Source organism: Felis catus, chromosome B2, assembly GCF_018350175.1.
Source record: "Felis catus isolate Fca126 chromosome B2, F.catus_Fca126_mat1.0, whole genome shotgun sequence".
NCBI lineage: Eukaryota > Metazoa > Chordata > Mammalia > Carnivora > Felidae > Felis > Felis catus.
Genome location: NC_058372.1, coordinates 45,012,319 through 45,269,319, shown reverse-complemented (window position 1 = coordinate 45,269,319; position 257,001 = coordinate 45,012,319). Strand labels below are relative to the sequence as shown.

The 257,001-nt window shown below is 38.5% G+C and overlaps 2 protein-coding genes, 2 long non-coding RNA genes and 1 pseudogene across 5 annotated transcripts; 2 read left to right on the top strand and 3 right to left on the bottom strand.

Moving 5' to 3' along the window:
* Window positions 1-22,092: 22,092 nt before the first annotated feature.
* CD2AP (CD2 associated protein) lies at window positions 22,093-162,684 on the bottom strand. The gene is made up of 18 exons (XM_011282366.3): window positions 162,556-162,684; window positions 126,106-126,266; window positions 107,309-107,462; window positions 97,866-97,966; window positions 94,515-94,635; window positions 75,625-75,812; window positions 73,220-73,298; window positions 72,727-72,821; window positions 70,473-70,577; window positions 65,208-65,244; window positions 63,137-63,199; window positions 46,813-46,978; window positions 46,282-46,424; window positions 36,673-36,785; window positions 35,861-35,962; window positions 33,703-33,884; window positions 29,252-29,315; window positions 22,093-25,142 (listed from the first exon to the last, which is right to left on the bottom strand). Exons 1-18 carry the CDS (start codon window positions 162,557-162,559, stop codon window positions 25,101-25,103), a joined length of 1,920 nt encoding a protein of 639 aa, XP_011280668.1. The 5' UTR covers window positions 162,560-162,684; the 3' UTR covers window positions 22,093-25,100.
* LOC111560468 lies at window positions 134,192-157,677 on the top strand (annotated as a pseudogene).
* Window positions 162,685-189,308: 26,624 nt separating the features above from the next.
* LOC101091111 (spliceosome RNA helicase DDX39B-like) lies at window positions 189,309-190,618 on the bottom strand. Its single transcript, XM_045057627.1, is given in 2 exon segments — window positions 189,309-190,153; window positions 190,156-190,618. Coding segments are annotated over 2 exon segments (1,278 nt in total). The 5' UTR covers window positions 190,604-190,618; the 3' UTR covers window positions 189,309-189,323.
* Window positions 190,619-233,183: 42,565 nt separating this feature from the next.
* LOC109500172 lies at window positions 233,184-235,500 on the bottom strand. The gene is made up of 2 exons (XR_002157815.3): window positions 235,271-235,500; window positions 233,184-233,333 (listed from the first exon to the last, which is right to left on the bottom strand). It is a non-coding gene; the product is annotated as an uncharacterized LOC109500172 (long non-coding RNA).
* Window positions 235,501-238,265: 2,765 nt separating this feature from the next.
* LOC109500171 lies at window positions 238,266-255,399 on the top strand. Of its 2 annotated transcripts, none has more exons than XR_002157812.3 (3): window positions 238,266-238,314; window positions 250,353-250,593; window positions 254,193-255,399. It is a non-coding gene; the product is annotated as an uncharacterized LOC109500171 (long non-coding RNA). The 2 variants fall into 2 exon arrangements; XR_002157813.3 differs by lacking the exon at window positions 238,266-238,314 and adding an exon at window positions 246,679-247,192.
* Window positions 255,400-257,001: the final 1,602 nt, after the last annotated feature.

The window sequence follows — 257,001 nt, the reverse complement described above, 5'->3', positions numbered from 1 at the left end:
CCAGGTGGAATACGTGTGCATTCCTCAGGCACTCCTGGCTACCCAAGAACAGAGGAAAGGGAAAAACAAACGGTTAACTGATGGAGATCACGGTCATGCCCGACAGGAGTCTCCATCAGTTTACAAATGTCTTAGTGAATTACAAGGAAAAGGCAATCTCCAGAAACCTACAGACTCAGTTTCCTGGAGCCCTAACAGCACCGTCCCCTCCACAGTGATGTGGGGAACAAAGGCAAAAGAAAATGTAGATAGGTAAAATTAAATCTCTTTATAACCTGCAGCCCATTGACAAATAACTTGAGGCTGGCAGAGTAAAATGTTTCTCCAGGAACTCCCTACTGTCTTAATGTTAATGTTTTGCTAGAGGGGAAAAATAACTTTAGGTCAACAATAGTAAGGCCTCCAGTATCTTGTGAGTCCTGTTTAGCATATTACAGTCCTTTTGGAAACCTCCTTTCCTTACCCACCTCCCAAAACCATAGTATATAACCAGTCACTCCTCACAACCCCAGTGCAACTCTTTCTGCCCAGGGGTCTTGTCCCCGTGCTTTAATAAAATCATCTTTTTGCATCAAAGACAGCTCAAGAATTCTTTCTTGGCTGGCGGCTCTGGACCCCACTACCATTCCAAAACCACATAACAACCATCATTTTCACTGAAGAGAAGTTTGAGGTCTTCCATGGGTTCTTAGGAATAAGACGGTACGTTAGCTGGCACACTGGATTCCTTTGCGGAAGGTAAAGATTTAATTCTTGATATACGAGTCCATGAGGAATATCCTTCTGATGTTATGGTTATGGGAGTACATAATGTGACTTGATAGGGGCCTTTTCATTTGGAATTAAATCCCCTGCTGTATTAGACTTCCAATTCTTTAAATAAACAATTTCTCTTGGGTTTATAGGCAGTAGGTTGCTAGTAACTGTTAGATCAAGTTTAGAGGGGATATGATTTTGCATATTCATTTTGAGATTTATGAATTAACCCAGCCTCAAGTGAGTAATTTAATAAAGCACTATATTCTTTATCTATTGATTGGTCTACAGTGGGAAAAGACTTTTCATATACAATTATTGGGGAGACTCTCCCATTTTCTAGTTGTTCAAATAATTCTATGTCCATGGGTTCTTTTGATTATACCCACAGAATAATCAAGAAGACTGTCTATACATGAGCTATTTCTCTGAAGTTTACGTCAAGTTGTCCAGCATCAGGTTTTTAATACTTTTAAGAAAAAGGCAGTTTTAATCATTAGTGACTTTAACTCAAGAGAGTGGAAGGACTCTCCTTAGTTGGAGATTCATAGCCGAATATGTGAGGAAACCAGAAGAATTCAGGATCTGATCTAGTTACAATAAGTAGTATTAAAATGTAATATCTACAAAGATGTGTTATTGAAACAATTTTTCTCTACAATTACCCTCATTTCTAGAGATAGCCAAATCAAGACTAAGACTGGTTATTTCTGTGACAGCTAACACTTCAGTAATTGCAATGTTAAGTGATGATTTTATTACAAAAACTTTTATTCCTAAAGCTTTAGGAATTAGATATATACCTGAACAGCTATAGCATTTACTCAAGCAATACAATCTAAGGCTAATTATTTGTTGACAAATGCTTTCCAAATAACTTATACCAAATAAACAAGCCTAATTGGTCATAAAGTCTTCATTTACATTTAAATCTTGGGGAAGTTTGTTTAAAAACCTCAAAGTTACAGAGCACATGCCTGAATAGGATTACAGATCATCGTAAAACTTAAAACTTCTTTATTTAACCAACATGACAACAAGAGATTCCAAAGGCAAATATGTAGGGTTAGTGGTTAGCAAAACTTAGCAGCTTTCATACTGAGACATTTTAACTAAGTAATCAAAGATCTGATAAAGACAAGACATAGAAACTGGTTTTCCAGGCAAACAAAAGAGAAAAAAAACCCTTGTTTATATTTTCTTATCAAGAGCAGACCAGCAGTCTAAGACAACTTTTTTTTTTTTTTTTTAACAGAGAGAAAAGCATTATTTTAATCTCATACCCATGTGCTTTTAAAATCCATTCATTTCAGGGTGCCTGGGTGGCTCAGTCGGTTAAGTGTCCAACCGTTGATTTTGACTCAGGTCATGATCTCACAGTTCATGAGTTCGAGCCCCACATCCAGCCCTGCACTGGGCCCTACGCTGACAGTGCAGACCCTGCTTGAGATTTTCTCTCTGTCTCTCTGCCCCTCCTCAGCTCATCTCTCTCTTTCACAAAACAAAAGCTCTCTCTCTCTCTTTCACAAAACAAATAAATATACTTTAAATAAAATCCATTCACTTCAACTATAGTCCTGACCACATATTAAATTCCTTTCCAAAGAGTTCCCTTCATAAACCTTCTACAACTTCTTTATTCAGCGTTACTTCTCTTCTTTCCATCAGTCTTAACTACATTTAGCAGAGGAATTTTTACTCTTAGAAACCTTAGTCTCCAGTGAAAACTAATTGTGAGCTCACCAATTGTGAGCTATTACACCAGGATTCTTTACATGGCAAGTTTATGAATCAATTATTAACCACAAAGCATGTTTTCCAACAGACCCAAATATTCTTAGTTTCTCTGCAATGAGAAGGGAGAGTGAAAACCTACATTCAGTAATCAATGCTTTAGTATTTTGTCTCATTTGGAAAAGGCCTAGATGTCCAATGAAATCAATCTAATTTATCATCCAAACAAAAACTTTAAAGTTTCAAGTTACCAAAGACTTTGAAAGCTATCTTAACAATTACCCATGAAAACTTTGAGACTGACAAAATTAGCCATCACCTTTTTGCTGACACATTGCAACAGAGATAACATGAGTTTATTTGGCCTTCAGTAAACCTAGATAGAATAAGTTTCACATTTAATGCTGATAACTCTAAAGACAGACAAGTCTATCTGAATTAAACCAACAAACAAATTATTTTAAATACCAAATATGCTCCACCTGGATCTTCTTTTAAGAGTCAGTTTGTTCCCCGTCGTCAAGTTTTGCCACTTGGGGCACTGCTGAGGAAATCTGAAGTGGGTGGTTCAAGTCCAGGGAGGGGTGCTCTTTGGTCTTGACTGTGAGGAGAGGAGGAGGAGCCGGTGATGCTGGAGGCACCAAGGACGGTACAGAAGCCAGTTATGCAGGCCCTGCCCAAGGTGGTGCAGAAACAGGAGGAAGGGGAGGGGGAGGCAGAAGAGGTGAGGTGCCCCCAGGGAGGCTGGAGGCAGATAAAAGTCCAGAGGGCCAAGAAAGAGGTCTCCTGGTTCTAGAGCTCATTAGCTTGGACAGAGGAAAAGACATATGTTTTTTCCACCAAGAAGTGGAATTAGGCAGTCCATGTCTGGCCAGAGAAGATGGGGAACTTCGCCAAAACACGGAGGCTCGGCAGCTGCTTGGGAATATTCCTTAAAGTCCCCATCCCAAGGTAGACTAACCAGAAACAGTAGGCTCCAATTCTCATAGCCATTAACTAGGGAAATGAATGAGGGAGAAGCCCTCGCATACAGCTGGAGTAACCTGGATCTGTTAGAAGGAGCAGTGAGAGAGAGTCAGCGTTCCCTTTGTTAGGAGTGGCCTGTGTTTCCTCTAGAAACCTGGGTTTATTCAGAGAAGGACTGTTTGTTTTGGTTTGGTTTTAGATGTTTTATTTATTTTCGAGAGAGAGAACACAAGCAGGGAAGGGTAGAGAGAGAGGAGGACAGAGAATCTGAAGCAGGTTCTGTACTGACAGCAGTGAGCCTGATGTGGGGCTCAAACTCATGAACTGTGAGATCGTGACTTGAGCTAAAACCTGCAGCCCATTAACAAATACTTGAGGCAGGCAGAGACAAATGTTCTCCAGGAACTCCCTACTGTCTTAATGCTAATGCTTTTCTAGAGGGAAAAACAACCTGAGCTTGACAACAGCTAAGCCTCCAGTATCCTGTGAGTCTTCTTTAACATATGAAAATCTCACTGGAAACTGGGCGGACTTTACCCCACCCAACTCCACAGTGTATAACCAATCTCTTCTCATGGTCCCAGGGCAGCTCTTTCTGCCCTTGGGTCCTGTCCCTGTGCTTTAATATCACTTTTTTGTACCAAAGATGTCTTCAAGAATTCTTTCTTGGTCATCAGCTCTGGACCCCACAAACCCTGCTGTCACCCCCAAAAACTTTGTCAGGAAGACTGTTTAGACAATTATCATCCAATATATCAGGAAGGGGTTTACTAGCCAAACACATTCTGCAAGAGGCCTTTAGGTCAGGTTGCTGATTTAGGGCTGAAAGGGCGGGCCTACGCCGGCCAACTCCATCTTGTTCTGTGTCCTTCACCTTGACCACACCTCCTCCCCTTGAGTAACCCCCCCCCTCACCTGCCTAACAGGACTCGGACCCTTCCCCAGGACCCTTCCCCAGCCAATCGGCTGAGGCCATAGGCATTACCTCACCAACTGCCCCCAGGCCCCAATAAAACCTTTGTCCTTTTGAAACTCGCTCTCTTTCCCTGGTATCTCACCGCTGTGTCGGTGCAGGTAGGGGATTGAGCTCGAGCTAGCTCGAATAAAGGCTCTTTGCTTTTGCATCGGACTCGGCTCCCTAGTGGTCTTTGGGGATCACGAATTCTGGGCATAACAGGGCCATGAAGTCTTAGACATAGGGTACCTCCGTTCATTTGCCCTGTTTCCTACAGAAGAGATCTAACTGATAGATCATATTGAAGTTTAATGTTCCATTAATGGGCGGTTTTTCCTCTTCTCCTAAGGAGTACTGAGACCATGCAATGTTACAGAAGATCAGTCCTTTCTTAAATTTTGCAATCCGGATTGTTTACAGTTGGTTAAAAGGCATCCCAAGCGAGAATCCTTGGGGACTGAAGAAGATCCCATGCTTCTAGAAAAGTAGAGAAGGTCCATTACCAAACCCCCACCCCCGACTGTCAGGTGGCTCCCCACACAGGTTATGTCAGAGGTTCCTGGTGTCAAGGCAACTGGAGGCGTCCCTTGAACAAAAGCGCTGTGATCACCAACCTCCCTGTCATAAAGGCCCCGTAGGAAGATACTAAAGCCCCCCTTCCCCATCTAGTTTACAAATTGGTGCCGGTGAATAGACCAAAATACCGTGCCATGCCTTGCCTTGCTCTGAAGGCTGTGCTGTGAAGAACCTGCCATTTTTAACCCAGAGAAAACACTAGAAAGGTTTTACAAGGGGATATTACCCAATTTTGTAATTTAAGTAGTTAGTAGGGGACACTGACAGCAAACAGTAAAGACAGAAATCCATCATGGTCTAGAGATATTCCAACACATGTAGTCTTTTACAGCCAACTTCCCTAGGAAACCATCCAAGGTTCGGTTTTAATTCATTCAGGTACTGGTTTCGGCCAGCTCCAGGTGGAGGTCTCACTGCCAGAAGCGGCTAGAACAGAGATGTGTAGGGGATCACATTAGACCATTAGGGGAAACCTCACACGGGAAGCTTAAGATCGGCAGCCATCCTGGGGACTTAGGTGGCTGTCCCATACCCAAGAAAGACAACTTTGTTTAAGGACAGAAATGAAGGGCATCAGGTTTATGGGTCTTACTACCATTCTGACCAGGATACTAACTTCCAGGCAGAAAACAGGTTTTCTCCTCATGGTAGAGTAGCCAAGGGCTAGAGGATGGCAGCCTGAGCAATCGAATGAAAGTATTCCAGTAAGACCACACTCCTTGAAAAGCCCCTGAAATGAAAAGTAAAAGGAGAGGAGAGGAGTTACTAAGTTTGTGCCAAGGCTTGGAGTCCAGATGAGAAGATGAGAAGACTCAGGCCACCCGTTCAGACGCCAAAATGATGTGGTTTGAACTTTGGGTCCATGAGCCAATAGCCAAGAAAGAATGCTTGAGACCTTTTCGGTGCAAAAAGGTGGTTTTATTAAAGCACAGGGACAGGTCCCCTGGGCAGAAAGAGCTGCACTGGGATTGTGAGGAGCAATTGATTATATACTTGGGAGTTGGGAGAGTAAAGACAAAGGAAGTTCCCTGCAGGATTTTCATGTGCTACAGAAGAATCACTGGAACCTGGAGGCCTAGCCATTGTCAAGGTAAGGTTGTTTTTCTGTTAAGATAACTGGGAGTTCCTGGAGGAATGTCATAGTCTGCCTGCCTCAAGTATTTGTCAGTGGGCTGCAGGTTATAAGGAAATTTAATTGTATCTACATTTCCTTTTGCCTTTGTTCTCCACATCAACTTCAGCTCAAAATAGCCCACATACCAAGGTAGCACATTTGGGAGAGACTTACGAACTCCTTCCGTCCTCCCTTAGAAACTTTAAAGAAGTTTCACAATCTAGAAGGTAAGTTGAACTTTCCGTGCGCTGATCTGTTATTTCCAAAACCATTTCCTCCTTTTTTTTTAATTTAAATTTTAGCTAACATACTCATTTCCTCCTTTTGGGAGAAGGAAATATGTGCCTGATAAATTTCAAAACAAAAATTAAGAATTTAAGGTTTCTAAGAGTTATATTCTAATAAATATAATTAAACTAGTAGAAATAATAAGGGAAACATCCCCGTATGCAAAGAGAATAAGATGTATATTTTGGGGAAAAGGAAACTGAAAAAAATAAAAGCCTTTATCTGGGGTCTCAGAATTGCACTTAGAGGAGCAGAGATTCCGGAGTAACCAGAGAAGTGCCCCATGTGGGGAACACAAGCAGTGTTTATGAGAGAAGGATAGGGTGATTACATGAGTTAGATAAAGAAGAGAAGAGGGAAAAAAATGGCTAATTTGATCCACTTCTGATTACTATCTTACTGATTATTTTACTGGTGTCATCAAAACTGTCCCTGGTATCTATTGATTAACTCTGATGCCAGTTGCTTTGTTGAAACTTTATGAGCAACTGCTTGTGGAACAGGTGCTGCATCCGGCCCAGATCAAGAGTCCATTGGTCGGAAAGGAAAATGGGGTTTCAAAATGGAGTCTCTCATGTCCTGAAACTATACAATCCCATAGAACAATACTAGACTATATCTCAATTTCAGAGGTGTGTCTTAGAATTGATAAAATATAAAATACAGTAGTTTTACTTTAAAATAATGAATACAGAATCCCACAGCTGCTCCACAGAGAGGATGCATCCTGTTATGATTCACTGGCAAGCTCTTTTTTTGCAGGATCCTGCGTGACTGATGACAATAAATTTGCTCTCTTCAAACCACTGACGTAACTTCTCCCCACCCTTCGTGTGAGCAACCATACCTCACATTTCACAGACAAAAACAGAAACCATCAGATGAGAACTCTATCCACGTCTCACCTCCAACCCCACAAGGCCCCCTGCAGGTACCCCCCACGTTCTCCTCCTTCCCTCCTGTCATGTTAGAGGAAGTATCTGTCTCCCGGTCAAAATTTGTCCTCCCCAGGATTTCTATCCCTTCTCCTCAGGGCTTTGTCAAGGATGGCGTTTCTTTAGATTTCCCATTTCCTGCATCATCAATGTCTCCTTCTACAATGGATCATCCCGTCAACACTCAAATATGTTCAAGTAGTATCTTCTTTCCTAAAACAAAACAACAGCCCCTCTTTGTTGCTTCTGCCCCAGGTTTTCCTTCCTAGCTATCTTTCTCCTGAGAACTGTCTCATGGCTGTCTCCACTTCCCAGCCTTCCAATCTCCCTCAATCCAGTTTTCTCCTCCATGCCACCACAGCCAATGTAGAAAGGTCACCAGTGTTCTCCATCTTAATAAATCAACATATCGGGGCACCTGGGTGGCGCAGTCGGTTAAGCGTCCGACTTCAGCCAGGTCATGATCTCGCGGTCCGTGAATTCGAGCCCCGCGTCGGGCTCTGGGCTGATGGCTCGGAGCCTGGAGCCTGTTTCTGATTCTGTGTCTCCCTCTCTCTCTGCCCCTCCCCCGTTCATGCTCTGTCTCTCTCTGTCCCAAAAATAAATAAAAACGTTGAAAAAAAAATTTATAAAAAAATAAATAAATAAATCAACATATCAACTGTTCTCCTCTTGCTTGATCTGGCAGCCCTCAACTTGGTTGACCACTTCCTTTTTTTTTTTAACACTTAAAAAAAAAATCTCTATTTTGGTAAATGTGGTAAAAAAAATATATTTTAAAATTTACCACCTTGCCCATTTTTGCCATTGAATAGTGTTAAGTATATTCACATTTTTATGCAATAGGTCTCCAGGACTTTTTCATCTTATAAAACTAAAACTGTACCCACTGAACAATAACACCTCATTTCCTCCTCCCTCCAGCCCCTGGTAACCACTACTCTACTCTCTGTTTCTAGGCGTTCGACTTGGCAGGATATCTCATACACTGTAGAATCATACATTATTTGTCTTTTTGTGACTGGCTTACTTCCCTCAGAAGAATGTCCTCATGGTTTATCCAAATTGTAAGCATTTGTCAGACTATCCTTCCTTTTGAGGGCTGAGTAATATTCCATTGTGTGTACATACCACATATTTATCCGTTTGTCCACCAATGGACATTTGGGTTGCTGAAACACCTACGTAAATCCATATGCTTCTCACCGTCCTATTTCCTCTCTGGTGCCTTCTCTGCTGACCTCTAAGTGTGGGTTTCCCAAGCCCTCTCCCCTCATCCCTTGACTCACTCCACTCTCCTTTTTCTCCTCCTCCATCCTTCCCTGGAGCAGCTCATCCACTTCCACGGCCTAGATCCGCAGGCCACGTCTCTCCTCAGCTCCACATTCACCTGTCAGCAAGTCCTATGATTTCTTCCTCAAAATACATCTTCAATCTGTCCATTTCTCTCTATATCCATCCAGTCTACATCCAGGTCCTCTTTTCCCTTTGCCTACACTAATACAAACACTTTCGTACTGTCTCCCTGATTTTACCCTTGCCCCCTTCCAATCTGCCTTTCAAAAATCTTCTCAAACATATGCTCAATCATGCCATTGCCCGGATTTAAACGTATTAAAAAAAATTTTTTGGGGGGTGCCTGGGTGGCGCAGTCGGTCAAGCGTCCGACTTCAGCCAGGTCACGATCTCGCGGTCCGTGAGTTCGAGCCCCACGTTGGGCTCTGGGCTGATGGCTCAGAGCCTGGAGCCTGTTTCTGATTCTGTGTCTCCCTCTCTCTCTGCCCCTCCCCCGTTCATGCTCTGTCTCTCTCTGTCCCAAAAATAAAACGTTGAAAAAAAAAAATTAAAAAAAAAAATTTTTTTTTAATGTTTATTTATTTTTGAGAGAGGGAGAAAGAGAGATAGAGCATGAGCAGGGGAGGGGCAGTGAGAGAGGGAGACATGGAATCCGAAGCAGGCTCTGTGCTCTGAGCTGTCAGCACAGAGCCCGACGTGGGGCTCGAACTCACGAACTGTGAGATCATGACCTGAGCCAAAGTCAGACACTTAGCCGACTGAGCCACCCAGGCGCCCCAAACCTATTTTCATTGCACTTAGAATAAGGTCTGTGCGCCTCATGTACCCTCCAAGGCCAAGTTGACCTGGGACCTGCCTGCCTCTCCAGCCCCACCCTGGGCCTCTCTTCCTCTTATCCACTCTGATCTAGACATAAGGGCCCAGTGGTAGAAATGCTCCAGAAACATACCAAGCTGTTTTCCACCTCTGGGCCATTGTGTATCCTGTTTCTTCTGCCTAGGACCACTGTTCCATGCCTTATTCTCCCCACACACTGGTCCTGCTGCCTCCTTCAGTGCGCGTGTGCACACACACACGCACATGCACGCTCCACATTCTTGGGACTGGTTATTTCTCTGCTTCAGCATGCACCTGGGAGCAAGCCTTAAGGAGGCTCTCACTCTCAGGGAAGTCTTGGGTGACTCTGAGAGTGAGAACCTCCTTAAACTGTGTCATGTCCAAGGCCCCTCTCCTGCTTCACCTCAGTCCAGCCTGGCTCCTCTCTCAGGTCTTCACTCCGGTAAGCCTCTCACAAAGGCCTTCTTTGCCCGTTCTCCCTAAATAGGAGCCTCCAGCCATCTAGCCAGCTCCCCGTAATCCTGAGTCACTGCACCATTTGTTTCTCTCGGTTCATTTATTCCAAGTTAACATGATCTACATATTTCTTTATTTGGAGGTTGCCTGCTTATCCTACACTTCCCCAGGAAAACCAGAGCTCTACACACACGGTAAGTTTTTGGTTTTGAATGCATTTAATACCCACCATTACTTCAGCCTTCCTCGAAAGAACACTGCTTCCAATCCTATCAGTCTCTGGTCACCTTCTTCTGCCTTCTGGGGGTAAAGGAGAGGGTAGAAGGGAGAAGGGTAAGAGTTGCCACAGGACGGATATGGGAAATACAGTTTCTGTAAGCTCTTCGAATTTCCAAGGGTGAAAAAAATTCAAGGATTTCCAAGATCCTGGAAGAATCCAGAGAGATCTTGACATTTAACCCAACATTCAAAATTTCAAGGCCATTTGGTATGATACAGTTGGCCTCATTTCTGACACTATACAAAAGTTTCATACAGGAGAGCAACACTTCACTTGAGACATGTCAACTGCCCAAATGACTACCAATGTATTGCTCGAACAAAGCTGATCAAAGTGATCAGCTGAACAAAGCTGATCAAAGCTGAACAAAGTGAGACTCACAGTCTCACTGTTGTATGTAGTGAGAGTATACCAGCTTGGTAGATTTAGTTGGTTTCTGAAGAGGGAAGTCAAGCGAGGATATTTATAGGGTTTTCAGGCCTTGGAAACTGGAGAACTGGCTGGGAGTGGGCAGTCTACACTATAAAGGCTTGGCTGGGTGGGAACGACACAGCAGAGGTCTCCAGCAAGTCTTGATGAACAAGCTGCTGCGGTCGATACTGAGCTATTCTACGCGGTTCGGAGCTTATCTTCCAGGAGAAAATATTTCCTGGAGAGCAAGTACCTGAGCTATTTTTGCTTATTTGTGTGAGTGTTATTTCACACTGGGACAGGAAAGAATGTTTAGTTCCAATATTGTTTCACACAGGAAAGTACATGGTTTGAAATCTCAGCCATCAGGAAAGCTTATTTGTCAAGTTCTAAAGCTCACCCTCACAAATTTAATTTGCATTCATTCCCAGTTCTTCGCCCACCCCTCACTGTTCTTCAACTCCATTGTTTAAGTGGTCAATAACCTCATTTACCATCTTAACCACTAAATAGGCTTTTAGGCTCAAATTTGATCAGTAGGAGATCCTATTATTTTTCTCTTACAGTGTCATTATCTACCGCAAAATTAACCATCACTGGCTAACTTGACGAGTCAGGTTGCTGGAAGGGACTGTAATGGTGAATGACTCCCATGGGGGGATGCTTTTCCTTCTCGTTGTATTCATCAGTTCACCTCCCGGCCCCCTCCTTGCTTTCCTTTTTAAAAGACTGGTTCTTTCAGCTGATTTCCTGTATTGTGTAATATTTAATGGCGGCTCCAGTTCTGGTTCACTTCCAGATGTATCTTGCGATGCCTTCATCAAGTGTAGTGTGGATGCTGGTGGTCTTGCTTGGGGTCCAGCGGGTCTGGGGCTCAGCAGAAGGCTTCCAGAAGCCTCTGCTTCCCTGCCTTTTCAGGGGCTGCTGGACTCATGGGTAGACACTGCTGACTTGTGGATTACAGAACCCCTCCCTAAGATTAAACAACAGTAACTCTGAAGAAGAGTTACACCCAACAGTTCATATAGGTGGCATCAAGGGCAAGAAAGGGTAACACTAAACACGCCACTTTTAACCTGCATACGTTAGAGTTTTAACAGCCCTTACAATTCAAGTTTCTAATTTTTCACTTGAAGAAACAGATCCAGAGGTGTGATAAAATCTACTCAAGATCCCTGAGATGGTGAACACAAGGGCAGGTTAGATTGCAGACCTCAACCCCTACCTCCTAGTTCAAGAGTAGAAAAGAACTGTTGAGGGATTCTCAAAGCGTACAGACCCACGGCACCCGGGCTTGATTCTCTAAAAGGCACATTTATGCCTGCTCCATCACCAACCAGCTATGTGAACTTGGCCAATTATTTAATCTTTCCTTCCCTCGGTTTTCTCATCTGTAAATGGGGGTGTGGCAGACTCCTATCTGTCCACCCAATATTTATACTCCCTTTTCCTTACTAACAAGCTCTGATCTTTTTCAGAGTCGCCGTGTGCTCTGTCAGAATACACACATTCCAACAGACCCTTGCCACTAGGGCTGCGGATGTGACCAAGTTCTGGTCAATGAGATGTTAACTGAAGCCATCACTGCGTGATGCTTTAGGAAAATTTCCTGTTCTTTTGTACTAAAAGAAAGTGAAGGGGGGGGGGCGGTGCCGGGAAGGGGGACAGACTCAGCAGGCACATGAAAGCAGGTATTCCCCCTTTCTACCTGGGATTCAGACGCAATACCTATGCTGTAAAATTAACAATGAAAGCCACAGGCTAAGGATGCCAGAACAGAAACAGGAGAAACTGTGGTTCTTCACGACTTCCTTGAGCATTCTGCACAAGTTCTGGGCTGACTGCCTCCCGATTTGTGACATTAGGAGAAAAACTGACACTGCACCTCAGTTTGTTTTTTTTACATGCAGCCCCAAACGGGATTTGATAATATTACCTGCCTCATAGGATTGCTTGAGTGAATCCATTTAAAATCACTTCAGTTAATTTTTTTAATGTTTTTTTTTTCAGCGTTTTCATTTATTTTTGGGACAGAGAGAGACAAAGCATGAACGAGGGAGGGGCAGAGAGAGAGGGAGACACAGAATCGGAAACAGGCTCCAGGCTCCGAGCCATCAGCCCAGAGCCTGATGCGGGGCTCGAACTCACGGACCGCGAGATCGTGACCTGGCTGAAGTCGGACGCTTAACCGACTGTGCCACCCAGGCGCCCCAATTTTTTTAATGTTTTATTTATTTTTGAGAGACCGCAAGCCAGGGAGGGGCAGAAAGAGGCGGGGGTGGGGGGGTGGGGGGGGAGGGGTAGTGCGCGGAGGGCAGAGGATCCAAAGCAGGCTCTTCCCTGACAGCAGGGAGCCCCATTTGGGGCTTGAACTATCAAACCGCGAGATCATGACCTGAGCCTAAGTAGGACGCTCAATGACTGAGACACCCAGGCGCCCCTAAAATCACTTCAAAGAGTATCTGGCATTTCACATGTCGTTATATGTGTTAGCTATTTTTACTACGACCCCTACTGCTTCAGTTACTACCCTTATTACCACTATCTCTTCCACCACTGGTACTGCTTCGGTGTAAGCTTGGAGCATACTTGCCTTGTAGGGGCAAGTAAAACAGAAGAGCAAAACAGAAGAAAAAAGCTGGAAAAGTACAAATCACACTGGGATGTGCTTTAAAGCTCAGGCATCGGAGTTCTATGCACCAGCTTGTGAAGCTAATCTGCCTTCTTACAGATCTAGTGGAACAGAAAGGCAGGGGTTCTAGCAGACTAATTAGCCTTAGGAACTCAATGTTGCATGATAAAGAGCTCATCCTAATAAGAAAAAAAAGCTCCCCTGAGATGGAAAAGCCTCATCTGGGGCAATGCACCAGGGTCTGGAGGGGGTTCGACTAGAGCAGAGCATGAATGAACTTAACATTCTCTCATTAGATCTTCTCTAGCCTCGCTCTCCTCTCTCCTTCACCCTGGGCGTGTATTAATGGGTTTGTATCAGTGTCATCTCCAGCTATAGCTACCATAGAGTTTATTACCAAGGGTAAACTCGGGATAGGGGCTCAGCCCACTTGGAGCCCATGCAGAGTGATGCTGTTAAGAGAGATGTAGGGAGTATAAATTGGTACAACTCATTTAAAGGACTCTGGCCACATACATTAAAAGCATTAAACGTGTTTATACCATTAACTAAGCTGGTAATGCCACTTCTAGGTCTTTTTAAAAAAAATTTTTTTTAATGTTTATTTTTGAGAGAAAGAGAGAGAGGGAGAGCACTTGCGCATGCACGAGCACGAGTGGGGGGAGGGGCAAAGAGAGAGGGAGACACAGAATCTGAAGCAGGTTCGAGGCTCCAAGGTATCAACGCAGAGCCCAACGTGGGGCCAAACTCACAGACTACAAGATCATGACCTGAGCCAAAGTCGGACACTTAATCAACTGAGCCACCCAGGTGTCCCTAGGTCTTTTTAAGGGATATATCCAAATATTCACGTAAAAGACGGTTTATCACAGCCTTATAATAGTGCAAAACAGAAACCTATGTAAATGTCCAACAATCAAACAGTAAGTTATATAGTATAACCATATGATGGAATAACACACAGCATGTAAATTCATGTTTTGAGCAATATTAAATGATGTGGGGGGGAAAAAAATAACAAAATGTCAAGTAATAAAATATCCAAAAATATATCCCCCGGTCATGGGCAACTATTTTTAAAAAGTTAAAATATTTGTAATTATTCTCTCTTTTCTGGTACCTGGGCTTGTGGGAAATTTTTTAGACTCTCATATTTTCCAAGTTTTTACAATGCATGTATTTTCTAAGTTTAAAAAGGCGCAAAACAAAAACCTTCCCCAGTCGGAATGCAGCTCCGAAAACTACAAGCAGTTCTTGGTATTCCGAGTACGGAGGGTTTTAATCTAGAGAATTCGAGAAGCTTCCACATCTGTCAGAAGGGAGACGGGGTTAGCAATAGGAAGCTGTCACCCAAAAGTGTCAGCCCGCAGCTGCAAAGTTGCTTTGCAGCCCGCGGGTGTCAAGAGCCCCCCAGAAGTCACAGAGTCTACGCGGACTCACCTTGCCCTGGAGACAGAAGGGGCAGGAGGGAAAAGCGCCCGAAAGGATGCAGGGCCCCCTGAGGGCGTCCAAAGACCGCGCTGTGGCACGTGACGCCCAGGCAGCGGCTCGCCTGTGCGTGGGGCCCACAGGCTCCGCCTCTCGCTCTGAAGCCCCGCCCCCCATTCACCTGCGGCCCCAGCGGCCATCAGGCCACACCGTAAAGTAAAGGCCATAGGGAGACGCAAAAGAGGAAAGTGTGTGTGTAAAACCAAGCAACGCAACGACAACAAAAGTTTCAAAAGTGATAACACCATGACAGTTTCCACTTACCTTGAACTTCCCACTTGGGGCACCAGAGTGCTGGGGGTGTGCCAGGGGAGGAACTCCTGGGGGTCTCGAGAAAAGTGGTGCCCAGCCAGTCCAGCTGTCTGTTACACGTGAAACAGCAGGTAAAGGGTTCTTTGTTCTGTTCCATGTTGTTTTTGTACCAAGGGATTTGTACAGCACCCTGCAGTCTCGAGTCTGACTGAACTCTGTGAGCAACTCACTGCTCAAACTCTGCGGATGGTTTTTTGAAATACATCCCCTAGAAACATACTTTTCTTTCACATGTGAACTGAATCGTTCCCCTGAGGCCTTTCCAGCTGCTCCAAAAAGAAGAGAAGGGCGAATGTCTTAGCGCAGAGAGGAGGAGGCTGGGTTATAGGAACATTTCAGTCTGACAGGAAGCAGAGAGCCTGTGGCAGGCAGAATAATGGGGTCTCTTCCCCACACCATAGATGTCCGCCTGTGAATACATCCCCTGGTGTGGCAAACAGGATTTTGCAGATGTGATTACGTTAGGACCTTGCGAGGGGGAGGTTAGCCTGGATTATCCGGGTGAGCCCAATGCAATCACAAAGGCTCTTGGAAGTGGAAGAAGGAGATGGAAGGGTCAGGGCCAGAGGGAGATGTGACCACACAAAAGGGTGGAGAGATGCAATGTGAACCCCCACCCCCACCCCCCAAAACATTGCTGGCTATGAAGACAGAGAAAGGGAGTCCGGAGTCAAGAAGCGTGGGCAGCCTATGGAAATTAGAAAGGGTGGGGAAGGAATTACTCCCCCAGAGCCTCCAGAAACCGACCTGGCCCTGTCAACACCTTGATTTAGCCCAGTAAGACTTCTGATCTCCAGCACGTAAGACAGTACCTTCTGTTGCTTATGCCACTAGTTTGAGTTTGTGGTGATCCCGGAAGCCACGGGATTGACTACAGAGCCCTTCTGCGTCTGGGACAGGAGGGGCCCAGAAGACAGAGCCAGAGCAGGGCAAGGAGATGAGATTAAGTATCTTCTCAGGTCTACACTCACCTGGGAAGGAAAGGGCAGAGGGAAGCAAGGGGCTCAGAAATACACAGCTACACTTGAGGAGACCCAAGAACAAGGATGGAAGCCCTATTTCCCCCAACGTGTCACAGGGAGTTTCACATTAACCAAGGGGGTCTCCCGAGGTGCCCAGCATGTTGCTTAACGTTGAGTCAAGATACAAATAGTAGAAGGAAAGGAAAGCGTGTAGTAAGACAGGTGTTACGTGACCATCTGTTTTCCCCTGCCTGGGTATAACTTTACCTGGAAATCTGTGGATGCCATAGTTAGGGGAAGCTTCAAGAACTGTTAGAAAATTGGCATGGGATGAGGCAACGTTCAGAGACTCATTACCGGAGATTTTGGTGGGAACCAAGAGCATTATCAGTGCGATGCCATGAGAAACTAGCCAGGACGAGCAGCACCTCAGTGGACACGGGATCAGTGAAGATACTGCCCTGGGAGGGGAGGGGATGGACAGTGATGGCTCAAAGGACAGAGCACAGACCTGAGGTCTTGTCTCCTCCTGCTGCCAAGAAGATGTATCTAATTCCCCTCAACGCAGACACCACACTAAGAACAAAGGCTCTTGGGTCGGGGTAAACAGCTTGAGAAGAACTTTCATTACTACTTTATGTATTTAGTAACGTAAGCCATAGAGGATTTGTTGCCTTTGAATGACAAATTTTGTCTTTTCTCCTACCATCAGCGGGAGCAAGGGCTTTTTAGATCAAGATGAAATCAATAAGCACAGAGCATTTTTGCACTACAAGCACGTTGACACATGCCAGAAGGTAAACACACCTTATTTTATTTCATTCTTCATTTCCTCCCCTCCCAACATGGGGCAGGTGAGATTCTTGGTGAGGTTAAGGAAATGGCTTTCTACATCTGAATACTTTTGTGTCCCACCTTGTTTTTGTCACACTCCGGAACCTTTATCACTGTTAAGCATCATAGATAACCTCTAGTTTTGTCACTTGCTCAAAATGACCATCTAAGCCTTGGACCTTTGTTTCCCGCCTGATATTCGTGGAAGCTTACTTCTCCCGGAAGCACACTGCCGATGGCTGGCTGTTCTTCTACTGGTTAGTGGAAGGGGCTACGTGATGTTCTCTCAGCTCTGCCCTCCTGCACCCTCCTGACCGTGTCCTTTCTGCGGTGCTATTATTCTCTGCTTCTGTGACCCTGTAGTCACGTCAGCACCATGAAATGGACATTTTCATTCTTTTTTGGAGAGATAAGTCATTTTAGGCTTAGAATTTGAGCTGAAAATAGATTTGCATTTTCAGGCACAGTCACGGCACCACAGAGCCTCCATCGACCACCTGCTCCGGGCTGTCGTGCCAGACTCCAACTCTATGGCAATTATACTAGGCCTCTGGGGTCTTCACGAAGCCCACAGCACACGCTCATGATTTTGTGAGCTTGTTACAGAAGTGACCATGGAGATTTGTTCCCTTTGGCCTGGTGGGTATGGGTACACATTGCAGGACCAAATGGAGATACGGGAGCAGCTCCCAAGCAGCAGGGGCTGACAGTGACAAATCACGTGCAAGAAAGGCTGAAGACCCCCTATAGCAACCTGGGACCTGGAGCCTTCATGGTACCAACATCCAACAGGAACGACAAACAAGAGAAAGAGGTTTTGTTGCTGCTGTTGTGATAGGGTCGTTCTCGCAGGGGAAAAACAAATACAAAGCACTCAGAGCCCCCTTCCTCTCCCTTCTTGGAGTCTATGAGGCTGTTTTAGCAGTAATTTCTTTTTTAAGTCTCCTAAGAGATCAGGGAAGAGACGAGATTTGAGTGATTGGCCATGTTCACACAGCTACTAATTTTTAAAGCCTGTTTTCAAAGCCCGATCTCTCAAGATTCCAAGGCCTCAGGTCCTTTCACTCCATCTTGTGGAACCCAGCAGAAGTGGCTAGGCCAAGAAAGTGTGGTGCTGGGCCCCACTTCTGCATGAATTCAGTGGGCTGGAGCCCAAGGATTTCATTTGCAGCTTCTACAAGTCTGAGTGGTTTACTCAAGACACAAAAGAAGCTGAGCTTTATTAGGCTGCCATCTAGTGGGCATCTCTTTATGAAAGCTAAGTAGGATTTTTTCCTTCCCCACGTCTGCTGAAAAGCCATGAAAAGCCATGAAAATCACTTAAGTTTGCAAAGATGTACACTAAGAAACAAAGAATCTTCCCTATAATCTTATGTGTTACCGTGTCACACAGAGAAATCTAAACGGACTATGGGATCATAGTGTGATTGAAAAATTTGATACTCAAAGGATTACAAAGAATGAACTAAAAATAGAAGAATTTCTCAATTCAGGCTCCTTCCTTCCTATACATTATCTATGCAGGGCTAGCACACCATCAAGAGCACAGGCTTCGAAACCTGTCTGGGTTTACCTCCATCCCTTGTTAACTGAGCACCCTTGGCCAAGTTGCTTAACCTCTCAAGCCTGTTTCCTCATTTGTGAAGGATAATAGTACCTATCACATAAAATTGTTGAGATAGACAGATAGATAGATAGATAAAGATGTCACTTGCAACAGTGCTTGGAACATGGTAAGCACAACACAAACATTAGCTATTAGTATTTGACATGATGACCATTTTTATAGTAAAGATAAGTTTGCTATTACCCTTAGGGTGTTAAACGGACCACCAAAAGCCAAGTACAAAATGTGTTAAAAGCATTTCAAGAGCCCAGTGCAGACAAGCCTTGGAAGCATGGCTATTTTGTAACAAGTGGCATGATAGTGGTTAGTCCTGAGAAGCTATTTCAACTTGAATCCTTGAATAGTCAAAGACAAAAAAGGCAGGAGAGGGGAAAGACATGGGGAGAGAAAAGAGGCCACATCCTCTTTGTCATTCATTTATCGATTCATCCACTAAACACTTACTGATGAAGTACCAGAGGCCAGGGACACCACCAGGTAATTTTAGGTCAGCAGTAGTTAAAGTGTGGTCCAGGACGTCAAAACTTTCAAAATAATACTAAAATGCTAGTTGCTTTTTTCGCCGTTGACATCTGCACTGATGGGAATGAATGCTATCGTGGGTAGAACTGTGGCTGTTTCCGTGAATCAAGGTAGTGGCATCTAACGGCCATATTCTCTGCAGCCACACTCCCAGTAAATGCTTGGCCCTGCCCTGCCTGTCAGCATGATCCTTGCCCTTTTCACTCACTTCATACAATGCATGAAGATGGATACATTACCTGATACCGAATCTTTCCAAGTGAGATTGGTCATGGTGATCAGGCTTAAAGTTATGTTGGATTAATAAAATGAATTGAGGAATTTTCCATTTTCTAAAGCTGTAATTTAAAGCAGTTAAAACTGCTATGATTTCACTTTGGCTTTGCTGCCTTTTTTAGTGGTAGAGTTTTAATTACATATCCTATTTATTTATGGTATGATTAGCCAGTTAAAAATATTGATTTCTTTTTGGGTCAATATTCATTATCCTAAAGTTCCAGAACAACAAAAATGGGTCTTGGTGTTCTCCAACTTATTCCATTTTCTCCCTGGGACACTGGGATTTCTACTTGCAGGATCAAGCCTGTGTTTTAGGACCATTTGTTTTACACATTTGAATATAGCACATGCATCTAAAAAGGCACTTGTGTGTGGTGTGTCTGATTACTCACCTTTGAATGGCGTCAGGGACTTGCTGACTAGCACCGGGAGGAGCGCAAGGGAGAGAACCACAACGTTAATTCGGTCTGTTACGTAAAAAAAAAAAAAAAAAAAAAACACCCTCTCATCAGGGCTGTTTTCCTTCCTAAGAGCACATCTCCCTCCCCCTGGTTTTCAGCCTTCAAATTAATAGTTGTAGTTAGTTGGCTTCTTTCCGCTGCTATTCTGCTGTATCGGATTTGGGCCTAAGATAATCAGATAAATATTTCAGAGGAATCTGCGTCGGACACAAGGTCTGTGGAGGCTTATGTATGTCAGATTTCACGCTGTCCCTCCTCCTTTTTCAAATCTCAAACCATTTGGGAGGTTTTTTGTTTTTGTTTTCTAATGTTTATTTTTATTGTTTTGGGAGAGACAGAGACAGAGACAGAGACAGCAAGTTGGGGAGGGGGACACAGAATCCAAAGCAGGCTCCAGGCTCTGAGCTGTCAGCACAGAGCCCCATGCTGGACTGGAACTCTTGAACTGCAAGATCATGACCTGAGCCAAAGTCAGCTGCTTAAGTCCCAGGCGCCCCTGGGAGGTAATTTATTATAAATTGTGATGGTTTCCTTATTGGAGAGTGACTTTTTATTTTACATCTCTTTTTTAATCTATTAAATCTAATTTTCAACCTACTTGTTTTTAGTTTCAAGGGAGATGAATAAAAATGTCATTACTCTGTCATATATTGTATTTGCATTCTGTTCAGTTAATGTTTGAGGAATACTACTAAAAACACACTATATACCATGAAATGTTAAAAAGTGATTTCCTTATTGAAGACTTAAGTTACTCAGTACACTTAAAAAATGAGTTTTACTTTTAATAACTTTATTCACACATCTTTTTTAGGAACTGAAATGTGGCTAATAAAAACCACTTGTAACTCGATAGGAAAGAATACCACCCAATAGTTGCAAAATGAAAACCACAACACCTTCTGTGATAGAAAAGATTATTGGCTCTATACAAAAAATATTGATACCTATTTCTAAATTTATTTTCCTATATACAACAAGCATATTCACAATAAAGGTGTTAGTCACAAAAGGAATAGTGGTTAGGATTCAAAAATTTTAACATCAAGACCCAGTCTACTCTCTAAATCTTAATTGGCAAGTAATAACACCAAATAGATCCATTTCAGTTAAACTAAACTGCTCTCTGCATTTATTTCCTAGAATTAGACTAAATGTGCAATTGTGTCTTCATATAAAACCATATGCACAGGCATCGGATTGTCCAACCCCTTCAATGTCCCTTCAAATACAAAAATTCTATTATCCAAAAAATTAAAAAAAAAAAATTCTGTAATCCAAAACTTCACCATCCTGTGCTTGTAAAGCTTAATTTATGCCCAGTGTTTATAAAGGCCAGTAAGAAGCATGTAGTTTTCAAACTAAAATTTTAACTGAAATGACTTGCCACAGTTTTTTTCTATAGGACTTCATCGTGGTGTCTTATTCCTTTTTGAGGATTCAAATCTTCCAGCGGATTCTAAAAAGCTAGAGTCATGTGCGTGGTGTATTTTCAGCAAGAGGACATCGGCCTTGATGTCTTCAGGACTCTTCTTTTTTTATTTTTACCAGGACTTCCAGTTATGACTTCAGAAGACCAAAAACATTTACAAGCAAATTTATGCTTAAGGAATCCAGCAGTGTGGATGGATAGCTGGGACTAGAATGCTTTAAAATCCTTCTGGATTGTTTCTTTCTCTTTATGGTCTATTAAGATTTGTTCTTTCAAATCAGCTTTTTCCAGATAACAGACTTAACTAAGAGAGCAGTGCTTCTTGTTTCAAACAAACAAACAAAAAATTCCCAATTTTGAAAATCTGTCTGAGTCAGTAATTCAGTTTGGGCAAAGTACTCTCCCTTGGGTCAATCACCTCCCTGGTGGTCAGGAAGGCAGAATCTGTAGGATGGGAGCAGTTTCATTTCAATATAATGCAAATGTAAGGAGTTATCTTTCCCCAAGAAAAAGGGATGCTGGACTCAAAAACAGCACAGGATGGGTAAGTACTATGCCTCCTTTCTTTTAATCTTAGCTGTCTAATTTTCATCATACATATCACTGTTAAATGCTGTTGAGAAGAGTACAATACAAGCTTCCACTTTTTTTTTTTTTTTTAATCTACTCAATGCCAAGTATTCTCTAACATACTTTAGATAAATCATTTCAAATTCTCCCAATAAACCTGTGAGGTAGAAATTACTATCTCACAGTTTCAGGGGAAAAACAGAACCACAAAGATTCAGTAAAAGTCAAATAGGTCTAGAACTTCTAATGCTTCCATTTTACCATTTGCATGGTTTCTTCTATTGGAAAACTCAACCTAATAGAATTTCCATCATATTGTGCAATAAACATATGCTGATGTTAATGAAAAATAACCAGTAAAGACCGACACAACTGGCAATACTATTCTTTATTGTCTTTCTCTTTGAGGGAGTAGCATGCTTTTTTACAGCACCTGTAAACAAGTCAGTGAAGTATACTATTTTGAGTTTCCCCACATATATATTATTTTTATTTTTTTGGAATGTTAGAATACCACAACACCAACTGCATCACATTATAGTTACTGAAGGCAAGTCAGGCTAAAACAAGGGTAAAATTTTATGGCTAAAAATATTCATAGCAGCAACTTTTAAAAGATGATTTTATTAAATCAAGTCATTGCACTTGGTCATTTTATTGCTACAGCAAAACAAGGCCATTAAATTTTTAACGCTTCTCATTTCTGATTTTAACTGATTGTCTCATTCTGTTCATACATTTCAAGTTTAAATGCAAGCATAAAACATTTACCAACAAATCAAGAGAGCACTTGGGTTTTTTTTTCTGTGATCACAGTAAGAAGCATAAAAAAGAGAACCCTCTGTTCGATGAGGCCCGTTCTCTCTTCCTATCTTCAGACTTAAATTTTGTGAAGAGGTAACAGCTTTATAGTAAGACCAAACCACTAAAGTCTAGTGGTCACACACAAGCACACACACACACACACAATACTCCTAATATTGAAATACAAGTAGGAAAATTAGTAGTATTATGCGCTTCAAATAGCAAACCTGAAAAATACATTCACTAATAATTTGGCAATGACAGACTCCATGCTGTTTATCTCTAGTCTGTCATTTATACTCACTCAGGAAAAACAATGATTTATTGCCAAATAAAGGCTATTATCATTACATACCATTTTGTGATATGAACTTTATGAATAAAAATACTAAAATCCCCATAACAAGAGCAAACACTGGTAAATTGCTAGACTGAAGTAATCATTTTTTCCCTTTGAGTTTGGCTTTCTTTTCTTTACTATTTGGTCAATGGCAATAAAATAGAGACACAATAATTTTCTAAAAGAGACACAGTATTTTAATTTTCTATTCTGACTGAGGAGTATACAAAGCAAATACTCTAAATGTATTTCAGCATTCATGACCATCTTCATTTTATGCACTAGTGAGAAAATGACCAAGAAAAACTTTAAGGATGACCTGAAATCTACTGGAAACTTCCTTCAGCCCATATTAGGGTGAGGAGGGGTCACTTAATAGATTTTCCAGTCAGAAAGCTGGAGAATGATTTCTAGGATACAATGTTTTTATTTCTACCTAAGGACTTTCATTAAAAGAAAATAAAATCTAATTTTTTAGCAAGAAGGAAATCATTCATTTGACAAGTCATTTAAAAACATTAGAACCGGAGTAAACAATTTTGTTCAGTAGTGACCACATCAGAAAACCCCAAGGACTTCCAAGAGTTAAAATGTACATACTCAATGCACAATCAATGCACAATCAGGTTTCCCCAAAAGCACTAATGTAAGTTGTGAATTTAACATTAAGTAATTACTGGAATTTCTATTATTTTCTACTTCAGTTTTCTTTCATACGAGACAACACGGCAAAATTTCATTTAACACAAGATTTCAGTATATAAAATTAAAACTTAAAGGCAAAATCTTGGTTTGGTGGTTTAAAATAACACAAAATGGAAGCACGATAGGTGGTATTCAAAATCTCAAAGTGTTTGTTGTGTAATAAAGCTGAAAATCAATTTTTTTTTGCAAATGAAAAGTCAATTTTTCTATTTTTAATATGAACCCACATATTTTAAGACATATTACCTACAGACATAACATTTTAAAACATTCAGCTGTTCATAAGTGACTCTGAAGAAACTACCAATTCATCCATCTTGCATTCAAAATGCGTTTTGAATATGGTCAACTACATTTGGTTTTAAATAAGCTGTACTGTTACAGCTTAATATAATAATAATATATTAACACTCTTTATAAAGTTGGTACCTTTATAAATGACAGGCAGCCTAAACTATCTCCACCAGTTAGTTTGGTCTTTTAGGTAAATTACACATTGTAAAACCTGAGCATTTACATGATGACAATTTGTCAAAGTATGAAACCTCACACTGAAGTTCTGAATGTTCTTAGTTTTGTTCTCCTTGTGTTATCATTATTAAAAATCAGAGGGAGGAGCATGAAGAAGTAAATCACAAGATCACGAAACGAGTAATATCTGAGCCTGTAAAATAAGCAGGAAAGTACAGCAGTAAGGCTGGTGTCTGCATATTATATGTGCTGTAGTTTCTAGGCACAAGTTAAGGGTTAAATTGTCATTTTTAGTTCCTTAGACCTAATGATTTTTTAAAATATAGCTCATATTTTCCCAAATATAGTTAACAATCCAATACATTTTAACTAAATTCCTTTTATGAATCCTATAGTGCAAGCAATATAAAATATTCTAAAAGTTGAAATTATTTTGATTATTTCATTAGTTATTACTATATGCATGGGTGAGTAATCTGGTTTATAGCTAGGAAACTCCTATTTCATCACCCAGAGTATAAACAGCACTGCAAACAAACAGGCACAACAGTGTATCCTGGGTAAGAAGCTAAAAGTAAAAAAAATATATATACAAAGTTTATATCCCTTACATATTATGGGAAAAGTAGTGGCTATAGTTACTATAAAGCTAATTTGTCCCTCTCAAATAGTATATTTTACAGATTATTTGTAAAGATATCCCCATATTTATAGTATAGATCTCTTTAAAAATAATACTACAAGTTTCAATAAAAAAACGATTGTGAACTTTCCTTTTTATACAGATTCAGTAGTATTTTCAAGCAAACTAAAAAAAAAAAAAAAAAAAAGTTTGCAATTCCAGCACATGAGAATTAAGGCCTCTTTTTTTTCATATTGGCAAAACAAAATATATATAAAAAAAATCCACCCTCTCCCTACTTTTCTACAGATTATAGTTCAAATACTCATACTTATCAGGATATCAGCATTTGTTATTTTTAAGTAACAAGTCAGGTGAAGTTCATAGTGTTGCTTCTGAATCCCTGGAACATTAAGAACATGGGCCCATGCCATTTCAAGAAGACAGGACTGCTTTTTTCAGCTTCTCTATTTCCACCTAAAATACAAAATGTTAAGTTGATAACAGATAACATATCTTTAGTAAACTTCACTGTATTCTGTCATTAAGATCCAATCATACTTTCAAGCCTCCAGATTTTGACTTCCATTCTAAGATCCAATTTCTAATGGTGTGATCAGTACAGGACAAGTTTAATAGAAGGTCACATCACAGTGCAAGTTCCTAAATGGCAGGAAACACCAAAAAGTAACTACAATTGTTTCAGCCAGAACAACGTTAAGTAATGTGAGTCTCTGAAAGAACTGTAAGAAAATTAACCCTCCAAAGAACAAGAGAATCCTTGAAACCAAATTAAGAAATGTACAAGGACCTGTAATTAAACAAAGGGGGGCCATATAGAACTACCAAAATAATAATAATAAAGGACCAATTTAGTTCTATGTTTATCACTTACTACCTATGTGATATTGGTAAATCACTAACCTCACTTGGTCTCAATTTCCTTATCTATAAACAGTACGTTCTAGATTAAATTATTATTTAAAACACAGGAATATACCTAAGATTCAGTCAATGTGTTGGAAATATTTTCACCTATTGGCAGAAGGCATCCTTCACTTAGCTGAAATTCACAATTTAAGAAACTTAAGAGAATTAGGAAAATTCATTACATGTTCACAACTGAGAACAGAATTATTTAATTCTGACACATAACAGCTAACAGAGTTGAGCACAAGATTCAATACCATGCCAACAGCTCCACACTAGCAAGTGGTATGGAACTTGTATAGATAGGGTCTCAGACTCTGACACCTACAATTTTCTAATCCTCCCAATTACATAAGGTGCTGATGATCTCTGACCTTTCACTGCATGCAAGAATATTTAGGCCTTACCTTCTCTTGATAGCATTATCCCTGTCCACAACATTGCATACAAATAACACATTTTATGGCTAACCTCTGACAAATAATTTATTATTAAATGATAAGCATTTTGTCACGGTCAAAATGTATGATTTCCATATGTTCACAATCTCCTAAGGGATTCTAACTACTCAAGAATGGTTTGTTAGTTCGTTCCAGGCTCTGAACTGTCAGCACAGAACCTGACGCAGGGCTCGAACTCATGAACCATGAGATCAAGACCTGAGCCAAAGTCGGATGCTTAACTGACTGAGCCACCCAGACGCCCCTCAAGCAGATATTTTTATTGCTAGAGTTTCTCTTCTAGCACTTATGTTCCTTGTTCACCTTTAGTTTTTTTATCATCCCTCAGGATAATTTAATACCATATGTTAACTTCATAGTTCAAAGTACTACTTTTAATCTTTGGGAAATATAATTTCTCCTCCAATGTCTTATTAAGTGTGCTTTTATAAATACAAGAGTCAAACTTTCCCCATTAGGAAAAAAAAAATTATAACACAAATCAGTGTGAGGCTAGGTAACAGCTGATTTTGCTTAAAAATTGAATCAAATGAAAGTCTTCAAAAAAGAAGTATTTCATTGGACTCTTTTCATGATTTTTATGACAAATTAAATCATATATACAAATTTAACACTGTATTAGTTTCCTCTTGCTTACCTTGTTACCTTATTTTCATATATGTATGCAGGAAATATTTGTGTATGTAAGAAATACATATGTGTATGTAGGAAAGATGAGGAATAAAGATCAAGAAACTTTTTTTTAAATGTGTTATTTTGGGAGAAAGAAAAAGTGCGGGGGGGGGGGGGTGGATGGGCAGAGAGAAAAGGAGACAGAGAACCCTAAGCAGGCTCCATGATCAGTGCAGAGCTCGATGTGAGGGCTCAGATCTCACAACCGTGAGATCATGACCTGAGCTGAAATCAAGAGTCAGACATTTACCCAACTGAGCCACCCAGGTGCCTCAAGAAACTTTTTATTATTTTTGAATTTCTACTATGTTACACACTGGCAATTACTGGGAATTTAAGACATTTTTAATATGTATTCTTTAATTTGAAAAAAATTTATTAGCTATCTAATATGCATAAAGCACTGTGCTCAGAGCTATGGACAAAGATGAAACAGAGATTTCCCTGGAACAGTCTTACAGTCTACAAGATGGGCAAAATAAGTCCTTAATGTCACAGTGATAAGATGCAAAATTATTACTTATTTATCCTTTTCAAAACTAAAGAACATGAATGTGGAAAAAGACAAAATTACTTTGAATCAGAGGATGACTGGTACTAACTAATGAAGGTGACTGTTGTTGGGGAGCTTTGAGAATCTGTAGAACTTATGCATGAGAAGATGACACAAAAGGGAAATCCAAGAAAATACAATAAGAGCAAAAATTCAGACAAATTAACTGTGAGGGGCAACTGAAGATCAATCAGCGAACAAGAAAAGAAAGATAAACTAGGACCAGGATATAAAAGACCTCATATGCTAAGTTGAGAAGTCTGAATTTCATTCACCAAGTAACAGAAAGTTCTTCAAAGTACTGAGCAAGAAAGATTAATTTGAGATAAGAATGAGAGAAACTTAAACAGCTAAAGAGAAGATAAAGAGCAAGGGAAAAAGACAAACACTAGAAACAAAGAGATAAAGGTGAGGGAGTCAAGCTAGCAGGCCTGAATGGGAATGGCTTTAGAATGGAAGTACCATGTCTCAAGACTTGAAAGTCAATGAAACCATCAACAGAAACAGAAAATCAGAAGATGATGAGTGTCAAAGGGGACATGAAAGTTCTAAGTTCACAGTGGAACATCCAGGGAGACGAGCAGCTGTAAACAGGACAGAAGGTGGGAAAAGATGAGTTAGATTCAGAAGGGAGAGGCACAGAGCTAATCACGATAGATACTCTGTGGGCACAGGTAGGAAAAGAGAGCAGACACAGAAAGGAGGGCCGGGGCAGTTCTGAAGGAACATTTTACCTTGGTTGTTTCTGTTTTGCAATAAATGAACTTCAAACGAAAAGTGAAAACTACAGTAGATCAAGAGGGCAGCTGGACCTGAAAGGGGGCTTTTGCTTTTTTGGAAAAGGGGAAAAATAGAATATTTTCATAGGAAAAGGGAAAGTGCCAATAAAATGGGTATGTCCAATATAAGAGTAAAAATGGAGTTTGGTAATCTGCCAAATACCTTCACCTGTATTAACAACTAAAGCTAAAAGGAGGTTAAACAGTATAACTCAAGTTCAAACAGTATAACTTAATCCCTAAAAGCAAAGTTTCTGAAGTCTAGCTGTTTCTTTTAAAGATTTCAGCTCCACTGCTGACTTAAATCACTCCAAACCCTAGTTTCCTCATCCTTAAAACAGGAACAATAATCCTTACAAGTTGATATGTGTGTCCATTAATAATGTACAGAAGGTGCCAACCTGACACACAGTTTAGACCTGAAAGTCACAACTGTAAGTCAGAAGAGGAGCTCAAGTTTTTCTTAGCAAGTCCCACGTTCTGTTTCACAATGTTAACAAGAGAAATAGGTAAAAACAGGGAAGCGTATGAAATACTTAAATACAGAATGGGAAGAGCCTTTGAAAAAAGGCAGAATAGGCTTTCTTTGAAATATGCAGAAAAGAAGTATACAAATGAAGACCAAAGTCAGTGAGGATGGAAAAAAAGTTAAGATAAAATAAATGAAATTGTCGGTCATCAGCACAGAGTGCAGATGTTAACATTATGGTTATGAAGTGAACTCTCAGAGAAGAAATCAAAGTCAACAAATCTAGAGCCATCCCATTATCACCCCTACCCCCCTCCACCCTTGCCTCCAGGCAAAAAATAAAAATGGAAACATTTAAAAAGAAAGAAAAGAAAGGGGGAAAAAAAGGTAACTGTGTAAGAAAGAGAGAAATAGCTCAAGAAAGCAATGTTGAGTTCAAAAGATCTAGAACTACACACTTACAAGGCAAGAATCATGTTTGTTTTATTTAAGAATATATATACCTTATGCCTCATGCACTGCCTAAGAGAGTTAGTGCTCAAAAGTATTTGCGGAATGAATGAACGGAATGTGACAGGGAGTCAACAAGAGATTAATTAAATGGCTATCAAGCAGCAGGGAGTGTCCAACTTAAGATAGCATAATTTGTAGTGAAATCAATCACCTAGCTGGGATGGTGATTTATGCTGACTACTATCTCAATGTTAGGAGAAATGAATTACCTCTAGATTACTTCTCATTGCCTTCTCTTCTTCCAAATCCTTTCGTAGTTTTTCCAGTTCTTTCCTAAAAACAATTTATTACTGTTAAGTCTTTCATTTAAACAATATATTTGACTAACAGGATCTGTTACCTGACAGACCAAAACATGGGGGGAACTTTTTTAAAGAAAATAGCCGTACTGATTGGGAAAAACTTCAAATTCTCTAGTTGGAATGGTTCAACCCAACACTTAAAAGCTCAGCAATACCACGGCAAACCTATCTGCAATAAAGCAATTTTTTTAAGTGACTACAGAGCAGCTCATGATAAAATAAAGAAATAATAACTGGCCTTTAGAAGCAGTTTTCCATATTCAGTTATCATGCATTTCCCAGGCTGGACAAAACCCAAGTGATTTGGTAATGTCAAAACATGTCACAGTACAAGGCAAATGATTTAACACGATTACCTGTACATTTCTCTTTCTGTATTTTTTCAAATGAAACATTACATTAAAATTACCAAACCAATAAAAAAACATTAGCCAACAATCCTTCCTCTTTAACTCATGTTTTCATTTTTCTGTGTTTCCTTCTTTTTCTATAGTCATTTTCCCTCCACAGCTGCAAGTATATACTCCATACTGTGTCTTTTCACAAAGTATTTAAAAATACTTCCGTGCTGCTAAAATCATCATATTTCTGATAACTATTGCTTGACACTCAAATATCCAAGTTTTTTTGTTTGGTTACTTGGGTTTTGGGGAGATGGAAAGAATAGGAATTTTATTTAACATCATTAATATACCAGATATATCAAATTTCTAAATCAAAAAGTATGGACAAGTACAGACATTTTCAGCCCCTTGAAAATGATCTTCAAGAGTATTATAGAAATATGAGCTTGAGAAACACATGAAAATGCTAAGAAAGAATATATAAGAAAGGAAGTTTTCAATTATATATTTTGAACTAGTTTCTTCTGTGGTTTTAATGATTATAAAACTATATTGAGAGTTTCTACTGTTTCAGCTGACTATAATTTTTTAAATATTTAACTCAAATTTATCTACAGTTTATTTTGGTATATGATAGAAAATGAACTTTGTATTTCAAAATGTTATCACTAAATTAAATAATGCTTCCTTTTTCTAATTATTCTATTATTCTGAGTTTATTATACATTTAATTTATATCTAAATGAAGATCTATTCCTAAAATATTTATCCTGCTCTGTTTATCTTTATTTGTAATAGCGTTACATCATTCTATTTGCTCTTTGATCTGATAATTTAGTACCACTCTCACATTTTTATTGTTCTTTTTAAAAACACATTTATAATATAAAATTTTTATGTAACATTGTTTCCTTTTTACAGGAGCAGTTCAAACTATGTATCTTGTTCTGTAACTTTTCAACTAAAGAAATTACTAATATATTTGTCAATCTTTCCATGTCAATATCATTTAAATTTTTTAAATGATTTGTTCCAAACATTTTAAATTTTAATACTGAATGCATAAAGACTCTGGATGTATTTGTAAGCTATAAAGATATAATCATAAAACAAAAACCCGGGGCGCCTGGGTGGCGCAGTCGGTTAAGCGTCCGACTTCAGCCAGGTCACGATCTCGTGGTCCATGAGTTCGAGCCCCGCATCGGCTCTGGGCTGATGGCTCAGAGCCTGGAGCCTGTTTCTGATTCTGTGTCTCCCTCTCTCTCTGCCCCTCCCCCGTTCATGCTCTGTCTCTCTCTGTCCCAAAAATAAATAAACGTTGAAAAAAAAAATTAAAAAAAATAAATAAATAAATAAATAAAACAAAAACCCTGAACTCCAAGTCAGCTTAAGAAATAAGTTATTATTACCAGTACCTCTGATACTCAGTGTCCCTCAAATCTATTTCCCCCCTCCTTCATAGGAAAAGTTTTAGAGTATTTATTATTTCTTTTCGAATTTTACCACATATATGAATATATCTTGAAACAACACACTTACTGTTTGATTTCAAACTTTACATAAATACTGTAGCATGTCGCTCTCTGACTTGCCTTCTCCACCCTCAACCTTTTTCAGATTAATTACATGTTGACATATGTAGTCGTAATCCATTTATTTTTTATTGCTGTACACTGTATAGTATTTTGTTGTATCAACATACCAGTATGTATTTATCCATTATCCTGTGATGCCTGTATTTTTCAGATTAAAAAATCTGCTATCCATTTCATTTTCCCAGAGGAAACAAGACTTTGAAAACATTTGCCCTTTGGAAAGACTTCTAAAATATCTGATATATATGTTTTAAAATATATATAAATCATACAGATTTTGTTCATCCAATAGCTAATTTAAGAACACCTACAGGCAGGGCACCTGGGTGGCTCAGTCAGTTAAGCATCCGACTTGGGCTCAGGTCATGGTCTCCCAGTCTCTCTGTGCTAACAGCTCAGAGCTTCCAACATGTTTTGGATTCTGTGTCTCCCTCCCTCCCTCCCTCTCTCTCTCTCTCTCTCTCAAAAATAAACGAACATTAAGAAAACCCTACAGGCAATTTGTAAACATAATTATTAGTTCATTAAAAATAGCATACTTGGTATCAAAAAATGTAAATGCCAAAATCAACAAATTAGGAGAGTTCTCTAACTCATACATGGGTGGTATTCAATAAATACTTACTAGATGAATGAACTTATGATTTATATTGTGGAATCTGAAAAAAATCTGCAGGACTCAGATAAACTGAAGGATTCAAGAAAAGGCCTATCATGTGTCAAATTATAAACACACTCTCTCTAATATATATACACATAAGTACGTTTATTTAAGTAGTCATTCAAGGTAAATTTTTTTGTTTCTACCTAAAGAGACATTTGTAAAAGTGCTCTGCAACTATAAATACGTCATACTGTTAATCTCAATATTGTTTTTAATAAACAACCCAATGCAAATGAGAATTGAGGGAGAAATGGTAAATTCAGCTCAGAGGTAACATGGTTTCTGGCAATGACTTTTTTTTTAATGTTTATTTTATTTTTGAGAGAGAGAGAAAGAAAGGGTGCCACCGTGCGCGCACACACACACACACAGACACACAGACACAGACACAGACACACACACACACACACACACACACACACACACACACGTGAGCAGGAGAGGGGCGGAGGGGGGGCAGACAGAGGATCTGAAGTAGGCTCTGTGCTGGGAGCAGACAGCCCAATGCAGGGGGACTTGAACTCACAAACCAACAGATCATGACCTGAGCCGAAGTCAGACACTCAACTTAATGAGCCACCCAGGCGCCCCTCTGGCAATGACTTTTATTCCAGATTTCAGATTCCATCAAATACTTTTAGAGGCTACAGGGGAAGCTGAGATAGGGGAAGAGAACCTGAGCCCTCAGCCTCAGTTCAGTTAGATCAGCTATCTCTGATTCGTTTTACCTACTGGTCCTTTGCAGAATTATGTTTAAAATGTTAGCAAGTTTTAAAATTCAAATAATAATGGTTATAGAAAATATCTCTAAACCAACAGAAAATGGATTTGAGTTGTAGCTCTGCCTTTTAAGAACTGTGTAATCTTGGGGCGCCTGGGTGGCTCAGTCGGTTAAGAGGCCGACTTCGGCTCGGGTCATGATCTCGCGGTCCGTGAGTTCAAGCCCCGTGTCGGGCTCTGTGCTGACAGCTCAGAGCCCGGAGCCTGATTCAGATTCTGTGTCTCCCTTTCTCTGACCCTCCCCTGTTCATGCTCTGTCTCTCCCTGTCTCAAAAATAAATAAAACGTTAAAAAAAAAAAAAAATTAAGAACTGTGTAATCTTAGGTAAAGAGCTTTATCTCTCTGAACCTTTCTCTCTTTAGTTAAAAGAAAAGAGGGGGGCTATCAGAGGTGACCTTTTACATTTATTTTGGCTCTAGATGGTCCCTAACTTTCACTTAGGATCTCATCATATGCCATTACCAAAAGTTTCAGAGTTAAGAGAACAGCCTTAGAAATCACCTAAACACAACTCACTGGTTTTATTTAAATACCAATCTCAACCCTAGCAGAGACAGTGATCCAGTTCCTCTGAAAAGTAAATCTACATATAGATACACTCTAGATCCAAAATACAATTGGTGTTGGGATGAGCATTGGGTGTTGTATGGAAACCAATTTGACAATAAATTTCATATTTAAAAATAAAATAAAATAAAATAGGACTTTTCCTAATATTTTTGAGACTAATTAACTCCTTTGTTTGACCAGAAAATTTGTACCCTTAAATTATACCTACATATTATACCTTTTCTACAATCAAGCTACAAGAACAAATTTTCAAGTTCAAGATTTTTGCAGAGTACTATTAATGAAAATTTCACTGAAAATATACTTGCTTATACCAGAAATTTGGCAGATTACCTCTCTGTTTGACATGAAAGAATTCTTTACATATGTGTAAGTACTATTGAAAGAAAACAAGGGCTACTTACCCATGATCCTTTTTCAGCGCTTCTACAATGCACAGCAATTCAATAATCTGAGCTCTAAGTTCATCCAAGGGATTTTTTTTCCCATCATCTGATTCTACTTTAGCTTTGACTTCCAATGGAGTTAAAAAAGCAGCTGTATTTGGTTTAGAAGCACTTGAAGGTGTTGAAGGGTACACAGATGGCTGAAAACATAATAGCAAATGTTAATTTACTGTATTTATATTTATAAAACTTTCATAAAAACTTTTATAGCAAGGAGATAATTAAAATAATACTTCAAGATAAATGATAAACTTGAAAATTCAAAAATCAGTTTGATAATATTCACAACTGGTAAAACCACCAAACAACCAAAGAATAAACTTGCAATCACTAGCGGTTTATGTGAGAAATGTCAAGGGCTTTATCAATAAAAAGAACAAACAAGTGGAAAAGAAAAGAAAAATCTATTAGATTTATCTTACGAATGGTTTTCCCAGTGGCGCATCTAGAGACAAGAATATATCAGCATTTTTAAGGTGCTGTGGGTTTTTTTTTAATGTTTATTTACTTTGAGAGAGCAAGAGAATGCGCATACACACACGAACAGGGTTGGGTAGAAAGAGGGAGGGTGAGAGAGAGAATCCTAAGCGGGCTCCATGCAGTCGTGTCAGTGCAGAACCCGACACAGGGCTCAATCCCATGAACCATGAGATCATGAACTGAGTCAAAATCAAGAGTTGGATGCTTAACGGCCTGAGCCGTCTGGGTGCCCTGTGCCCCATTAGGGTGTTGTTTTGATCCTCAATGTTACATATCCTAAGAGTTTCACTTAAAAGTAATTATGAACAATTTAGCAAGGCATTAACATCAATCCACGGCCTGATGCTCTTGCAGTATTTCACTAAAGTAACACGAAATAGAATTTCAGTCTAATGGGGGCGCCTGGGTGGTGTAGTCGGTTAAGCGTCCGACTTCAGCCAGGTCACGATCTCGCGGTCCGTGAGTTCAAGCCCCGCGTCGGTCTCTGGGCTGATGGCTCGGAGCCTGGAGCCTGTTTCCTATTCTGTGTCTCCCTCTCTCTCTGCCCCTCCCCTGTTCATGCTCTGTCTCTCTCTGTCCCAAAAATAAATAAAAAAAAAAAAACGTTAAAAAAAAAAAAAAAAAAGAATTTCAGTCTAATGATGACAGTTGAGAGAATCAGATTAAATGTATCTGATAAATTTTAGCAGTAGCCAAATGCCCGGGAATGAATTTAAGGAGGAAACATGAACTTAAATTTAAGATGTGTACAGGATGTGATAATACTATCTTACATAAAAATGAAAAGAGTTTAGAAGAGTCTTAACACCATGTAATAAATGGAAGAATCCATGTATTCTGCCATTATTCCAGGATATATTCAGTGCTCGTTATGGTGCCAAACAACAAGCTAGGTTAGGAATAAACAAGCGATGGCCTCTGGAACACAGAGTGTACGTTTAATGGGAAAATGAAACAGATGGGCACGCCTGGGTGGCTCAGTCAGTTAAGCATCCGAATTAGGTTCAGGACATGATTTCGCGGTCTGTGAGTTCCAGCCCTGCATCAGGCTCTGTGCTGACAGCTCAGAGCCTGGAGCCTGCTTGGGATTCTGGGTCTCCCTCTCTCTCTGTCTCTGCACCTCCCCTGCTTACACTCTTTCTAAAATAAATAAACATTAAAAAAAAAAAAAAAAAGAAAATGAAACAGATGGATGAGCTATGCCTTAAAAAATAGTATGAAGTATTTAACATTTATATTACTCATTTACAATAAGGTCCTCTACAAAATGAGCTACAGAGGATAGTGTGACTTTCATAACTCAATTTTTTAGCAGGAATTATTTTATTTCTTGGTAGAAACAACTTTTTTCTTAAATACTATTTAAGGGATGCCTGGGTGGTTCAGTTGGTTAAGCGTCTGACTCCTGGTTTCAGCTCAGGTCACGACCTCATGCTCCATGAGTTCGAGCCCCCTTTGGGATTATCTCTCTCTTCCTCTCTCTCTGCCCCTCCCTTGTTGTGCTTTCTCCCAAAAATAAAGAAAGAAAGGAAAGAAAGGAAAGAAGAAAGAAGAAAAGACACTTTAAATTCCACAATTTTGCTATTCACAAAGAATCCTACAAATTATATAAATCTTGGGCCACAATTCAGCTCACCTTTGGAGAGTAGCATGAATCCTTTTTAAATTCAGATGGCTTTAAGTTGGCACTATCTTCTTCTTTTGGTAACTTCAAGATTTTTTCTGGGCTTTGAGTTGGCTAAATGATTTTTTTAAATCAAGAAACAGAAAATACCAAAAAAGGAAAAGGCAATAAACATTTGGATAATAAACTAAGTAACTATTATCACTGTTTTTAGCAGTAGCAGCTACTATTCCAGATACTCCATCATTGTTAACAGGATAGTACGTAATTTCAAGCTGAACAACAAACTTGCATGTCTTCAAGGTAAAAATAGCCTGCCTCTTAGCAACAAAAATTTTCTCTACTTAAGTAATTTAAAAGCACTGTAACGCTTAAGAGCTAGTGTATTAAGGCACTACCAGTATCCCAGGCAAAGTCCAGAAAGCATAAAAAGAAGCCACACATTATGATACCAGCATTAATGCTACCAAAAAACCACTGACTATCGCACAGGAAAAAAATGTTCTCATTCCTTCCTAAAGTGAATAGGTACCACTCAATTCTAATTATTGTTGTTAGATGGGTAGATTACACAGATACTCTGACCTCTTTTGACACTGTGCTTTTGTGGTTATGGTCTCAGGACAATTCTTTATTCCTGATTCTGTAACCTTCCATTCCAAGTCTCTCTGCAATGAATATAACCTCGTATCTCCCTAAATGTAACCAACCATTTGCCACTTAAGTATCACAGCTATCTTCCTGATTTTTAAACTTTGGTGGAGGCATAAATCCTCCATCATTCTTAGAAACTTTTGTGTTTTACAACAGCAAGTGTAACTCACAGAATGTCCACCATTGAAGCGGCCAGGTAACCTTCTTCCAGGCATTTTCGGCCTATTTGCAGTGAGATGTAGCAAGTTTTCTGAGGAAGCTATGTCATCAAAATTTAGAAGATCTGGAGAATAAAATTAAACACATCTACTAAGAGATAACTACATTTTAAAAGATAAAAAAGAATGTTTCTAGATTTTTAACAAACTATACATTAAAAAGAGTACCACTAGGACTCACAAGTTAACCTGTGCTTTTCATATGCATTTGGAAAACAACACTCACCCTTAGAAACAAACATCCTCTTTACTGAATACATTTTAGAAGACTTTATTAACAACATAGAGTTCCTGTTTCTAATAGAGACTTAGACTTCAACAAAAGTTCTTACTGAAACATATAAATCTGAACTCAAAATTGTGGTATCATAAAAAAAGCTTGTAATCTTAAGTCTTGCTTGTTTAAAAAATAAAAAAAAGCATAATCTACTTCTTCAACTCATAATTGATTACAATATATCAGAAACTCAACACACAAAATTTGTTTTAAATTTCAAGTAGTATCCTAATATTCAAATTTTAAGGACTCAACTGTATGCTTTCCAATTGCATTTCTCAATGTAAAGTGAAAGTATAATGAGTCTTTATATGTGTGTGTGTGTGTGTGTGTGTGTGTGTGTGTGTCTGTGTGTGCACAGTATGTTGTAGCTGGGATTCAAACTGTTCATAGTTCACTGCACTTTTGCTTAGACATTACCATGTTTAGGAACTATAAGATAAGTTAGAAATCTAAGGCAAATTGGGTATAAATGAAAAATGCTACAAGGATGGTTCACATGTTTCCCCACCATCAGAGGCTGGTTAACTTTTGATTCAGTAACTTGGGTTTAAAGCCTATGTAATTCCTATCTCTGAAACAATGGTATATAGTATCTTCCCTTTTTCTAGATGATCCAGAAAACCTTGCTCAAAGAGGTGTGATCTTTAATTTTGAAGCCTAGAAATCTGTAAGTGATCCAAGTATCCTAAGGATAACTCCAGACATTTCCATTGTCAATGTAATCTTCCTTTATCCTAGATTCCAAACTAAGGCTATCAATCACAGTCAAGATAACTGATATGCCAACAGCTATCTTTGGTTTAGAAGACAGAAAAAATTCTGTATATTACCATTGCCTGGATATTTATAATGTTTTCTGTCGAATATTTAAATATCCAAACTCAGTGATTTGTTATTTCTTAACAGACATCTACAAATAGTTACTATTACTCCCCTCAAAGCTTATTCATCAATTTTCATATTCAAAGTAATTAATTTAGAAAAAAATTTTAAGGGTTAACAAAGGTATCACTGTTTGACAATATGCATTTTATAACAAATTTAAGTATCTGTTGATCTGTTAATTCTTTTCCATTTTCACATTCTGGATTACTTTGTGTGTTCTATCTTCTATCTAGTCATGAGGTTAATACATCACAAGAGGCAATCAAAGGAGTTTAATTTTGGTCTTGAGTCTTGATAATTGTTCATATGTACTTATAAAATATAATAAACCATAGTAAGAGACACAGTGGCTTTAATGGCAAATGCATTATATAATGTGAAAGACCTTGAGTTTAAATATATTTTTAAATATTTCACTTTATTTGTAAATTTCATAAAGAAAACCAATATTTAAAAGATGTTAAAAACTTGCTATGGTTTGAAGGGTTAAAAAATGCTGAGGGGTGCCTGGTTGAGCATTCCAACCGACTTCAGCTCAGGTCATGATCTCACAGTTCATGAGTTCCAGCCCTGCATCGGGCTTGCTGCTATCAGCACAGAGACCGCTTTGGATCCTCTGTCTCCCCCACCCCCCCTAACCCCTCTTCAACTCCTATGCTCTCTCTTTCTCTCTTTCAAAAATAAACATTAAAAAAACTGCCGATACATGTGAGTATTGACAACTGACACAAAAGTCTAGAAAAGTACAATCCAATAATTTTGGCATGTGAAGATTATTTTCAAATGCATATTTAAGCAACTTGCAGAAAGAAAAAGAAACAAACAGAAAAACATAGGAATGAAGAGAAATGAAACTGAAAGGATAAATAAAAGGTAGATCTATAAAATTATAGACCATGCTCATGTAAAAATGCCTTCCATATGTCCGGTTTGGGGCTACAACACCAAGACAAATAATTTTACTATTCTAAAACTCTCTCAGGTCCTCCATTTAAGCCATCAGGTTAGTAAAATAGTGCACATTTTGGACTCATGATCTACTTGAACACATTTAACTTTGCCTAAGAGTGATAAGAGTAGATTTATACTGTACACGTGGCATGAAAGGCATGATAGTCACTTAACTCTTGCAATTACATTGCCACTCTGCCAGCCATTTACATTTCTACATATTGTCTAAGAAGACATGGAATTTTAAAAAGTCAAAGTGAAATATCAAATTTTGGGAGAAAATAAATGGACTTTTACAGTTTTCAATTACAAAAAAAACTTTTATCAAAAGAATATCTTACACTAATCAGGAAAATTTTTCCAACATCAGTTTTATTTTCAAATGGAAAACCAAAAGGGTTAGAATAGACAGACAAACATGTACACTTTTAGTACAATTACAAAGAAAAATCAATGTGCACCACCTATTTATATTGAATATATTGTTTTGATTTCTTTTATAAATTGTCATCTTACCAAAATGGAGAAAGGTAGGATAATTTCCTGACACGTAAGAAGGGAAACATGGCAAACAGGCTAGGAAACAAAATCTGGAAAGAAAAGTCAAGGATAGGAATGTCTAGAAAAAAGACTAAACCAAAAAAATTATTTTACAAAGCAGGAAAAAAGAACAGCCGTAGAATGAATAGAACCATTTAAATGTTTAGCATATACCTACTGCAGTTTATCTAAACTTATATAAGATGTGTGGTAGATTTTAGATTTATTGTCTTTTCAAAAGAAAAAACGATGACTAGTATTAACTTCAATACACCATTAAGTAGAAGAAGCCTTTTTAAAATTACTCACTGAATACCAACACAGCTTCGAAAAGGAGTTTTAGTAAAAAATTAGAGGTGAGAGTAATAAATTGATAGCTAACATATCAACAACTCATTAATATAGTTAGAACTAAAATTAAACTACCTTTCAGTCAAGTTTTAGTCTTTAGCGTATGACAGTAATTACAATGAAAAAGGCAATTTTAATTCTCTGGTATAATAAAATAAAAATAGGACAAACAGTATTTTTAAATATCACTATAAAAATACAACTTATGCAACATTTAAAATCACATAATACATAAATGAAACTTCAATTATGCTTTATATGATACTCTCTATAAACATCAAGAAAATTATTATAATAAAATAATTTTAATCTCTGCTCTTATTCTCCAGGTAAGTTCCACATTTTTGGGTGTGTTTTGTTTTTGTATATAGACTCATTTTTTATAGTGTGCACCACCCAACAAGTAGGCATCTTAGAAAAATTCCACCTTGAATTCTTTCTGGAAGAAATATATGAATAAATACTGGGAAAGCAATCAAACAAAAATAGATCAATTATCAAGCAAAACTAAAGAGAAAGAATATTTCACCATTTAACAATGTAATGCTTTGGAATCAAATAATGTTATACATCTCTACAACTTCCTTTTAACCCAAGAATTTATCACAGAAAGTCCAAAAGGATAAAATACTACACTATAAGCATACTTCATTAGCTGTGCTTTCTCACTGTAATAGGTATGTTACCACTAAATTTTCTATCTTATATTTTAAGACTAATTTTTAAATCAATGTTATGTCCCAGAAAGCTTACTACTTTAGAAATATTTAGACCATGTGAACTTTATAATTAACCAGTGGTAGCAGTGAGATTATTCTAAACTAATTTTTGATGAAGTGCTTGAAAAAGAGGGGAAAAATTAAAACATGGTTCTAACAACTATGCAATTTATAGTACTACCTTATATGTGAGAATATATACTGAAGGGCATTTATTTTTAAAATAGTTTACAAATGGCTTCATATACAGGAAAGTCATATCTGAGAGGAGTGTTACAGATTTACATCCTCTACAGATGAGAGCAGAAACAGAAAACAGGATTAACAGAGGAAAGGAAAAGAATGGAAATAACACTTTATAACAACTTCCACATCACATATTCTAGTAGATACGTTGGACCAATTGTTATTTAAGCTAGAAAACAGATTAAGAAACAAGACCATGATCAATGAGTTGATAATTTAAAACCCCCATTTTTAATAGCAAAGTCAGTCTCCTTATTACTATATCATCACCTGAAATTATTTTATGTAATAATGAGATTCTAAGAAGATCTTCATGTATGTTTTAAACTTTCTGAAACATGTGAAAGGTCAAGTTTCACATACCATTTTAAAGATATGAAACCTCAAACTGAGCCAAAAATATAAATTAAAATATATCTAAACCTACTGCCAAATCTGAAGTTATCTGATGCAGAACAGTATTTTTTTAAGGTGTCAATACCTCAAAAAAAGGATTTCAAACCCTTTTATGCTACAAATACTAAAAACATAACATTCCAATAAAAAAAGGCAATGAGGAACAGCCTGAGTTGAAGTTTGAAACATGAGCTGTATGTTATCAGCAGCCAGGCCTTTTGTCTTAGAATAGTACTTGTGACTAAAATAATACCTGGGTATACTTGCTCAGTAAATATTTTCTATGTAATATAAACAAAATTTCCAAAATTTACAGGCATATCTCATTTTACTGCTGTGCAGATACTACATTTTTCTACAAATTGAAGGTTGGTAGTGGCCCTGTGTTGAGCAAGTGTATCGGTGTCATTTTTCCAACAGTATTTCCTGAGTTTCCATGTCATATTTTAGTAATTCTCGCACTATTTCAAACTTTCTCGTTACTATTGTATTTGTTATGGTGATCTGTGATCAGTGACCTTTGGTGTTACTATTTTAACTGTAATGAACTGTGCCTACATAAGATGTTGAACTGAATCCGTAAGTGGTGTGTGTGTTCTGACTGCTCCATGGAAAGCTGTTTCCCACCTCTCTCCCTCTCTTTTAGCTTCCCTATTCTGAGACACCGAAATGGGGCAATTAATAACCCTACAGGCCTCCAAGTGTTGGAGTAAAATGAAGAGTCACACATATCTCACTTTCAGTCAAAAGCTAGAAATGATTAAGCTAAGTGAGGAAAGCATGCAGAAAGACGAGACAGGCCAAAAGCTAAGCCAATTATGCCACCTAGCCAAAGTGCAAACGCAAAGGAAAAGTTCATGAAGGAAATTAAGTGTTACTCTAATGAATACATAAATGAGAAAAAAGCAAACAGACTTATTGCTGATAGGGAGAAAGTTTTAGTGATCTGGATAGAATATCAAATCAGCCACAACATTCCCTTAAACCAAAGCCTAGTCCAGAGCAAGGCCCTAATTCTTCAATTCTGGGAAGGTTGAGAGGGGTGAGAAAGCAGCAGGAAAAAAGTCCTGAAGCTAGCAGAAGTTGGTTCCTGAGGTTTAAGGAAAGAAGCCGTCTCCATGAAAAAAGACTGCAGGCAAAGCAGCAAGTGCTGAGGTAGAAGCTGCAGCAAATTATACAGAAGATGTAGCTAATTAATGAAGGTGGTTCACTAAACAGATTTTCAATGTACATGGAACGGCCTTGTATTGGGAGAAGATGCCATTTGGAACTTTCATAGCTAGAGAGGAGAAATCAACGTCTGGGCTCAAAGCTTTAAAGGACAGGCTGACACACTTGTTGGGGCTAATGCAGCTGGTGACTTGAAGGTGAAGTCAGGGCTCATTCACCATTTTGAAATTCCTCAGGCCCTTAAGAATTATGCTAAATCTGGGTTGGCTAGTTGGCTCAGTCAGATAAGGGCCCGACTCTTTGAGTTCAGCTCAGGTCAGGACTTTGCAGTTCGTGGGATGGAGCCCAATGATGGGCTCTGCACTGACAGAACACAGCCTGCTAGGGACTGACTGACTCCCTCCCTCCCTCCCTCCCTCTCTCTCTCTCTGCCCTTCCCCTGCATGTGTGGGCTCTCTCTCTCTCAACATAAATAAACTGAAAAAAAAATTATGCTAAATCTGTGCTCTATAAATGAAACAAAAAAAGGACAGCAACACATTTATTTACAACATGGTTTACTGAATATTTTAATCCCACTGTTGAGACCTGCTCAGAAAAAAAGATTCTTTTCAAAGTGTTACTGCTCATTGACAATGTACCTTGTTACTTCCCCAAGAGCTCTGATGGAGATGTACAACAAGATTAATGCTGATTTCATGCCTGCCAATATAACATCCATTCTGTATCCCAAGGATCAAGGACTAATTCTGAATTTCTTCCAACTTTCAAGTCTTATTATCTAAGGAAAAGGCTTCATAAGACTATAGCTGCTATGGATGGTGATTCTTCTGATGGCTTTGGACAAAATAAATTAAAAACCTTCTGGAAAGGATTTATGATTCTAGATGCCAATAATAACATTCAGGATTCATGGGAGAGGTAAAAATACCAGCATTAACAGGAGTTTGGAAGATGTTGATTCCAACTCTCATGGATTAGTACTTTGAGGGGTTTAAGATTTCAGAGGAGGAAGTAACTGCAGATGTGGTGGAAACAGCAAAAGAACTAGAATCAAGTGGAGTCTGAAGATGGAACTGAATTGCTGCAAATCCATGATAAAACTTCATTCATGAGCAAAGAAAATGGTTTTCTGAGGTGGAAACTATTCCTGGTGAAGATGCTATGAAAATTATTGAAATGACAAGAAAACATACAGAATAGCAGATAAACTTAGTTGATAAAACAGAGGCAGGGTTTGAGAGGAGAGACTCCAATTTGGAAAAAAGTTCTACTGTAGGTAAAATGCCATCAAACAGCATCACAGGCTACAAACAAACTGTTCATGAAAGGGAGAGTCAATCACTGTAGCAAACTTCACTGTTGTCTTATTATAGAAATTGCCACAGCCACCTCAACCCCCATCAGCCACCACCCTGATCAGTCAGCGGACATCAACATCAAGGCAGGACCCTCCACCAGCAAAAAGGTTGTAACGTGGGGTGCCTGGGTGGTGCAGTCGGTTAAGCGTCCGACTTCAGCCAGGTCACGATCTCGCGGTCCGTGAGTTCGAGCCCCGTGTCGGGCTCTGTGCTGACCGCTCAGAGCCTGGAGGCTGTTTCCGATTCTATGTCTCCCTCTCTCTCCCCCTCCCCCGTTCATGCTCTGTCTCTCTCTGTCCCAAAAATAAATAAACGTTGAAAAAAAAAATTTAAAAAAAAAAAAAAAGGTTGTAACGTACTCAAAGCTCAGATGATGGTTACCATTTTTTAGCTAAAGTATTTTTTAGTTAAAGTATACACATTTTATTAGTCATACTGCATTGCATACTTAATAGACTACAGTATAGTGTAAACATAACTTTCAAAAGCACTGGGAAACTAAAAAATTCATCCAATTTGCTTTAGTGCAATATTCGTTGTATTGCATGGTCTGGAATGGAACCATCAATATCTCTGTGGTGTGTCTGTGTATTTTCTGAACTTAACTGGGTGTTAGGTGTAGTACCAAAGGCAGCCTGACCGTGGGAGGAATGAAGTACAACAGTTTAGAAGTCAGATTTTAGTCTTCTGTCCTTACATACATCTTGGCTCCTCTAACTTACTTCCTTATTCATTTGAAGAAAAAAAAATTAGGAATTTGCAAACCCTCTTTCACAAAGCCTCTTTGTTTTTTAATGAAGAGTAAATAATGGCTATGGATAAAAGAAAAGATTTGGACCAAAAGCAATAAAAAAAAAATTAAACTATATAACCACCAACAGTTTGACATTACTACATGTGTTATTTCTACTAAAAATGTAGCAAAGGAAACAAAGCTTGCTGGTGATTATATATAGAAAAGTTTTTTAAAAGACGAAAATTTATCTTAATTTACTTAAGTTTTTAATAGTTTCCATAACCTTGAGACAACTAAATAAAGCAAATAGTCAAGAATGTTATAAAGCAACAGAAAAATACAGAAAATACAGGCTCTAAATATTACTCTTTCAGCTCCTGAAGAGACTCCTCAAAATGTAAGGCCTCTGTGATAAAGATTGCAGAAAACTGTAGAATTTCAAAAGACGATACAAATGGATTCTTTTATATAAAAATTTAATTTAAAAGTGTGCACACTTAATCTTTTTTGCTGAAATATTATTTTTGAAAACATATTTTCAGTAACATTTTAAATCAAAAAGAAAACAGTAAAAGCTGATAGAGTTATTTTTTTACTACTGACTTCAATAAAAAATAAAGCATATTTTTTAAAAACCTGTTATAAAGAGGATTTTTATTTTTGTTATTATTTCACCAATGGTAGACAATTTTTACCAGATAAAACACACTAAATATATTTGAGTGAATATCTCTAAAGTATAATCAACATCTCACCACTTTCCAGAAATTATTAATGAATATGGTTTCAGTCAGAGCAGGCAGGAGCCAAATATAGAATGAAAGGATCTTTATAAAACGTTCAAATTTAAAAAACTGAAGGAGGCCATGCACAGGTCAGAGCTTTTACATTGGCAAATGACAATATGGAAAAATAATAAGATCACCTACAATTTTCAAAAGGTTAGTAAGCAGCATATCTTACAATATAGTGACAAAAAAAATCTAAGCGTAATTGACCTTTAAGTCTGAATGTATTTATGAAATGTTAACATGAAGGCTAAAAAATATATTAAGACATTAAAACTTTTAAAAGAATATCATGAGCACTTTAGGGGATTTAAAGAATTCTCTTCTGATTTACATGATCTTGGACATGTAATGTGTCCAATAGTTTGATGACTTTAGACACAAAATAGCATCTGCCTTTTGGAATAACTATAAAGATAAAATAAGAATATAAATGAGAAAGTGCTTGGAAAATGTAAAAGAACTAAAAATAAATGCAAAGTACTACATAATAACTATTACCACAAATGATTGTGCAATGTTTTAATACTGAGACCTTTATCAAAACTTCTGTGTTCCAAATTTTCCATTTTACAACTAAGAGGTATAAAAGACCAGGAGACAAAAATGATGGGTTGAAAAAATCTGTCCTAAAACTTAAGGAACAACATTTAGCTAAGGAAGTAAAGCCTGCTGATACACGCACATACGCATACACGCAGATATAAAAAGCATATTTTCCTGAACTGGAAACAAAAGTACCTTGAGATAAAGTGAAGAAGTAAAAATAATCTTCAATGTAATCTAGTGTTGGTATTAAAAATCAATGTGATCTCTTTATTCTTAATTTTTCAAACTAAAATGTATTCCTATCTGCCTAAGTTAGATAGTACAGACATTCCATCATGAGGGGACAGAATGATAAATGGATTATCTTTTAATCCATTTCTTAGTCCTTATGTGAATCAAGTATTTTTGCCCATTTACCTTCTTTTAGTTTTATTTTTCTATTCCAGCTTCATAGATTTTAAATAAATTTTAATTAATTTCTACTATATCTATGCAGATACAAAATGCATGCACAAATTTCTTAAATAGTTTCTGAAAATTGTATTGGCAACTTTTTTTAAATGCACCACCTTTCTACATGTTAACTTACCTGTTTCTTTAGAGCTCCTAATTGTAAATGAATCTAGGTCTACTGATTTGGGTCTAAGTGGTAACTGTTCAGAATCTAGCTTTGGTTTTGATACTGGCTCAGTTTCAAATTTTGACGAAATGGTAGAAACTTCCCCATTAATCCTGAAATGAGAAAATCAAAACATATGTAGAAATCACTTGTATATGAATCATAACCATTTTTTTAAATTATGAATTAATGACACTAAGGATATTATAGCATAATAGTAACTTTTCTCTTTGTTCCACAATATTATTTCCATAAACATAAATCTCCACATTAAGACTAATCACAATAAAATCAGAAATGTAAAAACAGCCTCATCTGTGTGTATTCACCTAGTATGAATATAAAGTTAACAGAGAACCATCACAGTCTACAGAAAAAAATACGGAAAACAAATACTTTAGAAATGATTCTGAGATTCAGAAAAGCAGGTAATCAATAAATTTGAGATAAAGTAAATTAGTAAAAATAATCAGGTATAACTTAAAATTAGGTAAAACTTACTTGGCTGTGGGAGGTGGTGGAGGAACTGGTTTTTCAGGTCGCTTTGGGTACCCGGTTCCAGGAGATCTCAATAAATTATTGGCTTTGGTGGGTGGAGTGGGCTTCTTGGGTGGGACCTGCGGAGCAGCTGGCTTAGAAGGTTTCTGCTCCAAGACTGATTTTTCATCTGATTATTTAAAAATATTTAATAAGTTATTAACAATCAAAATTATTTAGGTTTTTCTATTTCCTAAAGTTAATGTCAGGCTGGAAACATGTGAAATAGAAAGAGAGACATTATTTGTATAAGTGTACAATGTTTTAAAGTTATAACTCAGTAAGATTAAATACCTAAAAGAGCTTATTTTGGGGGCACCCTTTGGTGGCTCAGTCAGCTGAGGATCCAACTCTTGATTTCAGCTCAGGTCATGATCTCACAGTGACAGGATGGATCTGTGGGGCTCCATGTTGAGCATGGAGCCTACCCGGGATTCTCTCCCTCCCATTCCCTCTGCCCCTCCCCTGCTTGCACTCTCAAAGGAAAAAAAAAAATTAAGTTTAGTTTGGTAAGAAGGGGGACCACTCGTAAGCTTCTGAGAAACAAATAATGCCCGGTTTTTCCTGTCTTCCCAGCATCCTTTGTTTTTAGGGGTGGTATACTACTCAATACAATCACATGATTTTACTCGAAGCAGAAAGTAATATTACCTATATTCAAATCCAGACCACTTTCTGAAAGTGAAGTATAGGAAACCAGTGACATTTAACATACTTATTTAAAAGTGATCACAATGACAAAGAATGTTAACAGGATAGCTTGATTAGACACAGGAGAGAAAATTACAGACTTGTACTTATAACCCTCATAATTGTACTAGGAATGCATTAACACAATTTCATTTTTTTCCAGTTTATTAACACCCTTAAAAACCCTATGAAGTAGATAAGAAAATATGCTGGAAATAAACACAGGGAACAGTTTTATGCCATGTTAATAAAAATAATTTTATCACCAAAAAGGCATGATACTATATATAATGACATACTTGATTCCTGATCATTCAGGTACTAAGAACAAGTATTAAAATTGACACGTGACTCTTAAATTCCAGAGAACAAACTGGTAGGTCGCCAGAGGGTAAGTGGGTGGAGGCGTGGGCAAAAGAGGTTATTTTTTTAATTGACACAGGTGCATACATACTAGATATTCATGATAACACAGGAGTCGGCAAAAATGTGTCTAACACATATAATGCAAAAAGAAGAAACTCTTATGTGCCATACTGAGTAATTTTCAAAATTTACTTGGTCTTTGTAAAGAATATCACAGGACCGTAAAGAATATCACAGGACCACAAATAATTTCACACCAATAGGAAACTGCTGACTATGAATCTTGAATACTGCAAGCCACAGGTAAACCCCCTCATTCAAAATAAGAGATTTAATTTAATAATAATGAAAATACAAACTACCATTGTTTCAGTTTTACTATTTATGTATAGTTTCCTTGGATCATTTGAAAATACAGCTTAGTCTATTAAAACCACGATCATCATTTGGTACAAAAATCCAATTTTAAATGGCCTCAAAACAAACAATGCATCATATAATTACATCATAATTATACCACCCAATCCTAACTATAAACCAACATAGCCATCTGTATCAGTTGAAACAGTCAATCAAATTTGTAGAAAATATTAAGAAAGATGTTTTATATAAAATATCAGGAAAAATACTGAAGGTCAAATAGAAGTTCACTGATTAACTGAACATACTTCTTTTAACAGATACATAAATAACAGCTTGAAATCAATTAAACTGTGTAGTCTATTCTAAAACAAAATAATACATTTAATATTCATGGAAATCAAAGGTGACAAAACTAAGATTCATCATTCCTGGTACAGCCATGACTAAATCAACTACAGTATGCTGATTTATCATATATGATGTCAATGTACGAGGTTTTATTTAGTTTTATTGAGGTGGAATTTATATAACATAAAATTAACCATTTTATTTTTTATTTTTTTTTTCAGCGTTTATTTATTTTTCGGACAGAGAGAGACAGAGCATGAACGGGGGAGGGGCAGAGAGAGAGGGAGACACAGAATCAGAAACAGGCTCCAGGCTCCGAGCCATCAGCCCAGAGCCCGACGCATGGACCGCGAGATCGTGACCTGGCTGAAGTCGGACGCTTAACCGACTGCGCCACCCAGGCGCCCCAAAATTAACCATTTTAAAGCGAAAAATTCAGTGCCAGTTAGTACATTCACAATGTTATGTAACAACCACCTTTCTCAAGTTCCAAAACTCATCACTCCAAAAGAAAAGTCTGGTTCCCGTTATTCAGTTACTCCCCATTTGCTCCTCTACCCATCCCGTGGCAATCACCAACCTCCTTCTGTCTCTACAGATTTATGTATTCTGGGCATTTCGAATACAAGGACTCATCCAGTATGTAACCTTCTGTGTCTGGCTCATTTCCCATTGCATAGTGTTTTCAAGGTCCATTCTCAATGTAATATGTATCATCGTTTCATTCTTTTTTGTGACTGAGTAATAACCACTATATGCATACAGCACAACCCATTCATCTGTTGAAGGATATCCGGGTTTTTTCCACCTCTTGGCCATTATGAACATTTGCATGCAAATATTTGAGTATCTGTATTCCATTCTTTTGGGTAAGTATCTAGGAGCAATGGCCGGATCATATAGTAATTCCATGTTTAACTTTATGAAGAACTACCAAACTGTTTTTCACAGCAGCTGCAAGATTTTACATTCACATCAGGAGTGTTATGAAGGGTCCAATTGCTCCATGTCCGTGTTAACACTTGTTATTTCCATTTTTATTATTAATACAACAATCCTAGTGAGTGTGAAGCAGTAGCTCAGTGTCATTTTGGTTTGCAATTCCCTAATAATTAATGATGTTGAATATCTTGTCATATACTTATTAGTCATTTGTGTATCTCCTTTGGAAAAATGTCTATTTCAGTCCTTTGCCCATTTTTGGATTAGGCTGTCTTTTTGCTGAGTTGTAACGACTCTTTATATATAATACCAAACCCATTATATATTCCTGATACCAAATATAGGATTTATGCAAATATTTCCTCCCATTCTGTGGTAAATCTTTCACTTTCTTCATAATGTCCCTTCAGTGCACAAAAGTCCTTAATTTTAATGAATTACAATTTAGCTTTTTCTTTTTTAAAATTAATTACTTTTTAAATTTATATCCAAGTTAGTTAGCATGTAGTACAACAATGATTTCAGGAGTAGATTCCAATGATTCATCCCCTATGTATAATCCCCAGTGTTCATCCCAACAGGTGTCTTCCTTAATGCCCCTTACCCATTTAGCCCATCCCCGTTCCCACAACCCCTCCAGCAACCTTCTGTTCTCTATATTTAAGAGTCTTATGTTTTTATATTATTTTTGCTTCCCTTCCCTTATGTTCATCTGTTTTGTACCTTAAATTCCTCATGAGTGAAGTCATATGATACCTTTCTCTGATTAATTTCGCTTAACATGATACCCTCTAGTTCCATCCATGTGGTTGCAAATGGCAAGATCTCATTCTTTTTGATTGCCGAGTAATACTCCATTGTATGTATGTATATATATATATATATATATATATATATATATATATATATATATACCACTAGCTTTTTTTTTCTTTTGTTGTCTGAGCTTTTGGTGTCATATCTAAGAATCCATTGCCAAGCCCAAGGCGATCAAGATTTAGCCCTATGTTTTCTTCTAAGAGCTTTAGTTTTGTACCTCATAATTTAGGTGAAGGATCTATTTTCAGTCAGATTTTATATATGGTATGAGGCAGGGGTTCAATTTCATTCTTTTGTATGTGGATATCCAACTGTGCACAGCAGAATTTTAGTTTAGGTAGAAATTCACCAAAAACAAGAAGAAATTTAAGAAAAAAAAGTCTTATGTTATTTCTTCAAATGCCCAAAGAAAGAAATATGTAAGATACAGATGTTATAATTTAAGATAGAGAAAAGAATTATCATAAGAGTATAATTTTATTGAAAACAGCTAAAATATACGGCAGCTAAAAAAATGCCATCAAAATAAATGAAAAATTCCACATCTTATTACAGAATACAAAAATATATTATTAACACTGTATGTAGTAAATTAATCCATCTGTTAATTCAGATGAGGCTTAGTTCCCTCCTGCATGAGTAAGAATAAAATTCTCAAAAAACTAAAAACGGAAATACCATATGATCTAATAATTCCACTACTAGTTATTTACCTAAAGAAAATAAAAATACTAAAAGATAATATGCATCCCGGTTCATAACAGCATTATTTGCAATAGTCAAGATACAGAGCCAGTTAAGTGTCCATCAACAGACAAATGGATAAGGAAGATGTGGTAGGGTGTGTGTGTGTGTGTGTGTGTGTGTGCACGCGTGCATGTGTATGTGTGCGTATGTATACATCCCCTTAAAGAAACAGTTTCCTACTCCAAGTGCATAGAAATACTAGCTTATGGTATCTTCCAAAATATTTGTGGCACCACCATCCACACAGAACTGCCTTTTTTAATGCATACTGTAAAGTAGGTAGAAGTTACTAGGTAAGGTATAAGGTATTTATATGGTAGGTTTAAGATGTAAGCTTCACTTACTGAAGAATGCCCTTTACCACTTCTCCATAGCTGCAACTTTGGTCATAAGGCAGGTACCTATCAATCTATTTCTGGATTCAAATTTAGGTACAATGAGAGGTAGAGGTTAAGACTTACTTCTTATATGGATATCAGTATCACTCATTTAATTCATCTTTTCGCTACTACAATGGCAACTTTGCTTATAAATCATAAGGACTTAAAGTCCTTCTAAATGCTTCTTGTTACCCTGACTACTTTGTCAGCTATTTCTATAATTAGACCAGCTTTCTTTTGACTGGCATTTGTCTGGCATATTTTTGTCTACTCTTTTAATTTAATCATTCCTGAATTCTTATCATTAAGATATGTCTCTTGTTAGCAGAATATGGTTGGATTTCTTTTTTCTTTTTTTTTTTTTTTTGAGTCTAACAATTTTTCTTTTAACTGGAATGTTTAGTCCAGTTATATTTTCTGTAATTACTTAGTATTTATTTTTTCTTGCTTGGTCTGTTTCATTTTCTCTCCTTGCTTTTTTGTATTTTCATTATTCTATGTTCTCCCATTATCTTTTTATACATTATTTTATTTTTTTGTAACTGCCTAGAGATTACAGCACATATCCTTGAAGTCATATATAAATTTTTCTACTGGCCCTAACACTTTAACTCCATTTACACCCCTGCTGCCTTGTTGCATTTTTATTTCTATAAATGCCCAGAAGGCATTATTAACATTTTATACAGTAAATATTTAGATTTACCTATCTGCTGCCAGCTCACTGCCCGACACAGGGCCTGAACTTATGGATCATGAGATCTTGACCTGAGCTGGAAATCAAGAGGTGGAAGCTTAACCAACTGAGCTACCCAAGCATCCCTATTTAAGCTTTTCTGTTGCTCTTGATTTCTGTATCTCCCAGTTGGTATTTGGAATCATTTCCATTCTGCCTGAATAACATCCTTTAAAACTGCCTAAAGTACTGGCATGCCAGTGATAAATTCCCTCAGATTTGACTGGCCTAAAAATGTTTTACTTCATCTTTTTTTCCTGAAGATATTTTCATTGGCAATATAATTATAGGTTAGCAGTTATTTCCTTTAACACTTTGGTGACATGATTCCATGGTCTTTCAGCTTCAAACTTTTTCCAATGAGAAGCAACTGTCACTCTTATTTTTGTTACTCTAAAATTAAATGTGTCTTATTCTCTGGCTGTTTTCAATATTATTTTTTGCTTATAGCAGCATGCCTAATAGTGAGTATATGGAGTAGTTTTCTTTGTATATATCCAGACTGGGCTCCACAGTATATCTTGATTCTGTAGCTTTTTGCTTCATCATTTTTGGAAGACTGGAAACCATTATAACTTCAAATAAGGTTTCTAGTCCCTTCTCTCTCCTCCCCATCTGGATCTTCAATTACATGTACATTAAACCTTTTCATTCTATTCTATATGTCTATTAAGATCTTTTCGATATTTTCCATCTTTCTTCCCACCATAAGCTTCAATTCAGAAATTTTCTTTTGAAAACACATACATACACATATATATTAACATATACCCACACACATATATCATATACAGTTGACCCTGAACAACATATTTGAACTGTGCAGGCCTACCTATATACAGATTTTTTAAATACAGTCCAGTACTATAAAGGTATTTCTTCTCCCTTATGATTTTAACATTTTTTTTCTACTTTACTGTGAGAATACAGTACATATTATATATAACGTACAAAATATGTGTTGATCGATTGCTGTTATCAGTAAAACTTCTGGTGAACAGTAGGCTATTGGTTAAGTTTTTGTTGAGTCAAACTTGTACGTACAGTGGGCCAGCGCCCCAACCCCTGCATTGTTCAAGGGTCCACTGTATATTTTATAGTTACACAAATTCATTTACACTTACATGGTTTTTAGTTATGCCAAAATTATCAATCACATCTTTTATTATTTTGAACATAAATTAGGCATAGATACTTTATAGCCTGTGTCTGATATTTCAAATACCTAGAACACTGTGGACCAGGTTTATTTTCTGTTTCTAGTCATGTGTCATATCTCCAAGTATGTCTGGTTATTTCTCTATGAGTAAGAGACATAAAACATTTGTGTGAAAATATACAAAGATAATTTAAAATTCTAGATGATGTCTTCTTCTACAGGAAATAAGGGTTTACTTTGTTTCAGGCAGCGAGGCGAAGCCACGGTAAAATCCCAGAGTACCTTCTCTTCCAATCAGACTGAGACAATCAGCACGTGGGCTTCAGTGCTTTTGAGAGCTAGTTCTACTTCCATTTCACACTTCTTATTAAACGGAGTCTTTTTTGGAACCCAATTAAAGTTCAAGAGTCTACTAATGTATCTCCTTTTCTGTGGGCCCTAAACTCCAATTTTTGTCTTCTCAAACCCAAAAATACATTGAAAGTTCTTTTCATAGTCTCAGCTAGCACTTTCAGAAATGGCAAATGCCTCAAAAAGAAACACAGGCTCGGGGCGCCTGGGTGGCGCAGTCGGTTAAGCGTCCGACTTCAGCCAGGTCATGATCTCGCGGTCCGTGAGTTCGAGCCCCGCGTCGGGCTCTGGGCTGATGGCTCAGAGCCTGGAGCCTGTTTCCGATTCTGTGTCTCCCTCTCTCTCTGCCCCTCCCCCATTCATACTCTGTCTCTCTCTGTCCCAAATAAATAAATAAATAAAACGTTGAAAAAAAAAATTAAAAAAAAAAAAAAGGAAACACAGGCTCAAATGCCAGACTCACTTTCCTGGGCTCCCCTCCTCTCCTACATCTTGACCCTGTAACTTCTTGTACCCTTCATAGCTCTCCTATGTCTAGTATATATGTATATATTTCACACAACCTTTCCAGTTATTCTCACTCAGATCATTCTCTGCCTGTCTATATGATCACTCATCAGTTTTCTTCAAGAGTTCCAGTTCATCTAACAATTTCTCAAATGTACATATTCTAAGACTCTAAGCTAAACTCTTCCTATTCTGATTTTAAGCAACCTTCTCGAACAACCTTACCTGTATCCATAAATTTAACTAGCTAACTTCCAAGACAGCACCTTACAAATAAATGCTTAATACAAACTCTCAACAAGATTCATCCCATATTTCCTATATTCATATCAAACCGTGTATCAAAAGCTGAACTCGTGTATTTTCTCCTAGAAACTGTCTTTATTTTATTTTATAAATCATATCTCATTTTCCCATCCTCACAACCGTTAGGATCTAATTAGTCAACAAGATGTACTACTATAAACCTAAACCACCTCCCTTATGGGAGAGCCTGAATATATCTCAACATCTTTAGCAGATAATGTAGCTGATTCACTCAAATCTATCCTACCTTCATACGATCATACCAAGCTATTAAATAGACAGCATTCTTTTTACATTTATCTGGAATTGAACATGTACCCCAAATTGGTCCAAGAAACTGAAGAGGACTTACTTTCCACAGGTGTGGAGAGGTTTTCCTCTTTCCTATTAAATGGACAAAATATCAAGTTGCCCCTGATGGTCACAGTCAGCATTCCTGTGACCTCAAGGGAAACCAATCTGAAGACAAAGTAGACACTAAAGATGGCAAATGGAGAGAGATATAATCCAGGTCCATAATGAAATTATTCAATGGAGGGTCATAAGACTCCTACTTCTAGACTTCCAATTATATGAGACTGTTTCCCTATTGTTTCAGTTTGAATAAGGATTTTTATTCTTTGCTCTGAAACCATTCCAATTTCCTTTTTATCCATACCATCACCAAACCTATTCAAATAGCACTAAAACAGTTTCAGAAAAACCTATCTGAACATGTCACACCAGTTTTTAAAAGCCTTCCAATTACATAGTAATTATTGTATTAAATATCCCTTATTCATTATATATTTTGCAAGAAACTACAGAACCAATGTCAAATAAGATTCAGACACACACACACACTACACCTTTGCCCCATAGGGTTTAGTGGTTTAGTCAAATGTGGGAAAAAGACAATATACAAAAAATACCTAATGTACATGTAACATACAATAATGAGAAATAACTACTTTTAGACAGAGTAATAAAGAAAAGACTAATGTCAAAGAGGTGACATTAAGATGGCTGTTTTAAGCTGGAATCTGAAAAAATGAGAAGGAATCACGTATGGAAAGAATCTGAAGGAGTGCAAGATAAAGATGAGATGCCAGGAAAAGGATACTACACCATGCAACTGGGAGGGCAGGAAACTGATACTCTATGAATGTTATACACTGGGGGAGCCGACCACAAACAGTTAACAAGAGAAAACTCAGTAGGGAGCCAGATCACTCAAAATCTGGTAGGCTATATACTAAGGCTAATGTGGTCAAGAAAGTCTGCTTTTGGGAAGAAAACACTGTAGGCTAGAGTTTTTTCCCAAATGCAACAGAAAATGTTCAAATATATTAAGTTCATGTGCCATGCATCATAATGACCAACACATATTTATATGAAACATGTGCATATACCCTTTATTTCCATGATATAAATTCTGAAATCCTTATCACTACTTTAAATCCTTTTTGGTGCAAGGCAACATATAAACAGATAGTTAAATACAACTCTTTGCCATAGCGTTTAAAGGCCTTTTATGAACTACATAAGTGGTTCTTAGTTTTATCTTCAGATTAGAATCCTGAGAAGAGCTTTAAAAATACTACTACCTGAGGGGCGTCTAGGTGGCTCAGTCAGTTGAGCGACCGACTTTGGCTGAGGTCACAATCTCGCTGTTTGTGAGTTCGAGCTCCACATAGGGCTCACTGCTGTCAACCTGTCAGTGCAGATCTTCTGTCCTCCTCTCTGCCCCTCCCCCGCCGGTGCTCCCCCGCAAAATAAATAAATATTAAAAAAAAATACTACTATCTGAGTTCTACCTTATAAAAATTCTGGAGAGGATCCTTAGTATCAGCATATTTTTAAAAGACACCCAGGTAATTCTAATATGCCACCAAGACCAAAAACAACTGCACCACGCTACATTTCTAGCTAATTTCTAGCTTCCTAAGTTACCTATAGCCATTTCTTGAATATGCTTTCTCTCATTCTTTTCACATTCTTTCTGTGGTCTGGAACCACCTTCTCTTTTCCAGTCAACACATTATGCTCATTTTCTAAGTCTCTGAATAATTACAATCTCCTCATTACCATGCACATGTTAACTATTCAACTAGAATTATTAGAGTATCACTTAAAATAGAAAAAAAAATTAAATCCTCGTGATTAACAGAAGCCAGTTGCCTCATACATACATATTTATTGGTTTTATGCTATTGCATATTTGACATTTATTAAAAGTCTGTCCCATGTGTGGGTTAAGTATAATAAAGAATATTTGCTACTTCTTAAGAGGCCAAGATTATTTTTAGGTTCAAACAGGAGTGATATATTACAGATACCAAAATATTCTTTGTAGAACATTAGAGATAAGTACTATTTCCTTTTTGGTAAGCATACTAAATATATAATACAATAGAGTTCTACCACAGGTCTCTCAACTCAAGAGTCTGTACTACAGACTGCATCACAGATAAAAAGGCATGCATTTGAGTTCAGGGTCTCCAATAATAACTGCCGCTAAATGAGTCAAACACACAGATCTTGATTTTAATTCCATACTAAATTGTATTACACCAAAATTCCAGAGCACATACTAATTGAAAAGCATATTTTGAATACTGATTTCCAAATCACTGTAATATGAAGAATACTATCCATAGCCAGCACATAAATAGAAAACTACACATTTTTATCATATTTCAATTCCATTAAGTTTTTACTCTGCATTCCTTTTACTGGCTCATAGGAAGAAGAGAACACTCCTAAGCAAACAAGACCTCCAGACTTACAGGCAATATGTTCAATTATGTACCAAGACCAATTTTGCCAGCTTGGAATTCAACGTAAGGCAAAAATACCAAGAATGAGGAGAAAAAAATAAACAAAACATGTTCTACCACTAGGCCCTCCATAAAAGAAATTCGTTAAAAACATAAGTATGGGGTGCCTGGGTGGCTCAGTCGGTTAAGCACCCGACTTCAGCTCAGGTCATTACCTCACGGTTCGTGGGTTCGAGCCCTGCATCGGGCTCTGTCCTAACAGCTCCGAGCCTGGAGTCTGCTTCAGATTCTCTGTCTCCCTCTCTCTCTGCCCCTCCCTTGCTCACGCTCTGTCTTCCTTTCTCTCAAAAATAAATAAACATTAAAAAAAAAAAACATATAAAATACACACACACACAGACACACATATAGGTAGAAAATATGAAATACAAACAAATCAAAGTACAAACAGCAATGAATATGAACAAATCCAAACACTGACTGGGAATCAGCAGAATGCAGATGATGGTTAAGCCATGAGCTTTATATATCTGACTGTCCGAAGAATCAAAAATAAAACAAAAATCCAACTCTGATAGTCTTTATTAATTTTTAGTTCAGCAATTGAGCAAATGAATTAATTAATGATGCTACTGGACCTTTGTGTGGGAACCAGCAGCAGTCACGCAACCTTCTGCAAGAGAAAATCTTACATAGTAAAGTACAACTGTTTCCAAAAGATAGGGTAAGATTCACAATTCAATCTACTGGGGTTCAGAGTCCCAGAAATCGGCCAACTAGACCCTGAAAATCTGTAGTCTCGTGTATTAGCAATGAATTCCTAGCATGTGACTACATTTCCCCAGCAACAATAACTTGTCTCCCTTAATGTCAGATACAGAGACAAAAAAACTCAAGAGGAACATCTACCAGCACAACTCTCCCTTCCTATTCTAATTAGGAAACAATACTGCCAATATTAACATATTGGTGTTTACTTCCTGCCTGGAGGTGTGTGCCATCTGGTTATGTTCTGCTTATGAACTGACTGAAAAATAACAAACCCGGTCTTAACACCTGCAGGTATAGAAACTCTAGAGAAAAATGCTCCTCAAGCAAGTGAGCGCAGATTCACTGCCTCCACCAGTAAGTGTTGAATGGCTGGACTTTAGCCCATTATGCCCTTCCTATGGATGTGACTGAGGCTACCAAGGAGAACATATACATAAAGGTAAACACTTAAATGACTTACAAGCCTAATAGAGCTCCTACACATTTATATGCTTCACTGCCTGGCACTCCAAAATAAACATTAGTTGCTCCCTTCCTTTCATACATAGTTCATACCAAGAACAAGTCATTGAGAATGGAGTGGGTTACTCAGAGGTATGTCCAAGAAACGTTTTCCAAACAGCAGGAGGAAAAACCTCTGCTTCAAAAGTGTTGATATTATTATTCTAATGAAGCATAATATGGCCAGCATTCAGGTATCTCTGAGAAATTAGGGGGCAGAAAACTGCTAAGCAGGTTTGAGAAAATCTACATGTTGGCACGAGCAGTAAATAGTCAAGATTTAAACTCCATTCTTTTTTTAAATTTCTTTTTAATGTTTATTTTTGAGAGAGAGAGAGAGAGAGAGCACGAGCAGGAGATGGGCAGAAAGAGAGGGAGACAGAATCCAAAGCAGGTTCCAGGTTCCGAGCTGTCAGCACAGAGCCTGATGTGGGGCTCGAACCCACGAATCATGAGATCATGACCAGAACTGAAGTTGGACACAACCAACTGAGCCACCCAGGTGCCCCTATAATAGCTGTTTTAATGTCCTTGCTATTTCCATCATCTCTTGCCATTTCTGGGTCTGTTTCATTGACTAATTCTTCTAGTTACAGGTTGCTATTATCCTGCTTCTTTCCATGCCTAATAATTTTTTATCAGATAATGGACACTATATATTTTTTTTAAATTTTTTTTTAACGTTTATTTTTGAGACAGGGAGAGACAGAGCATGAACGGGGGAGGGTCAGAGAAAGAGGGAGACACAGAATCCGAAACAGACTCCAGGCTCTGAGCTGTCAGCACAGAGCCCGACGCGGGGCTCAAACTCACGGACCGCGAGATCATGACCTGAGCTGAAGTCGGCCGACTGAGCCACCCAGGCTCCCCAGACATTATATATTTAACACTCTCAGGTGTTATACTCTTCCAAATTGTATAGAATCCTGTTCAGGAAATAGTTCAATCTGCTTCCAAGGTAAATGTGAAGACGACTTTAGTCTAAGGTGATATAATCTTTTATGGACTCCATCCTACACTTTATGAAGTCCTTCCCCTGTGGCTTGTGGGAACATGAACTATTAGTGAGTTCCAAAAACTGCTTCACCAAATGTTTTCTAGTAGTTATTTCTCTACCTGTGGAAGTTTCCTTTCATGTGTATATAATTCACAGTACTCAGCCAAAGCCTCATGGTTAAGATGTACTGAGATCTCAGAATGTTCTCGGTGCAGTTCCCTCTATTCTGGCACTCTGCCCCACAAACAGTAACTGCTTTGACCTCCCTAAACTCCTTTTCTCCTGTTTCCTCAGCTCTAGAGGAAAACCAGACTCTGTTTGGCTTCTTCCTTTCTACTGCCTATAAACTGCTTCTAGACAATAAGCTGGGGTAATGTTAGGACTTGCCTTACTGGCTCAGTGATAACTTCCTTCCGTGATAACAGTCCTAAATGATCTATTGTCCAATACCTGAAACCACTATTTCATCTATTTTGTCCAGTCTTCTAGTTGTTCAACTCAGGAGGGCAAATTCAGTCCTTGTTACTTCACCAAGTCAGGTTTTTGAGCAGATAAATGATCTAAAAATGGATCACCTTCCATTTTGTTAATGGGATCCACACAACTGATTTCAGGGAATATGGGAAGTCATTACTACATTTTAATAAAATCCCTACCTACTTGATGGAGGAGACTATAAAAGGAATATCATAATGTAGGTAATGAAGCCAACAACATAGTTCTTACATTTAGTTCTCAGTATCTTTGTAAAATGAGTCTTTCATGTAGGACCGGTATTATAACCAGGCACCAAAATAAACCAATCCAATGCTCAGACCTAACAATAGCCATATTACATCTGAAATTAAAAAATACTTTTACTAAGTTGTTTTTGCATGACAAATAAAACATTCTCAAACATAAAGAAAAAAAGAATCTAAAAACTTCCCATGCTGAGCATAGATAACGAGAAAGAGATAAAGCTATGAAAATACATGGCATATTCAGGGACAAGAATGTGGTTACTGTATTTAGTGAATGAAAAGGGTAGAAGATAATACCAAAATTGTAATTGGGGGGGGGGGGGGTCAGTTCCCAATAACAACAAAAGCTGGCTCAGATAAGGATCAACAGGAGCTTTTATTCATTCTTGATGGGAATGCAAAATGGCATAATCTGGAAGATGATGTGACAGTTTCTTATACAACTAAACATACTTTTAACATATGATCTGGCAATCATACTCCTTGGTTATTTCTGCCCAGGTGAACTAAAAGCTTATGTCCACCAAATACCTTGACAAGGATGTTTAATTATACATAGCATCTTTATTCATAACTGACAAAGTTTGGAAGCAACCAAGATGTCCTTCAGTAGGTAAATATGGATAAGCTGTGCTATAGATAGATAATGGAATATTAATCAGCACTAAAAGAAAATGAGCTGTTAAGTCATGAAGACATGGAGAAAACTTAAACACATATTAAAGTGAAAAAGCTACATACTGTATGATTCCAACCATATGACATTCTGCAAAACTATGGAGACAATAAAAAGATTAATGGTCACCAGGGGCTGAGGGAAGGGAGGGATGAAATAACAGAGCAAAGAAGATTCTTAGAATAATAAGACCTATTCTGTTAGACATTGTATTACACATTTGTCAAATTATACATTTGCCCAAACTCATTAAAATGTACAACTCAGGAATGAACCCTAATATAAACTATGGACTTCAGGTGATAATGTGTTAGTGGAGGTCCACTCTGGTGCAGGATGTTGATAGTGGGGGAGGCAGTACAAGTGTGGGGCAAGGAGTGTATGGGAATTCTGTGTAGTTACTACTCAATTTTGTTGTGAATCTAAAACTGTTCTAGAAAATAGTTTATTAAAAAATGAATCTGGCAAAACTATGAAATAGAAGCCAGACACGGGACTAAAGTGAGAGAAATCAGTTAAGAGAATACAGGAACACTGCAGGCAACACACAAGGATAGGCAGAAACAATATTGGCAGTAGAAACAGAAGCATTCTAAAATAGTATTCAAGGTTTTGCTTGTACAGTCAACAACACAAGGGTTAGGGGTACCAATACCCTACACAGCTGAACACAGTTACCTGAATATAACTTTTGACTCCCCAAAACTTAACTGAAAGCCTACTGTTGAATAAATGGCCTTGCCAATAACATAAACAGTCAATTAACACATATTTTATATATTATGTACATTATATACTCTATTCTTATAATACATTAAGCTTAAGAAAAAGTTATTAATAAAATCATAAGAAAAGTACATTTACAGTGCTGTATCCTATTTATCGAAAAAAATTCACGTACCAATGGACCTGTGCAGTTCTAACCCATGCTGCTCAAGGGTCAACTGTATATATAACCTAAAATACTAGATATAACCATTGCAGATCTTTCTGTACACAAAGAGAAATAGTTATTTTATCCAAATTAATAATAACAAAACAAAATGATGTTTTTAACAAAATAGATATGGTACCTTGGAATACTTTCCAAGTTTATATGACAGACAGTGAAAATTAAATAATACATAACAAATCACTTCCATGTTAGAACTCACTTTTAAAAAAATTTTTTTTAACATTTATTTATTTTTGAGAGACAGAGAGAGAGCATGAGCAGAAAAGGGGAAGAAATAGAGGGAGACACAGAATCCAAAGCAGGCTACAGGCTCTGAGCAAGCTGTCCACACAGAGGGAGATCATGACCTGAGCCGAAGTTGGACGTTCAATTGACTGAGCCACCCAGGCACCCCATAACTCACTCTTACACCTAAGAATTTTTTAAAATTTGAGACTCCAAAAAAGACAAAGTATAACTATTTAATGCTTACTTTCGTTATTTTTTGAAAAAACAAATAATAATATAATGAAATACTATAACCTTACTGAAGTAATAGTTTAACTTTTTAATGAATGTAAATTGGTATCAGTTTGAATAAAACCTTAATTTCCTATCACTCTTGATAAAGTACTTCCTCCCAGAAAACTCCAAATAAATACTGAACAGTTGTTAAAAATCAGTGTAAATCTGACGAATGGATAAAGAAGATGTGGTTTATATACACAATGGAATACTACCTGGCAATGAGAAAGAATGAAATCCTGCCATTTGCAGCAACGTGGATGGAACTGGAGGGTATTATGCTAAGTGAAATAAGTCAGTAAGAGAAAGATACCATATATTTTCACTCATATGTGGATCCTGAGAAACTTAACAGAAGACCATGGGGGAGGGGAAGGGGGGGAAAAAAGTTACAGAGAGGGAAGTAGGCAAACCATGAGAGACTCTTAAATACTGAGAACAAACTGAGGGTTGATGGGGGATGGGAGGGAGGGGGGGTGGGTGATGGGTATTGAGGAGGGCACCTGTTGGGATGAGCACTGGGTATTGTATGGAAACCAATTTGACAATAAATTATATTTAATAATAAAAAAATCAGTGTAAATCAATCAATGTGGAGAGATATTATTACTTACAATGACAAATCCAAAGAAGAATTATTTTTCTGAAAGTGGAAGAATTACCCTTACCTTTTTCTTCTGGCTTTATAGGAAAATACTTCTTTTCTGTAGCTATTAGCTCAGGCTTTGGAGCTAAGGAAAAAAGCCAAAATTAGTACTTAAAAAAATTAGTTTCAAAGCACAAAAACAATTATACTACTAAGCAGAAAAGGTCAGTTTAAAAATAACATCAGAGGAAAACATGACTTAACAGAAACAACAATGTACCATAATCACTAGGCTAACTATCTAATCCTGCACCTACCACCATTACATGGCTGAGTAGTAACTCTGGTCTCAGTTCCTTCTTTGCCAAATGAAGGTGTTCATACCCTCTACAACACCACTCTCCAGTAGAACTTTTCCATGATGATGGAAATATTCTATTTTTGTGTTATCAATACTAAGTGTGTTGACTTGAAATACTACTACTGTGACTGGGGAATTCAATATTTTATTTGATTTAACTTTAATTAAATTTTGAAAGCCCCAATATGACTAGTGAATAAAAAGCCTAGAACACCAACTTCCATAAAAATTACTTTTAACTTATGCTTTCCTTGCTCTGGGATTAAGTCAGCAAATACAAAGATGAAAACTTGGAGTAGGAAAGGACCTGTATTATTTCTTAAAAGAGCAAATCTTTCAAGAAAATAATTGTACCTCATTTATAAAAATCAAAAATTAGGGGCTAGGGACACCTAGGTGGTTCAGTTAAATGTGGACTCTTGATATGGGCTCAGGTCATGATCTTCTCCTGGTTGTGAGATGAAATTCCACATTGGGTTCCATGCTGACAGCTCAGAGCCTGCTTGGGATTCTCTCTTTCCATCTCTCTGCCCCTCCCCCCCCCCCTTGAAAGAAGAGAAGAGAAGAGGAGAGGAGAGGAGAGGAGAGGAGAGGAGAGGAGAGGAGAGGAGAGGAGAGAAGAGAAGAGAAAAAGAAAACAAAAAACTAGAAAGTAACAAAAGAGGAGAGAAAAGAAAAAGAGAAACAGAAAGAGAAAGAGAAAGAGAAAGAGAAAGAGAAAGAGAAAGAGAAAGAGAAAGAGAAAGAGAAAGAGAAAGAAAAAAAGAAAAAGAAAAGAGAAGAAAAGAAAAAAAAAGAAAAAAAGGAGAAGAAATGAAATTAGGATCTAAAACTTACAGAAATAGACAAAGGGCCAGATTATGAAACTGTAACTCTGGAAAACTCTTCTAAGTATACCATAATATATTCAACTGCTTAAAAAAATAAAAATAAACTCTTCGAGTTTAACCCTTCAGCATACTCTCTGAAGAAATACAAATAATTAGTATTTATATGAGACATTAACAAATGAATTTAATGTGAAAAAGTGGAATAACTAATTAGGTCAATATATTAAGTATTATATTCTTTTAATTTTTAAAAATTTTTGTTTTTGAGAGACAGAATATGAGTGGGGGAAGGGTAGAGAGAGGGGGAGACACAGAATCCAAAGCAGGCTCCATGCTCTTAGTTGTCAGCACAGAGCCCAACATGGGGCTTGAACCTACAAACTGCAAGATCATGACCTGAGCAGAAGTTGGACGCTTAACCAACTGACCCACACAGGTGCCCCTGAAGTATACTATTCTAAATGCATTTAAACTTGGTCAATTTTCTTAATTAGAAATGACAGGGGCACGTGGGTGGCTCAAAGTGTCCCTCTCTTGATTTCGGCTCAGGTCATGATCTCACGGTTCGTGGGTTCGAGCCCCACATCAAGCTCTGCACAGTGCAGAGCCTGCTTGGGATTCTCTATCTCTCCCTCTTTTCTCTCTGGCCCTCTCCTGCTTGCTCTCTTTCTCTCTTTCAAGACTAATAAACTTAAATTGTGTGTGTGGGGGGGGGAAATATGACAAGTCATAACTAAAGTATACAAATTATTTTTAACATCCTATTGTATACAATTTATACTTAAAAAATACAGACAATGCATGTGAACACTCAATTTTTATGTATTTCTAGAATTTGTATATATTACATCATATTTGGTTTTTGCTCATATAAATAAATGGTTTACTTAAAATCCAATTTCACCATTTTATAACTTGAAAATATGAAAAACAGCAAACTGAATAATGTGCTTCCTACATACCTGGACCCTTAGCAGGAGGTGGTGGTTTCTTTGGTTTCTATTAAAATAACAATGGTAAAAATATGTGAATACTTACATCTTACATATGCTTAAGATAACTTCTGATCATTAATAATCTAAATTATATGAGTATCTGTTATAAAATAGTAAGATCTTAACAACCAAAAGGCCACTGACAAAAAATTTATTCTATTAGAACAAATGCCTTCTTGATCAAAATTCAAATATGTCAAAACTTACCAGTGATTATGATAAATCTAAAAAATGTTAATGATAATCAGGGGCACCTGGGTGGCTCAGACGACTAAGCATCCAACTTTGGCTCAGGTCATGATCTCATAATTTCTGAGTTCAAGCCCCACGTCAGGCTCCCTCCTTTAGGCACGGAGCCTGTTTTGGATGCTCTGACTCCCTCTCTGCTCCTCCCCTACTCTTTCTCTCTCTCTCTAAAATAAAGAAGCATTAAAAAAATCATAATGATAATCAAAAATATTCATTATTGCCTCCCCTACTTTAAGATTCCAAGGCACAATTTTACCTCTCTTTAACAGCTGAGTACTGGGGAAAAGGAGAGAAGAGACTGTTTTTAAAACAAACAACAACAACAAAAAAGAGTCACCTAATAAATATATCTAGCTTATACTCTCGATTCTTCAGAACTCTCAAAGAGAAGATTCAAGGAAAAAGCCTGTTTTTCTTCAATTTATTCAAATTTGTTGGGTTTAGCATTTATTCATTTTTAAGACTTAATGACATCAAAAACTTGAGACATGTGAATCAGGTTTTCCCAAATTAAAATTAACTGATAGTGCTGTATGAACACCAAATAAGCCCTCCCAAATAATGTGTTCCCTGGGTATAAAAATAAAGCACCCGGAAGGCTGAATACTGAATGAAATCGAGCAAAAGAAGGGCCTCAGACAGCATTAACCCATAGAGTAACCTCTAGTGATTCACTTAACTACATAAAGACTGCAAAGTTTGGAAATTTCAACATTGGCTTAAATAAAATCCAGCAGACCATCTTGCTCTCAGTGTCTGCTCTCCAATTCCATTAGAAAAGGAGCAAGGAGGCAGTCCAAGATGATGGAATAGGAAGACTCTGAACTGACCTTCTCTCATGGACACGATAAAACTACACCTACATACAGAGCAATTCTTCCTTAAAACTTGAGGGTGGACTGAACAGCTTCTGTACAACAAACAACAGAGGGACCACAGAGAGAACAGTAGGAGACAAGGTAACAACACAAAACACACCCCAGATGTAAGGACTTGCAGTAGGGGGTATCATTGAGGGTCCCAAGCAGACACACCTGCCCTGGAGCACAGAAACAAAAGAGCAATTTAAAGAGCAACTAGACTATAAGTGAAGACCATAGAGCTTCTGCCAAATGGTGGAAGGAACTGCCAGAACTCTCTCCAGGGTCGGAGATGCCTGAAATTGCCACTATTTCTTTCCCAACGCTCTACTTTGACAGTGCCAATGAAAGCAGAGTCCAGGCACTCTTGCTGGCCTATTAAAACTGCCCCAGCAAGTCCCAGGCCCCTAACCCAGATCAGCTTTCCCACCAAGACAGCCTATTGCCTTTGCCAGCCCCAGCTCTAGCCATCCCAACAAGGTGGCCCTGGAAGCTCCAGCATACCCCAGGCCTGCACACAACAGCTCAAGCCCTCCCGCCCGTGTGGCCCTGGCACAGAGTACATTGGAATGCCTGGTCCCATGTCCACACCAGCTCAAGTCATACACCAACGAGTCCGCGCCAGCTCTAGCCGCAGCCATCCTGCCCATGTGACCCATTGTAGCAAGCCCCAGGGCAACCCTAACTCACGCCTACTCCAGCTCCAGCTGCCCAACCAAATCCTGTTGGCATACACAATAAACAAAGGGGACACTGCTACATAAGGCCACTCCTTCAAGACCAAGAGTTAGCTGTTCTGCCAAATTTACAGACACAAATGCAGAAAGACAAACAACATAAGGAAACAGAATGTTCAAAACAAGAGAACAACATAAAACCTCAGAAAAAAAAACCCTAATAGAGGTAATTAATTTACTTGATAAGCAATTCAAAGTAATGGTCATAAAGATGCTTGCTCAACTTAGAAGAATGAAGAAATACAGTAAGAACCTTAACAAAGCGGTAGAAAATATAAGAAGGTACCAAAAAGCAGTCAGAGCTGAAAATTTCAATAACTGAACTAAGAAATACACTAGAGGACATCAACAGATTAGAGCATACGGAAGAATGGATCGCCTGAATGGAAGATAGAATAGTGGAAATCACCCAATCAGAACAGCAAAAGAAGAAAGAATTTTTAAAAAATGAGAATAGTTTAAGAGACTTCAGAAATGACAATAATTGTACTAACATTCACATTGTAGGGGGTTCAGAAGGATAAAAATAAGAGACAGAAAATCTGTTTGAAGAAATAATGGCTACAAACATCCTTAACCTAGTAAAGGAAAGACATCCATGTCCAGGAAGTACAGAGAGTTCCAAACAAGATGAAACCAAAGAGAGCCATACAAAGATATATTATAATTAAAATGCCAAAAGTTAGGGGCACCTGTGTGGCTCAGTCAGTTAAGTGTCCAACTTCAGTTCAGGCCATGAACTGACAGTACGGAGACTGGAGCCTTCTTCAGTCTCTGTCTCCCTCTCTCTCTGTCCCTCTCTCTCCCTCCCTCCCTTTCTCTCTCTCTCTCTCTCTCTCTCTCTCTCTCTCTCTCTCTCTCTCTCAAAAACAAACAGTAAAAAAAAAAAATTAATAAGAAATAAATTCCAAAGACTGAAATCATAACAAGTATCTTTGCCAACCCCAACGGTATGAAATTAGAAATTAACTGCAAGAAGAAACCTGGAAAAGCACAAACATATGGAGACTAAACAATACTACTAAACAATCAATGGGTCAACAAAGAAATCAAAGAGAAAATAAAAAACTATGTTGAAACAAATGAAAAATAGAAACACAACTTTCAAACCTATAGAACACATCAAAAGCAGTTCTAACAGACAAGTTTATAGCAATCTCAAGAAATATGAAAATTCCCAAATAAACAGTATTAATTTACATGTAAAGAAACTAGAAAAAGAACAAAACCCCAAGTAAGGAGAACAAAGACCAAAGCAGAAATAAAATGAAACAGAGATTGAAAAACAGACAAGATCAATGAAATTAAAAGCAGATTACTGAAAAGATAAACAAAATCAATAAACCTCTAGTCAAAATCATGAAGAGAAAAAGACAGGACCCAAATAAATAAATTAAACACGAGAAGCTATAACTGACACGATAAAAATATAAAGGATCCTAAGAAATTAGTACAATTACATGCCAACAAATCGGCAAACACAGAAGAAATGGATAATCATGATAACCACATAAAAAGTATGATTCTAGAAATGTATCCATTTCTTCTGGGTTCCAAGACTTGATTACAAAAAAATAATAAATAGACCGATTACAAATAATAAAATTCAATCAGTAATTTTAAAACTCCCAGAAACAAAGGTCCAGGACCAGAGAGCTTCACAGATGAATTCTACCAACATTTAAAGAGTTAGTAACTATCCTTCTCAAATTATTCCAAAAAATCGAAGAAGAAGGAATGCTTCCAAACTCATTTTACGAGGCCAGCATTACCCTGATATCAAAACCAGACAGATATCACACACACAAAAAGAAAATTACAGGCAATATCCCTGGTGAATATAGATGTAAAAATCGCCAACAAAATATCAGCAAAATGAATTGAACAATATGTCAAAAGGATCATATACCATGATCAAGTGGGACTTATTTCAGGGATGCAAGAATGACTCAACATTTGCAAATCAATCAACATAACACACCATTTTAACAAAATGAAGGATAAAAATCATATCATCTTAACAGATGCAGAAAGACCGTTTAAAAAAATACAATATCCATTTATAAAAACTCTCTCAACAAAGTGGGTATAGAAGGAATGTACATCAAAACCATAAAGTCCATACATGACAAACCCACAGTTAACATCATACTCAATGGTGAAAAGCTAAAAGGCTTTCCTCTAGGATCAGGAATAAGACAAGGACTCCCCCATGCTTATTCAACATAGTACTAGAAACCTTGGCCATAGCAATTAGGCAAGAAAAAGAAAAGCATCCAAATTGGAAAGGAAGAAGTAAAACTGTTCACTACTGGAAGATAATATATTATATATAGATGATGTATACATACACAATGGAATACTCCTCAGCCATTAAAAGAATGAAATCTTACCATTTGTGACAACACAGATGGACCTACACAATAATATACTAAGTGAAATAAGTCAGACAGTAATGACAATACTGTATGATTTCACTTATATGTGGAATCTAAAAAACAAGACAAATGAATAAACAAAACAGAAATAGACTCCCATAGACATAGGAAACAAACTCCTGGTGACCGTAAGGGAGAAGGTGAAATAGGGAGCAGATAAAATAAGATTAAGGGGAGTAAGAAGTACAAACTTCCAGTTATAAAATAACTAAGTCATGGGGCTGTAATGAACAACATAGAGAATATAGTCAACAATGTTATAATAACTTTGTATGGTGATAGATGATAACTAGACTTATCACGGGTGCCATTTTGTAGTATATAAAAATATCTAAACCTTATGATCTACAGTACCTAAAACCAATAGGACACTGTATGTAATTATACTTCAGTCAATCAATCAATCCTCAATTAGATCCATTCTTCCACGGGGGAAAAAGGGATCAAGTTGCAGAAAAGCAAAAGATCACTGATGAATGACTCAGCCTCACTTTATTCACTGTAAGAAGTGAGACAGAGGTCTTAAGTCTTGTAAGAAAGCAAAGACTGCCTCTTACCCTCCCAAAAATGCACTACAGAGTAATATAGTAAGATTAACAGTTCCTTAAAATAAGATTTTCAACAAAAGTACAATTAAAGTATAAATTGTTCCAGGCAAGTGTTAATTTGTCTAACTAGTATGAGAGACTTTTTTCTTTAAATTATAATAAAGTAATGAAGTCTAAGGTTACTTTTCAATATAGTCAGTGGGGAAAGAAAACCTGAAATAAAGCACAGAACTGAAACATTCTTTTGTTTTACTACAGCTCAAATCAATTTTACCTGAATATATAAACTGGAAACCGCCTCATAAAGTTGTTCAGTAATAATGCAAACAAAACTGTTTGTAAAGAAATACTGGCCAAAGGTTCATTAAACAGTTATCATCATTGAAAAACAAAAGCTTACTGGGAAGTCTTTATCCAGTTCATTTATCTGAATAGCAAAATTATCTGGAAATACTCCTTCTCTCCCATTAAGTTCACCCTTCCACCAGCCAGTTTCTCCAGTCTCCTATAATGCAAATGAAAAATCAAATAATTACATTAATTTTATATTATTTAAATATATATTTACTTATTAAACATTATATAAACTTATTTATATAAATACTATAAACTATACACAAGTATTATATTTAAAATTGAAATATAATAATAAATATAACATTCACAATGCAAAATATTATATAATATTAATAATAGGTGTTATCTTTAAATAAGAAAAAAGTTCACAACAAAATATAAAAATACTGAATTCCATTATTTTCACAAGAAAAAAAAAAGGGTTGGGGAGCCCGGGTGGGTCAGCTGGTTGAATGTCTGACTGTGGCTCAGGTCATGATATCACAGTTTGTGGGCTCGAGCTCAGAGCCTGGAGCCTGCTTCAGATTCTATGTCTCCTTCCCACCCCTCCCCAACTCCTACTCACATTGTTTCTCTCTCTCAAAAATAAACATTAAAAAAAAATTTTTTTTTACGAAAAAGAAAAAAAAAGTTAAACAGATCATAAGGTCCTCCCTAAAAAGCAAATATTACCCATACATTACTTCCAGCAGTAGTTATAAAATTGGGATTTTTTTTTTAATGAGTCAAAAATTTTAGGGGCACCTGGGTGGCTCAGTTGGTTAAGCATCAACTTTGGCTCAGGTCATGATCTCACGGCTTGTGAGTTCGAGTCTTGCATCGGGCTCTGTGCTGACAGCTCAGAGCCTGGAGCCTGCTTCAGATTCTGCGTGTCCCTCCCTCTCTGTCCCTCCCCACTCACGCTCTATGTCTCTCTCTCTCAAAAATGAATAAACTAAAAAATAAATAAAAAACAAATGAGTCAAATAATTTTAAAATTTGGTTTATGAGGATAAAAGGTTTTCAGCGAAGAGAAAGGACAAAGTGCTGAGAAGAGGGTGGACAGAGAATATGACTTTCTAACCTGTATCTTACTTAACATTCTTAACACTTTATATACCAAAACACAATCATATTATTCATTTCTCTAGAAATTAACAAGTTATTCTACAATTCCTTCTAAATACCACCTGGCCATGAGAAATAAGGTGCAACCAGTCCAAAACTGTATGGATATTAAAAATTACATATACTAAACCATCCGATAACAAAGTCAATTTAAGACAAGGGAAAATTTTTCAGAAATTGTGCTATACAGTCATTAACAAAAACTGTATTTTATTTATAGTTTTCTTCTATTACGGATAGTTACAGGGGCACCTGTGCGGCTGAGTCAGTTGAGCATCTGACTTCAGCTCAGGTCGTGATCAAGCGGTTTGTGAGTTTGAGCCCCACATCAGTCTCACTGCTGTCAGTGCAGAGCCCCCTCTCTCTGCCACTCCCTCGCTTGCACTCTCTCAAAAATAAAACAATAACAACAACAAAAAATAGTTAAAGGATTCTGCCCAGACCCAAATACTCCTGGGTTTTCCTTTTCTTTTTCCATAATTCATTCTAAGTTATAAAACTACTTAACTCTTTGAAATAGCTGCATCATTTTCCAAACACAGTATGGTCTCATAAACGTCTACAATATTGATGGAATTGTTTCCCTATTCATTTTTTTTTTTAATTTTTAAAGTTTATTTTTGAGAGAAAGAGAGAGAGGGAGAGAGAGTGTGGGTGTGAGGGAAGGGCAGAGAGAGAGAGAGAGAGAGAGAGAGAGAGAGAGAGAGAGAGGAAGAACATAATCCCAACCATGCTCCCCTGTTGTCAGTGTAGAGCCAGATGCAGAGCTCTATCCGATCCCATGAACCATGAGATCATGACCTGAGCTGAAATCAAGAGTCAGACACTTAAACGACTGAGCCATCCAGGGGCCCCATTCTTTTTCTTGTTATATTAGAAACGATACAAAAAGCATTAGATGCAAAAAAAATGTAATGGGGTAAACTAGGAAGTGAGAACAGAAACTTAGAGGAGCTGGGGCTAGAGAGAAAATATAACAGGATGGCAAAAGTAATCCCCAAAACATCAATTATTATACAAACAGACAATAAAAATCTACTCAAAACAAACTTTCTGAGAATTTACTATGTGTCATGTTCTCAGGACACAGAACCAAGACAAAATCCCAGCTCCTCCAGAGCTTACATTGTAGGGGAAATAGAAGAATGAATAAATTAAATAATTCACCAAACACCTGACAAGTATCTTACCTTACTTATCAAGTGGATTATCTCTCCCTCTTTAAAAGAAAGCTCATCTTCATTAGTACCTTCATAGGCAAATAATGTTCTACAATATTCCTTAGCTAAAATAAACAAAGTAAATAATGCAGATTAAATAAATTGGTTCTTTTAACAATACTTATTAAGCCTCTACTTTGTGTTAAAAAAAGTACACTAGAAGCTGTTAAAGATGAATTTAATAATGTCGGCCGACACTATATACTGAATTAAGTAACAATTTCATTAATTCATACTTTCAAATAGTTCCTAGTGCTAATATGTTCTAGGCGCTGGTTCTAACTGTAGGGAGATACATCAGTGAACAAAGCACACTGAACTCTTTGACCCTGCAGTGCTTACCTCTAGTAGGCTCTAATACTCTGATCAAGTAGTACAGTGTTGATACACAGTTTCAAAAAAATCTAATAATACATTTGAGCATGCTTCTTTCCCAACATGAAAATTTTATTCAAAAATTTACCTTTAATTTTACTCTCCGTGTCTGTTTTTGTTATCTCCACACTCTGAGTTTTGGATCCTACTGACTGTATAATTAAGGGCTAGAAAAGAAAAGGACGGTATCAACTATTTTAAGTGAGAATTAAGATAACAGTATTAAACAAAATTTTCATTTGCAGTAAGCAGCCTTCCCTAATGGTACTTATAGCCAGGTTAGTAATGTGACTGAAAAGACAGAGATAACAAAACTACTGAAATGATAGCTCAGAACTTCAAATTTTTAAAACTTCCTATCTTAAGAATAATACACATTCTGATACCCATAATACCCATAAGTGTCACTTAATGTTAAACCTCCAAAATAAATAAAAATAATAGCACCTGAAAATGTACTGAGTAGGAACTCCTTAGCTAAACACTTTACATACCTTATAACTTAATCCTCTGAATAATCTATATAAAGTAAGCATTATTATTCGTTCCTCTTACAGACTAGGAAGCAGTTAAGAAACCTGCCCACCGTAACAGTAATTTAGTAGTGGAGCCTGGATTTGAACCTAGGAAGTCTGACTCTAGAAAGTGGGCTTTTAAACCACAGCACTAAACTTCCCTAGGATGAGACAGAGAAAAAAAAAAAAAAAAAAAAAAGGTCTTTATACTTCATTGCTGCTATCTGAATGAAAACACCTAGGTAATGTTACAACCCTTACAACTATAGTCAGTAGAAAATTTTACATTGTAATTGACTAAAGTAAGTCCTTCATACTAGTGTTTTCCTTGACTTCTCTCCCCAGAAAGAACATTACTTTTGACCTTAGCTTTCATTAGTTAAAAATCTAAATATACTACTAACTTACCTATCACTGTGTGTTCTGTTTCTCTTTTAAGATACTTTAATTTTTCACAAGTCTAACCATCATTTCTTCTAATCTGATATCAATCACCTACAAATATAGCAAATGTGCTCTCTATCAATTCCTGGACCAGTGATCAAAAGCAAGGCTTGCAAGGCTCTCAAATAGGGTGATATTTGAGAGGACTCTCACTAACAGTTACTCTTGAGTAGTGAACATTGTAAGTGGCAACTGAAAGAGTATTAGTGTAATCATTAACTAAATAAAATTATTCGTTATGAATCATAAGCTTTAAAGTTAGAAAGGAGCCCCAGATTATCTAATGTCCTTCATAATGCAAACAGTGCTTCTCCAGCATCCCTGGCTATTATATGGCTGGCTATACAGCACCATTCCAAAAGCCACAAGAATTCCAATCTTTACCTTGAATCAAGGTATCAAAACCAAGAACCAATTAGGCCCCATAATCTTACTGCCAGACAGTCTCAGAGCTAGGAGAGGGTAGGGTAGAAAGTACAAGTTCTCTTTCCTGAACCCAAATCATTATTACATGAAAATATATGTAGCAAACTGGGAAAGAAAAAACATGTGGAAACTAACCATTTTAGAAGAAAACTTGAGAAGATATTTCACCAACCAAATCAGTCTAATTAGTGAAATATAGCAGAACTAGGTAAGTAAATACTGAAATACTTTCAACTCTTAAAACTTAAATACAGACATAGAACTGAGAACTAAAATGAAACAATGCCCTAAAAGTCAACAGGAAAACCTCCTAACTGAAGTACTCAATCTGTACCTCTAAGGTGTGAACCTCAAAGAACAGCCTTGAAATTCATGTTCTAAAAATTGTAGCTCTTTTCCCCCAAAACAAAACGTTATTAGTTTATTTCAAAATCTGTTACTAAAGGGGTGCCTGCATGGCTTGGTTAGAGGATCGTACGGCTCTTGATGTCGGGGTTGTGAATTAAAACCCAACACCTGGTGGGAGATTACTCAAATAAATAAAACTTAAAAAAAAAATCTTTGAAACCTATTATTAGATGTTATAATTTATGGTACATTCATTTTGATTTATTTCATAATGCCATCAAAATGCTAATGAAAAACAAAGTTCTCCATACATTTAGAGGAGAAGCAAATTTCACCACTGCCAACAATTCAGAGGAGAGTTAAGTAGTGCCTAATTAACTTAATACCTCATTGTGAATCCATTTTAAAATGACCCATTTTAGGCCTATTTCAAATTTAAAGAAAAAGTATGTAATTTTAGCTTTAAAAGGCAAAAAACAAAACAAAACAAAAAAACTCCTGCCCTTTCCATTTTTACCTATGGTAACTAAAAACTTAGAAAAGTTGGTATTAATACCAATAAACATTCTCATTTTATAAGAATCAAACATAAACATTAATCAGTGTAATGCTGAAAACAGTTTCTCACAGTCGTCTCAATCATAACCAATTATTAGCAATCTCAAAAAAGGGTGTGTAACAGAGTTGCAAACTGACTTAAACCTTAAAAAGTGCTTCATGAGAGAGTTAAGTAGAGTTAATCTAAGTTCACCATTATTACCTTTTCTGTTTTCTTTTCTTCTGCTTCACTGCCAGATGTTCTCGTCCTCAGTTTCACAGAGCCTTCTTTAAAAATGTCTCCAAACCCAATTCCTCGAATTTTCTTTGGCTGTGTGACTGATCCCAGTGCAGCCTCATTCCCACTGCCCAGAGACGCTGAGGGTGAGGTAGGCCCAGCAAAAACATTTTCTGAAAGAATAATTTGCTTTTGAAGAATGCAGAATTACAAAGATCGTTGATATTCCCCTCCCATATTGTTTACATCCTATGACTAATTAAAAATGATAAAATAAAGTTAAATGACAGAGTACGAAAATATCCAAAAAAGTAAGATTCGCTTATACTGCATTTTTTGGATACTGTTTAAGATGGTATCAGTTTTAGGTATATTCAGTTAGTAAAATGCTAATTAAGAAGTGTAGGGGGCGCCTGGGTGGCTCCGTTGGTTGAGCGTCTGACTTCAGCTCAGGCCGTGATCTCACGGTTCAGCTGGTGAGTTCAAGCCCTGCACAGGTTCTCTGCTGTCAGGCTGTCAGCGTAAAGCCTGGTTCTGGTTCAGACCCTCTGTCTCCCTCTCGGCCCCTCCCCCACTTGCACTCTCCTAAAAATAGACAAATATTTTTTAAAAAAAGATTAAATGCTTGATAGGATTCAGTATTTTCTGTGAAGACTTTTGATAATGAATTCAAATTTCTTCATATGCTACTCAGACTTTGTATTACTTCTATTTGTTGAGAAGTTGTACTATTCAAGGAATTTGTACATCTAAGTTATCAAATTCATGAGTATATTTTTTCATTATCCCTTTAATGTCTGATCTGTGGTGACATTCACATCTGGTTATTAATCAGACAGTAATATTTTCTTTTTTCTTCAATCAGTCATTAGACCTTTATCAATTTTGTATCTTTTCAAAAAACTCAACTGTTGAACTTGATCTTCTTGAATGTTGGCTTGTTTTTTATTTCATAGTTTCTTGCTCTCATTTCCTGCTCCAAATTATTTCAGGTTTACTTTGCTCGTCTTTTATTGATTTCAGATAAAAACTTAGATCATAGGGGGCGCCTGGGTGGCGCAGTCGGTTAAGCGTCCGACTTCAGCCAGGTCACGATCTCACGGTCCGTGAGTTCTGGGCTGATGGCTCAGAGCCTGGAGCCTGTTTCCGATTCTGTGTCTCCCTCTCTCTCTGCCCCTCCCCCGTTCATGCTCTGTCTCTCTCTGTCCCCAAAAATAAATAAACGTTGAAAAAAAAATTAAAAAAAAAACTTAGATCACGGACATTAGTTTTTTCTTTTCTAGTATTAGCATTGAAAGCAATAAATTTCTCCATAGGTGCTGTTTTACCTGCATTCCACAAATTTTGATTGTTTTCATTTTTTTCATTTGAAAAACCAGTTTTTTCCCTCACAATTTCTTCTTTGACCCACAGGTTACTTACAAATATTGTTTAGTTTCCAAGTAACTGAGGATTTCCCAAATATCTATTACTAAAATAATTCCATTCTATTCACAAAACCTACTTCATAGGACTTGAAATCTTTTAAGTTTTCTGAGACTTCTTTGATGCCCAAACATTAAGGGTGTATCTGGTAATATTCCATGTACTCTTCAAAGGAATGTGTATTCTCTTACCAGGTTAACTATCCATAAACGTCAGATCCACTTATTTGATTATTCGAGTTTTCTACATCATCACTAATTTCTATCAATTAATGAGAGAAGCATGTTCAAATCTATGTGTGGATTTGCCTGTTTCAGTTCTGGCAGTCTCTGTCTCATGTACTTTGAAGTTCTGGTATTAGATTACACATATAGGGGTGCCTGGGTGGCTTAGTCAGTTAAGCATCTGACTCTTGATTTCGGCTCAGGTCACTTCACAGTCGTGAGATCGAGTCCCACATCAGGTTCTGCACTGAGTATGGAACCTGCTTGGGATTCTCTCTCCCCCCACCTTTCCCTTCCCCTCCCCTGCTCTCTCTCAAAATAAATAAACATTTTTTTTTTAAATAATGCAGTTTTAGAATTGTTACATAATTTTTATGAATTGACTCTACCATTATGAAATGTTCCTTTTTATCCCTGGTAATATATTTTTTTCCTGAAATACACTTTGACATTAATGTAACCATTCTAGATTTCTTATGCTTTGCACTGAATTCCCTTTTTCTTCTTTCGTTTAACCAGTACCTTAATATTCCAAGTGAGCTTCTGGTAGGAAGCATATTAAGCATATTATCCAGTCAACTGCCTTTTCAATTAGAGTTTTTAGAGAATTTAATTTTCATGTAATCACTGATGTGGTTTAAATCCATTATCTTGCTATTTGTTTTCTGTTTACCCAGTTGATCTTTGTTCCTTTCTCTCTCTTTTTGTTTTGGGGTTTTTGTTTTTGTTTTTTGCTTTAACAATAGACTTTTGTTTTTTTCATTTTGGGAGTTTAGAAGCCAGATCAGTGCTGGCATGTTGGGTTCTGGTGAGATCTCTCTTCCTGACTTACAGATGGCTGCCTTCTCACTGTGCCCTCATATGACCTTTCCTCAGTATGTGCACATAGTGACAGTGGGCTCTGTTGTCTCCTTTTTTATTAAGATATAACTGACATATAACACTGTATTAGTTTTAGGTGTACAAATAATGATTCCATACATGTATGTGTGTGTGTGTGTGTGTGTGTGTGTGTACAGTGAAACGATCACCAGTCTTAATTAACATCCATCACCATACAGTTATAAATTTTTTTTCTTATAACGAAAATTTTCAACATCTTCTCTCCTATGAATTTTCAAATATACAATTTTATTAACTACAGTCACCATACTCTGCATTACATCCCCAGAACTTATTTTTATATATAATAAATTTATAAATTTATATATATATGTTTATATATAATTGGAAGTGTGTGCCTTTTGACCACCTTCACCCATTCTGCCCATCCTATACCCCTTGCTTCTGGCAACCACCAATGTTTTCTGTATCTCTAAGTTTAGTGTGTTTTTAGATTCTACATCTAAGTGAGATCATACAGTATGTGTCTTCATCTGTCTGACTTATTTCATTTGTAAGTCATCCATGACTTATTTCGCTTATAAGTTTTATCCATGTTGATGCAAACAGTAAGATTTCTTTATATTCTGTGGCTGAATAATATTCCATTGTGTATATATAACGTTTTCTTTTTTTAATTTAATGTTGTAGTGGTTTTTTTTTTTTGATAGAGAGCACACACGAGAGTGTGTGCACAAGAGTGCGTAAGCAGGAGAGGAGTAGAGAAAGAAGGAGAGAGAGACTTCCAAGATCAGCGCAGGGCTTGATCTCACAAACTGCAAGATCATGGCCAGAGTTGAAAACCGAGAGTCAGATGCTCAACTGACTGAGCCACCCAGGTGCCCCATAATACATTTTCTTTATCAATTATGTAAATAATGCTGTGATGAACACAAGGGTGCAGATATCTTTTCAAGTTAGTGTATTACTCTTCTTTAGGTAAATGACCATAAGTGGGATTGCTGGATCACATGGTAGTTTTAAGTTTTTGAGGAACCTCCATACTGTCACAGTGGCTGTGCCAATTTACATTCCCACCAACAGTGCAGGTCGCTTCCCTTTTGTCCACATCGTCACAAACACTTCTGGTCTTTTTGATAACAGCCATCTGAACAGGTGTGAGGTGATATTTCATTGTGGTTTCGGTTTGTACTCTGAGTATTAGTGATGTTGAGCATCTTTTCATGTATATATTGGGCATCTGTACATCATCTTTGAAAAAATACCTATTCAGATCCTCTGCCCATTTTTAATGGTTTTTAGTTGGATAAGCTCTCTCTCTCTCTCTATATATATATATACATGTGTGTGTGTGTGTGTGTGTGTGTGTGTGTGTGTGTGTGTGTGTGTATATATATATATATATATATATGGAGATTAATGTCTTCTAAGATAAATGATTTGCAAATATTTTTCTCCCATTCCATAAGCTGCCTTTTCATTCCGTTGATGGGTTCCTTTGCTGTGGAGAAGATTTTTAGATGGATGTAGTCCCATTTGTTCATTTTTGCTTTTGTTGCCTTTGCTTTTGAAGTCCAAAAACTCGTCTCCAAGACTGATGTTAAAGAGCTTACCACCTAGGTTTTCTTCTAGGAGGTTTATGGTTTCAGGTATTTGTTGAAGTCCTTAATCCATTTTGAGCTGATTTTCGTGTCTTTTTTTTTTTAAGTAATTTTTACCACTTCATTTTATTATTTATTAGCTATTCCTCATTGTTTTACTTTCTTAGGGGTTGCTCTAGCTTTATAATATGCCATCTTTAACCCAACAAAATCTACATTCAAATAACACTATACCACTTCACATACAATGGGCACATTTCCATTTCATCTCTTCTGTGTTTAAACTACTATTGTCATACATGCATACCTATATTTTACTTCTACATTATGTTTCCCATGATATATTATTTTGTTTTAAATAGTCAATTATCTTTTAAAGAAATTTAAAAATGGGAAACTTTTATGCTTATCCACATATTTACCTCTATTTTTGTCACTCTTCATTCTGCTTATATAGATACAAGTTCCCATCTAGTATCATTTTGCTTTTTTCCTGGACAATTTGCTTTAATTCTTCTTTAGTAGGATGCATTCTGCTGGTAATGAATTCTCTATTATTCTTTGGCTGAAAACTTTTTTTAAAACAGGTTCCACGCTTGCCCAGTGCACAGCCCAACACGGGGCTTGAACTCAGGACCCTGAGATCAAGACCTGACCTGAGAGTAAGAGTTAAGACACATAACCGACTGAGCCACCCCAGGTGTCCCAGGCTGAAAACTTTTTTACCTCACCTTTATTCTGAAGAGTATTTTCACAAAAATAGGATTGTAGGTTGACCACTTTTCTTCTTCCAACACTTCAAAGATCTCATTCCATTACCTTCCACCATACTTAGTTTCTGATGATTATCTGTGGATTTTTATCTTTTTTATTTTTAAGTTTATTTATTTTTAGAGAGAGAAAGAGAGAGCGGACTTCTGTGTGACACAGGGAGAGAGAGAATCCTAGGCAGGCTCCTTGCTGTCAGCGCAGAACCCGACACAGGGCTCTATCTCATGAACCGTGAGATCATAACCTGAGCGGAAATCAAAAGTTGGATGCTCAACCGACTGAGCCACCTTTCTGTGGATTTTTATCTTAATTCTTCTCTACTTGAAGTGCCTTTTTCCTCTAATTCCTGAAATTTTCCACTTCACTGTTTATTTTTAGCACTTAATTATGATGTGCTTTTACCAGCCCTGGATTGTATGGTTACCCTTTTTGAATTTGTGGATTTATAGTTTGCATCAAATTGGACATATTTTAATATCTTTCTTCAAATATTTTTCCTGACCACCTTCTCTCTCCTCTTTTTCTGTAACTCTAGCTATGTATGTTAGACTCTTTAAAATTATCCCAAGTTTTTTGCAGTCTTTATGCTCTTTGTGCTTCACTTGGGATGGAGTCTACTACTACATTCTCAAGTTCGATCATTTTTTTCTTCGTGCTCTACTGGCAAAATTCCACAAGAAGGAATTCATTTCAGACATTGTGTATTTTGTCTCTAGTAGTCAGTTCCATTTGGTTCTTTTTTTATATCTTCTATTTCCCTCCTCATTAAGCTCACACTTTCGATTACCTCCTTGAGCATGCTGAGCATTTTTTATAGTTATTTTAACATTCTTGTTGCCAACTCCATCATTTGTGGTCCACTTTCTATCAATCAATTTTTCCTCCAAATTGTCACATTTTGCTACTTCTTAGATATATAGCTGGTATTTCATTTTATTCAATGTCAGTGAGTGCTAGATCTTGTTCTAATCCTTTAAAAACCACTGGTTCTCAACCTGGGGTGCTTCTGTACCCCAAGAGATACGTAGAAAGGTCTGGAGATAATTTTGGTTATTATAGCTGAAGAGTGCAACTAATATTCAGCAGGTACAGATCAGAGATGTTTATAAACATTCTACAATGCACTGAACAGACCCCAAAAGCAGAGCTATCCTGCCCAAACGTCATTAGGGACAAAGTTAAGAAACCCTATATTAAAGAAAACTGATCTTTTTCCAGCAAACAGGTATCTGCATACCAGTGTGAAGCTTTTTCAGGGTAGACCTAGAATAGCTGCTATTTGAAAACCCATCTACTCTCACTTCACTCTTCCACTGAGTTACCCATGTATTCAATGAAGTCTCTCAAAACCAAATGGAGAGAATTCAAAAATTTTTGACCTTGTTTAAGTTCTGGGAATTATTCATGTTAATCCCCAGTAATTACTACTCTTCACAAACTGTTCATGTCTAACCTTACCAGGCCGCACCCCATACAATGACAGATTGGTATTCAGCCAAATACTCAAGGTAACTCTGTAATCACATTGCTAGAGCACTTTCACTTTCACTTTCTCTCTCCCTCTCTCCAGGTAATCAGTTCCACAATTCTAACTATCTTGGCTTGGTTGAACTCTAATCTCTAACTCCTCAACAAAACTGACAACCTTCTGTTGAATTTCACTCTTCCTGCACTACAGTCCAAGTATTACCTCCTGGTAGAAATTCAGGACAATGATAGGGTTTTCCTTATTTGCCCTTTTCTCAAGTATCTCATTCCTGTGCTGCCTATTCTCTGAAAATACTTGGGTTTTTTTGTTGTTGTTGTTGTTGTTGTTGTTTTGTTTTGTTTTGAGAGCGAGAGAAAGCACACATGTGAAAAGGGAAGAGTGGCAGAGGGACAGGAGGTGGAGGGGGAGAGAGACAGAGGCGGGGGAGAGAGCAGGGAAGAAGAATCTTAAGCAGGTTCCATGCTCAGGACTAAGCCCAATACGGGGCTCAATCTCATGACCTTGGAATCATGACCTAAGCCGAAATCAAGAGTTGGATGCTCAACCAATTGAGCCATCCAGGCGCCCCTGAAAGTACTTGTTTTCAGTAATTTGTTCAATTTCCCAGTTTTTAAGGTGGGAAAGTAATTCCACACTTACTCCCTCACTGCTAGAACTGTGGTCTAAATATTGTAATATACAGCTTCAATAACTAGCCTATCAGACAAAACAATATTCAGACAGAATAGTATGAGGTACCTACTGAGAGGCCTTTTAAAGTGAAACAATCTATGGTATTAATAAACCATACTCTGATAAATGCAACTTCTTCAAATGATTTTAAGGTGCAATTTCCAGTTTTTAGAATTATGACCAAAAATGAAAATTTTCTTTTAGATTTAGTGACTGTAAACTTTACTGGAGTCCTTAAAGCATGTCATTAAAATAAATGCCTAGATATTAAAAGTATCTAGTACTAATAGATAGGCTGATTGCTTTCACCTCATTGAAAATTGTCAAAACTACTATATTATTAAATCAATGGTTGGAAGGCAGTATAGTATAGCGATAAAGCACATGAACTTTAGAGTCAAACCTTTTTTTTTTTTAATGTTTATTTATTTTTGAGAGACACAGACAGAGCATGAACGGAAGAGGGTCAGAGAGAGGGAGACACAGAATCTGAAGCAGGCTCCAGGCTCAGAGCTGTCAGCACAGAGCCCGACGCGGGGCTCGAACTCACAACCGTGAGATCATGACCTGAGCCGAAGTCAGATGTTTAACCTAATGAGTCACCCAGAAGCCCCACAGAGTCAAACCTGCCTAATTCATATCACCTCCTCTACTATATGTGCCCAGTGTCTTCACCTGTAAAACAAGACTCTTCATAAGACTGCTATGAGGATTAAACTGACTCCTATAAAGTGCTCGACAGTGTCTGGCTCAGTGGCTCTTATTTTTAATCAGTTTAAAGATGTATTACTGAGCACCATTCAAGTTAAGAGACAGCATGATAACACAGAACAAAAAACAAAAGGGAAAACATCTTAAACACAACAAGGAAGAATGGGAGAAGGGGAGAGGAGAAAGGAAGAAAGGTATATGGAGGAGGGGGTTGGGTGTGAACAAGAGGTTTTATAATCAGAGAAAACAGAAATCTTACCAAATGCCTATATACTTCATCTGTCAGACTGTCCTTGAATTGCTAAGCTTGTAGAAAAATTGTACCTACATTTCATGTGTGCCACTGTCAGAAAACGTAACAAGCAAGTAAGTCTTCCTATTAAGCCTAAAACTCTCTCTTCCTTTTGTATTAAATCTCTATAGCAAAAGCCATTTAATGGCTTATACCTCCAAATAAAGTGACTTAAAATAACCAAAAGTCCTAAAATATAATTGTTGGGGGAAAAAAAGGAATCTTTATGTGAGCTGTACTGAGTGCTAAAGAAAAGTAAAACAAAGTAGAAACTTGATGAAAATACAAAGCATTTGATAGAAGCAATCCAAGTTCATTATTTTTTTTATTTTTTATTTTTTTTAGAGAGAGAGCATGTGAACGGGGAAGAGGGACAGAGGGAGAGAGGGAGAATCTTAGGCAGCCACCACACCCAGCATGGAGCCTGACATGGGGCTCAATCCCACAACCCTGGGATCATGACCTACAGAGAAATCAAGAGTTAGACGCTAAACCGACAGAGTCACCCGGGTCCCCCGGCTCACTATTACACATTAAATGGGGAACTAATGTAGAGTATCTTAAAGTAAAACACGTAAACCAAGTAGGACTTAGAATCTAAAGTTGCTAGCATAAATTCCCCCTCTTTTTACTCCAAAGAATATCTTTCAGCATTATTCAAAGATTTTGAAAATAATCCTACATTTCCTAAGAAAATGTTGTGTGTGTTTTAAATAGTTAAAATCTGCATTCCTTAGTTCCTAAAGAGAATCTTCAGAAAGAGCATCTGGCTATACAAAGACTCACAATGTATTACCAGTAAAAGTATCAAAGCCCCACAACAATTTTCCTTACAAAGCTGTTCACTGGGAGTTGTTCAAGGTGAATGCCAATGTGGGAATACAAACACCAAAGCAAGTGTGCACCACCTTAAATCCTGCAGGCCAAGCTGCAGACCACCAAATTTCCCTCCACCACCTTTGGCACTTCCAGCATATACCCCATTCCACAAGCATCCTGTGCACTAGCAACAAGCACTGTCTTCTTTTCCAGAGCCCAAATAATCAAATGAAACCTCTGCTGACTCCTTCTAAGAGAATGAACCCTCCCTACCCATAAGAAATCAGAACTTCTAAAGAACAACCCATCAGGGTTTCTTAACCATTTCGTGTCATGTGTGCATCTAGTAGCCCCAACCCAGAGGAATGTGTGGCTCAAAACACTGAACTGGGAGGACCCTTTTAGTTTCCTCAAAATTCTGACCTCTCATTTTTAGCATCTCTCCTCTTTCATAGAAAAAAAACAAAAAACAAAAAAACTCAGACATCTCTCCTTCAGTTTCCCGGCACTAACGCTGGTGTCTCTCCAATCAATTGAGACTAATCATGATACCTACGGTGAGAATCTCACTTCCTCTACCTTCTGGGCAAATCCTGTTCTGGTGATCAATCCCATTCTTCTGAATTTGCATCTTCAACTCCTCCCTCTCCACTTGTTCTTTGCCACTGAATATATGTCGTTCTCAAATGCTGCACTGCTTTATACTTCCTCTCTCCACTGCTTCCCCACCCAATCATCTGTCTTTACTGCCCTTAGGCAGGTCATGAATGATCTCTTTTGTCCCTAAATCCAAGATTACATTTTATTTATCTTACTAATCTTACTTAACCTCACAAGCAGCATCAGACAATACTGCCTATGTCCTCCCTGAAAAACTCTCCCCTTGACTACTGCACACTCAATGGGTTTCCTCCTGGCTCTCTCTCTCTCTGTGTGCCTTCTTGGTCTTCTTTTAGTAATTCTATCTCAGCTAATACCATGAGTGTTGCTATATAGGATTTGATCCAAGGCTCTTTTCTTCACTCTAGACAGTCTCTCTAGGTGATCTCATCTAACTCCAAAGCTTCTGCAAAGGCTGTGCAACAGGAATGTTCCTTACATCTTTAAAACTGTAAGGAGACCAACATGAACAAAGGGGCGAGTTAAATAGGAGACAAAGAGAGGTAGGGGGAGGCATATGTAGATGCCCAGTCACATTTGTAGCCAATTTAAAAAGACTCTGGCTTTACTTTAAGTAAAATATGTACCTACTAGAAGGTGAGCACATTAACATTCAGGAGGCAGGTAACAGCAAGTAACAGCCTACTGCAATTGTACAGCAAAAAATAACTTATACCAGAGTAGGAGCAGTATTTAGCAGGTGACAAAATCAGCTAATGAATGTGAGATTACAAGAGTTAAAGATGAATCCAACTCTTTGGTTTAAATAAAAGAAAAATGGAGTTGCCATTAATTCAGATGAGGAAAACAGTATAGATCAAATTTAGGTGCAAGGAAAAGAAGAGATGATCACTTTGACCAACTTAAGTTTGAGATGCCTATTAGACATCTAAAGGGAGATTTTTATAGGCTTAAGGCAGGGAGGAGACTCACACACAGTAGAAAATACCAGAAGCTATAGTCACTGGCTTTATAGAATAAGGGGGGGATATTGAAATCAAGTCCTACTTAGCAAATTAAGTGGAATGTAAAAGATTACAAAGGACATCTAACAAAAATGGTTAAGTATAGTTGACAAAATGAAAAAGGAGTCATTTCATTTTATAAAAATGGAAACATAACACTTCCATAGAGAAGCAAAGCTCTTCCTGAAATTGATTATCAGAAGACACTTATCTTGAGACTTTATAAAGAAATCACCAAGTAATAGAATAGATTATAAACTTACCACATTCCTATAAAAAATGTAATAGTGACTTTCTTATATCTTTTATTCTACAGTTCTTCAATGAAAACTGAGGACATAAAAATAAACTGCCCATGACCTGCCTACACTGTCTTGAGTCAGGATTATCTTCTTAACATTAATAGCTGGAGTTCAACTGGCCAAACCAAGAAGACCATCCCATATATTTTAGTTTATTAAAGAGAACAGCTTTACTAAATGTAAAGGGGTATAAGGAGAAACCACATAAACTAATCAAATGTGCTGGATATGGCTTTTCAATACTATAAGCAAAAAATAACAGTTTGTAATGTAGAGTCAACTATAATTCTTATAACAGCTACTATAAACACAACATACATACCAAATAAGTAAAACAATAAAAAGACTGTAATAATACCAATTACAGAGTACATTACATTTCGTTAGGACATAGGAATAGTGGATCAATTCTTCTAATCATAATGCCTAAGATGGAACTCTTAAATCAGAACTTAAAAGAACTATATTCTTTTATCACTAGAGGTTTCTAAAGTCCTTATAAAGCACACACTCCTTGGCATTCAAATCAATATGCAAAAACTTTCTGCCCTAAAAGTTAGAGTTTTTTTAAAAAATGGAATTATAGTGTACTTCAACCACTGACTTCCCACCCCATAATCACAAAGCTCCACGTTTAGAATGTGATGTTATTTTAAAGGGGTTAAGCAAGCAAGGAAGTACATTTTTAGCAGATAAAATTCTGCAAAGTTACTAAAATTCAAACAAGGCTGAGTAGTGCAAGAAAGTACCCAAAGTACTTATAAAAAATTATAAATACAAAATATAAAATATAATAAAAATTTAAATTGTCCATCTTTTGCTGGTGGCCCTATATGGAACGTAAACTTTTGCACATATTTTAAGGGCTGAGTTTCCATGGCATCATACACATCATTTCACCATAAGCTTTAATTTGTAACAAATTTTAATGTTAAAAATAAATATCAGAAAATCCAGTTACCTATGAAACATAAGAAACAGTAACACACATAAGAAGTAATTCAGGGGATAGTGTTAAGTAACAACTGTACCACTAAATTTAAGCCAGATGTTTTCAGTATTTGTTTGTTCTCTAATGGTTTTTACACATCCTTAAAACATAAATCCTGACTTTAGAATACCAAGTATTCTCAAATAAGTGTAACATAAAATATCTGTTTTCTATGACTCTTCTATATCTTCCTATCTCATTGATTTTCTATCTTTCAATGTAATCAACATCTGCACTGAAACAGATTTCAGCATCCCAACCCCACCGCACTCCAACTCCTAGCAATAAAAACTGCTCTGCTTAACACAACTTTATCAGGTCACTATTCAAATACAATTGACTCCACATTTAAAAAATTTTTTTTGAATGTTTATTTATTTTTTAAAGAGAGAGAGTGCACATGAGCAGGGGAGGGGCAGAGAGAGAGGGAGACACAGAATCCAAAGCAGGCTCCAGGCTCTGAGCTGTCAGCACACAGCCTGATGTGGGGCTCAAACTTACAAGTCGTGAGATCATGACCTGAGCAAGTCGGATGCTCAACCGCCTGATCCCACCCAGGTGTCCCACGGACTCCACATTTTTTTAAACAGGCAAATTAAAGGAAAGAATGAGGTAAAGAAGTAAAAATAAAACAGTGTGGTAAGAAAAGTACTAACATCCATTATGCTTCAAAACTTGCCGGGTACTATGCCAAGTTTTCTCTATACACATAATCTGAAAAATGAGGACACGCTTAAATGAGGTACTGATTAAATAAAGGACACTAGACAGACAATGACCAAAAGACAAGTTTTTAAAGGATTCAATTATTTGTTGCTTCAATTCATACAGTTTAGAGTACAGCCTTAGAGAAATTTAGAATCTTAAAAAGTTCATTGCAAAGTTAAGGAGAAAAAATACATCCAAAGAACACTTAGAAATGGGAGGCAACCTAAAAATGGAAATTTGCACCTTTCACAAGGCTACTGGCCATCACCATTTCGTACTAAATACCCATGAAGTTGGTGTTCTTTTCATTAATTTTTTATTACGTGTACAAAGCTAAAAAGTACACTTCAACACCTTTAAAAGCCCGATGAGTCTTTGTTTTTAGTTTATTTACTTTTTGAGAGAGACAGAGAGAGAGAGAGAGAGAGAGAGAGAGAGAGAGAGAGAGAATCCCAAGCAGGCTTCACACTGTCAATGCAGAGTCCAATGCGAAGCTCGAACCCACAAACGGTGAGATCATGACCTGAGCCGAAATCAAGAGCTGGACGCTTAACCGACTGAGCCACTCAGGCACCACAAAAGGCAATGAGTATTAAATAAGGGATTCTAAAAAGATAATCGATAGTATATGTGGCGGATTGTATTCTTATTTACATTTGGCGTCTCAGCTTGTAGAAAAATTTATATATCCCTGCTCTGTTTGACTTAGACATGACCATGGCTGTCCAATACAGTATTAGTGGAAGCAATATGTGTAAATTTGGAGCAGAAGCTTTAAAAGCCATGCTCCTTTTTCCCTGCCTTTGCAAGCATTAGGCCATATGTCAAAGAGCAGACTCCATCAGTTTAAGTCTACATAACTATGTCTTTAAGCCTCCATGATTTTTAGGTTGTTTTCACTGCAGCATATTCTGAAAAACATATTATGCTACAGTTTATTTAAGAAAGAGGGGAACAGACAAATACATGTTTTCCTGTGTACCTGCATAAACACACACTGGGAGGATACCAAGAAAATACAAATGCTTGCTATACAGAGCAGTGAGAAAAACCGGGTGGATGGAGACAAGTATTATAATGCACTTTTTTTTTTTTTTTTTTTTTTTTTTAAAGAACATATAGGGGAGTGTGGGTGGTTCATTCAGTGAAGCATCCAACTTCAGCTCAGGTCATAATCTCACGGTTCATGGGTTCAAGCCCCACACTGGGCTCTCTGCTGTCAGCACAAAGCCTGCTTCAGATTCTCTGTCCCCAGCCCCCTCTCTGTCCCAACCCACTTATGCATGCATACTCTCTCTCAAAAATAAAAATTTTTAAAAGAAAAAAGTTTTTATATTATAATGTACATTTTTATGTACTAATTTTTGATATTTTTTTTCTATTTTTGAGAGAGAGAGAGTGCACAGGGAGGAGCAGAGAGAAGAGGGGGACAGAGGATCCAAAGCAGGACCTGCACTGAGAGCAGAAGAGCCCAATGTGGGGCTTGAACTCACGAACCATGAGATCATGACCTGAGCTGAAGACAGACACTCAACTGGCTGAGTCACCCAGATGCCCTTATATACTAATTTTTGAACCAAGAGAATATATCATCTAGTCATATATATATATATATATATATATATATATATGTGTGTGTGTGTATATATACGTATGTGTGTATATGTGAACTATGTACCACATGAACTAATAGGTAAAATTTTATTCATATCATTATATGTATACTTTCCAGAGAGTGTACAGCTTTCATGTGCTTCTCAAAAGTGAACCAAGAAACATGAAGAAAGCAATACTCTTGCCAAGAGGCAATAATCACCCTCAAATGCTGACTGATCAACCCCTGATTTTAAAAGCACAGCGCTCTATGCAAGTAGGCTAACCAACTGTAGCAGAGATTCATCTACTTTCCCTAGAAAAAAACAGTACCATTATCTTCCATTCCGGAAAACAGATGACATCATCAACTGGAATGAGGGCTACCTGCTCCATATATAAATTATGGAGTTTTATTTATACTATTTTTCCTCAAAGGGCTGGCACTATAAAAAGGCACATAAGTGACATGAGATAAAATATAATACTCTGGAGTAAAAATTAAACAGCTCATAAGCTATTCACTTTTTGGACCCTTCTATAGTCTCTGCCCATAAATAGTTGCCTATAAATAGCTGACAGCTTGGGGCGCCTGGGTGGCTCAGTCGGTTAAGCGTCCAACTTCAGCTTAGGTCACGATCTCACGGTCCGTGAGTTCGAGCCCCGCGTCAGGCTCTGGGCTGATGGCTCAGAGCCTGGAGCCTGCTTCCAATTCTGTGTCTCCCTCTCTCTCTGCCCCTCCCCCGTTCATGCTCTGTCTCTCTCTGTCTCAAAAATAAACGTTAAAAAAAATTTTTTTTTAATAATAATAATAAAAAAAAAAAGGAAAAACAAAATAAATAGCTGACAGCCTGCTGGAGATGAAAGTCATAAACATGTACAACAGTCGTGGGTGCCATGATAAGAGTGTGCATAGACTAGTCAAATGTACTTCAACTTCAACCAGTGTTAAAGGTTAATTGCTTCAAGTTTTGCACTCCTTGCTTGCTAACCTAAGTCCCTTGATTTGCAGTAGAACTAACTTACTTTGAGATTTGCAGACCACTGACCTTGAGGAGTGAAGGGACCAGAATATAAGGCCTAACTACATTCAGAAACAACTGCTGCTGCTGCCAGCAAGTCTGTTCAGGGTCATGTCCACATATGACTATACTGCCTGGGCACCTGCTTCTCCTGCAGGCTGCACCCCCGCCCCTCACTTTTTTCCATGCCTTCCCCTTTAAAACTGTCCAGCTTTGCCTGGATGGGGAAGATGGTTTTTGAGACATTAATCCACCACCATCTTCCCAGGTTGCCAACTTCCTGAAAAAGCAACCTTTTCTTTCCCACCATCACTTGTCTCCTGAGTATTAATTTTCGAGCAGTGATCAACCAAAGCAGAGTTTGAACGGATCCTCTGTCCAGTAACATCTTCAACAAATACTGCTAGGAAAATTAGATATCCACATACAAAAGAATGAAGTTGGACCTTTGTCTGAAAACCATACACAAAAATTTACTCAAAATGAATTAATGACCTAAACGTAAAACCAAAACCTATAAAATTCCTAGAAGAAAATACAGGGGGAAAGTTTCATAACACTGGATTTGGCAATGACTTCTTAAATATGATACCAAAAGCACAAGCAACAAAGAAAAAATAGACTACCTACATTAAACCTAAAAACTTTTCTACAACAAAGAAAATAGTCAACAGAATGGGAGAAAATAACTGTACATCATATATCTGATAAAGAATTAATTTCCATAATAAAGAATTCCTACAACTATAAAAAATAATAATAATAACCTGATTAAAAAACAGACAAGGGGGGCGCCTGGGTGGCTCAGTCGGTTAAGCGGCTGACTTCGGCTCAGGTCACGATCTCACAGTCCGTGAGTTTGAGCCCCGCGTCGGGCTCTGTGCTGACCGCTCAGAGCCTGGAGCCTGTTTCAGATTCTGTGTCTCCCTCTCTCTCTGACCCTCCCCCGTTCATGCTCTGTCTTTCTCTGTCTCAAAAATAAATAAACGTTAAAAAAAAAAAATTAAAAAAAAAAAAAACACACAAGGAACTTGAACAGATACTTCTCCAAAGATGATACACAATGGTCGACAAGCATATAAAGACACTCAACATCAGTAATCATCAGAGAAAAGCACATCAAACTCACAATGAGATAACATCTCATACCCGTTAGGATAGCTAATATCAAATAACAGAAAGTGTTGCTAAGGATACGGACAAATTAGAACCCTTTACACTGTTGGTGGAAGTGTAAAATGGGGCAAACACTATAGAAAATTATATTTAGCACTTCTTTAAGAGATTAAAAAAAGAACTATATATAATCCAGCAATCCCACTTCTGGGTATGTATCTGAATTGAGAGCAGGTCTCAAATATCTGTATGCCCATGTTTTAGCAGCATTATTCACAACTGCCAAGAGGTGAAAACAATTCACCCATCCATGAATGGATGAACAGCTACACAAAATGCAGTACATACATACAACAGAATATTATTCAACAAATGAACTTTATGCTAAAAAATGATCAAAATGATAAGTTCCATACGTTTTTTACAACAACTATTTTTCAAAAAAAAAAAAAAAAGTCCATATAGAGGAAAACAAGGCAAGAATGATTAGAAGGAAAAACACAGAAGTTTAGAACATAACATCTTCTAAAAAAGTTGCAGTCAGAGCTACATATTATATTTGCTTTTGTTGTTGTTTTAAGACAGCACACAAGCAGGAGAGGGGCAGAGAGAGTAGGAGGGAGGAAGAAAATTTTAAGCAGGCTCCACCCCCAGGGCAAAGCCTGGCTCAGGGCACAACACTGGGCTCAATGTCATGACCTGAGCTGAAATCAAGAGTCAAACCTTTAATCAAATGAGCTACCCAGGCGCCCCCAAGCTGCATATTTTATTTCTAATATTTCCTGGAACATTTCTGAGAAGATGAAAACCTACAAAGTAAGTGACAAACAATACATTCCGTTTAGAACTATATTTCACTAGTACCTTATACTCAGATCATTTTACTCCAGACTAAAATGTACGAAAATTTGAGTTCATATCTTGTCTCATCGCCCAGAGGCCTGGACCTTAAGCTTCTGGACTGCAGAGGGGATTCTGTGCCCTCACAAAACCAAACTAGCATTTAGCACACAAGAAGCTTAAGAAACATTCACTGATTAAACTGGCCTCTACTGCTTCCTAAGGTCATATATTTTATTCTAAAAGTAAGATTAGAGTTAAAACTACTACTGATTTTTTAAAAAAAATTTTAATGTTTATTTTTGAGAAAGAGAGAGAGACAAGAGTACAAGCGGGGAAGTTGCAAAGAGAGAGAGGGAGACACAGAATCCAAAGCAGGCTCCAGGCTCTGAGCTGTCAGCACAGAGCCCAACGTGGGGCTTGAACTCACGGACCGTGAGATCATGACCTGAGCCGAAGTCAGATGTCTAACTGATGGAGGCACCCAGGCGCTATTAAAACTGAGCAGAAATAAAAGTTCTTTAGAGAAGAATGTCAAGTAATAAACAAAGATGGGATGGTGGAGTTAGAAAATCATCATTTTGCAACTATCGAAGTAATAACTAATTCAGGCAAAATTTATCCATGGATGCTTAAACTATTGGGAGAAGTTTGATGAGGAAACAGGATATTTACAAAGTCTCCAAGTATCTCCCTACAAGACACTTACCAATTATAAAGGAAAAAAAAGTACATTTACTGGCAACACAATTTGAACCAAGGAATCAAATTTCACATCACCAAAAATAAAGCACACAGACATCATGTGCCTTCTGATACAATGCAATGAGATACCATCATTTTGTCATTCTGTCAATAAAATACACCCTAAAACTAATGATGAGGAATCCGGAGAAAAGCCCAAACTGGGATCTACTATATAAAATATCCAGCTTAAACTCTTCAAAATTGTCAAGAAAAAAGTAGAGAAAAGCTGGGAAACAATTCTCAAGAAAGAAACTTGAGAAACAAATTCCCTCCATGCTTTTCCAGAAATAGGAGAAAAAAATAGTTATATAAAGCATTACTAGAACAATTAAATCTGTATATGAACTATGGATTAAATGATATTGTCAAATTGAATACTGTCAATATTTAATGTCTTAATTTTGATAAGTATATTAAACCTCACTACATATACTGTTCCATACAGAAAAAGAGCTACTTATCCCTGCATTACCACTTATGAATTTAATTTCTCTTAAAAAAAAAAAAAAAAAACTAATTCCACAGCAATTCTTAAAAATAAAAATAATAAAAATAATTTAAATTTAGCTTGGGATAAAATGTTCTTGATCATAGTTTTACGTGGTGAGAAAATTTAAGATAAATTTGCAGGTGAGTCTATAAATGACGGCAATCACAAAATAATTAAATGACATTCTGGCTGCACGAAAAAATGTAATTATCTCAATACGGAAAAACACAAAAGCAAGTTTTTTTTTCAATTCCTAAAATCTCTGAAGTAGACAGGCCATTTGCAAACTCAAATCAAAACACTGTATCAGTACATCTTAAGTGGGAAGAAATCAGAAAACATAAGGACTATCAATTCATAATCAGGGTACTAAACATTTAGTTTGGGTTGAAACAAACATCAGAGAAGGAAAAATACGAAAGTATTTGCCTAGGAATTTAGTTCATTTTAAGTCCCTGTCATAAGCTGCTTCATAAAAGTAGAAAACCTGAAGCTCAGAGTTCAACACAAGAACAGAGTTTCAAATAATACAGAATAAACACTAGATCATATATAATTTTATTTAAATCTATTCAAAATTTTTAACCAATCTACCTGAATCCTCCTGGGCTTCATGAGTTTCACCATCATCCGTTACCTCTAATTCTTTCACAAAATTTGAGGGAAACAGTCCCAACTTGTTGTTCAGGGTTCCACTCCACCATCCTTCTTCTACCTGAAAGAGTCCACAACTCAAAAATGATAGAAATTTCCCACTGTGGGAAAAGTAAGCCACATAAGTGAGCACAAAGTTAATGATGCAAAATAATCCCTTTAAATCTGTTAAGGAAATACAATGGGGAAAATATATTTTTAGTAAATTAAATCTAAATGGATTAGATTGATCATATATAGGATTAGTCATATCGGTAGTATTTTACAACATTTACAACGAGAATTTGTAATCAAGTGCAATGTATGACATAAATAATTGTTATGAAAATATCAGATAAGCAAGAATAAGGTATTAATAGCAGGAAGTAGATAGCTCTTTCCTGGAATGTCACTTCTTTTAAACCCAACTAAGTCTCAATTTGTAATTATTTCAATATTTATAATCTATTTCATATATTATTTAAGTACATGAAGATTTTTTATTTGGAAAAAGCTTGATGAATATAATTTCCCTTTTAAGTGACTCTTAACCCAAGTAAGAAAAAGAATCACTTATTTTTAAAATCCAGATACTAGGCTCTTCAAAACATTCCCCCCCACCTCAACCAGAAATATCTTCCGGAATCAAACTCTTTAGAAAAATATTTACATTCACTAATCACAAGGTTACTCAGTTTCATGAAGTTATTTAATAATATTTAATAACTGCTTTAAGATGTAGAACTTCTAAAAAAAAATTTAAGAGTAAACTATTCATTCTAAAAATTCACTTAACAGCAGTCCATGAAATATCATAGGTGGAAAAGGCTCTTTATTCTGTTTAAAATATGTTTTAAGTGTTTTTCACCTCAGAATTACAAAGCAAACTTTAATAAGGTATTCATCCAGCAGGCACTCACTAGGTATAACACCTTGGTGTTAACTACTAGGGAAAGACTGATATTTGCATATGAGAAATCCCTGCCCTTGAGTGAAATAACCTAAAGAAAACAAACACTAAGCAGGTAGTTACAATACAATGCGTGCTGTAACAAAGCTATGAACAAAATGCTGAAAAAGCACGAGAAAGGCTTAAAATAGTTTTTAAAAGGCTCCCCTAAAATGAAATGACAAAAGAGCTAGACATTAAAGGCCGAGTAAGAGTTTTCTAGGTACAAAGCAAATGAAAAATACAGTGACATAAAAATAAAGGACTTATTTCTAGACTATATGCAGCTGAGATACAAGATGGCTAGAATACAAGCTGCCTGAGGAAGAAATGGAAGGCGGTTACGAGTGAAGAGTTCAGAATTTTTTTTAGCAGATTTAAAGAGACTCCAAAGTTTTGAGAGTTCTTCAAACCATGGTGATGGAGATATACAGACCAAATGGCAACTAAGAGAGAAGCATCAGAAAACGTATTATCTACACCTGCAATCACAAATTGGCAGCAAGGGAGTAGTTAGGGTAAATAACCTTATAATTCCCATAAATTAAGGAATTCTCAAAAGGCAGGATAGCACAGCAATGAAGAATAGTAAGATTCTGCTCTGCTGAATCCCGTGTGTATGGGCATGGGCAGAAATAGCTGAAACAAGATCTCCTAGCCTGCATGCTCATCAACAAGGTAATCGGGACACCCCTCCACCAAGAAGTGGTGGTCTTTGTCCCCACCGCCTTCAATCTTGCTGACTTCTGACATGTTTGTAGCCAAAAGAATAGGGTGAAAGTGACACTACCACTTCCAAGGTCTGATTATAAAAGGTCTCTAAAGGAAGTAACATAGTAACAAAATTAGGTTAAGAAAGATCGTTAAAACAAGTAACAGCACTTTTAATTTACACACTGTATTTACTGCCATAGAATTTGTATGTATGAATAAAAATCAAAACATGTAGGCATTCTAAAATGTTTATTTTTATTCTTAGCTACTTTGATTACATCAATCTTTAGCTTAAAATTCAACATGTTCACTGAAATACTTACACTCAGAGCCCTGAAATGCCATGCAGTAAGTCCAAGTATCCTAAGGCCCCAATACAGTGAGAAAGCCAAGCCAAATGGAGAAGCTACATAATGGCTCTCCAGAGGCAGTCTTCAAGTCTTCTAGGTACCAATCACATTAGTAAAGAAGCCTTCCTAACATTCTACCAGCACCTAAACTTTGAGTCTTTCGACTTGAAGCCCCCACACATCATGGAACACAGACAAGCCATCCCAGCTGTGCCCTATCTGAATTCCTGACTCACATAATATCCATGACCTAATAAAACAGTTGTTCTTTGCTACAAACTTCGGGATAGCATGATATGCATCAACAGTAACTAGAACAGTTAATCACTTATCTTCTATGACTCAAACTCTTCATATATAAAGTAGAAATAAAAATTCCTGTCTCCTCAGGCTGTTAAGAAATTTAAAGAAAATAATAAATGTGAAACACTTAGCATAATGCTTCAGACACATAGGTTCAATAAAAATTATTATTGTCACCTGATAGAAATAAAACAGAATTGTCTTTTGTATAAATACATTGGAATTTAATATAAACATTAAGGGATAAATTACATGATGTTATGATATAAAATCAATCCTTATACATGATATACATGACTATACATGGTATCAAAAGATACACTTTGAAAATGGGATCTTCAGCTGCCAAATAAAACTTTTAATATTCCTTTATTCCTTTAATATCCCTTGGTTAACATCTGAATATGATAATTCAAATAAGGCAAACCTTTTAAAGAGATTCTACTTTTGTATCCCTCTGCTATGCAGAAGGTAAAATTGATTCTATTTTATTGCTTTGTGCAATAAAGTGAATAAAGTGAATTCAGAATCAAAGAAAATGTTTATTTTTATTCTCAGCTACTTACATTACATTAATCTTTAGCTTAAAAATTTTTTATTTCTGAAGTCAATACATACAAATACAGTAAGTACACAAGACCAGGTGTAGTAAGAATGAATAAAGCTTGGTTGATGGGAGGGGAGGGTGGGTGATGGGTACTGAGGAAGGCACCTTTTGGGATGAGCACTGGGTGTTGTATGGAAACCAATTTGACAATAAATTTCATATATTGAAAAAAAAAAAAGAATGAATAAAGCTTTATTCCAAAGGATAAGACAACCTTACATAAGTCATTAAAGAACCATTTTAAAACCTGTATGTTAAAATGTGTATAAAAAGCAATGAAACTCGTAAAAAAGTTCTAATGAAAACTTAATATTCTTACAAGTCAGTTTTCTAATACCTAGAGCATCAATTACAATTGCTGGTTTGTCTCTAACATAGGTTTTCCTTACCTCTTCATTAATATCAATAATATCTCCCACTTTCAGCTCCAGTTCATCCTCATTTTGTGGAAGGTACTCAAAGAGAACTTTACACTGACGCTTCTTGGTCTCTAAAGGAAGTAAATTAGTAACAAAATTAGGTTGAGAAAGATCATTAAAACAAATAACAGCACTTTTATTTACACAGTGTATTTACTGCCATATGTATGTATGAGTTTGTATATGTATGAATAAAAATCAAAACATGTAAGCATTCTAAGCAGCTAACCACAATCAGTTCTGGCTGGCTTTTCACCTTGCCCCCACACTACAACCTACTCATGCCAAAATAAATTCAAACCAACTACAAATAAGGTAACAAGGCTCCTAGCCATGAAATCTATGTATACGTGTGATCCCCAACTAGACAAAAGTAAAACAGCCAATGCCAGTTATGAGACTAAAAACACATACAATAAAAGACACTGTCGGCAAAACAAATTTTATCATAGCTAAGCTATCCTCCAAGACAGTAATTTTCAGACGACTTCCTGATCGAAGTCTAGGAATACTCAAAATGCGCTAAAAGTGTCTGTGTTAAAAAGACACAAAATGAATAAATCCAAAATGTATCTTATCTTCTTTAACAGCTCTACTTTCCAACAGATAAAAATCAAATTCACATAGGTAAAGATAACAGTAATTTTACTTTAACTTTTCAAACGAACTTCATTTATTTAGACAAATAATGTTAACTTATAACCATGCAGTTTGAGGTTCTCAGCTTCTTTCAAACTCTAAGAATTGAGAACTCAGACTCACTCCCATCTTTAAAATTTAATCATTAAAGTACCTATGGATAGATGACCAGGTATCACCAATAAAAGGATTACTTCCTGCTAGTCAAATCCTCTATGTTCCTCAGACCAGCAGCAACAGTATCACTTCAAAGCTTCTTAGAAATGCAGGCTCCACCTCATACCTACCTGTTCTGGACTGAATTGTGTCTTTGTACTGACAGGCAGGACATTTAGGGAGGTAATTATAGTCAACTAACATAAAAATGGAGCCCTAATCCCCACACACACTTAATTGTGCATGTGTGCACGTGCGCACACATATACAGGAGGCTGTTTGAGGATGCGGGGTCAGGGCGAAAAGGCAAGACCTGCAAGTCTGGAAAAGAGGCCTCACCAGAATCTAACTCTGACAGCACCTTGATTTTAGACTTCTAGCCTCTGGTACTGTAAGAAAATAATATTGCTTCTGTTGTTTAAGCCATCTAGTTGGGGATATTTTGTTATGACAGCCCCAGCAGGCTGAATCAGAAACTGTACTTTAAGATCTCCTAGGTGATTCTCAATCTTGCACTCAATGATCTAATTATACTGATTTCTAATTGCTTGAAAATGACAAGCCCTATTCCTTTTGAGACTTAAATACACTGCTTCTTTTAAAAAAATTAATGTCTATTTATTTGGGGGCGGGGGGTGGGGGATGAGGGGCAGAGAGAGAGGGAAACACAGAATCCAAAGCAGGCTCCAGGCTCTGAACTGTCAGCACAGATCCCAGCATGGGGCTGAAACCCACGAACCAAGAGATCATGACCTGGGCCAAAGTCAGACACTTAACCGACTGAGCCACCCATGCATCCCTAAATATACGGTTTCTTTTGCCAAGGACACTTCACTTTCATCCACAAAGTCCACCTTTCTCTGTCTTCAACTCATCTTCAGGTCTCAACTTAGAAAAAACTTCTTCCAAAACAGCTTTCTGGATTAGGTACTCTTCCCTTGTGCTTATATACTTAACATTGTTTACTTCTACAACCTACCTGTTACTAACAAATCTGTTTCCTTTTCAATCTATCATAATGATTTATTTTCTTGCATGTACTCCCTGTAGTCTGTAGGCCAAAGATAAATGGGCACTGAGTTTGTTAAATGCTCTCTCCCCAGCACCCAGCATAGTGCTTATGCTAGGCCCATTATTTACATACACACACACACATATGAACAATTATCTAGGCCTAACCATACGGCATCAATGCCAGGAAATATGCCAAGGGTATCAATATTCCATCAGCCCTTTACCACCAACAATCCTAAGATTTTTCTTAATAATTTAAATGCACACTTAAGAAACTAACAGAATTTAGGAAACAGGAAGCAATTAGTAATAAAATACAAATACATAATGAAATGGCAAATATTTAGTGCAAGCTACAAATATCCCCAAAATTAATAAAGGATAGGTTTGGAGTGGAGCAGATGTGGAAGAATTCAAAGAAGAAATGGTAACAGAGTTACACAATTAAACATGAACACAATACAATAAGGTGGAAAAGATGTAGCAGACATTCTAGATAAAAGTTTTCCCAATGAGGTGATAATACAAGGAATACAAGGATTCTAAGGAGATAGTTGTTGCTGACAAGAGACTCCTGAGAAGTAGTCTAGATAGACACAACTACATCAAATCATGTCAAAACAAGTCCAAATAAACTTTTTTATATAGTTAAAAAAAAAAAAAGATGCCATGGTCTAAAAGAAATAACACTAGTTTAGAAGTCAGAAGACTTGGGTTCTAGTATAGCTGTCATTACCTTGTTATTTGACCTAAGTTCTCTGGGAATCAATGTCCTGAACTACAAAGTAAAAGAGCTGGACTGGATTAACTATGACAGTTACTTGAGCTCTGACATTTATGGATCTATGAAATTGTTCATCAAGACAAAAAATAAATCCAACTGAACCTCCAAAACAATAAAAGAAGCATATTGCATGCAATCAACACCATGAAAGAGGTGCAAAACAGACATGACAATCAAGCAGAAGGATCTAGAGTCTCCAAATAAGAAACAGTTACACCTCTGTTTCTCCCACTTCATTAAGGAATTAATAATATCTGATTTTAAAGCTGTTTTACAATAGAAGGAACCAAAACAAAAAACAACAACAACAACAACAACAACAAAAACACTGACCATACTTTTATAAGTAACCTAGAGTTTATAGTAAAATTTTTCAAATGTCACTTTCATCACATCTCAGAGTTAATTTCTAAGTAGTAATAGTGGTTTTTATGCATACCATAAGAAAACTTCTCATCTCTTCTACTATAGATAAATGTAGTTCATAAATACTTCTGGAAGTTAAAGTGAGCTTGAGAAAAATGAGTCCATAAATGTGTTCTCTGTCATTAGCACTTCATAGATGAAGGGAAAATGATCTACATTACTGAAAAGAAATTCTCTTCTGCTCAGGGTGCACTTCAAAGAAAATCCTTTCTATCATTTTGGTGATCTTAGGCCTTTAAAAAAAAATGTAGCTTGCTTCTTTTTAATGAGTATTAGTATCTTTTAAATTATTTAAAGTGGATAGAGTATTAATTAGCCCCCCTGTTCCCAAGCAGATCAATTAACTTTGAGGATCCTAGTTATATCTTAACCAGAAACTTTGAGTTTGTGGCACACCTGTGTGGCTCAGTCAGTTGAGCATCCAACCTGACTTCAGCTCAGGCCGTGATCTCACTGTTCGTGAGTTCAAGCCCTGCACTGGGGCACAGCTTGGAACTTGGAGCCTGCTTTGAATTCTGTCTTCCTTTGTCTCTGCCCCTCCCCCACTCACACTCTGTCTGTCTGTCTGTCTGTCTGTCTCTCTCTCTCTCAAAAATAAACAAACATTGGGGCGCCTGGGTGGCTCAGTCGGTTAAGCGTCCGACTTCGGCTCAGGTCATGATCTCGCGGTCCGTGAGTTCGAGCCCCACATCGGGCTCTGTGCTGAATGCTCAGAGCCTGGAGCCTGGAGCCTGTTTCAGATTCTGTGTCTCCCTCTCTCTCTGCCCCTCCCCTGTTCATGCTCTGTCTCTCACTGTATCAAAAATAAATAAACGTTAAAAAAAAAAAAATTACAAAATTAAAAAAATAAATAAATAAAAAGAAACTTTGAGTTTGTGTTTTTTCTCCCTGGTCACACTAAGCATAATTCACCAGAGTGTTCTCCAAAGTAGTTTGCAAAATTATTCACAAAGATTTTTTTTTTTCAAAGAACCACATTAGATAAAAACACCTGAAAGGCCCCTATTATTGCTACAAAATATGAGCCATTTAAAAAATAAAATTTTCATAATTCCATATTTAAATATGGTTTACTCATAAGTTGAAGTGACTGCCTATGTTGTTGAGTTCATCTATTAATTGCCAGCACGATGAAAGGAATTTTGAGATTTTTTTATACTTCAAAAGGCATACACAGTATCTACTCGTAAATGTTTACTGAATTCCTACAATGTATCAGAACCTATGCTAAGCACAAAAGAAAATAAAATAGTATGTACAAGACTAGTTAATAAAAGGATACCTGAATAGAAGTCAATTTTTAAAATAACTATAACCAGTATTTTATCACAAGCAACCTCTATATAGCTTTTCAGATCCACAAAGAAACAGAAAATTTGTCAAATCAATGTTTTATAAGTAAAGCTATTGACAAGGAAGTAGATAAAAGAGATATAGGGAAAAAAAGCAGGGATATACTTTCATGCCTTTTATGTGCCAGTACTATTCTAAATCCTTCACAAACATCTCCCCAGCAGATAATACAGTTTGTTGTCGTCATCTTTTCCCAGTGAGAAACAGGAACTCAGGAGTTAAATAACGTGTCCAAGACCAAAGAGCTAAAAAGAGGCAAAATTAGAATCATACCCACATACGACTCTTAAGCCTTTTATCTTTCCACTTTATCGATGCTGTCTCCTTTAAAAATTACAAAGTGCTTTAACATAGTTCATACAATCTACTCATGCTGGATCCTTACTACCTGTAAATACCATGCGGTTGCTTATCTCCATGGATCTTCTTCCTAAGGTAGCAATTCTACCTGGACTGTCATAATCCCCAATCTTCATGTGAAGGACAAGTTTTACCTAAGAAAGGCTTAAATATATCTTGCTTGACAACCCAGTACAGAACTGCCCCTTTATTTGAATCATAGCTGCATACTTTAAAAACTATAATAATAATTACAAACATTTATTGAGCAGTTCTTGTAATATTTACCTGACATGTTAATACCCGTCTCCTACGAGGTAATTATTACTATCATTTCTGTTTTATAGTAACTTGATGTTTTCCCCTGTTAGACTACAAGTTCTGGATCATCATCCATACCCAGTTTTACTTGGCAGATTTGACTGCCCCATTAACACTGTTCTCATAGTCTTCAAATTCACAGGTATTAAAGCATTCAGCACATCAATGTTGAAACTTTTTCAAAAAAATCTTTTAAAAAATATTTTGTATTTTGGGGTACCTAGGTGGCTGAGTCAGTTTAAGTGTCCAACATTGGCTCAGGTCATGATCTCCAGGTTCCTGAGTTCAAGCCCCACTTACGGCTCTGTGTTGACAGCTCAGAGCCTGGAGCCTGCTTCAGATTCTGTGTCTCCCTCTCTCTCTGCCCCTCCCCTGTTCACACTCTGTCTCTATCTCTCAAAAATAAACATTAAAAAAATATATTTTGTATTTTTTTAAAAACAAAACCAAATTCTATACAATTTTACACTCAGTAAAGTTACTCTATTTTCCCTACTAAAACGGAAAATCTTAAGAAATGCAGCTGCATCAGGAATGGCAAATATTTTCATGGTTCTGAAACATTCAGATCAAACCAAGCTCTCAAAGTATGGAACCATTCCTCACGTAAGATTACAATTTTTAATCTCCCCATCAAATACTAAAACAAAGAGCACACCACATTCAGAAGCTAGGAGGCTGAATGCTAACAATTTCACAGACAGTAGCAAAAGGACTCCTGATCCACTTTTGGCTCTGTTTGGTTCTGGAAATTTATCTTCACGTTTTACTGTAGCACTGAAAATTTTCTGATGTCAATTTTTTTTTTTTTTTTTTTACCAATTTCTTTCTCCAATAAGCAAAGAAAATAATAAAATGCTAAGAAACAGAGCCATTTGCTATATAGGGCTGAATTTTCCTTAAATTTTTTTCTTATCCTCGGCAATAAAAAGCTCATACTGCCTAGAGCATTAATTGAAAGATCAAGCTATCTGAAGAATCTAACTATACTGCTGATATACTTCTTGATTATAACAATCAAAGCTTAGATTGTCATCACCATCATGAAGAAAAAACTCAAGTGATTAGGGATGAGGTATTATGTCTACAACATACTTGCAACTGATTCAGTTAAAAATGTGTTCTACATACACGTATACAGATAGAAAGACAATGTGAAAAATGTTAACACCAAACTTAAGTCTTAATTAACATCAAACTTAAGAATATAAAATATTCATAGTACAATTATTCTTTCAACCTTTCTAGAAGATTTCAAAAGAAAATAGAAAGTTAGAACACGCTATCCTATTTATCTGATAAGCTGCAGCTGGAGAGGAGTCAGATGAGCCTTTTCCCCTTTTGAGTCAGAATATTTTATTTTTTTTTAATTTTTTTTTAATGTTTATTTCTGAGACAGAGACAGAGCATGAATGGGGGAGGGGCAGAGAGAGAGGGAGACACAGAATCCGAAGCTGGCTCCAGGCTCCGAGCTGTCAGCAGAGAGCCCGATGCAGGGCTCGAACTCACGAACTGTGAGATCGTGACCTGAGCTGAAGTCGGACGCTCAACCAACTGAGCCACCCAGGCGCCCCATGAGTCAGAATATTTTAATATCAAAGAGAAGAGCCTGAGCTAATATGCTCATATTTTTTTTTTAATGTATGCTGTAAAAATGTATAGACAATGACCATATCTTGATGGTATTCAGAATTTTCATTATTTTCTTTAGCATTGACTCAGAATCAGGAGGCAAACAAACTATTTGCTAGCAACTATTTTCTAGTAATGAAACACTAATGTTTGGCATTCTGGTCAACTAATTTTTCATGCAGCAAGATCATTTCTGTAGTATCAATCTCAATGTATCTTTTACATTCAAAGTAATTATTAACTAGATAAAAAATCACTTTTGCAGCACTAATAATGAATACAAAGTTACAAGCAATGATGTCTTCCCTCACTTATAGCCAAGAGTAGATTCACACATGGCATCAATTTTTTTTCCAAATGCAAAGTGAAATATCTACTCAATTCTTCACTGAACAGAATACAGAGTTGTGATGCTGAAAGATGGCAATTATTTATTTGCTAAGTAATATTACTCTACAATCATCATCTCTGCCTGACTTTACAAGGGCTTCAGCAGCAATGGGACTAGTATGTGTTTTTGCTATAAGATGTGTAAACTTGTTCTCTTCTATAACTTTAGCAACTTACAATAACTGTCCTGGAAAACATTATTCTGCGCTCACTGTAGAAAAACCTGTTTGTTTCACCACAGTTATTATGGTTAACTTATACACAACAGCAAAAGTTTCAATGGCTTTATGACTAGACTTCATTAAAAAAACAACACTTTTTTGGCTTTGGAAACTACAGAAAAATAGCTAACAATTCCAGCTTCCAGATACTTAACCCCACAGGATGTATCCGAAATTCTCCTTTTTAGTTGCTTATACATTTAATACACATGCAGATTCACTTGCCTTGGCACATAGAGATTAAAATTGAACATTCACACTGCAGTGATTATTATCAACCTTTACAATGGTTTTGTGGGGTTTTTAAAATTATTAATAATATTGGTTAGTAGTATCCACTACTATTTAACATTACAATAAACCACCTTTTGAGTAACTGGTCTATTTTGTGAATTAAGGATAAGATACAAACAGTAACCAAAAAAAAATTAGATTAAAAACAAAACAAAACAAAAACATTAGCTTGCTTTTCCTGGAAAAGCAATCAAAGCAAAAGCAACCTGCATCCTGTTTTACATGTTAGCACCAAATGACCAATTTAGTCCTTGTAGCACACGCACTTAAAAACAAGTTATGGAGCATCCTTAGGAAAAAGTCTAAGTCTCCTGGCACCAGCTACATAACAGGTTTTCTTTTACAAGAAAAAGAATTATGACCAGTGTTCTTGAGGAAAGTAAAATGTAGTGTGTCTTTTCCTACTAGGAGACAAAATGAATAAAATGATCATAACCTTGAAGTCCTTGGTCTAGCCTCTACTTAAGAAAACTGTCCTTTCTTTTAGCTCAGCAAAGCTAAAAGTGGTAAATTGATTTTACAACCGAGGTCATAAGTAACTCTTCCATGGGCCTAAAAATTCTCCTGTGCACAGAAATTCTATATACAGTTTCACCTGTAGGATATGAACACACTCTCTGTAATTTGTCCCCATGTCTCTAAAGAAACAGAGTCTGAACATCCAGGACAATTAGAAGTACTGAACCTGTCCACCTTCAGGCAGTAGGCTGAAAGCAGTACAGGCAGTACCTAAATACTGGTTGCACACGTTTAGTGGGAAACAAAAAACACACAGCATTCTTCTGTCCTAGAAGAATTCTTCTGTCCTTGTCTTCTGTCAAGAAATCTTTTTCATTTTTATGAAAATGTGTTTTCATTTTATGAAAATAATCAAAGGATGACAGCACCTAGAAAGTAAAGTCTTCCCCCAAACTTCACAGACAGTAACACAGAAAGTAACAAGATATAAGGAGAAATTTAGATAATGTATGTGAACAAAATTTCTTCACTGTGGACTACGTGGTTCCACAGGGGACTTTACAAGCCACAGTATCAAAGGCACTGACATAAGATAAATGTGGTTAAATACTCATTTACCACTAACTCTCATCCTAGTAATCAGTATTCAATCTCTCAAGGGGCTTCAGATCGTACTATGTTAAAATACTATCTGCTCCCATAATGTTGTATTTTGTGCACATTTAATGTTGAATACTTTTTTTTAATGAGTCTTTCCCAATACTGTAAGCATTCTGAAAACAGCAATACAATCTATGTTATTTACCACTTTCTCACCAGAAGCAAAATAAAATTCAAGAGTTTAAATGATCTAAGGTCATAGGATGGATTCAAACTCATGTCTGATTTCAAATGGGGTGCTCTCCCTCTATACTAAAATGTTCTAACATATTTATAGAATACCAAATATTTAAAGGGCGCTCTGCTGGGCCAATGACCTTGGAAAACTGAGTATATGTTCAGATGTCTGGCCACTGGAGAAAACATATTATCAAAATTCTTGCATCTACACTGCTTAAAATGAACAAACATTAAACATCTCATTAAATAAATGGTATTAAAATAAATTTAAGGCAAAGCATTAACTATTCAACAGTCTGTAAGGCTAATAAGAAAACAAAGCCTAATATTTTAATTTATGATTCCTATTAATAGTCATCAGCAGTTCATGCTCAAATATCTTATGAAAAATGACTACAGGGCCAGTAACTTAAATGTGAATATGTACGAAGTTTCTGCAGTCGGCCACAAAAGGTTAAGCTAATTTTTCTTTTCATAACTTCTAAACAGTTATAAAACATTCTTTATTTTGAATTATTTAAACAGGAAAGAAATTATTTACATACTCTTCTTAATGTTTTTGGTCTGTGGGTGTGGCTGAATTCCTCCAGCTGGAAGTCCGTATGTACTTATCCGTTGTACAAGACTTGCTACATTCCCATGTCTTTCCCGTTTAATGGGCAAATTGTCATCCTTGGATTCTGGCTCTCTCTTAATTTCCTATAACAGGGGAAGAGTAAACAGGCAAATTAAGTTGTATTTTATCAAATTAAATCCTCAAATGTAAAATACCTAAAAAAACAGGTAGTACGGTGGTTATTATACAAAACATGATAGCAACAGTCTTCAACATTTTTCTCTCCCCCACATCTCTAAAAAACGCAACACACTTTGGTAACAGTGACTCATTATGAGTTTAAGTCTTCTCAGAACTAGAGAAAGAGGTAAAGAAAGGCTAAGATACCACCTCTACCCCAAGATACAAAGAAACTCTGAGATACATAAACAAACAATAAAACAAACAATAATTTCTAAGTCAGGTTGGGCAAACTTTTTCTAGAAGAGGCCAGATAGTAAAATATTTTAGGATTTATGGGCCATATAATTTGTTGGAAAAATGAACTGTGCCATTTGTGGTGGGAAAAACAGTTATATACTTACATGAATAAGCATAGCTATGCTCCAACAAAATTTTATAGACACTAAAATTTCAATTTCATATAATTTTCATATGATGTTAAATATTGTTCATCTGATTTCTTCCAACTATTTATGAATTCTTAACTAGCATTCTCAGCTCATGGGCATTATAAAAACAGGCAGTTAGATGTGGCCTGTGGGCTGTAGTTTGACGAACCCTGCTCTAAGTCATAGGTATAACAGAAGATATGCAAGCAGATTATATATACTGAAAAAATATATTGTGTATTTTTCTGAAAAACAAAACCAAATTCTATAAAATTTTACACTCAGTAAAGTTACTTTCCTATTTTTCCTACGAAAATGGAAAATCTTAAGAAATGCAGGTCCATCAAGAATGGCAAATATTTTCACGGTTCTGAAACGTTCAGATCAAACCAAACTCTCAAATTATGGACCCATTCCTCACTTAACATTACAATTTTTAATCTCCCCATCAAATACTATAAAAAAGAGCATACCACACTCATTATGCACACTGTCTTTTTGTTGGCCAGTTTTGCATTGATATTACCTATTTTCTAAGAGATTTTTCTCATTTGTAGGACAAAATTAAAAGGTTTTCTGAATTTGTCAATACTTGATACTCTTCTTAAGTGAGGACACTTTTTCACTAGATTTCCTGGGATCGTTTTCAAAATCAGGAAAGTAAGTGAAGCTGGTGGAAAATAGATGCTACTATGTTAACATGTGTTTTATTTACTGGCTGATTAGGTAAAAGGAAGTAAAGGGCAGAAGAAGGAAGAAACACTGGAAACTTTAGTAACACTTCATAGGTGGTCAGAAAAATTTGTAGTCTGATGATCCCTGCTCTACGTCATAGTTCTAACAGAAAATATGCAAAGTATGAAATTAAAAGAAGACATACAAAAGGGAAGTCGTGCCACATTCAGTAATTAAAAACCCAATTATCATAAGGTTATCAATTCTCCCTAAAATTGATGTAATAATGTAATACAATAAAATAGGCCAACAAAAATAAGAATAAATAAATAAGAATGCAACTACACTGATTTATTTGCTTCACAGATAAAGAATAAGAAGTAGCAAATTAAATGGAGATAAGAAACATAAACAAATGGGAGATAAATATAAGCAAATGAGAAGGAGCTAAAAAGGTTGGAAAGGATATAGTTATTCTTCATCTATTAAAATAATCAAAGATATTTAACTCTGACTGCACTAACCAAAAACAACTTAAAAGATGATCAACAAAATTCACAAACCACTTCTTCATGCTGTATCTTTATTAATAATTTGGTTATCTAATCATTGCCAGTGCATGATCATAATCTGAAAAAAGTAAGCAATTAACTTCTATATCACAGAATTAAGTAAAAGTCACAAAGAATGACACAAATTAAAGGGCAAAAACTTATTCTTATTTCTCAAATGAAAGAGGTTACCCTAAGCAGAGTGAGTTCTGCTTATGCTAATTAAAATTTAAGGAATACACAATATTTTTAATTTGACATTCAGAATTTCCAAAAGTGTTATATAGAACTAGTACCTCCAACTCTATGAAACATAAATCAGAAGATACAGAAAAGTGATTTTTACTAAAGATTTAAGAATATAAGCAGGATTAAATATTTAACATATGCCCACTGTTTTAGCTTTGACTGCATCAACATTAGACCCGCACTTGAAAAATGAGATTTCCAACCTAATAAAAATGGTTTGCCCCGTTCCTATAGTATTTATTGTTTTTAGAATATAAATGATAGTGTATAAGGAATAATCCGGAAGGAACTACATCAAATCATTAGATTTTCATTTTTCTTATGACCAAATTAAGTTGTATAGTAACAAAAAACCTTTAAGTCCAAACTGAAAGGACCAACAGGAGAAAATCTCCTTAATATGAAATCAGTATGTACCTTCTGAGTGCCATCATATCAAAATCATGAAGGAAAACAACAATAACAGATACAACAGGACTATTTTGAAAGTTTCTAAGTCTATTCTCTCTCCCAAATATGCTCTTCTCCACATAATTATTGTCTCTCCAACCTGGACAAAGGGCCTTCCTATTGCCAACTATCCCTCCCCCATTTGGAAAAGGCAAAAGTAGGAAAAGAGAGGAAAAGTTACATACATTCATTTTCAGTGGCTACTCCTTTTCTTTCCTACTCCTTTCTTTTCTCCATCACAAGAATGTTAATGAGAGCCAAGTGAAGCAGAATGGGAAAAACACTAAATAAATAACTCAGACATACCACACTGAAATGGACTGAAAATACCCCAACAATTTATAATAGTCACATTTTTCACACTAGTTACATGGATTTAAATATGTTATTTGTGCTTTCAGTCCTAGGTTGAAGGGATTTTAGGATAAGAACTGCCAATAATGAGGGCTACAGTATCTATGACTCAAAAGACATCAGGCCTACTGAAGGAAGATCCTTCTCCCAAAGCTGCTAGATTCCTTGAGGCCACAGATGACATTATCAAGTAGACAATGAGTGCTGATCCAAAAAGCCAGGTCAGGAGATATCCCAGAAACCCAGGTTCTGGCACTCAAACTTTCCTGATTTAAACTATTTCTACAACTTGAGGGGCGCCTGTGTGGCTCAGTCGGTTAAGCATCTGATTTCAGCTTGGGTCATGATCTCACAGTTCGTGAATTCAAGCCCTGAATCAGGCTCTGTGCTGACACTCAGAGCCTGGAGCCTGCTTTGGATTCTGGTCTCCCCCTCTCTCTGCCCCTCCCTAGCTTGCACTCTGTCTCTCTCTCAAAAATAAACATTAAAAAAAAATTTTTTTAAATAAATTATTTCTAACGATTTGAAATACCGTAGCAGGAACAAAATTTATTATTTCTCCTTAAGGGGAAAAATTAGAATTTAACTTCCCAGGTAAGTCCCAGGTGAACATTAACATAGTTTATATAATAATGTTTTGAATTTAAATTTATGGTGTAAAATATAGTATACAAATGGGGAAGAGAATACAAATAATTCAGTTAAAAACATAGGTAACAGTCTATAAGGTATCTACCAGATTCCAAAAAGTGGAAGGAGATTGGGGGAGGGCTATAAGGAAAGAAATGTACTTTTCACAATAGCCACTTCTATATTCCTTGAATTTTGTTTCAACATGTATTATTTCAGTGATTTTTTTAAATAAAAAATTTGGTGTGCTCAGAAATAACAGTGCTACAAGTCAAATTGTCCTAGGGCATTTAGAGAAAGATCTTAGTTGTATGAGCACACATTACTAAATACACATCTTAACACATCTTTTCTAGCATTACCTGTACTGAACTCTTTCTTTAACTCAGTGAATATAGTCTCCATAGTAGGATTCAGAATATTATCAAAAATATTCCAAGTCACAGAACAAATTGTTCTTAATCAATGTGTATAATGGTGTACAGTATGTAATATGTATTATGATGTATCATAAGTGACTACACACAACTTTGACATTTTATCTACTGTTTTTATTGTAATTCCCAGAAAGGAAGTAGAGCTGTCTTCCATTTAGTATTCTGATACCTAATGTGTTTCAAATAGTGAAAGTAAACCAAACACAAAATTTTCTCCTGATACAAAGCCAGTTTCCTGAACTACTCTATCAAAGTCACCAATACGTCTTCTAAAACTTGAAAACATTGCTAAGGTTTATCTAAAAGAACTAACAGTGTTCATAAAATAAATGATTCAAAAAAATTAAGGTCACATAAAATCATATTGCCATTTCCTGAATTAAAAACCTAATTCTTCTTGTAAGAACAGTGGAGTATCAACAGATTTAAAAACGAAATCAGCATTCTTCCAGAAAAAGGATGTGATAAAGTTTTGTTCTGAGACAGCAAGAAAGAGTGCACGAGTGTGAGCAGGGAACAGGCAGAGAGAGAGGAAGACAGAGAATCAAGGTAAGGCTCGAACTCACAACCATGAGATCATGACCTGAGCTGAAATCAAGAGCCAGACACTTAATGAATAGACTGAGCCACCCAGGCACCCCAAAAGCTGCGATATTTAAAAAGCAAGAAATCACTAAGACTCATCCAAACTAGTCACAGATCACCATCTTATTCCCCATATTGCTAGTCTTTCTTTAAAAGTAACTTTTTAAAAAGATTTTAAATATACTTAAAGATTTAATGTCTACTTAACCATTTAATCAATGGAATATAGAAATAAAATAAGGGGCGCCTGGGTGGCTCAGTCGGTTAAGCGTCCGACTTCGGCTCAGGTCGTGATCTCACACTCCGTGAGTTCGAGCCCCGCATCGGGCTCTGTGCTGACAGCTCAGAGCCTGGAGCCTGTTTCAGATTCTGTCTCCCTCTCTCTCTGCCCCTCCCCCACTCGCACTCTGCTCGCTCTCAAAAATGAATAAACGTTAAAAAAAAAAAGAAATAAACATTTTTAATGAGAGGTAAGTTGTCAAACTGCCTAAGTTTAAAAAAAAAAAAGGATTCAATGATTTTAACCTTTTTGTAAATGAGGGGAAAAAAAGGCTAGAAATTTAAGTCAAAATAATGAAAAAATATCCAAAAGATTTTTAGTAACTTGTCAGCTTCCTGAAAATATTTAAGTGTTAATAACTTGTTTCCTTGTTCTTTATTATATAAAAAGTCTGAAACACTTTACCAAGCTCTGAGAACTCTTCAAAAGGGATCAAAATTTTGTTTTGCATTTAAAAAGGCAAGGAACAGCAACTCCTTTACCAGCACCTGAGACCTCTTCTGTGAATATATATATTTATTTTCTAAAGTAAAAATATGTAACAATATCATGTGATAAACTATAATACCATCAGTATAAAGCTCACAAGAAAGCTCTATCAAAGCTCACAAATTAACATCCCTTATACACCAAACACTGTCCAACTAATAAAAGTATTTCTGTTAACTTCTTTTAATACCTTATTTCACTGATATTTCTCTACTTTTAAGAAAAACTAGCTATTATTAAAATTTTTTTTTACATTTATTTATTTTTGACAGAGAGAGAGAGAGAGAGAGCGAGCACGTGCGCGCGCACCAGTAGGGGAGGGGCAGAGAGAGAAGGAGACACAGAATCTGAAGCAAGCTCCAAGCTCCGAGCCCGACATGGGGCTCGAACTCACAAACTGTGAGATCATGACCTGAGCCGAAAAGTCGGATGCTTAACCGACTGAACTACCCAGCCGCCCCAAGAAAAACTAGCTATTATTAAACCATTCTAAAAGAAACTCTATGTAGTGAGTTTTTAGACTTTAAGGATATGCATTACAATCTATTAAGTGCATAACCATCTATCTGATGCTTACCAGAGGGGAAGGAAGTGGGGAGATGGGTGAAATAGGTGATGGGGATTAAGGAGTGCACTTGGCATGATGAGCACAGGGTGATATATGGAAGAGTTGAATTACTATATTGTACATCTGAAACTAATATAACACTGTATGTTAACTAACTGGAATTTAAATAAGTACTTTTAAAAACTGCATCACCAACTAGATTTCCCTTACATAAAGATGGGACAGATGTACTTTTCCTTATTCTTCCCACTAGATAAAACGTTAAAAACTCTAGACATTACATATCAAAAATAAACAGATAAAAATAATCTGGAGGCACCTGGGTGGCTCACTAGATTAAGCATCAGACTCTTGATTTCAGCTCAGGTAAGATCTCACAGTTAGTGAGTTCAAGTCCCGCACAGGGCTTTGTGCTGACAGTGTGGGAGCCTGCTTGGGGTTCTCTCTCTCCCCTCCCACACTCTCTCTCTAAAGCAATAAATAACTTAAAAATACAGATAAAAATATTCTGAAAAGTGAAGAAAAGAAGACAGGTCAGCCAAGAGAGCCCAGGTTCCTTAGAACCTGGTTAGTGAGTTCACGAGGTTTCTTTTTGCCTCATATATTCTAGACTAAATACTGGAGAAGCTGACAACCTGTTAATGTCAATGAGGCGGGGGGGGGGGGGGGGGGGTGCTCCAAGAAAAGCTGGGGTCTCTCCAACCAGAGGACCAAGAAAAGGGTAGCCTAGCAAGACAGAAAACTCCTAGCCGATAAAATCACTCTACTATAGTCAAATAACACAGGGAAAAAAAAACCCAAAAAACACAACTGTAGCCCCCTCCCCACCCATGCCAGCCAAAGCTAAGTAGGGAACCTAGACTTCCTTCCACCCCCACCAGGCTATAACCAGACACCCCAATCACAGCCACTACCCCACTCACCCAGCCAGGGTGGTATCAGAGAAGGCCAAGTGGAGAGCCAAGACTCCCTTCCCCACTGGAGAGGGTGGGGAATGAGTCTCCTCTCCTCCCACTGCCAGTGGAGGCCACAAGGCAGTACTAATGAGGTACACCTGCCCTTCAGTCAAGGATTCAATGGAAGCCAAGTGGAGCCTGAACTCCTACCCGACCCAGTAGTAACCAGGAGCTCCTGTCTCTCCAAGTGTCAATGGAGACAGAGTGGGAAACTGGACTGGAGGTAGCTCTTTTTTTTTTTCCCCAGCACAGGTTCTCTAAGAAAAATAAAGTTTCAATATAGATCCAAGGTCCTCAACCAACATTATTATTTTTTTCTGTATTTATACTGCCAATACTTCTACCAAGACTTGAACACAAATCCTCAACTTTTAATAACAAGTCCTGACAAATGTCTGCTTTCTCTCCTTTCTCAGTATCTGAAACAACTTTCCAAAGGCATTTCATCTTCTAACCCTCATCTTCTTAGAACTACCTTTTCCATTCCAAAGGACTTAAAAAATAAATAAAATAATAATAATAATAATAATTTCCTCCAGATCACTCTTCTAAATATAAGACTTTAGTTCCCCAGAAAAGACCTATCAAAATTAGTTTTACCCTAAGGAGCTAGAGCTTACACAAATCCTAACACACTAAAAGCTTTTTTACTGTCTAGCTTCTCACACAGCTGGCCCACTTTTAAACAGACTTGATCTGTTCCACCACAACCAACACCAAGACTACAGATTTGGTTTAGGGAAACAGGCTAATCAGGCTAACTTATCTCATATTTTCCCAATTACTTTCTTCTTTATTTTTGTCCTTCCTTAAAAACCACTGGCTTTTCTTAAAGAGAAATTAGAAAAGTTCTTATTTACCTATTTTAACATTTGATTTAACTAACAGTAGCTGGTATAGTACAGGCACGGGGGCGGGGGGGGGGGGGGAACCTATTTATTGACTAAATTAACAACATAGGTGATTTTCTTCTCTGATTTTCCCTTTATGAAAAGGAAGTTCCTGAGCAAAATATAACAAGATGAAATAATAAATCAATTTCATATCTACATGCAAAGTACAGACACTCAAAATCTAATTCCTACCAACAACTCAAACAGGTGGGATCCCCACCTTTACACAGTAAGAAATGCATGCTCTAGAGTGAAACATCTTTAAGGAAGAACATGTAGGAGGCATATGTATGGGTATGGGGGAGGTGGGGATAGGAAGTCAAACAGAGGTCTATACATCCTGACTCCAAAGGCCACGTTCCTTTCCTAATGCCACGCTATCTTCTTGACATAGCTCTGGTAGAGGAGTTGGCAACTACATCTATCACAGTAAGTCTACCTTCTTCTAATATCAAGATCCTCCTCAAAAGGAATTCATTCCTTATCTCCTCTACACCTTTCTGGGTTTTTCTGACCAAATAACCTCAGAGAGGCTATTCTACAACATCCAAATTAAAGTATCAAATGCCATTTTCCACCTCCCATCACTCACTTTTTCTCTTTCAAAGCACTAATGACTATCGAAAATTATCATCTTATTCATTTATTTTTTTTTTTACATTTGTCTGTTTTCCTCCCACCATTAAAAGTAAATTCACAAAGAGAAGGGAACTTACCTGTTTTATCCACTACCGTGTCCCTAGCATCTATACAAAGTCCTGAGGCACAGAAAGAGCCTCAGTAAGAATTTGGACAAATGAACAGATCACAAACAGAAAAGAATACGATGGAGAGGCAGGGTACGCGGAGGCTATACTGCAGTACTGCCACTGATCTTACTAAAACATACCTCAAAAGAGAGTACCTGGGAAACTGGGTTTCTTAACAGAGATACTGAAGAGGCTCGTGATCTAAAAGGAATTGAAAACCCTGCTACACAAGTGCTGCAGAAAGAGACATGTGGTTGATGAAAACTACAGGCTTCAAATACAGCTGAGAAGTATCCCCTACTTGGTGCTAAAGTTGCTGCTGATCTTACTTGCAACAGAGAAAGAAAGCTCTTATTTTACTTAATTAAACATAACTCACTAGCTGGACTACGACCTGTATGAAAGCATGTATTCCTTGTGTTATGCCACCACGGAGATTGTAATGCTGTTACTACAATGTAAGCTATCCCATTCTTACTGATACACTGGGCCTTCTACTTTCTTAACTTGTATAATTAAACCTTGTTTTTCAGCACATTTCCAGGAATGGAGGCAGTAGGAGAACAAGAATGAAACTCTGATTTCATTTTATAAAGTTACCTACAGAAAACTGTACATGAGCATTGAGAGTTGGCTTCATTTTCTAAATATCTTATTATTTTTACACTTTTTGCATATTTTCATTCCATCTTTAGTCTTTGAAATGCCCTCACATCAAAGCTCAAGTTTAGTTTTGGGGGGAAAAAGTTTATTTCCATAAAATTGCATTTTGAGGAAGGAGTTTGATTTTTCTTTTCAAGAGTCAATTCTAAAGGTTATCAAAAGCACTTAATTTTGTCATTCTAACCTCTTTCAACTATGCTGATGCTACTGGAGGATTTCAACGGCTAAGATTCATATCACTTTGTCCTTAGATTCTTAAAAGCAGGGAATGTTACAAAATGTAATAACCAGCACCTACTACATAAAATACATTTCTCATCTAAAAACAGGCTGGTATTTGCCTGTCACAGAGCTACCTACTACCAAGCCCATGGCCTACCGACTATCACCGGTATGATTTTGGGCATGAATAACATATTCCCTAATTTTCAAAGATGTCAGAATAAAGTGAGAAAATGGATGGGAACATGCAAAGTCTTAACATGAATAAAAGGTATTATGTCTATTAGCTATCCATTTGCTTCCACTCTCACTGGACCACTTTCACTACACTTTATAGCTTCAACTCTTTCCTTTTTAATAAAATCTTTCCTTCTCACTAAGATTCATCCATTAAAGCATTCTATCTTCCTTCTCCTATCTCCAAAACCTGTGATTTCCCTAGTATCTTTCAAATAGTCTTAATACCTTTAAAAAAAAATTTTTTTTTAATGTTTATTTATTTTTCAGAGAGTGAGAGAGAGACAGAACAGGATTGGGATGGGGCAGAGAGAGAGGGCGACACAGAATCCCAAGCAGGCTCCAAGCTCTGAGCTGTCAGCACAGAGCCCAACCTGGGGCTCAAACTCAAAAACCGTGAGATCGTGACCTGAGCTGAAGTCAAACACTTAACTGACTGAGCCACCCAAGCACCTCAATTACTCTTAATACCTTTAAATGACACTCAAAATGCACTGTACCACTGGCTTCAATCCATACTTTTGGCCATAAATCCCATCATAAACACTCCCATAGAAAAACTTGCATTCAGCCAAAATAGTCCATTATTTTTACCGCAAAACATTTTGCGCCTTTGACAGACATAGAGCACACTAATTATTCATCTAGCTTCCTATCTTTAAAGACCAACTCAAGTGTTACTTCCAAAATCTCTGAAAAATATTTTCTCCAAGATCCTTTAGCACCTATTATCTTTACGACATATCTGACACTCAGCCAAAAAGGCACAGCAATTTTTCCACCTGTTTTCATGCTGTTACCTCCCCCAATAAAGTAAGTTGTGGGAACTCTTCTCACCACACCCCAAAATACTTCATAGTCAATCACTAAGCATTTATTTAATGGAGTGTTTACTTTGTTTCATCTCAGTTACAGCAGAGTGCCAAATATCACAAATAACAACACTGACACTGAATCTCAAAGTTTACATGAACAAACAAATCAGACACCTGAGTCTAAGCTTTAGTCTAAAACACTGAAGTTGAGAATGTGGAAACATCAGATAAACTAGCAAGTTTCTTCCCAATTTTGGCTCAATTCTTAAACACTACAAATCTATAAGGAAAGAGCAGACTATTCAATATTTTTTAATGTGGAAAAAAATTTAATTAGTGCCTAAATCACAGCTGTACAAAAAATAAAGCAAGACTGATTAATGATTTATGCTGAAAATCAAAACTTTAAAACTAAAGAAAACTTAGAAGATTAATGTCTTTAAACCTTCCCTGCTCCCAAGTTATACTAAGACAAGTCACAAAAAGCACTTATGATGTGAATGCAAGCTGGTGCAGCCACTCTGTAAACCAGTATGGAGGTTCCTCAAAAAAACTAAAAACAGAACTACCCTACGGCCCAGCAAATGCACTACTAGGTATTTATCCACAGGATACAGGTGTGCTGTTTCGAAGGGACACATGCACCCCCATGTTTACAGCAGCACTATCAACAATAGCCAAAGTATGGAAAGGGCCCAAATGTCCATTGATGGATGAATGGATAAAGAAGACGTGGTGTATATGTGTGTGTGTGTGTGTGTGTGCGCGTGTGTGTGTATATATATATATATACACACACACGCGCGCACACACACACACACACACACATACAATATATATATATATACACATATATATATAGTACATACATACAATATATATATATACCTACACACACACATACATACAATGGAGCATTACTTAGCAATCAAAAAGAATAAAATTTTGCCATTTGCAACTACGTGGATGGAACTGGAGGGTATTATGCTAAGGGAAATTAGTCAGAGAAAGACAAATATCATATGACTTCACTCATATGAGGACTTTAAGAGACAAAACTGATGAACATAAGGGAAGGGAAATAAAAATAATATAAAAACAGGGAGGGGGACAAAACAGAAGAGACTCATAAATATGGAGAACAAACTGAGGGGTATTGGAGGGGTTGTGGGAGGGGGGATGGGCTAAGTGGGTAAAAGGCACTAAGGAAACTACTCCTGAAATCACTGTTGCACTATATACTAATTTGGATGTAAATTTAAAAAATATTAAAATTAAATTCTCATTAAAAAAAAAGAATCTACTCCTGAAATCATTGTTGCACTATATGCTAATTTGGATGTAAATTTTTAAAAAATTAAATAACAAAAAGATAAAGAAAATAAAAGCACTTATGAAAGAGAAAAAGACACATAAGCAGAAGGAAGACAAAGGCCTAGTATTCACAATACGGAATTCACAGTAAGAATTCACAGTATTCACAGTAAGAAGTACTACAAATCAATGAGAATGACCAAGAACTCAATGGAAAAATGGAGAGAAATATCTGAACAGGCTAGACACAGGAAAAGAAATTTAAGTGGCCAGTAAATGTGAAAAGATATCTAACTTCCCTTGTAATCACAAATACGAAAACACTGTAACATGTGGATACTACTATAGATCTATAAGATTAAAAAGAAAATAAAAGATCTGATGGTATCAAATGTCTATAAGAACACGGAAGAAAGGTACTCTTATACTATGGTAGGAATTTAAATATAATGGTATAATTATTTAGTGAGAAACTGTACAATGTCTAAAACAGTGGAATATGGGCATACCCTACGATGCAGCAAATTCTCAGCAATGTATATAACCTACAAAAGGATATTCACCACAGCACTGTTTTCAATAGCTAAAAAAAAAAGAAAAAGAAAATAGCTCTAAATATTTATAAAATGTGGTAAAGACCTAGAATGGAATACTATGTGACTGTTAAAAAGGAATCTCTACTATAAAACTACACATGTATTCCTAAACATCTAACCTCCGGGGGGTGGGGGGAATCACACACTAAAATACTACTGATTCTGTGAAATCAAACACACGAAAAATACCAGTGATTATGAAGGAAGGAAGGAAAGAAAAGAAAAGAAAGGAAAAGAGAAAAGAAGATATAAAGAAAAAGAAAAAGGAAAAGGAAAAGAAGAAGAAGAAGAAGAAGAAGAAGAAGAAGAAGAAGAAGAAGAAGAAGAAAAAGAAAAAAAAGAGAAAGAGAAAAAGAAAAAGGAAAAGAAAAAGGAAAAGAAGAACAAGAAGAAGAACAAGAAGAAGGAAAAGAAGAAGGAAAAGAAGGAAAACAGAAAAAAAGAAAAAGAAAAAGAAAAAGAAAAAGAAAAAGAAAAAGAAAAAGAAAAAGAAAAAGAAAAAGACAAAGACAAAGACAAAGACAAAGACAAAGACAAAGACAAAGACAAAGACAAAGACAAAGACAAAGACAAAGACAAAGACAAAGAAAAAGTAGGGTTTGGGGCATACCACTTTAAGCCTATACAAGTTTGGAACCTGAGCACTAAAAATGAAAGTAAAAATAAATAACAATAACTGAAACCTTGGAAAATGGGTAATAACTTAAGACTGCCCAAACAGTCATGACAAATGGATTCCTCTATAGCTATTAAAAATGCACTGGGGGGCGCCTGGGTGACTCAGTCGGTTAAGCGTCCGACTTCAGCCAGGTCACGATCTCGCGGTCCGTGAGTTCGAGCCCCGCATTGGGCTCTGGGCTGACAGCTCAGAGCCTGGAGCCTGTTTCCAATTCTGTGTCTCCCTCTCTCTCTGCCCCTCTCCTGTTCATGCTCTGTCTCTCTCTGTCTCAAAAATAAATAAAACGTTAAAAAAAAAATGCATCAGGCGCCTATGGGTAGCTTAGTCACTTAAGTCTGACTCTTGGTTTCGGCTCAGGTCACGGTATCTCATGTTCATGAGTTCAAGCCCCACGTTGGGCTTTGTGCTGACAGTATGGAACCCACTTGAGATTCTCTCCTCTCTCTGCCTCTGCCCAATAGCTGTCTCTTTCTCTCAAAATAAATAAATAAACTTAAAAAAAAATTAATGCATAAAAACAATAGAGTAGATAGGTTGGTTTATGGGTACTAAGATGATGCAGAGACAAGAAGAGGTAAGCACCAGGAGTTAAAAGCTGTAACATTTTATGCTAGGACTGTTCAACTTTGAGAAAAATACCTAGGTAGAGATGATCACATTAACAGATGAAAGAAAGAAAGAAAGAAAGAAAGAAAGAAAGAAAGAAAGAAAGAAAGAAAGAAAGAAAGAAAGAAAGAAAGAAAAAAGGGAAAAAAGGTTTCATTTAAAAGCTAAAAAACACTCCTGTTTATGCAAGCAGCCAAGCTAAGAGCCTATCCCTTTCTCACCAAATGATACTTTTACATTCTTTATCACAGCTCCCTTTACCTAGAAAATAAACCAACACGGCTTTCTCATTGTCCTGACATCATTCCTCTATTTACCAAAGAGTTATGAGCTAACTGCACAGTGTCATAAAAAACAATATTATGGGGGCGCCTGGGTGGCGCAGTCGGCTAAGCATCCAACTTCAGCCAGGTCACGATCACGCGGTCCGTGAGTTCGAGCCCCGCGTCGGGCTCTGGGCTGATGGCTCAGAGTCTGGAGCCTGTTTCCGATTCTGTGTCTCCCTCTCTCTCTGCCCCTCCCCCGTTCATGCTCTGTCTCTCTCTGTCCCCAAAATAAATAAACGTTGAAAAAAAAAAAAATTAAAAAAAAAAAAAAAACACAATATTATGTATCACATTGAAAGGCATATTAAATTTTAAAAAGTCACAATATGACACAATAATTATGTCAATGTCTAAATCACACAAAATACTATTTGTTTATGCACAGATAAATATATATTAGAAGGATATATTTAATTTCAGAATATGGAGGTTGGGAGGAGAGGGAAATGATAAGAGGAGGTAACAAAGAACTCAATTTTATCTGTAATGTTCTATTATAAAAGTAACACTCTAAAGCAACAATGACAAAATGATAACATTCTATACCTAAGTTCATGGATCCTTGTTCTACATTCTTTGTAAAATATTTTTTAAATCAAGTAAAGATGAAATAACTGCAAAGAGACAATGAAATGAACAGTTTGTCACAAAACAAATTTAGTGTCTATAAAGTCTGTTTTCAATAGTCTGCAAAAATGATTTAACCTTCCAGCCCAACTGAAATATCAATGCCCTTCAATATAGCTATCTGAAACTATAACAGGGATGTGAATTTTGAAACCTCAGTAGTTCTACCATCCACTTCATAGTCTCAGATTTACAAATAACATGCATATCTTAAAGTAACAGTACATTAGGCATAAAAGGCTTATTTACAGGTGGACAGTGAATTATAAATTACAACTTTCCCTTGAATCTTCACATCTGAAGTCAACTATCTTATTATCTACTGCTATTGACTGCCTCTGGCTAATTTTTCAATAAAAATTTAACTTTCAGGGTGCCTGGGTGGCTCAGTTGGTTAAGCATCCGACTTCGGCTCAAGATCTCATGGTTCCAGCCCCACTCTGGGTAAGCCCAAGCTCCACTTCAGGTCAACTTGAGCCCCACTTTGGGCTCTGTGCTGACAGTGTGGAGCCTGTATGAGATTCTCTCTCTCAACCTCTCTCTCTGCCCCACACTCACTCATGCGCTCTCTCAAAAATAAACCTGAAAGAATTACAAAGGTAGTACACAGAGCTCCCATATCCCCTTCATTGTTTCTCCTAATGTTGCATCTTGCATAACCATATTACACTTGTCAAAACTAAACCAACGACTTTATGAAGATTTCATCAGCTTTTTCACTAATACCCATTTTTTGTTCCAGATTCCAACCCAAGATACCACGATATATTTGATCACATGTCGTGTTAGGCTCATCTAGTCAACATCAGTTTCTCAGCCTTTACTTGGTTTTCATGACCTTGAAATTTTCTTTAAGCGCTGGTCACATATTTTGTAGTTTGTCTTCAATTTGGGTTTGATGCTTTTCCTCATGCTTAGACTGGGATTATGGGTTTGGGGGAAGAATAAGTATCACAGAGGTAAAGAGGATACATGATATCAACATATCACTGATGATATTAGCTTTTAACAGTTGGTTATGGTAGTATTTGCCAGTTTTCTCCACTGTAAAGTTACTATTTTTCTTTTCCACCTATTTTTCACTCCAGCCCATCCTACAGGATGTTTTAGAGGGGAGGGGATGGAGGGAAAGGAAGTATCTACAAATATTTGAAATAATTCTCTGAGATTTATTCCTTCTTTTCCATTCACTTATTTACTCAACCACTTATCTATATCAGCACGGGCTTACGTATATTTATGCTCCTCTTTGGGTAATTATCAAGTATTAGGTTATTCTGTTGCTTAAATTAGTCCAGCTCTAGACACTGGAGCTGAGCTGGAAAGTCTTTAGATTGGCTCTAATGCTGCTTTCACATGGGCCATCATTTTGTGGGGGGTTTTTTGGGCACTTCTCTACCTTCTGGCACTACATACAAGATGGTCTGGGGTCATCATGTATTTTCCTTGCTCCAGCCCTAGAATCAGCTATTTGTCTAAGGAGCCCTGCTTCTTTTATTGGAGAATAAGATTTAGAAAGCGAAATCTGGTAACTGGGGATAGTTGCTGCTACTGTATGTCACTGTTTCTAGGCCCTCTCAGTGGAAACAGCTGAGAAATATATGGACGTGCATTAACACAAGTGTTAACACACACATAGTTTCTGTATGTGTTGATACATACTTTAAACTGAACATGAGTTCATACTTATGTCTCCCATTCTAATTTGGTATCCTGTGGTTACTTTTTAATCCCAGATTATGCTTCCCTCCATTATTTAGCATACTCAAACTGCATCCTCCATTCTCAGGCAGTGCATTAAACTCAAGTTCTAGTGTTGTCATGAAACAAGAAAGTAAAATATATTTCAAAATGGAGTCCTATGATAGTCATCTCCACTACCGGGACAATATATCGGCACACAATTAACAGAACTATACAGGGGCGCCTGGGTGGCTCAGTCGGTTGAGCATCCAAGTCTCGATTTTGGCTCAGGTCATGATCCCAGGGTCATAGGATTAATCCATGCTAAGCGTGGAACCTGCTTGGGATTCTTTCTCTTTCTCTCTCTCTCTCTCTCTCTCTCTCTCTCTCTCTCTCTCCGCCCCCCTCCCTCCCTCCCTCTGCCCCTCTCTCCAGATCATGCTCTCTAAAATAAATAAAATGAAAAAAAATTTTTAAAGCTATATTAATACTTAACATTTCATGTATTTTTCTTTAGTGTTCTATTACTTCAACATACTTTCTCTAAAAAGCCACTTTCCTGGTGCAGCCACTCTGGAAAACAGTATGGAGGTTCCTCAAAAAACTAAAAATAGAACTACCCTATGACCCAGCAACTGCACTACTAGGCATTTAACCACAGGATACAGGTGTGCTGTTTCGAAGGGGCACATTCACCCCAATGTTTATAGCAGCACTATCAACAATAGCCAAAGTATGGAAAGAGCCCAAATGTCCATCAATGGATGAATGGATAAAGAAGATATGTGTACACACACACACACACACACACACACACACACACACACACACAAATGGAGTATTACTCAGCAACCAAAAAGAATGAAATCTTGCCATTTGCAACTACGTGGATGGAACTAGAGGGTATTATGCTAAGCAAAATTAATCAGTTGGAGAAAGACAAATATCATATGACTTCACTCATGTGAGGACTTTAAGACACAGAACAGATGAACACAAGGGAAGGGAAGCAAAAATAATATAAAAACAGGGAGCGGGACAAAACATAACAGACTCTTCAATATGGAGAACAAACAGAGGGTTATTCTGTTGAGGGAAGAGGGGTTGTGGGAGGGGGGATAGGCTAAATGGGTAAGGGGCACTAAGGAATCTACTCCTGAAATCATTGTTACACTATATGCTAACTTTGACGTAAATTTAAAAAAAAAAAAATTTAATAAAAAAAAAAGCCACTTTCCTTTTTTTAAAGAGACACAGAGAAAGAGAGAGAGGTGAGACAGCAATGTCATGGCTTACCATATACTGACTATAAATATGCCATTTTAAGGATAAGAAAACAGATAAATTATGTGGTTTGAACTACATCAAATGACCAGCAAGGGACAAATCTAGAACTTGACCATATTTAAATCCATTTATTCTATTCAATTACCAAGGTATCTGCATTACACTCCATTTTAGGTTATAAGAAATAAGTCAATTTATTAAACAAAAAAATAAAAACAAAAGCAATCTTCCCCTATTACAAGTTCAAATCCCTACTATAGCCTTTCTCAGTTGTTTCAAGAGATAAAATGTATTTAGGTAGCATATAGTTAGTTCACCTTCTCTGAAATCAATTAGCATTACAGTATGAGTTCATATTTAGACGTAAAACCACAACTGAATACAAATCTATTCAGGGAACAAATATTATCTAAATATCCACAGTGTGCAGGTATTCGTAACAATTACTATATAAGGTGGACAAAAAACATGAGACACATTCTAGCCTTCCCAGAAGAACTCAGAATCAATCTAAAGAGGCCAGTAGTAAGTATAAGAAAACTAATAGAGGTACCAAGGCAATTATAAGTGAAGCATAAATATACAGATATTCTTTACTTTTTTTTTTCCTTCCCTAAACTAGTGAGAACTCTGTCTGCAAAAGACTTAAGAATCTTGATTGTTTCCGGGGGAAGTGACTGAATATTCACTAACAAAGGAATGTTTGGTAGTTAGTTGGAAACACACTCCTACTTTGATCAATAACTGCTACAGGGCTGACACTTAAAATAGGAACCTAAGATATTTGCAAAGGGGCTGCAAAAGCAACAAGATACAATTAGACTTAAGTAAATGATCCTGGATTTCAGTTCAGATTCTCGATCTTAGCTAGCCAACATTGGGTAAGCCCTTTAACCTCTCATCTGTAATGTCACCATATTTAAAAATGGGGTCATCACCCACCCTACTTACTTTATAAGGCTTGAAGGCTCAAATGAGAATGTACACAGCAAAACTACCTTGTAAATTACAAAGTGCTACCCTAACACAAAGTACTATTTATTTTTATAAAAAGACAGGTAAATAGATACATATATACATACATAAACACATGTGCACATACATACACATATTGTTATTATCCACCAAGGCACCAAACAACTGTAGAGTAAAAATTCACTTTCAACATTTTAGTTTTTAAAATACATGTATTTCTTAAAGTTAAAGATCAAATCCTATGAGGCAACAGCTAAAAATTTAGGTGAGAGTACTTACCTTAACAAAATTATCAGGAAACATTCCTCTTCTTCCATTTAATTCTCCTTCTAGCCATCCTTCCTCCTGCAGTTTTTTCACATTCCTGATGATTTCACCAACTCGAATAGTTAATTCATCATCATGTACAGCATCATAGTCATACTCCACGATATAGTCAACTAAAAAAAGAAAAATAAACGTCTAAAATTTAATTCATGAAATATAATTAACCATATTAATAAACTTAAAATTAAGGAACCTGTTTAACGACAACATTGCAAAGACAGCATCAAGGCTTCCTTCAATGATTTTAAATATTTGGCTACATCTGCAAATTTCTCAAATGCCTTAGTATAAAGTACAGTACAAATTATAAGTAGAAGCCTGAATACAACGTATAATTCATATCATCAGGTGTTCTTATGGTCAGATGTATACATTGTTTGCAATAGACAATCTCTAGAGTGGTCCCTATGACACCCGCCCAATCTCTTGATATTCGTGTCCTTGTGCAATTCCCTCTCCTTGACTGTGGACATGACTTATGACTGACTTCTAACCAACAGAATATGACAAAGATGATGGATTGTATATAATGATGTAAGATTACAATGTCTATCTTGCTAGGAATCTCTCACCCTTGCTGGCTTTGAAGATGCAAGCTGTTTTGCTATGAGCTGACCCATGGAGAAACTGATGAAGGTCTCTGGCTAACCGCCAGCAAAAAACTGAGGCTATCAGTCCCAGAGCCTAGAGAGAACTAAATGATGCCAACAACCAGGTGAGCTTGGAAGCAGATCCTCCCCCAGTAGAGAACCCAGACCTGGCCAACACCTTGATGGTAGCCTTGCAGAGTACCTAATTAGTCACTCCCAGACTTACTGAAACACAAAAATTGTGAGATCATATATGTGTATTGTTTTAAGCTGCTAAGTTTATGGCAATACTGTTACTAAACAATAGAAAATGAATACACCCTTAAGTAAAGATTAATAAGGATCTATTTTACCACCTTTAAGTATAGAATTTTAGATTACAGGACATCATATATGCATACTATTAATATTTTACAGGGTTCAATACAAGAAAAGCTATAACAGATTTCATATTCAAGATGATAGACTAGCTATACCTCCATTCATCTTTTTCTCCTACTATGAGTATGATTTTTTAAAAGCACACACACACACAGAGCTACAACCAAAAAAAAACGGCGGGGGGGGAAGGATTATGGGCAGACACTGATTCCCTCCTCCTTTTTCCCTTCTTATTGAACCCTGATTTTGATCGGGTATTTTGAGACCCTGTACACTTTCACAAATGAGGTTTCTCTCAGTCCCAGGGGTTAAGTCTTTACTAGTTTAGACCAGTACTTTTCAAATACAAATGTACAATCAAGTCATCTTGTTGACTTGCAGAGATTATCTGGTTGACTCCTACTTAAATGCAGATTCTGAAAAGGCCCCAGATATCAAATGCTGCTGGTCAAAGAGGCAAAGGTCTAAAGATAAGTTTATTTAGAGTAATTTCTTTCTCTCTCTCTCTCTCTCTCTCTCTCTCTCTCTCTCTCTCTCTCTCACACACACACACACACACACACACACACACACACACACACACACAGACTGTTTTTCAAATACACATGTGACGGATGGACTCTAACCAGTAAGATATGAGCAGGGGTTCTGGGAAAGTTTTATCCAACCTTAAAAACAAAACACAAGGAAAAATAAGTCCTTCTGAAGACTTTGGATGTTCGTCAATGAGAATGTAATGCCCAAAACTGCCATAACTATTTAAGACAAGAAAAAGACCAAGAGATTGTCTCAATCCTTTCTTAAGAAAAAGTTTAGGATGAAAGAGAAAAAAAAAAAAGAAAATGACCTGGATTTTTGCTAGAACAATCAAACTGCCAAATTAACCAACCCCTATGCTACAATACCTTTAGTTTTCTTGTTATAGCAGAGTTTTTTTAACTGTTAAGAAAATTTTTTTTAATTTAATTTAATTTAATTTAATTTTTTTTTTGAGAGAGAGAGACAGAGCATGAGAAGGGGAGGGGCAGGGAGAGTGGGAGTTACAGAATCCGAAGCAGGCTCCCTAAGAACTGTCAGCACAGAGCCTGACGAGGGGCTCGAACCCACGAACCATGAGATCATGACCTGAGCCCAAGTGGGATGCTCAACTGACTGAACCACCCAAGTGCCCCAACTGTTAAGTAAATTTCAGATGGGATTTCTATTTACAGCTGAAAACATCCCAACCTGAGAAAGCCAGAAAGAAATTTTTCAAACTTATGAAAATGGATCCGTAACTAACAAAGCCACGAACAGAAAGTCCAGAGAACTTCAGGAAACTATAACTGAGATACCACACTGCCCTGCAGAATCCCATAAAGGCTAAAAATTCAGAAAAGGAAAGCTCATGAGAAACGCAGAAATGAAAATAGGGAATTATCTTTACATGGAAGAGCTAACACCCACTGTCAACAACAAAAGCTCTAAGACAATAATGCTAAGTAGGCAGGCATTTTTCTCTGAAGGCCGAAAACTAAAGGATTAATCTCCATCCTCCAACTCCCCGGCTGCTCCCCCACCCCCCCCCCCCACACACATACAGTTTGGGGAAACTAGTAAAGCTCCTATAGATGAGTGTTCATTCTTAGAGAAAGGACTACTGATTCCCAGAATTTAGGTCTCCACAGCAAAGCTCAGCTCCCTGCCTGATAATTCTAAACTAAAGCTGTAAGTCCTACCTACATAAATAGTCCCCCCAGCTTGTTATTTATTATTTATTCATAAATATGAACAAATAATAGTTAATTGTGAAAAACCATAATAAAATGAAAAATTACTCCTGGATGAAACATATACCCACCTCCCCCCTTTCAACTCTCCAAAACAATTTAGTCCTTAAGTCATTAGGTATAGAAGAGTACAGTGGGAGAAAGGGGGAAAAGCCCGGGTGGGGGGTGTCTGGTATGAGAATCAAAGACCAAAAAATGTAAAAAAGTAAAAGGTATCCAAAACTGGGGTAGGGGTAGAGGCAGGGCCAGAATATGGTAAGGAGAGCATCCACATAAGGGGATTTTCCTAGTATAGCATGTCAGCACTCTAAAGCAAGGTGAGGAGGGCATCCATACAAAGGCAACTTGACAAGGTGTATCAGAGCCCAAGCACAGTGGAGAGGGCATCCAAGCTGAGGAGTAGTTTGGTGAGGGATATCAAAGGCCAAATGGTATTGGAGATGGGGGGTGGGAGGGCAGATTTCCATGCAGAGGTATAGAAGGGTAAAGCAACCTAGAATGAAGACTAATAGCCCAAGCAGAAGAGGGTGTCCATGCAAGGGTGAGGGTGAAGAGTGACAGCAGGGACGAAGACTGGCTAAATCCAGGGGACTGATTAAATAAGTAAATATATTAAGGATAATGGAAGTCAAGTTTCTCTATGTCAGAGAAGGGAATTGCAAACATAAGGGAGAAAAGGCTAGGTTCAATCCTGTAATGCTAAATGAGAAGTACCACCATGTACTTATGGTTTTCAATACACAAACACACACATGAAACACATACACATAAACACACCAGCTGTCCTCTTAAAAAACCAGCAAAGTCCAATAGCAATGCGCAACCTAATGCACAGATCCTGTAAACACCACTTTCTCTTAAAAAGAACTAGGAATCCTTGGGAAGACAGGCAATTCCGCCTCTGAAGCAGGAAAAGTACAAGATAAGCCAGAAGTACAGTACTGTGCCACAAAGCAAGGAAGTTAAAGAAAGATAAGGTGATGCCAAAGGACAGAAAGAAGTAATATCAAAAAGGCTCTTATTGGCCAAACCAGGACAATCTGAGCACCAGAATAAACAATGACAGTAACAGAACATATCCAGTTGAATAAAGAAACCAGAGTCCATACATATATAAATAAATGTTAATTATTTAAGTCTATGGTTGGATTGTGATTAAGTAGATCCTGGTTTGTAGAAAATACACACTAAAATATTCAGGATAAAGGCATCAGTCAGGGAGAAATTTTTTGTACTGTACTTATTTCTACAACTTATCATTTCAAAATAAAAAAATGTAAACATGTGCAAATTTGTATCCTCAAGAGATGTAACAAAGTTCATAAAGTCAGCACCAAATGCTATGAAAAAAAATGAGAAAATAAAAAAGGTTTGGAAATTTGTGTCTTTCAGCATGTCTCATTAATTTTTATTTTTTATTTTTGAGAGAGAGAGAGAGAGAGAGAAAGAGAGAGAGCGCAAGTGGGGGAGGGGCAGAGAACAAGGGAGATAGAATCCGAAGCAGGCTTCACACTGTCAGCACAGAGCCCAATGCATGCGGGGCTCAAACTCAGGAACCCTGAGATCATGACCTGAGCTGAAACCAAGAGTTGGATGCTCAATGGACTGAGCCACCCAGGTGCCCCATTATTTTTTTTTTCTTTTGGAGAAGTGAAGACAAAATCCAAGGAAGTTTTCCAGAAAAGGTAAAGCAAAAACACATAAGGAAAATATAAAAAATAAAAGACAGATGATCAATCCAGACAATTCAACATCCAAATAACAGTTCTAGAAAAAAAGACAGAAAATAGAGAACTGACAATGAAATAATACAAGAAAATACTCCAAAGCTTAAAGGAAACAAATCTGCAAAAATAAAGAGATTTGTGAAAATCCAGCACAATAACAAAAAGTAAGTACTCACATATAGATGAAATTTCGTAAAAAAGATAAAAAATATCCTAGAAGGGTGTCTGAAAGGAAATAGAGTTAGTCTACAAAAGAATGAGAATCATCAGAAGACTTCTCATTAAGGACACCAGATTCTACAGGAAAAATAAAAAGGCAAGACCACTTAAGTATTAAAGGAAAATGAATTCCACGGTCAGCCAAATCAGCAGACAAGGGTGTTACAGTTTCACACAGGCAAGGAAAAGGAAATTAACTCCTACATATAACCTTACATGATGTTATCCAGTAAAATTAAAAAAAAAAAAAAAAAAGGAAACAAAAGAGAAGACATGAAATCCAAGAAATAGTGGAGCCAATCCCAGAGAGTGAGAAAAGTGCTAAGATAGCAACCGTGCAACAAATATAAGAAACAGTCTAGACTAAGCAGGAGACAAAAAGTTCTAGGAGGAATTTCAGAGCAAGAAGGAATGAAGAACAGACTGTGTATTAATTAACTGTACATTTTTAAAACCTAATAATGCACGTGGTAATCACTAAGATAATAAGTATAAAATGCCAAACAAAAAATAGTGGACTTGCAGTTTTGGCTCCAACATGTGAAAAACTTGGATGGTATCACTCCCACCCTTACAACAAGAAAAAAGCTAAGCAAACTGAAAGTCAGTTGGTTTTCTTGGGCCCACTAAAGAACTGAGGACACAAGGCAAACTGCCAGCTCAGGATATGGAGAGGCAAGAACTACTGGATCACCTCAAACACAAACAACTGGAACCATAAGCTGATAGAAACATTATATGAGTTTCCCAGGGCTGTCATAACAATCACAAACTAGGTGACTTAAAACAATAGAAGTTTATTCTTTCACATTTATAGCTCTGGAGGCCAGAGTACAAAATCAAGTTATCAACAGGGTTGGATCTTTCTGAAGACTCAGAGAAAGAATTGCTTCACACTTGTGCCTTGGCTTCTGGAGGCTGCCAGAAATCTCTGGCATTCCTTAGCTTGCATAATTCCAACCTCTGCCTCCATCTGCACATGACCTTGCCCTTCTGTGTGTCTCAAATCTCCCTCCTCTAACTCTTAATAAGAACACCACTCACTGGATTTATGGTCAATCCTAAATCCAAGACCATACAACCTTAAGATCCTTAGTTATGTCTGCAAAAGACTTCATTGCCAAATAATGCCACATTCTTGTACCAGGGCTTAGAACCTGGACATATCATTTTGGAGGCAAAAAGTTAATCCACTACAAACACTTAAATGGTATTTTTTCCCCTGCTTTATTTTTTATTTATTTTTAAAATTTAAATCCAAGTTAGTTAACATATAGTATAATAATATCAGGAATAAATTTTAGTGATTCATTACATGCATACAACACCCAGTGCTCACCCTAACAAGTATCCTCCTTAACGCTCCCCCCAACACCCCACCAGCAACCATCAGTTTGTTCTGTATTTTAGAGTCTCTGTATTCTCTGTATTCTCCCTCTCTGTTGTTACAATATTTTGCTTTCCTTCTCTTTTGTTCATGTTTTGTATGTTAAATTCCACATGAGTAAAGTCATCTACTTGTCTTTCTATGATTTATTTCACTTAGCATAATACATCCCAGTTCCATCCACATTGTTGTAAATGGCAAAATTTCATTTTTTTTGATTGCCAAGTAATATTCCATTGTATGTATGTATGTGTGTGTGTGTGTGTGTGTGTGTGTGTGTGCATCTTCTTTATCCATTCATCAGTCAACGGACTTAAATGGTATTTTTGAGAAAACTTCTGGGAACCACAGTCTTAGGGGAGTCACCCATTTTTGTGGGGTTTACTTCCAGGAACATCACCAGATTCTCAGAGTGAAGAGCCCATAAAGATCTCCTTGTGCTTCCAGCAGGGAAGAAGGTCAAAGAAGTCAGTGTGAAACAGAAAACAGAGCATTCACCCTAACAAAGACTTAATCTCCACAGAAAAGACTTTATCCACCTGTGGAAAGGTCGTTTCTCTGATTCTGGTCCCCTCTTAACCTTTCTGTCTCACAGGAGGGATGGGGGACAGTGGGGGGGGGGGGGGGGAGGGACCTAAGAAAGACCTATCAAGATCACAGTTCCAGGCCACAAACCTACAAAAAGTATGAGATTTAATTATAAGATTATAGGATGCTTTCTCTCCTCTACACCTTACCACCACACCAGGGGGGCTCCAATACAGTAAGTTAATTACTGCTGAAAGAGTTACTGCCTGGTGCAGATTCCATCTGAGGAGTTGTTAGGAAAGCACAAAGACAGCCAGGGAGACAAAAATGGACACTAAAGAAATAAGCCTCTGGTACCTATACCTACAGCAAATATTAAACACAATACAACTCCAGGACAGATTAATTTAAAATCTGTTTATCTCAGTTCCTATTTCCTAACATATAATGTCAAACTTTTCAACAAAAAATTATACATCATGCTTTTAAAAGGCAAGAAAAAACAAAGACAAAGCAAGCATCAGAGCCAGACTCAAATATAACACTTATTTTGGAATCAAATAGGGAATTTAAAATAACTATGATTAATAATGTTAAGGATGATAATGGGGGAAAGGGGGGGGGGGGACAAGAAGCAAGAACAGATGGGAAAAGTAAGCAGACGGAAATTCTAAAATCAAAAGGAAATGAAAAAACTAAAAATCACTAACAGAAATAAAGGATGCCAGGTAGCATGTCACTGCTCCAGGAAATGAGGGGTCAGTGCTAAAAGGGAAAAGTGGGCACCATGGCAACTGTGGTGTCTTGGAGGGGATCCACAATGGCAACCCATAAGCAGGAAGTTCCAAGCAAAGGTAGGATACACTGGCAGCAGCCACTGAGATGCTGGCCAGTGGGCTGGCAACCTAAACTGCAGGGACAAGTGGCATGCTCAGCCTCCACACCCCTGAGCCCTTGCCTCAGTTTCCTGAACTTCAGGCTCCCTTCCACTGGACCTCCATGCCCAGGATCAGCAACTTTTTCAAACCTCTCCTCCCCTATCCTTGCCTCCTTCAGCCCCTGGAGCTCCGTGAGAAGCAGGGACCGGAAACTTCCAGCACTGAGATATGGCCCTGAGGGGTTGACAGGCAGCAAAAAAGGTCCCCAATGCCCAGGAGAGAATTACATTGGGGGAAGGGGACCGGGCAAAGGGACACAAGCTCTCTGTACCTCTCCCCACCTCTTCCCTCTGGCACTGCCCGTTCTGTGCAAGTAGCCCTCCTAAGCACCAGGGCCGTGGAAATGTCCTGGTAATCACCACTAATGGAAGCTGCCGGCACTGCCATCTAGGCCTCAGAGAAAGCAGTCAGCTTTATCCTGAAATGGTATGCACAGCACAGAGGCAGAAGTGCTCCCAGGGCTCCTGACAGCTCCACAGCAAGGGCAACAGGCAGAGGGGCACTCCTTGCCCCAACTCAAAGACGCCACCTCCAATGAACGAGAGCTTTCTGTCAGAGCTGCATCGGTGTTGTATCTGTTTGATTTCATGGGCTCTGTTTCAGCCTTGAAGATCAACAAAATTAAAAGAGCAACATTGAATGAACTGATGGAGTATGTTTCAACTAACTGTGAAGTAATTTGTTGAATCAGTGTATTGTGATAAAAGTAAAAATGATCACTGCTAACATCTTCTATACTCTTCCTCCAAGTGATAATCTAGATTTTGATCCAGAAAAGGATGAACTCGAGGCCTCTTGGCTTCACATACAATTGGTGTCTGCCTTAAGATTTTTGGAGTTCTGATTTTCTAGCCTAGCATTGCAAAGTGATGTATTGGCCAGAAATTTGTAAAACAGTTCCTGGGCTTTTCAACAGTGACGATACCTAACAGAATAGGACTTCCTGAAGACTGTTCAACACTGAATTTATCGGAAATTTCTTGGATTATGAGCATTCATAAAAAAACAAATTAACAACATTTTCCTCAGGTTTATGTATGATACACATTTCAAAGGTGTTGCTGAACTCCTTAAAATATTAGTAGTATTATCAATGGCTTTAGGCGATTACCACTGAAAACAGAACATATTTCTAATGATGGCTCTTATTCTTAACCGCACTGCAAAAGGATTAGCTTTGTCTCATGCTCAGCTAGCCTACTGTGTTGTATACTTTCTGAAGAAAAGATACAACACTAACATAACCAATGATTATAGGATTGCTGAAATTCTGGCCAAAAACATGCAGTCAGAAAGAGGTGATGTTTTCAGAAGAAACTGAAGAAATCTTAGATGTCACTGAACCAACACACTTCAAAAGAAGTGAAGAGCCCTTTGCAAGCAGATATCCAAGTATGTACCCAGTTCTCAGTTTTAGGTTGGAGAAAGGGTACCATCCTGCTGTAATAATGAATACATTCTTAGTTTGAGGAAAATATTAACAAAATGCTGACAACCGCATTTCGCAGTTTGTAAAAAATCTCCATTGAACACTGGAATTCGACAACTGTAGCATTCGTATACAACATGCTGAAATCCCTAATGGACATAAAAATGCTTTTCTTTCCTTTTTTTTTTTTTTTAAGAATAGGGTTTTTTTTTTTTTAATTTTTTTTTTAACGTTTATTTATTTTTGAGACAGAGAGAGACAGAGCATGAATGGGGGAGGGTTAGAGAGAGGGAGACACAGAATCTGAAACAGGCTCCAGGCTCTGAGCTGTCAGCACAGAGCCCGATGCGGGGCTCGAACTCACGGACCGCGAGATCATGACCTGAGCCAAAGTCGGCCGCTTAACCAACTGAGCCACCCAGGCGCCCCTAAAAATGCTTTTCAACAATCTTACTAGCTCCGAAGATGAAAGACAAAAAGAGAAAAAAAAAGAAACTGGAACACAAAGAATTGTGGGCAAAAATTACAGGAGCTAAAGCTAAAGAAAAGCTTGAGAAAAGCAGAGCAGTGTTTACAACATGCAAAGTATTCTCAGTAACACAAGTGACAAATTAAAAACAGAAAAGAGAAGAAAAGAAAATCAAAAAGCCTACTATCACCATTGGACAGGCACAGTTTTAGACACCATTTTGAAATATGTAAAAATTTTGAAACAAAATAAACCTCATCAGTATAATTAAAAGGCCAGGGTTTTTTTTCCCAGCAAATGTAAATGAAAAAAATTTGTGGACTAAACATAGCTCTGTGCTACACCATGGTCACAGTACATTGTAATCATTGTCTAATCACTGATTAATTGTGTCACTTCTCAAGTTATGAGATAATTAGGAGTGGTAAGAATTGTGACGAATTTTATTGTGTTGCACATAGATACAGTGGTGTGCTCTGTATTCTCCTTTTTATAGTACGCTCTACATAATGTTATAGACCCTAGTTAGTTACAGCCTACAAAAGAGTATTTCCTAAAATAAAACTCAAATATAATTCTTACCCATCTCTTCATTTCTTCTAGAAATATGATGAGGATAATTACCCACCCTACACCTTCCTTCACTACAGATAATACTTTTGGTCTAAAATCTAAGCAAAAACATAAATCTCCAACTGTTTTGAAGCACAAAACATAAATAAAAGCTGGGAAAGTAAACAAAACAAAACAAAAATGATAGAGGATGCCATTGGTGGGCTCATCACCAGACTAGACACCACCAAGGATGGAACCAGCAAACTTGAAAATATGTCATTTGAAACTTCCCAAACCAAAATGTAAAGAGAAAAAAATAATATAAAAAAATAAAACAATGGGGCGCCTGGGTGGCTCAGTCAGTTAAGCATCTGACTTCGGCTCAGGTCATGATTTTGCAGTTCCTGAGTTCGAGCCCCACCTTGGGCTCTATGCTGACAGCTCAGAGTCCGGAGCCTGCGTTGGATTCTGTGTCTCCCTCTCTCTCTGCCCCTCTCCAACTAGTGCATGCATGCTCGCACGCGCTCTCTCTCTCTCAAGAATAAACATTAAAAAATTTTTAATAAAAAAAAAAACAAAATAGAACAGAAATCCAAGAAGGGTGCAACAATTTCGAAAGATAAAATACATGCAAAACTGGAGTGCTAGAAAAGAAAGATAATGGAGAATTTTCCAAAATTATTATCATACACCAAACCACATACATGGGAAGTTCAGAGAATACAAAGCAGGATAAATGTGGGAAAATCTACACCTAAGCATACCATATGCAAACGCAGAAAACCAAACACAAATTCTTGAAAGAAGCCATAAGAAAGAAAAAAAAAAAAACTTACGTATAGAAGAACAAGGATAAGAACTATAGCAGACTTAAAAGAGAGTGGAGTAGGGGCACCTGGGTTGCTCAGTCAAGTTAAGTGTCCGACTTCGACTTATGTCATGATCTCATGGTTTGTGGGTTCGAGCCCCGTATCAGGTTCCATGCTAACAGTGTGGAACGTGCTTAGGATTCTCTCTTTCAACCTCTCTTTCTGATTTCCTCCACTCTTGCTTTCTCTCTCACTCAAAAATAAATATATAAACTTAGGGAAAAAAGAGTAGAGAACACTAAAGTATGAAAAGAAAAAACCTTCCAACTTAGAATTCTTAGAAGGAAGTTTACAGAGATAAAGGTCAACCTTAAGAAACAAGAAAAATCTGAATTAAATACTTTAATTTTATATCTAAAGGAAGTAGAAAAAGTACAAACAAAGCTCAAAGTTAAAAGGAAAAAAATAACAAATCAGAGCAGAAATAACTGATATTTTTTAAAAAATAAAAAAGATCAATGAATCCAAGAGCTGCTTTTTGAAAGATAAGCAAAATTGATAAACCTTTAGCCAAACTCATCAAGAAAAAAAGAGAACTCAAGTAAATAAAACCAGAAATGAAACAAGTAACAACCAAGACCACAGATTTATAAAAGACTACTACAGAAATTTATATGCCAAAAAATTGGCCGACTTAGAAGATATGCATAAATACCTAGACACATACATTCTTCCAATATTGAATCAGGAAAAAACAGAAAATCTGAACAGACTGATGACAACTAAGAAAATTAAATTGGTAATCAAAAAAACTTCCAATAAACAAAAGTCCAAGACCAGATGCCTTCACAGTTGAATTCTACCAAACATTTAAAGAAGAGTTAATACCTATTCTTCTCAAACTATTTAAAAAAATGAAGGAAAGCTTACAGCACTACCCTAATACTAGAACCAATAACACTATGAAAAAAGAAAACTATGAGTTAATTACATCTGATGAAAACAGAGGCAGATATACTCAACAAAATATTAGCAAATTTCACTCAACAATACATTAGAAGAATCATTCACCATGATCAAATGGGATTTATTCCAGAGGTGCAAGGATGGTCCAGTATCCAAATATCAATCAATATGACACATCACATCAACAAAATAAAAGATAAAATCCCATATGACCATCTCAATAGATGCAGAAAAAGCATCTGACAAAATTCAACATCCATTCATGATAAAAACTCTCAAAAAATGGGTGTGGAGGGAGGGAACACACTTCAACATAAAAAAGCCATATATAATGAACCCATAGCTAATGTCATACTCAATGGTGAAAAACTGAGAACTTTTCCTTTAAGATTAGGAACAAGACAAAGGTACCTACTCTTGCCACTTTTATTCAAAACAGTACTGGAAATCCTAGTTATAGCAATCAGGCAAGAAAAAGGAATAAAAGAAAGGTACCAAATGGGTACGAAGAAGTAAAACTGTCACTATTTCCAGATGACATAACCCTATATATAGAAAACTCTAAAGATTCCACCAAAAAGACTTGAGAAAAACTGAATTCAGTAAAGTTGCAGGACACAAAATAAATATCCAGGAGTTGGCTGCATTTCTATATACTAAAAACAAAACAGCAGAAAGAGAAATTAAGAAAACAATCCCATTTACAATTACACCAAAGAGAATAGAATACCTAGGAATAAATTTAACCAAGAAGGTGACTAACCTATAATGTGATAATTATAAGACACTGAAGAAAGAAACTACAGATGACACAAATGGAAAGTTATAATGATGAATTAATCTACAAAATGATGAAATATGATGAATTAATTTACAAAAACGCAGGCAAGAAAGTACAGTGGAGCAAAGAGTCTCTTCTATAAATGCTGTTGGTAAAAATGGACTGCTACACACAAAAGAATAGAACTCGACCACTTTCTTACAATGTATAGAAAAATAAAGTGGTTTAAACACTTAAATATGAGAACTGACACCAGAATATTCCTTAAAAAAAAAAAAAAAAACAAAAAAAACAGGCAGTAGTCTCTTTGACACTGGCCCTGATAACATATTTATGGGTAGGTCTCCTCAGGCAAGGGAAATAAAAAATAAACAAACTATTTGGACTACCAAAGTAAAAAGCTTCTGCACAGCAAAGGAAGTCATCAACAAAATGAAAATGCAACCTCCTGGATGAGAAGAGATATTTGCACATGATTTATCCAACAAGAGGGTTAATAGCCAAAATATATAAACAACTCTTACAACTCAACACCAAAAAAACAAAGAATCCAGTTTTGAAAATGGACAGAATACCTAAAGAGACATTTTTATAAAGTCATACAGATGGCCAACTGACACATGAAAAAAATGCTCAAAATAACAAAATATCAAGGAAATATAAATCAAAACCACAGTGTTAAAAAAAAATGTGTTATAACCTTTCACCAGTCAGAGCAGCTAGAATCAAAAAGACAAGAAATACCAAATGTTGATGAGGATAGAGAAAAAAATCCTCATGCACTTCTGGTGGGATTGTAAATTGGTGATACTGTAAAAAAAAAAAAAAACCAGTATGGAGGTTCCTCAAAAAATTAAAAATAGAAAGAATATACGATCTAGTAATTTCACTATTGAATATTTACTCAAAGAAAGCAAAAGCACTAATTCAAAAAGACATACGCAGCCCATGTTCATTACAGCATTATTTACAATAGCCAAGATATGGAAGCAACCTGTGTCCATTGATAGATGAATGGATAAAAGAAGATGTGGTGTGTGTGTGTGTATATATATACGTATATGCATATGTGTATAAACAAAGAGATAGATAACGGGGTGTTACTCAGCCATAAAAAAAAAGAATGAGATCTTTCCATTTACATTAACAGGGATAGACCTGGAATTATGCTAAAATGGAGGTAAGTCAAAGAAACACAAATACCATATGATTTCACTTATTTGTGGAATCTTTAAAAAAAAAAAAAAGAAAAATCCAGAAAGACTGTAAATACAGAGAATTGCCAGCTGCCAGAGGGGAAAGAGATGGGAGATGGGCAAAACGGGCGAGGGGAATAAGAGGTACAAACTCCCAGTTATAAAATAAATATGTTACAGAGATGAAAAATATAGGAAATACGGTTAGTAATATTGTAATAACATTGTATGGTGACAGATGGCAACTACACTTACCACTGTGAGAACTGCATAATATACAGAATTGCCAAATCACTATGTCATGCACCTGAAACTAATATAACACTGCATATCAACCATTATTAAATATTTTTCTTAATAAAAAGAGTGAAGGAAAAGGAATAAATGGAAGTAAAACAAAATGCTTTTTCTTACTCGTAACTAATCTAAAAGATAACTGTTTAAAATAATAATTTACTGATTATTGCACATCGACAGGCTAATAATATAAGTGACAGCAACTTCATAAAGGACAAAGGAAGAGTTAGGAATACTCTATGGTATTTGCATTACATGTGAAGTTGTGCAGTGCTATTTTAAGGTGAACTCAGGGGGCGCCTGGGTGGCTCAGTTGGTTAAGTAACCGATCCTTAATTCTGGCTCAGGTCATGATCTCATGGTTTGTGGGATCAAGCCCATGTCAGGCTCTGTGTTATCAGCACAAAGCCTGTTTGGGATTCTCTCTCTCTCTCTCTCTCTCTCCCCCTCCCTCCCTCCCTCCCTCCCTCCCCCCCATCCCTGTCTCTCTCTCAAAATAAATAAATTTTTAAAAATAAATAAAGGTGAACTCAGACTGGTTATAAATATATATAGCAAACTTTAAGGCAAATACCTAAAAAAATTCTAAGTATAATTCATAGGCTAGGAGAAAACATAAAATCTGAAATCATAAAATGTACAACTAAAGGAAATAGGATATAAAAACAGAGAAAATAGAAAAATAGGGAAAAATCAATGAAACCAAAATTGATCATTTTAAAAGGTCAATAAAATTAATAAATTTCTAGGAAGAATGATTAAGAAAAAAAAAGAGAAGATCCAAATTACCAATATCAAGAATAAAAAGAGACACCATCACTAAAGACTTTATACTCATTAAAAACAATAATAATAAGGAAAACTGTAAACAACATACACATGTAGAAAACCTGAAAGTTTTGGGGCACCTGGGTATCTCAGTCAGTTAAGTGTCAACTTCGACTCAGGTCATGATCTCACCATTTTTGAGTCTTAGCCCCGTGTTGGGCTCTGTGCTGACAGCTCAGAGTCTGAAGCCTGCTTCAGATTCTGTGTCTCTGTCTCTCTCTGCCCCTTTCCCACTCATGCTCTATCTCCATCTCTCAAAAACTGAATAAATGTTAAAAAATTTTTTTTATTTTAAAAAACATTAAGCCTCAAAGTTTTGGTGCTTTGGTAGTTTCAGATAATCTGAATAACTACTTTTAAAATTTTTTTTAAGTTTGTAGTTGGAAACACTCTAGAAAAAGAAATCTCCAGACCCAGATGGTTTTCCTGGCAAATTCTACCAAATATTTAATGATGAACTCTCCCAACTGTACACAATGAGGTAAGTAAAAAATATTTATCACAATGGCTAAAATAAAAAATTCTAAAAAGGATGTGAAGCCATTGGAAATCTACAATATTGCTGGTAGCAATACCAAAAAAAAAAAAAAAAAAAAAAAAAAAAAAAAAAAAGTACAGACACCAGTAAAGAGTTTGGCAGTTTCTTATAAAGTTAAACATACACATTTCCATATGACTCACAATCCCACTCCTAGTTACATATACTCTGGAGAAGTAAAATACATGTTCACATAAAAACCTCTACACAAATGTTTATAGCAGCTCTATCCATAAGTGCTACAAACCAGGAAAAGAAAAACAAACACCCTTCAATAGACAAATGGATAGAAAATTGTGGTATAGTCATGTAATGAAATACTACTCAGCAACAAAAATGAACTATTGATACAGTTAACGAACAAATCTTAAGAGCATTACATTAAATTAGGCCAATTTCAAAAGGTTACATATTGTACAAACCAATTATATGAAATTTTCAAAAAGATAAATCTATGAAGAACAGCTGGTTGCCACAGGAGGGAGAAGAGATGGTCACTACAAAATTAATAGAACTGCACACATCCAAAAAAGTCCATTTTCCTGTATGTCAATTCTAATAAATAACAGGATAACTATGTACAAATATAATCTGTCTTTTGTAATGCTATAAAGAGCAAGAGTCTAGTAATTCTGACATCAGTGAGGATAATGGTAATGTAGTCCTAGAAAGATGTTCGTGATAAATGAAAGGTATATTAAGTGGCATGTATCACACAATCTTATTTTTTCCAAAAAGGAAAAAAAAGGGGGGGGGGGGAAGGATTAAAAAAATTGAATATAGAAATCCATAAACAAAAATGTTAATAGTTATTTCTGAGTGGTGAGAAACTTGGATTTTTATTTTCTTTCACTTTCTAAATTGCTCAAATACCTGATTTAAAAAAAAAAACTAATTAATACTACAGCCAGAATAATAAGGCTACTGTATTAAAAAGAAACAGAACAAAATGACACATATTCACAATACTACCATCAAGATAAAAAAGTGTCAAATATACGATTTCCCTTTTGTATAAAACACACACACATTGGTTTATATACCACAAAAAAAAGTTTGCAAAGATATATATCACAATGACAGGTAATAACTTTGGGTAAGTTTTCCCCCTCATTTGCATTATTTGCAATTTTCTTATTTTTCTATTAAAAATCCAAATTATGTAGCTTGAAGAGCAAAATTTTAATTATAAAAATACACACACCTTAGGCAATCCATGTCAAACAACAGGTGACTAGTTAAATCAAATACAGTAAAACCATACAAGGGAATAAGACTCAATTAGAGACGATATAGTTTAGGAAAATATGAACAATGAAATTTCAAATGAATAAGGCAAGAGACCAAGCTACATGTAAAGTATAAACCAAACCTGTGAAATATATTTATTTTTTAAGATCTGAAATACATCAAAATAACCACTCTGGAGTTTACAGATCTTTTTTCTTCTTCTTTATTCTCTCTGTATTTTCTAAACCTCCTAAAACGAACAGTTTCTACAATCAGAAAATATGTTACTAATGTTGGTATCTCAATATACTGGATTTACAGAATGTTGGTGTGGCAGAACCCCAATTATGCAACAGTGTTCCTTACTATAATGAGAACTTTTCTGGTTAGGGCTTCATCCCAAGGTGATACTGGAGGGTATCTGAGGTTATAACCCCTAGTACACATCAAAACATTTCACCTAGTAAGTAATAGAGCCAGTTAGAACCAACTGGGACATGTTTCAATCCTGAAGGGATCATTAAAACACAGTAAATTCCATCCACCCTACTCCAATAGAATTCCAGAATTTAGTTACCAAGACTAAACTTGATACAAAAAGGTTAACATCAATCTTCCAGCATCACTTCACTATCTTAAAAACCACAAATTCTATAGTACAAGTCATATGAAACAAGAAATGTTCCTGACTTCCAAATGCTCTGTTTTTCAAGTTCTTGGCTATTTATTTACTCAGTTAATAGTTCTACCTGCTCTTAGCCATCTACTTAATTATAATGCCTATATTTGGACATGAAAATTGTTAAGCTTCCTTAGTAATATTTTTGTATATAATACACACATATAAACATACACAATGTTTTTCAAAATACTATAAAGTCATGAAGTATATGGCAAAAATATATGTTCCAGTGAATGTCAGCAATACAATGAACGCCTCTTTAAATTATGTTGTATACTCTAAATTATTTGTGCCATCTTGCAGAATTACAGAGTTGACTTTCAAATATTTTATCCACTTTAACAAAGTCTCTACTCAAAAGTCAAACTTTCATTTCAACAGTTCACATCTTTTCCAATAAATTCACTTATTGTTTAAAAATTAGTTTGTTGTGAAAGCTCTTTTTATACATGTTAAAGTAGCATTCTATTTTTAATTTTTTCAAATAATCAATCTTTTTTCTTCTTCTTTATTCTCTCTGTATTCTCTAAACCTCCTAAAACACTAACCTCCTAAAACAACCAAAAACACTAACTTCTCATTTATCAGAGCTAAATAAACCATATCCTCCTAATGTCAGTAAAATTCAAAATAAATTCATCTTAGATCTTTGGGGATATTTTTGCCAATATATAAAGAGCCATCCTAACCCCAAACACTTAAGTTATGATTATTTAACTAACCAATGAAAAGCAGTAGCACTTGTATGGTTGATTAGCTCACCCAGCTATCCACTTCTAAAACATCTCAAAAGATTAAATACCTCAACGAAGCCTATCAGGATGAGCAATGAAAAATAAATTGGAGCCACAAGAGATTACAGAATACACAAAGAGATTTGTCAATTCAACACTCTAGAAAGAGATGCTGCAGAGTTGGGGCCAGACACAGAGGCCCAGAGTCATGTGAGAACCTACGACACTAGGCTGGTTCTTCGTTAGGCTATAAAGTTCCAAGCCTAAAAAAATAAATACATAAATAGAGTGCCAAGCCTAAAAATCTCACTTACATGGATAAATTTTTATTAAACACACACACACACACACACACACACACACACACACACACACACAAATTACTCAGGGGATTAAAAAAAAAAATCAACAGCTTCATAATCCAGGAATAAAATCTGAAAGTAGCCTAAAAAATGTCCTCAAAAACAGTTCTCCAAAACAGATGATTTACAAAACTTCATTATCTTAAAATAATTTATTCACTAAAATAATGTATTCATTATTTATTCATAACTTATTATTTAAACACAATTTAAATGATATTAAGACCAAAATTTGCACCCACAAATGTACCATCTCAAACACATAAGTTTCTGTACAAAATGCCAATACAGGGAATTCAAATACATAATTAGCCACCACAATAAGCAGGGGATAGAGGTTTAATCTTGGAAAATCTGGGGCACCTGGCTGGTTCAGTCAGTAGAGCGTACAACTCTTGAACTCAGGGTCATAAGTTCAAGCCCCACAATGGGCATAACACTTACTCTAAAAACAATAATAGGGGCTCCTGGGTGGCTCCGTCGGTTAAGCATCTGATTTCAGCTCAGGTCACAATCTCACGGCTCATGAGTTCAAGCCCCGCGTCAGGCTCTGTGCTGACAATTCAGATTCTATGTCTCCCTCTCTCTCTGCCCCTCCCCTGCTCATGCACGTGCACATTCTCTCTCTCAAAAATAAATAAACACTTAAAAAGTTTTTTAATAATAATTAATAAATAAATGTCTTGGAAAATCTCACTTATATAAATAGATAAAATACCACATGATCCACAGGTTCTAAACAGCATTCAACAAACTTCAGTCTTACTGTAATTTGTGTGAACTCAATCCCTCTTGTTGCAGTAAAAAGCTTCTAACATGAAGCTTTGCCCTAGAAAACTTAAGCTTTGGGGCTAAATTACCAATTCAGTTTCTCTCAGGATAACTAGATTTATAACATGCAAGTTCAGAACTACTCTATATTAGGGCAATGATTCTCAACCAAGATGAATTTGCCCAACAGCTGGCAAAGTCTGGCGACACTTTTGGTTATGGCTCAGGCAATGCTACTGGCATCTCATGGTTAGGGGCGAGGGATACCACTAAGTACCCATCAATGCACAGGACAGCCCTTCACAACAAATTGATTTCTGGCCCAAAACTACTAAGGTTGAAAAGCTCCATATAAGGGGAAATATGCAACATACATATTTTCATTTCATACCATATCTGGTGGGTTCCAGTTGAGTTACTAAAAAAACAAAAACAAAAACAAAAAACACCTCTTCTCAGGGCACCTGGCTAGCTCAGTCAGAACATGTAACTCTTATTTTTTTTAAGTTTATTTATTTATTTTGAAATGGGCGGGGGCTGGGGGGGAGAGAAAATCCCAAGCGGGATCTGTGCTGTCATAGCAAACCCTGATGCAGGGATCAAACTCATGAACCATGAGATCATGACCTGAGCCAAAACCAAGAGTCAGACACTTAACCAACTGAGCAATACAGGTGCCCAAAGAGGTATAACTCTTATTTTTTTTTTTTCCCAAGAGGTGTAACTCTTGACCTCAGGGTTATAGGTTTAAGCCCCACGTCAGGTGTAAATATTACTAAAAACTTATACTAAAAAAAAAAATAAAAAAAATAAAAAAAGAAGAAGAAGAAAAAACCAGGGTGCCTGGGTGCCAACTCTTTATTTCCTCTCAGGTCATGACCTCATGGTTCCTGAGCTCCAGCTCTGCATCAGGCTCTGCACTGAGCATGGAGCCTGCTAGAGATTCTCTCTCCCTCTCTCTCTACCCCTCCCCTGTGCATGTGAGTGCACTCTTTCTCTCAAAATAAATAAATAAACTTTAAAAAAAAAAAAAACAGAATTCTTTCACACATACACACACAGAAGAAGGAAGGAGGAAGAGGAACGCAAAGGAGGGAGGGAAGGAAATGGAAGTATCAAAACTGGTGAGGAGACATTTCTAAACTTAGAGCAAACAAAACAATCCAAATTTAAAGCAAGCAAATCGGAAACTAGGAATAAATATCTGCAGCAAACCAAAGAATTAAAGGCATTTGAAAGAACCAAAAAGAAAAATAATACAACCAAGATTGAAAAACAAGCAAAACTCGGGGTGCCTGGGTGGCACAGTCGGTTAAGCGTCCGACTTCAGCCAGGTCACGATCTTACGGTCCGTGAGTTCGAGCCCCGCGTCAGGCTCTGGGCTGATGGCTCAGAGCCTGGAGCCTGTTTCCGATTCTGTGTCTCCCCCTCTCTCTGCCCCTCCCCCGTTCATGCTCTGTCTCTCTCTGTCCCAAAAATAAATAAACGTTGAAAAAAAAATTAAAAAAAAAAAAAACAAAAACAAGCAAAACTGTAGTATTTAAAATGAAGTACAGCCACTAAGAATTTAAGAATATATATATATATATAAATTTATATTTATATATATATATATATATATATATATATATATAAATTTTTTTTTATCCCTTAACAACTTGGCTGCAGGTAGGGGCAGTGTTTACTGGTAGTATTTTTTAAGGAGTCTACAATTTTATCTTCTAATAGTAATTAAAAAAAAAAACAATAAAAAAAAAACCACAATAAAAATAGTGATTTTTTAAAAACAAAAGAATGCCTGAAAATCAAAGTTAAAAATCTTAAAATCCAGAATTTTTAAAAAATTATACACAAAATATTGATGGTAATATTATAAGTCTGCCAACTATTCTGCCCTAATAAATATTTATTCTTCTGATAATAAAAAGTCACTTCATAAAAAAATAATATAAACAATTTATACAAATTCTAAACAGGTTTGAACTGTATGGGCATTCACTAGGGAATATTTACTTTGGTTCTGATCAATACAGTATAGATAAATACTACAATATCTAATTAGGTCTGTCAAATTAAATATACTCTATCTCGCGTCACTGGTTATATTATACATTTGAGCTTTAACCTTTGTTTACTATAGCAAAGGACAAAATACAAGAAGTTGTACAGATATTAACAAAAAAAAAATTCCACTGTAAATTCAGAAACAATTATAAGCTTTACTCCAAAGAAGCAGTAATATGATAGAAATACTTTATACCTCTTATTTAAATAATTAAGATAAAAAATAAAAAATATTTTTTGGGGGCACCAGGGTGGCTCAGTCAGTTAAGCATCCGACTTCAGCTCAGGTTATGATCTCACAGTTCATGAGTTCAAACCCCACATCAGGGTCTGTGCTGACAGTGCAGAGCCTGGAGCCTGTTTAGGATTCTGCGTCTCCCTCCCTCTCTCCCTCCCCCCTCCCCCTCTCTCAAAAATAAGCATTTTGAAAATTTTTTTAAATAAAAATAAAAAATATTTTTACTTGTTATTTTCAGTAATAAATATTTCTTGCCAAAACCAAAAATCTTTACCAGGAACTTATTTCCAGGGCTATTTTTACATAAATGGAGAAATGCAACTTTGATGAGCGTTGCTTAATGTTACTTGACATTTCATTATTCAGGTTCCCTAAAGTTACCCAGTCAAAATAGTAATGAAAAGCACGGTAAGCCCTAAAGTCCTTTTAGCCATATAATATCAAATTAAAAGAGAACTGATAAACATGCTTTACTTTCAACAGAAATAAGTAAATCACTGGTAGTGATTTGTGCCTAATCTAAAGATATCATACACAAAATGCAACCTCCTTTTTGTATTTCAAATAGAGTGCAAAAGTCTGCATAGTACCAAGTGCTCTTATTCAGAGTATTCAGAGAATAGAGTATGTAGTATAAGAAAATTTTTACACAGTATTACATTCCTTTTAATATTACTAAGTCAGATCCATAGGTGACAAATATCTACAAAATCTAAGTTTAAAAAACAAAAGGATTTTAATCACATAAAGACTTAGTTCAAAGCAAAAATATTACCATGCACATGTAATTAATGCCTCCTAAGAACAAATATACAAAATACATCTGAAAAGCAAACAAGGTGGAAAATTCTATTAAATATTCCTCATCTAGGGGCATCCGGGTGGCTCAGTTGGTTAAGTACCCAACTCTTGATTTCCCCTTAGGTCATGATCTCAAGCTCCTGAGATCAAGACTAATGAAAGGCTCAACACTAAGTGCAGCGTGCTTAAGATTCTCTCTCTCTTTCCTCCTCTGCCCCTCTCCTTCACTTGCACATACATGCACTCTCTCTCTAAAATAAAAATAAATAAGTAAATAAAAATAATTGTTTATATAGTCCTCATTCAGATTTTTATTTCCACTATTAATTTTGAAAAAACAGTAGAAATTAGTTTTAAGCACATTTCAAGCCACATTAAAAACATACCATGTATTTGTCATAAAGTTTTATAGAATTCATCAAAAAATCTTATGATAATCTACTGGATACATAAGTAAAAGACCAAAGTGTAACACACAGCTGAAATTTAAAATCTTTTAAGAGAAAATAGTTACCCAAATACATGTACCAAATACCAAATACATGTGGATAATACCAATCCACAATTTTAGGGTAATAAATATTTAAATTTGTTTTCTTACACCACATTGGAATAGTCATTTCAATCTGTATCACTTGCTCTGTGTAGCTCAATTTTCTCCCTCAATGTTTTAAGAAATAATTAAGAGGACATGCTTTAAAATGAGAACAATGCAAGTTCACTCCAGCCTTCTCCACATCCTGTCTCTGACCTTGGGTGAGTAACAATCTCTTTAACTTCAATTTCTGATTTTGGAAAATGGAAACAATGATGTTTAATCCCAGAACGCTCCAATGGAAATTAAATACTGAATAAAATGCCTAGCATTTAAAGCATTCCTTAAATGCTAATAAATAGCCAATATATCAGTTAAAAAGAAATTTTAGCTTACCAAAAAATGGAAAATTGCTATAAAAGGCAATTTCACTCTCAAGACTTTAAAAATGTAATGAAGTTATGTAAACAACTGCAAGAACCTATAAGAATAATCAGAATCATGAAAAAATCTAAAGTTATCATTTGAATTTCTCCATGTTTCCAAGCATACACCAAAAGTAAATACGTGCATTAAAAAATAACTTAAATTCATATACTCAAAGAGGTGTTACCTTCAAGTTACCAAAAAACATTATCTGGCCAGGGTTGAGAGCAGGGACTTTGTTTCACTTATCTTTGTATTCCCAAACCGTATCACAGTGCCTGATATATCAAATGTACATAGCTATTTGTAGCACTGAAATGGAAGATACTAAATTGCCTAGAATTTTAAATTCTTCTTTCAACACAAATATGATACTCCATACTCATTCAGCAAATATTTGAGGGGCTGCTACTGGAAGGTTCCCACTTGTTCCAGGCACCTGAATACATCTAATGAAGAACGAAAATTAAAAAAAAAAAAAAAAAAAGTAGCAGCTCTGCACTCCTGGAATTTATATTCTAAAACTTTGTACACCCTGTATTTACATTCTAAAAAGGTAAGGTAAATAAGCAATAAACATGTAAGTAAGGAAATTACAAAGTCAGTCACAATGTGTTAAGAATGGAGGATTAAAAAAAAAAAAGTAGGGCAGGATATGGAAGATCTAAATGCCTGTTATCTATAACCCTAAAGACACCTCTCAGAGGAAGAGTTAGGAATTAGTTCCACATTTTTTTAGTGGTTAAGAGTAGCACAAGCACTGGGAATACAATTGCCTGGATTCAGTAGTAATTACCTACTACTTCTATGCTTCTTTCCTAATCTACAGAATGAGAAAAATAACAGAACCCAAAAACATACAGATTTGTTGTGAGAATTAAATTAAATGATGCTTGTAAAGTGCTTAAAAGCATGCCTTAAACAGAAATACTTAATAAATATTCACTAAATGTTGACAGCCATTACAATATACTGCAATCTCCCCATTAATTGTTAAACAACCCAGGGCAAGGATCTTGTCCACCTTTTTATTTTGAATGCTTCTGTCAGTGCTGGTATACAAGACCTCAAAAAATATCTACTTTAAACCAAAGTATTTACTGACAAGACAGAATTATAATTATTATTATTCTGGGCAAAAGCAATTAGTGTGGGATAGCACTGATTACAAAGAACCAGAAATGTTAAAATGTGGAAATCATAGAATAGCCATTTAAGAATCTCCTTGAGAACTTTTTTCAGAATGCACTGAAAATCCAATAAAAAATATAGATCCTGTACCGAAAACAATTCCATTACAAAGGTTCATGCAAAATTTTACACGTTTAAAACTGACAGGCTCCTGACATGTATTCCCATATCAACTAGGAACATATTACATCACCAATTATTATTTCTGTTATTCTTTTGTGGTCTTGACCAACAGTATTCATGTATTTGTGAAATACCACTCTTAAATCTTATCTCCAGAGTTAAGCATTATAAAATGAAAGAACTGCTAACTACTAGGCCAAACTATACTTTCAAATAACAATCCAAATGTGGTTGCAAAGCTTCAATTTCTCTATTATACCAGTAGGCCAAGTGCCAAAAACCGTATTTCATTTAGAAAGCAGAATGAGGGGCGCCTGGGTGGCTCAGTGGGTTGGGTGTCCGACTTCGGCTCAGGTCATGATCTCATGGCTCCTGAGTTAGAGCCTGCGTCGGGCTCTGTGCTGACAGCTCAGAGCCTGGAGCCTGTTTTGGATTCCATGTCTCCCACTCTCTCTGCTCCTCCCCCATTAATGCTCTGTCTCTCTCAAAAATAAACGTCAAAAAAATTAAAAACAAAACAAAACAAAAGAAAGCAGAATGAAACAAACTTCAGGCCTATTACATGCAATCTACTAAACTAAGTCTTTTTTCCATGAGAAAATATATTTGTTATCTAATTACAACAGATTATCACTCGTATCTAATATAAAATTAATCAGGTAAGACCAAAAGTGGCTTATCATTAAGAAACTCTAAAAGAGTACAATTCCTTATGTGATAATTTGTAATTGTATAATAATTTTAAAATATTTTTATACTTTCATTAGATTCACAACAAACGTAAAGGCTTACATCCTAAAACTGCACTGTTCAGCTGGTAACACCTGACACATGAGATTACTGGGCACTTGAATTGTGGCTAATCCAAATTAACGTGTTATATTAATGTAAAATACACAACAGATCTCAAAGACAGGAAAAAAAAATGTAAACTATCTCATTAATAACTTTTTATACTGAATATACACTGAAATAACTATTTTCCTTAAGCCAACATAGCCAAAATATTAAAATTAATTTCATCTGTTCCTCTTTATTTTTTAACACATTAGGAAACTTTTAATTATATATGTAATTTATCAGGTTAGTATGCCCCAAAGAACGTATGTATACTTGCTTCACAACACTCATTTAAGATGGTATAATTTTATAGTTCAATCAACACTGTCCAAGTTATTTTATTTATGTTTAGAGAGAGAGCGTGCAAGCAGAGAAGAGGAACGGGGGAGAGACAGAGAATCTTAAGCAGGCTCCATACTCAGCATGGAGCCCAAGGTGGGGCTTGATCCCACAACCCTGGGATCTTGAGCCAAAATCAAGAGTTGAACGCCCCACCAACTGAGCCACCCAGGTGCCCTGTTCAAGTTATTTTAAACAAATTTTGAGCAAATTAAGCCTTTATGCCTACATTTGTTTAACACGTGAAGACTCATATAGAAATGTCTCTGATTTACAAAAGAGATCATCTTCCCTTTATTTACTAGGAGAATGTAACATCAATGCAACACAGATGCCCACCTGACAAGATGCTTAATATCTGACATTACTGACTTCTCTATTAAAATGAGTCATATAGAAAGGATTAAAGAGGGATTTTTTGTTTGTTTTTTGGGTTTTTTTAAGATTTTAAGTAATCTCTATACCCAACAGTGGGGCTCATACTCACTGGAGATCAATAATTGCACACCACCAACTGAGCCAGCCAGGCACCCCTAAAGGGTTTATTTCTAAAAGACAAGTTAGACTTCATACCAACTTGAAACAGTAGCTCCACTAGTCAGATTTTGTTAGTCTGGTTTAGGTGGACATACTTCAATATACCATACTTAAATTTGTATTATTCTTTAGACTGGCTGGATCCCTCTCCCCTATTATTCCAAATTAAAGTATTGCTGAATCATAGATTTAGTGGATATACAGCAGACTCATAATTTTCTGCCAGTTATTAAAGGTGATAAATTTTTTTAGTAAAATAAAAGTGATGAGGCAAGTATGGTCATTCATTACATATGAAATGAAGAAAATAACAAAGGAGTTTTTATTCAGGCTTTAAACTATGACGTTCTAGCTATAAATTCAATTGGGTTTTATAAAATATAAAGAATATAAGAAATTCAGGAAATGTTTATGGGAAAGGGGTTACCTTGGCGTCTAAAATATCACCTTTACACTTCCATTTGACATTCATTCTGAAATTCTAAACTTTCAACAGATTTATTTTCATCATTTAAGGCAAAATTGTTTTAACTGCTTCATAAAATGTGTTTGCTAAGAATGGTCTAATAGTTAAGTAAAAATGGAGTCTCCATCTTATTTACACACACACACACACACACACACACACACACACACACACACACTCCAAAACAGTAAGGCAAAATGAAAGAGGGAAACCTGCTGCAGCAAAGAAGGAATTTTGAAATCTAACAAAACTTTGATATTAGGAGAACACATTGCTAAATAACTTGAAGTTTGTTGTTTCTACTCTAAAGAAAAAAAAAAAAAGCCATGTAGGAGAGAATACATTTGAAAGATCAACTTCAATGTTTCCTGAAAACATTATACTCTAGCCAAGACTATAGGTCTTAATTTTACAAATATACTAACTTCTACACTTAAAATCCAAGCAAACAATTTGGCACTTGATTATTACAATAATCATGATAAATGCTCTAGAAATTTCACTCATAGTAAATTTCGGGCCTCAGTACTAGGGCACTGATAGATACTGACAATGTTAAGGCAGTTTTAATTTTTCAGGTAAAAGAATCTTAAAGATATCAGTTAAAATGAAGACATGCTTCACTCTGAAGACTCAGCACCAGGAATAGAAAAAAAAATTAGCTTGGCTACTGCCAAGTCCTTACTATGTCACTGGTCAAACTAATGAGAGATGAACAAATCCCACTTGCCTTCCAACTGATCTTCCTCATGCTTCTCTATTTACATTTTAACATTTCTGACATTGGAATACATCTTAATGAACTACACTCCTTCTCTTGTTTAGATTTGTAATGATTCACATGTTAAATTTATTCCTATTATGTTAAGTCTTATTCCTATCATAACACTATAAGCCATCTCAAAACATTCATGACACTCATCAACCAGGAGGGAGGAAGAGGCAGGAGCATTTATTTATGTTAGAATCTCCAGAGGCTATGAATTTTTTTCTTTTTTTTTTTTTTTTTTAGTCTAGGGGATTCTAATAATATGCCCAATCCGTAACACTGCTATAAACTACCTGAGGCACCAAAATATATATCTGTCCTACTCTCCCTAGTGCATCGCATGACATCAATTACAATCCTCACATTAAGGCAAATATTTCTTGATTAAGCTTTCACATACAGCTCCTTTCCTTGACCATAAGACCTTGCAACACAGCATGTCTCTTAATCTTGGTGGTAACTACTTGTTACTGTTACCATACTAAAGTATCTTCCTACTAGAAACTCCCAGTGATTAGATGCCACACAGTCACTCTCTTGGAATTAATTATTACCTGGACACCGAATCATTAAAAAGAACCTGAGCTACATGACACTAAAACAGATACTAGAATTTAGGATCCCATATGAGTCATCTCTGTCTTTGTAAATTAATTGAGAAAGAAAATGGCGTCATGATGGGAAATTTAAGAACAGATACAAAATGTGAAAGATTATAAAATCCAAGTCTCCTAGAGGTACTGAAAAGGACTGATACAGTATAAATAGGTTCTAGCAAAGAAAGCATCTGTAACACTGCCATATCTGTAACAGATCAACATCTTAAGCTGGATCTCAATTTAGAACAATGAATTTTTAAAAAAGCAGTTTCTTTTTAGAGTAAAAGTTTCCCTAAGTGCAAAAAACTAGTAAATATACTTTCGATTGAAGAAACCAGTTAAGAAAGCAGAACATTCAGATACCTGAGACCTTCAGAAACAAACAAAAATCCAAATTACAAAAAAGAAACAATGTCAAATTTAGTCCAAAATGCCTACTTCACTTGGAGCTAAAACCAGAGTTCTGACTGAAAAACAAAGTAAAATAGACTCTTGAAAACAGGTTTGAACTACTCAGGTCCATTTATACACAGGTTTCTTTTCTTTTCTTTTTTTTTTTTTTAATAAATACACTATAATACTGCAAATGTATTTTCTCTCCCTTCTTTTTTAAATAAGCTCTAACCCAAAGTGTAGCTTGAACTCATGACCCCAAGATCAAGAGTCACATGCTCTACCAACTGAGCCAGCCAGGTGCCCCCACATTTGACTTTCTTTCTCTAGCTTACTTTATTGTAAGACTACAGTAAATAATACATGTAACATACAAAATATGTGTTAATCCACTGTTTATCGGTAAGGCTTCTGGCCAAAAGTAGGCTATTAGCTACGTTTTGGGGGAGTCAAAGTTATGCTCAATTTTCAACTTTAGAGATGGGGGGGGGGGGGCGCTCAGTACCCCTTACCAGAGGTGTTCAAGGGTCAACTGTATTGTAACACAGTTTTGGGTCAGAGAAGCCCTAGTAGGATTATGAAAGGAATTTTATCTGCCTAACAATGGTAATAAATGACTCTGTGTCTAAACATCTAACATTAACCTAAAAAAAGCTGGAGGAAAGGGAGGGAGAGTATGGTGGGAGCAGTGACAAGGGCTACAAATCAAACAAAAATCAAAACCAAAAACAAACAAGTCTTTCTAATAAATAGCCTACCTTTAATTCAGTGAAAGAAACCAAGAAACCAATAATTAGTGGTACTTTCAAATTTCTTCTTACTTGCCTGTTTAATATTACATATTGGTAGTTACAACTACTCAACTTGTTAAGGATTGTGTTCTTGTTTCTGAAACAGAAGGGTAAACTGAAACTGTTTTCTGCTTTGCATTGGGGTGAAAACAGCAAAGAAAAGGCAGATACATCAAATCCCTAGGACCAAGTCAAGAGAAAGAAGACCAAGAAGACCAAGTAAAAGAGAAAGACTGTGACCAGGAAATATCCTCTCAAGTATTTAGACAGAGAATCTCACATCACCCCATTATCCAAGGCCACTTGCAGATCCAGGAACTAATGCAGGCTACTAATATACTCTCAAGACAGAAAATATATAACATCTATAGCTTAGGAGCTCAGTATTACTGCTTGGCTCATCCTACACAACTCCAATAACCAAGTTTGGTTTTGTTCCTGGGAAAAAATACCTGCCTTGTCTCTCATAAAAATCTAGACGCTATCTGATTTTGTTTCCCTGTGGCTAAGACTTCAAAGACTACTGCCAAACCCCATTTCCTCCCTTTTCCCACAAGATGTCAGTCTGAACCTCTACCTAGTGCCTGCTACCAACCAACATCCCACTCCCACACCAAGCTGGGCCACTCTATTTATCTATACACACCGCCTTTTACATATCGCTCATGCCAACAGGCTGACTACAGACGTTTATGGATCTCTATCCAGATTCCCCACACCAGTGTTTTGGCCTCTCTTCCATGTAGAAAGACCTATATATCTTGATTTAGGTCAATCTACCTAGTAGTTAGATATCAAATCCTACAGATAAGCAAGTCACAGATCCATCATAACAATTACCTAATCTGCCTAATTTCAATCACAACAACGTATTAGATTTTATTTGCCCTTTCTCTTCTGAACACAAACTGAACAATTTCAGATCTTTAATACCTTGCTTCACCAGTTTACCTAGGAAGTAGAACTGCAGCTTTGTTCTCTTCTCACCCGAATCAAGAATCATTACACCCTTCTTTGCCTACATTCAAGCCCTTCCCATGACAAACATTTACCATACTTAAAATACATTTTATGTTTTTATTTTAATTCTAGTTAACAGTATCATATGGTTCAGGTGTACAATACAGTGATTCAACACTTCCATACAATGCCTGGTGTTCATCATAACAAGTGTGTTTCTTTAATCCCCATAGCCTATTTCACCCATCCCTACCCACCTCCCCTCTGGCAACCATCAGTTTGTTCTCTATAATTAAGAGTCTGTTTCTTGCTTTGTCCCTCTTATTTTTTCCCTTTGCTTATTTGTTTCTTCAATGCCATATATGAGTGAAATCATATGGTTTTTGTCTTTCTCTGACTTATTTCACTTAGCATTATACTCTGTAGCTCTATCCATGTCACTGCAAATGGCAAGATTTCATCTTTTTACAGCTTAATATTCCACTATAATATTCCACACATATGTATACACACACGCACACACATATACACACACCACATCTTCTTTATCCATTCATCAGCTAATGGACACTTGGGCTGTATCCACATCCTGGCTACTATGAATAATGCTGCTATAAACATAGGGTGCATGCATCCCTTTGAATTAGTATTCTTATATTCTCTGGGTAAATACCTAATAGTACAAATGCTGGATCATAAGATAGTTCTACTTTTAACCTTTTGAACTGTTTTCCAGAGTGACTGCACCAGTTTGCATTCCCACCAACAGTGCACGAGTGCTCCTTTTTCGCCACATCCTTGCCAACACCTGTTGTTTCTTGTGTTGATGATTTTAGCCATTCTGACAGGTATGAGGTGATACCTCACTGCAGTTTTGATTTGCATTCACCTGATGGTAAGTGATGGTGAGAATCTGTTCATGTGCCTACTGGCTATCCGTATGTCTTCTCTGGAAGAAATGTCTATTCATGTCTTCTGCCCACTTGTCAATTGGATTATTCATTTTTGGGGTGATGAGTTGTAGAAGTTCTTTATATATTTTGGATACTAACCCTTTATCAGATATATTATTTGCAAATATCTTCTCCAATTCTTAGGCTGCCTTTAGGTCTGATTAACTGTTTCCTTTGCCGTGCAGAAGCTTTTTATTTTGATGTAGCCCCAACAGTTTAGTTTTGCTTTTGTTTCTCTTGCCTCAGGAGACATATCTGGGAAGAATTTGCTATGGCCGATGTCAAAGAAGTTACTGCCTATGTTCTTTCCTAGGATCTTTATGGTTTTAGGTCTCACATTTAGGTCTTTAACCATTCTGAATTTAGTTCTGTGTATAGTGTGAGAAAGTGGTCCAGTTTCATTCTTTTGCAGGTTGCTGTCCACTTTTCCCAACACCATTTGTTGAAGAGACTTTTTCCTACTGGATATCCTTTCTTTCTTTGTCAAAGGTTAATTGACCATATAATTGTAGATTTATTTCTGGATTTTCTATTCTGCTCCAGTGATCTACGCATCTATTTTTGTGCCACTACCATACTGTTTTGATTATTACAGCTTTAAAATATAACTTGAAGCCCAAAATTGTAATGACTCGAGCTTTGCTTTTCCTTTTCAAGATTGCTTTTGGCTATTCAGGGTCTTTTGTAGTTCCATACATACTTTAGGACTGTTTGTTCTAATTCTGTGAAAAATGCTGTTGGTATTTGGATAGGGATTGCATTAAATGTGTAGACTGCTTTGGGTACAGGCAATTTAACAGTATTTGTTCTTCCAATCCATGAGTGTGAAATGTCTTTCCATTTCTTTGTGTCATCTTCAATTTCTTTCACTAGGTTCTTACAGTTTTCAGACTACAGGTCTTTCATCTCTTTGGTTAGGTTCATTCCTAGGGATCTTTTTATTTTGGGTGTAATTATAAATGGGACTGTTTCCTTATTTTCTCTTTTTGCTGCTTCATTACTGGTATATAAAAATGCAACAGATTTCTGTACATTGATTTTGTATCCTGTGACTTTTACAGACCTGGATGCCTTTTATTTCTTTTCATTGTGTGACTATTGTGGCTATGATTTCTAGTACTATGTTGAATGAAAGTGGTGAGAGTGGACATCCTTCCTTGTCTTGTGCCTGACCTTAGGGGAAAAGCTCTCAATGTTTCCCCATTAAGGATAATGTTAGCTGTGGTTTTTCATAGATGGCTTTTATTACATTCAAGTATGTTCCCTCTAAACCTGCTTTGTTGAGAGTTTTTATCAGGAATAGATGTTGTACTTTGTCAAATGCTTTTCCTGCATCTATTGAAATAATAATATGGTTCTTATCCTTTCTTTTATTTATGTGATATATCACATGGCTCAATTTGCAATTAAAATACATTTAATAGAGAAGGATATTCCGTGACAAATAAGAGGAGGAAAAAAAAAAATCACAGATCTGGATTACGTGTAAATAAAAACTTGGATTTATTTTTGATTGGCAAGTGGAATGCACTTCATGTTTTATAACTTTGTTTTTAACTCAAATGCCTTAAAATTTAGATCTTATTAAGTTAATGTGACATCGTTTTACTTTGCCAATCCCCAATTTAGAAAAATATATGACAATGTGAATATCAATATCAATGTGAATTTAAAATATCAATGTGAATTTCCACCCTTAATGGGATTTTTTGGAACTATAGCTATTCAAAGTTTGAAACACTTAGAAAAATCTAATCACAAGTACTTACTAGTTAAGGAATACAACTTATTACTAGTTTTGCTAGTGATCGAACTTCGAAACAAAAAAGTTCTAATATTCCCATTTCATCCTCTGGATTAGTTTAATTAAGGTAAATCCTGAGACTGAAAGGTGAGCCTTTAGCAGGCAATTTCCATTTGCCACTACTTATCTGCATAAATCAAAATTTTCTCCAAACAGCGCAACAAAATAAGGAAATAAATCACTCTATTATAAAAGTACATTTATCATCTCTAAACCAACTGTGTGTTCCCGTCCATTAAAACTGCCTCATTATTTAAACATGTTGAATAATCATATATGAGCTTAAAAAAAAATGTAAACTAAGAAGTTCAGAACCTTACCTAAAAGTAACAGAAATTCAATCCTTAAAATCCACTTACTTTTTCAAAAATAAAAATTCACACATAGTAACTAACACTTTATGCCACTTGCTTTCTGTCTTACTCCCCCTCTAAGATGCAGATCTGTACTTCTGGAGTAAGAAAAGTAAAGTTTTACCTTTCTATTTCTCTAAACTCTCCCCAAATTCTTTCACACAGAATACCTCAAATTTCTTTATGTTAAGTATTCTTCCATATTTAATAAATGTAGAAACTAAACACATAAAAGCTTAACATAAAATTCAAAGAAACTACTAGTCTCTCCTACTATTCATCCCATATACTTTCTCCTGAACTACTAAACTTACTCCCAATAATGGACTTTTTCAAAGTATAATCAACACCGGAAAAAAACCCCGTAAATTCCTACATAAATTTTATAAAGACGTATTACACAAAATTAAACTTCTGAAAAAAAATTAATTTCTGCATTACTACAAAATCATCTATCTTATCTCACTCTTCCTTTAAATGCAATACGCACCTTTTAACAAAGGTCAAAAATTGAGAATTGTCTTTATAAACTGGTACAAGAATTAGGAAAATCATTTGAAAATGAAAATAACAAGAATCAGCACTGGCTCTCTTCCAAACACTTTACAAGTATTAGTTCATCCAATCCCCATTACCATCTGCAAGGTTATTTTTACCCCATTTTTAGAGTAAGAAACTGAAGCACAGACAGGTTAAGTAACTTGCTCAGTTACAACAGCTAAAAGGTGGAAGAGCCAGGATTTGACCGTAAGCTGTCCCAGCGGAGAGCCAAGCTCTTTAATTCTCTCGCTATACTACCTACATAGTACAGATGGTAGGAACCGTCACTTAATACGTATCCAATTTATTTCAAAACAATGAAATCAGAGATTTTTCATTTTGTGACACATCAGATAAAATAATACATAAAAATACATAGAATATTTTAAGCTACCATCTTAAACCATAAGGAATAAAGACTGCTGACAACAAAACCAAACAAATGAGGTTTATATTATAAAGGAAACTCCTTTTAAATGATTTGGATAACTTTAATATGAATTTTTACATGACTGATAAATTTAAAGTACACGTTCATATGGAAATGTCTGACAAATACCTTTTAAAAATTAACTACAAATGCCCCCAAGTAATCAACCTGCAAAACACATTATGAGTAGTCGAAAGCACACAATATCACACTTTACCTAGATAATGCAGCAACTTGCCTAACCAGAACACAGCAGAGAAGTCACTAAGAAAAGGACTCTGGACAATTAGTAACTCCAAAGCCAAAGTTCTGACATTAATTTTCCTGAAGAGAACATCTCACACACTAAGGGTAGACTTATTTTTCCTTTATGCAGAATTACATATTTGAATATGATTCCCACTTTTGTAGAAAAGTTAGAGAACTGAGGGTGAAGAGGGCACAGTAACAAGCACATCCAATAGCAAAGCAGAAAAATATGTATTTAAATAACTTCAAAATGCAAAGGAATCTGATCAAAAGTCCTGTATACAATCCAGCAGATCCTCAAGGCATCACAGTAACTGATGGTCACAAATGATGACCCTTGGTCATCAAGAGGTTTAATTACACTCTGCACCCTATTTAAGACAAAAAAGAATTACCTATTTTAGTATAAATGTCATCCAAATCGGTTTCAGTGGTTTTATAATTTGACGCTTAAAGGAATAAACCCTCAAAAACTCAGTTACACTCAACTAATTAATTGGAAATAATCTCATTTGTAAGTTCCAAACAGCAAAGGTTTTACTCTTTGGAGGTTTAAGAGCACTTTCTGTACAAAAGTTACCTGAAAGAACATAAAAGGAGAAAGCCTAGCAAAATACAGAAGAGCTAAGCGAGGACCTGTAAACACTATGCTTAAAGCATTCCGACAAAACAATGTGTGGGCAGAAGGTGCCACATCAGCAGTAGTCTGTATTTGTCCTGCTTCTAAAATCATTTGTTAGTTGCATGAATTATTAATTTCGGTTAACAGTGTGTTGATATGAAGAGTACCAACTCTCAACTACAAAAAAAGGATAGAATCCTCCTGATTTACTCTATAAATCCAAAATTGGGATTATTCTTATAGAACATGCTTATGCTTTTTGGTGGCACAAATGTATGCTTTATAATGGCACACATTTATAACAGTACAGACACTTCTTTTAAATTGCTTTTAATTTTTAAAGGATTGAGAGAGTGCCTACCCCACACCGAAATGTGTTATCAAAAGAATTGTTACACTACTTAACAAAACTCCCTTTCAAACTAGGCTGCAACACAGTCTGCTTTTGCTAGCTCCTAACAAAACTTTAAAGCACACAGTAAATAACATATAAGGCCGTGTACTCTTCTCTCCTCTCGCAAGGAAGTCTAACTCCAAACAGGAAACAGCTTCTCAAAGGGTTCAACACTGAAACCTCATCAAACCCTAACCCAGTCCTCAGGATGAGATTTAATATTTAAGTGCCAATACACTTGCCTACGTGAAAACAAAGTAAATAAGTCAAGTTTCCCTGTCCTTGAGGCATCCCTTGCAAGTTTCAGCGGAGGGAAAAATTACCTCTCGTAACAACAAACGGAAAACCTAGTAAAAGGCCGATCTATACAAAGCCTCGCTGAAGATAAAGAAGCTAAAAGTGCTACTTTGTCAAGTTTTTCCATCACCCTCCCCCATCCAACCAGAATGGGGGAGGGAAAGAGAAGGCTGGGGCAGGGAGGGAAGTTCGGCCCGAGGTTAGCCCGGCAGTGGGCAAGGAGAGGGGACCCGGTGCCCCCGCCCCCCAACCCCTCACCTTTCCCCAAAGCAGGATGAAGCGGGGAGGGGAGCGCAGGAGAAAGCACCCATGAGCCCTCCGACCAATTCCTCCGCGAGAAGAGCAAGGTGGAAGGCAGGGCGAGGAGGGGCGACGGGGAGGGTGCGGTGCGGCCGCGAAGGGGCTGACCCCGTCTCCTCCCCGCGGACACGGAGAAGGGGAACCGCCTGCCCGAATTGGGGAGGTGCAGTCGGGCGGCGGGAAGCGCCCTCGAGTCTCTTACCCATGCTGGGGGCTCCCGCGGGGAGAAGCCCGGCGCCCGCTGCTCCTCCTCCTGCCGATCGCGCGGCCGCACTTGCGGCGGGAGGCGGGCCCCGCGCTGCGCTCCTTCCCTCCTGAGCTCAGGCGGGGCGAAGTGGCGCCTCCATCCGCCCGCGGCGTTCCCCGGGCAGTCCCGTCGGCGCGGCCCGCGAGCAGGAGACGGCGGCGGCGGCGGCTCCTCGCGCCGGGCCTCCGCCAAAGCCGCCGCGGCGGGAGGGCCCTCCCCCGCCCGCCCAGACGGCGGCTTTCCCAGCCCGGTTCGCTCCCGCAGCAGAGGTGGGACCAGCCGGTTCGTCCTGGCCGCTGCCTCCAACCCGGAGCCCGCCTCCCGCGGTCCCCCTCAGCAACCGCTGTTCTAGAACGCGACACCGAAGACTGAGGTTGAGACCCGACTGAGGCCGGGAAGGTGCCGGGAGCTGCACCCGGGAGGAAGGAAATCTCGCGAGAGCCCCCTCGTTCTCCCTGCCCCGCCCCCTCCGCGGCCGGGCTCACCACCCGGCACCCCAGCTGGTGCCAGGTGCGGTGACGTCAGGGCCGGGGAGTCGCGAGCCGCCCGCGTCCAGGTGCAGTGGGCTGAAGAGGAAGGAATCCGGAAGAGCTGTGGCTACTCCTCCGCCTTGAAGTTCGGCACAGCTGGGACGGCCGTTTTGTATGGTTTGTCGCCCCAGATGGATACGAAGTTTTTGCCCATAGGCAGAGGGAGCCTGTGTTGCCCCACTTTCCGCGGGAGCGATGCGGTCGGTGTTGCTCGGTGCAGAGTAGCAGGCTCTGGGGGACTTACCCAGAAAAGAGTCGTCGATAGACAGAAACTGAGGCAGAGAGACAGAGACTTCTTACTTTCAACCTTCAGAGGCCCAGTTGCTACTGGGACCCCCGTAGTTTACCTCGCAAAGTTCCTAACGAATCACAAGCGTTTGTTCTTCGGGAAACCAAACCAAAACAAAACCCTAGGCACACACAGAAAAGCATGTTTTACAGAAATAAGTGATTGGTTCATTTAGCCTCTGTCTGCTGACTACAACGTCGAAATCCCTTTACCTGATCAGGGGGAGAAATAGTCATGATTTGAAATACTGCCCGGCATTTTTTCTAGCCTCAGTATGAGGAAGGACATAGGATTGCTGTAATTAAACATAAGCATTTCTTAGAAGAGTTGGAAACGAGTATAATTCAGCCAACAAGTATAATTTCCCACTGTTCAAGTAGACCCAATTCCAGACAGATGTGAGAGAGCAACATTTGTTAAATGCCAACTACTGTGCCTAGTGCTTTTTAAAGAAATTATATCATTTAATTCTTAAAACTATCAATTGTAAGAATTACGATTCTCGACACAAAAACTCCCTTGCCCTTTGGAATCAAGCAGACTTGGGGTTCTGAAACTTAGCACAGTTCTTTACTTTTTTGTGGGACCTTGGGTAAATTAACTAAACCTGGCTGAATTTCAGTTCCTTGAATCTGTTGAAAGAAATCTGTATCCTGCAAAGCACAGTGTCTGTCACTTAGTAGCAACCTTCTAAATATTTATTCCTTCTATCTCATACAGACCTGCTTTTGCCTTCAATTTTTTTTTTTTTGGCTTCCCAAAATGTTGCATATGATACCTTTGTAATAAGAATTCGAAGTCACAATCAGAGGCTGAAAAGGAGAAAAGAAAAAAAATGTTAATATGCATACCTAAATGAGATGTACATGTTCAGCCTAATTGATATACCATATAATATTAGTACAGTTTGGTGATTCAACATATATACATTATTAAGTGAACACCAGGATAAATTAAGCTACTATCTCTCGCCATACAAAGTTATTACAATATTAACTGTATTAATATTGTATATTAATATACATATATATTATGTATATACATAATATATATTATATATATTGTATATATATACATATATATACAACTATATATATGTATATATAATATACATAATATACATATACAATATTAACTGTATTAATATTGTATATTAATATACATACAATACAATGTATAACTATTAACATTGCATCCCCGTGTATTTTTTTTTAAGTTTATTTATTTATTTTGAGAAAGAGTGCACGTGTGCATGCGCAAGCCAGGAAGAGGCAGAGAGAGCAAGAGTGAAAGTGAGAGAGAGAGAGAGAGAGAGAGAGAGAGAGAATCCCAACTGGGCTCTCACTGAAACCCATGAACTTTGAGATCATGACCTGAGCTGAAATCAAGAGTTGGACACTTACCCGACTGAGCCACCCAAGTGCCCCTTATTTATTTTTTAACTGGAAGTTTGTACCTTTTATTCCCCCTCCTCTACTTCACCCACCCTCCTAGCTCTTTCCTTCTGGCAACCACCACATTGTTCTCTGCTTTGTTTTGTTTTCTTTTAGATTCCACATGTAAGTGAAATCATACAGTATTTGTCTTTGTCTGACTTATTTCACTTAGCATAATACCCTCTACGTCCATTCATTTTGTCACAGATGGTAAGATTTCATTCTTTTTATGGCTGAGTAATATCCCATTGTACATATATATACATATATATGTATATACACATATTATACACACACACACACACACACCACATCTTCTTTATTCATTCATGTGTTAACAGATGTTGTACAGATTGTATCTGTATCTTGACTTTTGTAAATAATGCTACAATGTACATAGAGACAAAATATCTTTCAAATTAGTATTTTTGTTTTCTTCAGATAAATACCCAGAAGTGGAATTGCTGGATCACATAGTAGTTCTATTTTTTTAAATTTTTTGTCAGGAACCTCCATACTGTTCTCCATAGTGGCTATACCACTTTGCATTCCACTAATAATGCACAAAGTGTCCTTTTTCTCCACATCCTCCTTAACACAAGTTACTTCCTTTCCTTCCTTCTTTTTTCTTTTTGATACTAGCCATTAAGACAGGTATAAGGTGAAATCTCATTGTGGTTTTGATTTACCTCTCCCTAATGGTCACTGATGTTGCATATCTCATCTTGTACCTGTTGGCCATCTGTATTTGGTGTTTTTTGGAGAAATGTCTATTTAAGTCCTCTGCCCATTTCTTACTTGATTACGTTGGGTTTTTTGGTTATTATTGAGTTGTGTCTGTTCTTTGATACATTTTGAATATTAACCCATTATCAATTACATCATTTGTAAATATCTTCTCCCATACAACAGGTTGATTTTTCACCATGTTGATGGTTTTCTTTGCTGTGCAATTTTTTTTTTTTTTTTTAGTTTTGTACAGTCTCATTTGTTTGCTTTTGTTGCCCTGGCCAGAAGAGATAAATCCTAAACACATAATTGCTAAGACTGGTGTCCAAGAGCTTGCTGCATGGGTGTTCTAGGAGTTGTATGGCTTCCAGCCTTAACATTTAGGTCTTTAATCCATTTGAATTTATTTTTGTATATGTAATAAGAAAGTAGTCCAGGTTCAGGGGCGCCTGGGTGGCTCAGTGGGTTAAGCGTCGACTTTGGCTCAGGTCATGATCTCATGCTGCATCGGGCTCTACTCTGACAGCTCAGAACCTGGAGCCTGCTTCGGATTCTGTGTCTCCCTCTCTCTCTGCCCCTCCCCCACTCGTGCTCTGTCTCTCTCTCTCTCTCTGTCTCTCTCAAAAATAAATCAACAATAGGGGCGCCTGGGTGGCGCACTCGGTTAAGCGTCCGACTTCAGCCAGGTCACAATCTCGCAGTCCGTGAGTTCGAGCCCCGCGTCGGGCTCTGGGCTGATGGCTCAGAGCCTGGAGGCTGTTTCCGATTCTGTGTCTCCCTCTCTCTCTGCCCCTCCCCCATTCATGCTCTGTCTCTCTCTGTCCTAAAAATAAATAAACGTTGAAAAAAAAAAAATTAAAAAAATAAATAAATAAATCAACATGAAAAAAAAAAAAAAAAGAAATTAGTCCAGGTTCATTCTTTTTGTGTATTTGTCCATTTTCCCCAACACCATTTATTATTAAAAAAAACTATCTTTTCCCCAATAGTATATTCTTCCCTCCTTAGTCAAAGATTAATTGACTGTATACACATGGTTTATTCCTGGACCCTCTGTTCTCTGTTCTATTGATCTAAAGGTCTATTTTTGTGTGGATAACATACTGTTTTGATTACTAGAGATTTATAGTATAGTTAGAAATCTGGAAGTGTCATAATGCCAGCTTTGTTCTTTTTTCTCGAGACTGCTTTGCTTATTTTAGGACCTTTGTGTTTCCATATAAGTTTTAAGATTGTTTGCTGCCAACTTTTGCATCTGTGTTCAACAGACATATGGGCCTGTAGTTTTCTCATTTGCAGTTTTTGTTTGTTTTTGGTGTCAGGATAATGCTGGACACATAGAATGAGTTTGAAAGTCTTCATTCTTCTTTATTTTTTGGAATACTTTGAGAAGCATAGGTATTAACGCTTTTTTAATGTTTGGTAAAATTCACCTGTTAAGCTATCTGGTCCTAGACTTTTTTTTGTTGGGAGTTTCCTTTTTTTTTTTTTTTTTTTTACTGATTCAGTTTTATTAGTAGTTATCAGTCTGTTCAGATTTTCTATTTCTTTTTAATTCAGTCTTGGGAGGTTGTGTGTTTCTAGGAATTTATATCTCCTAGGTTGTTTCATTTGTTGACATGTAATTTTTGTGGAAGTCTCTTATGATCCTGTATTTCTGTGGTATCTGTTGTACTTCTCTTTCATTTCCAATTTTCTTTATTTAGGCTTTCTTTTTTCTTTTTTTTTTTTTTTTTAATTTTTAATGTTGATTTATTTTTGAGAGAGAGAGAGAAGAGAGACAGAATGCAAGCCAGGGAAGGGCAGAGAGAGGGAGACACAGAATCCCTCTGTGGGATTCTAAAGCAGGCTCTAGGCTCTGAGCTGTCAGCACCGAGCCCGACATGGGGCTCAAACTCACAGACCATGAGATCATGACCTGAGCTGAAGCTGGACACTTAACTGACTGAGCCACCCAGGTGCCCTAGCCCTCTCTTTTTTCTTGATGAGTCTAAGTAAAGGTATATTAATTTTATCTATTTTTGTTAAAGAACCAGCTCTTATTTTCATTGATTTCTTTATGTATTTTTTAATCTCTATTTCATTTACTTCTGCTCTAGCCTTTATTATTTCCTTCCTACTACTGACTAGGGTTTTGTTCCTTTTTTCTAGTTTCTTTAGGTATAAAGTTGTTCATTTGGGAATTTTCTTGTTTGTTGAGCTAGGTCTTTGTCACTATGAACTTCCCTCTCAGAGCTGCTTTTGTTATGTCCCATGGATTTTAGCTGTTGTGGTTCCATTTTCATTTGTCTCAAGGTATCTTTTTATTCCCTTTTTGATTTCTTCCTTAACCCATTCATTATTTTGTAGAAGGTCGTTTAGCCTCCAAGAGTTTGTGTTTTTTCCATGTTCTTCTTCTAATTGATTTCTACTTTCATTCTACTATGGTTAGAAAAGATGCTGGATCCATTTTAAGTCTTCTTAAATGTATTAAGATTTGTTCTGTGGCCTAACATGTGATCTATCCCAGAGAATGTTCTGTGTGCACTTGAAAAGAATGTGTATTCTGCTGGTTTTGGATGGAATGCTCTGTATGTATCTAGTAAGTCCATCTGGTCTAATGTGTCATCTAAGGCAATGTTTCTGTATTGATTTTCTTTTTTTTTTTTAATTTTTTTAATGTTTCTGTATTTTTTGAGAGACAAAAACAGAGACAGAAACAGACAGAGCATGACTGGCGCAAGGGCAGAGAGAGGAAGGCACAGAATCCGAAGCAGGCTCCAGGCTCTGAACTGTCAGTATAGAACCCAATGTAGAGTTTGAACTCACTAGCCGTGAGATCATGATCTGAGCTGAAGTCAGACACTTAACCGACTGAGCCACCAGGTGCCCCTATATTGATTTTCTGTCTGGATGGTCTATCCATTGATGTAAGTGGGTGTTAAAACCCCCTACTGTAGGGGCGCCTGGGTGGCGCAGTCGGTTAAGCGTCCAACTTCAGCCAGGTCACGATCTCGCCATCCGTGAGTTCGAGCCCCGCGTCGGGCTCTGGGCTGATGGCTCAGAGCCTGGAGCCTGTTTCCGATTCTGTGTCTCCCTCTCTCTCTCTCTGCCCCTCCCCCGTTCATGCTCTGTCTCTCTCTGTCCCAAAAATAAATAAACGTTGAAAAAAAAAAATTTAAAAAAAAAAACCCTACTGTTAATGTATTGCCATCATTTTCTCCCTTTATGTCTGTTAATGTTTGCTTTATGTATTTAGGTCCCCTTTGTTATGTGCATAGATATTTACAAGAGTTATGTGCTCTTGTTGGATAATCTCTATCATTATTAATCATTATTATATGTAATCATATAATCATTATTTATGCCCTTCTTTGTCTCTTGTCACAGTCTTTGTTTGATATAGGAATTGCTACCACACCTTTCTTTTCATTTCCATTTGCATGAAATATTTTTTTTCCATTCCTTTGCTACCAGTCTTTGTATGACTTTAAATCTGAAGTGAGTCTCTTGGCCAACTGAGCCAGTGTCCCAAAGGTGTTTCTTGTGTGAGCTACGTGCACCCTCCTATTGTGGCTGGATCACGATTGGTGAGGACTTGCTGTTGTATGAGGCTTTGCCCTGCTGTGACTGTATGCTAGCCCCTGGTAGGGCTGCTACACACATGCTATTAAGTGCGGCTGGCCCTGAGCCTGTCTGGCTAAGATACCTGGCTGCAGCTGCTACAGGCACACTGTTGTGTGAGTTTGGTCCCCTGCACGCCTGCCCAACTTTGCACCCCTGGGCCTGCTGGAGGGCAGGGCCAGCCTCCACTGTGGCTGGCTACAAGGTCCAGTTGTGACTGTTGAAGGCACGCTAGTGTGCAAGCCTGGGCCCCCCAGTGTAGGGGCACTTGGAGGGACCACTGATGCTGGCCAGGACCTCCCACAAGGTGTGGTGGGGCAAGAGGAGCTGCTTGAGAGCTGCTAGGGAGGGTGGCGTGCCACTTGGGAGGAGTGCTGAGCTGGGTTGGGCAGGTCGGGTAAGGTGAGTCCGTAGGGGAACGCTGGTGCTAGCACAAGAGGTGGACAGTGTCAGAAATGGCACCCACCAGTGCTGAGCCAGCTGGGTGGAAGGGAAGTGACAAGAAAATGGTGCCCACCAATCCTTCCGTCTCTGAAGAATGTTCTAACAGATCCCTGCCTCTCCAGCACATGCCTTAAAATTAGTCAATGGCTCTCCTTCACATGATACCCAGGGGCTTTTCAAACTGTCACCATTGCACTGGAACTCAGAGTGAGTGAGATTGTATGTGGGCTCTTTAAGAACAAAGTGTCAATTTCCTGCTGCCCTCTGACTCTGCAGACCTAAGCCGTGCTGGTTTGCAAAGCCATTCGGGGTGCTTGTCTCCCCTGTGCAGGTTCTCTGAGCTGAGGAGCCCAATGTGGGATTTGGACCCCTTGTTCCTCAAGGCCTCCATGGTTACGATATCCCTCCGCTTGTGGGTCACTGCTGTGGGTCACAGGCTGTGGGTCCTGACTGGACTGCGTCTCCACCTCTTCTGCCCATCTCAGTGTGGTTTTTGCTTTATATCCTCACTTGTGTAAGGTCTGTTCTGTTAGCCTTCAGTTAGTTCATCCTCAGAGATTGCTGTCCTATACGTATTTGTCAGTTTTGGTGTGTCTGTGGGAGGAGGTAAGCTCAGGACCTTCCTACTCCACTGTCTTGATCCCCTCCTTCAACAAATATTTGTGGAGTATTATGTTCCTTGTCCCCTACCAAGCAAACAAACAGACAAACAAAAGCTGATGTACAGCCCTTATCCTTAAAGATTTTGCATGCTAACTAGGAAGTAAGACATGGACACGTAGTTTTTTGAAAGTATGAGGTAGTGAAGGTGAAAATGCCTGAGAATTGAAAGGAAAATAAATTACCATAGGCAAGGCCAACTTCTGGAAGCCAGTACGAATGGAACTAAATCTTGGAGGAAGGCAGTAATTTCAGCCTGGAGGAGTCATAGAAGTAAGGGATGCTGGTGGATATGCAAACAGACTATTCCTGAGTTTAGAGAAACCTGTGTGTCTCCAGCTGCCCATAAGAAATTAAATGATTTAAAAATTTGAAAGAATGAGCCTATTGAGAGGCAAAAGAGGATTCATGAAAGGAGACAAAGGAAAATACAATACAAACGAAGAGAACTAAATTCCTAGGTCTCTAGGATCCCAGACATTTCAAGAAGAAAGACCAATGTGTAGAACTAAAGAGCAGTTAAAGAAAACAAAAAGAAGGAGGAAAGAAGACCACTGGATTTGACAATAAGGATCCCTTGGAAGGTATAATTTCAGAATATATATAACAGAAAAGTTAGAAGTCAGTTAAATGCTTCAGTGTCTAAATGATTGATAAGGAGACCACAAGTAGATACGGTGACCTGATTTTCTTAACTAGAAGTCAGGTCACGTGATCTGACAACAAGATAAACACATTTACAGTCAATTCTATCATAGAAATTTCAGGATCTGTTTTATTTCCATAATAAACCAGGTACTTCACAATTTTGAAAATCGGAATAAGAAAATCACTTTGCATATTCAGAGGACAACATCCCATTGAGGTAATGTTGGGGTACTGGATCCTAAAAGAAGTTAGAAGGATCAGGGAACAGAAGCCATAAGAAAGTTTGAGAACATTGAAGTAAAGCTAGGAAGTAATCACAATCCCAGAGTTATTGCCATCTTCCAAAGGTAAAGCCAGAGAAAGTCCCAAAAGAAGAATGAAATCTACAAATTAATTTTTTAAATTTACAAAATGGCACATAAAACTATGTTCTAAACGTTTAAGTATTAAGCAAATGTTTGCTATTAATTATTCCATGGCGGTCTTTCCATCTTGTGAGTCTGACTTCCCCAATGAGACTTCAAAGTATGGCACTACATTTTGTACATTTTCATATAGCCAGCACTCTACTCAGTTCAAAGCCTTGCCGTCCTCAGCAACCATTCTTAATGGGATGGTAGAAAATATGGTGAAAAGATAATCTCATACTACCCTGTATTCAGATCTGACCTCAAATACCTTTCACCAAAAAACAAACCATCTTTTTGCATTTGTTTTCTTTATTGTTACCTTATAATAAATTAGGTTTTCTCTGTCCATCTGTCTTCACCCTTCTTTGTATTCCCAGACAAATGGACTAATACCACTCCAACCATCACTTTCTCTTTTTCTGCTCCCTACTGAAGGTATTGATCTGGCATCAAAGAAAATATTATAATCCTTGTGAAGATGACATAACTTCAGACCAACCAAATTCACTAAACCGCAATCATTTTTACCTATTTTTTTTAGGAATTTATCAGAAGATATCTATATTGAAAAAAATCACCTACCATCTTTCCTTCTGGTAAAAACTGTTCTAAGCAGGAAGATTATCCTGAAGGAAATTAAATTAAATATCAACTCAATTGTGTTATTTTTAAAAACATTCATTTAGCTCAAAACTTACAGGCAACTAATTTTGTTTGTTTCTTTTTTCTAGTTCCACAGTAGTTACTAGATTTCCTGGCCAGTTTTCTTATTGTTCTCTTATTTTGGCTTAGCTAGTTTACTGTATACTTACGCACAAATTGCATCAATGTATAACCTGAATTTTTAAAATTATTCTTTAGAAAACAATTGCAGGAAATAATAATCTCAAACACAATGCCTATATTATGAGGTCATTGAAGCTGGAAAATCTCCCTGCTCAAACTGGTGACCCATCAGCTTGCAACAAAATCCTGCTACTTTGCTAGCAATTTGGGGGATGTGCTCACACATATGATCACTCTAAACACTTTTCATTGTTGCACACTAAGAAGAAATTCAATTTAATACATGATGAGCCCATCCAAATGACTCAACACTTTGCCAACTGAAATTACCTTTTTAATAATGTTATTCACGCTTTATTCAGACAGTAGTGTCATCACAGAGCTGGTGTATAATAGGTGAGCCATAGAACCTCATAGGCTCTCAAACACAGTCTCTTTCAAGAAGCATTATTTTTCAAAAATGTTAAAGCTCGTCTCTTCTGAGGGGCCAGATGTTTTAGGTAGTCCCAATGACAAATATATTTGCTTTTTTCAAATATCAGGTAATTCAGTTATACACACAATATTACATCAAGAATTTCAAGTCATGAGTACTCATTCATTCAACTCAACAAACGTTTGCTGATCACCCAAGATAGATCAGCACCTGCTCTGTCATAAATATAGAGATAGAAAACATAGTCCCTGCCCTCAAAGAGGAATTTTGGAGGAGCCCCAAGGGGTACATTGAAGTTGGCTGGTGAGAAGGACAAGCAAGAGGATTCAGACAGCCAGGACAACAGGCAGATGTAGAACTGAAACCCTGGGATGCCTTTATCAGTCACATTCACAGTCACGCATAAAAATGGACCCATCCCAAAAACTTAGATATAAATTTTGATTCAATAAGCATTGATTAAGCACCCACTACCCTCAATCAATTGTGTGGGGTTTTTTTTCTAACATAAAAAACATCTAAACTCATATACAAGGCACTGTGTTCTGGGCACTGTGAGAGATGCAACACAGCAAACACAAACTCTGCCATTAAGAAATCTGATTTCCAGCTAAAGTCTAAGATAAGCTTAACTATTTTGAACATATGCTTATTTAAGTAAAATCCACCTGATGGCAGAAAATCTGCACAAAAAAATGGCACAGACCAGTGAATGGAGCACATTCTCACATTAGTAATATATTTGCAATATTCTTACTTATATCACTTTGCAAATTTTAAGCACTAAATACAAATGAACTGTTGCCCAATAAGCAGAAGGTGACATTCGTACACATCACAAGTTACTCTACCACAAGGTAGCCTATCTGAAAACAAAAATATTAGTCATCTGTGTTTTCTTCCCTTGTGAATTTGTATAAATGACAGAAAAGTTTGTTTGTTTGTTTGTTTGTTTGTTTAGTAGTAACCCAAGGGCACTCTCAACCAAGGGTTCTGTCTGTATTTATTATCCCTTGGGCATTACCACTCCTGCATCTGGCCTACTGTGACAATAAAAGACACTCAACAAATTGTTACATTTCTGTGTTTCTGCTTACCTAGTGAGGAATTGTTTCTGAAACAAGAAGTGGATTTCTTTTTAATTTTTTTTAACGTTTCTTTATTCCGGGAGAGAGAGAGAGAGAGAGAAAGTGCGTGCATGAGCAGGGGAGGGACAGAGAGAGAGAGGGAGAGAGAGAGAATCCCAAGCAGGCTCCGTGCTGTCAGCACAGAGCCTGATGTGGGGCTTGATCTCACGAACCATGAGATCGTGACCTAAGCTGAAATCAAGAGTCAGACACTCAACCAACTGAGCCACCCAGGCTCCAAAAGAAGTGGAAATTTTATTTCAAATCCCTTATAACTTCCTTAATTGTCCAGATGACAATGCAGGGCATGTCCCCTCTGACATTGGAACTCTTAAACCACCCGTTCTGGTATTATTTTGATGCCCAGAATTAAAATGCCTGCCAAAGCAAAAGAAGCTCATTAACCAAGACGTTCTTCTTGGCATGTTCCTGAGAGCTCACATTCTGTTCTTTTTTTTTTTTAATTTTTTTTAACGTTAATTTATTTTTGACAGAGACAGAGCATGAGCGGGGAGGGGCAGAGAGAGAGGGAGACACAGAATCGGAAGCAGGCTCCAGGCTCTGAGCTGCCAGCACAGAGCCTGACACGGAGCTTGAACTCATGGACCACGAGATCATGACCTGAGCCGAAGTTGGACGCTCCACCGACTGAGCCACCCAGGCGCCCCACTCACATTCTGTTCTGCTGGTTTCTGGGCCAGGTCTCGCCACTCCCCCACCACACTACATTCTATACATGGCTCAAAGCAGCTCTTCTCAATCTCCTTGTCTACCTGCCCACATCTCCTCACCCAGCATTGCCTTTCCTCGCATCTACTTAAGTATCTGAGGGCAAGTTCGAGTGAAACATAGTACAATACTTAGGCTTGTACTAATACCTCCAGTCTACAACCAGGGAACCTAGTCATTCTAAATGATCTGCACACACACTGTCTACCTACTTTACAGAAGAGATTTGTCTTCAACGTGGACCCTGTCCCCTTTTATTCTCTCGACGGTCACATCTCTGATTTGGACCCTCCATAATTTTATATTTGGCCTATCTTTTCCCCACCTTTAGTTTCCTAGACACTGTCTTCCTCCTTTTTCCATTCTTCCTTTCCCACCCTTTTCCTCTATCTTATACCGTATCTCTTCTAACTCTTTAACACTGTGTTCAGATTGTCAGTCCAGTCTGCCTGGTCTAGTAAACCCTACATATGTAGCCTCCTTGACCTCCTAACCCTCCTTCACCATTAAATATCTTCACAGAATAATCTTGTACCTTATCGAGACTATTTTAACAGTTTTTTACACATTAATAGCACATAATCTGAACGTGTTCCTTAAAATACATCAGTGAAGTAGGTAATATTTCTTGTTTCACAATGTTAGCAACAACAGCAACATTAATAAGAGCTAACACCATCTGACCATTTTAAGTCTTGGGCAATGACCTACACACTTCATATATCTCATCTGATGTGATCCTCATTGCAAGGCTATAAGTCATAGTATCATCATCCCCATTTTAAAGAGCAGGAAACTAAGGCCAGTAATTACCTTGTCTAAGTTCACGTAAGTATTAAGTGGCAGAGCCTGTGCTTGAACACAGTGCCAACGCCATAGCTAATGTTCCAACTTATCTCAAGGCCATTTGTTCCTTGAGCTATGATTTCTTCTTTTGTTTAAGAGCAGGAGCAAAGATGGGGCAGCTGGCTTGCTCAGTCAGTAGAGCATCTAACTCTTGATCCCAGGGTCATGAGTTCAAGCCCTATGTTGGGCAGGGAGCCTACTTTAAATAAATAAATAAAATAATGTTTAAAAAGGAGAAGGGAAGAGAGAAAGAGGTAGGAGTATATAAAGGAACCTTTCTTCAAAGATCTGTTGTATAGATCAACCAGGAAAGGCACAGAGTACACACTTGATGTCAATTTCTTTCCCCGCCTTTAAGCATTCATTGACGACCTACTCTGTGCGAAGTACTGAACAAGGTGCTTGTATAGATGGGCGTAGAGAAGTGATGAAAGAGTCATGGTTCCTACCATCGTGGAACTTATGGTGTAAGGAAGGAAGCTGCATTTCCCAAGTACACGATACAAATCATCTGGATTACTTCTCATGTGCCACCTGCTACATGACTCCTTTCTTAAAAGTGTACTCCCCTTCTTCATAAACATTCTCCTTATACTCCTCCTAGGATATTTGGTGTGCTTTCTTTTGTAATATAGCTAATATCATGCAACTTTCATTTCATGTTACCATGGTGATGTCCTTGACGACTGGAACTATGTCCTCCCTATGTTCTGCAGTCTTGCCAGCCGTTAACACGCAGGAGGTACTCGATAATTATGTCCTAAATTTAACAATAGAAAGACACTGTGAAATTATGTCTCTGTGTCTTTGAAATTCCAAATCAAGGAATTACTACTTTGGTGATTAGATCAGATTTTCCTTCTTATGAATGCTGTCTTATAAATGAGTTATTCACCACTCTGCAACAAACTCTTCCTGGAGATGATTAGCCAAGAAGTGATTACCTAAGATATCTGCTTAACTCAGTGGTCTCTTATCTCTTTTTAGTGAAGACAGCCCGATAAACAATGAAGAAATAGTTTTAAGTTAATTTTTACATACCTGAATTTCTTAGAAATGTTATCTCAAAAAACCTGAAGAAGTACATCCTCTTCATTACAAGGTCGTAATTTTTTCTAATAATTACGGAGTGGGAGAAGGTAGGGAAATAAATGCTGACAGTGGGAGAGAAATGCTGGAAGAGTCTTATCTATTCCATAGTCCACCCCAAAGCAGCCACTCCTAAAGGTGAAGTCTGGGTTTCATCAGCCCCTGTGGAGACACATAGTTGTGCTTGTACGCGTGCGCGCACGCTCTCTTTCCATCAGAGGTTCACCACCGTGTTCTTCAAACCTTACCTCTCACCCCTGAAGAGTGTACAAAGAATGAAGAAAACCGGTCTGTTACAACACTACAAGGTTGTGGGCAAAAACAGTCATGACCTGCTGACTTGGAAGTTAGTCACTCACTACCCGAGTGCGGTTTTACCTCAAATGAGATTAGAAACAAGAACCCAGAATTTGGAGACAGGCTCAATGTTTCAGAATCCGATTAAACAAATAAAACATTTAGAAAGCAGAAAGATGTGATCACCATGCAACAGGGTTTTGTTAAAAGACGAAACCCAGGGACAGGATATTATGCCAATAGACACAGCCTTGTAGGAATTCCTTTTTTTTTTTGTTTTTATTTTTTTTTTCAACGTTTATTTATTTTTGGGACAGAGAGAGACAGAGCATGAACGGGGGAGGGGCAGAGAGAGAGGGAGACACAGAATCGGAAACAGCTCCAGGCTCTGAGCCATCAGCCCAGAGCCTGACACGGGGCTCAAACTCACGGACCGCAAGATCGTGACCTGGCTGAAGTCGGACGCTTAACCGACTGCGCCACCCAGGCGCCCCCCTTTTTTTTTTTTTTTTTTTTAATGTTTATTTTCGAAAGAGAGAGAGACAAAGCTTGAGCAGAAGGGCAGAGGGAGAGGGAGACACAGAATCCCAAGCAGGCTCCAGGCTCTGAGCTCTCAGCACAGAGCCTGATACGGGGTTCAAACTCACCCACCGTGAGATCATGAACTGAGCTGAAGCCAGATGCTTCACTGACTGAGCCACCCAGGCACCCCAGGAATTCCCATTTCTAATGGAAGCCCACATTCAGATCTCTCTTCCCCAAATGACTGTTAGTTTTTGATGGGTCTATTAGAATATTATTTAAATAAAAATAAAAGGGAAAGGAACTTCATGGCAGACACTTTGTAGAGACAGGAATTGAAAGCACATGGGGATGGTTTCCTTTGTGGGGGAAGACCCTGAGAAAGAGGAACTCTCTAAACAAATTTATTGACAGAAATGTCAGACGGTAAGAGGCCTGAGAGGGAAGCTCTCGTATTCATTCATTCATTCATTCATTCATTCATCCATCCATTCATTCATGTTGAAAGGAGAATGTTTTAACCAGGACACAGGATGAATAAATTGAAAATGAATAATCCAATATAAATTTTCAAATTGGCCTATTCTTAAATTCATATGTAATCATATCCACATTTTTATGCGCCTCTTCTGATTATATAAAAAATACATATTGTACAAAATTAAAACAATACGACAATGTGTAAAGTGAAAGGTGAAAGTCCCTAAGACTCCCACATTTCAGAGCAACCACTATAACAATCTGGTTTGTATTAGCTGGAATTTTTGTTCATGTCCCTACATGTAAACGGCTTATAATTATGCTACACATATTGCTCGGCAATTGTGCTTTTTCATTCCATCAATAGGCAGAGTCCCATGCCAATGTATTTATTTCCCTATCAAGTCATTGCTTCAAATGGTATATTCCATTTCTTTCCTGACCATAACCAAGTTTATGTTAATGGTTTTCTGGATTATTTCCAGGTTGTTTTATTTTTTGGTACCATAAATACCACCTCAGTGAATATCTTTGTACATAATGCTTTTGCATACTTGTGTGAAACTTTTCATAGAGGTGGAATTTCTAGATCAAAAACCACCTAAAAATGTTGTACCAATTACTCATTTTCAACAGTTTATACAGCCACCAAAACTGAGTGTTAAAAATCTTTTCAATTTAGTCCACATGGTAGGAGAAATATTGATCCCTATCGTTTGAATTTATATCAAGGAGGCTGAGAATCTTTGTAGATTGACTACTTTTATTTCTTTGTCTAAAAATTGCCAACTCACAAAGCCACACCCTTGGTTTATTTTTCTATTTTTGTTATTAATCATTTTCTCATTGATTTCTAAGAACTCTACGCCCCCCCCCAGGAATATTAGTAATTTTTCTGGTATCTATTTGCTCTTAGATCCATTTCTCCTTTTCCCCTTGGTATGTATGGGGTTGTAGATATGAGGCACTGACCCATGCACACTGCTCTCCCATTTGGCTTTTAGCGGAGTTTGGACAATGAGAGGCCCTGGTGGAAGATTGGAAGGTGTGAAAGGCAGAATAATGGCCCCTCCAAGACACCTAGGTTGTAATCCCTAGAAGAACATGTTATGTTACATGGCAAGAGGGAATTGGGTTGCAGATGGCATTATGTTTGCAAATCAGCTGACCTTAAAGTAAAGAGAGCATCCTGGGTTATCCAGGTGGGGCCTATATGATCACAAGGATCCTTAAAAATGGAAGAGGGTGCTGGAAGTTCAAGAACCAGAAAGATGGCAGTAGGAGGGCTTAACCAGTCATTGCTGTCTTTGAAGAGGAAGGAAGAGGCCCTGACCCAAGGCAGGTAGCCTCCAGAAGCTGGAAAAACCAAGGAAACAGATACTCCTCTAGAGCCTCCAGAAACAAGTGCAGCCTGCTGACATCTTTTTAGCCTCCTGAGGCCTGTTTCAGACATCTGAGTGCCAGACTGTAAAATAATAAATATTTCTTGTTTTAAACCACGTAATCTGGGTTGATTTGTTACAGCAGCAGAGACTAACACAGGGGTCCAGAAGAAGGGATAATCCACCCCTAGCTCCTTGGTCAAATAGTATATCCAGCATTCAGTATGTCCCTCTGGCTTCTGTCTCCACCAGAGAGTCCTGCCTGGTTTTGGTTTCAGCTAGTTGACCTTAGGTTCTGGGCTCTGGGAGTACCACATCTTCCATTTTCCTCTTGGTAACCTCTGAGGTGCATCCTCTTTTTGGCTTTTGGCCTCCTTCATCAGCAATGAAAACAATTCCTATATTGGATTCTCTATGTTTCAGATATTTAGAGATCTCTTTTGCTGATTGGATCCTGCTTTGACAGAGTCTGTACAAGGGTGTAAAGAGATGTTTTTCCAGCTTGATGTGTTTGTTTGTTTACTTTTGACAGTGTTGTCATGCCATTCAGAAGGTTTAAACTTGTATGTAGTTAAACTTATCGACTTCTTTCTAATGACCTTTTGAGTTCTATGTTACAGTTGAAAGGTCTTTTCGCCTCCAAATTCATAAAAATATTCTATCATTTAACCCAGTTTTAAAATGTTTATTGATAAATAATATATAATCACAGAACTATTTATGTCATAAATGTACAGCTTGCTGAATTTTCATAAACTGTAAAAGCTCTAGTCAGTATAATATCACTTTTTCACTTAAGCTGAAATGTTTGGATTTGATTTAAGGTGGATAGAGTGATATTGGAATTAAGATTTGTTTTCGCTTCAATGATTAGCTATCCATAATGTTTGAGAACAGTAATCCGGATTTCTCCTACAGATTTGAAATGCAACCTTTATCATATACTTAATCCTGTATCTACTCGATCAATTTCTGTACTCTGATCTATCTATACCTGTGCTTAATGTTTTAATATAAAATTGTGAGAAACACTCCCTCTCACCCTGATTACTCACCCTCAGAATAAAATCTGTTTTAAACATTTAAAATTTCAGAAGGGCCTTGCCCCTGCAAAAAAAAGTGAGTCAATATAAAAACCAAGCCCTAGGTTAGTGAACATAGTTGTTAGTAAATCGTTATGTATAACTCTGTGCAGATGTTTGTCTTTCTACTGCTGGTTTAGCCAGGACCTGGTACATGTAAATATTCAGTAAACATGTAGTTCCCAAGTCTGACTGAGCATTAAACATATGCCAGACACATATTTTGACTACATTGCAATGATTAAAAATCAATCTTCATCAGAACTCATGATCAAAGCTGCATATAGCCATATAAATTGAAATAATAGCATAAACAAACAAATCTGAACTTTTCCTTTTCTTTAAAAATTATTATTCTGTGGGGCACCTGGTTGGCTCAGTCGGTTGAGCGATCGACTCTTGGTTTCCACGCAGGTCATGATCCCGGGGTTGTGGGATCAAGCCCCGCTTTGGGCTAGGCAGTAAGCACAGAGCCTGATTAAGATTCTCTCTCTCTCCCTCTGCCCCTCTCCCCAGCTCACATTTGCTGTCTCTCTCTCTTTCTCTAAAATAAATTTAAAAAAAATTATTTTAATAAAAATTATGATTCCAGTTGAACAAGAAATGCATCTGTCTTGGAAACAGATTGATGATGGGCAAAATACATAATTATTCTGTGGTAAGTTTGTATGAGTAATTTGAAAATGATATATCCATAAAAGCCAATTCTTTGGTAATTGACTAAAGCAGTGTCTCCATAGATTCACAAATTGTCAAAGATAATTATATCTTTTAATTATCAAAGACTTCTTTCTAAATCTTTTTTCTGTTGTTTGGTTAAAGAGAAAATTGGTTGTTTCTCTCTTTTTTTTTTCTTGAAACTCTTTACTATGTAAATGAAGATAATATGGATTATGTTGTGTGTGATTTTGAAGTTTTTCTTCTCCATGAAATATTGAAATGGTACAATTGATATCCTGCCTTTCATTTCTCATTACACCACGAACAGAATTCCCAAATAAGAAATTTTTTTCTTGACAGATCATTTAATTAGAAAGAAATTACTAGAAATTAAATATACTTCATAAGCCTTATTTTCTTTAATGCAGTGAATGCCAACATTCCCAACACTTCTACAAAAAAAAATGCAATTAGAGGAAACATAATTTCTATTTTCTTTTTTCTATTGTTATTTAAAACCTTGCAAACAATTACAACACAACAAACAATTACAAAACTCCTTCTCAATATTTATTTTTTATACTCAATATAGTTCATTGCATTTTTCAGCTTCTAGAAGCCACCTAGGACTTCTTGACTATCAGTTCCTTTCTCTGTCCTCAAGGCCAGCAACTTTGCATCTTTCCAATCATTTTTCAATAGTCATATCTTCCTCTGACTGACTCCTTCTGCACCTCTCCTCCACTTTTAAGGATCCTTGTAATTACACTGGGCCCACCTGAATAACCTAGGATACTCTCCCTATTTTAAAATCAGTTGATTAGCCACATTAATTCCATCTTAATTTTTCCCCCGGCTATTTAACGTAGCACATTCACAGGCTCCAAGGATTAGCACATGAATATTTGGGAAAGCCATTATTCTCTCGACTGTAGTATAAACATTTACATACATTTTATAGGCCAAGATTCAATTGCAGAGATTAGCTAGCTTAAGCAGAAAAGAATCTATTTCAACGGCCTCAGAACTGGTGGTCAAATAACTAACTGGATTTCAGCTAAGCTTCCTGGAGTCATTTCGAAAGAACAACAGTGCAAAGCTAGGTTGCCAGAGAGCTGACAATACTGATATAGTCAGGTGTATATACATGGAATCTGGAGGCTGTGGGTAAGGCTGTTGTCTGTAAAGGCAGCATCACCTCCGCTACCATCAGAAAGCTGCCTCTGCTAAATTGGAAATCCAGTGCTCCCCTGCTGACTTGGGTGGCTTCTGCCATTATTCACACCAACAAAATGGATGCCTCTTGCCCTCTCTCCTCACTTAGCTCCGTTTCAAAATCAAGCGTCCTGCAAGTGCACCTGACTAGAGGAACCTAAATCACATCAGGAACTCTGATTATAATGGAGTCTGGGCGATTTATTTTTAGTTTTCCAGCTTCTGCCACACAGGAAGGCATAATAGCAAGAGGTTAAGAATGGATATTGAACAGATTAACCAAGATATCTGCTAGGAGCCCTAATGGTATGTTTCTGGAAGGAAATGTAAGACATCAGTACAGTGGATGGAGTGGTTGGAGGCTGGGATGGGAGAGACACTGTTTTTTCACTGTGTGTCCTTTGTAACTATTGAAATTGGTACTTACTTGGCACATGTATTGGTTTTTCAAAACTAAATAATTTTTTTAAAGTTTATTTGTTTTGAGAGAGAGAGAGAGAGAGAGAGAGGGAGGGGCAGAAAGAGAGAGAATCCCAAGCAGGCTCTGCACTGCCAGCACAGAGCCGGTTTGGGGGCTGGAACCCACAAACTGTGAGATTATGACCTGAACTGACATCAAGAGTCAGACACTGAACCACCTGAGCCACCCAGATGCACCCATAACTAAATAATTTTTAAATAGTAAAGGGAAAAACAAAACCAAGTAAACTAAAATAAAAAGATCTCTAATGATTCTGATATAGCAGCTGGTCCACAGACCAGAGTAAATATTGATTAATATGCTGAAATTACTGTGTTTTCTATTTGATCTAGTTGAGAAAGAACATAGTTAGGTGCAGCAGTAATTGATAATTATTGGATTTCCTTTTATATTACTTTTATTATTTTGACATCACTTGTGGAAAAAAATCATTTCTACTGTTACGTATTTTCTTTACCCTCCATTTTGCTCTCATTTATTACTTTCTCATTTCTTAGTGTGACTAACGAACATATACACAAAAGACTGACTTTCAATTATCAGTCACTTGGGTAAAGCTGACCATTTGGACTGAACTCCATAGCCAGGAACCACAGTCCTACTGTTGGCACCTGCAAAGATTAAAGACTGGATGCCAAAAAAAGGAACATTTCTGTAGGATGGTCTAACAAAACTAAAATCTATTAAATCATGAAAATATTTTGAGGAGTCAATTAAACATAATGCTGAGCCTGAGGGACTAGAAAAAGGCTTTATTTAATGAAATAGGGGAAAAAATGGGGAATCCAGAGGAAGTGGTATTTTGGCTGGGGAAGATAATAAGTTGATTTATGCAACATTGGGGTTGGTAGCTGGTCTTTCCAATACCAGAGTCTGAACATTCAGTTGAAACGAGGAACTGAAATTTAAGAGAGGGCAAATCTGCTGGACGTATGCATTTAATAATCATCAAGCACATGTAAAACCTTTATTATAAAGGTCTTGATGAAATGTGCTTTACCATAGGCTCAAAGCATGATTCCAATGTATATAGTGATATGAGTCTCACTGTTAGTAATAACAAATGAGATCTATCAGTAGGAATTGAGTAGAAATGGTAACCTGAGGCTTTCTTTCTGGGAAATGTGGCATACAGCCCTAACTGTAATCAAGTTGTTGATTCCTTTGGGCATATGTCACTGAATTGGTCTGTGGACTCCCAGGGGCTAGAGGAGTAAGTGGAAAGCTGTCTAGTCAGCTGATGACCACAGTGCATCATCCGGGAGAAGGTACGCTGAATCCCCCTCTACACCAGTTGAGAGATTTCTGAGAAAATGGGACTTCATTCTTTTTCCAGCTTTATTGAGAAAGAGTGGTATAGAAAAAGCTGTACCTAATAAATGTATACCATTTAGTTAGTTTGAACATATGTATGCATTCTTGTTACCGTCACCACAATCCAGGTAATAAGTGCATCTATCACCTCCAAAAGTTTCATTATGTTCTCCTCACCTTTTTTTTTTTTAATGGTAACATGAAATTGACCATTTCAATGAAATTTTAAGTGCACAATATTTTATTGCTAACTATAGGCATTGTGTTGTACAGCAGATCTCTGGAATTTACTTACATCACTATTGACTCAATGATAGTCAATTCCCTTTGGAATTGGGTCATTAATTGATCAGGAAAAGCAGTATGTAACTTTGTGTAGAAATGCTTAAAATGAGTCTTCTATGTCTCACGCACACACACACGCACACACACACACTAGCTGCAGAGAAGCTGCCTTCAAAAGTTAATCATTGACTAGAACCAGAAAGACATTTCTCCACTGCTCTCAATATCACAATATGTGACTGTAGAAACCCGCATGTACACTCATGATTCCCTGGAGAATTCGCTGGGTGTGGAGGAAGAAACTGCTTCAAGCAGTGATCTGACCCGTGACCAGAAATCTGACTCCACCAAAGTAGTTGTAGACACTTTCAGATACAATCTCAGCCAGTTAACAGCAAGAACGACAGGAAGCAGGAGAAGGGCCACCTGCCTGGGGCCAAGGCTTCCAGGACCCCAGATGACTCAGATTGTTTCTAAGGTGGGCAGGAGGAATGCTTCCGTGGAAGCGTAGAGGTGGCTGGTGAATTTCCTGTTCTGCTTGGTACTAAAAGTTCTGCTCTATCCATCATTTTTAAGGCCAGGATGCTGGGAAATGTGACTGTTGGCACCACATATCAAATAGAATATCCTGTCACCGAGATACTCACCTCTGCAGTGTGATTTCACATTGCTGAGAGGCTGAAAGCATCTGCTCAAAATTACTTCCTGATCTCCAGAGGCAAGGCAAACAAAAGCACAAAGGAAATATTGGGACCTCATCAAAATAAAAAGCTTCTGCACAGCGAAGGAAACAATCTACAAAATTAAAAGGCAACCTATGGAATGGGAGAAGATAGTTGCCAAATAACATATCTGATGAAGGATTAGTATCCAAAATATATAAAGAGCTTATCAAACTCCACAGCCAAGGGGTGCCTGGGTGGCTCAGTCAGTTGAGCATCTGACTTTGGCTGAGGTCATGATCTCACAGTTCGTGAGTTGGAGCCCCACATTGGGCTTGCCACAGTCAGCATGAAGCCTGCTTTGGATCCTCTATCCCCTCTCTCTCTTCCCCTCCCCCACTGGTGCTCTCTATCTCAAAATTAATAAACATTTAAAAAAATAAATAAATAAAACAACACTCGAAAAAGGAATAATCCTGTTAATGGGCAGCAGACATGAATAGACATGTTTTCCAAAGAAGACACCCAGCTGGCCAACACACACATGAAAAGACGCTCAACATCAGGGAAATACAAATCAAAACCACAGTGAGATATCACCTCACACCTGTCAGAATGGCTAAAATCAACAACAAAAGAAACAACAGGTGTTGGCAAGGATATGGAGAAAGGGGAACTCTCTTGCACTGTTAGTGGGAATTTAAAACACCAAACAAACAAAGGGAAAAAAACAGAGAGGCAAACCAAGAAGTAGACTCTTAACCATACAGAACAAACTGATGGTTACCAGACGGGAGAGGGGTCGGGGGGATGGGTTTAATAGGTGACTGGGGGCAGGATGGGTGACTCAATCGGTTAAGCATCTGACTCTTGGATTTTGGCTCAGTTTGTGAGATGGAGCCCCGTGTCAGGCTCTGCACTGACAGTGTGGAGGCTGCTTGGGATTCTCTCTCTCCCTTTCTCTCTGCCCCTCCCCTGCTCACTCTCTCTCTCTCAAAAAAAAAAAAGAATAATCATTAAAAAAAAATAGGCGATGGGGATTACGGTGATGAGCATTAGATGAGGTATGGAGGAGTTGAATCACTACATTGTACACCTGAAACTAATATAACACTGTATAACTGGAATTAAGTAAACTAGAATTTAAATAAAAACTTAAAAAATTACTTCCTGAAACTCCTCCTGAAGTTCTTTGAACGCAGAGGTGCTGTGCCCTGTTTTGCAAGCCCTTAAGTGCTTCCTTATGGGGGAGGGGGTGGAGGGAATGTGTCCGAGGGCAGGTAAGGGAGGGGCTGAAGAACCAGCAAGTTCATTAGGGCAATGGTTCTATTTATTATTATTTTAAGCAGTGGCGTCTCCTTTATTTTTCCAAACGAAAATTTGTAGACAACCCTGATACAGAAAAGCAGAGCTAGATTATTGGCATTTCCGTTCCTCTGCTACGCCCCAAAAGTTGGCCCTCCTAAATTTTGAAACTACTGCAAAGTAGCAAGTGTTTTCCTTTAAAGTGTGAACATCCGGCCGCAACTATGTTAAGCCAGCATCTAATCTCTTCATGGTTTAATGCCCCTTAGTTTCATTCATTTCAATCAGATTTCTGTTTTTCCTTAACTGGCTGAAATACATGCACCAGAAATGTTAATTTTAATGAAATAGAGGAAAAATAAAATTAGTTTTGAAGCGTGCCTCAGGAGGGCTTTGGGCCTGGTTTTGGTTAGAAGAGACAAAAACTAGGGAACTGTGACCATGAGGACTGGCTTACTGCCACCTCACTAGGCACTTGGGATACTTATTGCCTGTGTGACCTTGGACAAGTTACTTGACCTCATTATTGCCTCCTTAATAACATGGCCATAATAATAGTACATATCTTTTAGCCTTCTGACCATCAAACCAACTGATATTTTTTAAGCCTCAGGACACTGTCTGACACATAGTAAACATTTTGTAAGTATGCAGAGTAACCATTCTTGACTCAGGATTCATAGTTGTGAAAGGTGGCTCTGCCTTAAATGGGACACACATTAAATCCATTACACAAAAGTTATCATTTTCCTGACATCAGCACTTTGTTTACTCAGAAATAATGTGATAAAAGTTGGTCTGTTTCTTTACAAACACAATGTCAACAAAACCAATAACCTTTGACATCAAAGATTATTACTACAGGGGCGCCTGGGTTGCCCAGTCAGTGAAGCGTCCAACTCTTGATTTCAGCTCAGTTCATGATCTCACAGTTTGTGGGTTCGAGCTCCACATCAGCCTCTGCCTTGACAGCGTGGAGCCTGCTTGAGATTCTTTCTCTCCCTTTCTCTGCCCCTCTATTTCATGCTCTTTCTCTCTCTCTCTCAAAATAAATAAATAAACCTTCAATTTTTTTTTAAAGATTATTACTATGAAGAATATATTGATGGATGAGAAATTTTGAAGGGAGAAAGTATAACAATTTTTTCATCTGCATTATAAAAGCAGAAGTTTGTCACCAAGAAGTATCCTAGCGCAAAGAATTACCAAGCGTGTGCACTTGCCAATATGAAGCAAAAATGCACTTTGAGTGTTCTGGAAATAGAAAAGGATTTAATAGAAAAGAAACGTCAAAGTACTATGCAGGTGATCAAGAAATTTACCCAAGATTTAGAAATACTATGTAAACCTGCATTTTCTGATTACTCTGATTCTCGTCCCTGTAATTTTATAATAGAAATGTGGCAGAGTTTCATGGCTGAAAGAGGCCATAAAAGGCATTCAGTCCAACTATTAATCTGGCTCTTGAAGCTATGCTTGCCAAGTAGAATTCAGTCTATCCTTCAAGCCTACCTCTAACTGGAATTAGCTACTCCTTGAGGCAAAGAAACCTTTCTTCAGATACCTCTGAATGATAGAGTTATTTACATTAGTGTGTTTCACTCTGCCCTCATAGGGCCTGACAGAGTAAGTCTAACCCTTTCTCACTGATCCCTTGAAAGATGTGAAGAGGGAAGCGCCTGCCTGGCTCAGGGTGCAGCACGTGACTCTTGATCGCGGGGTCGTGAGTGCGAGACCCACATCAGGCATAGAGATTACTTTAAAAAATGTGAAGACAGCTTCTTACTCCTGAGTCTTCACTTTTCCAAGCTTGACATCACCAGTTCCTTCAACCCTTGCCAGCTGATTTATTTTATATGTCTTTCCCCTCCTGGTTGATAGTCTCCATTCGAGGTTTTTCAACAAACTTTTTGAATGCATCAGATGTCCCGACTAGTAAATTCTGCCGCCTATCATTCTAGACCCTCTACTTCTACTAATGAAGCAATGAGCACTTTCAGTGACTGCCCTCTACCCATCTTTTCCTGTGGTGTAGTAGGATTTGGGGTTTCAAGCGTGATTCATTCTGTCCTGGTTAAAAGTGAAATTCAGCTTATTTGGCAATCCATTTCTTTCAGATTATAATTTACTGCCATTCACCCCACTCACTCTATCAGTTTCATGCCACCTGAAAATCTGACAAATGGCTCTTCACTAATGTAAAAATCTGTCGTAGAGTCAAGGACAAAGAGAGATCTGCAGGCTGCTGACATTGACACTACTGATATGCTTAATCACCTTCTAAATAGTAGAAACATTTTACAGCTAGACAGGACTTACGAGTAAATGAAGCAGGCAGGTGGTTTCAAAGGTAGCACCAAGTTTTCCCAAGCTACCAAAATGCATGTGCAGTTCATTCTCAATACTTTGGGTTCTCATAGTATCTGAGATTTTCCTTCTTATTAAAACAAGCTAACATCAAGTAGCACTAAATGCGTTGGTCTTACCTGCGTGTGAATTTATCAGCAAATTCCGGGATGGCAGATTTTCACAGGGAGTAGAGTGGAGACTGCAGGAAGGCCCAGGATATCTGAGAAGTAAGAGAATTTGAAAGGAGATCGAAGACACCCTCGCAAATTCCACTTACTTCAGTTTATTCAATGTTTTTGGACCTCAAACTCTTTTCACATCTGATTACCTAAACTTTCATATGAATTTAAAAATAATCTCACCCTGGGCGCCTGATGGCTCAGTCAGTGAAACATGAGACTCTTGATCTTGGGGTTGTTAGTTCAAGCCCCACATTGGGCACAGAGCTCACTAAAAATAAAAATAATCTCACCTTTTTCTATGATATAATACAAAATGTTATAATGGGTTGTGGGTCTCAGATGAGTGATAAACAAAGTAATAAAAAAGTGAATCTGGGTTCCATAACCACAGCACCACAGACTTTTTAAGAAACAAAAGTCAAATCCTAAAGAAGAGGTTTTAAATTTAAAATATTTTATTTTAGGTCAGCATACATAGTATTTAATATTGTATTAGGAAACTCATTTCATTGTATATATTCCTGGTGTTTTTTTTTTTTTTTTTATATAGTTTTGTTAAAAAAAAATTCAGATGATTCAGGAAACAGGAGTTTAGGAGTGGTGGTGATGCAAAAGGGGGAAGTCATGGGGTGGGGTGTGGGGGGTTGCTAGGGCAGGTGGCAGTAGTGTCTCCTTCACCCCCATGCCTGCTGTCATCTCCTGAAGAGGGACAGACGGTCACACTCCAAAACTATGGGTGAGTCCTCTACCGTGTCTGTTCAATGTAGGAGGAAATGTCTGTCTCGTCTGGCAGGTCACGAATATTGACTTCAAAGCGATCCTGCACGTCATTGAGGATCTTGGCGTCGTTTTCATCTGACACAAACGTGATGGCCAAGCCCTTGGTGCCAAACCGGCCTGCTCGGGCCACCTGACGCAGGTAGGTGTCAGAATCCTCAGGCATGTCAGAGTTGAAGGCAATGTTCACCCGTTCAATGTCCATGCCTCGGCCACATAGGTTGGTGGCCACAAGAATTCATCGTTGAAAATCTTTAAACTGCTGATACCGAGAAAGCCTCTCCTCCTGGGGCATCCCTCGGTGGATGGCAATGGCTGGGAAGTTCTGCTCCACTAGAAGCTGGGCCAGGGCAATGCAACGCTGCACAGACTTCACAAAGATCACCACCTGATTGAACTCAAGGACATCGAGAAGGTCAAAGAGCTTCCGGTTCTTCTCGTTGTCCTTCAGTTTCACATAGTACTGCTGCAACCCATGCAGCGTCAGCTTCGTCTCATCATCCACGAAGATCTCCATTGGGTCTTGCATGAACTTGCGGCAGACTGGACGGATCTCTTTGCTCAAGGTAGCACTGAACATCATGACCTGCTTCTCATCGGGGGTCATGCGAAAAATTTCCTGGACGTCCTGACGCATGTCGAGCTGTTCAAGCATCTTATCACATTCATCCAAGATAAAGTGTTTAATGTGTTTGAGATTGAGGCTCTTATTTCGAGCCAGAGCTAGGATGCGGCCAGGGGTCCCCACGATGATATGCAAGCAGTTCTTCTTCAGCACCTCTTCATCCTTCTTGATAGACCACCAAAAAACACCGTGACCTTGACATTGGGCATGTATTTAGAGAAGCGCTCGTACTCCTTACTGATCTGAAGAGCCAACTCCCGAGTGTGACACATCACCAGCACAGACACCTGTCTAGTAACTGGCTCCGGCTGTTGCAGTGTGTCCAGCACAAACACTGCTGTCTTTCCCATGCCTGACTTGGCCTGGCATAGAATGTCCATTCCCAAAATGGCCTGAGGGATGCACTCATGCTGGACTTCTGATGGATGCTCAAAGCCACAGTCAACAATGGCCCAGAGCAACTCTGGCTTCAGTAGGAAGTCACGAAAGCCAGAGCTGTGGATGGAGACATAGGAGTCCTTGACATCCTTCTTGGCAGGGGCCTCAGCCCCGTCTCCCCCTGCTGCTGTCTCCACCTCATCTTCATAGTCCAAGAGCTCATTGTCCACATCATTCTCTGCCATTCCTGGGCCGGCAGGGGGAGAAGGGGAGGGGTCTCCGGAAGGGTTCACGCAGAGTAAGTGAAAACAAGGGAGGAGAGTGGGGGCTTGAACAACAGTTTAAAAAAACAAACAAAAAACCTAGTTTCTGATAGAAGAGCTGAGCAAGGCGAGCGCATATGGCCTATATTCCTTAGTAAGAGTCATCATATGTAAAGATATCCAGTCTTTACCTACTTAACAAATAGGAATTATCTAATTATATAATAATTAAATTAATTAAATGGTTATTAGATAATTAGATCATTATTAGATCACTTTAATTTTATAAAGAATATTTACTTACCAACAAATACATTTTAAAGGGCATATTATATTTACTTTGGAGAAAAATTTAACTGTTAGGGCACCAAAAATTGATAAACGCTCTCATAAATTGGTGTTTTGAATTTTTGCATTTTCCACTTAAGAGCGAATCAACTGTTCTCTTTTCTTTTGAGTTTTGTTTACTAATGATGAGGTAAGAGAGGTTGCAAGCACCTTCCTGCAAATGACACATGTGGGAGTAGTCATGTTCAATAATTGAAAAGTCTTGGTGGCAATAATTCTTGCAACAGTTTTGTATTTAAGTTTGATTTTTTTTTTAAAAAGAAATCAATACATGTGGATGTACTGTTTAAGAATTTGTTTTAATTTTTTTTAACATTTTATTTATTTTTGAGACAGAGAGAGACAGAGCATGAACGGGGGAGGGGCAGAGAGAAAGGGAGACACAGAATCCGAAACAGGCTCCAGGCTCTGAGCTGTCAGCCCAGAGCCCGACACGGGGCTCGAACTCACGGACCGCGAGATCGTGACCTGAGCTGAAGTCGGATGCCCAACCGACTGAGCCACCCAGGCGCCTCTAAGAATTTGATTATTGAGTGTTTCTGTTGAATCTGGAGAGGAGCAATCTGAGACTTGGAGAATTACTGTCATGCCTATGCTCCTCATTGATAATCTTGTATTTTACCATTAGTATTTCTTTTGTTTTGTGAGTTATTAACTAACAATCCAATATGAGTATAACAATATATGAATAACAGAGTGATGTCACACTATGTATTGACTAAAAACTTCATAGTGAGTAGCAGGTCCCACTTGAGTGATAAAACAAGTAGACAGAGTAATGAACAAATGCATTTCAACACCATTAACCAAAATCCTGTAAACTTTTTAGGAAATAGAAGCAAAAGTAGATCCCGTCACTGCCCTTAACAACCTGATCTCTTCTCTTGTGTTACTGGTTGGGAAACCTTTCATAATTTTTCACGTGACTGAGAGGTTCAAAGAACGGCAAAACCTTCTGAATATCTTGACACAAGTATGGCCAAGAAAAAAGCAATGCCTTTGTCGACTCTCATTCAGTAAACCTAGTGCGTCCAAAGTCAGTAAAAGATCGCTAACGTTGTACACCACCGAGCAGAGGTAGTAAACCTACTCTGCAGGTTATGAGACTTGAACTAAGTCTCAGTTAAATTAAAAGACATCTCAAAACAGTCTAGGCATCTGGTGAGTGAAAGACGTAAATGTTCCTTAGGTCAGAGCTTCTCGAACTGTACTGTACCGTGACATCATGCAGGGGAGTTACTGAAATGCAGGTTCTGTTTCAGCATTTGGGAAGGGGGCAGGGGAAGTTTCTGGATTTATAACAAGTGTTTAGGTGATGCTGCTGCTGGTTCAGCCATAAGGGACTCTGAGGCCCTCTCCAGAGCTGGCAGGGGAATGCTAAATAACAGCATTAACCTTATTCAATGAGATAAAGTATATAGAAAAAAAAAACACGAAGCCCCAAACACAAGCTACTTGTTATATTAGTACAATCTATCTGTTTCCTAGTTTATTTTGGTCCCTGGACTCTATATCTACCTGGTAGGCATGAAACACCATCACCGTCAGCAACAACCAAGACTCATGCTGACCCCAAATCCATCTGTCTCCTATCAAAAAACACACCACACACTGAAACATTATTTGAGTTTTATGAAGCTGTGGAAGCTGTGGTTATATAGAAACAGAAGTCAGTGAAGAAAGATAGGTACACAGAGGCGCCTGGACGTCTCAGTTGGCTGAGCAGCTGAGTCTTGATTTCCACTCAGGTCATGATCTCACGGTCCTGGGATCAAGTTCCGTGGCGAGCTTCGTACTCAGTGCCGAACCTGTTTAAAATTCTCTCTCTCTCTTTCTCTCAGACCCTCCCTCAAGCATTCTCTCTTTCTCAAAATAAATTAACATAAAAAAAAAAAGAAGGTGGGAGGGGCGGCACCTGAGTAGCTCAGTTGGTTATGCATCCGACCTCCACTCAGGTCATGATCTCATGGCTTGTGAGATCAAGCCCTGAGTCAGGCTCTTTGTTGACAGCTCAGAACCTGGCGCTTGCTTAGGACTCTGTGTCTCCCTTGCTCTCTGCCCCTCCCCCACTCACACTCTTTCTCTTTCTCTCTCAAAAAAAAAAAAACTTAGAAAAAATTTAAAAAAATAAAAATAAAGGTATACAAATGGTGGGCGATGAGGAAAGGCTGGCAGAAAAGGATCAGAGAACATTCGCTAGCTCGAAAAAAATCCTGTATACTGACTCTTACTTGCTTTTGGGTCAGACTGGGATACTCTGTTAGGGAAATGTTCATATATTTTGTACATTTGTAAATGAAAAAGCCATATATTTGCATGAAAAGATGATATAAATAAATGAATGCAATAATCTGTAAACTGTCTCTTAACGTTGGGGTGGGAATGGGGGTTGGTTAGGGTGGATAGTAGCTACAAACCATTGATTGAACACCTGCTACACAACATCTACTTTATATGGATCATATTTAATTTCCACTCAACCTCAAAAAACAAGTACAGTATTAAAATACCCATTTTACAGTTGAAGAATCTGAGACTCTGAGAGGTTAGAGAACTTCCTCACTTGTACGCCGACAGACCAGACTTCCAAATTTTCAAATCCATTTGTATCATAAAAGTTTACAATGCCAGTCCCATACATTTAAGACTACACATAGATTTCTGTTTTGATGCTGATATTCTGACTACCTAGAAAAACCGTAACCACCAGCAAGTGGGGAGTGGCTAGGAAAGGCCACATTAATGACAAATGCTTTTCAAATTAATTAAAAGACATATATATTATATATATACATATATATATACATATACATATACATATATATATACATATATATATAATATATATATATCTCTTCTGCCTCCCCCTTCTAGAAATGGAATTGCGGGGTCAACAACTCACAATCTCTAGGGATGGAGCCCTAGCACCAGTGTGACTTTGAGGCACAAAGACGGTGAAAACGGACCTAGATCTTACCTAGATCACCCCTAAAAGTGAATCTGTCATGCTGAGCCTGCTGTCACATAACTTACTTGATTTGGAAGTTCATTTTCTTTCCTTTTTCAAAGTTACTTTGAATCTATAAGCACTTGTTGAAAGATTCAAATGGCATTGTCTTCCACCAACCAGTGGCTGATATATTGAAGAACAAAGTTGGTGAACAGATCAAATCTGTATCCACCTGTCTGTGCTCCCAATGGAAGCATTGTGTGTCTGTGAGTCACAAGACCTGGCTGGCCGCTTCTGGCATGTGCACGGGATCTCAAATCTGCAGCCAGCAAGGAGGCTACAAATGAAGGATTGTTTTTGTTTGTTATTGCTACTTTGTTGTTGTTGTTTGTTGATTTTTTTTTTTTTTTTTTTTTTTAATGATCTTGGATGGTGCTTTCACTTGACGTGTTATTTCCTAACCTCTGTAAGAAAGTTTATGTGCACTTTCAGGGATTTCTAATGGCTGCTTGTTGGGTGCCACAATGCTATTGATACTACTCCCATTTCATTCAACTTCTTAGAGCTCAGTGATTGGAAATGATAATGGTGGCTTGAGCAGGAAACCATCGCCCTAGGGAAACAAACCGAACTACAAAGTACTTTGTCAAAGTCTTCTCGATAGCCTGAAACTAAATATAACTTGCTCACCATGAAATTTAATATAGAAATTATTCAGTGACTCTAGCTCTTAGAAGAGCAGAGATCAGAAAGAACTTTCTCCACCCAGAGTTGTGTTAGTAAAACTTGGTTAGGGGAGGGGCGCCTGGGTGGCTCAGTCGGTTAAGCGTCCGACTTCAGCTCAGGTCACGATCTCGCAGTCCTGAGTTCGAGCCCCGTGTCGGGCTCTGGGCTGATGGCTCAGAGCCTGGAGCCTGCTTCCGATTCTGTGTCTCCCTCTCTCTCTGCCCCTCCCCCGTTCATGCTCTGTCTCTCTGTCTCAAAAATAAATAAACGTTAAAAAAAAATTTTTTTTTAACTTGGCTAGAGGATTAAATTCACCTTGTTATGTCAACACTGGGCATGAAAGAAAGAAAAATCATAGCTGATTGCCAACTGGCCAACGTTTTAATTCTTACTAGCTACACTCAAAAAACAGGACCTTCTGTGGCACCTGAGTGGCTTAGTTGGTTAAGCGTCTGACTCTTGGTTTCAGCTCAGGTCATAATCTCATGGTTTGTGAGATTGAGCCCTGTGTTGGGCTCTGTGGTGGCAGTGCGGGGCCTACTAGGGGTTCTCTGTCTCCCTCTCTCTCTGACCCTTCCCCGCCCCCTCAAATAAATAAATAAACTTTGAGACAAACAAACAAAAATAGGATATTCTTTTTAATCAGTCTTGCCTTCAAATATCTGTGCAGAAGGAGAACCGGATACACAAAATTAAGAAAAGAAAGCTGAGCTAAGGGCAGTGAAGCATGGATGTTGCTAAATGAAACTTAAGTGGATTTTTCTTTTCACTCTTTGATCAGTAGTCAATAGCTTCTTAAGGAAATTTTTTGTTTGTTTCTGGCATGAAGAAAGAGGACATAAAGTATATTAAAATACAAAATCAACCAGTGCATCAGTGACTATTTTTGGACAACTTCAAAGGTTGATATTCTGAATAGTTAGGATTTTCAATCACAAATGCAGAAAATCTAGACTGCAGTTTCTAGAATAGTCACATCCAGTTTCTAGACTATAGTTTCTAGAAAAATATGAAGGGCCAAGTAGATTGACACTAATAACATGACACTTTCCCCAAATCGAGTTCCTGACTATGATGAGGGGTTGGACATACATCTAGGTGTAATGCCAATTGTACTTTAAGATAGCAAGCAACTTAAACCCCAAACAATTCAAATTTTGAAATCATTAAAACAAGAACAACAACAGAAAAGAACTAACCGTGAGAATACAACGACACCACCTAATTGATTAAAAGACAAACAGAAGTTCTTAGATTTTTTTCTAGCACAGAATTGTACAGGCCTCTCAACGCCTGTTGTGCTTAAATACTTAATAGTGTGGCCCTACAGCAAACCGGGAAACCTTTGGAAGACAGGGGTATGATACTCTGTCCTTGCCAACTGTAAAAACCCAGAATGGTTTTATTGATTTGAGCCACAGCATACAGAAGGGTGACAAGAAAGTGATGTCACCATGTGAAAGAAGACAGTGTAGCAATTTAGAAGAACTGTAACTCTTATCACCCATCCCACTCCTGGGAGAAAAAGATAACATCTCTGGGTTCCTTGCATAAGGGTATTAAAAAATGCATGTCATTGCGTGATATCTGTCCAACGCTGTCTCTAACGGTCATGTTCAACTAATAACATCCCATGTGCAACCCACCAACTTCATTGTACAGCCTATCTTTTCGTGTTATATATGTTGACTTGAAATTTTGGAAATTTGATATTAAACTGACCTGAGAGGTAATCTTTTTACATAAAGTTATTTATCAACTTGCAGTGCACAAACACATCACAAAATTGTATCAGAAGTCATTCATTCACGTAAAGGGAATTAAAAAAAAACTAAACAAATACATTATTCATTCAAATATTTGTTTGATGTATATTTATTTGTCATGCACTATATGCCACAATTCTAAGCTCTAAGGAGATTTTCCTGCTCTCATTATACTTACATACAACATGTGTTTTTAAAAGATCAAATTAAAATTTTTCTAATTTAATTTTTGTTTTTGAGAGAGAGAGAGTGAGAGAGAGAGAGAGACAGAGCGTGAGCAGGGAAGGGTCAGAGAGAGAGGGAGACACAGAATCCGAAGCAGGCTCCAGGCTCCGAGCCGTCAGCACAGAGCCTGATGCGGGACTTGAACTCACAAACTGAAATCATGACCTGAGCTGAAGTCAGATGTTTAACCAACTGAGCCACCCAGACGTCCCTAATTTTTTAAAATTATTTATTTATTTTGAGAGAGAGAGAGTGTGCGCGAGTGAGGGAGGGGCAGAGAGAGAATCCCAAGCAGGCCCCACGCTGTCAGTGCAGAGCTCAATGTGGTGCTCAAACTCACAAACTGTAAGATCATGACCTGAGCTGAAATCAAGAGTTGGATGCAAAACTGACTCAACCACCGAGGTGCCCCTGATAAAATTTAAATTTGATGATAATCCCTATTCATAATTTAGCTTGCCAAGATTTAAAAGAGAGAGTTCATTTGCAAAATTGTGGCCTAGAATGTATAGAATGAGAATATCTCAGTGTGGCACTTTCTACATTCTGGAACAAAAGTGTTAACGTAAATGAGATAGAATGGTTTGAAGCTGTCAAGAAGTTCAAAGCACCCAAATATGGTAAAATTCCCACTTCCTCAAATAGTTAATATGATTCTTCTGTGTATGGGCTCACCATGGTCTACATTCTCATAAAACGTGCTCCTTAACCACTTAAAAAACATGGAAGCCACTTTGAAAATGTAATTATGCTTTTCAGAGCATGGGAAAGAGCATAAACATGGGAGTTCAGGCACTCAAAACTAGGCAGAGGTGCAAGTGGGCTACTCCCAGGTGGAAGAATATTTGGAGCAGCACAGGAATCTTGAGACCCATGAGCAGGAAGGTAATAAAAGAAAGAGAGGGACTAAATGTTGGGAAGACACAGTCCCCCACTAAAGACACTAACTATAAGGCTGGAGGGAAGGGCATAAGAATTGACTTGCAGACCCAAGAAGCTAGTTTTCAGATGATTTTTCTTCTTTTCCGATATTTCCAATTCTTTTGCATTCCCGAATTGACCACAAAAGAGTGAATAGTGTCTTCATCCTGTTCATGAAACCCTTTACCCGTACTCTTCTTAATGTTCCTTCCATTTAGGTATGTAACCTCAATCTTTAACCTGGCTGCAGTAAGGATAGATTAAGTAACTTGAAACAAGAAGTTTCTTGCTGTGTCCTGATACATTAGACAGGTCACTTAAATTTGAGGACGACTCAGGCCCTCTCTGTAAAAGGAAGGGGTAGGTAACTCATCAAATACGACAGAGACTGTAACAGAAAACTTGGTTTTAGCTTGCTTAAACAGTGGAGAAGAGTTCTTACCTCACGTAATTGGAAGTTCAGAGATTAACAGAAAACTTGGTTTCAGCTTGCTTAAACAACGGAGAAGAGGCCTTACCTCACGTAATTGGAAGTTCAGAGATTGAGCAGGCTTTGAGGTTGGCTGAATTGAGTAACTCCCATTTTCACAATTTGCCTGGCTATGCGCAGCACTGAGTATTGGCTCATTCTCAGGGTGGCATCCCTCTTGATGGCAAACTTGGCTGCAGAACTCACCAGCTTCACATATCCACCTCACCACACGGAGGAGAGTGTCACTTCTAGTGGTCTCCTTACAAAGAGGAATATTCTTTTCCTAATGGTTTCCAAAAACTTCCCTCCTTGTTGTCTCAAGTAGGGTCCCACTCCAAAGCCTAATTCATCGTACTAGTTTTCGAGGGCCACCATAACAAAATCCACAGACTGGGTGGCTTAAATAACAGAAATGTATTTTCGAACAGTTCTGCAGGTAAGATTTCTGAGATCAAGGGGCCAGCAGTGTTGGTTTCTCCTAAGGCCTCTCCTTTTGGCTTGTAGATAGCTCTCTTCTCCCTGTATCTTCAACTTGTCTTTCCTCTGGACATGTCTGTGTTCAAATTTTCTCTTAGAAAGATACCAGTCATATTGGATTAGGGCCCACCTTAACGACCTACTTTTAACTTAATTACATCTTTAAAAGACCTATCTCCAAATACAGTTACATTCTGAAGTACCAAGGATTAGTACTTCAACATGTAAATCTGGTGGGGCCAGGGGCGGGGGGGGGGGGGGGGGGGGACACAATTCAACCCATAACACTCATCCTAATAGCAGGGACTTAGCTGGAGAGATTGGCTTAGACTGAGATTCTGAACCAATGAGATCATCACCACTGCTAGTCAACCCATTGCCAAAACACACTGGTGGCATCAGGGAGAGTGGAAGACCCAGGTGAAAACTGGGCTGACAGAAGGAACCAGCAACCAGCAATATTCATTATAGGACAGTTAGGCTAAGTAATTGCTAAGATTTCTCCTTACGCTAAAACTCAGTGATTCAAAATCCCAAGTGTTCTTCCTCATAGTGCACTAAAAGTTATAAAGCAATAGCCATACAAATGCACTAAAAAGTTAATTCAATGCAAAGCAATTGGTGACAGCGGACCAGAAATAGGGGATCAAAAAGTTATATTGCCAGAGAAGCCATCGGGGCAGGATGGCATTCTCTTACAGAGGTGACTCTATTTTCTAGAGATAGTGGCAATGGAAAAGAAGACCATGAGCTCTGGTCAACGGTGGATGAAGGAAATAAGAAATTGCTCAGCTGTGTGTGGGGATGGGAAAAGGCAGCTCACCATTGTCCACATTTCATCGTATTGAGTGTGGCAAGAGTTCTGCAGATGTCACAGGGTGCTGAGAAAGACAGTTGGCAAAAGACCTCTTCAGTTTTTGACTTGATCCTTGATTATGTCAGGTTAAGCCAGGAGAAATAGATGCTTAATAAGTTAAAAATGATTAAAATATTGGCAATTTCATGGTTCAACCTAACAAAGGCCCTTCCCGGAAAGGCCTTAAAGATATGTGCTCTAAAGCATAGCAGCACATATAAAGCACATATATTTCACATATAATGAAAGAAATTTTAGAACATAAATTCACTTTCAGCCTAATGGCCTCCATCGAGACTTCATTTATGATACAATATAAAATGGTGTTAACAATCTTGACTTATAGAGAGAAAGCTTAATTATATTCACATGGTCTGTTTTCTATGTCTGGGGAATAGATATGTCTGAAAGCATTCAAACGAACTAAGAAAAATTGTGGCATTTTTTAGTCTTGGTTATCTTAGATATCTTTTCATATTTACACTAAGTAATTGAATCCCCAGCTATAGATGGGGAAAAACTATTTTCTGAGTTTTATAAACATAATAGAAAGTGATTTCACTCCTGGGGCGCCTGAGTGGCTCAGTCGGTTAGGCATCCGAGTTCGACTCAGGTCATGGTCTCGCGGTCTGTGAGTTCAAGCCCCACATCAAGCTCTGCTGACTGCTCAGAGCCTGGAGCCTGCTTCAGATTCTGTGTCTCCCCCTCTCTCTCTCTGCCCCTCCCCCACTCATGCTCTCTCTGTCTCTCAAAAATAAACATTGAAAACAAAATTTTTTTTAATGATTTTACTCCCTAACCTTACCATTCAGCTTCCCTCTCTTCTAACTTTATTGGCACTGAAATCCCCAAAATTTATCCAATGGACCATTTTCTTTGTTTGGGTCCCAGATTAGACTTTGTTTGTAAATATTTTAAGGTACATATTAAATATCCCAGATAGACTTTAATGGAAAAGAAAAACTGGTCCCAGACTAAATGAATCCCAAAAACTTTTGGTATAGATGTTAGTCTCATTTTCTTTCCCCCCAGTGTGGGCAGAGATTTAAATACCCTTCTTTATCCCATTAAAATTGTTTCACTTTCACAGAAATTTTCTGTTGAAGAAGTTTGTCTTTATCACTCACTATCCCTTCCTTTGTTTTTATTTGTTTTTTTTTTTTTTTTTAATGTTTATTTTGGAGAGAGAGAGAGCTGGTGTACTTGTGCACATGTGAGTGGGGGAGGAGCAGAGAAATAGGGAGAGAGAAAGAATCCCAAGCAGGCTCTGAGCTATCAGTGCAGAGCCCCGTGGGGGGTTCAAACTCATGAACTGGGAGATCATGACCTGAGCGGAAGTTGGACACTTAACCCACTGGGCCGTCTAGGTGCCCCTCAATATGCCTCTCTTTAAAAGTATGTTTGAGGGGAGCCTGGGTGGCTCAGTCGGTTGGGCGTCCGGCTTCGGCTCAGGTCACGATCTCGCAGTCCGTGAGTTCGAGCTCCGCGTCGGGCTCTGGGCTGACGGCTCAGAGCCTGGAGCCTGTTTCAGATTCTGTGTCTACCTCTCTCTCTGCCCCTCCCCCGTTCATGCTCTGTCTCTCTATGTCTCAAAAATAAATAAACGTTAAAAAAAATTAAAAAAAAAATAAATAAAAGTATGTTTGATATATGTACGATTTACATTGATAAGGGAAATTGGAAGGCTTCCAAGAATATTTCCCATACAGGTCTGATAAGGAGAAACATCACATATAGCTCCTATATGGGGAAGTTATGCAAGAACCTCAATAAAAGACTTGAAATTTAGATCAGTTTGTTTGTTTAACATGTTGTCAAAGAAATTAAGTTCATCTGCACAGAATCTGAGAAACTTAAATTTCTTAGATTTTTATAGTAGGAATATTACTTGCTAATCAAAATTTGGAAACAGTGCTGCCGGTACACCAATGCAATGTTTAATTAAAACAAATAACTCTGTTTGAGAAATTAAAGGAATGTCATCTTTTTTCTTTTAATTTTTCTTAAGGTGATCTCCAAAAAATATATTTCTGTTATTCAGTTTGTTGAAGTGTAATTACTCATGTGGTTATGATTGGGAGAAGAAAAGTGCAAAATTTATTTTTTTCCCCTTCACATAGACACAAGTGTTGCCCTGCATTCCAGATCACCGTGGGAGGTGTTTATTTTACAATCATCAAATAAGAGTAAAGAGAATGCCCTGAAGTTATTTTAGTGTCCCTCCCCCATCGTTCCCCCATACCTTTTTGAATGATTATTAAAACCAAGGATGGAAGTGGTTTTGGTAAAGTAAGATTCTGGTCTTAGATAAATTAGTTGAAATTTGGGGCATCTGAGTGGCTCAATCGGTTGAGCATCTGACTTCGGCTCAGCTCATGAACTCACAGTTCATGGGTTCAAGCCCCGTGTCACGCTCTGTGCTGACAGCTCAGAGCCTGGAGCCTGCTTCGGATTCTGTGCCTCCTGCTCTCTCTCTGCCCCTCCCCCACTCACACTCTGTCTCTCTCTCAAAAATAAACACTAAAAAGAAATTAGTTGAAATTCAACAGAGATAAGTGTAAGCATTTACATTTAGTTTCAAGTATGAAATGGACATGTGACCTGGAGGTGGCTTGCTCTAAAAAGATCTGAAGATTGTACTTAATCACAGGTTTAAAATTTGCCAAAGTATGACATAGCTAGGTTGTACTGCAAAAATGGAAATATAGTTTCAAGATCACACCAAGAATTATTCCCACTGTTCTGTGATCTGATCAGCTCACATTTGGGGCATCTTAGTCAAATTTTTAAGGGTAATACTGATAAGGGGTGCCTGGGTGGCTCAGTCAGTTGAGAGTCTGGCTTCGGCTCAAGTCACGATCTCACAGTCCATGAGTTTGAGCCCCACATCAGGTTCACTGCTGTCAGCACAGAGTCTGCTTCAGATCCTCTGTCCCCCTCTCTCTGTCCTTCCCCCACTTGGGGGAAAGAGTAATACTGATAAAATGGAGTTGGGTAAACAGACCAGAAAACAAAGTTGTGGGGGGAACAATGTGTGAAATTAGAGATGCTGAGTCTGAAGGGGAGAGTAAGGGGGAGAAAATCACTAATATTCAGTTGACATCTCTTTTGTGCCAGGAATTGTATTCAGTGCCTTCTAGAACCTTACTTAATTCTCAAAACAATCCTAATCTATAGGAATTATTATCTCCGTATCACTAGTGGCTGTGTGTGATTAGGCCACAGGTCAAAAGATTCTTCATTGGTCAGTTATCGTTGTGACTCCGACTCCCTTATCTGATATAGAACCTCCTCTTCTCCTACCACACCTTAGGTCACCATCACCTGGTTGAGGTTCTACAGAGAATTATGTGTCAGGAGTTGCTTCATTTGCTTCTTGGCTCGACACTATTTGGGGCACTTGTAATATAAGAGTCACTGTGCCATGAATTCTGATCAAAGTGAGCTTATGGCTTCTTAGAGGACATAAGTTTCTAAGTAACTATAATACAAGAAGGAAAGCCAAAGTACCATGAGAAGTGCAGTCGACATTAAGCTCCAGGAGAAGAAATGTTGCTATTAAAAAAAAAAAAAAAATGTTGCATTTGGACTATGAAAGACAAGGGAATTTGGATGTGCTGAGAAGTGACAGGGAGGGCCACCCAAGCAGAAAGAACAGCACACACATGGGAAAATGAAATGCATGTCTAGGAAACACCAAAGAGTTAAGTGTGGCTCTAGTGGAGAGTATGAGAAGATTAATGAGGACTAAGCTGGAGAAGTAGACTGACCTAGATGAGAGTTAGAAATGTCAGGCTAATGAGTTCTGTGATGTTCTGTGGGCAACGGGGAGCCACAATCGATTTTGTCTTTAACTAGGGCAATGACAATGGCCCCAAGTGATTATTTGTGTGAACAACTTACTGCAGGGCAGAAAAAAAGGTGGGAGGAGGTTAGAAGGCTTTTGTGTTTCCAAGTGGGAGCTAATGAAGGCCTGAGTTAAAGTACTGGCCAGCCTCCTATCCCTTTTCAAGGCCCCCTGACCCTCCCACATGCTACCCAACCTCAGGCCTATCAAATGGCGTCTTGATCTACCTCTCTTGGCTTTTTCTCAATTTCCTTTGCTTTCATCTCCTTCCACTGACAGATTCTTGGCTCCCTGGCTTCTACCTTCAACTCTGAGACCCACGCATATGACCTTCATCCTTAATCTTCTAGCATTTGGACACTAGTTTTTTTCCTGTGTACTCTGATTGGATTCACTTTTCCATCCTTGGATTATTCCATTCTCTCAGGCAGGCACCTGACGCCTCAGGCCTGCCTTTAGCCTTGTAGAGCACCTCTCACAGGTATTAGGATTTGCCATTGCAAACAGAAACTACCCTCACTAGAGTCGACACAGAAAAGTAATTTAAATTTATTGTTTTAATTTTCTTTTCAGATTGTATTTATTAATTTATTTCTATTTTTTTTCATGTTTCTTTATTTATTGTGAGAAAGAGAGAACACAAGCAGGGGAGGGGCAGAGAGAGGGGGAGAGAGAGAGAATACCAAGCAGGCTCTGCACTGTCAGCATGGAGCCCAATGCTGGGCTTGAACCCACGAACCACGAGATCGTGATCTGAGCCGAAACCAAAAACCAGATGCTTTACTGACTAAGCCACCCAGGCACCTCTTAAGATTTTATTTTTAAGTAATCTCTACACCCAACTCACAACACCAAGATCAAGAGTGGCATACTCCACTGACTGAGCCAGCCAGGCGCCCCCAAAATAATTTAAATTTAATAAAGCATGTTTGGGGCACCTGGGTGGCTCAGTCGGTTAAGCGTCAGACTTCGACTCAGGTCATGATCTCATGGTTTGTGAGTTTGATCCCCACATCAGGCTCTGTGCCGACAGCTAAGAGCCGGGAACCTGTTTGAGATTCTGTGTCTCCCCCTCTCTCTCTGCCCCTCCTCCACTTGCTCTCTCTGTCTCTCAAAAATAAATAAACATTAAAAAAAATGAAAAAAAAAACCCAACATGCTTGGTACAACTGTAGACTCTCCAAGGGGACTGGAGAGTCAGGCCCAGAGGCTCCGCAGCTAGGATCCACTCCCACGGCATGTTGTGAGGCTGCTGAGGGGAGAGGGCGCTATTGCTGCTGGGCAGGGACCCAACACAGGAACTTTCCCCAAGCAGGTTCTGGAAGAGCAAGGCCTCTGCTATCATTCCTGTGAAATGGCAGATTAGAAAAGATGCCTGCTTCCTGCATTTCTTTGCTTCTGAGGTGAAATGTTTCCAAGTGTATCGGGTTGGTGAAGCCTAAATACATGCAGAGATGGTATGAATATGGAGCTGTTGAAGCTGGCACTTTAGGACTCCTTACCAGCACAGGGCGTTCCAAGTCCCTGGGAAAGTTCTAGAAATGACAATTTGCAAAAGAAAGATACCATAAATGCAACTCTGCCTTCTCCACCACACTTACGAAATGTACACAACATTATCAACCATGAGTCGTGAAGCTTTGAAGAAACTTTCTAAACTATCGATAAAACAATTTTTTTTGACCAACCTTGCTAAAGGAAAGACTAAAGTGTCTTTGTATTCTTTATTTTTAAAGATTTTATTTTTAAGTAATCTCTACACCCAACATGGGGCTTGAACTTGCGACCCTGAGATCAAGTGTAACATGCTTTACCGACCGAGCCAGGCAGGCACCCCCTCCTTCTCTTCTTTTGTAGAAAAAATATTACAAAATCATTGTCACGTGAAGAGGCAATCAAAGAGTATACAGGCAAAACAATAAAGAAAAAAATATTGAAGAGGTCCACTAGACAATTAATTTAAAAATGAGATTATTTTTCTGGATTTGTGATGATTCTGGTACTGGTCACCTTTTTGAAATTTTAATTTGTTTTGATTTGCTTTTCTAATTTGAAATAAGCTCTTAATTTTTAAACCAAATTTTAAATTCATGATTTTGTTGCTTTTTCTTAAAGGAGGTCTCCTAAATTGTATTAGCTTCAAGCCCCACAAAACCAGGATCTGGGCCTGGCTGCATTCCTGATTCCTAACTAAACAGGCCAAGAGAGCTACGGAAAATTCTCCAAACATAGGAAGGGTGTTTAAACATGCTGGGTGGCCCCAAACACAATAAATGTCCATTCCATTGGACATATACGCTTGAGCATATATCTGGCATGTGGAAACGACACCTCTCTTGAGGAAATACACTTGGTTAGGTTTTGGAAAAGGAACAGAGAGGCAGGAACACATAATAGAAATACCACATAGATATGGTGAGAAATTGGATTGTGCACAAAAAAGAGATAACCCTGAGGATTAGCTTAGATGATGATCAGATTGGTGATGTTAATAAGCCAGATAAGGATCTCAGAGCTGATACAGGTTCAGGGAGGAATTGGGAAGACAGTTTGCTTTTGAATGTCTGGGGATTCACATTGTGTAAGCCACGTCAAGGACTAAAGTTGGCAGATTACTAGTGTATTTAATTTGCCATCTCATAGTGCTGATGAAAGGTGCTAAAAATATCACTTATAAAATGTGACTTAGCAGCCAAAGGAGGAAAATGAAGTAACCTTAATTTAAAAAATATATTAACAAATGTAACTGAAAGGCAAATGTAACCAAGACATATTAGAAACAATGCTACGCTCCCTATTAAATACCAGAGTTCCTGCTTTGATTTTAACCAAATTTTAACCTTTTTACTCTGAAAAATAGCAAAATTAGGAAGGATTATCAAAACAGAAGATGGTTGGCTTACAGAAACAGTTACAGTAACAGTAGCTATTTATAGAGGGCTTACTACACTCTAAGCATTATACTAAATAATTTACCTGTATTACTTGCATTATTGCTTAAAACAACCCAATACGATCATGTCACTATTCTCATTTTACATTGGTATAAACTGAGTCTTAGAGTAGTTACTTTACCTGCCAATTGCAAACAGCAGTCTGGACTCTAAAACCTATACCAGGGCATGTAATCAGAGCATTATATTGCTTGTCAGCGCTCAGCTATCCTCTCTGTTATTTTTCTGAAGCACACCTATGTGGAGAGAGCATTATGCAAATATCTATGCTTTGTTCCACCCCAACCATGGCAAGATTGATTTATCTTTGATAGTCTCACACCCTTACTAAGAACTATGGCCTACTCAGAGTTGCCTAGAAATAAACGACCAAGAATATTGGATTCCATGAACGACTGCCTTTGCTGACGCTGGTTCAGGGAAGCAGCACGACTTACTGTGAGTTTGTTTGAAAAACAGGAAGAGAGGGGGGCTTGGCTGGCTCCTTTGGTAACTCAGGTCGTGATCTCCCTGTTCGAGAGACTGAGGCCCGCATGGAGCCTGACACCATGGAAACTGCTTGAGATTCTCTCTCTCTCTGCCCTCCCCCATCCTGCTCACACGTACATGCATGCTCTAAACAAACAAACAAATAAACAGGAAGAGAGAAATTATTTGCACATCATGGATTACATTGTTTTTCTTTTTTTTTTAAATATAATTTATTGTCAAATTGGCTAACACTATGTAAAGTGTGCTCTTGGTTTTGGAGGTAGATTCCCGTGGTTCATCGCTTACATACAACACCCAGTGTTCATCCCAACAAGGGCACTCCTCAATGCCCGTCACCCACTTTCCCCTCTCCTCCACCCCCCCCCCCCATCAACCCTCAGTTTGTTCTCTGTATTTAAGAGTCTCTTATGGTTTGCCTCCGTCCCTCTCTGTAACTATTTATCCCCCTTTCCTTCCCCCATGGTCTTCTGTTAAGTTTCTCAAGATTCATATATGAGTGAAAACATGTGATATCTGTCTTTCTCTGACTGACTGATTTCACTTAGCATAATGCCCTCCAGTTCCATCCACATTGCTACAAATGGTAGGATTTGATTCTTTCTCATTGCCAAGTAGTATTCCACTGCATATATAAACCACAACTTCTTTATCCATTCATCAGTTGATGGACATTTAGGCTCTTTCCATAATTTGGCTATTGTTGAAAGCACTGCTATAAACATTGGGGTACAAATGTCCCTATGCATCAGCACTCCTGTATCCCTTGGGTCAATTCCTAGCAGTGCTATTGCTGGATCATAGGGTAGATCTATTTTTAATTTTGCATTCCCACCAACAGTGCAAGAGGGTTCCTGATTTTCCACATCCTCGCCAGCATCTGTAGTTTTCTGAGTTGTTAATTTTAGCCACTTTGACGGGTGTGAGGTGGTATCTCAGTGTGGTTTTGATTTGTATTTCCCACAACTCAATCTTTCTTTGCCTTTCAAGTTTCAGATGGAGAACTTAGGCAGCTGGACTCCAGGGAAAGATGGGAGCAGGAAGTAGGGACATCCCTATACCGGGGCTTGCTTGCAAGCATATAGCTACGCAGGGCAATTAAATAGTCCAATATTCCAAGGTAGAGAAGAAATAGAGACAAGGAAAGGCTGCATATTAACTGTTTCCAATCTCTCTTTCAGTCAGTGCAAGCAACTGGCTATCTCTATCTAAAGTAACCATACCCAAGGGTGGCTCAGTTGATTAAGCATCCAACTTCGGCTCATGTCGTGATCTCGCGGTTCATGATTTCGAGCCCCACATCAGGATCTGTGCTGACAGCTCAGAGCCTGGAGCCTGCTTCAGATTCTGTGTGTCCCTCTCTCTCTGCCCCTACCCCGCTCACACTCCATCTCTCTTTCTCTCTCTGAAAAATAAACATTAAAAATTAAGTATTATTATACTGAATTTTGAGCCTCTTGTGTTTCCTCCAAATTTATGACAATTATTTTTCTTCTTTATTTGCTTATTATCTGTCTTTCCCCTAGAGTGTGCATTTTTCACAAGGATAAAATCCCCAAAGGTAGACATCGCTTCTTAGAGGGGCAAAATAATCTTTATCTTTCTATGTATAAAGCACAGATAATAGACACAGTATAAAAACAGATGCACAGTGTACCTGTGGTAGTAAAACTTCATGATGGGGGTGGTTAGCAAAAATATATCTAAAACGTTTCCTTGGAGGGGCAATAATGAAAAAAGGTAGAAAAAGACTATTCCAGGGGGTAAACTTCAGAAGGGCAGGGCCTGTAGAATCCTTGCTGGCTGCAGACCCCGAATGGCATTGTTTTGCACAGACTAAGGTTATAATAAGTCTTTTGCAGAATCAACTCTTCATTTGCGCTTTTCACAACAAATCCCATCTCACATAGTGTAGTCATTATTTTAAAGTGGAAAGGAGAGTTGGGAAAGGGAATCATGTAGAGAAAATCCTTTTTTTTTTTTCTGAAAGGAGGCTAGGCAGGTGGGGGGCAAGAGTACATGTATAAATAAAGTTTCAACTCAAAAACGAAGTCATTTTTTCAGAAACTACTCTGTCACAATTAGCCCGTGTTGACTTTTGGATATCTCCATGCTTCATTTAAAAATGGGCACACGGCATTTACATCAGAACTTTCTTGTTATTCTTATGCTTTGCCCAATGTCCTTTGTTAGGTATTGTTATTTCTTCCACGAGGCCAGACTTGAGTCTGATGAGATCAAAGCCCTGACTGCCAAGAAATGCTTGTGAGTGGGTGTAAAGTGTGGGAGAAGAGAGGTCCAATGGCTCCCAGCCACTCGTAGTATGCATTCCTGGCCAGACAGGCCCCACAGACTAATATTAGGTTTCTTTTAGGTCAGGGTTGGGACAGCCGAAGATAGTTGAGACAGTGGGCATTTCTTGTGGACTCTTCCTATTTCCCCAGCTTAAGACTTCTTCCCAAATCTTCCTCTCATGAAGTAAAAGCACAACCTCGCAGGGTTCTGCAGAAACAGAAGAAATGCCACAGTCATGATCTGTTTCGAACAGATTTGTCCTCAGGCCTATGCTTCACATGCCACGAGCGTGTAGGAAAACTTTCAATATGGGGGTCTTCGAGGACATTCCATTCTTCAGTGTTGCTTCTACATACCTCAGTCTCCTGTTCTCTACACCACAAATGACTTGAAATTCCCACATATTGCCTTACGTGGACAGAAACACACTTAATGGATTATCCCTAGATGGAATCTCTACATAGTGAGAGGAAAGTTTCTGAGTAAAGCAGTAATGATAGTAAAGGAACAGTAAGTAAATTTCTTTAGAAAAAGTAGATTATCTGTTTGTGCTGAAAGAAACAGCTGACGAATGACTTAACAACGTCACAGATGAGGTATGAAAATATGTGCCTGTAACTCTCCATTCATTTTAAAAATCTCTAAATGTTCACGGAAGGGATTACACAAGGATAAATGATTTGGGAACATAGAAAAATGAGCGCCATCCCACAAAGGAGGAGATTTTGACTGCAAGAGGCTTGTAGAATTCAGAACATGGAAGGATTGCTAGTCTTGAAGGGTCCACTCTTCTTCTGAGACTTTTGGAGAAGGAAAAGATGATGGATACAGGGAAATAAGAAGGTGGAAACGTAGCCAGAGTTTCCATGATAAGTGTCTCTTGATCTATCTATGAAAGGAACGTTCTCAAGATCTGACCTCAGTGGGGTCCATATTCAGAATTATTTTTGACGCGCACATAAATGCGGCCCTGGAGTTAACATTCCATTTTGTCACCCACCACGCGCTTTGTGAAGTTGGCGAGCCCCTGTAAGAGTGATAGTCAGAGTTGGCAGGTTGCTTCTGGTCAACGGAGATCTTCACCTACTACGTAAGCCGTCCCCATGCAGGAGGGTAACGTGAAGGCAGTGAGGAGGAGCTGAGGACTGTGACCTGGGAAAGAATTTGAAACGGTCCATGTAGAATGTAAAGGACACCTGGGAGTTCGTGTGCACCGAAAAAGTGTTATTGATTCTCAGCAATCGAATGATGAAGGACATTTCTACAGATTTTTAAAGAAATTTTTATTTATTTTGAGAGAGAGTGAGGGGGGAGGGGCAGAGAGGGAGAGAGAGAATCCACGCTCAGCAGGGAACCTGATGTGGGGCTTGACTTCATGACTGGGAGATCATCACCTGAGCCAAAATCAAGAGTCCGATGCTTAACCGACTGAGTCATCCAGGTGCCCTGATAGATATATTTTTTATTCTAGAGAATTCAAACAATCAAAATGCGGGTTTTGGTTTTTTTTTTTAAGAGTGAAATTATGAAAGTGTAGAAGAGGCTCTCCTAACCGACCTCCATTTAACCAAATGTCCAGATTAGCCAATCGTCTCCATTCTCTCTATAATGTTCTGGCAAATGCCCATGGCTAGTTCGTTCTTTCTTTCTTGCTTGCTTTCTTGCTTTCTTGCTTTCTTTCTTGCTTTCTTGCTTTCTTTCTTGCTTTCTCTTTTTTTAATTTGAGGGAGAGAGAGAGAGAGAGTGGGGGAGAGGGGCAGCAGGAGAGAGAGTGAGAATCCCAAGCAGTCTCTACGTTTAGCAGGGAGCCTGATGTGGGGCTTGATCCCACATGACCTGAGCTGAAATCAAGAGTTGGATGCTCAGGGACATCTGGGTGGCTCGGTAGGTTAAGCGTCTGACTTTGGTTCAGGTCATGGTCTCACATTGTGAGTTCGAGCCCTGCATTGGGTTCTGTGCTGACAGCTCAGAACCTGGAGCCTCCTTCAGATTCTGTGTCTCCCTCTCTCTCTGCCCCTCCCCCACTCGTGCTCTGTCTGTCTCTGTCTCTCAAAAATGAATAAACGTTAAAAAAAATTAAAAAAAAAAAAAAGAGTCAGATGCCCAACCAACTGAGCCTCCCAGGCACCCCTAGTGCACCACTTTCTAGCTCTCTTCTACTCCCATCAGTTGAATTGTCTGCACAAATGGTACTCGTTATTACACTTATGTATGTTCTCCTTTTTTTTAAATTATGATCTATTAATATGTACTTTTTTGGTGTACATTTGTATGAACATTGACATGTTGTGTCGTATGTATGACATATTGTACAAATTAGTATAACCATCACCACAATCAAGATACAAAAAAGTTCCATTAACCACCCCCAGAGTCTCTCAGGCTGTTCTTTTATAGTCACACCATCTCCCTATCCCTACAATGGCAATCACTGATCTGTTCTTCAATCCTATAGTTCTGTCCTCTTGCGAATGATATAAATGCATTTATACAGTACATAAGCTTTTGAGACTGGCTTCTTTCATTCAGCATAATGCTTTTGCGATTCATCCAAATGGCTGTGTGTTTCAGTCATTCATTTCTTTATATTGCTGGGCAGTATTTTATTGGATGAATGCACCACGGCTTGTTTAGCTATTCACCCATTGAAGGACATTTGGGTTGTTTCCAGTTTGTGGCTTTAATGAATAGAGCTACTAAAAACATTCATGTACAGATTTTTGGGTGAACATAGCTTCCATTTTCCGAGGATGAATACAGCAGAAGTCGATTGCTGGGTCATATGGTAGGGGTATGTTGAACTTTATCAGTAACTGCCCAGTGGTTTTCCAGAATGGCTGTCCCACTTTGTTTTCCCACCAGCAGTGTATGAGAATTCCAACTTCACTGCATTCTTATTTGTGCTTGGTGCAGTCAGTATTTTTTAAAGCCATTTTCATAGATATGAGGTGGTATTCCATTATCATTTTAATTTTCATTTCACTAATGGCTAAAGATGTTGAGTATCTTTTCGTGTGCTTATTTGCCACCTGTGTGTCTTTTCCAGTTAAGTGTCAACCATTATTTCTTCAAACATATTTTTATTTTTATTACTTTTTAACTAAGCTCTCCATCCAATGTGGGGCTTGAATTCATGACCCTCAGTCACATGCTCTACTGACTCAGCCAACCGGGCGCCCCTCTTCAAATATATTTTGAGCACTACACTCTTACTTCTTTCCTTTTTGGACTTCCAGTGGCTATAGGGAAGGATGCGATGGAGAAATTGTCAAGATGACTTTGAGCTTTGGGGGCTGAGTGATTGAATAGTGCCAGTAACAAACATAGGGAGGCCAGATAAGGGAAGCATTTGTGGGGGCAAAGAAGTAATTATAGAAGGTCAAGAATAAGATAAAGACTTATGCTTTACACCTGTTGAGTTTGATTGGATGATTATATATCCAAATGAAAATATCAAGCATGAAACACTGATCCTAGTTCCAATCTCTTTCTCCTAGTATAGAGTCTGACATCCACTGAGACCAAAGGAATAGAAAGTGGCTTTTTCCAGTGTAGCTTCAGGCTGGACAGGTAGCAAATACCTTTTTAGCATAAAGATAAAACAGAATTTTAACATAAAAATGCTAGGAAGAGGTCAATCTTCACAGGAAGGGGTTTGAGTATTTTTTAGATGTTCTGTCTAAAGCCAGAATGTATGGAGGGTTCTTCTTTTCAGCTCTTTGAACAAAAGTAGCCCTCACTCCCAAACCTGTATACTCAACCCATCCAGCCACAGTTGCAGACCTGTTTAAGAGTCACTGCAACTCAGGGAGCCTGGTCGTTAAGTGTCTGGCTCTTGATCTCTGCTCAGGTTATGATCTCATGGTTTGTGGGATCCAGCCCGCAACTGGGCGCCAGGCTGAGAGTGCAGAACCTGCTTGGGATTCTCTCTCTCCCTCTCTCTCTCTCTGCTCCTTCACTATTTGCATGCTCTCTCAAAATAAATTAAAAAAAAATAAAAAAAAATAGTTTTAAAGAAAAGAATGACTGAAACTCATAAACAGGAATAAGAAAGGGGAGGTAGGACTTTGGAGTTGGAATCTGTGGCAGGGGTACGCTCAACAACCCAGAGCAGCCCTCGTCTACCCAGCCTTTACTCCGCCAAAAATCTTCCCTTCCCAGACTTCCTTGCAGTTAAGGTTGGCCATGTGACTTAGTTTGGCCAAAGAGATATAGGTAAATAGAAATTCTTGACTTCCTACTTCTTCCTATCTGGAGTGCATATGGCGCTTGGGTCTGGAGCAATCGTTGCTAAGGAATAGTGAGGTAGGAGAATGAAGCCTTCCTCACAGAAAGGCTTGGATTCCTATTGCTTTAGGTAAACAAATCCCTATATGAATAAACCACTCTAGTTGGTTTTTTTGTTTTATGTATTTGAGCACATCCCCTAACTTGCATAGGAGCTAAAAGGTTAAAAAGGACGGTGAGACTCTGTGTGACTGGGCAGAAATGCCACAAGAGGACACAACGAACAGAAGCTGAAGGAATGCTATCTCAGTGGAGAGAGGGGGTAAGGCTGAGGTGCGCCTGAGATGCTAGGACTCAAGCCTTATATTTATGGACAGGATGGGGGAGAATGGTTAGAAAAATAGGCTAAAGAAGCCATTCTCGAGCCTCCAGGGCTGGAATAGAAGGCCTGAACCTCTAGTGTGAAGTGTCCAGTCCCTGGGGTCTCCATGAAGCCGCCTGACCTACCAACAGGTATGCTGATTTATGGCAGACTGAGCTTAAGGGAGACTCCCTTCCGTGATAAAGTGACTTGGTGCTTACACCAATGCTCGGTAAGAGATGACGAGAATGGAGTTCGAAAGGGAGGATATTTATTTTTTATTTGGAATCCATCATCTCAGTCATGGTGTTTATAATTACATGACATCACACACAACAAACGCTACATAGTAGGTACCTAGGATTTACTGCATGAGCAAATGAATGAGCGTAATAAGATATCAAACACTGAAAGGTAATTTTACGATCCCTTCTAAACTGAATCACTCATAAGTTTCTGCATACTTGGCACCTGTCTCAGTTACGACACACACCATTCCTCTGCCCCAGAACTCTTGTCCTGTCCCCATCTACCCACGTCCATCCCTCAGTTTAAAACTCCCATTGTTCTGCCGCCTGGGTGGCGCAGTCGGTTAAACGTCCGACTTCAGCCAGGTCACGATCTCGCGGTCCGTGAGTTCGAGCCCCGCGTCGGGCTCTGGGCTGATGGCTCCGAGCCTGGGGCCTGTTTCCGATTCTGTGTCTCCCTCTCTCTCTGCCCCTCCCCTGTTCATGCTCTGTCTCTCTCTGTCCCAAAAATAAATAAACGTTGAAAAAAAAATTTTAATAAAAAAATAAAACTCCCATTGCTCAAGGGCTGCCTGGGTGGCTCAGTCAGTTAAGTCTCTGACTCTCGATTTCAGCTCAGGTCATGACCTTTCCGTTTGTGAGTACAAGTTCGGAGTCTGGCTCTGTGCTGACACTGCAGAGCCTGCTTGGGATTCTCTCTCTCACTCTCTCTCTGCCCCTCACCAGCTGGCATGCACTCTCTCTCTCTCTCTCAAAATAAACAAATAAACTTAAGAAAGAAAGAAAGAAAGAAAGAAAGAAAGAAAGAAAGAAAGAAAGGAAGAAAGAAAGAAAGAAAGAAAACCTCATACTGGCCAAGAAGATTTTTTTCTTCCTCCCCTCAACCAGTCTTAGTTACTCCAATAACCACACCCAGCCATACCGTATTAACTTTGTATAATGTCACTAACTATTAAGCTTAGTTGTGAATTTCTACAGTTGAGATAAACCAGAAGTATCTATCTCTATTTTTTCTATGAGATTGAAATCTTCCCAGAAGGGATATATACTTTTCATTTGCATTCTATTTCCGTATACTCCTACCTTTGAAAGCTGTAGCTGTTTTTCACTCAGTAAACATTATAGACTGACTCGTGTTGGGACACAATTCTTACATTGACATTTAGCAAGAAATGTAAATGACAAATCAGATCTAGCTCCAGTCACCAAACAAAGGAAGGAGGATGATCATCTGAGCAGTGCATTTCCAACATTATATAAAAATATAACATTTAACATTGAACTTGGAAACTTAGTGCAAATTTGGATTTCATGCTTTTTCAGAAACCCAAAGAAAGACACTTAACTTCTGGGTCTGGGTTCTTGTTTTATTTGATAAGAAATGAGCTGTTCCAAGGATTATTTGATACATACAAAGCCATCACTAACTACTCTAAATAAGAAGTTTGGGATAGAGGAAATAAGACGTTCTTACAAAAGCCAGAAATCTCATTAGAAGCAACTATATAAAATAATCTCTAAAGATACATTCCATTTCTGTGGCTGTATGCTCTTAAAATATTGGCAAAAGTAAAAATCAGCATTCGTGGACCTCAAATGATCTTAAGGTCATTTAGCCTAGTTCCCCTATGGGACAGATAAGGGAACTTAAACCTTGACAAGTTTTGCTTCCCCTTCCATGATAAGATTAGATGAGGTTTGGGGGAGGTCATATTCAGTTCTCAAAATGAGTTTATAAGTAGTTCAGTATTGTCTTTGGGAACACACTGAAGAAAGTGTTAATTGGTGAAACCAAGTTAGATGTGTAAGGTTTTCCAACAAGGAGAACTTTGTACAGAACACAAGGTGGACAGACTTACATCAGACTCAAACCCGCCTTGTAGTAAACTCCAGTGAAGTTTAATAGCAATAATAATAAGGATTTTTGTCAGGTTGCCGCTGTGCAGACCTGAAAACAAACAAGCCAATAAATAAACCAAAACAAACAAACAAACAAAACCCATGTGCAAAGCTAATTAGACACGACTATCAAATGCAAGAAAATGATATATTATACACAGAAGATGATATTGAATTCTGGGGAAAAAAACTCAGCAGTGGAGTCTAGTAAATGCCCCTTGAATGGAATACTTGGTTTTATTTTAGTTTCGGTAATGGGTTACCTCCATCAGTGAGTGTGTGTTAAGAAGCAAACTGGGGGCGTCTGGGTGGCTCAGTCGGTTAAGCGTCCAACTTCGGCTCAGGTCATGATCTCATGGTTTGTGAGTTGAGGCCCCGCATCGGGCTCTGTGCTGACAGCTCAGAGCCTGGAGCCTGCTTCAGATTCTGGCTCGCCCTCTCTCTCTGCCCTTCCCAGGCTCACACTCTGTGTCTCTCTCTCTCAAAAATAAATAAACTTTTTTAAAAAAGAAGAAGAAGAGGATGAAGGAGAAGAAGAAGAAGAAGAAGAAGAAGAAGAAGAAGCAGCAGCAGCAAATTGAAGGAAGAAAATATACTCCAATCGTGGTTTGACTATTGATTATCTGTATAATTTCATTGATCTGCTCAACACCACTCCCCACCACATTTTTTTCCCCCTTAATATACCTCTTAGGACTAAGAAAATAATACCAAAGTAAGGGCAATAACCAATAAGAGGGGTTCCTGAGTATATATATGCACACACACACACGTATTTAAATTATATGTAAATATATATTTATTTATTGGGCAATAAACTCAATGGAGAAAGCAATTTTAAAGTAATGATAAATAATGCAAATACTTTGCTTTCAATATAATTTTTACTGTTTGTTATATTACCCACCTCTATTAAATTATAATGTGTTTCATTACTTGAGCCCAAGTTAAGTTATGTATGGGGAGGCAGTTCAGAAATAAAATGGTAGAGGGAGGACATCACAAAGGCAAAAGGGCCGTGGCAATTGAGAGCGGGTTTATGCACATCAATAAAGGAGTATTCACTATCAGGGCCAGTGGCCCGTATTTCAGTTCATTCCTAAAAAACATACCTTCCTTTTTGCGATACATCCGGACAGGGTGAAGACTCTAAGAGCTTAGCGACATCTCTTATGTGATGGAACAGGTGGGCTGTAGAAGCACGGGCCTTTTTTTAAACTTTTGGTGGTTCGGAGTTTTAGCAAATATGTCTGATTCTTCCCACTGAGAAAAGTTGTTTTCAGGAAGTAAGAGCCGAGGGCCAATGCCACGCAAATCCCTGCTTCACTCAGGATACCTTCTCGCAGTCGAGATAGATTGGGTGGGTGTGAATATGTTTACACTGTGTCCTCCGTTCCGGGGAGATGACTCAGAATCCAGAAGGTTGGTGCTTCGGCCACCCACAGCTGTTTTCTGGACAATTCGAAATATTTTCATCCCGATGCCATGATCAACTGAGCGTCCGACACAAATGCATGGAAGCCATGTGGGAGGGAGCATCCTAACTGCTTACCAGCTCTGGACTCAGGGAGCGGTCCAGAATCTCACCTGCTGCCTCTGCAACAGGACACAGAATAACGTACCAAATGCGGAGGAGAAAGACGAAGGTTGGAGGCTGGGAGTGGGGTGTGGGGAGGGGAGATGCTCTCTATTGTCTCAGTATGTTGATAAAATATCTGCCGAGATCAGAAGCAGGAGATGTTGAAGTTGAACTCTCCTAGAAGAAACTGCGCTCCAAACTCAGCTAACAAAATATAAAATCTGGCATCGTGGCTAAGCATAAAAATAAGCACTGTATTTACTAGATACGTGTTGGCTTATTGCTGCCTTTTTATCGTGTTTTTCTGCCTTTCATCCATTGGTTATTCATATGGGGCATAGGATCTCTAAGGGAAGCTTGTGATTGCTTAAAAATAACGCGATGCCTAATTGTACAATCATTTGGGCTATTTCCTGGGAAAAATGAAGAAAGAAAGCCAAAGTTATCCAGTTCTAGAAAACTAGAAGAAATGAAGCTTGCTTTTAAATTGCCTCCTTTCTTTTTCACTCTTGCTGTACTCTGGAAGGGAGAGTCACTAGGATCTGATTGCAAGTGATTGGGATTTGATATGAAGGTTAATGATCATCCAAGGCGGAGGAAGGTTTGCCAGATTTATACAGACCCAGAGCATTTCTGGACAAGGAGCATTTCTAACAGCCAAGCCAAGGAGCCTGATAATTGAGGGAGATTCCTCTATTCTAATTGGATCCAAGGCATAATTATGCGCAGTGTAGGGAAGACCTTTAAAAAGTGGATTGCCTCTAGGTACCTATCTCTCTGTTTATTTCCTTTGCAGAAAATATTGTTTTAAAACTTTAGAGTGGAGAAAAAAGCCAAGAGAGGACAACTTTGGTTAGTCTAGAAATGTGTGTTCTGAAGTGTTTCCTCCTGACTTTCTACTTATTTTCACTTTTACTTCTGAAATTGTTATCGCCGTCCTAGTGACTCATTGTAATACTAATCTTTCATCAGGTAACTTCAAGCTTAAAACACACATTCTGGTATTTTCTATTCAAGCCGAAATACAGAGCTTTCTAGATCTTTTTGTTTTTTTCTTATTTACTATCTTTTAAACCAAACTCATTTTCTAATTTTAAACCAAACTAATCTTCTAATTTTCCCTTAAAGGTCTAACACATCAAATGTGATTGACAGATTTTTCACAAAACCTAGGAATCATTTGAGACTCAAAAATAAAATGTCTTGAAGTTTATTGTTAAGGCCTCAGAGCAAGACTTGCTCTTGCATTGTTTTTTTTTTTTAACTTTTTCTGCCTTAATTTGCTTATATTTTTTAATGTAAGCTCAAGGCCCACTGTGGGGTTTGAACTCATGACCCTGAGATCAAGGGTCGCATGCTCTACTAACTGAGTCAGCCAAACACCCCTTATTTGCTTTCATTTTTTGAATACTATTTTGCTTCTTCATATCCTTTATCCTTCATATCCTCATCTCTTAAATATAATTTGCCCCCCAAAGTCAGGGAGGAGATAGTGAAGTTAAAACCACTCATTTGTGGTTGTGTCTGGGTGGCTCAATCAGTTAAGCATCTGACTTTGACTCAGGTCATGATCTCACGGTTCTTGAGTTTGAGCCCCATGTTGGACTCTGTGGTGACAGCTCAGAGCCTGGAGTCTGCTTCAGATTTTGTGTTTCCCTCTCTCTCTGCCCCTCCCTCACTAATGCTCTGTCTCTCTTTCCCTCAAAAATAAATGAACACGAAAAAATTAAACACACACACACACACACACACACACACACACTCATTTGTGTACTAGTCAGACCTCACTGTTCAGTCCCCACAGGTTTCAGAATTATCACTTTTTTTCTGTCTTTGAATTAGTTCTTTTAGAATGGCATGGGTAATTGACTAGAAATCCACCATGTAAGTAAGAATGTAGGAGGCTTACTAAAGATAATAGTCTATTTCCTCTTGCCTTTAGTAAACTATTCAAGTTATTTCATAATCATTGAGGTTTTATTTATTTTAAAAATTAATTTATCAACCACATTATTTATCCAAAGAATGAAGTTGGATCCTTACTTTATACCATATACAAAAATTAACTCGGGGCGCCTGGGTGGCGCAGTCGGTTAAGCGTCTGACTTCAGCCAGGTCACGATCTCGCGGTCTGTGAGTTCGAGCCCCGCGTCGGGCTCTGGGCTGACGGCTCAGAGCCTGGAGCCTGTTTCCCATTCTGTGTCTCCCTCTCTCTCTGCCCCTCCCCCGTTCATGCTCTGTCTCTCTCTGTCCCAAAAACAAACGTTGAAAAAAAAATTAAAAAAAAAATTAACTCAACATGGGTCAAATACTTAAGCATAAGACTTAAACCTATAAAACTCTTAAAAGAAAACAAAGAGGAAAAGATTCATGGCATTATATTTGACTAGGATTTCTTGGATATGACACCAAAAGCACAGGCAACAAAAGAAAAATAGATAAACTAGACTTCATACAACTTAGACACTTCTGTGCATCGTAGGGCATGATCAAGAGTGAGAAGACAGCCCGCAGAATGGGAAGGTATTTACAAACTATATATCTGATAAGGGGTTAATATCTACAATACATAGGAACTCATTTCTACAACCCAACAATGAGAAGGCAAATTACCTGATTAAAAAATAGGCAAAAGACTTGAACCGACATGTCTCCAAAGAAGATATACAAATGGTCAGTAAGTACCTGAAAAGAAAAATGCTCAAAATCACTAGCTGTTAGGGAAATGCAAATCAAAACCACAATGGTATACCACCTCACACCCATTAGAATAGCTATTATTAAAAAAAAGAAATCAGGGGCACCTGGGTGGTTCTGTAGGTTAAGCATCTGACTTTGGCACAGGTCATGATCTTGTGGTTCGTGGGTTCGAGCCCCAAGTCAGGGTCTGTGCTGACAGCTCGGAGCCTGAAGCCTGCTTCAGATTCTCTGTCTCTGTCTCTCTCTCTTTGCCCCTCTCCAACTTGCACTCTCTCTCTCAAAAATAAATAAAACTTAGGGGTGCCTGGGTGGCTCAGTCGGTTGAGCGTCCGACTTCGGCTCAGGTCACCATCTCACGGTTCGTGAGTTCAAGCCCCGCGTCGGGCTCTGGGCTGATGGCTCAGAGCCTGAAGCCTGCTTCCGATTCTGTGTCCCCCTCTCTCTGCCCCTCCCCCATTCATGCTCTGTCTCTCTCTGTCTCAAAAATAAACATTAAAAAAAATTAAAAAAAAATAAATAAATAAAACTTAAAAAAAAAAAATCAACACAAAATACCAAGTCTTGAGAAAGAGGTGGAAAAATTGGAGGCTTATACATAGCTGGTAGGAATGCAAAATGGTGCATTCACTATGGAAAATAGTTTGGAGGTTCCTCAAAAAATTTAATATAGAATTAATATATGATTCAGCCTTCTACCTCTGGGTATATATCCAAAGTAATTGATAGCAAGGACTTGAATAAATACTTGTATACTAATGTTCATAACAGCATTATTTCACAGTAGCCAAAAGGTGAAAACGAATGTCCATCCATGGATGAATTGACATCAGGGTACGGCTACAACCTCTGTAATACTCAGCCAAGGAGGAACTGGGGGGAGGGGGGACTTGCACACTAGGAGAAAAATTGTCTGCTGTAACTGCCCCATCAGACACCCGCTCTTGCAAGAACGTTAATTAAAGCCTCGCTTCACGGGGCGTCTGGGTGGCTCAGTTGGCTAAGCGTCCGACTTTGGTTAAAGTCATAATCTCTCAGTTGGTGAGTTTGAGCCCTGCGTTGGGCTCTCTGCTGACAGCTCAGAGCCCGGAGCCTGCTTTGGATTCTGTGTCTCCTCCAGTCTCTGCCCCTTCCATGCTCATGCTCTGTCTCCCTCTCTCTGTCTCCCAATAATAAGGAAACATTCAAAAAATAAATAAATAAAAAGCCTCGATTCGCTGTGCTTTGAGTCTGAGTCCCCCCTTTGGGTGGATGGGTTTATTTCTAACATGTAGTACTACATACAACGAAATAGTTTCAGTTTTACAAAAGGATGAAATTCTGGTGCATGCTACAACATGGATGAACCCTGAAGAAATTATACTGAGTGAAATAAGCCAGATACAAAGGGACACATATTGTATAAATCCACTTATAAAGGTAACCAGGATAGTTAAATTTATGGAGCAGAAAGTAGAACAGTAGTTACTGGGGCTGGGAAGCAGGGGCAGTCAAGTGGCTCAGTGGGGAAGGGATGTGGAATTATCATTTAATGGGTAGAGAGTCTCAGTTTGGGATGATAAGAAAGTTGTAGCATCGGGACAGTAGTGGCGGTTACCAGACAACAGCATGAATGTATTTAATGCCATGAACTACACGCCGAAAAATGATTGAAGTGGTAAATTTTGTGTTATACATATTTTACCACACACACACACACACACACCACACACCACACACACACAGATCCTGTCACAGTTACCTACATATTCTTAATTTGGACTTCCCTACATGTTAGAAATAAGCTCATCCCTACAATCCCCATAAGACTTCCCTACATGTTAGTTTGGGACTTAACTACATGTTAGAAATAAGCCCATCCATCCAATCCAAGGAGGGAGACTCGGAGACTCGGAGAAGCGAGGCTTTAATCAAAAGCAGACCCTGGGAGACGAGGATTTGAGAGTGAGTAGTTTACTTGGGATCCCCAGAAATATTGTTGTGAATGGGGAAGAAAGGCAAGAAGAGAAGGCGAGTAAGACGGTCTATGTTATCAAGCCAGGTACCACCCTGTACAACTGAAACGTAATTCAGCTGGGAACCCGGGATCCAGTACAACGCAAACCTCAGAGCTAAGTCCCCGGTCGGTCGGGTGAAGGAAATGGGAAATTGCCCCACCAGTTCCCATCAGTCATTCTTTAAGAGCTGCTCTCTTGACATTCTGCTCATTCCCTTGAGCCGGGTGCAGGAGAGCGGACGCCTGAGACTCTGGAAAGTCCTAGGGCAAAGGGATCCTAATCTGGCAGCTGGACATAGTAAAGGCCGGGGCACTGACAAGATCTGCCTTAAAAAAAAAAAACAAAAAAAAAAAACCCAGGACTAATCCAGGACTAATTTCAAATGGAATGGCATTAATTAAATAGGAAGAGATTTCTCAATTAGGCAGATCCTGAATACTGTACGCTAGGATTTACTGGATGTGCAACACATATTAAGCACCCTATCACCCCCGTCCTGTGACTTCAGTCTTTGAACCGTCTACTCTGTAGCACCCTCAGCTCTGGTCCACGTCTCCTTTCCCCAATCTGTTCCTCATCCCCTGCTGCGGTAAGGAAAAGCAGCCTTTCCTTTCTGAAGAAGGAGAACTTGGGCGAAAAATCTGGTTTCTTGTGAACGTAATTAAAGCGCATTTAGTTATTTTTGTATCCCCAAACCTCTCTATGTATCTACAGCTTTTCCTGTATTAAATAAAAGAAGGAGGTGAGGTCAACTGGGAGAGAAATTTCTTGGGGGATAAGAGCTGGGGAGGCCTTCGGGGCACCTGGCTGGCTTCGTTGGTAGAACATGTGACTCTTGATTTCAGGGTCGTGAGTTCAAGCCCCATACCGGGCATGGAGCCTACTTAAAAAACGATTGTTAGAGAGATGGAGAGGGCTTCCAAGAACGCAGCTAACCTGGGGCTGTAAAGTAATGAGAAAGATCAAAGGTGGATTCATTTACATTTCGATGAATACCAGGGAGAACTCTCTTTGTGTGACTATTTATTGAAGCATTGTTTGAAACTTTGCAATTTTCTCTTTGTTTGGTGTTTTTACCCCTTTCCTGTTTCCTGTTATAATTAATGACAAAACCAAACCTACCCACACAAAAAGTCCTTGGAAAACCTCAAAAAGGTTATGCGATTTTAAGGCGGTCTGGAAGGTCACGTTAACTTTTTCCAAGCATGGGACACTGTGAGGACTAAAATCCTCTTGGAAACACCATTGAAAATGGAAGCTGATGGTTCCACCCTGATGAGATGGGAAGAAGAAAAAAAAAAAAAAGAGCCCACCAGACCTCTTATCCTTGGCAAGCACTACAAGTTGCCACTCTGGCTTTGAGCTGAAGAAATCCCCATGACCAGGCGGAGTGGGGACAGGAGAGGATAGTCTCTCGGCATATGCTTAATTGTATCAACACCTTCCCCACGGAAACGTAAAAATGTGATGCTTCCTTTCTTAAGTGCTGGCAGCAAGATTACAGTTTAAATAGGTTCTGTTGTCTTGAAGACAAAATGACTTCCCATGTCTCACTTGGGGGACCATGACCATTTTCATGTCAGGAAATCCCTCAACTGGAAGATTTAGTGAGAGGGAAAGTGAATGTGAACCATGGAAGGGATTTTGCTTTTCATTTACCCGTCTGGCTTTTCATTCTTAAGTTTGTACATATCATATGAGTACTTAAACTGTGAGAAGACATGTAAATGCCTTGTAAATTCATGTTACTAAGTGAAAGAAATCTGAAAGGCTACGTGCTGTATAACTCTAACTGTCTAACATCTGGAAAAAGCAAAATTATGGAGACAGTAAAAATATCAGGGTTGCGGAAGGTTAGGGGAGGGAAGGATGAATAGGCAGAAAACAGGATTTTTAGGCAGTGAGTATCAGTACGTGCTCTAATGATACATGCATCCCGTTTATTACATGTTTGTCCAAACCCATAGAACATACAACACCGAGTGAACTGTAATGTGAAAGGAGGACTTTGGGGAATAATGATGTGTTCATACAGGTTCACCAGTGATAACAGATGCACCACTCTGGTAGGGGGGATGTTAATGGCGGGAAAGGTATGCCTGTGGGGGGCACAGGGTATATGGGAAATCTGTGTACCTTCTGCTCAACATTGCTGTAAACCTAAAACTGCTCTAAAAATAAAGTGTGTTAAGAAAAAAAAAAAAAAGTGCTGCAAGCAGGGGAGGTGCAGACAGAGAGGGAGACACCGAATCTGAAGCCGCCTCCAGGCTCTGAGCTGTCAGCACAGAGCCAGTCGGGGAGTGGGGGGGGGCTTGAACTCATGAACCGTGAGATCATGACCTGAGCCGGAAGTCGGACGCTTAACTGAGCCACCCATCGTCTTTGATTGACAGGCTGTATAGAAACAATAACAGAAATATGTACATGTATGTGTGTGTGTTATGTATATTCCGATCTTTTCTACCATGTCTGCTAAGATAGCCTAGAAGCAACGATACACCAGGGGAAATGTGCCTACCTGGCAGCAAGGTCTTGCTTTCTAAATCCGTTCTCCGCCAAAAGGAAGCAACTCTTCTTGGAGAAATGACTGGTTCAAGGACTGGGGCAGGGAAAGTACAAGTTGATCCTAAGATTTCTCCTGACTGCACAAAGTAGGGAAGTATTCTAAGAATCGCAGGAGCATGTCCAAAGGGACGGGTGCCGTCTTGAAGGGGTTTCCACTGGCCAAATCTGGGGCAATCAAAGTAATGGTAATGCTACAGACTGAACATTTGTGCCCCCCCCCCCCCCCCCCCCGTTCATATACAGAAACCTCATCCCCAGTGCGATGGTATCGGGAGGTGGGGCTTTGGGGAGGTGACTAGGACAAGAGGGAGGAGCCCTCATGAATGGAATCAGTGCCCTCATAAAAGAGACACCAGAGAGCTCCCTCCTCCTAGGGAGGACACATCGGAGAAGAGGGCTGATTGTGAACCAGGAAGCAGGTCCTCACTGGTCACGCAGTCTGCTCGCACCTTGATTTGGACTTCGCAGCTTCTAGAATCATGCGAAAGAAATGTCTGTTAAGCCTCCCCACCACCAAAAAAAAAAAAAAAGTGTGCTGTATGTTGAAGTATTGTGTACTTACTCGCACAGCCTCTTTCCGCAGTCTCCGGAGAGGACCGTCTTGGGTGGATGCCGCCACCTCGTGGCCAATACGGGGAACTGTCAGGTGCCAACCTGCCTTCTTTCTCCCTCAGTCATGGTGAATTTGCAATATACCAGATTTTCTTTTCGCTCTCCACGGTTCACAGCCCAGCAAGTCCCACCCACACCACTCAACTCCTCTTATAATTTTCCCTCCCAACTGTTGCTAATTGTTTCTTTCTGCTCTCCCACAAGCCCGTTTTGTTATTTCTTTCTTGGTCCTTCTTTTTTTTCTTGATTCGTAACTCCCTCGCTCAAGTTAATGGAAGCCAACGTTATAAATTAAAACCTTTTTGTGTTCCCCAGAATTTCTCTTCTTTCAGAATCTTCATAAAGTTTAAACGGTGTTTCTCCTCACCTCTCAATTAAATCCGCTTTTTCTCAGTCACCGGTATTGAAGGCAACATTTAAAAATCACTTAAAATATTAATAAATAGGTATTTGCTGGCATTTGTCAAAGGAAAACTGGTAGTATATACCAAGAAATAATAAACATAATTTCCTGTAGGGGGTGGGAGAGAACAGGGTTGAAGGCAGGAATAGAAGAGAATTCCCAGTAGTTTTTATTTGCTTGGTTTTGTTTGTTTTTTAATTTTTTACAGAGATTGAGAGAGAGAGAGCAAGCAGGGGAAAGGGGAAGAGGGAGAGAGAGAGAGAGAGAGAGAGAGAGAATATTAAACAGGCTCCATGTTCAGTGCAGAGTTCAATGCCAGGCTCGATCCCACGACTCTGGGATCATGACCTGAGTCAAAACCAAGAGCTGGGCGTTCAACCGACTGAGCCACCCAGGTGCCCCTTGTTTGCTCATTTTTTAAGACCAGCTTAATTGAAGTATAATTTACACAACATAAAATCCAATCATTTTAAGTGTACAATTTAATGACTTTTAGTAGATTTGCAAAGTTACGCAACCATCACAACAATCTAATTTTTTAAAGTAATCTCTGCGCCAAATGTGGGGGTCAAACTCATGACCCTGAGATCGAGAGTCAGGGTCTACTGACCCTGTGAGTAGAGTCAGCTCTACTGACTGAGCCAGGCAGGCATCCCAACAATAATTTTAGAGCAATAATTTTAGCACGTTTCCATCAGCTCCCAAAGAAGTTTTGCCCTTATTTGAAGTGACTCCTCATTTTCAATCCCAACCCCAAAGTCTCCAAAGTGCATCATCAGCTCAGTTGTTTTACCTCGGACCTTAACCAGGATGACCTTACTGCACAGCTCCAGGGGATAACATTCACTTGTAACCCACACAAATGGGGCTTGGTGGGGTTGTGATATACCCCAGGGCTGCAGCTTAATCTCTGTTTCATGAAATATAGGTTACAATCTTAGTCAATAGCAGAATATCATGGCATATTTACAGTTTCTGTCTTTTCTTTTTGTTTACGTAGGCTCCACGTCCAATGTGCAGCTTGAACTCATGACCCTGAGATCAAGAGTCACATGCTCTACTGAGCCAGGTGCCCCAGAATATCATGGCACATTTAGAGCAGAGACTCATGACAGCAAAATTTTTCTACTACTGAAAGCTGTATTCATGTTAGAAAGCCACACTATTTGTAATAGTAGCTGAAGATTATTAATCTCGATCATCTAGTGAGAAAACAATGAAAATCATATAATTATTTGCAATTTTTAGAGTAGACTTTAGTTTTTAGAACAGTTTCAGGTTCACAGCAAAATGGAGTGGAAGGTCGAGAGATTTCTCACGTGCCCCCAGCCCCCACACATGTATACCCTTCTTCATTATCAATATTCCACTATTTGCGGTTTTAAGCATTTCTCTTTGGTATCAGATTCTAGCAGGAATAAGTTAGGGGCTCATCCATCCATCCATCCATCCATCTAACAAGTAACTGCAAAGTGTTTACTATGTGCCAGGCGCAACTTCAGAGGTGAAGAATAAACAGTGAACAAAACCACAGAGCTTGTATCTGGAGAACTCAAAAATTAATCAAACACACACACACAAATGTAATTGTAGAAAGTGCTAGGAGACAGGGGCTCACAGTCTGGAGAAAGCTACAATCAAAGAGGTTGTACATGAGGCGTCACCCAGAGGGACAGGTGACATGCTACCTTCTTCTCTCCTAGTTTTCCCTACACCCTTACCCAAGCTTTCTGTACACAAATCTCTCCTCTTCACTTTCAGCAGTCCTAACTCTTGCCTTCCCGGAAGCCCAGACAAAACAGATGAGACAAGTAATCACCAGACCCCTCGCCCCATCCCCTCACCTACTATGTTCTGAAAACTACTCTCTGAAATGAGAACATTTAAAATGCTGGACGTCCCACAGCCAAGGTCTTCCAAGAAATCTTGAAAAACACGTCATGATTTCAGACCAGGCAGGAATTCTTCTCATCAGTGATTGGAAAAGTGAAATTAATTCAATAAATATAAATTCAATCTCATAACTGAAAAACGATCACCCCGGTTGAGTACAGAATAACACAAGCATATGAATCTCTTAAGGTCTGCCAGATACTACCAATATAACACTGGCAAGAAAAATGTCAGGCCAGGAATTTTAGACTCCATGTATTTAGTGATTAAAGTGTTTCCTTAAAGTTCTAGGAAAGCCAGGGGTGCCTGGGTGGCTCAGTCGGTTGGGCTTCCGACTTCGGCTCAGGTCATGATCTCACGGTCCATGAGTTCGAGCCCCGCGTCGGGCTCTGTGCTGACAGCTCAGAGCCTGGAGCCTGTTTCGGATTCTGTGTCTCCCTCTCTCTCTGACCCTCCCCTATTCACGCTCTGTCTCTCTCTGTCTCAAAATAAATGTTAAAAAAAAAAAAAAATTAAAAAAAAAGTTCTAGGAAAGCCAAAAATAACTCATCAAATGTTAAGAAGATATTAGCAAAGAGCTTTTTCAAAAGTCTTCACCAAAAAAAAAATAATAATAATAAAATGTGAGTAGCTTAGAGTAGAATTTTAATGTGTATAGGCCTCCACTAATTTATACCCATACATTTCTGCTCTCTACCTGCACAACTGAACAAACAAACAGAAACCAACCAAAAATCACAGCGTATAAACAAGAAATAAAAAGAAGGAATGGATTGGGGGCAGGCAAAAACAACCATCTGCCACAACAATGGAACGATTGTAAGACAGAGTCACACGGAAATGTTAGAAATAAAAACAAATGTGATGTCCGAGATAAGGAATTCCTTTGACAGGTTTACCAGTGGACATGATAGAGTTGAAGAAAGAATCAGCAACTTTGAAGATAGCTCAGTAGACATGACCCAAACGGAAATACAAAGAGAAAAAAAGAAAAAGAAAAAAAAAAAAAGCTGGAAAGAGGTCCCAAGACATGTGGGACAATATTAAATGGTCTAATATATGTATAATTAGAACCCCAGAAGAAAGAAGAGGAGAAGAGGGGAAAGAGGAGTTGAGAGAGAGAACGGCAGAAGCAATATTTGGAAGATAATGCCGAAACTTTACAAAAGCAGTAAAAGATGTCAAACTCCAGAACCAAGAAGCTCAGATAGCTCCAAACTGAATAAATCAATCAAACAAACAAAAGAACAGATAGGGGCACCTGGCTGGCTGGCTCAGGTAGAGCCATGCCACTCTTGATCTTGGGGTCGAGAGTTCAAGCCCCCTGCTGGGGGTAGAATTGACTTCATAAAAAAAAATTTTTTTTAAACCCAAAACAGCTAAAAAGTAAAAGATGAACAAACCAACAAAACCCACATCTGGATGAAACGTAGTTGAATCACGGAGAACCAAAGATAATGAGACCATCTTGAAGACCATGAGGAGATTCATCCCAGAAAGCAAGGATAAAACCCAACAACTCCACAAAGTGAGCAAACGGGAAGACAACAGAATAATATCTCTGGCATACTGGGAGAAAAACTGTCAACTTGAAGTGATACACGTGATAAAAACACCTTTCAAAACTGGAAGCGCAGTCAAGTATTTTCAGACAAACCAAAGCTGAGGGAATTAACTGCCAGCTGACTCGTGCTACAGAAATATCAAAGGAGGTCTTCAGGCAGAAGGAATCCAGACAGAAATTTCAGACGGAGACCTGACGAAAAGAAGAAAGAACACCAGAGATGGCAAAAACGGAGATAAAAAGAAAAGTCTTTTTCCCCTTGAAAAATAGAATGACTATTTTTTTAAGTGTCTTTATTTTGAGAGGAGTGAGAGTTTTAATGACTTTAAAGATAGTAGATTGTCGAAAGCGAACGTGCCAACGATGTAGAATGGAGTTTATAATACATGTACGAGTGGAATGTGGGGAAATATAGCACAAATGACAGGGAAGAGGAATTGCAAGGAATGTTCTGTAAGGTTCTCACACTGTGCCTGAAGTGGTAATATATTATCTGAAGGTAGACTGTGATGCCAAAAGATACATGCAGCAACCACTAACAGAATTTTAAAAACAAGGTAACTAATAAGCCCATAGTGGAGATGAGATGAAATCACCGTGGAACGAGAGAGTGGTTGTTAATTCATCAAGCAGACATCTGCAGTGGCTCCACGGACCTCCTGCCTCCTTAGACTTCGGCCACGATGTTGCAGGGGTCAGTAGATCTGCCTTCAGCAGGGATGCACCTGAGCATATCTCCCCTACGGAGAAATCAGACCTCTTGGTGCTTGTTCTGTTTTACCTCATCCCACAGCTGCAGGAAAAACATCTTCAGAGACGCAATTCCCTTCACTGTGAAGATAAACTTCTATGTTACTGCGCTTAGCCAGCTTCCCGGCTCCATCCCAACCTCGGTACCTGGACTCTTGCGATGGTGTAAACCGTGGAAAGATCCAATAAACCTCTCTCCTTGTCTGATGGCTTTATTACTCTCTAAGGTCCTTGAAAGAAAGAGCTGGGTGTAGTTGAGCCTCGTAGTACCACTGCCTAGCATGTGCTCTGCAAATATTTGTTGCATGGACGCATGAATGAGTTCCCCTCAAGCAAAAGTGTCAGCACTGCATATACACTTAGTATATGTGTGTGTGTGTGTGTGTGTGCCCTACAGCCGCAGGATTAAACACAGAATAGGAGAAAATGTACATTTCTTGAAGAAACAGGAAAACTGGAAGCTTTCCATCATTATAACCATAAAGGTTTAAAAAAAAATTATCTAGGAGCGCCTGGCTGGCTCAGTCGGAAGAGCATGTGACTCTGTCGGATGTAGAGATTACTTAAAGGGAAGAAATAACTTGAAAAAGTTAATATCTGGAACCTGCATTTTTAACAAACTCTAAAGGTGATTCTAATGAGCCCCAAATCTGAGACATGTTGGCATATGATATCCACAGGCTTCAGAAGGAAAAGGGAAGGTGGGACCCTCCCCCCCCCCGCCCCCATGAAGTAGAGCATGGAGAGGTCGTTTTCCCCAGGGGCTGGGAGTTTTAAACAAGCTCCCCAGGTGACACTGATGTGTGTGTCCTGTGGGGGACAACACAGGGGGAACTGTTGCTTCTAGGATGCCAGTGACTCAGCATGAGGACTTTGAAGCCAGAAACTAAATACTACTAGTTATTACCTATGCAACTTTGGGGAAATTGATGGGCATTTCTGTCTCTCAGTTTACTCATCTGGAAAATGGGACTGATAATAGTGCCTACTTTGTATGGCTGTGAGGATTGGATGGGTTGATAAATGTTAAGTGTTTGAAATATAAGAAACGACCAGTATTAGACCAAAAAAAAAAAAAATAGAGATTCATTTTACTTAGAACATCCCTCTACAAAGAAAATTAAGAGTGGTGGATTTTTATTTACAAAATCATTGGACCAATGTGCAATGCCCAAATTCCTGTTAAAGTTCAAAGAGTTCAACACTTGGAGTTTTTCAGCGGGATATATGATTCCATTTTCGGCACCCTATTATTTGCCACTAATCCACATGTCTATTTTTACCAAGATGTCTAATCTTAAGGATTCATTATATCCTCAGAACTGGATTGCCCGCAAAAAGTTAGCTCTTTAAAATATGAGTTTGTAGCAGATGCATGATTAAGAAAATAACTAAATCTTTTGGGATAACAATTTTTGGATGGTTCTGTATTCCCCGGAATCTCTTATCTGATTTAAGCTCCTTAGAACATCAAAATATTTGTTGTAAAGTTGACAAAACCTTTCAAATTCTCAACAGATGGGATCTTAAATGGCTCTGGAATACTTCAGATTACGTGAAACAAAACAAACTAAAATAAAAAGTAACTTCAATCTTCCCAGGGTTTCATAAAATTGTGAAAGGAATTATTATTTGCTTGGCTATGAATTTCTGCCTAACCCTGTTTACTAAAATGCCTCCGAGACCCACATTTACGACCACTGAGACATCATACATATGTGACTCAAGGATTATGACAAAAGCTTTTGATTTCAGTTTGTTACCAGGGGTATAAGTGCCGTTTTTGGTTGTGGCTCTTTGTGGACATCACTTTGGCTGTTACATCACAGCCGCTGTCTTCCCCTCTCCCTTGATTAGACTGTGTCTGTGATTTGGGAAGATGGTAAAAGCAGAGAATTGTGCCGCCTCTGCCCTACCCGCAACCACCCCGCCCAGGAACAGCTTAGTGACAGACACAAGGAATCTCTGCCCTAGATGGATTGTTTTCATACTGTATCTTCCGTCTCTAGTGTTCGATATAATCAATGAAAACATTCTTGCATTAAACTCGGGAACATGTTTTAGCTCCCACGTGTTTCATAGTAATATTTCCTGTTCTCCACACTCATATGACCAAGCAATATTTGCGAATTCTTTTGGGTGAGCAATTGATAATTTATGGGAGACATCTGAAGTGCCTAGAGCTTGGCACCGTCCTCCACAGAGCTCCAAGTTGGGACCACAATGGAAAGTGACTGGCCAGATTTTTTAAGACTTAGAGTCAAACGGTGTCTTTGCAATAGGGACCAAGCAGGTGACAATAATCAGTGAGCAAAGTATTTGAATGACTTTAAAGTATTTCTTAAGGTTCCCCAGCCCCTCTTCTCCTCCTCAAGACATTCATTCTAATAGCTTCGGTTTCTGTCGACATGTCGATGGCTATCAGTTGTATATATTTCACCCCCAAACTCTCTCCTGAGATCTAGACCCATCTAACCCACTGACTGCTGGGCATCTCATCTTGACTATCCCTTGGCCGCCCTATGGAATTCATCATCACTTCTCTTGCCTCCCAAAGTACTGTTGCTTTAGAAGATGTTTCTGATCTCAGTGAATGACGCCCTGTCCACCCGGTTTCTCCAAGCAAAAACCGGGCTTGACTTGTCTTTTTCTCCTCGCCTTCCAACACGCACACATGTACATCCACCTTTCTCAATATACCCAGAATCCACTGAATTCTCTTCATGTCCACGGCTACCCACTTTATCTTCAGTGCCCCCCTAAAAGCCTTCTTATGCCGTTGGCCCCTGGTCTCGTCCCTTTCCAATTTTCTAACTTCAGCTAGAAACATCTTTCCAAGATACAGTTTAGATCATGTCAAGTCCCTGCTTGAACTTTCTTCCAGGGTCCTTTGCTGCCTGTAAATAAAGACCAATTCAGCAACCTGTCGCGCTCACTGCCTTCAATGCCATCCACCCTCCCCACGACATGCACTCTGCTAACTCCTATTGAGCTGAAAGTTCTGAGTTTGTTTATGATTTCCTTTGGGAGACCTTCCCTGAAGTCCTCAGACCCAGTCAGCTTCTCTTGTCCCCACGGCACCTGTGCTTAGCCTTCATCGAACTTGTTTTATGTTAACTTGTCTGACTTCTTCATCGCACTGTAAGTTCCTTGATAGAAAGAGCCGTGGGTAGTTCAGCATTGTAATACTATTGCCTCGCAGGTGTTTGCGAATATTTGTTGTGTGGACTAACGAACGGGTCCATCTCGAGAGAAAGCGTCAGCACTACGTCCATACGTAGGAAACGTGCCTGCGCCCTCCAGCAACAGAATGAAACGCAAAACAGAGGAAAATTTTACACTCAAGATTCTGTGATCTTTGGAACGGAATTGTGAGCCATTAATGGCAACCTATGACTCTTGCTCTAGTCAGAATGAATTGGAGTGGAGCCTGTAAAAAGGCACGGTGATTAATTCATTTATTAACATCGAAGGCCGGACTGGGTGCCAGACCTCGGGAGAGGCTTTGGAAGTGCAGGGATGATTAATTCTTGTGGACTGCTCCCCAGGAGTTCAAAGTCAAGGGCCTGGTGGACTCACAGTCTGCCAAAGCTGGGGGAGACACAAAGGAAATTCAATTCAGCCCCCTCATTTTACAGAGGAGATGTAAATAGTTTCTGCAGTGCCTTCCAAGTTACTCAATAACTGTGTAAAAAGAGAACGCTTCCTCCTCTACACATCTACGCTTTCCCCACACCTTCAATTAATCCACCTCCTTAAAAAGGGAACACTGTATCAGTGATATTATGAAATCGCAGTCAACCTAAGCTCACCTTGGAAGGGGCGGGGGTGGGGGGAAGGTATGGTCTGCCAAAGCTGCCCGGAAGGGGAAATTTCTATTTGAAATCTTGGCATCACAAATGCTTTAGGGGAAAGAAAAAAAAATGCATGAAGGAGTTAAAAGCGACCATTGATTAAAATCATCAAGCTGTGTTAGCAGGACAGGGAAAGAATTTGATTACACAATCGTTTGACCCAAGCACTTTATTGGCCAGAAACTGGTCTTAAAAGAGAGACTGGTGTTATTAAGGGAGAATTAGTTTTTAATAGACATTTTGGGAGCTTCAGTGACGTGGCCATTCGTGTGCATGTCAACATGCCGATGTCAGGGAAAGATGCACAAGCTGGTTTGCGCCAGGTGAGATAAAGAGGAGGCGGCCTGTCGAGGCTGTTTTTCTTGGGTGAGGGGGCCCGGTTCGCAGGGTGTGTGCCTCGCCGTGGGAGACAAGAATAAGGCAGTTTGGAATCAAAAGGTGGAAAATATCTACATCTTCAAGTCAGAAAACCAGAAATGCTCACTTGTGGAGGAGAGTCGATGCCTTAAATACCTGTTTCACTCACAGGTCACCTGTTTTCCTGGAGCTCTGAACAAACCATAACTGGGGTTTCACATGTACTGTTTTTACATTTAGAGGGTCACTGACCTTAAGGGACTTCACGTGGGCCAAAGGTTACACTGTAGAGGTTGTCCATTGGCAATAGTTGGCTATGTTATTATACGATCACATATACATGCACACACATATACAGTATCACATATATAGATATATATTACTAGTTTTTAAAGGCTTTTGTTTTATTTATTTATTTATTTATTTATTTATTTATTTTAACGTTTATTTATTTTTGAGACAGGGAGAGACAGAGCATGAACAGGGGAGGGTCAGAGAGAGAGGGAGACCCAGAATCCGAAACAGGCTCCAGGCTCTGAGCGGTCAGCACAGAGCCTGACGCGGGGCTCGAACTCCTGGACCGTGAGATCATGACCTGAGCTGAAGTCGGACGCTTAACCAACTGAGCCACCCAGGCGCCCCTAAACGCTTTTGTTTTTAATGTTTATTATTCTTGAGAGAGAGAGGTAGAGAGCAAGTAGGGGAGGAGCCGGGAGAGAGGGAGACAGAATCCCAAGCAGGTTCCACAGAGTCAGCACGGAGCCCAGTTGTGGGGCTGGAACCCACCTACCATGAGATCGTGACCTGAGCAAAACCAAGAGTCGGATGCTTGACCAAATGAAACCCCTAGGCGCCCTTACTACCATATATATATATACATATATATATATACTTTATATATATATATACTTTATATATATATATACTCTCTCTCTGTCTCTCTCTCTCTCTCTCTCTCTAGAGTAAGACTCATGGTCGTGCATTATAAAATTATACCAATGGGGAGAAATTTTATTAATAAAGCAGACTACTCCTCAGTCAAACTTTAGGCATGATTTTCTCTGTCCTTTCCTCTTACCATCCATGGGAGCGTGGAGGAGGGCTCGAAGCTTTTTTTTTTTTTTTAATTTTTTTAAATTTTTACATTTTTTTCAAATCTTTTTTATTCAGTAGAGTAACAATGATGCTGTTCTGTTCCCTCAAGTAGAAAAGTCAAAAATTACATCTCATCTCAGAGATTCAAACTGCTTTTAATTTATATGTTGATCTCATGTGACTGGCCTGGAATGCAATGGAATTTAAATGAGGCATGCTCACCACAGAGAGGAGAAGACATTTTCTAATTATGCAGCTGAGAGGCTTGGAGGGTGAATGTTGGGAAGGAGGCCTCCAGGTGGGGACTGGGACGCGCTTTCCCGGCGCTCACAGCACTTAACGTCCTTTAGTGTACGTTTTCACATGGGCTTCCCTTCCTTCTTCCTGTCCTGGCTAATATGAATGTCATCATTTGGCCTCTGCTCTCTTCTGCTTGAGTGTATCAGCTTCTAGAGATTAGGGATTAACAATGCACTGAAGATAACGTCACAGCTCATTTTATTACGTGTTGCATTTAGGGCTGTTCGCTATTCTGTCCTACGCTGTTTTTAATTTTTTTTTTCAACGTTTTTTATTTATTTTTGGGACAGAGAGAGACAGAGCATGAACGGGGGAGGGGCAGAGAGAGAGGGAGACACAGAATCGGAAACAGGCTCCAGGCTCTGAGCCATCAGCCCAGAGCCTGACGCGGGGCTCGAACTCACGGACCGCGAGATCGTGACCTGGCTGAAGTCGGACGCTAAACCGACTGCGCCACCCAGGCGCCCCAAGTCCTACGCTGTTTTGAATTTGTTCACAATGTCTTCCAATTTGGGATCGTCACCCCGATTGCACAGCTGAGGGATCAAAGGCTCGTGGTGCGTATGTAACCTGTTCATTACCTACCCCCGGCCGCGGGTCTGCGGTGGAGCCAGGATCAGAAGCCAGAGTCTGACTCCAGAGCTTAGATCCTTTCCTGTGTGACACTGTCTGTAAACCCCAGCCCTGCCACCCCAGCGCGTTTCAGAGTACCCGACCTGGGGTGATTACTCCACCAATACTTGTGGAATTCAGGTGAACCCTAGAGGAGCCTTGTTCACCATGTTAAGTGAACAAGCCTCCAAAGTTAATAGAAAGCCAAGCAGACACATAGACAAAGAGGTCAATATGAGACCCGATGGACACCACACTTCTTCCTCGGCACTGCCGGGTCCAAAGGGGAAAGACTTCAAAATGACTCCAAATTAATTCTGCATAAGTGGGACAAAGAATTCAAAGCAAGTGTTGCCAACTCACTTGAGAGATGGCTGGGAGTGAATTTGGTTCCAGCTGAGCAGAAATTCAATTTTGGCATCCACTCAGCTCAGAAATAAGGTCAGTTGTTCAAAATTGTGTCTCAAGGAAAGGCTGAGTGTCACAGGTGATTATCTTCACAATTCTCCAGCATCCAGAGAGAGCGCACACTAGTTTCAGAGGGCTTTCCTGAGAGCATTTGCATATGCATTGATTAGCCATGTTCCTAGCTAGGTTTTCATACTAGCAGGGTTCACTCGCGTGCACCAGACCATCAGCTTTTCTCGGGTCATTTTAAAATCTCATTTCCCTATACAACAATTCTTTGTTTGTGTTCCTCTCGCGTATCCTTCTTGGAGCAGACAAGCTATCATTCTCTTTGTTCTTAAGAAGGCAGCCAATTATGGATTTTTATACTTCGGATTCTGAAACATGACATTTGAGACAGGCTTAGGTTTACCCACAGATCCCTAGGGCATAATCTAATTACCGACAAGGTATAATGTGCACAGTCTTGCAGAGAACTCTGGAATAAATAAATGCTCTATATTGACCGGAGACATTAGTAATAGATCATTAATTCATGAACCAGCATTTATGGAAACCAAAGAGTGTTAGATATGCCATAGGATGATAACAAAGGGGTGAAGATTTTCAGAAGATTCTTCTAGTGACTGGGTGGGGTCAATTTTCCTTCTGGTTGTAGGGAGGCCACAGAGCTACCAGGGTCTGCCTTGCTCACAGTGCAATAAAGACAAATAGGTCTTATCTACCCTTCCATTGGAGGGTAGCAACAAGTTCCTGACGGGGAGCAGAGTTGAGAGGACTCTGGTTGTAGAGCACGGAGGAGGAGGAGGAAAAGGGGCAGACGTAAACCCACTACAATGAGGGTTCTTGGATGGGAGCCTTGAGGAGCAGCTCTATTGGGAGCCAACCTAACAGTGTCCAGCCCACTCTCCACGAAGTCTTTTCCGAGCAGCTAGAGGCCTTTCTCCCTAGAGAGTGACACAGCCCTCCAGCTGGAACTACCCTGTACAAGGGCTTTGTCCATTCATGCTTTGGCTCCCCTTGGAATATTTGGCTGGCTTAATATCCCAACCTTATAACCATCCTGGACCCTGGCAAACCCTAAGAAACATGTGGTGCATTTGACCTGTTGTAAACTAAACCCTGGTTAACTCTTACGATACCTGGGGTGCTTTTGGTTGGAAAAACTGGCTTCAGGTGTCCATGGCTCTGGCGTCACTCACCGAAATGCTAATTAGCGTCAAAAAGCTGATCATTTTAGGGGTGCCTGGGTGGCTCAGTCAGTTAAGTATCCGACTTCAGCTCAGGTCTGATCTCACTGTTTGTGAGTTCAAGCCCCCCATCAGGTTCTGTGCTGACAGCTCAGAGACTGGAGCCTGCATCAGATTCTGTGTCTCCCTCTCTCTCCGGCCATCCCCCACTCACAATCTCTCCCTCTCAAAAATAAATAAACACTAAAAAAATTAAAAAAAAAAAGCTGATCATTTTGTTGACTACAGTTGTCACTCATTCATTCGACAAACCAGTATTTCTTGAGTGCCTAACGCGTTGCTCGGTACTGTCCTAGGTGCTGGTGATAAAGCAGTGAGGGAGAAAAAACAAAACAAAACAACAACAACAAAAAACCAAACAATACCAAACCCCCTTCAGAATGACAAATCCCTGACCTCACGGAGAGATAAGAAAATTAGATAAGATTATAGACTATAGTATGCTGGATAATGTGAAGCCATAAAGAGAAAAATAAGGCAGGGGAGAAAGGGAGAGAGATAAGGAGTTGAGAGAGAGAGAGAGAGAGAGAGAGAGAGCCTGTGTGTGTGTGTGTGTGTGTGTGTGTGTGTGTGTGTGTGTGGAGGGGGGTGGGGTGGGGCTGCGGTTTTATAAAGGTTAGCCAGGAAAGAATTCCTAAGAAGGCAACATTCGAGTCAAGACCAGAAAGAGGTGAGGGAGCGAGTCATAAAAACCAGGTAGGTGAAGGGCATTCCAGACAAATGACAACACAGTACAAAGATCCTGAAGCTGGAATGTTCCAAGAACACTAAGGAGGCCAGAGAGGCGGAGTTGAGTGAGGAGGGGGAGGGTAGGGGGAATGAGGGCCAGAGAGGGAATTGGGCAAGGGGGTGGGGGGGGGGGGTGGGGTGGAGGCAGGTCAGAGTGGGAGGACTTTGAGGCCATTGAAAGAACTTTGGCATTTACTCCAGGGGAGATTAGAATCCATGGCATCAGTTATATGGGAACTTTTCATTTAATACCGTTTTGGGGAGCAGATATGAAGATACAATGGCGTGGGTAACTGTGTAGGGAAGGAAAATAACTAGTGCCCATTTACAGAGAAGTACATTTCTATAAGTAAGGCACTGAGATTGCTGTTTGTCTGCTACGGACTCACATCTTGTCTTTCCTTCAGCCTCTATTATATCCGTGCCTCACTCCCTCACTGGGTTCAGACTCTGCCCCAGGGCTGCCTCTTCAGTGAGGCCGTCTCTGACTACTTTATCTGAAGGAGTGCCTCTCCCTCTCTAGTCCCTTATCCTGTTTTATTTTTCTTCAAAGCACTCAGCATTGCCTCCACTGTAGCATAGTTGGGACTCAGTGGGCGGGTTCGGCTTCTGTTTTAACAGCATCACTCTGGTTACTATGTTGAGAATGTACTGAAAGGATGTGTGAGAAGAGCAGGTAGACCAATTTACTAATAGACTGTTGTTTCTCAAGGGTTGTGATGTGATATGTCACAGTTCATTGAGAAGGTCTTGTGTACATGTTAATATCATTTATTCATTTCATCATGGGCACCGTTGTTTATAGGCATACACATTCTCTGTTCTTTTTTTTTTAATTTTTTTTTTAACATTTATTTATTTTTGAGACAGAGAGAGACAGAGCATGAACAGGGGAGGGTCAGAGAGAGGGAGACACAGAATCTGAAACAGGCTCCAGGCTCTGAGCTGTCAGCACAGAGCCCGACGCGGGGCTCGAACTCACAGCCCTCACAGACCGCGAGATCATGACCTGAGCTGAAGTCGGATGCCTAACCGACTGAGCCACCCAGGCGCCCCAGCACATTCTGTTCTTAAACAATCCTGAGAAATACAGTGTGCCACCGGACAATTGCCCCCTGATTTTTTTTTTAATCTAAATTCACAGAATAACAAGATAGAGACACCGAGAAAACGCTCCCCTAAACTGAGAAATAGTACTGTGCTGAGAACAGACAAATTTTTCGGACTGTCGTCTCTGAGGTTCGTGAAACAGAGCTGCCATCTTCCACTATAACAAATAGATGTATGCATTCTTTGAGACAAGGATGAGAGAAGATGGAATTTTTAGAGTCGATTCCTTGGTACCACTTACTTTTTCGGCCTCTGAGGCGCCTGACCCTTTTAGCCCTAAGGACCTTCCCTGGGACTTGTCTTCCTTTGGCTAAACAAAACAAAAAGAGTGGACTTATCTTGTCAGATGCTTCAGCTCTGCGGGATCTGGAATGAAATCGCGCTTTTGCAGAGGAGCAGAAGTTGTACAGCTTTGCACCCACAAAGGTCTCACATCTACCGAACCCCATCTCGGGCAGGGTCCGTGCTACTGAGGGGAGAGAGTCCAGGCCAGGCAGTGTAGCAGACCGAGGCATAAGGATTTCAATTCTGCTCGGTCATTGATCTCCAGTTATGGAGTACTCATTTTACCTTTCTGGTCCCTGATTTCCTCGGCTTTAATCAGGAAAGTCACGATACATTTAGTGAAAAGACGTGTTGCAGAATAATGTATGATCCTATTTCCTCCTTTGTTTCAATAATATAAAAAGCAAACCCTTTCTATTTGTGTTGTGTCGCATACATAAACTGTATAGATATAGGGAGGATGTATACACACACCCAGATCCATACATATATGTCTAGATATATATGAAGATATAAATATGCATACACGGATAAACACAAAGCAAGCTTTGCACAGAATGCTTGGATCTTTGACCCCTGAGTATCTCTTTTTGTTACTGGCAATAAGCTGGCCAGGACAGGGATTTCTCCTCCCCCAGGGATGGGGTGGTGAGTTGGCACACCAACTCAATTTCTCATAAGACTCCCAGCTGCCAGCAATAATGGTCCTAGAATCTTGTAAAGGAGCTGGTACCCACGCTCATCCTTTTGGTCCCCAAGCTCAAGGCTATTTCCCCCTATTGGTGAGCACATCTCAATACTTGCCCCATAAAAAGGAAGGGTCAGAGAGAGGTGGGGTCCCTCTTCTGGAGCACAGCCCCATGCTGTGTCTAGTTGTACCCAACCCAAGTCTGCTATCCCCAGAAGAGAAGAAGGGGCCCTTATACCCGAGTTCCACCCTGCACTAAATGACACTTGCGGGTGGTCAAGAGCCCTTGACTTGACTGTCATTCAAAGTGGTGTGGAAGTGGGAGGGGGGTGTGCTGGTTGAGGGGGCGGAAATGGAAGTGATGAGAGGAGGGATTAGTAACTTTGCTATCCTTTTATAGCATGCTTCTGTAGGCTTTTATTTGTTAAAATGAACATACATTGTAATTTAACATCCAGTCACTAAAAGCAGACCCTAAAGATATTAACCATGCTGTGCAAATGCAAAGGATGATCATCATTTCAAGGTTCGTGCTGACCTGCCCTCCTGTGGCCTTTGGTGTCATTAGGAGCACTTGGCCAAGCACTCGTGTTTTGCTTATGCTGCTCATGTTGACGGTAAACTTAGGGTTATTTCCCAAGACTCACTGTGAGTAGACTTGCAAAAGAAAAAGATGTTTTGTTGCTCACACAGATCTTTTAGAGGCTTTGAGCTTTTAAAGACACTTTTTAAAAAAAAACGAGGTAATTTTAGAAAGAAATTAAAGCTTTTGGGTACCTTAGCCAAGAGTAAATTTGAAGAATTAAAAAGGTAATTGGACTGAAACTGGGTCAATCAAACCAACTTTCAGAGCTAAAGGAATCACAGGGAGAGGAGAGCAATTTGACTGTGGAGCACCCCAGACATTGTCTAGCCCTTCTGACTCTTTAGTTTCTGGTTCTTCTGCCCTGATTCTTTAGGATTACATCTTTTACAAACTAGTGCTGATCCTTCGACTCAACATGATGATTTTTGGTCCTCATTTGACTTGTACTCCTTTAGAACCAAAGTTAGTGTGGTCTTTGCTTCTTTGGGTATTCATTTTCCTACATTCAGGTCCCTACCTTACTACTTCTCTCCTAAATTGAAAATCATGGCGATGGTCTCACTTTGAAATCATAGATGTTTTATGTATGTATGTATGTATGTATTGATTTATTATTTTACTTTTTTTATTCTCGAGTTAACATATAGTGTCGACTTGCCTTCAGGGATATTGTATGTATTTAAAAACTAAATTGTCATGTGTTGTTCACTTTCTTTCTTTTTTTTTTATATATATTTTTATTTTTGAGAGAGAGAGAGGAAGAGAGAGACAGACAGACAGCGTGTGAATGGGGCAGGAGCAAAGAGAGAGGGAGACACAGAATCCAGAGCAGGCTCCAGGCTCTGAGTTGTCAGCACAGAGCCCAAAGCGGGGCTCACACTCACAAACTGCGAGATCATGACCTGAGCTGAAGTTGAACACTTAACCGACTAAGCCACCCAGGCACCTCTGTGTTTCGGTTTCTGATGTTGCTGTCCAAGGCAGTCAGTCTGTTCCTTTAATTCTATTGCCTGGGTTGCATTTCAGATTTGCAGATAGAACTGCATTGATGCCATTGAATCTAAACATGAGGGCCTGACACCAGAAATATGTCTGCACCGAAAAGTTAAGCATTTGCATGGTTTTCATTGCTTGGGTAAAGTAAGTCAACAATTCACGCCATTTTCCGTTTATTAAGTCTTCTTAACGGGAGATTTTTAAAAGACCTGGCTTGAAAAATGCACGTGTGTGTGTGTGTGTGTTAATTCAAATGTCAGGCAAATCATCAACATGGGTTGTACAAACTCTGACTTTCTGTGGAAAGATCTGTAAATTTCAGAAATTTAAGACAATGTACTTCAATTGTTACTAAGCCTTTTTTAAAAACACCACAGTCTCTGATTTATTTCCTCATCCTCCCTCCCATTATTTGAGAAACATATTGGTAAAAGTAATTTCTTTCATTTTTCTATCTCTTCTTGTATTTTTTTTCATGTTACCGTTTTACAGATGATTTATTTATATTGGCTACTGTAGTTCCCAAACATCACAAGGCTTATGTTTATGCATTTGAATCTTCTGGGACTCCACCAAAGTGATTGCTTTCACCGCGTTCAATATTCATCCTTTCCATATCAATGAGTTTCTAGGGGACTTTCCACAAAGCTCTTGGAGCCAGTGCATTTTCCTGCAATTTTATCTTGGAATGCTTTAGGACTTGAGAATAGTCATAACAAAGAAAAAAGAAAAGCTACCCATCTACGATATGATTAAAATCATTAAAAATTAGACTGACTTTAAAAGATAATTTTCATCAAGCATATAATCTTAAAAAATTTCAGACTTTCGAATGTCCCCTCTCTGCAAAGAGAGCTTTCACACTATTCTTATTTTCTGAGTTTATACTCTAATAAACTTTTGCCTGCTGCTAAAAAAAAAAAAAATCAGAAAATATAGTGTTTGAAATTGTTTTGGTTTGTTTTGAGAGAGAGAGAGTGCAAGCAGGGGAGGGGCAGAAGGGGAGGGCAGGGGCAAGAGCACAGAGAGGGGGAGGGAGAGAATATCAAGCAGGCTCCATACTCAGTAAGAACCCAGAGGCAGGGCTTGATCTCATGAACCGTGAAATTGTGACCTGGGCTTGATCTCATGAACCGTGAAATTGTGACCTGGGCTTGATCTCATGAACCGTGAAATTGTGACCCGGGCTGAAATCTGTTGCTTAACCTACTGAGCCACCCAAGTGCCCCTTGTGTTTGAAGTTTTGTTATTAGTTTGGCAGGCATACAGAGGTCAGCTGTGAGACAATGACTGTTTGTTTCCAAATAACATTTCTTAGTTCATATTCTTGGCAGAGTTGTTGGGGTAATCCATCTTTGAGGGCTATACCTGAAAATAGTAGATATGAGGTCTTTTAAAAAATTTTTTTAATGTTTATTTATTTTTGAGAAAGAGAGAGACAGAGCATGAGCAGACAAGGGGCAGAGAGCAGGGGAGACACAGAATCTGAATCAGGCTTTAGGCTCCTCACTGTCACCACAGATCCCGAGCAGGACTCAAACTCATGAACCTCGAGATCATGACCTGAGCTGAAGTCAGACGCTTCACCAACTGAGCCACCGAGAGGCCCCGAAAAAATAGATATGAGGTCTGAAATCTTTCAAAATGGTGGGTTGCATTTTGGTATGCTAACTCCTTTCTTCAGTGTCTCATTTTAAAAATGCTTCTCTTAAACTTTATTCTCCCTTATACAGGGAGAAATTAAACTAATTAAAAGCGTACACATGGGGTCCTTTATAGACTTGAAAATTCAGAGATTGCTTACAACAAAAAATAAGTAGAGTGGAATTTTAACCAATGCAAAGACCAATATATACAGCCCCGACTTCTCTAAATAGGAAAAGATTCCTGAAAACAAAATATCCTGATTGTATTTTATGTTGAAAGACTAAAGGGAGACCCACGAGGGGCGCCTGGGTGGCTCAGTCGGTTAAGCATTCGACTTTGGTTCAGGTCATAATCTCGCAGTTTGTGAGTTCGAGCCCCGCATAGGGCCTGGGGCCTGCTTCGGATTCTCTGTCTCCTTCTCTCTCTGCCCCTCCCCCACTTGTGCTTTGCCCCTTCCTATCAAAAATAAATAAACGTAAAACAATAATTTTTTTAATAGAATAAATAGGGGCAGCTGGGTGGCTAAGGCGGTTGAGTGCCCAACTCGGTTTCGGCTCAGATCATGATCTCACAGTCCGTGAGTTCGAGCCCTGCGTTGGGCTTTACGCTGACAGCTCAGAGCCTGGAGCCTGCTTCGGATTCTGTGTCTCCCTTTCTGTCTGCCCCTTCCCTGCTTGTGCTCTGTCTCTGTCTCTGTCTCTCTCAAAAAATAAATAAACATTAAAAAAAAGGGAGACCCATGAGGCTTGGGGTGTTCCAGACATGGGTGCAAAATGTCTACCTGCTAAGTGGATGGGCTCTTCAAGTGACATGGTCAGCTAAATGCCACAAGAAGTCGTCTCAGCAGGACTGAGGGCAGTTGATGTCTGTCGCTTGAATGAATACCGCCAACTTATTGGGTTTTAATAATAGGGTCTTGTTTAGATATTGCTACCATTTATAATTTGTGTCACTGGTTTGCATAAGTATATATAGTTCCTCTTCATTATTCATGGATTCTGTATTTGCAAATTTGCTTATTTGCTGAAATTTCTTTGTAACCCCCAAGTCATTATTCACAGTGCTTTTGTGATCGTTTGCAGACAGGCATGGGTTGGGGGGGGGGGGTGGGTGAAAACTTTTGAGTCGCCTGAGGCACATGTGCCCAGGGGAGGTTGAATTACGAAGAAAAAAACCCCAAAAAACAAAAAACTCACCCAGAAAGAGAGACTACTATCACTGTTAGTGCTGTTATTAGTTCTTCTGCCATTTTTCAGATACATATGCATTCACAAAATCAGGATATAATGTAAGACTATTTTGCGGCTTTTATTTATTTTTTTTTTACTAAACATTATATTATTACCATGTTCTGTGCTTTCAATAGTGTTTGAAGATCCAATTTTAATAGCTGCATTCTATTCCCAGCCACACATGGCAAGCCTAGAAGCTTCTTGGGCTAACCTAAGCCTCATTTTCTTTTCTTTTTTTCTTTTCTTTTTTTCTTTTTTAAAAACTTACATCCAAGTTGGGATATAGCGCAATAATGATTTCAGGAGTAGAATCCAGTAATTCATCCCCTGTATATAATACCCAGCGCTCATCCCAACAAGTGTCTTCCTTAATGCCCCTTACCCATTTAGCCCATCCCCCCACCCACAACCCCTCCAGCAACCCTCTGTTTGTTCTCTGTATTTAAGAGTTTCTTGTTTGTTGTCTATGTTTAAGAGTCTCTTCTGTATTGTCCCCCTCCCTGTTTATATATTATTTTTGCTTCCCTTCCCTTATGTTCATCTGTTTTGCATCTTAAATTCTACATATGAGTGAAGTCATATGATATTTGTCTTTCTCTGACTGACTAATTTCACTGAGCATAATACACTCTAGTTCCATCCCCGTTGTTGCAAATCTGAGCCTCATTTTCTACCTTCAAAGAGGCTGGGGGTTTGCAACCTAGTGCTACCTGAACAAGAGTCTCTTTAGAAAGTCTAATGTAAATGTTTTACAGTTTTCTCCCAAGTGCTCAGGGACTAAGTATAAGAGCATGAAGTACAAGCATTTTGGAAACCATTTGGGAGTTTCTGGTAAAACTCCCAAAATGTGTTCATTTCCTGGTGCAGCAATTAAATATGCTTCAAGAGGAACTCGTGCACTTGTCTGCAAAAGGAGAAAAACATTCAGAGATGCTCATTCTAGCCCTCCCTAAAACTACAGTAGTAAAAATAGTGAAACAGTAAAAAAAAAAAAAAAAAAAAAAAAATTGCAACTAACCAAAGTGACCATCAATAAGGGCATGGGTAATAAGCGCTGGTATATTTGTGTGATGGAATACTAGAGTCATTAAAAGAAATGGGATGGAGCTATTTACATCATCTTGGGTAGATCTCAAAAGCAGAGTGCTGAACAGACATAGCAAGTGGCAGGACAATACCTTCGATTCAGTTTTCTTTTTTAAGTTTATTTATTTATTTTGAGAGAGAGAGACAAGGCGTGTGGGGGACAAGCAGGCTCCACGCTGCCTGAGCGGAGTCCAACTCGGGGCTCAAACCCATGAAAGTGTGAGATCATGACCTGAGCTGAAACCGAGAGTCGGATGCTTAGCCGACTGGGCCACCCAGGGGCCCCAATACCTTCAGTTCATTTATGACCATCTGGTTCAGGGATGCACACGTGTACGTGAATATAAAATGAAGGAGGCACCACATCATCATGTCAGGCATGCTCTCTCCGCCTCTGATCTCAGAGCTGTTCCTGGCTGCACAAGAGTAGAGGGAGTTGTGAAAGTTCCCCATCTGCTGGACTGGAAAATAGTGGTTTCCAGACGGAGTCTCCAGCTGCTATTCAGTATTTGTTTCCCACTGTGGAACTTCCACTCCAGTTTCAACTCTTCAGGACCTTGTCGGTTAACTACTCCTCCGGGCACGCGTCTGCTTGGGCAACACAAAAGACGCTAAGCCACATCTTCAGATTTCCTGACATCTGCAAACATCTGGTCAAGGAGAGGTGTGGCTTCTTCAAAGGTTTTGAGCATTGCTTCTCGCACCACCCTCTTTCAGCACACCTTCTTCCTGGCTGCCTCCTGCTCTCGGGCCTAATCTCAACTCTTGGGGGGCTTGGTGATAGCTGGTGGATGTTTTGTCTGCTTATCATACCTTCTCATCCTCCTTCTTCAGGTTACGGCACTCTTCCTGTTTGGTATTCGTTCCCTCTTTTCCTGGTGTTCTTGGTGAGGGTCCCCTCCCCCACTGGTGAGGAGGATTCCCACCCCCTCACCCCCACAGTCCCGTGACCCAAGCAGGACCAATCAGGGCCGTATCTGAACTTCACCTAAGGGAGGTGGGAAAAAAGTCTTCTTTGTGGGTGGATCTGAGGCTACGGCTCCAGGAAGCCATCTTCCTGTGTGAGGTGGAGGGAGGCTGTGTGGAGAAACAAGCAGGGTGGGTGTTGGGTGTGGGAGGAAGAGAGAGTGAATCCTGGTGTTAGGGAATTCTCTCGAGGCCTGGTTTCTGCAGCTCACTCTTCAGGCATGTGAATAGCCCGAGTATCCTTCCCAGGTAAGTGAGCCAACACCTTTCCCTTTTTAGCTCTCCTCTTTTGTGACCTAAAGAGCCCTGGGCAATAGAGCGATCCCTTACTGAGATGCTCCACCATTGCCTGGCCTTTGGGTGAAGAGTCCAATCTTCACAGAGTTCTCTGCTTCTCTCTTTCAGTCCCTCCACGTGGACCTGGCCTCTACTGGTGCCTTTTCTCATGCCCTTCTCCCCTCTTTCCAAAGGGATAGCCAGAATCACCCACACCAATATTTCAGAGCTTGGTCTTTTCCGATAACGTATTTAAATACATATGTATAATATACATATGTAATAGATGGACACACAAATATATATAAAATAAATATATTAAAAAGACATATTTTTACATAATACATATTTATTTTATATATTTATTATATGTATTTCCACATTATATATTTTTTAATTTTATTTATTTTTTATTTGAGAGAGAGAGAGAGCATGAATCAGGGGGGACAGGCAGAGGGAGAGAGAGAGAGAATCTTAAGCAGGCTTCACGTTCAGTGAGAAGCCCACCATGGGGCTTGATCCCACAACCTTGGGATCATGGCCTGAGCCAAAATAAAGAGTTGGACGCTCAAATGACTGAGCCATCCAGGTGCCATTGTATGTGTGTGTGTGTATTTCAATATATATTAACATATATAAAATATATTAACATATATAAAATATGTACTAACATATATATTAACGTATATATGCACTATATATTATACATAGTATATATATATAATATATACTATATATACTATATATTATACATAGTATATATATGTAATATATATACTATATATGTAACTATATATAACATATATAACTATATATATAACACATATATAACATATATGTATATATGTATATATAACATATAACATATATGTATATATGTATATATAACATATATATAACATATATATAACTATATATAACATGTATATATAACACACATATATAACATATAACATATATGTATATATGTATATATAACACATATATAACATATATAACTGTATATAACATATATATAACTATATATAACATATATATTATATATTATACATAGTATAATACATACTGTTATACATAGTATAATATATACTAACATATATAATAGTATATATATAAACAAAGTTAGGAGTTACAGATGCTGTGACAGACTGGTGGAAGAAATGTTTTACAGCCCCAAAGAGGACACACCTTCCATTTGTATAATCCAGTCTTTAAAAAAAAAAAAAAATTAAGCTTTATTTATTTATTTTGAGAGAGAGTGAGCTCAAGTGGGGGAGGGGCAGAGAGAGAGAGAGAGGGAGTGAGAGAATCCCAAGCAGGCTCCGCACAGTCAGCCCAGAGCCTGACACGGGCTCTGTCTCACAGACCGTGTGATCAGGACCTGAGCCCATATCACGAGTCAGACTCTTAACTGACTGAACCACCCGGGTGCCCCTGGGTAATCCAGTTTTATACAACGGAATCACGTGGCTCAACTTCACACGGGGATACCCAGACACTCCCATCACGGAACCCTCTCGACTTTTTACAGTGAGTTGGAGGATCTTTACTTTTATAGCAGCAGGTACAGGTTTCCTTATCGACTGAGACGCGCCATGGTTGGGAAGATGCTTATTTAAAGCCACGCCCGGAAAGGAGATGAGCCTCCAGGATCCGAATAAAGAACTATTCTGCTGATAACAGGGGGAGAGTGTGCCCATCACTCCAAGGCAGAGAAGCAGGGAGAACGGTGGTGGGGGTATTAAGGAATGGCCTATGCACGAAGAAGCCGGCCCGTTCATGATGCGGCCTTGCCTGTAGTTCCTGAGGCACAAAATGCTCGGGTGTGAATGACATTTGTGTGGCACTTCCAAAGGACTAGACATTCTGTAACCTGGCAACACATATGGGTGGATGCTCGTGGAGAGAATTAACTCAGGGAATCTGCAGAATGATTAGGTAGTCCTTGCATAGGGATGCAGATTTAGGATTTGTTTTGTATTTTTTTCCCCCAAATATGTTTACTCCTTTTTTTTCTTTTTATTATTTGTTGATATAATTTATTTACTTACATCCAAGTCAGTTAACAGATAGCAAAGGATGAGAAACCCCAGGCATCTGTTAAACAAAACAAAACAAAACAAAACACTTTGTTAAACTTTACTTCAACAACCTTGTCCTGGTGTTTGCTCGAATTTGTTCCTAGGCTCAAGCTGCCTCAAAAAGTAACGGTAGCTGTTAATATGTGAAAACACATTGCCAGGTTTAATCTTGTCAGCGGAGAAAAAGGCGGTATTTACATGACTTTGTTTAAGCAAACTCTTAATGGCATCTAGAAAGCTAAGACAAGAGAAGTCACTTGATTCTTTCCAAAGTGACAGGCTGTCTGGAAACCTGTGAAAAGGGAAGATAACCTAATATCTTCTGTGCCTCTGCGTTGGAGAGCAACAGAAGCTTTCTAGCGTCTGTCTTGTAAGGAAAACTAAGAAAGGGCCAAGAGACAGGCACAGGAGAAAAGGCCATGTCTTTATCCCGGCCAATCTACTTCCAGTAAGGGAGAGAGAGACCGAGGGCTGGCTCGTTGTGAAGGCTCTGGAGAATTTGGATCTTTACTCCCCCAAATTCCACAAACTTCAGTGATTCCACTCAGTGATTCCACTGGGAAAATTCTGAGAATCGCGTCCAATGAGTGAGAACAACGGGTTAACTGTTTCTTGGAACATGAGGAGGAAAGTGGATCAATGCAAAATGATTTAGAACCGTAAGAATTTAGTAAGAGTGAGTGAAGAAAAGACAAAATATTTGTTTCTATTCTTAATCCTTTGTTGACAGACTTAGTATGGTTTAGTAATACTTGGTGGCGTTAGCTATTTTTATATGTAGTTCTGTTTTTATTTTATTTACGCCAAAATTTCCAACTCAAGCAGACCACGTCCATGGCAAAGGATTCCTGTTTCTCCAGGAGCTTAACCAAACCCATGACTGTTTTCCTGGTGTCTGGAGACCTTCAGTAGGCAACACAGCTCAAGAGGAAATAACCTTTCTGGCATTAAGTTAACAACCTAAAAATACGGCATAATGGTATGTTATGCTCCCACTCTCGGACGTCTTTGCTCTTCCTGTTATTCCGACAACTTCTTTTTCTTGAATTCAGGTGGATAGCAGTGCGGGAAGCTGGCGTCTGGAATCACCATGGTGACTTTGATTTCTAGCTGTGAGGAAGAACATGCCCACGTGGCCATTTCTCCAGCACCATGGTATCTATGGGCACAGAAGATATCTGCAGAGATCATGGGGGCAGGATCCGGGAGCATCCACACTGACAGCTGGACACTTCCTGCCAGTGCATTCTAGGGAGAGCTGACCTCTAGCATCCTCTGTAGTGACCAACAGAAGTGAGTTACGTCTCCTCTGAAGAACAATTACTTTTCAATTTGGAGAGGGGACAGGTTCGCTGTTAAGCGAATGTGGGAGTTTTAAAGACTAAAATATTATAAATAAAAGCAGCAGAGCAGAGAGGGCATGAATAGGCTTTGGAATCAGACAGCCCTGAGCTTAAATCTAGGCTTCCTCAATTACTAGCAGAGTCATATATAACTTGTCACAAAATTATGAGACCCGAATTTTGAGACACAAAGTTCTCAATGAGTTAGATCCCTAAAAATTCAGGGTTTTTTTTGCCAATTTCTAAAATCTTGTAGCTCTTCCTGCACACCCCAATCCATTGTAATAATATTTTCAACCTCTAAATCATTTTTGTATTTACCATCTATGCAAACCATTTGGTTATTAATACAAATTAGTGAGGATTTGCTAAGGATAGAACCAACCAGGTACATATAGGAAGAGATTTATTATAAGGAAATTGGCTGAGAAGTCCCACAATCCACAATCTGCAAGCGAGAGACCCAGGAAAGCCAGTGGTGACATTCGGTCTGAGTACCACGGGGTACCAATGGCAGAACGAGATTAATATGGCAGTTCAAGCAATGGGGCGGGAGAAGCCAGATTCTTCCAGATTCTTCCTTCCTTGGCCTTTTTGTTCTATCCAGATTCTCAGCAGATTGGGTGATGCCCTCCCACGTTGAGGAAGGGGCCCACTTACTGAGTCCACTGATTCGGATACTGATTTGATCGGGAAATACCCTCACAGACATACCCAGAAATGATGTTTAGCCAAATACTCCCGGCCTCCCTGTGATCCAATCAAATTGACCATAAAATTAATCATCACATAATATATATCCTGTTGGTACACTTATCATATTTAGTACTTTCCCTTTTTCCAGGATTAAAAAATAAACTCCATAAGGGCAGATGGAGAAGACTGTATCTTATATCTCGTTATGTTCTCTTCAGCAAAGAAGATCCCTCCACTTTTGGGACTCTTTTGATTAGTCCTGGATGTGTAACATCTCTGAACCTCAACACCAAATACTAATTAGTATTAGTCATGGTGACCACAAAAATGCTGTTACAGGGATGCCTGGGTGGCTCAGTCAGTTAAGTGTCCAACTCTTGGTTTTGGCTCAGGTCAGAATCTCAGAGTTCATGGACTGGGAACCCACATTGGGCTCTGCACTAACAGCATAGGGCCTGCTTGAGATTCTCTCTCTCCCTCTATCTCTGCCCCTCCCTAGCCCACGCTCTCAGTCTCTCTTTCAAAATAATTTTTAAAAAATTATATTAAAAAATGCTGTTACCAATTCCCAAAGCTCCTCATAAGGATGGTACAACCTTTGACTGAAAAGCACTACAGTGTCAAATATATTGTAAATGTGTGTCCGGCAAACCTAAGTTTATTAGTTTCATTAGTGGCAGTAGGGGGATTTCAGTCAAAAATCCATTACTTTCACAGCAAAAAAAAAAAAAGAAAAGAAAAGAAAAAAAAGAACCCAAGAAATCAGTTCATTCAATATTCTTTCAATTGTGGTTCTACCCACTAATCTTTGTGTATGAAGAGACCTGTGAGTCTGTGTTGCAGCTTACATTCTCTGAAACGCAGATCTGAGGAAGACACTGCATAGTGTGTGTGTGTGTGTGTGTGTGTGTGTGTGTGTGTGTGTGTGTGTTTATATTAGGGAGTTCTTGTGGGATCGGTTGTAGAGGGAAAGGAAGAAATTAGGATTAAGCAGAGGGAGAAGTTAGCAGATGTGATTCAGATTCAAGAAAGGCCTGAGCCAACTTCACAGGGGGCTCTGCAACGAGATAGCTCTTCCCAGTGGTCCCAAGCTGGAGCAAGGGAGCCAGACTCTGTCTCCTATGCCAATCTGTGCTCCGATGTAGAAGGGACACGAGCTGGGTTATGGCAGCTCTTTTCAAATTTTATTTTATTTTATTTTTTAGAAAGAGTGAGAGAGAGGGAAGGAAGGAGGGAGACAGAGACTCCTAAGCAGGCTCCGTGCTCAGCACAGTACTATTGCTCATAGTATTGAGCCAACGTGGGGCTCATGACCTGAGCCGAAATCGAGAGTCGGACACTTAACTGACTGAGCCACCCAGGCGCCCCAAGGTAGCTCTTTTCAGCAGAAGGCTAGTCTCAAAGACTGCTGAGAGCTCAGGGCTCTTTGTGGGCCTTCATGGTGCTGGAGACCAGAAGTCCAACAAGGTGTCAGCAAGGCTTTGTTTCCTCTCAAAGCTCTAAGGTTGAAGCTTCTGATGGCTCTTCTCATTCCTTGGCTTATTGGGAGCAGAACTCCAATCTCTGCCTGTTGTTACATGGCCTTCTCTTCTTATTTGTGTCTTCTCTTCTCCTATAAGGGCATTCGTCATTGGATTTAGGGCTCCACTTTTATGATCCAGAATGGTCTCGGCTCAAATTCTTTAATTACATCTATCAAGATCCTTTTTCCAAATAAGCTCACATTCACAGGTTCCAGAAGGTAGAACATTCACGTACCTTTTTGGGAGCCACCATTAACCCCTTACAAATGGTTAACCGTAAATGTTCCAGCTTTCTCATATAGGGCAAATAGACTAATTGTCAAAGGGAAAGAACTTTGACGTGGAATGTAATGTCACATAGGGGGGAGTTTAGGAAATTGGGAATTAGGACGATTGGGGACACTACTGGTACAGTGGGCGAAGGTTTGGGACACTCATCACTTTGCCCTGTGTGGGAAACTCTTGAATGAAAAAGGGCTGACCCATGTTCTATATACAACTTTGCAAAATCCTACCCAACTTGCAGATGTCCCCTAGGACATTGATGTAGGTGAAAAACCTGTTTATCATTATCTGGGGCTAGAACTTATCTCCATTTTACAAACCACCAAGAGGTTATATCATCTGTAAATTTTATTTCAGAGTAGCAAAAGGGACATTACGAAATATTTATTATAAAAGGGGTCTATGGGGTCCGATAAGGTACATAATCACTTACAGAAAAAAAAATTCCCCTAAGGTGTTTTTCTCAAATCTTTTAAGTGCATTTTCCAGCTGGTAGTATTTTATTGTCATTCCCTAAAGTAATTACAACTGTCAGCCTCTCCCTGAGTGATGTGTACTTGGATCCAACCACTCATGCTGCTCATACTTTGAAACCATCTAGAGCTCCTGGTGTGGGAAGCAGAGCTCTGTATTGAGACCTCTTCCACAGTCCTGTTGGGTGACACTGGAATGGTAACCAGCCCTCCCTGAAACTTAATTTTATTATCTTTCAAATAGAAATGTCATACATCAAGTGATTGTTGTCTGAAGATTAATCTGACTAATGAATCTGACTAATCAAATTATCCGCAAATAGTTTTTAGAACGTACCTAAAAACTAATGAGGACCTGAGAAGTAGGAACCCTCTGAACAGAAGTACAGCTCATCAAGGCTGATGTCTCTCTCTGTTCCATGAACTACCAGTGCAGGCATTTGGAGATAAGAAAGTGGGAGAGGATAATAATCCATACCTCAAAATCAAACTCTCCAGTGGCGCTCCTATAATTGACTCCATTAATGGTAGACTATGACCTATGTTTTTAACATCTGTTCTCCTGCTCTCAGATTGAAGATCAAAACAATACCTTTTGAAAGAATTGGCAAAGGAATACAAGAGGACCCGACACCTGGATGATGCAGCTCCTGGTGGACAGAGGTCTTCAGATGGAATCCCTACCATGACCTAAAAAACTCTACAAAATCTGGCTTCGGCTCTCCACGCATTCCCCTCTGTCCTCAGTGTCTTTGTTCTGGTTCTTGAAATGTCAGCCATGGTTTATGGTCTGTGTCTCCCCTTGAGACTGTCTTCTCCCAGATATTTTTTCATGCTTCATACTTTGTACACCGCGTACCCTTTTCTGATTTCTTTTTATAAAATAGCATCCCCCAACCAATAGTGTTTCTTGACCTTACTTAATTTTTCATCTTAACCTCTGACATAGTATTACATAATTATTTGATCATTTATTTCTTGCTCTTGTCTCCCACTGAAATGGAAGACCCACCAGGGCAGGGACATTACCTACTTCGTGGCTTTATCCTTCATGCCTAGAACAGAATGGCATATAGTCCTAGAATTCTAAATTGATGCTCATTCATGTGTTCCTCCTGCATGTTTTCTTTGTGATTTAAATTATGTCTTTCTGCAGGGACAAGAGCTTTGCCTTCTATTTTTGTTTTATTTCCTGAATTTCCTTTGGATAATTAATAAATAGCTTTGACCCGCCTTTATTATTTCCGTTCAACCAATTTGTTTGTCATGGCTTAAAGAACTAGTTAGAAATTTGGCTGCGGAGAGGTAAGCTAGGTTTTGAAGGCCTCTAAACATGACTCAGCCAATTCATTATGTAAACTTTGCCACCATAGACTGTTGAACATGGGCAAGACTAAGAGAATTTTGTAAGGGGATTTAAAGCAGATGATGGGAGGGAGGACTCCCTGATTTGTTTATTATTTATGCTGTACTAGGAAAAACAATGGTTACTGGTTATCATAGTCTAATTACTGGTTATTAGACTATAGACTATAAGTCCATGAAGGTAGAGATCTTGCTCTCTTGCTCACCTGTATTCAGGACCTAGAATAGTGTCTAGTATATAGTTGGGGTTCAACAGATGTTTTGAATGAATCACCAAATGAAAGAAGGAATATTGCCATTGGGGGAGGGGGCAGGAGGATACTCTGGAAAGCAATACCGGTAGTATTTCTTATGCATATGCCTTTTTTTCACACTTCTGTTATCAGCAGAATAAATCAGAGTCCTATCACCACATTCTTAGAGTCACTGATGTATTTTATCCTATATTTAGTAAACTTAGGTATGAGTACCAATCATCAACTAAAAACAAGGATGAACTCTTCAAATGTTGCTTTTGAAATTCTTTCCTCACAAGATTTTGTGCTGGAACAATAAACGTATTCTTTGCTGTGTCAAGTTTTGTAACATGATCACTGTAAGAGGTTGAATGGTGGACCCCAAGATATGTTTCTATGTCTTAATCCCTAGAACCTATAGATTTTTTTTGTTTATGTATTTATTTTGAGAGAGAGCAAGTGGGGGAGGGGCAGAGAATGAGAGAGAGAGAGAGAGAGAGAGAGAGAGAGAGAGAGAGAGAGAGAGAATCCCAAGGAGGATCCTCGATGTCAGCATGGAGCCCAATGCGGGGCTCGAACCCATGAACTGTGAGATCATGACCTGAGCCAAAAACAAGAGTCAGGCACTCAATGGACTGAGCTACTCAGGCACCCCTGGTGCCCCCTTTCATGGCAGGGAATGGCTTACTTACTCATGAAGGGGACTTCAGATATGTATTTTTTGCAAAAAAAACCTGAAGTATGACAGTGGCTTTGGAAAACCTATAAAGGCAGATGAGAAAATCCCTTCCTGGGGAAAAAGAATATACATCCACAAAACACCCAGGGACCCATGAGGATGTACAGCACAGTTTCCAAGATGTAATGGCGATCGGCCTGATCTAAGTGGGAGAGGGAGAGTAACCATTTTAGACATGAAAAACCAAGACTCGAGAAAGTTACGAGTCACATATCTAGAAAATGAAATTGACCAGGACTTGACCTAGATTTTTGACTCTGGCATCCAATGCTGTGTCCAAATGTGGGGAAATCAGGTTCAATTTATATCCACTTAATTGACAGGCTATCCTAGGAAGGCACCTACAAAATAGATGAAAGGGCTATGCTATCAATTTGTTATGTTGGGTCAGGACCCTGGTGCCTGCTTCCGGTGGCAGAGCACAGCTGAGTTCAGTAGGTGGAGGGAACAGAACATGCCATTTAGCCTGCCTGCAGATCAAAACTGGGTTTGCCCTTGTCACTTCCTTTCTGGGAAGGCAATTAAGTGGCGCCCATCTGCCACCCTCCAGGTGCTCAGAAAGAGATGGGTAAACAGAGTGAAAATGTGGGCTGGAAGCTCCTCCCAGACCTGCTTCTTCTGCTTTTGATTCTGTCTGCATCACCAAAGCCCAAGTGAGCCTCCTACCCTTAGCCATAGCTTGATTAAGGCATTTCATGGCAACCTACCAAGTAAAGTTGGCAAGGGAAGTGGCTCAGATCTTAAACCACTTACGGCCTAGAATGCCCTTTTTCAATTCCCTCTCTCCCTAATCCAACCCCTGGCCCATCATTTAGGACACAGGCCAAGTATTTCTTTGTGGACGTTTCTGATTATTCTATGGAGGCCACATTGATCTTCCCTTACAAGATAAGTCCTCTATTCCGAGTCTCCATTTATGAGTTGGGCCAGGAGAGCAAAAGTGGTCATAATTTGGCAGTATTTACTAAAGAGTGGATCATTATATAAATATATATCGTTATATAAAATTAATCTCCACCTAATCACCCACCTCACTGATAG

Coding starts and splice junctions, on each gene's coding strand:
- CD2AP (XM_011282366.3), bottom strand. Junction 36,786..46,281: donor TAGGAGCTCTAAAGAAACAG/GTAAGTTAACAT, acceptor TTTATTCTCCAG/ATCTTCTAAATTTTGATGAC. Junction 35,963..36,672: donor GCTTCAATGGTGGACATTCT/GTGAGTTACACT, acceptor AAAATCATTTAG/CCAACTCAAAGCCCAGAAAA.